The 255,560-nt window shown below is 44.5% G+C and overlaps 6 protein-coding genes and 1 pseudogene across 8 annotated transcripts; 3 read left to right on the top strand and 4 right to left on the bottom strand.

Moving 5' to 3' along the window:
* Window positions 1–12,440: 12,440 nt before the first annotated feature.
* On the top strand, window positions 12,441–13,951 carry LOC144123474 (kelch domain-containing protein 3 pseudogene; annotated as a pseudogene).
* Window positions 13,952–18,757: 4,806 nt separating this feature from the next.
* LOC144125449 (mitochondrial fission 1 protein-like) lies at window positions 18,758–23,553 on the top strand. The gene is made up of 6 exons (XM_077658823.1): window positions 18,758–18,963; window positions 19,403–19,535; window positions 21,672–21,748; window positions 22,209–22,314; window positions 23,284–23,368; window positions 23,455–23,553. Exons 1-6 carry the CDS (start codon window positions 18,766–18,768, stop codon window positions 23,456–23,458), a joined length of 603 nt encoding a protein of 200 aa, XP_077514949.1. The 5' UTR covers window positions 18,758–18,765; the 3' UTR covers window positions 23,459–23,553.
* A 5,229-nt stretch (window positions 23,554–28,782) lies between these two features.
* Window positions 28,783–154,480, bottom strand: unc80 (unc80, NALCN channel complex subunit). 2 transcript variants are annotated; one of them, XM_077658820.1, is made up of 62 exons: window positions 154,205–154,480; window positions 153,596–153,644; window positions 151,374–151,394; window positions 150,738–150,817; window positions 149,828–150,059; window positions 145,497–145,755; window positions 143,527–143,621; window positions 141,521–141,622; window positions 140,709–140,878; window positions 139,859–140,191; window positions 137,083–137,704; window positions 135,882–136,073; window positions 132,315–132,544; window positions 128,284–128,522; window positions 126,487–126,677; window positions 124,647–124,795; window positions 123,377–123,521; window positions 122,670–122,841; window positions 120,633–120,905; window positions 120,185–120,375; window positions 116,531–116,743; window positions 115,548–115,683; window positions 115,032–115,295; window positions 112,846–112,971; window positions 109,796–109,960; window positions 108,748–108,947; window positions 106,334–106,453; window positions 104,557–104,646; window positions 102,539–102,778; window positions 100,916–101,054; window positions 99,211–99,319; window positions 98,583–98,655; window positions 97,238–97,372; window positions 93,950–94,136; window positions 92,313–92,456; window positions 89,639–89,823; window positions 88,910–88,993; window positions 86,097–86,165; window positions 85,864–85,962; window positions 84,526–84,622; window positions 83,513–83,667; window positions 82,453–82,599; window positions 80,656–80,700; window positions 77,033–77,217; window positions 73,498–73,627; window positions 73,318–73,383; window positions 72,163–72,381; window positions 67,525–67,682; window positions 65,067–65,177; window positions 61,107–61,338; window positions 58,116–58,319; window positions 57,329–57,424; window positions 55,780–55,950; window positions 51,961–52,084; window positions 51,071–51,274; window positions 50,289–50,384; window positions 48,691–48,779; window positions 46,939–47,107; window positions 44,175–44,360; window positions 38,978–39,199; window positions 37,419–37,628; window positions 28,783–35,255 (listed from the first exon to the last, which is right to left on the bottom strand). In XM_077658820.1, exons 1-62 carry the CDS (start codon window positions 154,294–154,296, stop codon window positions 34,918–34,920), a joined length of 10,269 nt encoding a protein of 3,422 aa, XP_077514946.1. In that variant the 5' UTR covers window positions 154,297–154,480; the 3' UTR covers window positions 28,783–34,917. The 2 variants fall into 2 exon arrangements, with proteins under 2 accessions (XP_077514946.1, XP_077514947.1); XM_077658821.1 differs by having other exon boundaries at window positions 38,978–39,196.
* Window positions 154,481–154,822: 342 nt separating this feature from the next.
* LOC144125448 (heparan-sulfate 6-O-sulfotransferase 2-like) lies at window positions 154,823–159,192 on the bottom strand. The gene is made up of 2 exons (XM_077658822.1): window positions 158,345–159,192; window positions 154,823–157,741 (listed from the first exon to the last, which is right to left on the bottom strand). Exons 1-2 carry the CDS (start codon window positions 158,896–158,898, stop codon window positions 157,048–157,050), a joined length of 1,248 nt encoding a protein of 415 aa, XP_077514948.1. The 5' UTR covers window positions 158,899–159,192; the 3' UTR covers window positions 154,823–157,047.
* A 23,398-nt stretch (window positions 159,193–182,590) lies between these two features.
* Window positions 182,591–204,843, bottom strand: LOC144125445 (uncharacterized). 2 transcript variants are annotated; one of them, XM_077658818.1, is made up of 4 exons: window positions 203,529–204,843; window positions 196,816–196,902; window positions 186,861–186,912; window positions 182,591–184,458 (listed from the first exon to the last, which is right to left on the bottom strand). In XM_077658818.1, exons 1-4 carry the CDS (start codon window positions 204,587–204,589, stop codon window positions 183,961–183,963), a joined length of 1,698 nt encoding a protein of 565 aa, XP_077514944.1. In that variant the 5' UTR covers window positions 204,590–204,843; the 3' UTR covers window positions 182,591–183,960. The 2 variants fall into 2 exon arrangements, with proteins under 2 accessions (XP_077514944.1, XP_077514945.1); XM_077658819.1 differs by lacking the exon at window positions 196,816–196,902.
* A 16,502-nt stretch (window positions 204,844–221,345) lies between these two features.
* LOC144125444 (uncharacterized) lies at window positions 221,346–231,907 on the top strand. Its single transcript, XM_077658817.1, has 3 exons — window positions 221,346–221,586; window positions 229,633–229,868; window positions 231,497–231,907. The coding sequence occupies exons 1-3, from the start codon at window positions 221,503–221,505 to the stop codon at window positions 231,642–231,644; spliced, it is 468 nt and encodes a 155-aa protein (XP_077514943.1). The 5' UTR covers window positions 221,346–221,502; the 3' UTR covers window positions 231,645–231,907.
* A 1,685-nt stretch (window positions 231,908–233,592) lies between these two features.
* ORMDL (sphingolipid biosynthesis regulator orosomucoid 1-like) lies at window positions 233,593–249,145 on the bottom strand. Its single transcript, XM_077658816.1, has 4 exons — window positions 248,809–249,145; window positions 246,084–246,261; window positions 240,071–240,222; window positions 233,593–234,266 (listed from the first exon to the last, which is right to left on the bottom strand). Exons 2-4 carry the CDS (start codon window positions 246,249–246,251, stop codon window positions 234,131–234,133), a joined length of 456 nt encoding a protein of 151 aa, XP_077514942.1. The 5' UTR covers window positions 246,252–246,261; window positions 248,809–249,145; the 3' UTR covers window positions 233,593–234,130.
* Window positions 249,146–255,560: the final 6,415 nt, after the last annotated feature.

Genomic DNA, 255,560 nt, shown 5'->3' with positions numbered 1-255,560 from the left:
CAGCCTCCATATTGTGGCTTTTCATTTAATGCTAACTTCCCTCCCGGGACGCGTACTGTGCGCGTCGGCTGCCCTGGAGCAGCGGTGCTACTCTATGCTCTTGCGCTGTTCGTTTCAGGATGGTGGAGCGAGACGTCATGGTTGCTGTGACGTTACATTACGACTCTCTTTGTGCGTTCCCTTGCTCAATTATGTTAAGATACCGTTTTCCTATTAACGTGAACATTTCCTTTCAGGTAGGTACACATATCGAACAGGTAGTATGAGCGATAACAACTTCCTCGCAATACAGGAGGACCCTTTTCACCTGTACCTTTATAACGCAGTCAGTGTAAGTCGAACCCCTCGCTATAACGCACGAAAAGGTTTATAACGTAATATTGGATATAACGAAGCAATGTCCATTCGCCCTTCGGAATCTTCCATACAAGTGCATGTATTCGATTCCTCCTTTTACGAAATTAAATTTTCCTACAACAGGATATAATAAACCTCCAATGAATCTCACTGGTCATTTCGAGGTATGTCAATTTTTCACGGTTCCAAACAAATCCGCACAAATTTGACGTGTCAAATTGCAGTACGCGCGTTCTCCAACCTCCTCTCTGCACACGGTCAGCTGCGAGTGCGCCCTGCTTCTCTCATGGCATGAGCAACTTGGGTGCAACATGGTTAAACCCGTTTGGCAGTACGCTTGGTGTGCTTGAAGGTATCAAGGTCCCGCTGGTTTCACAAGGCCAAGCAGCCGAGAAGAAAAACGTAAAACAATTTCCATTAACCAGAAGGCGACCATTATCAAAGCCTTCGGTATGGAGTGGTCAGTATTCACAAGACACTACTGTCATGCGAAGGACTGTTGTTGGCTACGTGCTCGTGAGCTGCGCATCAAAGCCAACCAAAATGGGTACTCGTGACGGAGTCGCCACCACGCGCCCTCTTTTACAGAGGCTTCAGAACCTAGAAAACGAAGCTAAACATTCTTATTAGGTCTGTCTCTGTCCTCTACTACATTATTGCTCCAAGACCTATTTTGTTATATGCTCTAAGTCTTATGCGGGCTGCGGAAGACTGGGGCGCGCGTTGGTAAGCGCAACATATTTGGTTGGTGTACGTATATTCGGCTATGCGGTAGACCCTCGATGGGCCTGTTCGAGGCTCCCTTAGTGCACATCGACGACATCTGAACCACTGGTTATGTTGTCCTCGGCATAGACAGCTGCAGGTAAGCCCACAGGTATGCAACAGTTGCAGCCAAGGTCGCGTACCGCTATATCTAAGCAATGTCTGTAACGAAAAAAATCGTGGGGTTTCTTCGACTTTATTATAAAGAGTTTCAATTACTTACTCAATAAACGGATAAATATTTCTTGGGCCCACTCTCCGCTCGTTGTACTGCCGCTCCAGTTCAGCGCTGCTCTCTCCGCGCCTCTTAAACCGGGACACAAAGGTCGACGTTGCGGTGGCAGCGAGATGAGGTGACGGCTCCGCAGTCAGTCCGCGGTCACGGCCGCAACCCAAGAAAGGGGGCGCAGCTACTGAAGAGTCCCATCATCCCTCTCCCCCACCGTCGCTGGGAGACAAAAAAGAATCAAGGCGAAATGAAACAACCCGACGAGAGCGCGCAGTCCGAAGGAGCACCGCTGCGTTTCGCCGTCAGTCCCGTCGCCGTGACAGCGTGCGTACGCCGCCGAGGCCTCGCTCACGCGGCCCTCTTTGACGCGGTGGCGCGGATGACGACGAGCTCCCGATGACCGTGGGAGCCGCCGCCGAGCAAAGGCGCACGCGCCTACTACGTGCGAGCCGAGTATCTCTTATCTCATCTCCCGGTGCGGCCGCGGGAGGCGGCTGCGGGGGGAAATATTACGGCCAGGTTTTCCTCTACTCCCTATTTTTTTTCCCCGGCACAGCGGGTTTGACAGGGGAAGCGCGCGTCGGACAGTATCCGCCGGAGACTCGCGTGGAAGCGGGTCTTCGCAGCATCACAAGGGAAGGGCATGCGGGCGAATTGCTGGCTGGCTAGCTAATGGAGCGTGTGACCTGAGCGACTCGGTGGTTTTATGGCCCTTTATCTCCGCCGCGATCTCGAGCTCCCGAAACAAGCTTGAGAAAGGAGCGAGCGAACACCGCGACGAATGAGTTGGCAATGAAAGCAATGGTCTTGTGCAACGTCACGAAGCCTACCAGCAGGAAAACATTTTGCGGTCGTTGTCGGGAACCGATCTGAGAGAGAAACGCGCGTATCTTTTCAGCCGCGTTCGGCAGGTATTGGGTTACTGCAGCGGGATTTATCCTGTCGCACAGATAGAAAGAACGCCGGGGACTTGAACAAAATTGGTCGTGTAACCACAATCGATGTTCCCAGGGGGCTTTAGTTTGGACTTCCTTGTCCGTATGCTTTTCTTTTTTTAACAACGTAGCAATTGTGAGGGATCCACTGCCGGATTATCGTCCGTCGTCCTCCTCGTTCGTAATCGCTTCTAAGTATTTTCTGCTATGCCCACAACATTGTGCGTAACCGTATCGGCAGCGTGACAGGGCTAACGATCTCGTTTTACGCGTCTCTACCGCAAAGCATGGCGTCTTGAAGTGTCCACGGGAAATTTTACAATATATACAATACAATATATAGTTAGGCATGTCGTTACATGCGAGGTAATAAGTGCTAAATGAGGTGAAACCATTTTTACACTAACTAATGTGAACTGAACTTACGCGTAGTAATTCCGCCTAGTTTTTCGTCATCCTTGTCGATATTTCTTCAGAACACTGGCAGCGCGTAGCATCCCCTTTTAGACTAAACAAACAGAACACAGAAAACAGGACAAATGCAAGACGCAACCGACGTGTTAAGCGCTTTTAGTTACTTCGGCATTTATGTCGCATTTTCTACGCGATGTTTCATGAATTAATAATATGGTGCATTAACAACCAGTACAATTAGGCATACGTAGATTTCAGCTGGACGGAAGGGGAAAGTCCGTGGCAAGCAGTAAGAAGGCACCTACTGTCCCGGAGCCGCACAGCCCTGACGTCAGTGACGAGCCGCGCAGTAACCGGTGGTAAGCAGATACAGCTCTCCTGTTCAGATTCCTCAGGCTGTTAATAGGACCATCGAGCAGCAAGACTGATCGGAGGACAAGCCCCCTTCACGGTAGATACTCCTTTTTCCCACCTTACGTCTTTTACTCCACACAACCGCTTGTCGGACGTACTCTCAGTGGTGGTTTAAGTAAATACCGGTGTCTCCAGCGTTACACATGCTACTTCCATCACCTCCGAGCAAAGAGAGGAGTCCACCAGAAATAGTGGCTCATGGAACGTGAAAAGGTGTAATATATGGACATCCAGATTCAGGGCTCCGCTTGGTATGGCATGTTTATTCGATATATAGATTCTTATCCACTCACTCACACTTACTGAAACAGAGACAGAGAAAACAGCGTTGTTGCTGTTGTTGTCCTCAGCAGCTAAATGGCGCGTACCCAGGCAATGCGGGGAATTGGCCGCGACACAGGCGGCGGCTGACCGATGCTCAAAAATATTTTCTTTTTAAATTGCGATATTGAAATATCAAAACAAAGAGGAAATCGGTTGATGACAGATAGGTGCAGTGCTCTGCCAGAGACCCACTTCATCGTTTTCTAATTTTCAGACATAGGCAGCTATCATTGTGGCAACCAAAATAGCGCATGACAGGTTGGAAAGGCACAGAAGGCTGTGAAACAGGGTTTTCGCTGCGTCCCTGTTAGTCCTTCCGTCCAATTAAGTCTTCTTTCCTGCGATGCCCAGTTGCTATGAACACTTTATACGTACTCAACCCCATCACCCTAACGAAGACTACGCCCTCCTCCTCTTATATCCGACATACTCACCTCGTCCACAAGTTTCACCTTGTGGAAATGAAGGAACTTTTATCAAACTATAGCCAAATAATCAACCCTTTGAAACTTTGAGGCGGGCCAACATTGCGCGGCATTGAAATTGCATCTGTAACTATAGGGTCTCAGTGCTCTTTTCTCAGCCCTTGTGACTTGTCATAACGCCCTCCACATTACTAAGTTATGCTATCTCATATTTGTTCGTTTCGCAGCCCTGTTTCTATTCGAGTCATGTATAGAGAGACAAGAATGATATAAACAAAGGAGAAACTGAGTTAGTCCCTTAGGTGTGGCCCAGCCCGAGCAAAGGGCCCAAATATTTTAAAACACGCGCCGCAGAACCATGTGACAAGCACTACTCATGTAATACGTCTAACGTCGCAGAAATCCCAGCGTTTGGGCTGAGAGTGGGTCCTTGACATGTTTTCGCGCATGTGACACACCAAAGCAAGAATTCGGGCAAGCGCCCTTACCAACAGCGTCTATTTACCTGTCTCTGCGTAAAAACTCTGTGTTATTACCATTTCGTGCAAAGCCGTGCAGTGTCTTCGGCTTCAGTATCGATTTAGGTCGCATTCGGGACATGCATTTAGCCGGTCTATGCAACCGGTAATTTTCTTTTCTCGCTCATTCTCTTTTTTTTTTTTTTTGCTCCGTGTGTTCGCCCGTACCACCCACCTGGAAAGCCACGCCGGGCGTGACGGCAACGAGGGCGGCCATTCCCTAGCGGAACCGCGAGGTGATGGACCGAAGCGCCCCGCCGTTCGATTGATACAGCGCTGAACCCTCACTCAACTTCTTTCTTACCCCAAGGTTCCGTTTTTTTTTGTTTTTTCGATTATAGCATCTCTATTGTTATTGCTTTTCGTTTCTCTCTACCTTGTTTCCGTCATCTGTTGATTCTTTTTTTTATTCTAGTTTTTGTTACTCTAGTCGCTTGTTTTCCCACGTGGCTGAGCAAGGCCTTAATGCCTTACCAGAGAGCGTACACAGTGTTGCGCAGAGGAGTGCCGCGGGCGCCTAATTTTCGACGCCACCGCGACCTCTGACTGAGCAAAACAGGCAGCTCAAAAGAGAGGGGAGCTAAGGCCAGACGAAGGGCGCCTTGGAGCCAAAGAACAGCAACAACAACCAGCAGCAGCTAGCGAGCGCTCCGCTGTGTTCTCGCCGAACCGCGAACCGTGTAATTGCGGTGGCCGCGAGTGCGCGCATGGGGACCAGTGCTGGTAGCAGGAGGGGCAGTCGTTTTGCACTCACTTTTACATATTTCCTCCTGGAGGCGTCCTTGCGGCTAGCACGGCGCCTGCAGGAACTACAGAAACTCGGAGTCTCCTGCGGCATGTTCGCATAGCTTCTAGGGAAAGTTCTTCGTTGGTTGGAATTAGCAAGCTGAGCACGTTAGTTGCAGGACGGGGCGGATATTTCCGTACACTGAACATATATGCTTATTAAGACTTTCTAGTATTACAGACAAGAAGCGAAGCTGTTTAGACTTCAAACAGTGCAATTCCACGCGGCCTCTTACGTGACTGCTTGTTCACCTTAATCGAGCAATTAGAAATTGCCAATAAATTGCCAGTATGTAGTGCCAGTCTTTGGTCAAACTTTCGCTCCTTACTTAATAGAATTCCAGCACCGTTGGTTGTCTGTAGTCGCAACAGTATTCAAATGCACGCAACGTCGGCAGCCAAGAGTGCGGGGAGGCTCTCAAAGTGAGAACAACAAAGTAACCCACAGAATAAGAAAAAGAAATGAAAAGCGAGTGAATGCATGATGAAAGTACAAGTTAAGGTTCGGTCGAATATTGGCCACGCGATGACGCGCGATCCATCTTCTCTGTCCGCGCTCCAAGTGTGCATTCATTCTCCCGCTCTGCGCCATGTGTTGCGTGTGCGGTCCAAACACGCGGTATACGAATTCGGCCCTGCAGCGGCCCTCGTCTGGCGCACTGAGGAGGACACCCGCATCCCTCCCCACCCATGAAGCTGCTGCCATTCGCCCCTGGCACAAAGCCTTGCCACCCCGTTTAAATGGCTCGACGCATATGCCACATGTAGCACTCGCCATGGCCCGCTGGACACGGAGGTCTATTCGTTTGCTTTGCACGACGTTCATCGGGTGCCGGCAACACCTCTGCGCCGTGACTTCCTGTCCTTTTACGCCTTGTTTTGCTTTTTTTTTTCGGTAGGACTGTATTCGAAGCGGGCGTCCCGGGTGGCATATGCGCATCGCGATTCGACTAAACGACGTTAAATGGGCCCCACACGATCGGGCTTTTTCACTGCTCTAGCTCCCTGCACGTATACTCTACGTACGTGAACCGTGTCGTAATTTGTTCCGCAGTGCTGAGTCGATCGAGCAGACCCATCATCACGCGGGTGCACCGAACAACCCGTCGCCTCGTAATTTCCGTGTGCCAGTTGTGACTCGGGTCGGCTCACGGGTTGTGCCATGAACGAAGCCGAGGGCGTGGGCAGGAGCACCAGCAGTAGTCATCGCCATAGGGGGTGTGTTAGTTTGATCCGCTCCTACGGCGTGAACAGCGATGCATGCCGAATTCTTTCTAAGCGCCGGTGATAGACAGCTTCCCAAAGCCAGCAATGAATTAGAGCGAAGGCCTGAGGAGGTAAGAGAGCGGAAGACCTTACTGGTCGTCAAGTGGACAGCAGGAAGCGGTAGGTCTGTGCAGTGCGTCATTCATGGCGGACAATGGAAATGGTTAATGCATTGGACAGCAGCCGTGAGTTCGAGTATAGCTTAGCCTTGGCCCGTCTGGAGTCTTCGCCTGAACAATTTTTGCATATTCGCCAGGACAAGCCTTATATTTCATCGCTCCACTGCTCAGACATGTCTAGTCTATAGCAACTGGTGATAATGTGGACGGATAGAATGTCTGAACGCCGACTATCCCAAACCTAACTCTGCTATTTAGACAAACCTACCGCATGAGCGATGCTATAAATGAAAAAATAGCCTGTCTCGTTGTCGAGAGTAGGTATCAACATGGAATGCATGGCAGGAGAAGTGTAACCCATTCTAGAACGGCTCATAGATGGGGGTGGCCGCACACTTCATGGTACACGCCATGGCCTCTGATTATGATCATGATGATCCATAACAGAGAAGAGACAGAGAAGAGATGACGCAACACAGAGCGCTGACTCACAACTAAAACGTTTATTGGCCGCCAGCCAGTATAAATACTGCTTGCTGGCCGGGAAAGATACAAGCACGTTTGACTTGCGTGACATTCAAAATCACCAATACATCAGGCACGTGTCAACAGGTAAGAGTCATACGTGGGAAATATCACCGCTACAGCAGGCACAAGTTTGCATTCACAAGTTAGCATTCACAATCAAGGTAAGTGTTTTCCTTATCTGACAGTTCTACAGAGGGAGTACTGATACATTGGTCTGAGGTTCTAGCTATCAGGTGGGCTGCTATTATTTCCCTAGCTAGCGAGGGAATTTCGGTATTCACAGAGTGCCTTAATCCACTGATTTTAACACACGAAGTACCAGTGAATGATTTTATTAGGCTTTTAGATCTTTCGCTTTATTTCACTTCATGTCATGTTTGCTGGGCTTTTGAGCCCCGTGGTGCAAAGCCAATCTTGCCTTTTTCATCAGCTCATTCAAAGCTGGTGAAGAGGGCCATCGCTTATTCTGTGCTTTACAACGCTGTTAAAAAAATCTTGTGTGCACAGGTTGGAGAACAGCTCCTGCAACCAACTTTTTCCTCCTGACAAAGGCTGGGTACCATGCAGACGTGTTAGGTTCCGTTGCTGAAAAACTGAAGAAAAAGCTCGGATTTGGTAGGATAGGTGAAGCGAGACAAGAGGAAAAGAAAAGGACTGCCGTGGTACCATATCTGCACCAAGTCTCGCACAACTTGAAAAGAATTGGGAAACATGCTGTCGTTGAAGTGGTCTTCTCGGCGCCTAAGCGACTGTCTAGCCTCGTCAGAAAAGTAAATGCAGTGGAAAGAGAACCACGCAGCTGCTTGACAAGGCACGCGAAATAATTCGTGCCTTGCCAGGAAGGCGTAGTTTATTCTCTGCCTCTGTCATGTGGCAAGTGTTACATCGGCCAAACTGACCGATGTGTTAACGAAAGATTAAAGGAGCACGAATATAATGTCTCTCGTGTCGCCATCACAAGCCACGTAGCAAAACATTGCAGACGCTGCAAAGATGACGAAGACGAGGAAGACGATGACGACTCAAAAGCCAGTATTCCACTCTGCAATAAATGCTCTGTGATAGCAAAGAACCGCGACTCGCTAGCTAGGGAAATAATAGAAGCCCACCTGATAGCTAGGACCTCAGACCAATGTATCAGTACTCCCTCTGTAGCACTGTCAGATAAGGAAAACAGTTACCTTGATTGTGAATGCTAACTTGTGAATGCAAACTTGTGCCTGCTGTAGCGGTGATATTTCTCACGTATGACTCTTACCTGTTGACACGTGCCTGATGTATTGGTGATTTTGAATGTCACGCAAGTCAAACGTGCTTGTATCCTTCCCGGCCAGCATTGCAGTATTTAGGTATACTGGCTGGCGGCCAATAAACATTTTAGTTGTGAGTCAGCGCTTTGTGTTGTGTCCTCTGTTCTCTGTCCCGTCTGTCGCGCTGTTATGGATCATAGTGAGTACCAACTCGCCCAACAAATGGTACTGTCGAGCCTCTGATTGCTGAACGTGCCCCTGTTTTCACCCACTTACGTTCTCCAATCTAGGCAGTGTACAGGTCTCCCTTACTTCTTTCGCAGTTTAAGCAACCTCGGCCATCAGACGCTTTCCTAAACGTGCAGTGTTCTCAGCCTCCTTGGGTGCTTTTTGTGCCTTACGTGCCGCCGCGTTCAGAGTCTGATTTTCGTCATGGGCAGCGCGTTCAACGTCTCTCGCTGCTTTCGCTGTTGTTGTTGTTGTTAGCCTATCAAAAGATGGCACATACCCACACTGGGGGATCGGCCAAAAATCGGGTGGCTATTCACCTGAACGCAGTTAAAAAAAAAGGAAAAGCACGTGGGAGCGCAACACCGGTGAATTTTTTGTCATGAACAAAAAAAGGATGAGTGTTTTGATTTTAAAATTTTAAGAAAAGTAATAAAGAGAGGGATTAATTATTAATGATTTTACGTGCCACAGCATTCGGCCGCACTTCTTCGGGTTTATCGACGCTTAGGCCGCCACCTCACCTTCCTGCGCGAATGCATAAAGCTGTCATGGCGACATTGTCAACGGTGATGATGATGGAAACATTTTAATTGCAACCAAAGATAGTGGTCGGTACCTCTATTCCGGGAGCTCATTGATTCTTTCAGAAGCTCTAGCCCTTCCGGACAGCTCCTGCTGAACTTCCGGGTCTGAGCTGTGCAGCATTTCCTCCCACCACTCAGTCGTCGGTTCTTTTATTCTTTTCATTTCTGCATTGTTTTGGCAGACCTAGATATATACCACATGGCATGGGCGACATTGCCAAGCCTTTCCATCTTAATACTCAACCAGCTCAATTGCACATCCAAGTCGGCAGCACTGCTGGCTCCAAGCGCTTGGAAGCGCAGAATGAACGAATGAAAGATGAGGAAGACGACGATTTACAAGCACGAGAGCCTACCTGTGTCACGAAGGCAACAAAAACAACAACCAGTTGGAACACATCGCAGGAGAGGTTTCGGCTCTGGCCAAGTGTTATGTAGACCGTCATCTGATTAACAAGTGTGCAGCGGCGAACGTGTGAGTGCCAGAAATAAAAGAAGCGTAAGGACGTTTTTGTCGCGTGTTTTTTTTTTTTTCATGCAGTGAAGAATCTTCTTGAGAACATGGGCATGAATGGCCCGAAAGACCATTCAGGTCGCTACCAAGTTTGTTCGCCTTCTGACAGAGCCTCCCCTGCACCCGCAAGGAAAATTTCCGCCTTCCCGAACGGTTTCTTGATATCTGACGAGCACTTCTCCACACCACTTGAAAGGGAACCATACGAAGTTAAGCGTTATAAACATACTATGTCTGAAACGCTATGTAAAATGTACCCCTCCTCAGAACTTCCAGTACTGCGGGTGAGACACGGTGAGATAATGGTCGAGCTGCCACCACGGCACAGGCTCAACATTATGTCATGCGAGGGCCTCACTGTATATACTGTATTACAGTTTGTTTGCACTACATTGGAAGGAGGTATCAGGAGATCATTGGCAGAAGGCCTTTGTTCTACAGTAAGATCAACTCAGCTGATTATGATTGGGGAGGGGGGGGGGGGGGGGGGGGGGTTGAAGGGAAGGCGTGCTCACACCGCTAAATCAAGATGCCAGATTCTCAAAGCTAGCTGCATGTGACGACAGTTCGTCACGGGTTCGCGCCTGTCACTTCGGCGATCGAGATAGCGGCAGCAACAGAAATGCTGGCCTAGCACACGCCCGAACAGGTTTGAAAATTTTGTCCCCCACGCAGAGTGGCATGGCTCGGAAGTAGGAGGAGGAGAAATGACGAGATATTGACGTAATGATTCTCGTAATGACGAGATATTGGAAGGGTTCTATGAAGACGTATAATCGGCAAAGAGTAGAACAAAAACGTAGTAAACTGTCCTCATGAGCGACTTCAATGCTAAGGAAGGCAAGAACAGGTTGGTGACGATGCAGTAGAAAACTAAGGCACAGGTTCTAGAAATTTTGAAAATTGGAAAATTGTAAGATACTGTTATGAAAATATTGAAGGTAATAGCTCTTTCTGCTGATATGTAGCAAAATCTTTCTTTTAAAGTGTTTCCATCGATTGCATCGAACAATTAAAGCTGCCATATAAAACCAATAGGGAACGCTTTTGACGATAGCAAAAACGTTAATAGAAAAAACAAGAAATATCTGCTGATATACTGATTGTTATAGTGAAATCTTACATTATATGAAAAAATTGCTTTCAGAAACGGTTCCCGCTCAAAAACGCTTTTGTCCAGAATTGTTGGGTATGTATTGGTAGAGTTAGTTCACAGAAAAAAAAAAAACGGAAGTAGATTTGAAAGCGCCTGAACGGTGAGGCTGGAAATTAAATAAACTTCAAATTGCGCGAGCACTCTGACATCGTGCAGGATTTTGAGGTGCTCGGCATGGTGAGATGTTGTGACCACAAGATGGTCAGGTCTCGACCTATAGGGCCTATAGACTTGAAGAGGGAACGGAGGTAACTAGTTAGTATGAAGCACATCAATAAGTTAGCAGTAAGAGAGAAGTATAGGAATTCGGGATATCCCTTTAACGGAGGACGAGGACCTTAGTGCTCAAGAGTTTAAATCTTACAAATATCATTAGAAAATGCGCAGAAGGATAGCTAGGCAGAATAGCGGCAAACTGGCGCAGGAGAAGAGTGACCTAATTAAGAAACGCCAAACTAGAAAGTCCTCTAACCTCATAGATAGGATAAAGCTGGCAGAACTGTAAAATGTGATGTAAAAGTAACTGTAAAAGTAACTTCTCAACTCTTTTGGAGTAAATACTGTAGTGTCTTTATATTTGTTAAGAAAGAATGGAAGATTACGAGCCAAGGATTATAGTTTGTAATTGGTTCTAAACTGCGGTAGAGACCAAGTGCCAGTACACCGAGTGCTGGCAATAGTAGTACGATTCTCAAGAGCTGCAAGCTGCGCTAAGAAATTGCTCATACCTGTGAAATAAAAGTACTGTTTACCGTACTATTTACGTATACAGAGAAATGGATTGGGGAGAGTTTGGTATAAAAGATAATGGGTAATACGTAAGCAATCTTCGATTTTCTGATGACATCGCCTTGCTTAGTAACTAAGTTGACGAATTCAAATCGTGATTAATGTCTTAGACAGGCAAAGCAGAATGGTAGGTCTAATAATTAATATGCAGAAAACAAAAGTAATGTTCGATAGTATCGGAGGGGAACAAAAGTTTACAATAAGCAGCAAAGCAATATAAGTGAAAGGAAATTACTTCTACTTAGGGCAGCTAGTGATCGCAGATCCGGACCACGAGAGTGAAATAATCCGAAGAATAAGAATAGGATGGAGTGCATTCTGAAGGCATACTCAGGGATGATTAACAGTTTACCATTATCCCTAAAGAGAAAAGTAAATAACAGCTCTTGTCTCACCGGTGTTAACCTATGGGCCAGAAACTTGGAGACTAACGAGAAGGGTGGAAACTTAAATTGAGGACAGCGCAATGAGTGGTGGAAAAGAAAATAGTTATAATGTTAAGGTGTGTACATTGAAGAGAACAGAAAGGCCAGGAACAAACGCCAGTTAATGATACCCTAGTCGAAATCAAGAAGAGAAATGGACATGGCAGGCAGGCAAAGCGAAGGCAAGGTAACCCAATGGTTTTAAAAAGTATTTCGCCTCCTTTCCTGTACGCTGTGGCAGGGACTTGGATATCGTTACCGTGGCTCTCTCTACTCTGGCATGCGTTCACCTCGCTTCAGGCTTCGTTCGACTCGAGAAGCGAGATGATTTGCGGATCCAACGGCGACGCACCTCTCGACATCGCCATCGAGTGCGCGCAAGGAAAAGAGGAAGCACCGCAGCGCATTTGGAGGTCGCTCCGTGCCCCGACTGGTCAAGGGGAAAGGTCGAGAAGCCCAGCTGCCGCTCGGAGAGCGGAAGTCGTGAAGCCAGGATGTGGACGGCGCGGCTTGAAGGGGGGCCTCGCCGCGTCAACCACGCGGCCGTGGCCATTAACGGGAAGGTCTACTCATTTGGCGGCTACTGCACGGGCGAGCGCTACAACGACCCCAAGCCCATCGACGTGCATGTCCTCAACACAGTGTCCCTCCGGTGGGCGCTGGTGCAAACGCAGTCGCGTCCCGTCGACGTGCCCTTCCACAGGTACGGTCACACGGTCGTTGCGTACGGCGACTGCGCCTACCTCTGGGGCGGCCGCAGTGATCGAGAAGGCTGCAATGTCGTCTACCGCTTTGACACCGATGCCATGACGTGGAGCCGTCGGAGAGCCTATGGCCAAGTTCCTGGGCCCCGTGACGGCCACTCGGCTTGTGTCGTGGGCCAGCGGATGTACATCTTCGGTGGCTTCGAGGACTTGTCAGACCGCTTCTCGCAGGCCGTGTACTTCCTCGACCTCAAAAGCATGAAGTGGCAGTACGTGCGCACCAAGGGCCAGCCACCTCAGTGGCGCGACTTCCACACGGCCTCGGTCATTGGAAGCCGCATGTACGTGTGGGGCGGCCGGGGAGACGCCCAGGGCCCGTACCACTCGCAGAACGAGGTCTACTTCAATAACATAGCCTTCCTGGACACGGTCTCCGCCTACTGGGTGTATCCGCACGTCGACGGTGATCTCCCCGAGGCACGCCGCAGCCACTCAGCCTTTGTGCACGATGGCCAGCTGTACATCTTCGGAGGTTACAACGGGCTCCAGAAGACCCATTTCGGAGACTTGCACAAGTACGACCCCGAAACATCGCGGTGGAGCCTGGTGAAGACTCAACGGGAGTGCCCATGTGCTAGGAGGCGTCAGTGTTGTTGCATAGTCGGCGGCCGGCTGTTTCTCTTTGGAGGCACAAGCCCAGCGCCCAACAAGGTGGCCCTTCAACTAACGAATGCGTTCGACGCCGACGATTTGACGCTCTTGGAGCACTCCGATCTGCATGTCCTCGACTTGGCACCATCACTGAAGACCCTCTCCATGCTGGCCGTAATTGATGCGCGCATGGACATCAGCCACTTGCCACAGGACATCAAGTGGGAGATCAGTGCTATGACTGGAAACAGCATCCCATGACCGTTGCATTGGATGGGCTGAACGCGGGCCACCCAGGAAAACGAAAGTTTTTCATCCATGTAGCCAATTCCAATTGGGATGTTCCTTGTAGCACACGAAGCTGGGATTGCGACACCCGTCATACCGTCTCCTCAAGGTCGTCTTCATCAAACAGTAGGACTTGCCTCTAGACAGAACAGTGGTTTGCACGTTCCAGAGTGGATGCGCATCAAAGGACAAGTCTTCGGTCAAAGCCCGTAATTAGAGGGATTTCAAGTGGGCCGAAATAAAAAAAACACGCAGACACAGCGACATCTTGTCGTCATTATTCCGATTTCGGTTTCCTAAATATCTCGGTGTACAAATTAACGAGAGAGAAATGTCTCTTGATTTATGAGGGAATGTGCGTAAAAACGTGACTGTAATTACGCAGAGAACACTTTGTAAGTTCAGCATGAATAAAGTTGCACGAAGCATGCGAGAAATAATGGCTCCCGGATTTAGTCTCGTGAGCGTACGTTTCTGTAACGCCTCTTCAGAAGTGAAGTCTGAACTAAGGTAAGACAACGAGTGAGATGAAAATTGACATTATAGGTGCGCATGGAAAACACGAAGAAAGCCCACGAACTCTAAATATGCAACATGAAAAACTTTACCGGTCGCGGCACTACAGTTCCCATCCGGTACAGAGGTAAATACCGAGAGACTCCAGCACTGCCCAAGGGGTGCCGCGACAACGGTGCTAGAAAGCGCCCTCTGTGCTTCTGCTGGATATACTACAAAGCCCCGGCATCTGCTCCCGAATGCATGCGACCAGAACTCACCCACAGCTTTTGGTTGTTCGACAGCAGGGACCGCAATGAAGTCAAGTTTTCAGAGTTTTCAGCGTCTACAAGCCGTGAAAAGACGAGAAATCATGCAAGGCTAAGTGTGTAAACAACACTCGGAAAATTCAGCGGTCAGCACTCTAGACCTGTGAGTCGCAGGTTAGGCGAGTGGAACTCCACAAAAGCTTCACGCGGGAGTATAGGCTCAGACACGTGAACAGGCCGAAATGCTTCCAATAGACACAAATGCAACAGTGATAGGTGGCAACAAAGCTCAAGCGCAGTCAGGCGCTAGTGCACGACTCTTTCCGACGCCCATGCCTTCGATTGAACGGCCCTGAAGGTTTGCGTCGGACGCACGTGCTCGTCTTTGCTGGCTGCATGCCGCTAAACAGGAGCCAGCGCTTTCGCTCTCAGGAAATGAAAAATTCACTCGTTCTTTCAGCAGCTGAAATCTGGAATTTAAATATCATCTGAGCATGTTACAATTCCCGAACTGCGCCGCAGCGCGAGCTCGGGTGCTCATCGTTCGAATGCAGTTTTGAGAGAACACGTGCGGATCTCGGATCTGACCTCCGTGGCGTGTGACAGTAAAACTAATGATTGGCCGCGAAAGGTTCCTCGGGAAGAGCAAACTACATGCGCTTTCGAGAAGCTTGCAGGCAAAGCAACCCCTCCAGTGCACGTAGCTCGTCGAAACTGCCAAACTTTGTTGGGCCACAGCGCCGAGGGTAACCGCGTTTTCGAAATTCTAAATACTGATATGGATATTAATTACGGTGGGTTACACGCCTTTCAATAATTAAGGCGCCCTAACTGTAATAGTTACAAAGTTAAGTATTCAGTGTTAGTTAACCATCTTGTTAGTTAGCACGTCTAAGCTGTATTCTGATGGGCTACACCGCTGACAATGCTGCGCCGAAAAAGGCGCACTTTTGACTAAAAATTGTGTAAGGTCTTCGATGAAAAACCTTGTATACACCGGTTGTTGTTGTTGTTGTTTTTTTAACTGTTTACAGATAGTTATTTTAAACCCTGCGGTGGATACATCGGTGCAGTCTGTGCAGGTGAATTGTACAGCAAGGCGTACATTATGTACGTGATAGAGCTCAGTGATGAAACGATTAATTAACTAACATATTAACTAATCAACTTTTTACTTTTGATTTTAGGGGTCAATATTATATTAAGAAATTGAAGGCTGTCAACATAGAAGCCGAGTATAGTTTCGTAATATTTAACGTTATTTAACTGTTTCGAAATGTGCTTCGAAATATTTAACGTCAAAACTGCGCATTTTTTAGCTCGTAAAGTTGGCTTCCCGCGATGCACATCTTTAAAATGGTGTCGTTGGCCGTAGTATTGTTACGGAAATTGCGTGAACTGCTTCTACGACATAAAAAAGACAAGTGGATTTCGTACTTACTATATTCGAAATGCGAGCGACGCAATTTTAAAATGTGTATTGCGGAAAGCCAACTTTACGAGCTGAAAATGCGTGTTTTTGACGTTAAATATTTCGAAATGCATTGGAAATAAAGAAAATTGAAAAACTGGACACAGCTTTTATGTTCACGCCCTTCAATTTCTTAATATAATGTTGGCCCCTAAAATAAAAGCGAAAAAGTTGATCAGTTAATTAATAGTTTAATCACTGAGCTCTACCAGGTACAAAATGTCCGCCCTGCTGTACAATACACCTACAGACCGTACCGACGTATCTCTCGAAGGGTTGAAAATAACGATTTGTAAACTGCTTAAAAAAAAAACACCCGGCGTATTCTTTTGTAGTCCTTAGAATGTTTGGTCAAGATGCCTCAACTTTCAGCGTGCGTTATGTTTTTCTTGCTTCATTTCTTCTTTTTTTTCGATTTCAGAACTGGAGATAAAATGGTTATCCATAGGTACCGATGCCGAAGTGATGCGCACATTGCGTATTTAATGATGCATACATGCGTCAGCTGCTTGTCTTCATTTCAGCTCAATGCATGCGTTAAGAACAGTTAGAAAAGTAGCGGCGCACTTTCGAGCGGAGTATGAAATATTGCACACATCACCGATACGATGTCTTCATGCAGTACAGCAAAAAAGAACGCAGTGCGTCAAACCACAGCCGAGAAATTAGGAAGCAACCTAGCTTTCGGGGGCCTTATCTGGGACGCATAACTTTTTGGACACTGTTGTAGGAACATTTTTGGATGCGTTCAGGTAAAATGAGCACCTCCTCGGGAGATTTCAAATATCCCGCTGGGTTATTTTAGGGACATTTTGAGGAGGTTTTGTGTTTGTTGGGACGTGTGTAATCGAGGGCACCCCAAAACGACATTCTCGTTTACTTGAGACTATAAGATACTGAAATATGTCTATAGCAACTGCACAGTTACTACAGTCCTCCATAAAGTCCGCAATAAAATTCCAATAAGGAACGGCGTCAGGCAGGGAAACACGATCTCTCCAATGCTATTCACCGCCTGTTTACAGGAGGTATTCCGAGGCCTGAATTGGGAGCAGTTGGGGATAAGAGTTAATGGAGAATACCTGAATAATCTGCGATTCGCTGATTACATTGCCTTGTGAGTCACTCAGGGGATGAAATTAAAACCATGATCAATGAGTTAGAATGGCAGAGCAGAACGGTGAGTCTAAAAATTAACATGCAGAAAACCTAAGTAATGTTCAACAGTCCAGCAAGGGAACAGCAGTTCACAATTGGTAGGTAGCGAGGTGCTGGAAATGGTAAAGGAACATGTCTGTACTTAGGGCAAGTAGTGACCGCAGAACCGGATCATGAGAGGGAAATAACTAGAAGAATAATGATGAGGTGGAGCGCATATGGCAGGTTATCTCAGATCAAATTAATGGCAGTTTACCAGTATCCCTCGAGAGAAAAGTATACAACCCCTGTATCTTACCAGTACTCACCTATGGGGCAGAAACGTGGTGGCTACCGAAAAGGGTTAAGCTCAAGTTAAGGACAACGCAGCGAGCTATGGAGAGAAAAATCATAGGTGTAACTTTAAGAGACCGGAAGCGGGCATAGTGGCTGAGGGGACCAACGCGTGTTAATCACATCCTAGCAAAATCAAGAGGACGAAATGGGCTTGGGCAGGGCATATAATGCGAAGGCAAGATAACCGCTGGTCCTTAAGGGTAACGGAGTGGATTCCAATAGATGGGAAGCGTAGTGGAGGCGGCAGAAAGTTAGGTGGGCGGATGAGATTAAGAAGTTCGCGGGCATACGGTGAGCGCTGCTGGCAAAGGACAGGGTTAATTGGCAAGACAAGGGAGATGCCTTTGTCCTGAAGTGGGCGTAGTCCAGATGACGATGATGACGACGGCGACGATGATAATGATGGTGATGATGATGATGATGATGATGATGTTCGCGTGCGACGATTATTGCGTTGTGTGGAGTCGCCAGAAAAGGAATGTTCAGTAAACTATACTAATTCTGCTGTGCTGACATTCGCTCCCACACCGAGCGCCGAGAGAAAGTTGGGCTTGGGTTCACAAAGCATCCATGGAATTAACCGCCCAGTTAACCTAGACGCCTCCGAGTTGTTCCAGATGCCAACGGCTTGGACATGGAGCCAGCTGTTTCACCAGGGATCGACACTGCAAACGAGTTGGTGGCGCCCATGATTACAAGGTCTGCAAAGCGGACGTTTGTGCCATCTGCGGTGGTTACCATTCAGCGAGTTTTGAAGGCTGCATGTTACGTTTCGGCTACCCATATCCTCGAAAGTCTTTCATTACTGGTCTCAAAACCCAACCTAGTGAACAGTCGGCACCGGCAGGAGGCCAATTCTCTGCGTTGGTGTCGGACGTTCGAGCCACATGAGAAGAAGGTGCCCATATATGTCCCTGAGAGGCCGGATTCCAGCCGGCGCCATCGTTCGATCCCCGCATGCAAGTCGGTTGTCCGAGTTGCTGCAGCAGAAAGGCCTCTAAGGCCTCTAATTTCCTCTGACAACCGATTCACCTCTAATGCGCAGGTTTCTAATTTTCTTGCTAAAATACACCGACAAGTGGCCTGTCGAAACTTTTGTTAAAAGGATTTCACGCGCATCACCAACAAACGAGTGAACAAGTAGCAGATAAAACTGGAACCGAAAGTACACAATGAAAAACCCAAAATACAAGTTAGTGCGCAAACTAAGCAACATTTTCAATGCACAAAATTTGTGAAGGAACACTAAACCGTTGTAGTTGAAGGTTTATTTTTTACAACAAACGCTGAAATAAAATTGTTACCTAATGCAGAAAGCTCATCATCATCGCAGTTTCAAAGCAGCGTATGTCAAGTAGTCGTAGATGCCTCTGGCCCTCTGGCACCACTGGCTTCAGGTTTCGACGGTGCAACATAGCCGATACGTAGCGGTTGAAACAGTTGCTTGCTCGTTTGGCGCTGTGCATATCATTTCTGGAATCGGGCTTGCATCAAGTTTATGTGACCTACTACACCAAATGGAGTCGATTCTTGAAGACTACGTGAGCGCGACAGACCTCAAAGTAAGCTTCCATCGAGTAGCTTGCTTCGCGTAGCTTACCATGTATCACCCTTTGCCGCAGCGCAACTTTCGTTCTCGGCCACTCTGTCAGATAAATAGTGTTTTCGTAAATTGCAGCGTCGCTGCTGAGTTTTTGTTTTATTTCCTTTTGAGCTGGTCATAGCCTGTGCATGGTTGTTGCTGCTTGTTTTCATTGTGTCCCTATCGAAGCTGTAATCATTAGGATTTGTCGCCGCCTACTGGGCGTCTCTACGAACAAATATTTTAGTCTTATTAATACCGTCTTGTTTCAAGTTTGCTGTGTACTTTTAATGAGATCGGTGGCCACAATTGCGTCAGCACCATGAAATTCGTGTCGATGTCAGCTCGAGAATGTTGTCCGCCTGTGACGCAATGAGCGCAGCGACAGCTTACCCCCCTTTTTTTCCTATCTTGTTAAGCAATACGAAGAGCGGTACCATGAAGAAATGAAAAGAGGTGACGTTGATCCGAAGACACAGTTCGAATATGCGTGGTGTCTTGTCAGAAGCAGATATCCAGCAGATATCCGCCGTGGTGTTATGCTGATGGAAGGTGAGTCATCGCACGTCATGTGTTCCAAGTGAATGCTAACTATGTGCCGTTCAGTCTTAGGCATTGGTTTTAAGCCGAAGTTGCGTGCAGACTGGTTGGGCGTTTGCTAAACAATGCCTCTGATTGTAGCGCTACTCACGGCTTATTATAGTGTGCTCCAGTATTCCTTATTAACAGGTAGTCAATAGCAGCAGTTGAATAAAAAGGGAGTACACAGCTGGCTGTGCAGTAAATAGGGGTTCAAAATATATACAGCTTTTCAGAGGTGCTGCTTCAAATAGCGCACTTTACCAAGTGGAATGCTTTCATAATGGCAGCTGACAGTAGAACTGTCATGTTAGATGACAGGATGGAGGAGAGACCATATGTATGGCAGTCAGATATATAGGGCTTGTAATCGGTTTTTACCCTCGGGGTATGAATACAGTCTTGGTAAATAGTCTTTGGGCCATATGCACTGATTTTGAGTCGTATAGTAGCGCACTCGCAGCGTCTTCAAGGCAGGAGTCTCGCACTTTTGCGGCCACTGGCAATTTCTCACAGGCTTTGCGCTATCACTATAGTCCTCCTGCTTGTGATAGGAAAGCAAGTTTAGCTGATTAGAAAAATATACTGTGTGCCTTTCAATGGTATGCATTAATAGCAATAATTGTTGGTCTACATGCAGTGAGCAAGAAACGTGGTGCATAAAACAATACTTTTGACTTGCCTGCTTGCGTGGCTTTTTAACAAGCTACTGCTCTAAAAAAAAAAAGAGGCTTCTTCTGCAGCCTTTTAACTGAAATGTTAGTGCTGGTACATGCCGAGTGGTTTTTGGCTCCACTGGATAGCTATTTATAAGCGGCGCTCTAAAGACACCAAAAATTACAAAGATAATGCGCATTACCGACTCAGTAGCTTTCCATCTAATTGACGAAACACATACATATTTATCACATTTGTGGCATGTGCTATTTTCATGGAGTGTGCCAAATTTTCTTTCAGCTCTGCTTGATAGTTCTTTAGTTTTCGGTGATTGAAGTTAAAAGTAATCATCAAAACGATATGTTCAGAGGTCTCGTGACACCGTGCCACAAATGTGAGTGTTTTGTCAGTTAGATAGGAAACTACTGAACTGCTAATACACATCATTTTTGTCATTTTTGGTCTTTAGAGCGCCGGTTCTAAGTAACTTTCCACTGGAGCCAAAAACCACTTGGCACATACAAAGATTTATATTTTATTAAAATGCTGCAAAAGCAGCCCCTCCTTTTTTTGGTGCAGTAGTTTTTCAAAAAACTTGACACAAGTAGGCAAGCCTTACAAAAGTATTGTTTTGTGCACTGCGTTTTTTGCTCACTGCACTTATTGCTATTAACAATGCATACCACTGAAACGTAAATATATTTATCGTTCTAATGAGCTAAAACTTGTTTTTCTACCATAAACAGAAGGACCACAGTGATTGCGCAAACATTGTGAAAACTGACCAGTGGCCACGAAAGCATGGGACCTCCACCTTAATGACCAAAAGGATTTAAGGCTAGGACGACAAATGTTATTTTTGCCTTACAGAAGTTTACAGCTTGACGTGTGCCTTGAGTGCTCCACTACACGGCTAAAGAGCAAACCCTGTGGCCTGAAGACTTTTTATAGGGGGTATATGCGTATTGCAGAGCATAGGGCAATATATAATGAGAAAAAAAAGGGAAGTGAGTGATAGTACAACAAAGAAAAAGCACAAAACTCCAAGATGGAAAGCAAGGTAATGTAAGGAGATCTGTGATAATGAGTTTTTCATGTGAATTGGTTTTCTTATGTTCATGCACGTTGAGATCAAGCAGGCAGTTGTTACTGATTCTAACAAGCTCAAATTGTTGTGCAACAAACAGCATGCTCAACTTATGAATATGAATGTGACAAGGAGCAAATAAGTGGTGCTGGAAAGGTCCAGAAAGAGGGAAAAGTACGCTAATGTAATACATTTTTTGGAATAAACGCAAACACAAATGCGAGATCTTTCTATGTGTTTTGCATAATAATAGTAGTGGTGGTATAGTAGCGACCATTAGCTACGGTTCACTGGACTGTTATAGTGTGCTGACAGCACCGAATGATGGTTCACCTTAATTTGCCTTTATGTGTTTCATTCAACAGATCTTTTCCACCATGGAAATGCAGAGGCCAAGCGAGATTATCTTTTCTACCTGGCTGTTGGCAGCACCAAGCTTCAGGTTTGTATTTTGAAATGTACCACACAGTTATGTTCAGATGATTTATTAACGAGACATTGCACAAGCTGCTAGCACTGTGCACTACCTTGCTCAAAACAGGCATCCGAACTGCGTAACAGTCGGTCAGCCATTTGATTGGCGTTGTACCATTTCTTTTTAACCTTTCGAGTACTGCCTTGATGAGTGGTCCAGCGACCGATGTTAAAAGTATGTCCCCCTCGCACAGTTTGGCAGCAGGTTGTTGATTGGTCGTTTATGCTAACATTCACATCGCATCCCTTTCAGAGCAGTCGTGTAATCATGCATGCAGCCTTAATGATGTTATCTTCTGATGATTGGCAGGTCACACAGCGAGCCAGTAGGATGGATGTTTCTGTTCATAAAGCTTCTGAATATAGATATTGTGCAATTCCATTATCTGTCTGGTATTGTATCTGTTTCTAATTACTCTTATTCCCAGGAGTACTCAAAGGCATTGAAATTTATCAAGGCATTCCTTCACGTTGAGCCAGCCAACAGACAAGCACAGGACCTTGAGGCAACTATTAAGAGCAGAATGAAGAAAGGTACGTTCTTTTGGGCCTCTTAAATTGCTTTGCTCTTTTTTTTTAGCACTGAGTGATTTAACACTGATAGAATGTGGACACATGCAAGAAGACGGGCGCATGCTGTTTACTGTTACAAAAATTCTGGTATTTTTTTGGGTGACATAGCCTTAACTAGTGCAGAATCATGTTTAACCTACTTTTTATGGAGCCTACCTACGTTGTCAACTAAGGCCTGCTGTGATAATAGTACTTCTCCGATGAGACTGCCATGTTGGCCTGCCAAGTGGGTACACAAGAACTTAGTTCTCAGATAAGTTTCTTAACCCTCTGTTGCATAGCAACATGTTAGAGCACTGCACAAGCTTCATTCAGAGGCCCGACTCGAGCCTGGCACAAACCCATTGCATTTATCTCTATTCATAATTTTACCAGTTGTGCTGCCCTGTCCCCAGCCTCACACCGCGTTTACTCAGTGTGAGGCACCTCAAAGGTAGCACAAAGTGCCATCCGTCTTGCATTTGATCATTTTGGGTACACAGCAGCTCAGCCTGAAGCATTAATTACTAAGCTCCTAAGGTGCTCGTGTGCATGAATTTCCTTCACTGTGGAATTTTTCTCATTGTTTTTGCACTGCACTAAGCATCTGCAAGCATTTATTATGAGCACTGTTTTGAAAAGTAGTCTTCCTCTGTTCCAGAGCTGTTTGATATTTGTGTGCACCTAGCTGAAAGAAGTATGCATGCAGCATGTCCAATCCAGTGCACCAAGCAAGCCGATTCCCTGAGATTGGTTATGTCTAGTTGCTGCAATCCCGATTGGCTTGCTTTGGCCAGAGGCTTCGAAATTATTTGCCAAGTTATGCTGAGACGAGTATAGTTCTTGGGTGGAGACACTGTTTTATATTTTATGTGACAGTATTTGCTGCATCAGAGTAGAAAAACTTGCCTTCGACTATGTGGGAGCTCATTATAAAATTACTCATTCCAGAGGGCATAAAAGGCATGGCCATTGTCGGTGGTGCTGCTCTTGCTGTTAGTGGGCTTGTCGGCCTTGGAATTGCCTTAGCCAAAAGGTGAGCATATACATTAGAACTTTTTCATCTGAGCGGATCAGCTGAGCTGCACTTTCCTTACTATGTAATACTTCTTTTCCACACAGGTAAACAACATCAGTTCTTCTCCTGCCCAAATTTCCTCTAGCCGAATGTTATTTTTCATGATGTAAGAAGTGTCAAAATAAAAGTGGGTAATGCATTCCGCCATACTGTGTTGTGTGCTGTAAAAGTTCCACACTGAGAAACCTTGGCATGATTGATGTGTCCACCATGGAAAGTGCCTTCTTTGAAAGTGCAGTGGCTCCTGAGAAGTCATTCAAGCAATGTCGTGTATTTGTACAATTAAATTCCCTCCATGTAGGGATGCAAAACACAGCTCTTGTCAGACACAACAACAAAGCAGCAGATGCTCCTAAAAGGAGGCCTTTCAACCAGTGACACCGTGGTTAATCTCACTAAGCCATGGTTAGTCCCGTTTCATCTGCCACTCCCTGCGATTTCATGCTAGCAATGATCAAAGGGGATCAGTCAAAGGGGTAGAGGGGGAAAATCGGTCAAGCAGGAGAATTGGTCAACACCACTGGCTGAAGGGGCTCCTTTGAGGGGCATTTGGTGGTTTGTTTTTGAGTTGTATCCAACTATAGTGCTGACAACACTAGGAAGGCCAAGTACTACAAGAATGCTTGACATCACATGAGCAGCCAACGAACACCAAAGCTGTGATGGATGGAAAGGAGATCTGCAGAAAATAACACTCTGCTGTGTACAGCCTTTCATCCCCACAAGCACATTATTCAGAAGTTCTGAAATATATGTTTTAAGAACACATTAAATGGACAGCACAAAAAAAAAAAATCAAAAGACCAACATAGTACAAAGTAGTCAGTTCCAGATATATTGAACCCGAAGGGGATCACGAAATAGTGTGATACATCGATAATTCCAGTTGAACCCCTCTATAGTAAAGTGACTCGGACCAGCAAAATTCTTTGCTATATCAGGGTCTTTACTATATCAGTTGTTGGTGATGGCATGGCTCTGAGCATGCTCTCTGGTAATTAATTGGCTACTTACTAAACACAGTGTTGGTTTATAAAAGAAACACTCACAAATACCATCCATCCTGTTTCTATTGTCCCTTTATGTGATAATTGTTCCTTTTCAGTTATGACATTTTCGATTTTGTTTACATCTTGAGGAAGTACCACATTTGCACAAATACAATGTGGCTACGAATATAACAAGAGTTTGATTTCATGTGAAAACAAAATTTTTGCGGGAACACAGTGCCATTTTCCGCAGCCTCAGCCATGGCCGGTCTCGAGGGGGGCACGCGCGCTCTTTCATACGGCCTTTGCATTCGCCGCAGAAGCAATGTGAGTTTTTCTCCGGGAGTTACGCCGCCGCTAGAGGCGCGACGACCCCACCACTCCCTCCCCGCCTGCATCTGCGGCGGCGGGTGGCTTTTGCCTGGTTTCGTGCTGTAGCCCGCTGGTTCATGGTGAGAGCAGCACCGAAATCAAAGAGACACAAAATGCAGATGCTTAAACTGCCTATCTGCAGCACAGTCCACATGGCGCACAGATTCTTCGTCACAAATTTTGCTCCATGAAAACATTGAAAATGAGGAATCACTCTTTCATTCCTCAGAACTATGTCGAGCATTTGTGGTTTTAAGTCCAGAAGGAAACACTCTGATCACTTCCTCTCGTATTTGTCATGGTCCGTGATTAAATGACAAATTAATATATTCTAAGGGGAAGATCCATAATGAAAACTCAGAGAACGAAAGTTTTGTGCTCGTCCCATAAAAATGTACTATATCGCGGAAAAAATTCTGTACGACGCTTGAACCGTAAATCTGATAGCACCGTAGCGGGTGGTTTGAGACTGTACTTGAGTCGCTGAGAGGTCAAATAAATTCCAGGATTGCTGGGAGGTGTATATAGTACTTAATTACGTAGATATCATTTTTCGCACATCCTCAATGAACTTATTTTCGCCTTCATATACATCACAACTTCCTTAAACGAGAGGCCTGTATCAATATCTCAAAAGAATGCTAATTACTAGTGTGCGAGCAAGGGTCAAGAAGCATTGTAATGAATTCTTCTCTGCTCGAAGCCAATGGCCCGCGGCCTATCCGCTTTTGTTGTCAAACAAGAGGCCACCAGATTTCTCTGGAATGACTGTAGCCACGTGCAAGTCTCTCTTCATGTTCAAAATTGTCGTAAGCGCATTAGGCGTCTAGGTTCAAGTTCCTGGTAACCTTTCAATTTTGCAAGGCCGAGAGCGACCGTCATTTTTACCTTCATTGACTGAGCACTTGTTTTGTCGCTGCGCCGGCGAACTCCATGCTTTCTGTTGGACGCAAGCTTCGTTGTTGTCATTCTGGCCTGACTAACCTTAACAGAACGTAACAGAAGCAGCCAGTACAAGCTGCGTATGCTGCCACAGATATTGACATGTACTGAGTATTGCAATTTCAGAAAGTATGTATGTCCAATGAGTGACTTCAGCTACCATATAGAGCGCGATTTTTTGTTCTCCACGTATATTCAACCTGTGGCGTGTCCTGAAACTTGCTAAAATATTTGGTTTAAATATCATTGCAAAAGACATCAGATTATGGACTTGAATGCCCAATGCCGTCTATTCTCTTAAATTCAGGGGATTTTACTAACATGTAAGCATTGCAAATGTTCATTTTTTGTTCCTTACATTGTAAGCTAAGCCAACTGGTATAACGCGCATTGCTGTGAGGTTTAGTGGAGCTCTGTTAAGTTGCGCAAAAATTCTTTTTGTGGTGCTACTTTGTTTTCTGAATGACGTGAGGAAAGTTCATGATCACGGGAGGTTTATCGAAAGCGAAGCGATGACGAGGCTACAGATATGCAGGAGAATAATGCAAAGCTGGTAGTCATTGCCTCTCAGATAAGTTTACTCGCTTGTAAAGGCCGATTTTATTCAGGCAGAGCACAGTTCCTAATTTTGCTTTGCTGGCAGTTCATGCTTGCAGTTACTGTAAACAAGTGATTTTCGCATTGTCATGGGGTGGCACGGGCAGTCGCGAGACGGCGCCAAACTTCAAAATGCCTTTCCAAAAGGATATCTTGAACGTCGCGTGCTTGCAACGTGCTCTGCTCCAGCAGCCAGGGTTGGGATTCGTCTATAACCGTTTCTTTCGCAAATGACATGACGCGTTTTCCTGGGTAGCACCGTGAATTCTTGCTAATGCCGCTGTTGTGCAAACTTAAAGCAGCTGCGCTTGAAATGTCAGCACCTATATTTGCTCTGCAGAATCCTTTACTTCTTGAAACTCGCCATCCAAGTATTACATGCCGAATATCATTCTACGCACTCAAGGAACCTGCCGGAAGACGAACTATAGAAGCTGAAAGCCTTGCTTTTTAGACAAATATAAGGGTAGAACGTGTTGACGTCTGTGCTCGAAGCATACGTTCGAACATACACAGTCGGGCTCAAGGAGTGAGCGCGCAAACGTTAATCCGTTGTTTCAGATTTCGCCCATGGGAAAGGGGCTGACTACACAGTCTTTGCGTAAAGCGTAAGAGGCAAAATATAAAGGCTTGACAGTTACCACTGACGCGGGCCGAATTGGGAGCGAGCGCGCGTTCTCCTTCGGAGTGAACGGCGGTCGCAGCGGCGGAGCGGTGGGGCAGTGGCGACACCACCGAGGTGCGGCGGGAGGCGGAAACAGACCCCATTGCGAAGGCCGTAAGAAGAAAAGCGCGCGCTCCCCTCGAGACCAGCCGTGCCTCAGCATGGTTTGGGGCAGTAGTGAAGAAACTCGAGCGACACAGTCAAGGCTTAGCAGTACCGTTCACGCCTCCGCCGCTTCCTTGTGCTTCGCTCTGCCATGCTGCGAATGTTCGCCCTTTTCTTTTCTTCCCTACTTTTCAGTGCATTTTTACTCTTTCCTTTCTCAGCTACCCTCGCCGACTCCTTTCTGCTTCATAGCCAGCTTTTTTTGTGTGCCGCGTGCTTTGCCTGACGGCCCTAAGGGCTTGCAGAAGTTGGCTTCTTCCCACAGCTTCTAAGCGTGGTGGTCAAGCTATCTTAAACAGCACTGTTTAGCTCAACACGGAATAACAGTGCGCCTTGCCTCGTGACCCCATGGAGTTGAAGAAGCCGGCCTCTGCTCACAGCTTTAGAGCTTGATTGTGAAGCTAGCTCAAAGAGGACTGTTTTATCGTCTTTGGTATGCATTTGCCTCCGAATGTCGGCCTCGCGCATGCCGTGTTGTCATCATTCCGCGGGAACATCGCCATGGCCAGACGCTCTTTACTATAGCTGTTCTTTCTGAAACAAATCTTTACTATAACCGAAAAAAAAAGTACAGTCGTCTATGGGAGGTGAAATGGGACTGCAATTTCACTTTACTATATCCGAGTTTACTACAGTGGGGTTCTATAAAACATAGCAACGTATAAGCTTATTTGCAACATGGAAGCAAGAACACAGTGCACTCATGCTAGCGCCACTCCCTACGCCTTGCTAGGCCCAGCTTGCTTTGCGTCAAAGCCACAGCGAACATTCCACAACACTGTGCTTTACAACTAGCCACCGCCTATCATTTAATCCATCAGTGGTACAGGCGAAATGTCTCTTAGACCTCACCCCTACTACCTAACAGTATACCGTAATAGAATAATATTTCATTAAAACTAAGGAACAGTTGGTTCCCACGTCTTTGGCAGCAAAGCAAGCAAACCATGCCAGGAGAGCACCTCCGGTTGTCTAGTGGACTTCACCGCATGATAAGCGGTGTAATGAAAGCCAGCTCTTCTGCATGACACCAGTGTCGAGTGCACGATGAGAACAAGAATGAAGGCTACTCTCAAACACACCCTGCGGTCGCCTTGTAACGTGCAGCCTTTCCAGATCTGAGCACAAAAATTGATTGTGGAAGTGTCGTTAAAAGCGCCACTTGCAGGGACATGACACGTCATCTGATACATTGAATGTCCCGCTGAATGCAAGTTCAATAATGTGAAAACAATAGTGCTATATTTTTGCATGGTATTTTTACGTGGCTGTTCTGACTGTTTCGTCTAAACAATAATTCGATATATCTGGGATGAACAAACAGTATTGGCACTCATGCAGAAATTTGTCCAGCAAGCTAGCCCTACACATTTTCTCAAGTGCATATAAACTTGTGTCATGACCATTTCACTAGTGCAGAAACTTTCCCTGCAGGCAAGCCCTACACAATTTCTCTGAGTGCAGTCTGTCAATACTGCAGTGGTATCATTCACATCAAACGTCTGTGTGCAAAGTATACTGCACTGAAGGTTTTTAGAACAGAAATGCCGAGTTTGGTGCTAAGTGCAATACCAAAACAATGCCATTTTAAAGTGGCTCTTCTAGTTTTACAATGTATAAAATTGCTGTAGTTAACAAGCACACCATTTTGCACAAGCTTTATTGTACGAATGCATTCAAAATAGGAATGCTTGTACAAGGCTGAAGACCAACTGCAATAGAAAAACAAATGCCTAGAAAACACGTCACTAGCTTATTGTACACAACATTGATAAACTTAAATATACTATTTTATATTCTGGCATGCTTGTAAAATTGGCTCCTGCATAATGAATGGACAGTTATAGACTAACATTGGCATGTCAACAATACATCCGTCGAGGCATCAGAAATGCCTGTTTGGAAAAAATCCAGCCATCAATCGATACATTAAGTATCTCGCTCACATTAAGTATCTCGCTCTGAAAACAAATCCTGCAGTCTTCCCCAAAACAGTTTCAGGCAAACAGCTCGCCAACTGGACTACAAATGTACCACATGCAATCTGACTAGTAGCAGTCAAGCAACACACTACCAGTACTAATGTGACACTGTTGCACATCGATTAACAAGTGCTATTTAGCATATAGAGTCTCACTAGAACATCATTGGCACAGCAGCAACAACAAACAGGTACTGATTGCAACTACCACAACTAGGAAGCCTAGGCGCAACACTATGGCTCTTATCTTGCCTAGCGCTATACTGCTCTTGTTTTGCTGTCACAACACAAGGAAGACACTGCATAGGCACACAACATTGACACAGTACAGTTAGAATGACAGAGACAAATAATAGCAACAAGTGCTTCTTGTGTGTGTTGGCACCTTAGCTTGAAACAGCAGATTGGTGCATTGCTGTAACTGTGGAGGCCTCTCATGAAACTGCCAATCTTTCTTCTCTCTATACACATATCAGTACTCTGCATAGGAGTACTCTCCTACTACTCCGCTCAAACTCCGCTACTACTCCACTCAAGCTACACCACTTGTAGCTAAGGAAATGTGCTTAATCGCCGCAACAGGTGTTCCCACTGAAAGCCTTGTCTGCAAAATGCGATATGATATACAGAGACACTGCAATGTTGTTCACCTTCCAACATATACTTTGGCTAGCACATTAGGTTCACTGCTCAACTGAAGTGAAACAACGCAGATGAAAAAGCTAACACAGCACTCAGCTGTTCACAGCAATGTCGTCTACAAACTGACAATATATGTGTGAAGACTATTCAGGCTACCACAGCCTGCTTGAATTTTTTATGGACTGAAGCAAGGCCTTGTGCGTATTGCTCCTGTCAGATTTTTGCTGCAAACACCTCATAACAGACATGTATATATTCTATTTTTAGGTGGCATTTGCAGGGAGGCTTGTACAATTTGCCTCCAAGATGCCATGGAACAGTAATTTGAGATTAGACACACCTTAAGCATGTCCAGCACCAGAACAGTTTTTAAATTTCATAACAGCTAGCAATTAGTGCCTTTATTTAATATTCTGGCCTATGCAGGAATATTAGAAACTTGTAATATCAGGACACAAGGGCCACAGGTACTTTGGCACCAAAATTAAGATTTCCCTAAAGTAGGAAAGCAGCAGAGTGGAACACATATTATGTTACACCTGCTGGCATAAAGTTCTCACACCAGCAGTACTGGAACGCATATTTCTTGCACTGCTGCTTGTAAAGCGAGAACTAATAGCTGTAGCCCACCCAATTGGTACTTCAGTGGCTATCTAGTTGTGCATATCACTTGGACGCAATATATGGCAACATATTTTGTGTTGGCACGAAAACTTGTGGCACAGGTGTTTGAAATGCATGAAACCTGACATCAACTTTCAAGAAAAAATTACCACAATATATACGCACCTTAACCAAAAGCTCAGTCATGAGCTTTGAACAATGTCACGGTTGGGCTTCCGTTAAATGTTCTGGATGGAGCCTGCAGAGCCCTGCAGTAAGCATCTCATCAGCAACAAATGGGCATCCACCAAGACGACATCAACCCAAAGAGCAGACAAGGACGATAAAGCAATTCAATATACAATAACAAGTCTCTGGGAATAGTGACATAACACTGTTCAACAGAACAATTCACTGGCACTGCAACAGAAAACCAGCATCTCGGTGATTTGCTTGCACACTAGGTATCACGAAGGATGTCTTTCTTTGGCTTAAAAAACCCTGTAAAGTATACTTTGAAAAAATTTCAGACTGCCTTTCCCAGCAACTCGTATTATCTCCAGCAACCCACAAAAGCATCATAAAGATGGAATAGGCACAACCCAGCCCCAGCTGGAGTACACAGGTTGAAAACAATGGGTAAGGAAGTTACTGTGATGACTCTTGGCTCTAACAATAAAAAGTGAACCAAGATCTAAGTAAACGGCAGAACAGTAACATGAAGCCTCCTTGCTTGTAAGTTCTGCCTCAACGTCGTGATGTAGCAGCTGTTTTGTATGGCATCGTGAGAACTCTTGTCTCTATCACTACACGGCACTCAATGCTGCTTTCCGTGCCTCAATCTTGATCGCCACTTGCTCCCTGCCATGAGGGGCGCTAAAGAAAACATTCAGCTATGACTACTTTCTGTATATGACAAGCTGTAACTTGCGCTGTCTCTATTAAACAACAAAAAAGGAACCTTGACCTCCACAAAGCAGTTAGGATGCTATTTGCAACAGCACTTTTGAGGCAAAAACACTTCTTTGGAGCAAAATTACCCTTCCAATTGACCTCAGAACAAGCAAGAAATGTTAATACTTTGTGACAAAATGGTCTGTCAGTGCATTGCATCACAGTGCAGGCAAGAAGCGGCAACCTTTCTCGGGGCAGTTGGTGATTTTCAAACCATTCGAAGTAAAGCTGTGTCCAGCACTGTGAGCACTGAAGACATGCCGCAGATGCCAAAGCCATGCACTACCCAGCCCACAATGTGTTCGTTCTACAGTGCTGCCTAAGCTGCCACAAGTGACAGATCTGCTGGCACAAATGACATTGCCGATAGGAACAATTTTTGTGATAAACAGCTACGACTGTCTAGTTCATATGAAAAAAAAAAAAAGATGTAAAATTAATTATTTGCTCGTATCAAGGATGCCACAACTGCAGTTGAGTGTTTTCCAACAGTCCATCAAATGCAAATATGGCAAAAGTAACAGCTGTGCTCACTGCATCTCCAAGTTAACTTTCCGCATTTAAAATGTATTTCATGGTATCAACCAGCAACCTGATATAGCGCAAACAATGATATAGCCTGATACAGCATGAACAATGTTCTACAGGGTTATCCCACCAACAGGTTAGCATTAGTTTAGCATCAAGCATGTCTCAATGGCATCTAAATTAATGATAAACCCATGATAAGAAAGCAGACATATATCCAGGAAAATATATGAACACCTATGCAGGAAAAAAAACTACAAAACAGCAGCAGCAGGCATTATATAAATGCTACTGAAATATTGTGCACTATTTCACTCTTGGGAGCATTCTTCCATGCAGAATAAATGCATATTTCTTGCTTAGTGATGTTGCTTATGTGTATCACCATTGTTTCATTCTTTTTTTTTTTTGGTGGTTAATGAGGCATTTCTGTGTCAGCACTACACTACAAGCTATGAGGCACACCACAGCGGAGGATTCTAAATCAATTTCAACCCCCACCTGGGGTCCTTTAACGTGCACTGAAATCTCAGTAAACAGGCATTTTTTGTATTCTGCCTCCAATGAGATGCGGCCACCACTGTTGATACAAAGCCTGAACTCGAACTCAACGTCCGAAAGTTTTGTTTCCAAATAAATGGCAACAAAATCACTCATCTTGTGAGGTCTGATTAATGCATACAGCTGGACTCTCAGCCTCAACATGTTTTCAAACTACAAGCTATGCAAAATAAAAGCCCAAGCTGCAAGGCTAGCACGGGCCCTGTTGTAAGAAATTAACACTGCACTCAGATGAAGCCAATCATTCTGATAACGATAAAAGCTGATCTGTTGGCCGTGCACCCTGCCTTGCTACCTTTCTCAAGAACCCTAAAACAAGTAGCTGGCTGAATTTAGCGGCACAGGTCAATGGCTGCAAAACAATCACCTAATCAAACAGTCCATACTGATCAACTCCAACAAGGAAAACTGAGAAGAGCACAATTCTGTGCCTATGTTCTCAACAAGAACATGAATTTTCAAACGGCGCTAAACAACATTACATTAAACTGTGCAAAGTACTCGAAGCCCTGTTGATGGACCAACATGTTTGTCCTGTAACATCAAGCCCAAACTTTCTCCCATATGGCAGCACCAACAGCAATAGCAATGAGCTTGCTCAATGCATGCTCTCTTATCCATATTCAAGCACGCTGGCACAATGTCAGCTCAGTGCAACCAGGTATTCGCAATTCGCAGGTAATGTTGGGACTCACAGTCACTGCAAAAACAGGCTAGGCAGTAAACCGGGAAGGTTTATAACCGGCAGGAAAACCTGCTTACTAGGACACTCACTTTTAGCAGAATCCTGTCCTTCTGAGTAGCTGACAACCTTCAATCACCCACAAAAGAAATGTTTACTTTACCAACCAGGTTTAGACTGATGGCCGAACTTTAAAAATGAGTTACCTGCCTTATAACATCACATTTGCGTCACTTGTCTTTGGATGAATTCGGAGCAAAACAGATAATTTCTGCAGAACTACGAAACAAGCAGCAAAGGTGCAATGCTTCAAGAGACAACATCTCAGGGGTCTGACCTCTTTAACTCTAGAACACTCTTTACTCCTCAAAACTAACAGGATGCCTTAATACTTTACTGTCTCCAAAACTTCTTCGTGTTTGGCACCTTTTTCTGCTAACTTAAACATAAACAATATAGAACACAAGCTGTGTGACGACAGTACAAGAAAAGTATTGCTGTTCATCACTGCACTGCTCGCACATTTGAAAGAAAAAAATTGGACATTGGACATCAGTCTAAGAGCACGCATGATAAAGCAGTTTGGTGCATACTGACAGACAAATAACCTGCACAAAATGAACAGGGAAAAAGGAAAGAGCATGCATGAACATATGCACAGTGCAGACATATCTGTGCGTATATTTCATTTTGAGTCTGTTCTTTTTGCACAATTTGTCTGTCTGGATGTCAGTGGGCTAAGCAGTCTTCATTGTGAACAACTGCTTCCCACTGGAAGCCATGCGATGCCGAGTTTCATGGGTGGATGTCATATTGTTGAAGAGAATGGTAAAGTCCCATCGAGCAAGCAGCACACTTATGGCCCAAAAGTAATTTTCAATGATTTAACGCCATGCACCATCACCTTTTGTAATCCTGAAGGACAATATAAAACAAATTTAAGGAATCAGTGCAAAGCTAGTCGCGTGAGGCACGAAAGCTTGCACAGGCACTGTAGCTTGCGATTTTTATCTGCTTGACTCTCTGTCCTTTATGGCCCGCATAATGAGACTGAGTAGCTCCAGCTTTTAAATCTCAATGCAACACTTGAACTATGGGTGACAACACAGAGCTTACACTGCCAAGAGTCATTTGATGCACAACAAAGTGCAGTACAGGCAAGGCTTCGTTTAACTTTAGTCATGAGAACACTTTAACCACTGCACTGTACAAAAAAGCATCCTTTTTTTTCAGTTTTCAAAAATGACTAGCTTCATAAGGACACAAAGATGAAATGAAGTAAGAAAGTGCACACAACAAAAACTTGACTCACGTGCCAGGCTTCAATGCCTCACACAAACATTAATGCAAGCCTCGTTGGTACACAAGAAGACTAGCAACTCAAAAAAGTGACTTCCACCAGAAGCAGTTAAAGAAGCAAAATGAACAAACACATTATTCATACGCATTTGTCAACACAGAGCGCAGGCTAATAGTAAGATTTTGCAGCTGAGGGCCAGTTCCTTTCACTTTCTGTCCTTTCTTCATATTTGGACAAAGCCATTACCAATGAGTACATTTTTCTAAGTTAGCCCAATGACAGATGTTAAATGCTCATATCAAGTGCCTTGTATCGTGCACCATCACAAGACTCACCATTTTGCTCTCTACCAGCTTCTATGACTATATTAGGTGTCCCGCCTGGTATCACTGTACATTTGTCAAGCATTGACTGCAGACAGCCACCTGGTTATACAAGCACTTTTACCTTTGGCTGCAGTCCAAAAGTAAAAAGCTCAAAGACAAGATTGGTTGCTAGGCATAGTGCCCTACAGCCCTTCTGTGTGCTCAGTCTTTGGCTGAGCGATCCTCTCCTTTGTGGTCGCTAGCCAAGGCACTGATAGTGCTCACGGCACTGGCAGGCAGGCCATGGATGGAGGATGCCCGAGTGGGGCGGGGTCGGCCTTCTGGCTCCTCTTCGGCCAGCGTAGGTGGTGGTGCATCATCAGCAGCAGTGGCAATCCCTACTTCAGTTGCTGCCCAGCCAGCTCCCCGTCTCGATTTTCCAAATCTGAATGTCTTGCGACTCTGCGCCTTCTGGCGCTGAAGCCGGTGCCTTGGCTTCTGTGGCTCCCCTGTCTCGGGAGACTGAGGTCTAGATGCTGTAGGGGTTGGTGGGCCCTCTCCTGAAAAGCAGTAGCACAGGACTGCTGTAGCAATGCTATCATATGCTTTACATTCATTTACTTTCTGCTTTGTGCAACGCAGATGGGCAGTTTTAACATATTTCTGTTTCAGGACAGGATGTGCTTGCAAAATCAAATTTTTCACATACTGTGATGCTTAGAGCATTTTCTGAGAACTGTCTCTATAACCTATGAACAAGCTGGATTGTTTGATGACACTTATAAATAGGAGCTGGCTTTAAGGCACAGCTTACAGATTTTATGACCAATGGATGTGCCTGTGAGTTGTGCAGTGGTCCAGTTTCTTTCCACTGTCTTTTGCTCACTCAAATTCACCCATCATTAGAAGTTTGTTTTCAAGTTCAATTGTCCATCATTTCAGCACTGTCACTACACACAGCCCTGCATGCCATTGTTTTAATGAGAAATCTCAACAGAGGATTTTTTTACATCAGCTGTCAATATACAGATATTTATACAGTAGCTGACCGATTTTTCATACTCCAATAATTCGGACTTGCGCAATATTTCGGACTTCGCTGAGGAACTGTCGCGTACATTTTCACAACCGATATTTCAGACATTATGGAGTCTAATAGTTCCGTTTTTTGCACTAAAATTGATGCCAACTATACAGCGAAGATCGTTTTTCAACCGAAAGTTCATTATTTTGGCCTAAAACAGACGCAAGCCGGCATCGGTGTCGCAACCAACCTGCTCGCCACCGTGAAAGTTTCCACCTCGGATTTAAATGGAATTGCCGGGAACTGACGGAGTAAATCGAACGAACTGGCTTGGATAGGCTTGGCTATTTGTTCTCCATCGTCACCATTCATGGTAAAGGAACGCTCTCCGTTGCCATCTAGATGGCATACAAAGCGCGCATGATTGCACTGAAAACGGGACAGCAGGACACTTGCAACATCCGCCGCGGCTTGGATGACGCCACCCGCAGTGTGGGGCAGAAAACGCAGAAGTAGGGGAGGGGGAGTGCATTTTGAGGTGCTTGTTTCTGCTCGCTTCTTCCCATGGGTTACCTCTCAGTCTTCGAGAGCATTGTTGCCCAATGCAAACTGACTGTTCTTGTTTCATGCGGCGAGTGCATTTCTTCGCGGCATGACTTGAGGCCAGGTCGCACTGCTTGGTATCACATGACTTGAGAGGGTGCAGACATGATGAAAGCATGACTACGACTCAGATACAGTCTAATATTATCACTTGTAGGCGGAACAACGGAAGCTGCAATTTTCGCAATTTTGAAAGACAGTTTTTCACAGAAAAGTTTTTTTTTTTTTCTCAGTTCACGGATTTTTCGGACTGTTCGGTTATTCGGACCATTTTTCTGGGTCCCGCAGAGTCTGAAAAATCGGTCGGCGACTGTATTTGCGTAATAAAGTCTGCTTTTGTGCATTGTGATGGCCAGTGAATTTAAAATTAGACATAATTTTGGGAGCTACGAGCCCATTATCCTGGTGGCCATTATGCTTGAAATAATGTGCTGCAGCTTGACACGCCTAGTGGTCTACAATATGTGATGGCATCTCATGGCTAAATGGACTAACTCCTACTATGACTGTTAACATCCCATGAACCGCCACTACATATCAGCACTCAGTCGGCTGACAGCTGCTGAATGCAGCTTTCTATGTGGCACAAGCTGCAGAGTTTTCTTCACAGCATTCATGCACTATGGAAAATGGCAATGCACATCAACATGGCAACTTGGCACTGTAAGACATAAAACCACAGAAGAAAAGGACCATCACTCAGTCATTCAGACTTTTTCACTACATTCCCTCTGGTGTCCTTCACTCGAAATGCAGAAAATGAAACATCTGTAATACATCTGTAACATCTGCAGTAATTTTGTTCTCATCACCATCCATATTAGCTTGACAAAAATATTTTGGCCTCAATTTTGAACTGATACTTGATTCAATATTCGAAGCCACTTTTTCTTCCTGTTCATATGCAATTCATATTTGAAAATTTCAATATCCACACATGACTACTTATCAGTTGTTCAGCTTCTGGAGAATAGTTGTTCCACGCTAGAGCCTGCTGGCTCCAGTTTGATAAGCAGCATCCCATGCTATCATTGCAGTAATGAAGGAAAAAAAAATCCAAGCAAAACTTGAGGCAGCCACAAGAGCTCATCCATACCGGTGGAATCCACACCCTCTGGAAGACTGTCCTGTAGGGTCTCCTCATCGGTAGCGGCGCCACTCTCAGCAACACCGACAGATGTCAGGCTGCTACTGCCAGTGCTCTTCTTGCTGCCTTTCTTTTTAATGAGGAGAGTGGACTTTCTGAACAAGCGGGGCTCAGACGATGCTGAGTGCTCCATGTCCAGGGCTTCCATTGGTCGATAAACTGCAACAGCAAAGAAATTACCCAATGTATGGGTGGCCCTCACTTCTGAAGAAAAAAAATTCCCGCAAGAGTGGTTTTTTAGTTTACGTTGCACAAGACAATAACAGAAGTGCATCTGTCTTAAAATGCTATGAATTCTTTGTGACTAGTACCAATTCAGATAGGGACACCTTAAAGCCTTGTGAGTTATTCTGTTTCCAGGGGGCACAGCAGTAATAGCAAAGTTTTCACAAAGCCAATGAGAGACGTCCAGATATGGCAACACATTATCATCGATACGTGCCGAGTTTTCAGGTGATCATCGGAGACATTGCAAAACAGGCACTTAACCCATGCAGATTGGAAGGCACTGCACTGAATATGAATTCCACTTAATTTTCATATTTCACTTATCGCTTTGCATGAGCTCTTTTCAGCCCATTCCTAAAACCCTCTGGCAACTGCATCACTTTTTTCTGCAGCAATGCCATGAACAGTTGTGCTTCATGCTTAAATAACTGGAGAAAGTTTAACTGTGTCTTACTTCCTCTTATTACGTTCATTGCCATCAGCTTTCAGTGAACTACATGGCCTTAAATTATATGGAATCATACCAGTATCTTGGACTAACTTACCAGCATCGCTCATATTCTAAAATTGATCCTGACATTTCAAAACCACTCGACTTGCACGCAGAATCACACTCTATGTCTCGCACTTCCATCCACAAGTTTGCATACTAGACGTTAATCTGTGCCAAATTGGAATATGCTGCATTCACTTGGAATTACTACAGACTACTGCACATTCTATTGCGCTAACTAAATAGAAATCGTACTGGCTTTCTTCAATTCACATTGCCAAGCTATGACAGGCACACTGATGCTTTACAGCCTTAAATCACCCATTCGTCACAAGGATCAGCTATGCCCTTTTCACAATTTCTATTACAATTCTCTTCACTCACACCAGCACGCCTTTACTTCATTGCAGCTCTTGCACTGCTCACATGATAAAAAGTGGAGAACATGTTCATAAACAGGGAGCTACAGAAAAACTGGGCATCTCATATGTAACCTAGTGCACCAACCAAGTTCTCCGTATCATGAAATCACTTGTTTCTCCACTTTACACGCCAGCTAGACAGAAACAACGCTTCCTAAAACCTTGCAAGACTGTTTCCTGTCACGACAGCACTGTTACGATTTGTGAAGTCATCCAACCCTCACTGCATCATTTCCCATTCTGTTCAACCCCTAAGCCAAAGACACCATAGATTAGCATGCTGCCGCAACTGTTCAAGCCTTAGAGCTGCAGCCCCACAACAACGATATCCATGGTCGAGTCACAGAGTGGGAAAGCAAGCTTGCCTTGGGCGGGTCCCTCTTCCTCAGGGTAGCTGGTCCTCCTAAGGAAGCGCTGCATGACCCGGCGGCTGCTGCCCTCACGCGAATGAAGTCGTATGCTGAGACCCCGGTGTGAGTCGCGTTGCTGCTGGCTTTCCCGGTGGGGCTCTCGCTGCGACTCAGATCGCATGGGCAGGGGCCTCGGAGCAGGGCCTCCCGCTGGAACCGCCCCGACAGCACCCTCTGCTGCATCCGGCAAGGCATGCCACATACGGATCATGCTTGTGAGGTCTACTGTGTGCCCAGCCTACCATATAAGCAGTACTGTGTGTGCAGGCTACTAACTACTTTATCATGGGCAACATCCCTGGTGAGCCACTACAATGGGCTATTTGTGTTCACAGAAAAAGACGTTCAAATTGAGATGCGTACAATCCGCGTCACCTTTGTGTAGAGTGACCGAGCGGCGCACTTCTCTGCATGAAAACTGACACCTCGTGGCCGCTTCTAGCTTTTAAAGGTAATGCTTGCATGGACGCAAAGCCACATAGACCTGAAAATAATGTGGGCACAAGCACTTTTCCCAGACACAATGGGCAGCTTTCCAATTTCAGTTTTTATTGCGTGGTGCACACTGCTTGAACACTCTACACAAGTGTATCACAGACTGTACATAAGCAATCTGCAACACAAATAATATGCATAACTTTATAGCCAGCAAATGCACTGTAGTGTTTAGCAGCTTTTCAGGCCATTATTACAGAGGTGCTGCCAGCTATCGAATATTGTACCAACACTCAGTTGGTGCAAAACAGGATGTGGCATAGCTTAAAAAGATAAGTATATTATGCTTCTCTTCTTCAAACTGCTGCCTTGTTCATGCTCATTTGACACAGACGGTCCTTTCTTTCAATATTACACTTGAATTCAGCACTTGCCTGGTTTTTTTCGGCAAATGAATCCAAGCATGCTACTTACTTTGGTGACACCAGGCCAAAATGGCAGTGCAGTAAAACCTCATAAAGGCATATCCGCTTGTGTGGTAGTTCCGCACATAAACGTGGCTACACGAAAACCTCAACTCTTAAACCTCATGCATTTGGTGCCTACTGATGGCTTAGTGGCTTACCACAAACATCTCTGTCAGGCTGTAGCTATCATCGTGTACGAAGCTGAAGGGGTCTCTCGTAAAGCAGTCATGAACTACACTGCACATTTCAAGGAAACTTCATTGCGGCAACATGTCGATACTGATACATCGCAGCATGCGACGAGTATGCTTGCAGCTGCTGACATGCCTGCAGAGATTGCACTCTCCCCTCCTATCGCCTGGGATGCCAGCAACAAAGCCACCCCATTGGCAGACACCGCTATCCGAGCAGTCATGGCTGGTCATTGCCCGAGCCATGTGGAGCTACCACTTATTGTTGTCACGTGACTTGGCTTCTTGCACAGCACAGTGGAACAGCAGCGATCCACAGTTTAGGCTGACCGCAGTAAACTTTTGTTTTCCTCCATGTGCCGTAGGCAACATTGCCACACAGCTCGCCAATCGAGTCACTGGATGGCTATGATTCAGCCCCATTTCATTGTGTTGTCGCGTTAATGGAGGAAGAGGAGGAGGAGGAAAGGCAGGGAGGTTAATGGGAAGAATAACTGGTTTGCTACCCTGCGTGGCGGGAAAGGGGTAAGGGGATAAAAAGATGAAGGAGAAAAAGAGAGTAGTAGGAAATTAAAGTCACTATGTAAAGTCACAGCGTTCAGTAAAGTCACTGCCTATCATGCAGGCCACAAGTCTTCAAAAAGCGGAGCAGTGCCTTGGAGGCCTTCACCGCCGACAACTGCCGCGGCCAGTGGTCGAGAGTCTTCGTTTCCGTCAGTGGGCGCAGGTCGAGCTGCTCCAATGCATGGTAGAGAGACTGTCTTTCGGCGCTGTAGGCAGGGCATTCACAAAGAATGTGGGCTACTGTCTCATCATACCCGCAGATGGCACATGGAGGGCTGTCAGCCGTACCTATTAAGAAGGAGTAATTGTTGGTGAAAGCTACACCAAGCCACAGGCGACACAACAAAGTTGTTTCACGTGGTGGTAGGCCGGATGGAAGCCGAAGCTTCAGATCTGGGTCCAAAGTTTTTAAACGCGAATGCGAAAATTGGCCTGAAGTCCACACGGCAAGTGTGATGTCCCGCGACAGTGGTCTAAGCCTACCCGCTGCGTTGGCTCTCAAGATGGGGATGGACACACAATCACCCTCATGGTGAGCAGTTCGCGCGGCCTCGTCCGCGCGGTGGTTGCCTGCGATGCCGCTGTGTCCTGGCAGCCATTGGTAAACAATATCGTGCCCTTTGTTGATGGCTGTGTGGTGGAGCTCTCGGATTTCCGCGACCAGTTGTTCATGGGACCCATGACAAAAAGCACATTGTAGGGCTTGGAGGGCTGCCTTTGAATCCATGAAAACAGACCATTGCTGGGGTGTTTCTTCACGTATATGCTCAATGGCAGCACGAATAGCGGTAAGTTCTGCACTAGGTGATGAAGTCCGGTGTGATGTTTTCACTTTCTTAAATATGGTCCTAACAGGGATGACCACAGAGCCTGAAGAACTGGAAGGGGTCACTGAGCTATAGGTGTATACGTGCAGTCGGTGTCCGTGTTTCTCATGCAAATATTCTAGAGTGCTCTGTTTTAATGCCATCGACGATAAATCAGACTTCTTTTTGATGCCCAGTATGGAAAGAAGCACGCGAGGTTGGTGCAGACTCTGTAATGGAGAAGACAGTCTAGAGGCTGTTGTAAATTGGGCTGGTAGAAAGTCGCGATGGGCATCCATCAATAATTTTCGCAAACAATTTACTCGGCCGGTTAGCAGGAAGACTGGCAAGATAGTGTGTGGGAATCCGAGAGGGGTGACGAATATGCGCTCTCAAGGCTTCGATTGTTACGTAGGCAGTCACTGGATTCTCCTGAGCGATGAGTACTGTTGCGGCTGTAGACGCGCACTTTGGCAGTCCTAGGCACGTCCGGAGAGCTTGAGCAGGAACATTTTGTAGACACCCTATGTTCGTTTTCCCCAAATTTCCTAATGCAGGGATACTGTACCGAAGGAATCCCATGAATAATGTGGTGTACAGCTGGAGCATTGGCTGCACTGATGTTCCCCATGACTTCCCTCCGAGAACGGAGAGAATGTGAGCGATTGATGTCAGTCACCTTTTCATGCACAAGACATGTGGGCTCCACGTTAGATTGCGATCGATGATTACCCCAAGAAAGCGATGGCTTCTTTCATAGGGTAATGTTGAGCCATTTATGCATCCGTAGTAATGGGACATGCTCTTGCGTGTAAAGGCAACAAGGGAACATTTTTCAGCAGAAATCTCCAGGCCTTGCAGGTGAAGGTAGGCCGCAAGAATGCTTGCCGCCTTTTTGAAGCCTTGCTCGAACTTGTGGTCGCGTAACTCCTGATGCCCAGGTACAAATATCATCCGCATAGACTGAGACCCATGCCGCCTGTGGTAGTACATCGATAAGGCCGACAAGCGCGAGATTGAAAAGCATTGGGATAAGTACTCCACCCTGTGAGACCCGACAAGAAGTGAAATGTGAAGATGTTGGTCCATCCTCAGTCTGCATAAATAGTGATCTGTTGGAGAGTTAACTGCGTATCAAGCAGAAAATGCAACCACCAAGTTCTGCAGCTTCCAGAGAGTCCAAAACAACTTGATGAGTGACGTTATCATATGCTCCTTTAACATCTAGAAACAACGCCGCGGTCAAGCGCTTCAGATCAATCATGCTATCAATAGACGAAAGTCCACGCCGAAACCCGGCGAAACCATGGCGTTTTCATGATATCTGGTGCTTCTGATGTGACATCACTCCCCAGCATGCCTTGCGTCGGGACTAAGCTTTGAGTGTTCACCACCGGCGACGGTGCCTGTGAAGTATTTCTCACAGAAGCTTTGCAGCGGGAAGGTGCTAAGGAAACTGTCGCTTTTCGCATTTTTGAAACAGAGACATTGCAGCTGAGACTTCTCCAGTGTGTTTTGACAGTGACATTTTTGCCTCTATCGCTGGCGAAACGTCATCCAATGCAAGCGATGACAACAAGGATGCTGAAGACAACCCAGACCCTACCGCCAGGGAATCTATGCGCATGTTAGATGTACTTCACCTCTTTGCCAAAATAATAAGCCTAAAAGAGCAGTTGGAACCCGGTTTAAGTGCCTTCAAGGCTGTAACGGTAGTAGCTGCGAGGCTGATTCTGCAGTAGGCATAATGAATATGGAAAGTGTGCTTTTTACAGCTAGTGTTCCTCAATGCATCCTATTGGTTGCACCATCGTCAGACGCACTTCTTAGCCACGTCGAATTTGCTGCCCGCCGCACGCTTGCCATGTTCGACAGCAAACTCCCAGCCGTGTACCTATTAAGGTGCTTGCCCATCATGCTAAAACTGCAACGCTCGGCGGCAGCACGCGAAAGCCACAACTACGGTGAACTAACACATTACCACAACTCCTGTGCCTTTGACAGCCACAAAAGGCTGGAGCTGGTGACACTGATGCCGGAGCGGAGATAGCAGGAGCTCACGGCGAAGGAAAAAGTTGGCGATGATGATGGTGATGATGAGCTGCGGCCTTGGGTGCCATTCGTGGGCGGCACCTGAAAGCTCCTGTGCACATGCGTTGCCTCCACGATCAAACGCACCGTTGCTCGCAGCCAAAGCTGATCGTGCAGGCCACAGTGCGTGCATTTCGAAGGCTATTCCCATATGGGTTGTGGAAAGTTCGGGTGCGGCCCTTACATGGATATTATTTTTTTATATATTTTCTTTGGGGAAACAGGGTGTGGCCTATACACGGGTGCGGCCCTTACAGGCGTTTATGCCGTAGTTTCATATCAGTATTAGTGGATGAAGAAGACGATGTGTAATGCACAGCGCGAGAGTGTTGCCGTGTTTGGCTGTGGTGATAGCCTAGTGCTCTCGCGCAGTGGCCTGCGAAGCTGCTCTGTTCATGCTGCCGTGGGTTCAACTCCCAGTCACAGATATTTATTTGATTTCTTCTTATTTATTACTTTTACTTGGCAAATACCCACAAACACTGCAAGCGTACAAACATCCCAAGATCTTGATCGGGGTTGACCCATCGGAATAGTGCTTTCGCATAAATATCGACATATATAAGCAGTTTTCCGCCACTCGGTGAGCATTCCTCACCTGACTCTACTGAGCCCATGCCCGGTGGTCTGCCAAGCCGAGTGATGCTCTGATGGTCAGGTGTGAGCTCGGTGAAGCTGGGACGGTGAGCGCCGCCTGGGGCCATGGCACGTGTGAAGCTCACTGACTGAGACAGCTCGCTTCCATGGCCCTCACCAGATGGCTTGCCCCGCTCGAGTTCTCCTCCTGGCAACCAGAACCGAAGAAAAGTGTCACCACCATTAACAATGTCACAACTGATGCCATCCTAAAACTACATTTAACTGCAGCTTCCATAGGCCACCAAGCATGATATGAACACAAGGCAAAACAGCCCTTCTGTTTTAGAGTGCAACTCTTGGGTGCCGCTTTCCGGCTTCCGTGTCGTAGTCGTCGATGTCAGCGTAACCGGTTGCGCAAGTAGCACAGTGAGATGCCACCTAGAAGGTGGCCGCCACTGTAAGATCCCAGAGGGTGATTGGGTGGTGGTGGGTAGTCGGTGTAGTCGGTATAGTCATCGGCGTCGGTGTAAGCGGTTGTCCGAGTACCAGAGCGAAATGCCACCAGGAAGGTGACTGCCATGGGGAAGATTCCAGAGAATGGCTAGCAGTATAACACGCCACTTGCCAATAAGAGTTGCACTCAAATTTCGCATTATCAGCTATCGTAATCATCTGTCAAGTTTTAAGCGCAAAACTATTTCAAGGTCTCTTTATGCAGGCAAACAACTTTGAAGATGCTGTTCTGTGCAAAAGTTTCCAATCTGAGCCAGCAGCTTCATGCAACTGCTAACAATTTGCTGATCCAGTTTCTCTAAAATCAGCAAACTGCCTCTTGCATGCACTTTCACATACAAGTCAACAACCATCTGTTCCACAAGGTCACTTGGACACGGAGAACAAAATCAGTCAGGCCTGTAACATCCAGAGCACGAGGATGTCAGGCAAAGGTCCTAAACTTGAAGATAAGTCTACAGTCCCTAAGCTGTAGGATTGTTAAAGATAATTAAATTTGTCATGAAATAAAAATGAGTTCAAAATAAAATACTAGCAAATGAAGTCAACTTCTGAATGTCTTTAACTGGCCGCACAGGTTCTGGATGTACAATACTGATAACTCAATAATTTGAACTCGAAAGGGACTGAAAATTTGTTGAATTAAAAGCAGTGTTCAAATTAAAGGGAGCTTTTTGTGTATTACATGATGCTGATGGCACCAAGGCATCACTTCAAATAAATTAGAAGTTCAAATTAATGAGAGTACACTGTATTGCATACCAATGCATGAGCTGAAATTTCAGATAAATAAAACTGCAAAAAGTAAACTGTGATAAGGTAAGACAAAGGTACAGACACAAAACTTCGCACGGTTCATTGTTTTAGAACTGTGCAAGGTAAAACAGGAAAAAGCAAGACACACACACAAATAGTTGTGCATGTCTGTACTTGACTTGTGCCTTACTTTGTCCCAGTTTACTTTGCAGTTTTATCAGTCTGTAACAATGAACCAACTAGCTCGTCAAAATGTCCTGCATGAAATTTCTGTTTGTTACACTGTGGGAGTCATCTCTTGCAGTAATCCAACTTGCAGGATAGTTTTGTATCTGTGGCAGCTAATAAGAACACCGCTGCATCAGTAAATAAGTTGAGGAATGTGCTTAACAAGAGTTAACTGCTGAGCTAGTTGGTGATCATACATACTACAAAGATTTTTGCGCCAAAACAACACACACAAGAAAGACGACGACACCACGGGTGCCCGCGGTGTCGTCGTCTTTCTTGTGTGTGTTGTTTTGGCGCAAAAATCTTTGTAGTTTGAGGAATCTGTACAATACTGTAGAGGTTTAATATAATTTTCTGTATCAAAAATGCAATTTTTTCTGTACTGTGCAAAATACACGAGGCATTCCAGGGACATTCGAGGACCACTATTAGGCATGAGGTGTGATGTATATACAACTCCGAGCTGGCTATAAACCAGCATAGGATACAATAATTGAACCACAAAAAGTGTAGGGAAGTGCCTAATGCAGGAAACAGTAGCAAATTACAGTTCAAATGCTGATTACAATTTAAGTTCACGTTCACTGTTTGTTTGTTTTGTATTGCCTGCAGGGCTTCCCACAGCCACTATATTTATTCAAAACTGCAGTCGGCTATGAAACATCGTTTTCGAAATGCAAGGTGTTACGACATCTTGTCTGTTTTTTGTCAAAAGAAAAAGGAACGCCGACCTAAGGCTGTTGTTGTTGTTTACTGTTCAAGTTTCTCTTCCAGCTTAATCATGACCATAAAAATATCAACAAAAATGACTACTTAAAACCACCTGTCCACCAGTCCAGTAGAACGAATCACAGTGAATGTGTTTGACCATTTTTACCGCAATGTAATGCTCATAAGTGTGCTTTTTTTTCCCATTTTTTGTAGAACAGTGGAATGGGAAAAGTGTCATTGATGAAACCCAATCTAACAAGGCATTCATGCCACAGCTGGAAGTGCATTTGTAGTATTTGCCTGAATGGCATATTACTATTGTGGCTGGTCCTGCTGATAACAGCCATGACACTGCAAACTGGAATATTCTCTTCTGTTGTTATTTTGGCTGAGAGATACCTTTGTTTTCTTTTACTTGGGATACTGACATGTTTTATTGTGCTGTGCATGTTGCCGTATTCTTACTGCTTGTCATGAAAAAATGTCTCTAAACTGATCCATGTATACTTCAGTGCCTTCTTCTGGCCAAGCTTGACAGGCTCGCAGTACTGATAAATGATTATAACAGTTACCGAGTTTCCAGGCAACAAGGTCCTCCTTCAACGTCTTCAGTTCATTCACGAGGTCGACAAACATGCAGCCAAAGCTTTTCGGTGTTGGCAGGTTAACTCCCTTGATCTTATCCCTGATAAGCTGCTGGTAGTAGTACTCCTGCTCATTATCACAAATGGTCTGTAAGATCTGCAAATAGAAACAAAATGCAGCACACCAGGAAACACCGACACATTACGACATTTACTCAAATGTAACACAACTTGTTTCCACTGATAATAGAAGTGAAAAGTCAACATCATGTTACAACTAAATTATAGTAAAAGGTCATAAATTCATAATTCAAGGGACTGGAACAAATCTTCCAATATATGAAACTTCAAATTATCGAATGGCCCCGAAAAGCTAACAAGAACCGCTTACCTCGAATAAGAACAGTAAATTTATTGGGTGAAAGTCTGGGCAACAGTTGCTTCCTTTTTAGATGCGAACGGCATGGCAATGACAAATTTTTGCGGATGAGCTGCACCACTATGCATTTCGCATCTCACAAACAGCAGCATTTCATGTGAGGAGGCTTTCACCATGCAAAGCATGAACAATAAAGTAACGAGCGTGCAGTTTCAGCACCCTGGAAGAGCAGCAGACCCATGCGGATAGAAACACTCGGCGGCACCGAAGCAGCAAGAAAAAAAGGTGGGGTCAAATACCTATCTGCCAAGCATTTCACTTAGAAGAAAATGGGGATAGAAAAGTCCAGCGAGATGTGCCAAACAGCGCTCAATATGACCCATAGCTGAACTCAGTTGCTTGGCTGATGCATACTGGCACGAAGCTCAGCAAAGTTAAACTGAAACTATGTCATGTGAGTGTTCTTGAAGACGAAGTCGTCCGTAGGTCATCACGCCTGTGGTTGCACGCACATAAGAGGTGCATGAGTGACTTTGCAGCATGGTATTCAAGTTTGAGAATAGGTTAGTAAAACTCAGTTGGGTGAGTTGGTATGGATTCACGATGCTGAAACAGTAAAAACAATGGACAAGAAGAACTGTAGACACAGGACGGGCGCTACTTGGACAACTGCTTGCCGTAACAATCATACCTAGACACAGCCTCCATTCAGGAGCCCATTAGAATTGACCGGTACGAGACCCATAGCATCCGAATTAGCGATCATGCCAGCAGTCCAAATTAACGAGTTTTTGCTAAGCACCTATACTCCATTTCATATACCAGGTGCAACTTTGCCAAAGTTAGTGCTCTTGTCTGCACTGCCTACACCTGTGATCAAAAAGTAGTGCGTTCTGTATGATGAGAGAAGAATAGTAAATGCTCCGTCAGCAGGCTTATTAGATGATACATCTGTCATGAGCTGGATTAAATGCGCCCTAATTGCTGACAATACGCTGCGAGCTGTTGCTTTCGCATGCCTTTGGACCACTCAGCCACGAAACAAGCACGGAGTAAAACGCCTCCTTTTACTTCTCCATGCAGTCTGCTTCCATGCCTTTTGTACTGTTGCACCTGATGTATGAAGCAGAGTATAATTGTATTTTACTCTTGACCACCAGCAAAAGTGATGCTTGTGTTACAATCATGGTCGTGCTAAATTTGCATATGTATATCAAATCACCTCAATTATAGGGCATCACCACACTAAGCAACCAGACTTGTCAATTAACTGCGACATGCCATGTTGTAGACTCATTCAGCTATGAAGCTCCATTCATGAAAGAAGTCTCATAACTCATGCAACACCACAAAGTACTTGCCTTGTACTTAATCAGTGGGAACAGTAGCACATACAGAGGGGTACGGTGAGTAACCACAAAGTCGAGAAAACTCCACAGAGCAAGACCACCTGGAATGAAACAGTGATAGGTTAACACCTGACCACTCCCCGTGACCATTTTTTTTTGCAACTTTCACAAGAACAAGGCACAGCTGAGCCATCCAAATATGCAACAAGCAGTCACAAAAAGGTTATTTGTGTAAATAAGAAACAGTTCAAATGGCAATAGAAATTTAGTATGCAACGCAACGAAGCACTCAGCACAACAGCCCTGCACTAGTAAAGTTTCTTGGAAAACGTTCCAGATTCACCTCTACACCACACACAGGTATAATGCCAAAAAAAACAAGATGACACTCACAAGCAGTGCATCATATAATAGTGGGATTCGTGCAACTGTCTAAAAGTCCCAGCCCACAACAGTTCATTGTTAAAACATGAATTGTCAATTGTCAAGCAGAAAATTAAAAGCCACAAATCACTTCACGTTCCAAATTTCGATCAGCATGATATTTGCTTAATTTAACATTGGTGAAACAGGGGATTTCAGAAGGTGGTTCAAACAGCATCTGTGCGACATCAGGACCGGAAAAGTGCCTTCTAACTCTCTAGCAGAAAACCATCAAAACATGGCCCACTTGACTGACAGGGATTTCTCGTGCATACTTTAAAAAGAAAAATTTTTATCTGCATGCCTGCTCAAAGTGTCCCTTCACATTCAAACAACAAGTGAAGTGATAAACAGGATGCAGGGCTATCTACCTGAGATATACATATGCTCTGTATGCCATGCTTTTCCTACACAAGTGACTGCCCATCTGTTTTCGTCTTTGTGAACATGGCACAAGCAGCAGTGCCGAAATGTGAATGTTCTTGCGTTTTTCTTCAGTGACCTTGGCGAGTGCTTGTTTCTTCACACGCAGAATGTACTTCCCTCGCCAGAAGGGTTTCTGTCGAACCCTGAACTAAGTATTTACTTGTGATCAGCAAGTGCTTCAGTACTTACGTTTAGCATAATGCCACAGTTATAAGAACAGCACTACAAAAACAGGGGGTGATTTACCCAAGCATGAGGATTTTTATAACCACAAAACCTTTGGAAACAAACTGAGACAAACTGTTATGATAAATGTTATGACATCAAATTTTCATTAAATTCAGCTCCAAGGTACACAACTAGTGCAAAAGTACTGACCAGATGAAATAACTTGCAGTGAAATTTCAGGTTTTTGCAGTAGCAACCAACTGGAACCACTTGAGAACTTAGCCATAAACCACTTCGAACTGCTGATCTCAGGCAGACATTTCCATCTTCGTAACATTTCTTTCATAGCCAAGACCAACACTGACAACAATTGGTAAGGCAGTAAGCTGACAAGTACCACAGCTGCTAAACATTTACCAGTCTTCACAATCACCTAGCAACAGGCATTAATTGTACTTCAAATATTGCTTGCACAGATTGTTATAAAGGGGCACGGAGTTATTTAAAAAAGTAGAGCAACGGCTTTTGCCAGACTGGAAAATTAGAAGGTCGCATCAAGACCATATCCTCTATTAAGGCATCAGATAACTCACCTTGCAGCCTGTTGCCTAGCTCACGAATGCATCGTGCAATGCGGTGCCAGTCACTGACAAGCTGTTTTTCATAGCATACTATCAAAATTTTTAGACCTGTAATTTCAAGAGAAAAGCACATTAAATTACAAAAGAAACAGGGGTGGAAAAAAAACGACACTCAGGCCTTCCACCAAATGCCTCAGCATACTGGAAAATCATGGTTACAAAAAAAAAAGAAGGCAAGCACTGCACTGCCATATTTTAATGCTCTCAAGCAATCTGTTAGTAAACTGCAAGTTCTAAAAAAAAAAAGAGAAAAATTATTCAGACAAAAACTGTATGCACAGCATTCAGTTTAACTTAGTTATAAAGGATTACTTGAGAAGGCAATGTAACATAGGTAGCTATGGTCATTACAAAATGTACAGTTGCATTATGGCCTCAGTTGCCTATGTGCCATAAAACCCAACACAAAATGTACAGTTGGCAGCAAGCATATACAGGCTGCATATGCTTGTAGACAAATTAATTTTAGTACTGCATCGCAACAAACTCATGCGACAGGTCAGCATGACTTAGCCAAAACAACTTTTTCCCACACATCCATATCCTGTAAACTTTTGCTGCTTATTGTACACCATGAGACACACCAGGCAAGAGAAGAGAGAGAGAAGCCCTTTAATGAAGAAACAGAGAACTTAGCTGGTGTTTAAAAATCGCTGGCATGCCAGGCAAGAGAAAGCCACGACTATGTTTAGATGGTGCTCTGGTGCAACAGTGAACACACGAAGCATGCTCACCCAGGAACCCGATTTGGTACAGTGAGCTTCTGATGGCAGTAGAAGACTTTTCTCGGGTTGAGGCAGTGTTCTGCTGGGCCTCAGAAGGTGGTTTTCCAACAGTGCTGGAAGCAGAGTGGTGCTTGTGGGCCCCAGGAGGGGACAACGCATTCAGCACCACCGTCAAAGCAAAGGAGATGTCCATTTGGCGCATCTTGGGCACATCTGCACCAGGCAGACATTTCACATAGTAAGATCAGCAATTTGTTGAATGCAGTTCCTGCGATATAGTCGACACAGCCCAAGAAAATAGCGAAGTTAGTTTCCCCTTAAAACGCCAGATTTTTCATTCAATTTTTTTCATTTGGAATGATATGCGTAAGACAGTAGACACAGATCACCATTTCAAATTCACCTACACACCGTAAACATGATATAATTGAAATTCCTCCCCTATAAAGCATGTTCACTTGCTGTCATTCTGGCTCTTGGGGCAGGCTCGCACATAAGTGGGAGCAAATTAAAATAGCAAAGTGTATGCCTCGCATGATATTAGACCTAGTTGTGATGTCACAGCCATCATTTGGCTACTGAAACTGAAACAAAAGCTTCATAGGGAGCTAAAATTCATTAGCTAGTTATTTAACAGGCACACAGGAATTCCACATGGTGATTCTTTTTAATGCCTTACGCACCATCCCAAACGAAGACCACATAACAAAATTTTTGGCATCTCCACCTGTATCAATTACATCGCCGTGCATAAGAAAGTAAAAGTATAGAATTTAAAAACCAGCAGAAAGATCATCTGTTGTACTTACAACACTTGCACTTAGAGCACAATGTGAAAAGTCAGCTTCTTTGGAGTTAACTGCAAAAGCAGAAAATGAGGAAAAGAACGATACACTTGCCTTTCACCCCACTGCTAACTCTGATACAGAGGGGAAGGATGAAGTTCATCAGGAATATTTCTGTCTTGTCAGTGCTTGTTAGGACAGATGAGCCTCCACAAATACTTTCCAGTGAAAGTGAGTCCTACAGCAAAATGAGCACAGTGAAACAGCGTAAGATTTGCTTTCTTCACAGCTAATGACTGGGCTATTGATATATCAGTAGTGTTTCTCACCTAGTTCACAAGTATATAAATAAAATCACTAAGTACACTCTAAAACTACAGGATGATTTTTCGACGTTTACAGATTTTTATTTTAAAATTGTCAGAGATATGGCAGTGCGCATTGTGCAGGTGAGCTCTACAGCAAGATGGATATTACATACTCCCTTTGTCAAAAATCTGTAGTCGAGGGGGTTTGCTACTGAGCCACACCATGTGGCTTGGAATTAGGGCCCTTTGTTTTCGGGTTTCATTTTTTCCAGAATTCAGGGGGTAGAAATCTGGCGATAATTTTTTAGTTTAAATTCAAGTAAAATTCTGGCTATTCAGTGAAAATTTCCATAAATCATGTTTTTCGGCTCCTCTTTTGCAGCGATAACCTTGAGCGCTCGTTTTTGTTTGGGGCACAAAATGTCCTCTCTCTTTGTCTTTTCTTCAAGCATTACAATTAGTTCTTTGCGCACAATAACAATCTTCTATGCAGTACATCCGCGTGGGTGCTAGACCTGCCTGTCTTGCACAGTGCGAAAACAGTCACTCAATGTCATAGTCATCCCACAACAAGACTCCAGGAGCATGGCGTTGTTATCCTGGATAGCACTTGATACTATCATGTCATGAATAAAAAGCATTAAGAGAAATTTGAGATCAACATTTGAATAAAAATGCTCCTCTGCAATAAGCACAAGATATTTGATCATTTTCGTGCAGCGTCTTCAGCTTTGTGCACGGCAAAGCATGAGTTCTTTAGGTGCGTTCATATACACACATAACGTGCCTCTCATTTTTCTGCTTCTATGTGTTCTCTGGAAGGAACATTTTCAGGTAGAAACTGGGTTAAACCAGAACCGGGTAAAATTGGGTTCTACCTAAAAACGAAGGGCCCTACTTTTAATGCATCCTTAGTGATCAAAATCTTCTGAGGGTAAGAGTTTTGGTCCTGCCCCCTCCAACAAATAGGGCTTCCATGAATGCTACAGGAGCCCCACTACATGGCTTAGATGCAAAACCCCTGAGCTCTAAACTTTTGATGAAGGCTCTACCAGATTTGACTCAATGATTAGATGATAATTAACCAAATTAACTAATCAATTTTTTTTACTTTACAGGGCAAGGTCACACTGTGAAATTGAAGGCCGCCAACATTGAAGATGAGCCCTATTTTTAAATTTTCTTAACCGGCAGTGTGGTTCAAAAAATCAAAAGTCAAAAATATGCATATGAAAGTTTACTGAGTTGGCTTATCCACTATGCATATTAGTAAAATCACGTCACTCTCACTTCTTATGCATCAAATACAGACACTGTTTGTGTATTTGATCATGCAGAAGTTAACTCTTTCAGGCAGAATTTTTTGCTTCCATCGAAAACAAATATTTTGCACTTAAACATCATTATATTATTATTATTAAACAATACTGTATACTGAGGCCTCAAAAACAATAATTTGTTAACTTTCCAGTACAGAATACCAGAGGTTATAAATTTACAAGGATGTGCAGATTTTCGCACAAAGTGTTACAACTAATGCAAATAGCAATATCGAAATGCAAGGAATTGCCTTGTAAACATCCGAGGAGTCACCAAATCTATTTCTATCTCGAAGATGTACATTACACATAAAATTATAAAAAAAAAATTGATGCTTATCCTGGTGACAAAATCTGCCTGAACAAAAATTGTGGACAACATGTTACCTCACTCTCTGTTTTGCGAAATATTATTGACTGCGTTTGCTATAGGGCGTAGAAAACCACCTTATTCGTGACAAGAAAGCTAAATTCACCAGAAACAATAAAATCACTGCAATGGCAGCACACACTGAGAAAAAGCTGTGAGTTCAATGCGTGCACAATTGTGTACGAAGAGCCTCAAAGGTTAACTGTGAAAAGCTGGAGGCAATTTATAAATGTGCATAGCCAGACGTAAAATCAAAAGAAATTAATGCGTGCAGCCAACCAATGCCCTGAACAGCAGCCTCTCATACACCAAACAGAGCAAGCTGGAACCGCCCATTAGCATAAAGTCACGGTTTGTAAAGATTGAGGTTCAATTATAGGTCAAGTCAAGCTAACAGAGCTGCACCAGTGTCCTTCAATAGTTTTCTCATGAAGCTTCCAATATAGTGCTGTGTGAGAGCTTTGTGCACTGCCAGGAGTGGCCACACCGCCGCGCTAGCAGCCGAGGATGTTTTAATAGTGTTCTGGTTTAAACTGCTAAGCTCCTCTTCAATGCTCGAGCGCTGGCTGGGCTTCTAAGCATACACTGGCACAGCCGGGAGCGCAGCAATGCACTGAGAAAGCCGTCGGCACTCCTGTCAAGGGCACACAGCGCCGTGGCACTCTGCCAAGTTTACCCAGTGTGCCACACTCACGGGAGCTCTCATCAAAAGATAAACAAGCTGTGATGTTAAGGGCGCAGCAACTTTGCAAACTGCCAAGGTCTGCACTGCCGATGGCATGAAACTGAGGAATGGGCCAAGAAAAGCGAATGCTTCACTATGTGAATGGGTTCATAATGCGAGTAAATATGGTACTTCATTACATCAAGGATTTCGTTACACTGAAGTTCGTTACATAGAGGTTTAACTGCATAAAAATTTATCAAGACCTCTGAAAGAAAAATGTTTTAAAAATAACACACAAACCATCAGCAGTCAAACATCCAGTTGTTATAAATTTCAGCCTTTGCTCCAACAGTTGCTTTTATGTCACGCAGGAGAGCACCTGCTTGTTTGCTTAAGATTTATCCCAGCCCTCATGCATTGAGAAAGCTGCCAGCGAATTCCAGTAAACTGCTAGTGAATTCCAGTGAACTCCCAGTGAATTGCCAGTGAAAAAGCAGAACATGCTTAATCCCGTGTCACACATAAGGCACCCTAAAACTCATCAGGCTAAAGGTATGTCCACAGGCAAAAATCCTTGCCACTAACTTCTTAGTCTTCTACGCTGCTGGCCTCTTCATTGTCGTTTCTTAAGCAATGAAATGCAGTGACACAAACCAATATAGAATACTTGCTGGCATGGCACGACAACACTTGTAGTTAACTTGCGGTTAACACTAACAATTTAGCATACATTGGTGTTTTATATTAGGATCTTTTTTTGTATTCTGTCTGTGAGAAAAAAATGAAACTCCCTAAAATTACCAGAGAATTAAGCTTAACAAAGTGAATTTTAAATAAAGTCTACTGCAACTGATTACAAGGAGTGAGAGCTCAGTAAAGCAACCTTACACTTTTGCTTTCTCATATTCTCAACCACTTTGTATTAGCCGAAATAAACTACTAAAATTACCAATGCATGTCAGAAACAAAAGGCATGACTAAGGCTGTAATTTGCAGTAATCTGACGAAGCTAGATGAGAACCTCTTGGCCCTGGCTATTATAAGCGCACGCAGTAAAACAGCTGACTAAGGAGTTTCAAATGAAATTCAAAAATAACAGCGCGAAAAATGGGGACGAAAGGTAGAAAAACATAGGACAAGCGCTTGTCCTATGTTTTTCTACTTTTCGTCCCCATTTTTCGCACTGTTATTTTTTAATATATGTATCACCAACTCGCCCGCCTAGCTATCGTGTTGAATTGCAATAGAAAATCATCTCAGTGGACGTACCCCTAGTGCGACCATTTGCATGGTCACGAGTCGAACAGCTACAGAGCAGAAGCCCGGTGGTGGAGACTGGGCCAATGCTGCAGCTGAAACTGAGACATTTCCACTGCTCTCAGCCACCAGGGACGCATTCTGATCCCCAACAATGATGCTCTGGCAGATGGCAACCAGAGACTGAAACAAAAACCGTAGCCTGCATGAGCCACATGTATGGTATACTACACTACATCACCAGGTACAAACATTTTTAACAGAGGCTAAACATTTGCTGCTAAACAAAAATTCAACACACATGCACAAAAATTCATCACAATATGATACACAGCTCAAAGAATAACAACTCTTACTAATGGAACAAGCACAAACTCCTCTCAGCACATGTAGCTAATGTTCAACATCAAGGTGGCATTTCAGTGCTCACTATATACGCACACCAGATGATATACAAGCATAATCCCTAGTAAACATTGTGATACCGTTGCACTAAAACCCTGACCTGCATGAGCATGAGCAAACAATAAGAACAGAGCCGATGTGTAGAGAACTCAAAAAGTCAATGCAAGCAGCCCGGCCAGTAGTGGAGAACAACTTAGCAGTACTGCAGATAAACAACAGAACATATGCTAAGCACAACTTTGACATCTCTTTTAATGCCACACAAAAAGCTCCAAGACTTCCCACCCTGTCCCAGAGCGAAGTAGACAATAGTAGCTTACCATGCCCTGTTCCCTGCCTCATCAAAGCACCCACTCCCTGGCCTATGCAGGCACCATGTGGAGTGCTTTTGGCTCTCCCACACTATGACACCAATGTCAACAACTTCAGCACTACTATCCCTATAAAAAGTCCCTCACACAGCTACTACCTCCATGAAAAAATCCCCCCCCCCCCCACACACACACGTATCTGAGCACTGATCACAGTGTCATGCTCTCTGAGACAGTATGTGTGATGCAGCAAACAATGATCAGTCCTTGAGTGAACTGAGTGTGAAGCACTGGGGGCCGGACATGTTGGTAAGACTTCAGTCTTCCTCACAATGGTAGAAAGAATGATTGTTAAGAGCAGAGGTGGCATGAGCATGCGTACATCTTGCTGACCTGGACATTATTCTGGACAATCCGGTTCAAAACAGCACTCTCAGAGCTCTGTGACAGCTCCAAAAGTGACCACAGAGTTTGTTTTTTTTATTTACCACACTTGGTTAATTACCAATTTAACTAAAGCTTTCAGCAGAATGACCTGGATCATGTCAGATGAGAAAAGTGCAATGATTGTGGTGCACAGGAAGAGGCAAGACACTCCCTTTCGTATGTCTCACTCTGGCCTACTCACATCCCTTTTATCTCAGCAAGCAACCAAAGCAACAAATGGGAAGGTAGCTGCTCCTTCAATGCCTTCTAAGATGCCAAAGGTGCAATGGTGAGAGAAGCATTAAGCTCATGAACACCACTGCAGCATGCTCCACAGCTCCCAGTACAGTGTTCATCGCTTAGTGTTCATTACGACTCAGAGAATTTCCACAAAACCAAGAAGTGACTGGGAAACTTACCTTCAGATGTGGTAAGTGAGCAATGTACGGGTGCTTGTACAGGGTCATGTAGACTCCTTTCAGTAAATTCCGGGCCGCATCCCAGTCAACGAGCCTCTGAAATTAAATGCACCTCAGTCACTTTGCCCTTTTGCTTGTGCGGTCAATCAAAGACCATGTCCATTTTATGTATTCCTCCATGCATTTTGTATGGCGCAACTAAAATTGCTACAAGCATCCAAGCTAGCATGATTTTATGAAGGCAACCAGCAATAAAAAAAAATGATTAAGAACAACAATAAGGACAAATTAGGGGCCTCTGCCTCACGCAATAATTACATACAACTGCCATCAATATTTGCCAACTAAACAAATAATGAAGGGTTCTCAATTATACGCTATTATGAGACATCCCAAATATTATACTAGTACTACACAGTCAAACACAGTTTTTGAAAAAGTTTAAGTTTCTTTTTCCCCAAGTAGGCGCAAGAACAAAAAACAAAAGTTTAGTGACACCTGACATCTGTTAACCAGAGACCTGTGTAATTCATACTGTACATAAAGCAGACAGCAATGATGTTTAAACCAGAACAATGCTTCAAACCTCTCTTGTTGGCAGTAAACACTCAAATAGGACACCTTAATACTTCAGTCTGCATTCAGTGTCACATCTACTCAGGCCTCATGAGTATGACTCAAGCAACGATATCAGCCGCCCACTGTCATTTTGCTAGCACATCAGTAAGCCATTAAGTGCTAAATGTGGAAACACTTTAACGACAGATGGCAGAACACTGGGACTTGCCCGTATGGCTGGCTTCTTGGCAATCTTGGTGAATGTCTTATCCAGTCGCCGTATGACCATGATGAGAGCAGGCCTCATGGCTTCCTGGGCCCACTCAGACTGGGGCAGCACCTCATTGAGGTAGCGTCGCAGGCCCCGACATGCCATGGTCTGGGGGTCGTAGGGTGCCATTTTGAGCAGGCTGTGAGCCACCTCTGCCAGGCGCTAAATAGGAAAAACAGGAGTCCTTACTCAGCTTCAATCACAGAGAGCGTAATTTCTGAAATCTGAAATCTGCTAGAGAGCAGCACACTTCACAGTCAATTTAGCTCCGTGGCCATCGATTCAAAGCCATAAGCGTATGCGCCCTGTGACCTGTAGTACGACAAAGCCCACACACCATTTTTAACTACATTTATGCCTATTTCAAAGAAATGTACATGTTAAAACTTAAAAGCAAACCAGGACATTGTTCTGGAAGTGATTTGTGGTAGTGTGCACAGCTCTGGCCACATATGGACTTTAAGCTTTTTATTTTTTCAAAGCTCAGCACACTCTTTTCAGTGTTTATTTCAGAACGCAGTTTTTGGGGGTTTTTCGCAGCAAATATTTTTTCCTACGGATGAATTATTGGTTTCTTTTCAGTGATTTAATGTGGTATTTTGCAGCGAAGAGTACCATCATCAGCATTTGATTTACGTGTTAATTCTTAACACATAAATGACTGCTGATTATTTGTAAAGCATATATAGCTCTGCTAGCAGAAGAAAATGCTATTGCCAATAAAAAAAGTAACGGAACATAAATGACGGACGTGTTGAGCAACAATGCAAGTGGATGTCATTTTTTAAAAGGTTGGTTGCCATGTTATCTCAGCTGCTGCACTAGCCTGAGCAAGAGGGTGATGATCAAGTGGTCTGCGTGATGACGACAGCAACGTGAGTGCTGCTTAACGACATGTCACGGCAAACAGAACATGACGCTTTTTCGTGACACTTGTGCATTGCTTACACCTGGCATGCAGTGGAGGCTCCTGTTTAACCAAGTAACTGCTAGCTGACAATGACAGAGAACAGCACAACCAGCACGCGACGATGGCAGCTGCAAGCGCACAGCTGCGCACCATTTAGGACACTGGCTGGGGGCGCCTCTGGTCTTTATTCATTTTTTTTTTTTTTTTTTTGCAGAAGGCACCTAGCCATCTAAGTACCAGTGCGTTTCCCTTACTTCCACCAGCATGGTCCTTCCGTTTTATTCATGCGCTGGTTATGCTCTGTTCACTAGTGTGGTGGAGCCTCCTCACGTGCGACGACTACGCATTAGGGAGGCTCCACAACTACCGTGTCACACCATTAAGGATGCTGTAGAGGCCTTTGCTATTATGGATCAGTTATGCTTTGACATTCTCAAGTGTATGCATGCAGGGAACATTGGTGAAACAGCAAGAAATCGTCATAGCCATACAGCTTTGATCTCTGTAGCAGATGACAATGGCCCAGGTGTTCACCAAACACATACACTGTGATATGAACGTTTCTTGGCAGCTCCATAGGAGTAATTTAATTCCAATTTTCGAATAATTCAAACATTTTCCCAGATTCAATTTTCAGTTCTCATTAACGAGGTTTTACTGCACTAACCTCATCCTATGCAAGGCACACTGGGGGTCAAGCATAAGCAAGAAAGTAGTACTTTTCAGTAAGTGAATGTTGATAACAGGCCCACAAACCAAGAACACTAACAAATCATAAATTGCACCTGCAACAGTTTAGAGCATTAAAAAGCTTCTATTTTTACCCCACATGTGCTGAAAGGAAATCGCTAACCCATTTCTATGTTGAGCATTTCTACGAGTAGCACAGAGTCGCTGGGACATGAAACACCAAGTTTCATTGGTTGCATGCATGTGATAAAGTTTACTGACTGCTATTGCTGCTGGCCACATGTGCTCGGGGTTGCCAGCTACAAAATCCTTTTTGTAGGTTGCCAGCTGAAAATATGCATTGCTCCAAAAACAATTTTTTTTTCCTCGAGCATCTGCTTCGTTTGGTGAAGCTCAAGCACATTTTTGATCAATTTGCCACTTTTAGAGCAAAAATACGCAGGGAAATTTAAATTTATGGTGCAAATAGAGCAGCTCGACCACCATTGAATACCCAATGGCGCACAATAACTGTGCTTTGCATTCAAGGAATATGCCACTGCAAAATCCACTGCTTATACACAGTACCTGCAAAGGTAATTGCCAATGCATTCTTGGCACCTTGAAAATTGAGGTATAGAGCCACACTGTTTCAAACCCCCACGATGCTGATGATAATTACCAAAAATTTTGAAACTGTATCTTCATTTTTTTTATTAGAACACCCAAATTTGTGCGATCAAAAAGGCACCATGCATAGAGTTTACCATCTCTACAATGATTCTAGTTAAGTGATAACTACATAACATAGACTTACGGCTCAATAAAACAAAAAATTTACCACCAGCAACTTGACAAAAGCTTTATATTTTTTTAAGATAATAAAAATTGAAACATTTGCTACAAATGCACATGAGTACCATTAAAAAATCTTGACAGTTTAGTGCCATAACTGCCTTGCCACTTACACAATTTTTTTGCTTCTATTCATGCATATTTTAGACTGCATGTCTCTCTGACTTTCAGGCTAAAATAAGCACACAAGAAAAAACAACCGAAAGGCGGCAGATTCCACCTAGGGTCTATGGATCTACCAGGCATGCTCCCCTCTTTTGCTGTACAGTGGAAGTGAACACTGTTGGGCAATGTGGCAATGGGGAGAGGGTTTTGCTGCTCTTGCACTGTTTGGACTACTCTCATTCTTGCTACTGATTTCACCATATCTTATTGCCCGATGACTAACATGACTGCAAATGCATGCCCGTCTGTGTAATGCTTTTGTACTGCTACTGCAGGTCACAATGCTAGAAATATTTAAGCATTCACACACTAAGTAACCAAAAACACAGCTCATAATGAGCTACACATACCAGGTGGCACTTGACGTCCAGAAGTTCAGTGGCCTTGCTTGGTAAGTCAGGTATCTTTTTGCTCAAGTCAGCCAAGCGAGCTGAACATTTGGTAAGGAACTCAGCCACTACCGACAGCAGCGTGTCGCGTGGCTGTCGAAACTCGAGCCGCAGAAGATCACTGTCCTCATCATCCCGTTCGTAGTGAATTCCACCCGGCTTTCTTGACCCATACAGTGTTTCATTCACAAACCTGAAACAAAGCAAACATATGCAGGTGTTGTCTATCTAATTTGACCCAGGGTGACAAAACAATGAAGGAAGCACAGCTACGGTGTGCATCTGGCACTGGTGCAAAATCAGTCCCACCAATTGTGTTTAGTGCCCCGTTTAAAACCCACAGATGGAACAGGGTGTGACACCACATGTGAGAGTCAATATACAGTGACATACAGCGGCACATCCAATCTGAATAGTGCCACCACTTTTCTAAATTTTCCAAACCCACCCCACAGCCACAGACTACCAATAATAACTCTCAGAACACCACCATGGTGCGCAGATACATCAGGTCATAACCCTCAGGCAATGAGTGGGGCACCTCAAATGGTATTTCACAAGTGGAATAAAAATTCTATACAGTTTTCTGTGGCCTATAACTATTCAAAAATAACCAGAACTCCCTTAAATATATACAACACACATTATAAACTGCTCGTGTAGTTTCTTTTTCACACAGGAAAATTGCATGTGACATTGAGGTAAACCTCTCAGTTATGACTACAAGGGGACAGAGCCTAAAGTGACAAGCCCTAAACATTCATCCTGTTATACACACTGCTATAATAGCATATAGCCATCACAATAACTATGTCCTGATTAGCATTATTCCTGCCAGGATTCTAAAATGATAACGACTGGACATGTGTATCGTGCATACTAAAGAGTGGAATATTAACTTTCTAAATGGACCCTGAAATAATTTTTATGGTCATATTCTAATGCAACAAATCTGTACAGGTGGTATTTATTACTATTTGAGACAAATTTAAAAGCTCTTCGTAGACCCCATAATTTACAACTAATTTTTTTAATTGCTGCTCGCAACTGATTAGGGTGAAACCTCACTGCACATTCTTAGCTGCCCCTCCCTCCATGACATAGAGCAGGTAATATCATCTGGATAAGCCTTCTCACTGGGTATGCTTAACCGATGTAGCCAGGACAGGGCATAGCGAGGCACAGCCCTGAGCTGTTTCTTTCTTTTTTTTTTTCTGGCGCATCTGCATGTATGAGATGAGGGGGTGGGGGGGGGGGGGAGCATTGTGTTTAATTACCAATACCTTCACTGTTAACGAAGCTAGCTTAAAAATTTTGGCCGTGCAATGATGATTGATGGAATACTGATTGCTCGTGCGCTTTTCCTAACCCCAGTAAATATCATTCCATGGTTCCTTTAAGGTGCTTTGTACACAAATGTGTACATAGGAAACTCACAACTGTTTCTCAGAACATGCCCTAATTTCTTCATTTCAGACAAATTTAGCATCCTTCGCGTTGCAAATGGGGTGCTTTTTAAAGCCACCTAGCAAAAAAATATTTCACAAAACAGTGAGCTAGTACCACGACTTTCGTCAATTTCTCAATGACAGCTTTTGCGACCAAACGAATGATTTTTTTTCTTTTCTTTTTTTCTGGATTTCTTGCGTCATGCGCACCTTCAAATCGCAAAATGATTCCATGATTCCTGGGGAGCTGATTTCATAAATCCTGGCATTTTTATCAGGGGTGTGTGAATTTTGAAATTTTTCGAATATGAATCGAATACGAATACGTACAAAAATTGGGTTTGAATATCGAGTCGAATATCGAATATCTGTTCACTATGAAAAAAATATTTCAGAAAATAATATAGTATAGGAAAATGCTGTGCCACTTATATTTTTCAAAACAGTGCATGTTCTTTGCAACTGAAACAAAACAAAGCCAGACTGACTCAGTGCCATATCAAAAAACGTGATGTGAGATGTGTGCAGAAATTTACACTACAGAAATTTATAGCATCCAACCTGTAATGTGATCAAGTAAAATGCAATCCATAAAATGACACGACTGGCAACTAAAAATAACAACCATGGCTAGTAAAAACTCTAATTCGAAATTCAAGGGACTGGAAGAAATGCCTGAATTAGCTCAAGGTCGATTTATAAATTACCTCGCGCCCCCTGAAATGAAAAAAAAATGCTTAAAATGCGAAAATGCAGTAAAGCCTTAAGAGGAGGCTGCATCACACAAACATCACAAAGCCCATGTCGATCGAGCGCACAGTTTCGGCGTGCTGGAGGAACAAAGTGAGCGTAAGCAAGGGGAACGCACAACAGCATCGGAATGGCGAGACTGCTTCTAAACAGGAAAAATAATTATCAGCAACGCGCCAGTCGGCGTCCGAAACCAGCGTGGAGCTCGGTTCGGACGATGGGCGAATGCGCGAGCTGACAGCTGCCATTGCCGCGGGCTAGCGGCGAAGCTTAGAAATTGAAACTATACGCCCAGAATATTTTTGGCCTGGCGACAGAGGCCTTCCGATTGTTGTCATGCCTGCCGTTATGCCCACTTAGGAGGTGCGGGGGTCGCAATGCACCATGCAATAGGTGGGATTTTTACGCAATTTGCTTGCCCTGTTGTGACACCTCAACTGTTTCCTTCGGCAGCCTCATGCAAAGTTCCGCAAGTGAGCTTTCCCACATACAATAGTTGACCAAAGCGAGATAGCAGAGGCCGTGCTCGGAGAGTATGAAGGTGACAGAGCGAATTTCATGAGTGTGGGTGTTAAGTATGTAACACAATATGGAAGGATCACAGAAAAAATAGCGTTCTCTCTCGCTGTGATTGTTCGAAGCGGGTGGCCTATCGTCTTGGTATCAGGTGTCATATCTGGAAAAGCCCACTAGTGGAATTTCGCTCAAGGCCAAGCTTAGCAGTGGCCAAATCCGATCTGTCCACATGATAAATGCCGGAGAAGAAAGCTATGAGGATATTCGAAAGTTTTCGAATATTTGGAAATTCTCGAAGATAAATTTTTCTAATACGAATGTGACTCGACTATCAAACATATTCGATTCATATTCGAAATTTCGAATATTCACACACCCCTAGTTTTAATACTACTGTTTCCAACTATTTTTACAGTTTGTAAGAAATTTTGCACATGCATGTAAAAAAATTTAACCATTTGTGTTTTCTATCTGGTAATTTTTCAGGTCTGGGCATGCTATTTAGACCAAAAAATATTTGTTCTGAAGTGAAATAATAAACGGCACCTGAAATGTTAATGAAAGTACATGCTGTCATAGATGTAAAGAAAAACATGGCACATCAACTATTCCCTTTTTTGATACAACAGGCACGACATGTCCACAAGAAATGAGGCGCCTGGCACCATTAACACTATGGTGCAAGATAGACAGGTGGTCTAATATTTGTCAACACCAGGTGGCCATATTGTCTGCTTAAGCAGGTGATGAGCAGTTGTGTTCCCTCACAGGACGATCTGTATCACTGCGGCTGTGTTTATCATTGGGGCAAGCAATTACAGTTGGAATTGGGAGAAATAATTAAACAAGGCCATTTTGATTTATCATATAGGTATCTCCGTGTTGTGTAAATGCGACCTCCCCATTCAAATTTTGTGCATTTAACTGCTGAAGTCAGTGCTGCCGCAAACATTCGTTGCCTGTGGCCTGTGGTTCCTGTGGCCTCCCCGTTGTTTGGCCCTGTCGTTGGATCATCTATTGCTTATTTTAAATCGGGATTAAAACATTATCAATCTTTTAAAGCTTATAATGGTCTGCAACAAACAGTACAGCAGCAACGAGAATCTAGTATACTTGTTAATCTATTCATTGAATGCAATCCCAACAGCACTCAGTGCGTGTAATGTTTGCATACTGAGGCATAAATTGTGAGCGCGTGCTTGCTTACCTTGACGGCAGGTCTTCCTCAACTTCGAAAGGAGGCGAACAAGCACCTCGTGAGGCATTCTTGATGCTAGAACCCCTCAGGTCAATCGCTTTTTGAGGTCCTGTATAATTTCTGCACAGCAACCAAAATGCAACAAAAGCACGATGTTAAAAAGAGGAACCTCAGAACGGCCCTCCACTATGAGGTGTATTCAAATAGTAAGGGCTGCCTGCTTATACACAAATATTGGCGGGTCAGAACAAAGCTGTACACATGCAGCGCCATCTACTGATTGTTTCCAAAGCCACTGAAGTTAATGTTTTGATGCAGCAGTCATTTGCCTGTCGGAGAATGCGGAGAACAATGTCAGCAAAAATCGTTGTTCCTGCCAGCTGCAAAGTGCTTGCTGTGATTAGATTTTTGTGTGCGAAAGAACCGTCAGCTGCCCAAAGTCATTGAGAGTTGAGCTTGGATTATTGTTACAGGTGACAAGACGTGGACAATCTACATCTACGCAGGTATAAAACAACAGCCAATGCATTGGCGCCATTCAACTTCACCAAAGCCGTAAAATTTCAAGCAACCTTCTTACTCGAGTCAAAAAATGGTGGCTACCCCCTTCCAGAACAAGAAGGCCAGTCTTTTCATGGATTTCATAGAACAAGGGACAGCAATTACAGCTGACGTGCATTGTGAAACACTCACCAAACAGATGTGTGATCAAAAATCTACAGCAGATGAAACTGTCGCCTGGAATAGTCCTCCTCTATGACAACACATGTCCTAACACCGCTGCCCAAACCAAGGAGAAGATTCAAGATTTTTATTGGAAACTTTTTGACAGTCCCTACAGTCCTGAAGTTACACCTAGCGACCATTTCCTCTTCTTGCACTTGAAACAGCGGCTTGGTGGACAATGGTGCAACTACGATGAGGAACTCAAGACCGTCATTGTCAGCTGGTGCAATTCTCTGACAATACAGTATGCTGGTCGAGTTGGTTTTTAACTTCCATACTGACAGCGCTAAAGACGGGACAGAAGGAACACACACGTCACAGAGTGCTCCGTTGTGTGACGTGTGTGTTCCTTCTTCCTGTCTTTAGTGCTGCAGATATGGAATTCTCCGACAGCGAACTTCTCTGCAGAGGGTTTAAAGAAGCTGGTGCAGCATTAAGAAAAGTGCTTAGAAATGAACGTCGATTATGTGGAAAAGTTAAGTATATTTGTAGCAAACTAAAGCCACCAACAAAAACTTTAAAATATATATATATATTTTTTTTTTTTTGACCAAGCAGCCCTTGCTTTTCAAATATGCCTCGTACACTGGAACACTGCAAGTGCTTGTCTGAAATTTCTAGGTAGTCACATAATTCAGGTATGCTCCCTTGTTCTGTCAGAGCAATAGAATGCCAGGCATCCACTATCATCCAAATATCCATTACCGTTTCTGCCTTCAGTGCTTTGTGATTAAATGGAAACTCCAAGTCACTGGCTAAGGAGTGTTTCTCCACAAATATTTTCCAAAAGGCAAAGTAATGTTCAGTTAAAGGCATCTGAAATGGTGAACTCTCCTCCCTGCTACATCCTACCTTCACTCCCCTGTATGTCTAGCATCTGCAAGACCCCAAGGTAGTGTAAGACATAAGTAATGGCTCAATTTATTAATGTGAAAGCATTATATGGTTATGCCGCATCCGCAAAACATGTCCGCAAATTTTTGCTTTCTGTTGCTCATTTGTTTTTATTATTACTCTGCCATTAGGCTAACCGCCAAACCCAGCAGTAGCAGTTACATATCCAACATGCTAATCAGTATAACCAACTTCAGCAAAGCTTCTTGCGACCGATGGGCACAATGCATTCCAAATACGATGCCACGGTGCAACCTTTGGCAGGGCTTGTCAAACAGGGTTTTGTGAAAGCCTTGGGTTCCTCGGACTGCCTTTTCAAAAGGTTCCCCAAATATCTAAATCCATGCATGCCTCAACCTCCACCTTTCATTTAGTCACTTTATTTTGGGACTCATGATAACTGCTTTTGCTTACAGCAGACTGTTTAACTACAGAGCCAGTCATTAATCATTGAATTTGGGCAATTTTTTGAGGATCTGTGCATCTGCATGTCCTCTTTTGCATCAATGTTAGGCCGGAAGGGATGAAAGCCAACATACATGTGGTTCCTCAGCACCTTATGAAAGAGGTTGGGGTTCCCTGAGGCTAGAAAAGATTAAGGATCCCCTTACCTATGAGAGCATCAGAGGCAAGTGAGAAGTTAGCTTAGCCACATAAGAGTCCACGCATGATATCGCCTTGACTTTTAGGTGCCTGTTACACATAGGGCAGCAATATTTGCTGAAAAATATGACTGTTGCTTGGTGCAACTGTTTGCTTAAAGCAAACCAACCTGCTTGGGTTCCCTTTTAGCTCCGACTTTTCAGCTCATTTCCATCAGCGCCACAACTGCAGATATGACACAAACCTAGTGAGTGCCTCACAGTTGCTGATAAGGGTCTTCATGCACACAGACACGTTGTGGATCATCTGCAGCTCAGCCCTTGGGCCACCAGGAGTCTCCTTCTTGGTTGTCAGAGACTGCAGGTGCTGCAGGTAGAAGGGCAGTACCGCCTCCAGGATAGTCTGCAAGATAGTGAAATCGGAAGCCAGCGCAGTCGGTCTAAAAACATGTCTGAAGCGTAATGCACACAGCTCTTTCGTGGCCCTCAGTGGCTATGCAATGGGCTCACTGTGACAGGAAAAGCTGAAACCCTACAGGCTGCTGCCGATACATGCAAAATTAAGACATGGATAACATTGCACTGCGTGCAATCTTTTGTTGCCAGATGACCTTTTATCCAGCTATCCTTGAGGTGCCAGTGATGAGCATGAACCATCAAGAGACTTTTCACAAAAACTCCCAAGGCAATTAAGACTTGCTTGTTTACTTCTCCTTTTCCCTCTGGTTAGAACAACTAATGGGGCTGGCTTGTATGTTAGATTTTATTACAGGCAAAAGTTGCTCCGTTTGCTACTGGAAGAACAAAACAGAGAGAGTACAGCAGATTAACAGCAAGTCAGCACCACTCATGCCTTTTTCTCCTCAGTAAGGTAGTGTCATGCCCCAGCAACACACTGCCCCGGTTGTCTAACAAGAATATGCAGCTTTAGTGCCAGAAAATGCAATGAATGTGTTCAGCTAGGAAATTCCATTAACTGGTTCCTTTAATTTTGCGATGAAGACGATTCGATGACCTTGACTCGGTTGACAGAACAGCATTTTTCGAGCTTCCTTCTCACCAATGCTGACAAGAAGCTCCCAGCACAAGGATGTGATGTGCTGTGTGCTACACAGAAGTCCCCCAAAGAAAGTGTGCAAACAAACATATTGCTGGCACCAGGACTATGTCTAGTGACCATACCTATTCCAGTGCTCTTAAATCTAATACATAAGCAATGTCCTCATGCTAAATGTGAATGCATATACGTTTTTGCTAGGCACAGAAGCACTAGGCATGGTACGCATTGCTCAGTCAATCAACGCTCAAGCGGGGGAATACGAGGAAGTCACGCGGGGCCAGTGAACCTAGTCTGACTGCAAGGCGGCACCAGTAGGTGGCTAACAGTGTGGCATTGCCCCTCGCCTTTGAAAAGGCATCAGCACGATGCTGCAAGGAGAGGCAAGGAGAGGCATAACCATGGTGGGCTTGAACAGAGTCCCTAGCACTGGGCTTAGCCGGAGAAGCACTAGTGGGCATGGTAAAGTTTCATTCTGGCAACATGTACAATTTCGGATGTCGCCTGCCTCCAAGAGGAGCAAACAGCCTCCTGTGGAAACACTTCATAACTGACGTCACTTAGTTTGCGCAGTACCTCGCATGGGCCGAAGTAATGGTGCAGAAGCTTCTCGGAGTGACCACATAGGTAGATTGGACTCCAAACTCACACTTGATCACCAGGCTAGTAAATTACTTCCCTGTGACAAAGGTTGTGGCACTGAGCATCACTTCCTTGCTGTACACGAACTCGCTGTCTAACTGGCTCGCGGTCGGCCTCAGCGGGCTGAATGAACTGTTCAGTGCCAGCCATGAAGGGGTGTGCAACATCTGGAAGTAACATTGCGTGCAGCATAGTCATGGCTGCACGAAATGAAACAGCATGAAGCGCATCATCTCTTGAAGTGCAGTGTTATAAGCAAACATTAAGTAAGGCAGTATCTGGTCCCATTTCTCATGGGCAGCATCAGCATACATAGAAATCGTATCGGTGGTGGTCTTATTGAGCTGCTTGGTGAGTTCGTTTGTATGACGATCGTAAGCAGTGAATTTGCGGTAACTAGTGCCAAGAAGCCACATAACTTCCTGAGCAAGTGCTGATGTAAATGCTGTGCCTCTGTCAGTTAAAACGACTGCAGAGGCACTGTGATGAAGGACTATGTTAAAGATGAAGAGGTTAGCAATTTCAGCAGTGGTGCCACAAAGAAGGGCTTTCATCTCGCAATACCAGGTGAGGTAGTCGGTGACGACCGCAGCGTACCTGTCACCCAATGATGACGTTGGAAATGGGCCGAGTAAGTCCATGCCCACCAGATAGAAAGAGACTCTCGGTGGATCAATGGGCTTCAGCTGTCCAGCCAGCTTGACAGGTAGTGTCTTTCAGCATTAGCCCTTGAGGCAAGTTTAACATAGCTCTGGACAACTGCAGCAAGTCTAGGCCAGTAGTACTTCTGACGTACCCGTGTCAATGTTCAAGGAAAGCCAAGGTGCCCAGAAGGAAGCTCATTGTAACACTGCACCCAAGCGCTTGAGATGCTCTTCATAGGTAGCATAAAAAGTGACAGTGTCATCAAGGTAAACCAGGTGTGACTGCTATTTGAGGCCAACTATGAGAGTGTCCATCATTCATTGAAAGGTGGCAGGAAGCGGGACACAAGACAAAGGGAAGCATTTTGCCAGTACCCACTGCATAGATCAATAGATGAAAAGTCCTTTTTCGTAATTTTGTTGAGCTGTCTATAGCCCACGCAAAATCTGAGCGTCCCGTCTTTCTTGGACCAGAACAACTGCTGAAGCCCATAGGCTTGTCAACGGCTGCATTATTTCATCTTGGAGAATTTCTTCCACCTGTGTTTGAATCATCTCATGTTTTTTAGCAGACACTTGATAGGGGTGTTGACGTATAGGCCTTTCACTGTCACCAACTATAATGCGATGTTTCATTACTGACATCTGTCTGACCTTGGAGGTGGTCTCTTGAAGTGTGTCACTGAACACTGATAACACACAGTGGGTGGCGGGCTCGCTAACTTCAGCGAAATAGGCTATGGCTGTGTCTTTTGGCAAATGGAGGTATTCAAAGCTGAAGTTCGTGACCAGAAGCTGAGTTCGCTTGTTGTGTAGGGCAACGAATCCCCGGCCGATGCAGACGCGTAGGCTCAGCATTAACGATATGTTCTCATCAGTGATGCCGTGGAGCATGTGCGGGTTGTCACACTGCACCATGATAAGCAGGATGCCACATGGTGGTAGTGTGACAATATAAACAGATGTGTATTTTTTGCGACTACGATATGTCGTGCTTTCGAAAGAAGTAGTTTTCTGCACATGGTGAGCAATACCACTTTTAAATGCACTGGGTGTGCACATATGTTTTATATTTTGTCTATTCTGAAACAGTGGCACTCAATATGTGGGAACTTAGAAGAAGTAGACAATTTTAAAAAGCATAAAGCTTCAAATATGTTCCTCCAACATAAAACTTCAAATATGTTCCTCCTTTTGTGTCAAAACATTTTCTTGATTAAAGATGTTGCATGAAGATATAATTTCCATGCAGTTTAACAAGATTACTAAAAAGAGGTAGCTTCTTTTAAGCAAATGATTTAGTTGAAGTGACAGTAGAAAAAGCCATAAATATAGCTAATATACTCAAAGAATAAAAGGCCTGCAGGGGAACAGTTTTGTCTTGTAATCTTTGCTCAAAGACATGCATCAGAAACAGCCTCCGTTTTAAAAAAGTTGGAGCAATACTTATAAAATAGTTTTTGCTTTTATACTGCCCCGATACTCTTCTCAAAAGCACTGTACATCGACGGCCAGACTAAGTTTTGTTTCTCCTGTTTCTTCTCACTGTTATTAGCTGATCCAAACAGTGTTTGCCCAAGCTGTCTAGCCATACTACAGTTGGATACAACTCCAGAACGAAGCGTCACACACCTCTCAAAGGAGGCCATTCAGCCGACCGCGTCGACCCATTGTCATGACATTGTGTGTAATTTCCTTGCACCTGCTGGCATAACGTTACGGGGCTTGCAGGTGCAAGAGGATTAACGACCATATCATGACAATCGGTTGATGCTGCTGGCTGGAGGACCTCCTTTGACAGGCATCTGTCGCTTCATTCTGGAGTTGCATCTGACTATAGACTTAATTTCACAACGTGGCTGGAGAGCGTTCGGAAAATATTTACAATATCATCTCTGAGGAGTGAAAGCATAAATCATAACATCTTCTATTTTTATGCTCCTAAAAGCAATAAAGGCATGATTTCAAAAAAAAAGAGAAAAATTTCAGTGAATGGTCGATCTGCTGCTGAGAAATTCTATAGAATGCTTACTACATATCTACCAAGCTATGAAAGCTTTTTGGTACAGAGCTCCTTTAGTTCAGAATTTTCAGAGAAAACTACATGCAAGCTTTGGCCTAAACATTCAGAACCATACAGAGAATAAACTGTGACTTTTTCTTAGTTATTTGAGCCAAAAACTTGCATTATATTGAATGTGAAACAAATATTCTTGGCTCTACTGGTGTAACATATATCAGAAAGGTGTCTTCAATAACCCGGGAAAGTAAGTAATATATTAATACATCACAGCAAACAGATTCTTTTAGACTAAGATATGTATGATACAAATAAAGATGTCTTAAATAAAATACTAGAAAGACTTGAAAATTTTTGTTTTCCAAGAAGCTAAGACCCTGCTGTAATGCTGAAAAAGTCTCACTACCCCTCTGCCCCTAACTACGTATATGATATTCATTAAGCATTTCCTGATGTATTCTAGCATGATTTATCTAGCAAGCATAATAAAATGTAGCGAAACAGGACAGAGAGGACAAACCAGCATTTGGTGGCCCCTGTGAGAGTCCGAAGCGTACGACACAACCGTGACGCTGAGCGATATGGCATCCAGTATGGTCAGGGTGTCAGGATCCATCTGGTAACAGAAGTCCAGTGCTCTCAGTGGCTTCTCAGCATCCACAAGTTCCAAAATGTCCAGTGGATCAACAATGTACTGTGCAAGGGATTGCAGCAGCTGGAAGAAGGCCTTCGGCTGCATCTGTATCAACATAGCAAGCAACATAGTGAAATATGTCACACGAATAAAAAGCAAAAAAATGTGGCAAGAATCTGCTTCAAATTAAATATCAAGAAACCACAAACTGTTTGTACCGTGACGAAAAGTGGCACACCCAGCTTCCTTATAATTCTCAGCACCTCGATATCATCACTTCTTCACTACAATTCAACATGCAGTTGAGTTTAGCCGGGCCACAAAGCATAGGCCTGAACGCACAGCCTTATTTTAGAAGGCAAGCCATATCCACAATATATTTCCTTGGCCCTTTCATCTTATTACACTGATTTCATTTTAGTATACCTAAATTCAATTTGAAATTGAAAAAATTCTGTTAGTCCGAACTCATCCCCTTATGAGACATTAAGAAGCACACATAGACAAATACCTAACTGCCAGTTCAATATCCTGCACAGTAGCTTCTGCACAAACGAAACCACAGGGCATGGTGGCACCTACCCTGGCATGTCGACAGCCTTGCCGAGGAGCTTACTTGCAAAATTCTTCTTGAGTGCAATTTTTCATGCATTTTAGTAGTCTTATGACATGAAATGTGAGGCCACATGTTGTGTTCTTTTACTTAGCATGTCACCATTGCAAATGCCCGTCTTTCAACAAATCACACAAAAAGCAAGCTTCTCCATCATGCAAAATGCCATTATGTCCTACTACATTATGCTTTGCCAAGAACCACAAAGGCACTTGTGTTTACTCGCATCATTGAATGGCAGAGACAATGTAACTAGTGCTCAAAAAACCCAAAAGAGTAAGACTTCACAGGATCCAGGACTACGCAGGACACAGTGCCACAGTCCTGTGAAATCCTCGCATGCGTCCTGTGTTGTTTTTTTGTGCCCTAATTATATCTCAGCCATTCAATAAGCACCAAGCCCAACTTCTCTTTCCGGTCACACTTGCCTTGTTTGCATCTCCATAGTTGCTGTTGACGTCAAGGTCGAGAAGGGGAGCCACACTTCCAAACATCTAAAACAACAAACACAATTAGAAAAATTTTGTAGCACACAAAGGAATATATCACTTGCGACTTCTAAGAATGGGCATTTTCATGCAGTACTGCTGTGCTAGAAGAAAACATACCTGGAGTATGAATGGCTTCCTATGCATGATGTAAAACTGCTTGCAGACAAACTCAACCGTCCTACAGAGCAACCCATTTGTCTGATGGTTGGAATAGATTTGCAGAATTGTTGGCATTATCAGAAGATAGCTGTAAAATTCCACCAAATGAACATTTTTTTTTTCTCCCAGCCATTCAAGCAAGATCCGCTCAGAGCTAATTAGCATTTGTCTATGGTATGCACTAGCCCTATCCTTGCACTAGACGAGCTAGCTAAACAGGGAGCTTGCAGGCAAACAAATTCAACTTCACCAAAAGACTATTCAAAGCATTTAAGGTCAAGTTGCTCAAATTATGCTGTTCATCAAAGAACACAAGAACTTTAGCATTTGCTTTCAGAACCTCCTATTCACTTCTGCAGTTGTGACAGCCTAATGAGCGGTTAATCATTTTCCTCTAGAGTACTTTCTATTACACATGCTGTATAACATTGCCGCTATGCAATTTAAGGGGATATGCGACTTTCAAATCACTATAAATGGCCAAAAAATCATGTTTTTGAAAATTACTTTGCCCACTGGTTCACCTCGTTGCCTATGCTGTCCAGAAGCTTCATAGTTAAAATCCACTAGCAAAAAATGTTTCATGCACCGCCGTGGCACTGCATATCGGGGAAATGCTCGAAAAATCGTTCTCCTCCTTTCCAGTTTTCTGACTAAATTCTCACTTTGTGCAACAGATTTCTTTGTGACTGTTTTGTCTATTTTGACCCCGTTTGTTTCTTTGCACTCACCGAACTCTGCCCTATGCGATGGCACTCTTGCTTTTCTATTTTAATGAATTGCACATTTTTGGTGTGACATCATGTTTACAGTTTAGGTACATCTGTGCCAACTGCTTTGTAAAAAATGAAAACAAAAAGTTTGTGTCATGAAAACAAAAAATCTACAAATATCACCACGCATAGCATGCCCTCAGAAATGCAGTGAATGCTGAATCAGTCTTCTACCACAGTTAAGTCTGCAGGCATTCACTACGTGTAGAAGAGAAAAAATTTGTATAAAAAAGTTATCTAGATAAAACACATATATTTTGCACAGTTAGTAATTTTGAAAGTATTACTAACATGCAGAAAAAGTTTCATTGAAATTCACAAAAAATAAGAAACGATGTTGAAAGCCGTATACCCCCTTAATAGCCTATTATTTCCTTAATATCCCCTTAAAATGAGCGATGATGGTTGTTTTTTTTTAATCCGAATTGAAGTTAGCCATTTTGCACAATATACGCAACTAGAAAAAAACTTTCCCCTCTAGAAGTACGAATTTTCTCCGACGGTAGCAGTAAGAACCTGTAAATACTTAGGAAAATTTTCATCCTCAACTCCTTACCTCATCTTGCCCCATTACTGTCCTGAAAAGTACTCTTCTTGAAATGCATAACTTTTTGGCCAATGCTTGCAATTTTTAATGCGATGAAAGCGAAAACTACCAAGCTTGGCAAATGGTGTTCAAGATGATTTCCCTCTCTTCACCTGCCACCTGCCAACCATCCACCTCCCCCTCTCCACTCATAGGAGAGAGAGAGCGAAGTGACTAAGAAGAAAATGCCTGGAACAGCAGCAGGCCCATGCACAAAATAGACAGCCTTCCAAAGAATTAACTGTGCAAAAACAATGCTTGCAGGAGCTATTTCTACTCGCACTGCGCCGGAAGAGACACCTGTGTCTCGCGAGCCCCATCAATGGCTGGGTTTGAGACAACCACTTATTGATGCAACGGCGCATCACCACTGTGCCAGTAGTGGTACGAGGACTTGCTGCGATCTATCAATGTGGCATATTGTGTAATTGCAGTCGGAATTGGAATTCGAATAGACTGGGGATTGAAAGGCAATAGACTCAGAATTGGAATGGGAATAGATTGGATAGTGAAAGGATGCTCCGCATCGATCCAACTGATTGCCCCTAAATTTTTTTTGAGAAATTCCAAAATTTTATTTTATTACAAAATTTAATACAAAATGCAAGGAAAAACTTGTGTTTTTGTAAAATCTCAAAAGCGATGTTTTCCACCCCTCATGACATACAATTATTTTCCAACAAAGCTGCAGCATTTCATGCAAAACAAAGGAATATTCATTTGTATAGACACAATTGCCCATCACATAAAAAGATTTCATTGTAAAAAAAATGCTCGTGGGACCCTAATTACTGTCCTTATGCACATACCTATATATCTTTTTTTTTTCCTGAGGTCTCATACAACTCAACTTGCGTCACATTTATGGTAGAGCTTTATACATGTAAATTCAGTATTATGCCTTTCATGTGATCCACAGCATATATGCAATGTAAGCCAGTGTGGTATCTGGGAGATTGCAAGCAGTCTCTTATGGGTGGCAGCCTGTACATGGTACTTCACAAGTTGATGGACTGGTAATCAGTTTTTCACCCAAACAGTTCCCCAATGCAGTGATCGGTATGGAAAGAAGACCATGGGGAGAAAAAGAAGTGGCAGTGAGAAGACCAAAGAAAGAGGTTGGAGTAAAGACAAAAAAAGAGAGAAGGGGGCAGACTGTGAGGAGACACCAGTGTGACTGTGACAAGGCACTGGCACAATGGTGCGCCAATGAAGCTCGCAGTTACAAAGTTCAAATGGCTGAGCACTGGAAGTATTGCACATGCTGCATCAAGCATATACCTGTAGCTTCAAGCATGGCAACAATGTCAAGGTAAGAAAGTGTGAGAGCTTCAAAGGCAAGAAAATGGTAGCTTTGGTGACAGGTAGTTGAAAACTCCCTAAAACAAACACCACACGTCTGTTGCTTGCGAAAAAATGCTGAGAGGAGGTAAGGATACAAAGGCCTGTGACAAGTCTGTGGCATGGGCTTAGGATGCTCACTGAGCTCAAGGAAATACCGGGCTTCTCATACTGATGACGCAAGTTAAGTGCAGTACCGGTGCACTCGAGCAAGCTCAGAGTACTACCAGTTTATGCCAGCTTGCAACACATTTGCGAAGCAGGCCCCATGCATTGAAAGTACCGTGGCTTTCTTCGGTTTATGGGGGTCCCAAAGCAACTCAGGCTATGAGGGGCGCTATAGTGAAGGGCTCCGGAAATTTTGACCACCTGGGGTTCTTTAACGTGCACTGACACGGCACAGTACACGGGCCTCTAGATTTTCGCCTCCATTGAAAGTCGACCGCCGCGGCCGGGATCGAACCCGCGTCCTTCGGGTCAGCAGCCAAGCGCCATAACCACTGAGCCACCGCGACAGCTACTGTGGCTTTCTTCAATGAGTGCCAAGAAACATGACACAAGAAAACATGTAACACACCAGGCCAGGACTCACTTGCATTTGCTTTAGATGAAGTATTTTCAAGTAAGTGTTCTAGCAAATAATTTTACTGAAGTTATTTGAAGTAACCACAGCCATTACTAACTAATGTCAAATGCAAAACAGCAATGTGATGTTGAAGCCAGCAAGATAGCCTCAAACTTGGGGCCTCTCATATAATGTTACACAGTTGCATTCCATGTAGACTTGGCTCACCCATTGGAGGCAAAGATGTTTCTGAACTGATGCGCAGCATTGATGTAGGTGGCCATGCTAAGTCGCAAAATGGTGGCATCTTCAGGATGCAAAACAAGGGCTCCGTTGACAACATTCAGAAACAGGTGGATGTCTGATGAATGGGCAAAGAACCCAGCCATGGCTTCAAACATTCGGGCCATCAGCTGCAAGTCCAAAACACAATCCATGTTTAAAGGGACATGCAACAGAATAAAAATTTTTTGATAATATTTGTGCCAGGTGACTGGAAATTTCACTTTGAAAGATTTTTTCCAGTTCTTTTCAAATCTGTCAGATTTTTTCTATCTTGCTCGACTCAGTTTTTGCAAGTCATGCATTTGCAATAGAGCGATGTTTTTGTGCGCCTGTCTGTCATCAGTATAGGCGTATGACTGCACTAAAAAATCTCTCATTTTGCTCACTGATTCCTTTTATAGAGTGCGAAAAAATGTGCCATGTAAAAAATTTCTGAATTTCTTTAAAGTTGACAATCATTAGAACATCTTTTTGATGGGACTGCAATGATTGTAACAATTTGAATTCCATTCACAACTATGTATAGCAATAAAAATAACACAGCTGCATTCTGTAAAGCATATCCGTACCAAATCTCATAGTGATAAGACAAGAGTGAGTGCAAAAATGTTATGCACAAGCACTGAGGTTGCATGAAAACGATAAAAGAAAAAAATGTGCACCAGGTGATTTACTAAACTACAAAACTACTGTATGATGCGTGCAAAAAAAAAAACAGACTTTCTCTACCTCTCTACAGTGCCGCAATGGAGGGAAAAGGCACAATTCAAATTTGTTGCCGTTATGACAGTAGCTCAGTGCTGCTCATTCTTCAGTCACTTGGCGTGTTTTTGTCGCAGTTTTTAATAATTGACGTCTATATTCGATGCTGGTTATTGTTGGACATGAAAGAGAAAGGCTTATCCACAATGAAACAAGCAAAAACCAGAAATCTAATTTTTAGACACGAATCTCCTTTTTTTTTAACCTGTGTGTCCACTTAAATATGGAGCAGTGTGGAGTTATGACACGTCATTCAAGCTATAGCTAGCGCACATATTAAATTCGACATCAACTTTAGTGGCTATATCAACACATAATGGCACTAGTGACATCAGCAGAAATTATGGCGTAATTTATTGTGGTGTAATTAGACATAAATTAAGTTGGAATCGCAACCTAGCGGCATTCCACCATTAAATTATGTCAAACAACTGACACAATTAGCTTGAGGTAAGGTACCACAGGATTTGTAGATCATTTAAAGTTCAAGACAAAAATCAGTCTTTTCTAAAGCTAAATGTACACACGCGATCCTGTTGAATATCTATTAAGTTTCAAAAAGTGAGCAAGGTTTTATGAAAGCATGCACGATAGCACAATATAGGGAACTACTCACTCTAGAACTAGCATCATTCATTCTGGGAGTTGCTCTGCATTTATTTCAACACTGCTAAGCATTTAAACTGGAAGTAAAGAAAGACATCAAAGGGGCTAATTTCTTATTTCCCTGTGCAGCTACAAAAAGCTTGTGCTTGTGCAGCCGCAAAGGTAAACATGGCCACTACTGTGAAAGGCCAAAATCCCCCATTTACCAATTCCTGCTATCAGTGGTCATTGCCTCTATGCCACAGTGTACACCTACTCTGCAGTTTTTGTGTTCACATTCTGACACTGTGTGACGCCATCTGCGTATACCAAGACACATTTCATGAATGTTAAACCTTCTTTATCCTGCATCAGCAGAAATTTAATGCTCGACAGGAAATTCCTTGAGACAAATAGCAGTACTGAAATATCTGCTCTGTCGTTATCACTTTCATTAGTCTATCACTGAAATGCACGTTGTCATAGGTACTACTCTGCATTTACTTCAGCTTTTATAAGCACACAATGGCTAATGATGGCCCAGTGTGACACTGCACAATTTAATCCATAGCCAAGTAACTATATTTTAATTGGTGCAACTTGAAAAGGAAAGTCACGTTAGACGGACCAACTAATAACGTTTTTACAAACTCTCCAAAAGCTAGAAATATAGTTAAATGTGGATGTAACGAACCTCCATGTAGCGAATTCCTCAATGTAACGAAGTTTTTTAATTCCCCAACTCCGCCCCCATTGAAGCACGTGTATTTAAGACCTCCATGTAACGAACGTGTTGCGGCAGTTGACCTTGATATAACGAACTGGCTAAGCCGACTATCGGTTAGCTTGTGAAGAGTTACGAAATTTGACAGAGGAGTTTCACAATGATAAAGAATCAACCGACATGAAAGGAACGTCAACGAGAGACTGTAGTTGAGACAATGCATAGTGCTCCAGAACCGTCAGCGCACCTCCGTTGCTTCACTTCTGAAATGCAATACCATGTGGCACTACAACAGCTCATGCTAGAAGGAGCGAAAAACCATAGGGCGCAGCAAAAACGAAATGGCCCGAGCAGTGCGCACCCAACGCCGCCGCACAGTTGCTCACGTGATTTCGGTGTCGATTGCTCTCGTGCGTCGGGAGCGGAGACAGCGAAGAGTGCCCGAGAGGAAACATGCAGGAAGAAGCATGTGCCTCCACGGGCGGTCTAAGGCAGCGGCGCCATCGCACGCGTTCTCTAGCTCCCTAGCTCCCTAGTTCTCTAGCCCCCCCCCCCTCGCTCTTCCACTCTCACCACTCCACTCGTAGCAGTGTTGCGCAAGCTGCGACGGAGGTGGTGGCGGCTGCTGCGGCAGTAGCGCTATCAGCGCAATCACGGAACATGGCTTCGTGTTTATATGACTTCGAGTAATGGGGTTTTCTGTAAACATTTTCATGGCTATTTCACCTACATTTTTTTTCTTACTTTGGTTTTCCTTCTGTAGTGTTCTTTCGGGCCCTTTCGTGAAAACTGTATGTAACAAAAACCTGGATGTAACGAAAACCTGGATGTAACGAAAACCTCGATGTAACGAAAACCTGGATGTAACGAAAAATCCCAAACTTTTTTCAACTTCTTTATATCCAGGTTTAACTGCTTTTCAGCAAGCCAGAAAACTAAGTGAAATGCAGCAGCATCATGCATGCAAGAAAACAGAAATAAGTGCTACAAGAAGCCACGCCAGAGTGTTGAAGACAAAAAAATATTTAGACATCCCCAAGTTGACTTCATATAAGCATGCATCCACAATGGTGTTCCCAGAAGCACTTGGAATGAACAGCTAGCCAATTATGCTCCGACTACACTCAATGATTCAAATATTAGATGTGCTATAACCAGTGAATAGTCTTGATCAAAAGACTAGTTTGCAACAATCTAATCTTGCCCTTTGGACTCATCACCAAATTTCAGACACTGGCTTGTGAACTAATGGGGAGTAGTCTGCTATAAAATGCTTGCAATGAACATACAGATCCTGCCTTCAAATATGCAGTTTGGGAGGAAAACAAGACAAGTCTTTACTGCAGTCTGATCAATGTTACATGCAAAAAAATGGCTGATTAACTAATTACTTTTTATTTGTCTCACAGAAACACTTCATCATTTTATGCAAGCACCCCTTATGCTTATGTTCTTGCAGTTATGCATAGTAAATTTCCTTGTTCAAGACACTTACCTTGACCCACACCATCTTATGCAGCGTGTCCATCCCTAAAAGTTCCTGAAATGAAAAAACCCATGAGATCCAAAACTCACGTTATGCAGCTACCATGGACATAAAATAAACATGTTATAGATTGTAAAGAAAGTAAATAAAAGTAACAATGCAAATAAAAACTGCACGACAATGAAGGCAAGTCAACAAAAGAAAAAAGAATGTAAGCAGATGAGAGATTGTTGTATTTACATGAATGGAATTACCTTATTAAACTTAACTTCCTGCACATTTTGAGATTCTGCATGAACATTCAAGCCAAGGCTCCACGATCAGATCCAGCTGCGAGCAATGGTGCGTTCGATCGCGGAGGCGACGCATGCACACAAGAGCTTCCAGGTGCCACCCACGGATGGCACCCGAGGCCGCAGCTCATCATCACCATCGTCAACTTTTTCCTCCGCCGCAAGCTCCCACTATCCATATCAGCATCAGTATCACCAGATCCAGCTTTTTGTGGCTGTTAGAGGCACAGGAGTTGTGGTCAATGTTGTTGGGGCAGCGTGCGCACCGTAGTTGTGGCTTTCACGTGCTTCCACCGAGCGTTGCAGTTTTAGCACGATGGGCAAGCACCTTAATAGCTATACGGCTGGGAGATTGCTGTCGAACACAGCAAGCATGCGGTGGGCAGGAAATTCGACGTGGCCGAGAAATGCGTACGACGATGGTGCAACCAAAAGGATGCATTGAGGAGCACAAGCTGCAAAAAGCACGCTTTCTATGGCAAGCCGTGCAAGTTTCCCAAACAGGAAGAAGAGCTGCTCTGCTATGTGATGGAAGCACAGAACAACGGCTACGCGTTGACAGTGGACGTGCTGCACGAGTTCTTGTGGGATGAGTATGCACCAGAGCACAGCACCAGCTTGGAGTCGGAATACTCCGTTAGTGATGATTGAACGTCGAATAAATGCTGCTCATTTCCTGATTTGTGCGCTTTTACTTATAAAAAAGAACTTTTTTCGCATATCGCGTGTATGGCCCACACCCCGAAAATTAGTCCTCAAATCTGGAAAAAAATGTGTGGCCCTTACACGCATTTATATGATGCTACCTTGTCTTTCTGCTGTGCACAATCACCTGTGACCTTCAGTCAATGAAATTGATGGTGCCAGCTGCTAGGCATTATGAGTGATAAAAAATGAAGACAATCATCAAATTATATACTCTTTACATGAATTGTATGCCTCAATGACAATGTGTTAAGCACATCAAACTTGATTGCATCTTGAAGCTTCATATCATCCCAAGAAGCCCACATAGTCCTAAACAAAAATGCCCACATAGTGAGTTGTGCCACACAACGTATCAGATAACAGACGTTTCTTGACACACATAGCAGCCAACTGCAGGTCTACCTTAACCAGTGTCTCAAGGAATGTTGCCTGCAGATGAAAGCCAAATTCAATAGACCTAGACCTTGCCCTGCTTAAAAACAATAGAACATCAAAGGGGCAGGACCTGGTGGGCAAAACCGCCCATATTCTCCTCTGAACCGGCTGTGCACGTTTGTGCATTGCCCCGTCAGCTTTTTTTTTTATGATTAGAGATCCCTCGGTATGCATCGCACCTGCTGCACCGCACTGTCAGAAGCCACAGGTTTTACCCACCAGAGCAGCCACACATGTGCCAATGACGTAGGCAAGGAGAGGTCTGCTTTGACCACCCTTGTCTCTAGTTCAGAGGTCCACACAATCTGGTGACAAATGGGCACTTAAACTCGTTCTAACACAGCAACTATGCAACAGGGAGTCCACTGACCTTTCCAAACTTGCCAGCATAGAGCTCAAAGTCAGCTTCCAGAGCTTTGCGGGGGAATGAAGGCAACTTGGTCAGCTCGTCATGCAGGAAGAGAACCCTGGGTGCCAGCTGATGGCTGGTTCGTAGAATTGCCAGGCTCATCAGGACCTGGCACACAGGAGTGGTACAGTGAGTCAGCGATAGAGACTCCTCAGCTTCCATTGCATTCATCCATTCATTTTATTTACCGCAAGGGCCCATAACAGGGCATTACATAGGAGGAGATAGAAACATATATACACAACAAAAGTAGTACAAACATTATCGAGTACAAGAACAATCACATTACTGTGCAGAATATAAAATTAAAAATTCAAAATAATAATAAAAAGTTAACATCACACATCCACTAACACAGAACACTCGGCAAGTATGCGGTGTTCACAATAAATCTATCAGTACTATAGGTAATACCCAAGTCGAGGAGAAATATCCACATTTCTATTTTACACCATACTAGCTGCTAAGAAGTTTCACAATAAATTTTGCAGAAATGGCAGTCTCAGCAATTCCTCAGTAAATGTTTTGGCTATTATCCATCAGGAGAAAAATAAGAACAAAGCGGCTAGCCAACTTTGAACATCGACGAAAACAAAAGGCTGACTAAAAACAGCACTGCAGAAGTATTCTAGGGCATGGGGCACAGCTTGTTTCATTAAATGTAAACTTTTTCCACTGAACTCTACCATCCGGTTAGAACCATTAAGGTGTACCTTCTCATACCTATTATCCATCAGGAGAAAAATAAGAACAAAGCGGCTAGCCAACTTTGAACATCGACGAAAACAAAAGGCTGACTAAAAACAGCACTGCAGAAGTATTCTAGGGCATGGGGCACAGCTTGTTTCATTAAATGTAAACTTTTTCCACTGAACTCTACCATCCGGTTAGAACCATTAAGGTGTACCTTCTCATACCAGCCACCACCCAACATGCATTATGGAAACTGAGAAAAAAAAAAGCAGACAGGTAAGCAAGACAACAAATGTCATCATGAAGGAAAACAAGAAACAAATCCCACCTTTCCAACTTCAATGAAATGTAGAGAAAATGCTTGGTGCTGGCCTGCTTCGAAGGCTTCTTCAGGGTCCATTTTCAGCAGTGTTAGCTGTGGATACTGGGACCTCTTGAAAAAATAGAAGTCTCGAACAAAGGCACTCGGATTGTGCATCTGATCTGCAAAAAAAAAAAGAACAGTAATGAGAACACTGAGCATGACAAAGCTCACTGCAGGGCAAAGGCCTCTCCTATTTCTCTACAATTAACCCTGTCCTTTGCCAGCAGCGCCCACCGTATGCCCGCAAACTTCTTAATCTCATCTGCCTGCTTAACTTTCTGCCACCTTCTGCTACGTCTGCCTTCTCTTGGAATCCACTCCGTCACCCTTAAGGACCAGCAATTATCTTGCCTTCACATTACATCCCTGCTCAAGCCAATTTCTTCCTCTTGATTTCGACTAGGATGTCGTTAACCTGCGTGTGTTCCCTCACCCACTCTGCCCGCTTCCGGTCTCTTAACGTCTAAAATCATGTGACCAGAGGAGAAATGCAGGAACAGTATGCGTGCAATAATGTCTGTTACAAAGCAAAAAGTTTCACACAGAAATCTCTCCAATCACTAAATTCTGCTTGTACTAAATAACTTGGTCACAAAGAGAAGGGACGAAATCAAGTGATCTCATAGCCAATAATGCATCAATGCTGCACAAAAAAAGCTGATCTCTCTTGCTGACATTAAAGAACTGCTTGGCAGTGCCTGGAAACAAAAAGAACCTGCCAATGAAACTGACAATTAATGTTACATGCATGAAATCAGAGGGAGATTACACTAACTAATGCGTCCTATGGCAATGGTTTTTTAAAAAATTCTGATAATGCATATACTCATGGCTCCTGAATTGCAAATCCTTGCCTATATCTTACCACAGTTTAGTGTTCCCTTCAACACCAGTGTGAATTCGGCTATGGTTCATATGCAGGAGGTTTTGCAAAGAAGCGGTAGTTATAAATAAAAAAGAGCACAGGTACTACATACTTGTTTTTGTGTCAACTAGGAAGAAGCAGTTGTGTTGGTTCTCTTCAATGCCGAAAAAGTCCAGACTGTCTTGAAGAATATGAAGAAACTGAGTGTCCTGAGATAAAGAAAGAAATGGATATCACTTTTGACACACAATGGCAGATAGCCCATGTGGCAGTCGCATGCTATTAGTGTAGGCTCAGATTATTGCAGTTACCCATGCAGTAAATGATGGTCATGGAACTAACCTTTCATTAGACCATGGAATAGCAGAAATTTAAACTTAATAAAATTCATTGTTATTAGTATTACCATTTAAAATGCTGCACATTCAAAAGCTGCCAAGAAGCAAGCACAGGCAGAATATGTTTGGTTTCCATTGCACAGCATAGCATTACAAACCTAGTCATGGCTTGGGTGTCACTTTCACAATGTCAAGGTGTAATCACAATCTCAGGAGCAAGCCATAAGCGAACAACATGTAAAAGAATTTAACCGAAACAACAACACTACAGCAAGCTCACTGATATGTGAAATGTGTGGCACTACCTCAAGACATACTTAGCCCACCTACTATACAATGAAATGCATTCTCATCATTCCCCATTTATTAAAATGCCATCATCTCCCAGATCTTACTTTCCAAAGTAATATATGCTGCAGGCTGTAAGAATAATTTCAGCTATCTGGCATTTACAAGCAGCAAAAGCCCAGTACAGTAAGTTTTTTGCATTTATATTTCACTGAAATGCACTGATCAAGTATGTGAGATGCATCAGACTCCATAGATCTGTAGACATTGTATGAAGAAGTATGACATAAATTTTGACTGAAAACAATAAAAAGATCGTAGTTCCTGTTGTACACAAACTGACAGTGACACAGATAACCAATTATAAGCTGGCTTCTCTGCTAAATATTTTAGCGATGATGCTTTACATCTCCAGTGCTGTACAAGTTTTCATGTTTTTGAATTTTCTTTTGCAATATTTTAGTTTCCTATGCTCAGTACTTCATTGCACGTTTCACCCACAGTCGCCTCTGAATATGTATGGCACAGAAACCAATTATTATGGCACACTGTGCCAGTCACCTGGATCAGCAATGTCTGGGCTAAAAGTTTCCTATACAAGCAATTAAGCCTGCTGTAATCATTCATAATTGCTCTCATGACTTGTTGGTAACTGAAAAAGTACTTGTCTGGTGTTCATGGCATGCTTTCTGACTTGAAACGCATGCGATACGGCCAGACCATCTCTTCAAGCTTGGTGCCTCTTGCTGGCAAACATCGGCATCCAAATTACTGTACAAATTGCTGTGCATATTAAGACTAACGACATATTATGCACCAAATACCTCATGAATTGGAAATTGTGATGGAATGCCACCTGCATCAGGTCCATGCACAATGATTTTCTTGGCACTTGGAACATTGGCTGTGATCAGCAGGGTTGCCTGAAAAGCAAGATAGGAAACAGCTTCAAGTCAGCTTTACTAATGTACCAAATCAGCATGCATCACAAAATGAAGCAGGCACTGCTTATGTAATGGATGTTAGGGGGAGAGCATGGATTGCTATGTCAACTCACATCACACTGCTCTTTTCTGAGCACTTGCTTGAGGTCTTTCAAGTAGAGTCCGTGGACACTGGGAACAACCTTCAACCAAAAATAACAATAACAACAGGTGTCAGCCAAGAATACCGAAACCAATCTGTTTAAGATAGTCAGCGAGCAGTTAAAACATTTGCATTGTTACACAAAAATCAGTAAAAAATATGCTTGCTGGATTACTCTAAAAGTAATTTAAATGTTTAAACATTGAAAAATATTAGGATACTCTAAAATGCAACTTCAGCTAACCCACGAATTAGTGCTCGTGAACAAAATCTGGATAGCTTTCAAAGTAACTCTTACAAAGCTGTCCCGAAAATTGTAAGCCGAGGCTTCAAGACAAAAAAAAAACACATATTGCAGAAAAAAAATCAAAGCGGTATTCAGTAAGCAAGAGCACCTTCTGCTTCATACTCATTGGCTAAATCAATAAAACAAAAATATAACAAAGTTGCAAAACGTGAAAAACACCAGAAAAAAAAGCACAAACGACCCAACAACGGTAACAAGAGGTTTATTCTGAGCATACTAGTCATGATCCAGGTGGAGCGCATGCAACTTCAGAGAGCCTCAAAACTGCAGCCATCTGAGTGCACTAATGCTGTTGTATGAACTTGGGCATGCCACGTCAGCAATCAGTAGGGGAGCATTGCAACGCACAGGAAGTTCCGAAACACACATTCTTGGTACGAGCATTTTAGATTTCACTCACCTTGTTAAGAGTAGAGAAAATGCCTTCGTAATGAAGCTACCCATTCTGTATATGGTTTATTCTAACAGTCCACATCTTTCTAACAGGAGCTTTCTGCATATTTTCACGAGTTTAGAAACTGAAGGGCAACTGAGGAGGTTTTAGAATTCAACAAGCTTAAGGGGATTGAAAGCATGAAACCTGCACGTAAAAAATGCGAGGCCCTTTTGTGCTAGCATTTCACAGGTGACGTATCACCAATTAAAGCCGTGATGGCGTCCAGGCTTCTCCACAGCACACATTGCCAGGTAGGCGGTCCAATAATGACGTCATCCATGGCGACAGTACATTATCAATACAGACATGTTCACTCGAAGAAAGAAAGCCAATGCTGCCGAAGGAAAAGCTCACTAAGCACTGTTTGGCAACATCTGACGAAGCGACAGGGTGTGGGCGAAGGCAACTGAAATCTGAAATCTCACCACAGATGACATCATCACCAAGCTTTGCCACATTTCTCCAACGTTTTGAGAACAATGCAGAAAATCGTTGCAGCTTTAATCGATGATAAAGTTACCAGTTTAAATGCTAGCACACAAAAACCAGGCTTTCTTTTCCTACAAACTTCATACATTCAAATTCCTGAATTTGGTTAAATTCTTAAGAACTGCTTCAGCTTCCCTTTTAAAGTATACTCCTGCTATCTCCAGCTGACCACCAACAACGCTGCTTCAGTTTCAGTCCTGTTACATGTACCAGTTGTTGTTAAACACTTGGCTTGCAATACGTAAGGTACCCTGATATTCTGCAATCAGTTAATGCTCTCAGCATAAAGCATCAGAGAGAGTGGCATCACCCACATTTATTGACAAGATTAAACGGACTTTCGTGCAAAAAATATTGTGGAATGGTCCTGTCGGTCCAGTAATACCAGTGCAGAAAAACATGCCGGAAGATTCACAAACAAAAGGAAACTAACTTTCATCTTCCATTGCATACACAAAATCACATGCACGCCTGCCACACAAGTAAGCAAGGACAACTTCAAGGATCCTTAATATGGCCCACATGTTCACATTTTTGCACATTATAAGTTATTTAAGTCTTTCAGAGGCACCTGGACAGTTTCATGCTAACATAGTACTCATATTCGGCTAATAATACCTTGTGATAATGCATGTAATAAGACTCTCTTTATGTTTCGGCTATATAACTAAGATTAAAAAGGCCAGTACTTTCTTGCTTATTCCTGTAGCTGTATCTTTCACTTAAAGGGCCACAGAAAGGGGTGTTTGAGCTTGGCTTTAAAATGATTGCACTATGTAGAGTACAGGCCACCGAGCGTCCATGCTGCGTACAAGACCTCAGAAGTGGGCGGGAAATTGTACAAGACCTCAGAAGTGGGCGGGACATTTACAATACATTTTTAAAATTCCCGCTTTCGCACCTCACGGCGACGCGCGGTGCCAGGCTTTCGCATGAAAACCTGGCAGACGACGTCACGTCTTGCAAATGACGTCAGCAGCCAGGGGTAATTATTGGTACACAGCGCCAAACTCTTTCAGACGTCACGCGCTACCGTAGCCGCGGCCACTCCGCGTGCGCCGCAGCCGGTGGAGGCAGGGGAGTGGCCAAGTGAGTGGGGTCGGCGGAGGACCGCCGCTGTTTTGGCGTACTACGAGAGGAGTTAAAATTTGTCTGCATATAACTCAGCTTCCACAAAACGCATTAAAATAATTCCTGCTGGGGGATAATTATGAGCGTTCGTCTTTTAACATCCCAGACATATCGCACCTTTATTGAGATTCCCTTTCTGGGTCCCTTTAAGGATTATTTTAAGGAGGCACTACTTGCTAAGGGCAGGCAGAAAACAACACATAACAAAACGTTTGTAAGCAACATGAATTCATATTTATTTTGAATCCACACTGAACAAAATGACTGAAACTTGTGTGACTTCTGCGACTCAAAAATGGGCCTGCAACTTGCAGTCCGGTTACATCGCTTTAGTTTCTAGCATCTTTAACTTTGTTCAGGCTACATCCTGTTATACTTGACAAATGAATTCAATGAGAATAGATGTTAATTTCACACTTACCAGCCAAAGTATTGATATGGCATTGGCAATAAGCTCTGTTCCCCCTTCCACGGGAGCTCTGATGTAAAACATAATGTAACCAACCTGAAAAGAAAAATCTCAAATGTTGGTACATACTCAATAATATATCTTGTAAATGTTACAGGAAAAGAAGCTTCAATGGTGCTAAAGCCTACATCATAGACAAGCTTGTCTTTGTCACCTAATACCAAAAAAAAACGCAAGGAGCATTACACAGAGGTAAAAATTTCAACTAACAAGGGACAGGAAAGGTGTCTGGCACATTTTCAGTGAATGATCTGCAAACTGTAAGCAAAGTAATGAGGGACACAATATTTGTACAAAAACTTGAAATATTCAACATGTAAAGTTGGCCCAAATATAGAAATTTACACAAAGTGAGCAACAAAAGAGCTACAACTTTTAGTTAACTCATAACATGTTAAGAGCTGATCAAGTGCTGCTGACATAAAACAAATGTGTAAGCCAAAGCATGTACTCGCTCGTGTTCACATGTTAACTCACGTGGCCGGTTGCGGTTCATGTTTCAGCGAGGAGATTCACACTCAGTGCCTGACAAGCAACTGGTTATCTATGAAAGCCACATCACGAACACTAATGGTAACACTGGGTGTGCTAAGATTTCATTTCATTCGCTGACGTTCCAATTTGTGTCAACAATAGACGCATCAATTTATGCAGCATGAGTGCAAAAGTTTTCCACTGCACCAGGTAGTTGTAGAGGGTGTGCGCTGCTTGTGTAGGTAGTCGAGGCACAAAGCGCAGAAGGCGTCGCAAGATCTGGATCACATTGTCTGGCTTTTCACGGGTGAGCCTCTCCAGGAAGTGGCGGAGAAACAGTGCCGTATCCTCCACCAGGCAGTTCCAGATAACCTTGTAGGCCACCTCATACACTGCAAGAAGGGCACACATACCTCTAACAATTGCTTAACCTTAAAGAAAAAAGCCATTGCAAAGCTTCAGGAAAGCAGTGCTCATAGCACCTAATCTCGAAGGCCATAGATACAGTAAAACCTCGTTGATACGTTGTTGTTTTTTTAATGCAGGGGAAAAATGTATTATATGGGAAACAGGTATGATCCAAAGCACCTAATTTTAAAAAACATAACCGCTGAATGGGGTACACCTTTGAACTAACACTGTCACCTCACAAAAATGTCAATTAGAATTTCTTGGCACACGATCTGAGCAGCTGCTTTTCTAGTGCTTGCAAAATTCAGTCGATATACGCGTTGTCCTTAGTGTGGAACAAACTTAGCAACCAATCTGATCCAGCTGTGGCAATGACGAAAGTACCCAAGATCTTTTCCACATTTTTTTTTATGCTTTGCCTCCTTACAATTATGCGTCGCGGAGAAGCCACCGCGGCGTCCGACTGTCGCAGCATTTTTTTTCATATTGCGTTCCTCAGACCTGGCCCACTCAATGTAAGTGCACCATTGTAGTTATCAAATGCTTTGCCTTCTAGCCCTTGGCGCTGCGAATAAGTAGCAGCTGCGTTTCTCCTATTCATGTTGTGCGCCTGCAGGAACAGCCCAAACATATGTCAATGTAGTTTTTTTTTTTATGATTCTCCCCTACATATGCCCTACAGAGACACCACCTACACAGGGGGACTACAGCGCATTCCAGCTTTTCATGTCGCGTGCCTCCCCGTTCGGCCCACTTATATGTTTGCACATGTGCGTTTTGTCGCTAAATGTATTACAAGACCAGAATTTGTTGAAATTTTGAACATAGTAGCAGGGAAATCGGGTTATCCTGGAATTTAATAACAGGAAGAAAAATAGTGCCACCCTACGAGATATTTTTATTGTCCACTATTTTGAGCGTATGAACTGAGAAATCATATGAACTGGGAACATATTAACAAGGTTTTACTGCATATGTCCGCATCCAGGCAAGTTTGACTTCTCACACACATACCGATACTGTCAGATTTTCACATTAATGCACAAGAACATCGGCTCACAACACCTTACACAATTTACGGACTCTTTCAGCAAGAAGGGCTTCTAATTTGAGCATGGCTTGAAAAAAATTTCAGGTTCCCATTCTGTTGCTCGTTCCTGAAGTCAAAGCAATTTAAAATGAAATAAATTAAAGTTTTACTATACTCATTTGCACCAAAGTAGGAGCCAAGAATAATAACTCAAAACATGAGATCTTAACTCTAAGATTCTTTACTCAAGACCAGTTTTTATTAAGTACAGAGGTTCTGGATGCAGAGATAGCGCTTCATGCCTCCTGAGCACTGCAACACCTAGTTAAATATCTCACACCTTTATTTTTGTTGCTTTCATATGCTTGAAAGTCATCTGGGAAAATTAAGCATTAAAGTGTGTGACCTCACCATTCGTCAGTACTAGTACCTAGATGCTCGTGCTAGTGGCGAATCTAATGCCAACAGTAAATTTTTCACTTTCATCTGTGAAAACTATTTTCAGGCTTTTCATCTGCTTTAGCAAAAATTGGCAGTGAGTATAGTATAGTTCAAATGATATCATAGGAGTAAACAGCTAGCCAGTGATACTAAAGAAATGATAGGCGCACATGGTTCTTGAAAGGGAAACATGAGCATGTGGCCTCCACACTCTGTGGCATCTGCAGAAGCTCAGTGTGCACAAGAGCCAAGGAGTGCGACACATCCAAGTGTTGTTTCCCTGGTTTCGTGCCATCCATGGCCAACTTATCCCATCAAATTCCCTAACCTCCTTACACCGCCTGAGCCTTGGCTGCCCTCAGCTATATTTCCTCACTCTTGGTGCATCTACACCAATTCAAGAGAACACCAGTTTTACACTTTGCATTGCATGTCTACCAAGATAAGGAGCATTCTGTTCGGACAGGAGACTCGGCTCCAATTTTTTGCGGCTTCTGCACTAGCAGCATGCATTATCGATTGGCATGCACAGCGCTGTCGAAATGCATGCATTCCCTATTGAAACTCTGAAGGTTTGTGGGGCCAGTTAATTCAGGTTTTCAAGGACAAAAAAAAGGCACAAGTGATGAAGACCAACTGTGCAAAAGAAGGTTCTGCTGCAATGCCCACAGCAGTTGATGAGATGCACAAAGTACCTCATAGAGGAATATGATTGGTGTTAATGCTTTGTTTTGTGCCAAGGGCACCAAACCAATCGCCCTCGATGCACAGCAGATGAGGACAAAGCTGCTTCCCAAAAAGAAAATATTTTGCAGCAAGCAAAGTTTGCCTTTTCACGATGCATGCCTCACATGCCAGTGTGGTCTAGCAAAGGACAGTGTCCCCAGGATATTTTCACACCTGCACAAGCATGTTTGGCTGAAAGAAGCATAACCATGCTCTCAAGCGTTCACCCCAAAAGTGGATGGCGTTGTAATTACCACTGCCTGCGTGACATACCTGCAACACCATCTGTGCTGACCTCTGCATCATTCAACAGGTTTATGATGTACACCGCAGCTGAACAGAGGCACGATGGAAACAAGGCATGCGCCACCTGTATTGGGTGAGCAGACAGCCGCTCAGCCGTTTGGTCTTCGTCCCCTGAAGGCAAAAGAAAAGACAGCGCGTTGTCACCGAGAGATCAGGTATTCAAGCACCACAGTTATACAAATATATAGAAATAACTTTGCAATACGACATTATTTAATGATATACTTTTAATTCCATTGGCCTCAGTATTAAATTTGTGCCAGCATGAGCTATACTGCCTCATGGAAATGAACACATAAGGTTTTTTTTTTTTTTGCACATACGAAATGCCAGCTAAACACTTCACTACAGACACATCAGAAAGTGCCAGCATGAGCCAAAAGAAATAATTAGATGTTTCTTTTAGGCAAACAGATACTGACATAATAAAGTGGAAAATTTAACTGGCCAAGAGAAGCTAGTTATTAAGATTTTCAGGCCACAGAGATCTTGAAAGTAAGCACAAAAATAAAGACAATACCCCACCAATGGGGAGCAAATCCACAACTTTGGCATGCCATATGAGGTGCTACAGCATTGGCGGCCATCTTTTCCTGTGGACTCGCAGCCATTGTCTGCGTGAGTGTGTAACATGGGCATGAAAGTATCAACTAGCACCCAATCATAGCATGCACCCAGAGCACAAGCAGAACCATCTATCAAAACTTAAGTTTCACATGGCGCAGAGCCATACAATTTTTGTACAGTCTGCAGCAAAACTTTGTGGTATGTGTGTGCTTAGGAACAAACGAGACACCTGGTAGCGATATGAATCATGCCCGTCCTCTTGTGCTTGCCAGCATTTCATTCAGGCAACTGGCTTGTATGAAGGCACCTAAGTAAATTTTTTCTGCACACCAGCATCCCACAAACTTCTGTTAGAATATGTACCATAACCAAATATGGTTTCGGAACCATGCTATATTTGGGAAATATAAGGTGTAACCAGCTTAGTGACACTGTGCTGGTAATATAAAAAATTTCCCCACTGCCGCATTCAGTTCCTGGGTTGGTGCACTGTGGAGATCAAACAAGCCTAAAAAGTTTCTTAATTTTGCAATTTGCCTTAATACCGTGCATTATATGATGCAGTAATGACATTTTTCGCCTGTGCCTTTATACGTGCCATATTTACTTATATAAAAAAATGCACGCACATAGTAGACACAATTCTTGCATAAGCTATTAAAATATATGAAAATTTAATTGACCATACAGCACATTTCACTCCACACAATGAGGGCACCCCAAATAAGTACTAATTTTTTCACAAAAGTTGCATTCGTTATGCAAGTAAATATAGTATAGACCCCTTTGCATTATATAGAGATGCACAGAAATGTTTCGAATGTGGCAACGTCAACAAAAAAGAAACCACCTGAGTGTGCACAAGTACAAAAATAAAAGACAAGCAAGTCATGAAGCGAATGCAGCAACCAGTGAGAAAGAGTGCGACAACACCATTACCAACAGTAGCTGAAAAGATGGCTTCAACGAGAGCAAGAATGTCAGATGAAGAAAATTATAATGGCAACAGGACAGAAGCAGCATGCCAAACAAATTACCTTCTTCGTGCTCCTCAACAGCATGGAACAGGGCTGGTTCATATGCTGAGAGTACATTCACAGCAACAGAGGTGATGTGAAAGTTTTCCCTCTCATTGCATTTCTTCTCTTCTTCAGCCTGTAGTGCTCGGTGAATGAGCTCCATCTGCTGCTTGCGGCGTGTCTGAGTCGCTGTGACAAATGACCGCTGCACATAACAGAAAAAGAAGTGGGGAATCAAACCCTGGTGCAGCAGACAGAGCAGTACGACCTAAGCTTAGCTTTCTAGCATTGTGTTCATGACTTGAATATCAAGCACCGTTCAGAACACTGCACATGGAAGAAAGCAAAGTCAAGTGACATGCTAAGAACAAACAGCAAAAGGTTTACAAAAAGACAGTTAGGGCCACTGCAGTGCAGCAGTTTCTACTTATAAATGCAATACAACCGAGCTCATTTAATGATGTCCCCAGTCACAACAAACATTCGCTCAGCGCAAGCAAAGGCGATGTGACCACCATGATACACACTAGAGCTACAGCACTAAGTGTCAAGGAATGTCAGTAGGATAAGAGAATGAAAGTCTGCATACAAGGAACTCATTTACAACAAACATGTGGGCACTACGAGTTCATGTCTATGGATGCGCTACACAGCTGCGGCGTTTACTGCACATAAACATGAGCATTACAACAACCGATGACATTTTGAGTAAGGAACGTGAAAAACATGTGCACTATGTGAATGTACGGAAAAGAGCAAAATGGCAGTTGATATGCATATGAGGCCAAATGCAAATTAGGTGTACTAGCACTGTGTGGCAATTGTTTTTCAGTGTTTATCGTCCACCTGCCACCAAGGTCACATGGCCTTGTGAGGTCATCACAACCTGCCAGGTATATGTGTGTAGGTGTGCATGTGTGTGCCTGTGTGTGCGTGCATACCACGTGTTTCATGGAAGACTTTAGGTAATTTTCAAAAATAGGATTTTTGAGGTAAAAATATAGCTTTTGCAGCATAGTATTTCCAGGGTTGGCGGACACCAGAAAACCGGTGAATCATCTTAACTAGTAAGCTGGTCAACTAATTTCCAATAACTAACTTTTTAACTATAGAGTTAGGCACCTGACTGCAATTAGAGATTTGTAGCCGGTCGTTAGTATCCGCCGTACAAGTTTTTAGAATTTTGAAAATGTGATTACCCTTGGCGCTGTGCCCCAACAAATAAATGCACAATTGGAGAGCATGCAGGCAAAGCAACCCCTCCAGTGCAGTAGCTAGTCGAAATAGCCAAATTTCGTCGAGCCACAACTCCAAGGGTAATTAAGTTTTCGAAATTCTAAAAACTGATATGGCGGTTACTAACAACCGGCTACAAATCTCTAATTGCAACCAGGCACCCAACTCTAATAGTTAAAAAGCAATTTATTGAAAATTAGTTAACCAGCTACTATAGTTAAGATGATTCAACGGTTTTCTGGTGTCCGCCAACCCTGGCAATACTATGCCACAAAAGCCATATTTTTACCTCAACAACCCTGAAACACCTGGTATATATACTATATATACCTGGGCAATTTGCCCACAATCCAATGGGCAGGTGGGCAGCCTGCTACGACACTTTTGCTCCATATAGGTATGACACGATAGCATAATGAGTTACTGCCCATATATGCGAAATTGGTCAATCTCACTTAACATTCATAAATCCCTGGGAGCCTTATACCACTCCTGGTGCAGTGGCGCAGTGCTTAAGCAATGCACCACTGCCCTGTGATGGCAGGTGCTTCCATAGGTGGGGCTTGTGAGACTGCAACCTCTCGCAACCAATCATTAATTTAACTGCCACCTGCCACAGTGGGCAGTTTTCTCACAATCCGGTGGGTAGGTTATGAAGACGTGACAAGGTCACGTGACCTGTGGCCTACATGCCCCTTAGGGTGCTCCTCATGCGATTTTTCATGGATTTTTCGCTCATGGACAATGACGCCTGTGCCGATGCCAGATTTTCTGTGACACGGGAGCATTAATGCTGTCATGTTAAAACCTGCCATATGTACATAGCCTCACTCTTGCTTACACACCTTTCCAGGTCATCACCTCAAGGCTCAGATGTGTAGAAAAATTACCTTGTAGTTTCGAACAGGAGCGGGGAGCTCGTACGTAGACAACTTTACCTGTCCTTCTCTCACTCAAACATAAAACCCGACATTTCCCTTTATGACAGGTCACTAAAGAGCGTACTATCACATGCTTCAGCTGAACCACAGCAAGCAACGCTCTTCCCACTATGCTCGCAAGCACTCATCAGTCACTCTAGCTGTCACCCGTGTCATGTGTACAGGTCACCAGTTCCTCTGAAGACGGATGAAACGTCATGCAACCAAAAAAAAAAAATACAGCTTTTGTGCCAACTTGGCTCAATCGATGCAACTTCTTGGCTCTTGACAAACAGCAAACAAGCAGCTGCACCATGAGGTCATTTTCACTGCCCACCAAGGCTCGATACTAGCTGCATCGAAAATATCTGCTGCCGATGCATTAGAATCGCTTGCGGCAGAGTTTTTTCGAGCGCGCATGTACCGTCCCTGCGCTCGACACCATGCTTGGAGCGGCCTACACCGTAACCTCGGCTTCAAGGGCACTGCAAAAATTCGCGCCTCGTGGGGAAATTGAAATCTGCACAAAAAAATGAAACTAGTTTCTGAACAACCAACCAGATCACACAAACGGGCTGGGAACAAGAAAATAAACAAACAGGGCAACGTTTTGGGCTCTGGTTGCTCAATTTGAGCTTTGGGAACAAAATCTGACTGCGCAACGTCGTGGTTGGAGTCCCTGCAACTCGATGCATCAAAAATAATGCTGTAGATGCAGCAGAATTGCGTGCAATGGGGTTGTCTTGAAAGCGCGCCGTTCCCGACTTTGAAGCCTTGCTCGGAGAATTCGACGCCGAATGTCAAAAATTACCACCTTGGGGAACAAATACAACAACGGCTGCAGTCACGCTGTTGTAGCAGTTTGAATTTTTCGATCACCGGTGATTAAAGCCTGGCGGCGTGGTAATGAAAGAGTTAAGCCCATTTTCATTACTTGCACATTCGCTGTAATGAAGAACATAAACTTCATTACGCATTGCAGTTTAAATACTGCAATACAGGTAGTCAGGTATGAGCCCATGCCTTTCAGTTCTGTGTTCCTTTGCCACGCTTTACTGTCATAGGCTGCGTGAATGTTAAAACAGGAGGTTGCTTACTAATTTATATTGTCAGGGCAAAACAACCCATGCAAAAATTAAGCCTCTCTCACAGACTGGTCCTGATTGATGGTGACTTCTTCCACTTTGGTCTTCACTTGAGGCATCCACGGTGGATCAGCCACTGGCGCACAGTCAAGGGCAATGCGTGGGCTGGGTAGGGTAAACTCAATGGTAGGCGGTGGAACCTGCACATCCCCACAGAAGAAAAATAATGACAGATGTAAGGCATCCCATTAGCGTAGTCTGCTCATATAGTTTGCATCTACAGAAACAACAAAAAGAATTGGTTAACAGACTGAATTCTTTATTAGGCCCATATATGTAACAAGTTGAAAGGCCAAATGTACAAGAAAGTGTGTAAACCAGTCATATTGCATAAAACCAATATACTATGCAAGAAAAATCCAACATTTAAAAGTTCAAATTGTGTGAAATGTTTGAATTATGGAGTTTAATGTCCCAAAAAGACTCGGGCTATATGGAACACCGTAGTGGAAGGCTTCGGTGTACTGTGCAGTGTCAGTACACTGCACAGTACATGCACCTCTAGCATTTCGCCTCTATCAAAATGTGACTGCCGCAGCCCGGATCAAGCCCGCTTTTTTCAGATCAGCAGCTGAGCACGTTAAGCACTGAGCCCCCGTGACAGGTTGTAGGTAAAATGTTCAGTTTGGTTTATAGGGGTTTAATGTCCCAAAGTGACTCAGGCTATGAGGTACACTGTAGTGAAGGGCTCCGGAAATTTCGACCACCTGAGGTTCTTTAACGTGCACTGGCATCGCACAGCACACGGGCCTCTAGAATTTTGCCTCCACTAAAATTAAGACCACCGCAGCCAGGATCGAACCTGCGTCTTTCGGGTCAGCAGCCGAGCGCCATAACCACTGAGCCACTGCGGTGGCTGTAGGTAAAATGTGAATTCTGAAAAGAATACATAGAGCGCCAGCAAAAGAAAAAATTTTGAATTACGAAATCGCAAGAACAGCCAATGCCACCATAACAGCCAAAAGACAGAAGGCTAAGATGGACTGGCCATGTAATGGAAACAGGCAAGAACTACACCTGCAAAAAAGCAATGAAGATCAAGGGTAGAGGGAATATGAAAGAAAGCCAGCTTAGCATTATGCTTAAAAACAAAATAATGTAAGAAAAACCAATTATCATACCAATGCTTTTATACCAGGATTTATCTACATACATATATGTTTTGACTATATCATCCGAACTTGGAGGGAACCGAAAATTTGCTGAAATTTTTTAATTCTGTAAGTTCAAATTAAGGGCAGGTTTTTTAAAAAATACACTTGATGTTGAGGGCAGGCACCAAAGCATCAGTTCAAATGAAAGAATGGATGTACAAATTATGAGAGTTCACTAAATATGCTAGCAGGTTACCTTGAAGACTAAATGCGCAGCCTCTTCCATCCTCAACCAGCACTGGTAACGAAATTTCCAAAGTGCTTGGAACCTGAAAGGGCATAACACCAATGTTGTATTTAGATGCTCAAGCTGATATTAAACAAAGCTAAAAGCTGAAAGCGACTGTCTTCCTCAATAGATACCTTTTCAGAACTTTCAATCTTTGCCCATAAGGTTTCACTGCACCTACAGGATTGCGCTTTGCTAAGTATTTGATAAAAAAACCATCCGACATTGTACTACTGCAAAACAGTGGCCTAACAACAGTCTGTGCCAAAATAATCATGAATCACCTGTCCTGCATGCAATTAACCTATGTAATAATTACAGCAGGACATGTAACTACCAGTGCTGCTCTCAATGAGGGCACCATAAACCACCATCAAAAATTTTTTTTTTTCTATGAAGTTCACAGCTGTGATTATAAGAATTTTTTAAAATGCGTATCACACTGCTCAGTTTCTACCATTTAAAATCATGTCAAAACATTTTTCCACAAGCATTTAACAGAGCAAATGCCTTTCCAAGCTTCTATAACCTTCCGAACATGTACTTTGTCCCCTCATGATGAAGTTTGAGCCATGTTTCCAAGGTAGACTAGTACCTTAGGAGAGCGTTGATCTTCTGTGTAGTGTCTTCGCTTTTAAGCTCTCGGCTCAAGAGCTCTGATGCATGTTCAGGAGCTTTCACAGCAGCCAGAATGAAGACGACAGCTGTGGCAAAAAGGAAATGCAATGCAAAAAATGAAGCACACGTCGCATGTTTTGAATGATCCCATGTAAAGTGCAATCTGGAGTAGTGTAAGCTCCCTTCCCGTTCCAGCTCCTCACCATGAACTCAACTGCGTCAATGCAAAGCTTCTAATACATGTAAGTTCTAAGACATATTCTTGTCTTTTCTTGTTAGCTCAAGCCAAGCTCATAAAGTTTTCTATGCCTTCTAGCAAACGGTTCCCTATTTCTTTTCCGTCATCTTATACGTTTGTACACTCACACCACTGAACATTGCAAGCACAATTTTTTTTAAATCAGTGTGCATAAATTTGACCTATATGATGGAATCTTTTCTGGTATGAGGACCTTATGAATAAAGAAAAAAGACTAGGACGCTGTCCACAGAAGTTCAAGGCATTAAATTTGTTCCAACAGTCTTGTTCAAAATAATGGTCAGAACGAAAGGAACACTCTAAAGCGAGGAACACTGCAGCACTTCCAACATTCTGCATAAACAAGCGAACAGTCTCAATGACTCCAACTGATAGCATCGTCCATTGTTGACATGACTGGCTACTTCAGATAAAAGAGTAAATTCCCTCCTGTGCAACTGTGCATACTATTTAGAACCTTGTATTGTGGCATATACAATCAATGTGTTCAAAGAAGACATCTAAACACATGTACCCTTTTTTTGTAGCCCTGACCGTGTTTCAAGTATAATAATGAAGTTTCTGGTTGCATTGATAGATGTAGACATTTTTCATAGCTGATCATGTATGCTAAAGATCAAAATTTTTCTCATTTAATAGACTTTTGCTAGATGATGGATGATGATTTGATTTGTGTCAGCTAAACATGGTTTTGGTGTTTACCCTAAATACACACATGAATGAAGAACACTGGCCACTGATTTAGCATATCTAGACAACTGTATTTCAACCAGGGATGGTAGGTTCCAGTGATCCAGATGATCTACGTCTTATCCAGCCTGTTAAGGGGTTCACACTTAGCCAGCTTGCATAACAGACTCACATTCATCCTTTCCCTGTCTTCATTTTCAGCCACAACCTTTTCTCTCTTCATTCTCCAACGCTATGCCAACCTCTATACCCTTCCATTCATGTAGCTCTCTCTCTCTCCTCTCAATTGTGCTTAAGCTGATGAATGGTGCAAATGTGCGAAAGGATTAGGTCAACATGAAGAAACACACACGACACTTAGAAACGCAGACTGTCAAATCTGCATAGACTGGCAAAGTTGACAGTGTCGTGTGTGTTTCTTCATGTTGTCCTAACCCTTTTGCATATTTATAAACTTCATCAGTATGAACCTATTAGCCTGGAAAATCTTATTTGCTTAAGCTTTCAGAGTGGATGATAGATTGTTTATCCCATGGATAAGAAACATGGCTCAGTTCTCACTTATCAAGCCTGTTTGAATTTACAGACTTCTTCATATAGTTCAACCAGTCAATGGTGGTAAAAAGCAACTTGAAATGAAAAGCGAATGTAAACCAAAAGTGGTGTAGCACTTTCATTATATGCAACCACTAGAGAAAAAAAAACATTTACAGAAAGACTACACACAGCCTACCTGCCACAGCACTCAGCTGTTGGTCACTTTCGAGAAGAAGCTCCCAGGCTATGGGCATAGCTTCAATGAAGGTTTCTTCAGTGGCGACAACAGTGCCTTTTATAAGCATTGACAAAGGACTGTGGAATAAGCTCATTACCTGAAAAACAAATGGACAAGACAGCAGCTTTCAGTGGCTATGTCTACTTTCAGTGCAAGGAATGCATTTTCACATCAGGTTGTAAACTGACTGTGCTTAAGGCAATTTTTTTTTCTGGATTTCAGATTAAGTATAATAAATTTAAATGGCAAAAATAGTGGCCTATAAAAGGGAAAAGTCAAAAAAGCAATTTAAAGAAGTGAATCATGATAGGGGAAAACACAAGGCAATAAATGTGGCAAAAAAGCAAAAAAGATAATGGATTAGGCCTATCCATTTAGCCTTAGCACAAAAAAACATTGAGGCTCAAGAACAATGATCTGTTACACTCACAAGCAAGTCTTGAATGACAAAAGGATGAAAGACTGCATCATACAGGAAAAGCATGCTCGGCTTACTGAGTCATCTATTGAAGTTAGATAGATAGATAGATAGATATGTTTATTTGAGTGTGCCTCAACAGCCAAGTGGCCTAAACGAGCGCACACTAGGTCAGATACATCAAAAACACCACTTCAAAAGATTTAAAAGCAGGCACGAAAACAACAATTAGGCAAATATGTCCATGTCATTAAACGTTTTGTTATATAAGATTTGTAAACGAGTCATTGGACAGATGGCGTGCAAATCGGGATAAAATGTGTCGAAATATTTTGCAGCTTTTGCATGCGGCACACGAAAATTCAGCGACATCAGTAAGGTCCCACAGTTAATGTAACCGCGCACGACGTTTTGCAGAAACTGCATGTCACGTATGCGTCGCCTGTCGCCAAGGGTAGACATATTGAGGTCTGCCAAGAGAGAATCATAGTCGTAGAAACGACGGCGAGTTCTTTTGAAAATAAAAAAAAAAAGTTACCTGGCATATAGAAAGCTTGCACACTTAAAGCACATCAAAATTTGAAATTTTCCAAGTTAAATACTCACAAAGCAAACTTGTGCACCTCCTGCATTTTCTGAAAAGTTATTAAGATAGTTTTTTTCTTTAGTTTTTGTAACACACTGCCTGTTCTGTGGCATTGTCCCAATACAAATAGTCGCTACAAAGAGCACACAGGCACCATTCATTGTTCAAATAAAAAGCAACTAAAAGCTATTGCCTACAAAATATATAAACCAAGTCTCATGGAAATTTTTTTAAACCTCCACTTTATAAGCTACAACGTTCATTGCCTGTTCAAGCTCACAGGGGCGGGATTTGAAGGTGCACGACACTTTCCCAAGAGATGCACCCAAGGAAGCCAAGCACCAGGCTGGGCCATGGCTTGCACCCATTTGAAAAAACAAACATTTTTTTTTACCGACCTTAACTTAATTAGCCACATTAAATATTACGAAGGCATCTGTTCTGCACTTCTTAAGCAGAGCAACACCTCATACAGTAGCTTACAAGCTCTAAGAGTGAAAATGCACAGCTTGAATGCATCAATGTATCTCCCTCCACGTCGTCCCTAAAATAGCTGGGGTATATAGGTGACCATCACCTGAGTCTTGAGGTATTTGAGCATGGGGTGCTCCTCCTTGGCTGGGCTGGCACCCTTGCCCTTGCCAGACTGGGGCAGAGGTGGCTTTGTCTCTTGTGGCAGGCCACCTTCCACGTCGTGCACCAGGCAGGTGGCGCTGCTGTGAAGCGACCGTGCCCCATCCAGTGCCTTCTCCAGTTTCTCCAGGTTGTGCGCTAGGCTCGCCTTGCGTTTCAACGGTGAGCTCGGCCCTGTGATGATCTGCAAGTGCAAATTCATGTGAGGCAGCGTCGCGAACACCACAGAAACAGAAGCCCATCAACAGACTGTGAACTTGGGACTTTTGGTGAGATGAGAACAGATTTGTACAAGGATGTCAGAAGTGCATTTCCAGCCGGTTCAAAATAATTGTACAGGCAAGAAAACAATATTGGCTGCACTGCACCACTTACAAGAGAGCGGGCTGGCCATTCCCAAGTGCGCAGAAACCAAATGGTGGGTAATGAACTGAAGAATGGAGAAAAAGCACTGCATACCATGATATCTTTTGCACTTTTTAACCCGCTTATCATTTCATGGGTAAAAACAAAACAGAGGGATGGAATGGGACGGACAGACAAACAAATAATGAAACCACTGCAGTTTTAGTTAACAGACACGGCCATATTAAAAATGCTGGACAGTTCCTCAAGCATACCTTATGTCATGCATTAGACCTCACAGCAACAAAAGCAGCACAAGATGGCTGCACCCACTAATTGAAACTATCATATTATGCGGTGTACAAGTCATTTTTTTTTTCTGAATCTTTCATCGCAGAGATTTATACAATGGTGCGATTTATACGCAATGAAAAATGACATGCCACTGCATGCCACTTTTTGCCATCCCCAGACCATGTTTGAAAAGAAAATCTACGCGTTAAAGAGGTAAAAGGTGAGTTACGGTATGTTTAACTGCGATCTATGGGTCAAATCGCATAATCCCACCCCAACCAGACTGATGCAGCAGCGGTGCAAAGCAAGCACTGCTGCCACCGCATCCAGTTCAGCCAGTCCAGCCATATTCTTGAAAGTTTCCCATTATAAGTATCACATCCGTTTGGCTTCGTGCACGCCATGTGTTGTTCTTGCTTTACATGACACCGCCTATGAGGCAAAGGAGCTACAATACAAGATTTAAACTTCATGCTGTTGAATATGCACTGGAGATGGGAACCAAGCAGCAGGGAAACAGTCAACATGGGTGAAAATTTACCCGGGATTGGTGCAGAGCCTCAAGAGCACTGGTCAATGAAGCCACCCAAAAAAGGCAGACTGCAGGAAGAGGGCATGCTGGCCAGAGCTCATGGATTGTATGCACACAGCAGATGCCACTTACGTGCGTTTTCATTCCACTCTCTGCCGAAGGTATCCTCAGTGCATTTTTGAAGTTTGAAGTTTATTCATTCATTGGTAGCAGATAACAAATGCTAAAGGCGTAGCCTGACAGGGGCTCCTGCCCTATCGAGCAGTAACGGCCGATAAGGTGCAATTTAAAACAAAACTTGAAAGCATATACGTACCATACATCTTGTAAAGACAGCAAACATGAACAGAAAATAATACTAAAAAACACTAGCAAGCATATAAAATACATCAAATATACGTAGCACACGTTTAAACAGAAAGTTAAATTATTTTACTTCAACAAAACAACATAAGGAGAAATATAAAGCTAATCATTTATTATTTCACTCTCCAGCAAGAATCTTCTGAGTGATTTCTTTGAAATATGTGCACTGAAATCAATCCTGTGTCCTAGGTTTATAGCGCTTATCAAATTTTAACAGGTGTATCTTATACAACGGTGTGACTAATGTGCGATTTTTATTATATAAGAAAAAAATTTGCAGAGATGTGTTATTATAGACAGGAAAATATGGCAATACAGTTTACAGAACCCAAGTGGTATTAATCTACTTGGTAAGTGAAAAATAAAATTTTAATTGATCAACAAGGTAGAAAGGCCAATTTCTGTTGTGCAAAAACAGTTCTCACCTTTTTGAATTTTTTGTCTTTTTTTCCACCTTCTTTATCTTCTTGCTGCTTGCCCATATCTTGGATAAGTCCAAAGTCATCTCCATAAACCTGCACAGCAGATATGGAGAGAAAAAATTCTAAGGACGAGTATGATACTCCCTAATGTGAAATTTGAGTGCAGCTCTGTAGGTGTTTTGATTTTGTGATAGCATATACTGAGGTAAATAATATGAGAGATACATAATCTATATACAGTTACAAAGCACCCTTTATTTTCCATGGACACTCTTTCTTCAAGTAACACTCCTTTCCCAGTCTTTGATTGTCATGAAGGTGGCTTTGTGGTTGGAGAAATGGATGGAGACATGTTCAACCTGCCGCCCCAATGCCCGTTTATGGTTTTTACTAGGAAGACAACGCTGTGAGTGGCATGGCTGACGCGGATCATCTATCGCGTACAGCACATTCCACAGCACCACCCGTCAACGAAGCAGAGCATAGAGCGACTGCGAGGAGACAGCACATGGGTGCACGTTCCACTGCAGACAAGCTTCCCCTCCCCTAGCCACCCTACCTCCACACATGTAGTGTTGATGGATGACGGCGTGCACGGCGCGCACCACTCTGATGCGAGCGGCGGTACTTTGTTTGCTCGGCACAACCGGCCTCGAGGGGTGCACGCTCACACTACTCTCGCTCTCCTCCCCTCCCCTAGCTCCCCTCGCACTCGGTTGCACTGACAGCGACACAGCTAAACCCATGAACGGACACATAGCAGCTGCGCTCTAAAAATGATGCATAACAGCAGGGTTAGGCCAAATGCGAAAAAGTGAGCTAGCACCCAGGTTTTCACTTCAGTTTTGGTGTTCGGATTTAGTGGGCATGGATGAAAAAAAGCACAGCACAAGAGACTAGCAGTTAAACGCACGGGATGTTGGGCTGCGGCGATGGTGTAGTGGAATGCAGTGGCCAGAAGCTGGTCTGTTCGCGCCACCACTGGTTCGAAACCCACTAGAGACCATAAATTGTTTTATTATAATTCATTTTATTTCAGCTCAAGCAGGTTTCAGACAGACATCGGCGAAATTGATGAGTGGGAGCCTTAGTACTAGCACACTAAAAAAACCAAGACGTAAAATTAAAAATGCTGCACCCTGACAAATCACTTCCTACGGAAGCCGGTATATACTGGGTGTTTCAGCAAACTCTCAAAAATCTCCAAAAATAAGGTGGCCGAAATAAAAGAAAATTTGATCAGGAACAAACTGCAAGCCACGGCGAGCCTCAGTTAATGTGAAAATTGTGCTAATTAACCAGTCAATTAACATACTTTAGTAATAGCTTTTTAGTTAGCCCAATCTGGTTGTAAGTGCCAATGGTTACAAACAAAGAAAACGTGATTCTTTAAAGCTATGCAACACAAGAAAATGCAGTACTTTTTTCCACAAAACAGAAACTAAAGGCATGAGGTGCATGGGAAACCCTGTGCAAACCCAAAATCCACTGGTTATGTGCTGCAACGGTTACGGCATCAATTAGAACTGCCTGTACTCTTGTACCACAGCATGCACTTTCTTTTGCTGCTTCGTCGCTTGGTGCAAGAAAATGGACAGTCATCATCAACTACCTGGTGACCATTTTTGAAAGCAACATCAAATCTAAATTCTGCCAGAAGCCAAAGTTCCGTGGGAAGCTTGGGACTCCAACACACCACAATATTAACTTTCTGAGCAGTTTGGCACGAGCATCTTGCATGTTTGATCCATACCTCCCAAATAGCACGAGCACTGGTTACCTTTCGAACACTCTTTGCAAGCCGATTGCAGGCCCTCATCTGCCTCCGGTAACAGGTGTGGTGGCAAAACTGCTGATGTGTGCAGGTGAAGTGCAAGGTGCCGCAGAGTTGGACGATGACCTAAAAACAGCAGTGTCACTGAGAAAAAAATTCAGCATGCTGCAGTGCATGAAAAGCCACCAGCCAGAAAAATAAAAAACTTGTGTACACAAGTTTATGGCTGCCAATGCAGTCCCTACAACAGCATTGAAGTGCCAAGAAAATATCGATGGTATAACCAATAGTTTTTATAACCAGGTTGCAGACAAAAAAAGAAACAAGAACAACTTCAATGTATTCAATAAAATCCAGAGGAGTAATTAACACTATTTTATTTCTTAACACTAAAAGGTCTCAAATGATTTTCCACTTTTTTCCTTAGTAATCTTGCTCCCATGTCTCTGCAAGCCAATTCAAGCTGCAAACGTCAGAACAAGAGACATTTCTCACTGATGTAGTAGAAACTGCATGGGTCACTGTCATTGTCATTGCTGCCTGTGACAACGACATCTGTGGTAATCGCCTTATCATTTAGGTCTCCATTTATTTTGACTGCATCATCAGCATTCGAGAATGTTTCCAGTCTTGTTGAGTCGCTGCCACCACATTTTAGAGGAAGCCGAAACTCCCCCATCACAGCACAAGAAAAGGAAGCTTCACCAAAAACAAGGCCACTGCTCACAACATTCTTGGCATATGGAGCAAATGCAGGATTTCAGGAAAACTGCTGACAGTAAGGAACCCCAGACCATGTGCTGAAGACAATCTGCATGGCAATTATTAGCATGAACTTGAATTCAGATAAGAGTCACCATTCCCGAGAAGCAGTGTCCAGGTCAAGCACAAGCCTGCTTAACAGATTCCAGTTACACAGTGACTTATACTCCGCACCTACGTCTATGCGCAACAAACCTGCGCTTGTGTTTAGTGAAAGGAAAAAGATTGTGACCAACCTGGCAATGCATGCGCTTCCAACCATCCGACTGAGCCCAACACGGGAAGCATGTGACAGCATACATGACCACACACATACAACCGTTAAGTCAGACATGCGGTCAAGTTAGCAATGAACAAAGGACGAGATCATGGCACACCATGCGTTCTCTTAGCATAGTCAGTGAGGATGCATGTTCACCTCCGAACACAGAAATATACATTTTTTTGTCAGCATGGTTCAGTTGGCACAGTAACCAAGTGTACATGTTTTTTTCTTTTTTAGTGGTTATTTGTAAGTAAAGAGGTTCAATCGTTATAATCGATAACGTATTTTGGCAGCACTGCTCTAAGCAGTTTATTTTACCATAAAAATATGTAGCCAAGCTTACAATGCTGCGGATGCCCATTGTTACCATATTTACATGATTGTAAGTCGAGCTATTTTTTTTATTTGAAAATCCGAACGGGGGGGTAGACTTACAATCAAAACGAAACCATCGCACTATAAGTAAAGGCAAGACAAACGAGATATCAGGCATGCTACAGCGTGTTTGCATTTTTGCTGCACGGCTCCGTCGCATCGCTCTTGGTGCTGGCCTTGAGCAGCTGCTATGTCAACGCGCAGAACTGGCATCCCCTCCCTGCGCGCACTGGCGGCGGCCAATGGTAGCGGCCGATGGCGGCAGCTATTGACAAGCTGTAAACTAGCACCCCACACATGGCTGCTGACTGCTGTTGCTGATAAGCGGTGGCAGCCCAATAACGCAATCGCGTTCTAAGGAAAGCTCAAGTATCCAACAAGTTTTCTTTTTTACTTTCAAATGCAAGCTCGGCACTCAAAGGAGCATTGATAGTTGATGGAAGGGCCGCTGTTCCAATCGAGGTGGCACCCGACGGAAGAGCCGACGCCATTCACGTGTAGTTTCTCTTTGGCTCTGACGCATTTGACTACTGCCGGCCGTGTTGCACAAGTTTGTAATGTAGTACTTCGTCAGTCATTATTTGTGTTCCCGGTCCGGCAAGCGACAGGCGCTCGTTCACGGCTACATTCAAGATTTCTGCCAATTTTTACGCCGAAGAAACAAAGAGCCGCGCGCCGGGCCACAAGTTCGACGTTCGCAATGGGTGATAAAGGTGTGGCAGCTGCAGCAAGGAAAATTTTCAGCTGTTTCACACAATGTCGTGATGTGGCTGTTTGCGATGTGTGCGATTTCGCTGGATGAAAACGTAAGAAACGTGCTATGGGACCGCAGCAGTGATCACGAAGGCAGCACTAGTGAGGACGATGGCACAAGTGTGGACGAGTAGCCCAGTGATTAATACATTTTCGTTTTGGAATGTGCCCATGTTCACGCCCGCGCGGGGCAGCCGATAGCAGCTGGATGTAGCTACACCTTTGAACCATTCTTCCCCCCTTTTCAAGTGCAAACAGGTCGCACCTTGAGCCAGGGCATGCGGGTGGCGATGACGGTGGCGTCGTCTGCGTCCAGCAGGTCCACGGGGCTCTCTGGTGCCGGCTCGTCGCTGAGCACGCCAGGCGACTCCTCCCCACTCACGTCTGCCCGCTCGCTCGTGTCACTGCGGTCCGAGACCGCGCTCACCTTGCGCCGGGACTTGATGCTCTCCGTTCTGCGCAGCCCTGCACCGCGCAAGTGTCACCACCTATTGTCAAAAAATGTGCACAGATACCAACAAACACAATCTGAAAGAGCAGCACAGCCTATGCATAATGCCACAGTTCCACCCGAAATTGCATTGCAAAGGAGTAAGTTGTGGGGCCATGACTTCTAAGCGCTTGCCAGTTGCCAAAACAGCAGAAGAAGCGAGGAAAAAATACATATGCAGGCACACTTCTTGTAAACATTCAAACTTTTCTTCCCTTTTCTGAACTGGCAACATTAAAATCCTATAGCTCAACTTCAATGATAGGCAGGATGATAATTTTGCACATACTGCATTCCTTGATGTCAAGAAAAAGCAAAGGAATGCAACTTCACAAGATCCGTGCAGTAAAATTCTTTAAAAGCTTCTGACAAAATCTTATTACACTGGGTATTACATAAGTGCACCATGTCTTGTTTTACATGAAATTAAATGGCTCAATTGGAATCAGCACTAAAAAAAAAATTCTTTGAAGATTTCATAATTCTGTGACTTCTTGATAAACATTTTTTTCTCTATGACCCTCTCCCCGTTACTGAGTCTTCATTCACACTTCCAAAACACTTCTTAACTTTGAAAAGACTTTGTATATACTGATCACTTGTAAAAACTATTTTACTTGTTAATAAACTGTGACATTTTAAGGCCTAATTTTTTATTCTTTGCACTGTCCCCTGGACTAAGCATTACACAAGCACTTGTAAAGCATGCATTGCGCGAATTCAATAATGGCAAGAATTGCATAGAATTTCTCACTTACGTGTGGCTTAGCCCACACATAGCTTCCCTCGTTTTGAGCTTACTACTCCACTACAGCCCACTCACCTCCCTCCTCTTCATCTTCTGCGAATGTGGAGGACCGTGCCCGGGACTTGCGGTCGCCAGGCTTCTTCAGTTTGAGGCTGCAGCGCTTGAAGCTGGAGTTATGGCCAGCCGTCGAACCTCCCGTCCTGCGCAGCAGGTGGGGCCTCCCTTGGGCAATGCGGCGGCCTGCAACGACAGAGCTGGGTCAGGCACAAACACACAGAGAAGGTAACAGGTGCCATGACCAAAGCTGTCACACTGTGCTTGCAAATGAATTCAGCTCCTGCAATGCTCTATGTTTGTGGGTGGTGCTTGCTTAAAGCTTCTAGACATGAAACGCCCAGAGGCAGCATTTTACCTACTGTTAGGAAATGTTATTGATATCTAATCACAATTTTGGTAGATGACATAATAAATAATGGTGATAACATTAATGTTAAATAATATGAGAAAGTAGGTAACAACGATAATGTCAGATATTGTTGAATAATATTGCCACCTAGTGTTGCCAGGTGGCGCAAGCTGTCCGCGAAGACGATGAGGTTGCGATCGTGCTATCGCGGATCGGCCGCCATTACCGTCTCCTCTTGCCAACTCCAGTTGTTGAAGCGTCTCTCCGTGAGAACTCCGTGACAATACGAAGAACACTTGAGAAGCGTAACTTGTCGCTCAGATGAGGCTGCAACTGACTATGACGGGATGAGCTCTCCTCCATAGACTGAGCTATCACGACAGCATACAGATTGAATGGATAGCAGAAATACTGGACGACATCAGGGCTAAATTTATTGTAGTAGCGCCTATCGCCAGAAACATGCATCCTGTCGTTCATCAAGCCAGGCGTAGAGCCAGGTCAGATGCCTTAACCACGGCCCACCAGAACAAGAACACGTCAGCATAGATGCATCAATGTACGCAAATGGAAGAGATGTGGTGGTGATGGTGATCGACTCCCGGCTAAAGGAGAAGGTTAGAGCATCGCTAAGGAACTGCACCATGTCTGACGCCGAAGAGGCCGCCGTTGCTCTAGCGGTCGCCGAGGGCAAACAGGCCCGGGCGTTCACTAGTAATTCTGACAGATTCACAAGACGCTTGCCAGGGATTCACCAACGGTGGGATCAGCAAAGAAGCAGCCAGCATATTGAAGGCCAGTAGCGAAGTGACGAAAAAACACCACATACTTTGGGTTCCGGGACATGATGGCATCGCCGAGAATCTCATAGCTTGAGCTTATGCTAGCTTAACAAGGTCAGAGGCCGAAGAGACCGAGATGGTGACCCGTACCTACGCAGACATTTTGGAGCACATCCGGGGAACCAGAAGCTGGTATCCCCCGCCCCACAAGGTGTTAAAACAGGGAGTAGACAGTGTCATGGCGGCAGCTACAAACAAATTCATATCCATGTCTCTCTCTTTACAAGATACGGCCGATCCGCGATAGCACGATCGCAACCTCATAGTCTTCGCGGACAGCTTGCGCCACCTGGCAACACTAGGTGGCAATATGAACTAATGGTGTTATTGTTATTGAAAAGTTAATATTTTCTACTTAAACCAAAGCAAACTTCAGAGAGAAAAACAATGCTTATGCACCCCCGAGGCTATCTATCTCTTACTAGCTGCCAGTTAATTCAAGGAACATGCACAATGGACAGAAAGATTTGAAGAAAGGACGACACACAAGTGCTTTTTCTCTCTCTCTTATTTTTATTTCTGCACTACAAGTGAACCAGCGTGATAACAAATTCATCATAACTGTTAGGCTTTTTAGTAGTGGCACTGAATCAGAAGTTAACAGAGTATAAATTAACCACACCATTAATATTCAACGGCTCCATCACAAGGGAATGCATCCATGCAAAAGCTATATAACTTTCTTTTTTTTGCTTCTGCTGCTGCTGCTGCTGCTAGGTCCCTATGATACCTAAATGAAACCAGAGATATGACAAAAAAAAGTCTTTCTTTTTGTTACTGCAAGGTCCCTCAGTAGCAGTAGACGAACCACAATAAACATTTTATGCTCATATCCATTCTTGGCAACGAGACATATTTAATTTTTTTATAGTGACAGCAGGGAGCATTGGTGACCATTACTATGGTCTGTAACTAAAGAGCTCCAATAACACTGCCCCTGACTGAATAATGAACCTGATGCAAGGCTGTGGTCTGTCCAGTGAGAATGCTGGCCGACCAAATGTGCACGCTAGGTTTTAGGCCCCTCCAGAAAACAGGAGACAAGGTGCAATGCAGCTATCACAACCAGTTCTTCTTTGCCCACAGAGAAGAAAAGAATATAGGAGCATTTTTTATTCCCATTTTCCTTTAGTTGATGAATCACCACAGTCACCTTTCTTTATCTACAACTAGACCCAGTCACTTTAAACACAATGAAAATAACGACATTGTTAACTTCATAGTGAGAGTTCAGCTCAGAATACAGTATATTACATCTAACGGCAATGTCCAATCAGCCAAGAAGGAAAAGTTTTGAAGCCTTATGACTGTAGGTATTTTATCCCATGATGACAATAACAAGTCACTGCAGCAATGAGAAATGTAGGTATCTCATGTGAAAGTACATATTCCTGATCACACAAAGAAGCCACTTCTACAATTACCATTTTTTTCCATCTCAGGTATTCATTTAGATTAGAGCATCGGAATAAAGATCTTGAAAATACACTTGTAGTCACTGTATATCTAGTCAATTTTGAAGCACAAGAAAACTTTCACTTCATCTACTGTTGCAGTTAAGGAAGTGTGAATCTGAATGGCCTGCTCCTCTTGCTTTGCCATACATGTCTCGAGACATCTTGTGCAGATTGCAGGCATTGGACAGAAAATACTATCCCAAGTGAGGCGTACTATGCACAGAGATCAATGCTTTACGGTCTTCTTTTTTTATTATTATTAACTCGTATGATACAACAAAATAAAAGTTTGAAAAATCCTAAGTAACTATCACTGCAACGCTCAATGAAGTGACTAAAGACGACAGTGCAGGAGAACATGAAATTATGAAGGCCTGCCCAGTAAAATCTCTGCAGAAAAATTTATTTTCAAGCACCTACCTCTCTTCTCGTCAGGAAGAATGAGCTCCTCCTGAACATTCACCGTGTTATTGCTGCTGTTCTCGGACTCCCCTTCAGCATCTGCCTCATGCAGCACAAAACTAATTCTTCTTTCTCCTACCACAACTGGAAAAGGAACAGACAAAAGTCCATTCATAAAAGAGGGACTCGGAAGCTCCCAAAACTCTGTATCAAGAGTAGGATTTAAAAAAACAAAATCAGCATAGAGTGACATCCTGAAAGGAGCATAGACAACTAGCAGCCATATAGAATCAAATCACTCTGGCACCAAGGTCTGCAATAAGTGGATGACCCCCAATAAAAACAACATAACCTTACACAAAACTAGTAATTATTTAGGGGGGTAAAAAGAAATGGACACAGTTGTGCATGTCTGCTTTCAGGAAAAGAAATTCAACATTGGTGGTGTTTGACATATATGGTCTGCACCATGAAGTGATTGAAATCACAAATTGCATAAGCACGGTTGCTGGTTACAAACTTCAATGGGATTCATTTTCTGAAACTCAGGCAGTGCAGGCCGCCATGGTGGCTCACTGGTTATGGCGCTCTACTGCTGACCCGAAAGACACGGGTTCGATCCCAGCCGCGGCAGTTGAATTTCGATGGAGGCGAAATTCTAGAGGCCCGTGTACTATGCGATGTCAGTGCACGGTAAAGAACCCCAGGTGGTCGAAATTTCCGGAGCCCTTCACTGCGGCGTCCCTCATAGCCTCAGTTGCTTTAGGACATTAAACCCCAACAAACCATAAAATAATCAGGTAGTGCAGTAATTTCGCACTCTGCAATCACTCCTGCATTTGTACAAAGCTCAACACCAATGAAATTGTTTGCCGATATTGCAGTGACTAAGTGTGCAGTGTAGTCTGTTCATTGTCTGCCAACAAGCTTTTTGTACTGCTGTCTACCAAACCTCAAACTGGTAGAAACATAAACAGAAATGACACGCCATCACCTTCACCTGCATGGAATGATGTTCTTGTGGGAGTGAATTTGTGTTCTCCTTTATTTAAGCATTACTTGCTTTTCCTTGCTGTTCTCAACTTTTCCTTGAACCAGTGCACTTTTCAAGTTCAATGTGAAGCAAAGGCTGCTTATCACAACTGCACTAACAATGTGACCAGTGAAAACCAGGAACCCATATATATTTTATAATCATGTCTTATTTCTTCGTAAGAGGCAACTATTCATCACAAATTGGCAAATAAATGGCCAAATGAACTTCACTGTGCACAGCAAAGTGAAAAAGGCAACAACAAAAGAAGGTGCTGGAAGTGAAACCTATTTCGGCATAAACCTCACAAATCATTAAGTTTTCACAAGAGATGAATTTTTTACCACTGCTTATACACTCTTAAGAGAAATGCTGCATTCTGCACTAGATTTTAAGATAAAAATGACAGATTTAGGAACAGGATGATGCCTACAAAATAACCTTCGAAGCACCTGTCAAACGCCCACAAATTAAGCAAAACAGATATATGTATTTTATCTTCACTTCAGGTGACCTCATCTGGTATTTAAAAGAAGAACAAGAAATTTTAATACACCTTTTAAAGAGGGCATATGCATCCATTAAAATTGAAAATGTGAAAAAAAAAAGCAAATTAATGCAAACAATCAGGGAAAAAAATTTTCAGAAGTATTCACAATATAATACGCTTGGAGCCAACCCAACATCCGCCCAATATGACAGACCACAGTAATTATGACAGCAAGAGCGTCACATCAAAACATTAACAGTACCAAGGCGAATGTAGGAAGAGTAATTCACAATGTGCAAATAATGCCACTTGGATACTGAAGGCACAGCACATATGAAGAGAAGTTTATATGCTGTGACTGGGTATTAAGAAAATAACCAAGAAAGTATAGCAGCAGCAGGTAGCTGCTCAGCCCCTTATATATACAGAACATTATCTACAAACAGCTAAAAAGATCGAGTGCTACAAGCTTCACAGCTTGCAACAATATGAATCTGTGATAACACCTCCACTGGAAAAATAATGGTAAATTACACAAGCACAAAACCAAACTAAAACAAACATTACGCATGCTGCTTTATCTTCTGCCAGGCTGTCACTGTTGTTCACAATGTAATGCAAGATCAAACAGCACTGCTTTTCTGACTGGTACCTAACATAGGAGTGGTGGGTGGTATGCACCTGGGTGGGTCTGCTCAGCCAATGAGACCAGGCTGTGGGCCGAAGTCTGGCTGACTCCCAGAGTGCTCAGGGCCATGCTCCAACGACGATTAGCGTTGACACTACGAGGCTCAAAGGTCAGCCGGTCGCGAGCCGACGTGCGGGCAGACTTCTGCGGTAGCAGTTGGTACGTCTCCCGCAGGAAAGCTGTGATCTCCAGAAGCAGCTGGCAGGCTGCCATCTTTAGTGCAAATGGGCAAATGTTGCCCGAAGGATTGATGCTTGCTGCAGACCACAACAAATACACAGGCTGACACATATATTCGCATATGTCAGCAAAGTACACTATTTAAAAAGGGATGCAAAATATAAAAATAGGAATTAACAGCACCAGTCTTCCATTTTAAAGGCATGTGACATTAAGAAAATGTAGTTTCACAACCCTCTCCCTTCAAAAGCATATCGAGTTTAGCAAAGCTTCACTCTAAACACACACAAGCAAGGTCTCCTCCACTACAATAAGTGCCTGCAGCTCACCTTCATCTAAGAAATCCTCTTCTTCGTCTTCCATTCTACACTGCCGACGCCTTTGCTCATCGGCTGCAATGGCAGCAACCTCCAGGGGGTCCTGGGTCTCACTCTGCAGCATCTCTTCAAGTCTGGCCCCAATTGCCTACAGGATGCAGGAGACAACAAGTTCAAGCTTTAAATACAAATGCGCTGCTCACAGCCTTGATGAAATGCTTGTCCTGCAATTTATGCAAACTGCAGTTGTTGACTACGCCAGACTCCTGCGATGGGGAAAAAATTTATATTCATGGTTTGTGAACGAGGCAGGTATTGTCAGACCAGGTGACCTTCTTCATCAGTTTTAAAAACACATGAAGGACAATGATTATGAAACAATTAGTTGTTTTTTAGATGTACTTACCTGCAAACAGAAAACTAGCTCCAGCAATATGGTCACTGCAGGCATTCTTGGTGATTCGATCACTTCAGCAGCCAACAGGTAAATTTTTTGTTTCCACTAAAAGGCTTAACAACATCACCCCAGGTTTCTTGATAAAACCCCAAACATACAGCAACTATCATGATAATTTCTTTTATTTCTCATTGGGACTTACTGATTCAATGCACTTCCACTGGTTCCAAGGATTTTGTGTGAAGTAACTCAAAACTTAAATATGCATACAATTCTCCCTATATACAAGCTTATAACCCTTGCATCTTCATTTGTAATTTCACTGTGGGCCAACACTAAGTACTTATCAACATTTTCATACCCAACAGTTAAGAACGTCAAGAAAGCAACCAGCTTTTCAGGTCACGTTGTTTTGAAGATGAGTACTATATCATCCGACTTTTGCACATCTAATTAAGCTCTACCTCAATTGTAAATTGTAATTGGTGTCTGTTTTCAATGCACAGATTTTAATTTTTTTTTAAAGAGATTTTTAAAGTTGGCCAAGCTGCAACACCCAGCTAAGTCACGAAAATCAAGAAAATGCAGGTGTGCCTGCCTCGGCCCAGTGGAAGAAGAGTTTCCCAGCTGCCCGCTGAAGGATGTGCGTGCGGTGCAAGCCCGAGGGTGTGCCTCGATTGGCCAACGGACCCGACGGTCGAAATACAGGCAAGTTCAGCTTCATCCAGGTGGGCCACTGGCCCTTGTTGCACCGGTGCACAAAGTGGGCGCATTCCAAGAACAAGGCTGCACGGGACACCACCGGAGCTTTCTGTGTGTATGCAGTACAAATGCAAACAATGACGTGTCACCTTTCAGTTCATCACTCAAGGTTATGTCAGTGAACCTGAAATGCAGAAAAGCACTAAAAACATATAATATGTCCATAACACTGCTGCAAAGTGGGACCGTCTACTCCATCCCAATGTCATTCGGCGGAATCAATAATAGCAATAATTAATTTCCTTTTACTTTCTTGCAGTAGAGATTACAGGTCAGTTCCCATTCCTGGAGTTGCAATGTGATCCCAGTGCATTCCCTCAATTCCAGCACATTGACACACGCTGCAAAAGTCTTTTTCGGCCAAGAGTAGTACTCCAGAGCTCTAAATACTATTACAGGGGTTAACTCAGCAGCAGGCGCAACAGGTGGCAGTCAGGAAACACACAAAAACTAGGTCACCCCAACTGCAACGTTCTTGTCATGGTCAACACCAGAGCAACATTACAATGTCCTCTTCGTCACGCAACTGCGTTCCATAATAATATTTTAACATTAAAAAACTGTTTGTCTACAACGATTAAAAACTGCTCCCTTTCCTCAACACTCCTGCAGCACAGGTATGCAATGCATGCAGCAATTTACCCGGTAGAATGCGTAATTTTTTTATTCTTGCATACACAAGTAAACCACTTAGTGCCGCTTAAGGTGCAAACCGTGGCTGCGTTGCCTGTTTTACCAGCGGATTTGCTCCCACTGACACTTCCTGTTTGTAATGCTGAAGGAATCAGACTGCAATCATGTTCAAGAAGCAAAAATGGCATTTAAGAAACATGAATCTGTATTCTGAGTTTGTGTCACAATAAAAAGAGTCATAATCTGCTGCAGCACCACACCTGATTGGACAAAACACCAGAAGCGGATGTGGTGGTTTGAATGCAGCAAAAAGGGTTGAAGAAACTGGACGGTGACGTAAAGCACATAGCGTACGCAGCAGATGCTCAACGACAGCCAACATGGCAGCGCGCTCTGAAACGAAGCCTCTCGCTTCGAAGTGAACTCGTTGGTGTTACTGTGTTTTTCGGCACGTGAACTGGCTATAAACTGGGCACGGGCCTTCGCTTCGTCTTACCTTGCCTATAACAAATTGGATGGACGATAAATTTGACCTGTTTTTTATTTCGTTGGACGATTCGGTGGCTCCTAGGCCTAACAAGCACTGGTTTGTTGTAGAAATTGTTCTCTTCATTCATGCCGGATGGCACCACTCTCACTGGAGTCATCTCGTCTGCGTACGTTGAATGATGTAACATAAACCATAATGTCCGGCAAAATGCTTGTGTTTACTCCGCTCAAACGTGCATTTCCTATTCTAGAACTCTGTTAGCTGTTGAAGCATCCTGCATCATGATCGTGTGTAATGCCTGGCAGCATTAAAGTGCTCATTTGCATGGATGGTCAGTCGCCGGCGATGCACTACTACACTGCCGCGTTTGACATGCCATAGGTTGTTTTTCGGCATCCCTAAGGGTTCTCGATAGCCGCGGTGGTGTGGCTCTACATTGAGCTCGCTAGTTAGCTTGAAAGTTAGTTTTCAAACGTCAGTGTGGGCATGCGTGCGCTTCGTACAATGGCAAACCTATGAAAACTTCGTCTACAAAGTCTCCCAATGCACATATGAAGCGAAACAGAGCAAGAATATTTTTTAGCTCATCCCTTTTATTTCTTTGCTGCAGAAAAATTAAAAACCTAACAGCGGCATCTCGCTGTTCTTGCAGTGCCTGCATAAAAGGAATGAAAAATGTAAATTACCATCTGCAGAGCCGTCTGATCACAGCAGCAACTTACGCTCAGTGATGTTGCAGACAGCAAGTCGTCACAGCGTCTAGGTTCAGCACAACACAGAGCGCACATTGTGCAGCGAGTGAGTGCATGCCACAAATTTTCCTCTCCGTTTCCTTTTTCCCCTCAAAATAAATGTAAAACGTCGTGTTGTGCGAACAAGCGAGCTGCCTTTTATTAACCATCGGCGATCGACGATTGTAGCATCTCCCTTCTATCACTGAAAAGCCATGCGTAGTTGCATACGATGTTTTCTTCTTTAAATGCACCTCTGACATCTGGGTGCAGAAAAGAGTATCTGAACTGTTGTTTCTATTTGTTGAACTTCATTTGGTAAATAAAGCAGCTTTGATATCACACCTTTACGGAGGAGTCCAATGCACAACTAAACTTGTGGTTGAATTTTTCTTCTGTCGCATTGGTTGCGTTCCATTTCTCGGCTAAGTGCAGTAGCGCCACTGGACGTTTCGCTGCAACAACCGCAACGCAGTGACATCCTGCCGCCGCTCGCAGTCGCAACCGAACCGACATCCGCTTCCGGCATTTCAACCTATCAGGTATGGCCACTGTGGCAGGTTATGACGTTTTTATTATGACACAAACCGGAATACGGCCCTTTGGGAAAGACAAGAATTTAAAATAACCACAAGAAAAGGAACAGGAAAGCTGCATTTGGCTCAGATGTTAATAAAATTCTAACTTAACTATAGGCTATGATTGTTTACCACACCAAAAAAATTTTTTTGGGGTCCCTTTCAAATAAATGGAACCTCTATGCCCTTTAAACGGACACTTACATGACCCTAAAGACTAAGGTTGCTATCATAACCTCCATACGTTACATCGTCCAGTACCATCAAATGCAATTCGGTCTGGAGCCCTGCTGCTCCCCAAAAGATCCTTAGGAACTCAGTACTGATCAAGCACAGTGTGCATGACAGAAAAACCAAGCTTAAAGAAATACAAAAACGAGAGGTTTGTTTATTGGATAAATCAAAGGCGAGCAGGTAATGACACTAACACAAGCGTCTGCCGTTGTTCTATGCAAGCAATCAAATTAAACTCTCCTTTCTACTTTTTTTTCACTAAACAAAATCTAATTTCGTGTGTAAATTAGAAAATTAAAGCTTATCTGTGCTCTTCTTGGCGTCGATTAGTGACATGGTTATTATTCACCAGAGCCATAAGATGACACAAACATGTCAAAAAACCATTTAATTTTTATAACGCACTGCCACAACCGCAGCAATTCCCCAATCCAATAACTATCTATAGTGCTATTGTACTGCACAGATGTTCAACAGAAGTGCAGCTCATCATGTTCTGTGTGCACTGTGCCACTTAACAGCAGCAACATGATTCACTTATAGCAGGATACAACTCAAGAATGAAGCAGCAAATGCCCTTCACAGGAAGCTCTCCAGCCAATTGCGTCGAACGGTTCTCATGATATATGGTTGATCTCCTAACACTGGCTAGTGTGACATAACACGGGGCTGGATGGAAGGCCTGCTGTGAAGGGCATTTGCTGCTTCATTCTTGAGTTGCATCCGACTGTAATAAAGGCTCTAAGAGCCTGAAAGTCACAGTAAAGTGAGGCTGATGACAACACACTCAAGAGCACAAGAGATAGGATTGATAGCAAACTTGCCAGATCTAGTGCTGCTGCCAGCAAAGGTGAATCAGGAACTGTCCCAGGCTGGCAAACCTCTTGCAGGAAGGCAAACCGAAGCATGCCATCATAGACCAGCCGGGTGTTGACCAGTTTGCTTTCTTTCATGATGAGCATCTCGCCATCTCTCTGGTTGTGATCCAAGTCAAAAGAGTTTCGCCGGCTCAGATCTACAAACAATGACAGGGCATTTCTTTTAAGTTTTCAACAGCCGCAGGCAGGCTTCACACTCAGGAATGAGTTGTACTCTGTGCAAAAAAGAACTTGGAGCTTCCCATTCAAATAAGCCTATCCCAAGTGTTTCTCCATCTCAGCTATGCTAGGAAACTTGAGGTATCTGAGCTGTTAACCAATCAAATTACATTGTTAGCTAACTATTTCTACCATTTCTCAGAAAACACGAGAGCAAAAAAGTTTTCCCACCCACCTGGAGGCTCTTCAAAGCTGCCATGCTTGCTTTTGCTACGGCCAAAACCCAGCTTGGTGAGCTGGTCCTCCATGCGGCGACGAGCACGCAACAGCGTCAGGCTCATGTGGCTGGCAGACTTGGGTGGCATCTTGGGTGTGCGGTTCATGCCGCTTGAGCGCCGAATCAGGCGTTCAGTTGTGTTGGGTGACGTATCTAATCCAACTCCTCCGGGTGAGCTCCCATACTCTTCTTCACCCGGTTCGCCTTTCCGGTCCCCTTTCAACCATCCCACTGTATGGAAAGCACACGTCCGTCAGAATGCTTTAAATATACAGGACGGCACTTTAAGACATGCATACACAGTATTAGAATGCCTTGCTTCTTAGGTTTGGTGTTCACAAGCACAAAAATGCAAGAGCAACGCTAATGGAATGATAAAATATAAACGCAGATGCTGCATGTGGATGTTACCTTGTTTGATCACGTGATTGCAAGCACCGTGCATTTTTTTTTTAACATTCACTACATCACAACTACTATATGCCTTTTTCTTTCAACCAGCATAGCATGCTTGGACAAGCCTAAATAAAATGCCGTAAATCATATTTTGCCTGCTCTCTCCAAGCTTGGAATGCACCATGAACCAGAATCAATAAATAAAATGGAAATAATAAATACCGAAATGTGTTTGAGTAGCATAACGGGCCAGATGCACATAAGCATTGTTTTGCTTTGCTTTATTACTTTATTGAGGTTTAACATCGCAAAGCGACTCAGGCTATGAGGGACGCCATAGTGAAGGGCTTCGGAAATTTCGACCACCTGGGGTTCTTTTACGTGCACCGACATCACACAGTACATGGGCCTCTAGAATTTCGCCTCCATCGAAATTCGACCGCCGCGGCCGGGATCGAACCCGCGTCATTCGGGCCAGCAGCCGAGCGCGTAACCACTGAGCCACCGCGGCGCCCTATAAGCATTGTTTTCACTGCAACATACCCCAAATCTGAACGATGCATATGTAATACGATAAGCAATACACACTTTACACTGCTCTACACAATGCATCTTGTTACTGTAATTGGCAGAAAAATAGTTCGGCGAGCTGGACTGAAGGGGGGGCATCAGTCTTGGAATTTTTTTCTTTATTTCTGGACTAAATGCAATAAAAATGCACAGCCTTAATCAGTTCTTTATGCTAATTTCAGATATGTAACCAATTTTCTGATATGCCAATTAGTTCTCAGGCTTTAGAAATTTTCGCTACTTTGTTTGCAAGAACAATAGAAAAAAACACTCATCAAAAAACTATTATTAACCTGTGTCTAGATAGTATACAGTACAAGGAATACAATGTAGGAATTTAGGCTAATATTAGTTATTTACAGCTTGTTGAAGTTCAATGTAGGGAGAACTGGTTGAAAAGCAGCTTAAATCGAGTGCACGTAAAGATTAGTATGCACAAATCAAGAAATCGGTTCCCAATATTGTATACTTTAATCATTTTGCAGCATGTTCTAGATGCAAAGATATCCTCCTTGTAAACTAGCAAACAGTCAACAATTTGTGTTTTGAGAAAACAAGGAACAAAAAACAGAAATGAACTCGTCTGCGCCTTATAAAGTGGAATTGCAGAAAAAATAGTGACCCAGAAAATGAATAGATCTTTAGATATGCAAAAGATGGGCTGTAGATTTTGAAAAAGCCATTTTGATACAGTCGATTTTTTTGCAATTTTCAAGCTCTCAAGAGCCCTCTCCCCCCCTGAAGTTAATAACAAACAGATGCTATTCAAAGCAAACAAACTGCTTTGGAATAGTGTGTCCATGCAATTTATTTTGAGAAATTGTTGCACTGCATGCAGTGCTCAGGATGGTCAAGCCAGAGTGTTTGCATAAATAATGTTTTTAATGAATGCAAATGCCACAGTCCTTGTGATGATATACAGCAGAGGCCATAGATGTGGGCGTGTGTTTTATTTCTTCACGCTTTCATATTGGGGCACATGCTTTCTCAGAAAGTGCGCACAGAGCGACAGAAAAAGCAAAGACGTACCCAGTGCAAACTTAGAGCCCTTGCTGTGCTTAGGAGTGAGGGAGATATTGTCTCCCTCCGACACGCTAAGCCTAGGAGTCAGGGCCCGGTGCTGACGAGGAAATGAGGGCGTTGTCTGTCCTGGCGCTGGGCTTGGGCATGCCGAGACATCCTCCTTCTCATCCATGACGCTCTGCAAAGGCAGTTAAGATGTGTCTGTAGCGTATGCATTCTGCATTACATCCACTTTTTTGAAAGGAGGATTAGCTAAGTTTGTCTTTTTTCTTATTTTTCAGCATACAAGAGCCAGCCAAAGCACTAAACATCCATGAAGAGATGGTCTCTCCTGCGTTGTATTCAGAATAACCCACATGATTACAAGAATCAACAAGATACTGGTCTCCTTGCTCATTCTCTCACCCTTCTGCAAAACTTCTCACGGTTTCCAAGGTCAATGCAACTTCACACAACTCCATATTTGCAAGTCTAGTGTTTGCTTTGCATTAACTTCGTTTCATAAGTAGACGCAAAGAGGATACCTTTGAATGCTGTCACACACGGCTGCGCAACATCGTCGATTATGTAGCCCTATTTTTTTTGCATTTTGACATTTTTCTACAGCTAACTAGACAGATTGTTCAGAACAAATAGACATCGCTGTTACCTGCATTGCAACAAAGCCCTTTATGAAGCAGTACAAATGCGCATACACAGTAATGGCAGCATACCTGAGCACTGGGGACCTTTCTAACACCTCTTTTCCTAAAGAAGGACTTCCTGCTGCTCTTCTCAACAGCCGTTTCATCAATAATGAAAACATTTGATGAAAACAATGGATCCTTCAATTCTTCGTGCTCTAAGGACTTTGCATGTCTGAAAAAAAAAAAAAGCATTTTAAGCTTACAAATGCAGAGTTAAATTAATTAGTTAATACAAACATGACTTCAAAGCCCATGCAACACTGTGATGAAAAACATGCACTGACACTATTCTTCAAAGACAAGACTCACAAATGGCATATAAGATTAAGGTAGGGTGAGACTTTTTTTTGTCAAAGAGTTCGATTTTGAGATTTTGCGATCATCTGATAGAGAATTTCTTTATCTTTCAGAAAATATATTACACTTGAGTATTTACAATTTCAAAGATAATTTTTTCTTGTTTTTTTCTTTGTGACGTCGACGGAGAAAATGAATACACTTCGACATGGTCTTTTCGTCTCGGACATCGACAAAAATTCAATACTCCGAAGTTTTTGATCAGAAATGCAGGTTTGGTTTTGGATTAGAATTCTGCCTTGTTTGCAGTACATTTTTCAGCCACTAAGGCTCCTCCTGTAGCTCTCCTGTCAAGTGAAGTTTTGATGAATAAAACGGTTTTCATAACCTTTACTGGAGTTTTTCTCAAAACATAATTTTTGAATGTTTCTGTACCTTTTCTCAGGAACTATGAGGCATTAACAAACAAAATTTTATTCTGATGTTAATTAATGGCATTTACATTATTGGAACTAGAATGAATAGTTTAGGTGCATTTGTATTTTCCTGACTAAAATAAAACCATTCATATGTCACAATTTTATTGCATGGACAAAGATAAATAAACATAACAAATCTAGTTTTTGTTGGAAGCAGATAATTGTAGTTACACTTGTGTGAAGCGCTGGTTGGTACTCTCGTACAAAATTGCAACACTCTGCGGATAGTAGATTTTAAGAAAAGGGTACATTAGTAGACAAAATAAAAACAAAAATAAAAACACTGAACAAAAATTAAGACTTTTGAACTCTAATACAAGCTGCGTCTGTCTTTAAGATTCCTTGCAAATTTTTTCAAGGAACTGCCAACTTTTGCAACTCATTTTCAAAGTCTCACCTCAAATTAATACAGCGACAACATGAAAGCAAGAACAAAACTAAGACAACACACTAACTACCAGTTAAAATGTTTCCAGTGGTGCATATCAGTAAACAAAAATAGAAAAGGTCGAGCTGAGTACCTAACAATTCTTGTCCCTGGTACATAATTCTTCTTTTTGTTTGGACGGTCTGCAGAGTCAAGCATCCCACTCAAGGCCACTCTTCGAAATATGCCCCCATGGTTGTCATGAACATAGCTCATCAGTTGACGCAGATCACAATATAAAGACTAAAAGAAAAAAGCACAACACAAGCGTCACTGCATTCTGCAGAATGCTTACCAAGGATTGCAAACAACATCTAAATGTTACCTCTAGTTGATACCACCATCACTCATCAACAGTAAGTATTCACTGCTGAGTGATCTCGCATGAAAGCATTGGGGCATAAAAATTATTTCTGTATTTTTTACACTACAGATAAGACATGCCCCTAATTTATAAGGCTCTTTTGCAACTGCAGATTAATTCTTCTTGACCCATCATTATAATTGCCATCGACAATGTGCCGCCACCGCAAGACTAATAATTTTTCTGAAAAAAATTCAAAATTCAGACTTGTGCCAATGATTTAAACATAGTAGCACGGCCTTATGAAAAAGAGCAATAATTTTGCACACTGTAGGCATGAGTTCTGGCTTGTAAAGCTGCAATATTTCTATACTTAAAAAGCAGTAGTAAGCCACTTTCAAAGCTACACTGCGACAATATACTAAAACAGATTTTATCTAAATACAACGCCCTTGTCATTAAAACAGGCATCTACTACCACCCATATTATTTATGTAATACTGCCATGATCTCACTACTGCCCATTACTTATAAAAGAGATCAGCCACTTCAAAAGAGCCCAAACCAAAGCAATCCAACTACTATCACATCCCGCCAACTATTCACTATACAGCTACACAAACTGCATCCTAATATAAGCAAAATGAAAAACTTTCTTTTGAACAGAGTTATAACAAATCCTTCAGGAAATTTTATGGCTTGCAAATGCAGAAAAGAAAATTTACACACAGAGGCATTTTTCATTGCCTAGAATGAACATATTGCCATCAACGCTGAACAATCACAAATTGAAGAAAACTCGCAAAAAAATGCACGGCTCCACCGTAGAGCTTTAACACCTTGAACAAAACCTTAGAGCAGTTATATCTTGAATAATGCATTATATACAGTGCAACCAATATATGAAGCGTATTTATGCATCAATAACAGTGGTTCCACAAAGTGCAACTGCAATTGAGCAGTTTAAACCAACATACATAATACAATAGTAACATCAAAGGCCTTGTGGGGTGCTCCAAACTAAATGCCAGAGCAAGATTGGAAGGGACATGGAGAACAAACTAAAGATGACCTGTATAGCAGTAATAACTTGTAATGCAGTAGTCTGCAGATTTTCCACAGAATACTACATTCCGTTAACAGAGAGGCTATTTTCTCTAAAACAGAGCTTTTCTAAGCTTGAAAAGGACAACAAATGAAACACATGCATTGACATTACCAGCCGATTTTGCAAGTAAACTGTGGCGCCGCATTAACAGTTTCTTGGGTGTGGATCCCAAAGGCTAGGCTACACCTCCATTCACTTCCAAGTGGTGGTCAGGAAATCTGTTTCCATGTAAACATCACCTGATTGAATTGAGTGGCATGAAGATTTTTAAATAAAATTTTCTCGGCAAAAATTGCATAATTGCTGCCGGAAAAGCGCCAACATACCCAGAAAAAGCTATAGAATCTATTTTTACTATCAATAAAGATTGAATGGAGTTGATCTCAGAGTGGATTCAAATAAGTGTTGAAGTCAAAACACACAGGTATCTCCGCGCTTAGCCACCATCAAGATTCAGCACTAAACAGCAAAGTGTCTCAACCACTTCTGAGCCACTGTATAAAGACAGAATTTGGCACCCACCATGTTTTCTTGGTTCTTGAGCTCACGGCTGCACTTAGCCAGTCGTGTGACCAGTGACTTGAATGTGCACGTGACGACTACACCTTCAATGCCTTTGCCGGAGATCCCACCTGGACCGGCTCCAAAGTTGTTAGCATATCCACTGTGCACGCTGCCATCCTGGCTGCTTGTCGTGCTAGTTCTTTTCTGGGCTGAAAATCCAGCACAATTGCTGTTTCACAGGCATGCATTTTTAAAATGCACAAAGAATAGTGGGAACACCACAAAATTGGCTCCGAAAGCTGTAGAGCTACTCAGCAGAGTCAAATTGCAACCCTGCCTGTCCACATGAGTATGTAACATACATGTATGTAGCAAAGCAATGACACACATCATATAAATAAAGATAGCACTTAAAGGGGTGCTAAAAACCCCCTTTCTTGATAAACAAAATGCCTTGTAAATGGTGAAACATCATCCGCAAAATGAATATCAGGGAGAAAAAAAACTTGCAAGCAAATTACCGTTGGAAAAACGGATAACCTTTGCACTTCTCGCTCTGTTCCACAGATTTCTTGTCGGGCAAAGTTTGGAGTAATACTGCACCCAGTGCTATTGCCCCATCATTGAGAACTTGTTTGTTTCCATGTTTAATTTTATCAAGCATCAATTATTTTCGCTCCCCCTGGCATCTCATCACTGATTTTGCTTTAAAAGTAATAATAAACCACTTTAGTATCTCGTCACTTTAATTCCGAGAGGCTTCGTTGGACACCACAACTTTGTGTGACTTGTGAAATGTTTAAAAACTGCACATGGTGCAAAGTATCTACAGCTGTGAGTAGCAAGACAAGAGACATGGGCCGACAGGAGACAACCACAGAAACCACAGTAAAGCTGGCACCAAGCTAAATCCCGAACTGAAAGCAAGAAAAAAGATTGGTTACTTGCAGCCTCTCTGAATGAATGCCCACCATATGCATGTATTTATCAGATAGATATCAGAAAGATCCAGTGGACACCTGAAGGAGAGTCTGAGTAGCAGATATTTGCTTTTCCTTCTGTGCCATGGGCTGCCTCTAAGACTAAATATAAACATACCGACTTGAGAGGCTTATACAGCAGCAGCTGGAAATGGGTGCAGTAGAGGTGCCCTACAGCAACAGGCTAGCACGGTCGTCCACATACTTGTCTAAAGCACTGGAACAGCGCACCGAGAAGTACATATGTGTGATTTACGGAAGACATAAGGCTTGAACCAAGACATTATCACTCATGCACAATCCTATAGATTGAGTCTAACTTCTAATGTTTTTAAAAGATATGTCGGGTTCACCAGGCAGCTGCAATCTACATAAATGCAGAACACAGCGTGGCATTCGACCGCTCCAGGCAGGTGTGTGGACGACTGTACAGCACCAACTTTTCTTTTTGCTTTCATTTACAAAACGAGAGACACTACACCACCTACACGGCCGAGTATTAATTCAAGAACATTTTTAACATTTACATTCATGGACCTCAGCATCCGTCATGTCCACGTATTTAAGCACAAAAATTTACCAACCTAGGTGGGCCTGGAAAAGGACGAGAAGGAAGAGGTAGTAGTAGACAACCAACAATACATCCCAGCCTTAGCATTGCAAAGTGGGGACAGTAATGACAACAGAAAAGGCACATGCATTCCTGCAGTGGTACCATGTAGCGTTCACGGACATGACTGAAATTTTTCCAACTCATATCAGTCATGAAACTGCGTGCGCAATATCGTGTATATAATACATATGGAACTGAGCGCTTGGTGAACAGCGAACTCACTTATAGGTGACAGCAGCGATCCAGTCTCTGCACAGAAGCCCATGAATGCGTGGTAGATGTCCACTACTTCCGCCAATGAGCGTTCCCGCACAAGTTCACGAAGAAATCTCCGAAACTGGGCCTCATCCGCACGGTGCAAGCGCAGCAGGCAGGCGTGGGCCTGCTTGCGTACAGTTTCAGCAGTCGATGACCGATGTCCTTCTCCACAGCCGTGTGGACAGCCAAGGTGCTTGATTACTCTGCAATGCACCAAAAATAAGAACAGCGCATCGACTCGAACATCTATCAAATGAATGGAAGCTTTTGTAGTTCTGTGCTCCGAGCATCTCTTACTTCAACCACAATATTGTTACGTGACGGCAAGCAGATGAAAGCAGCACTACATGACAGATGGCGATGGAATGATTTAATGGTGGTGGGCCTAGCGCGAGCGCTCCGTGCCGCGCCACTGCCCACTTTATCGTTTTCTAGTCGTGACACTACCCGGGGATGCCGAGCGATCGTCCCGATCGCGCGAACTAGAAGGATGGCCGTGAAGACGAAACATAGGACGTGACGATGGGCCTCACAGTAGGGATGAACACAGAAGAGAAGAAGATGCAGGGCTTGCCGTCACGATGAAAAAGATGAACAGATCATGATCAGATGAGCGCTGGTCCAGGAAGCTTCCGGGCCGTGCGTAGGTCACCTTAAGCCGACGACCGAGGCCCATGAACACACCAAACGGCATGGGCAGGGGCTGTGTTCGAATATGTTGGCGGCTTCTAGGGTCGGTGGGGTCATAGGTTCGAGTTGCAGCGGCATCGTCATGTCGTCGTGTCTTCTGGTCGGGGCGGGGGACGGGGCTGGGGTGAATGGCGTGGTCGGTTCTGGTCTGGCTGGCTGGGGCACCGCCGGGCGGTGCGGACAGGAACACACGACTGACAACCTCGGCACATGCAGGACGCCGAAGCTCCAGGACCAGGATGGGGATGAACTCCTCACCTCACACCAAATGTTACGTGAAGCAGCACTACATGACAGATGGCGATGGAATGATTTAATGGCGGTGAGCATAGCGCGAGCGCTCCGTGCCGCGCCACTACCCACTTTGTCGTTTTCTAGTCCGTGACAATATCAATAGCATGCTTTTTGTTTCTGTTCACTAGCTTGTACCTATTTTTCCTACAACGACAAAGTCAACAGACATCCCAGCCTTAAGTCATCACAACATGGAAAAACCATCATTAGCATATGACTAAAAAGTAATTAGCCAAAATGCACATGAGGCCACTTAAGATAACATACCTCAGGCCATACGCTCATACCGGGTGTTTCATCTAAGATGTTCTGCAATTTTTTATAGCCTTTTTGAGTTAGAACAGCGCTTTATTCAGCATAGCATTGTGAAGTGTGTAGTGTATCAGAATACAGCTAAGACATGCTAGCAAGTAGGCTGGTTAACTAATAATGAATCCTTAACTTTTAACAATTACTGTTAGTCTCCTTATTTAATAAAAGGCAGCCCCCAGTAAGCAATATCTATATCAGCTTTTAGAATTTCGAAAACGCAGTAACCTCGACGCTGTGGCCCAACAAATTTTGCCTACATCACACCAAAATACATGTGTTTTTGAAAACCTTGCATGCAAAGCAACCCTTCCAATGCATGTAACCCGTCGAAAAAACAAAAAATAGTTGTGCTACAGTGCCAATGGTAACAGCATTTTCGAAGTTCTATAAACTGACATGAATATTACTTATGTCTGGCTATATGCCTTTAAATAAGTGAGGCGACTAGCAGTAATTATCAAAAGTTAAGTATTCAATATTAGCTAACCAGCCTACTACTTAGCGGTATTCTGATGCGCTACATGGATAACAATGCTATGCCAAAAAAAGCACTCTCTAAACTCAGAAAGCTTATTTTTTTAAACTGCAAAGAGCTTAGGTGAAACACACAGTATAGTAGACTTGAAGGAGGACACTGATTTCAGCAAAAAGTTTTTTTTTTCTTGATGTATTTACATTAATTTTTGAAAATAATAAAAAAAATTTGACTACTCTCACAAAACTTCACGGTTATATCTCCAGAAAATTGTTTTCCAATATACATTTTTCCACTGAATCTTGTGTGTGCGTGTGTGTGTGTGTGCGTGATTCAACATTCATTGCAATCCTGCTGGCACGCTACGAGTCAAGACAATCCAAGAACTTTTTTTTTCCCAAACTACAAATATTGCTTTTGAATATTTTGTGATAGAGAGTGTATTGACATATCTACAGTGAGAACAAAATTCCTACAAGAAATTTAAAATTCACAAATTTGAAAAACAAAGAACTTCCTGATCTACAGTATGGTCCTAGGAGTGCAACAAAATTAACTGGGTCAAAATGGATAAAAGAGTCGTGAAGAAATTTGCTCTGCAAGTATATCTTGGCAGAAAACCGTAACGGAGAAAAACACTTATTTTTGAAGCGTTCCCCCCAACGCAGAGCTGCTGCGGTTCACGAAACAATTATTTTAGAGTATTTCCCAGCTGCTTTCTGCTATGAAACCTCTGAACAGCATAAAAAACAAGGCATACAAGCGGATACAATTTTTTTAAAATCAGTTTTCTGTGCATTTTTTTGGATTTCAAGGCCCTAGCCTCCCCCCAAATGATTTAAATAGCTGCTGGCAGGCACAAAGGCCATGTACAGCCAAAGGGCAAAAATAATTAGGTCAGATGATATACACTGACAGAATTGATTACATTGTTTTGTGCGCCTCTCCTTATGTGCTTTGTCCACAGTGTTAAAGGGGCAGCCTACTGACTTATCTACTAAATTTTTAATGTAGCAATCGAAAGCTTCTTTCAAAAATAAACAAATACCTGGCTGTGGCCCTGAAAAACACAGCAGACCAATAAAAAACCGCATTTTTTCCACACAGTAGTCTCACTTTCTCGCAGCAGACGGCATCTGCAAATCCTGATATCAGGGACACGAAATATAGTCAGCACTGTGACTCTGTGCAACTCTATGCACACAACAATTGCGGTGTTACCTAAGAGGCATGCAATGACAATAATGACAGTGACATTAATCGAGATGCACACGTTCTATTAAACTATCGTAGAGAGCATTAAGGCGGTTTTAAAAATGTTATTAACAAGTAGTACATTGGTATCCAATCCATCACAAGCACCAGCAACCACTTTTGCCAGCAGCACTGCTGCAAATATAGCGGTGACGTTAGTTGGGTGATTTCTTTTTTCAGGAACATTTTAAAAGGTAATCAATATAGGTGTAACAATAAAAGCAGCTGCAGTTTATTTAAAAGGCAAAAAGTAAGCTATGTTAAGTTGATGTGAACAAAAATGTCTGTATGACAGTAGGAGACAGTCATAAAGCACAATACGTTCACTCCAAGCTACTCCATGCTTCTGCCATGTTAGCCAGAATGCAAGAACGCAGCGTGGCACTACCATCCACTTAGACCTGACTTTCTTTGCCAATTTAAAATATAAACTCTTGTCTAAACAGTGAGTTCTGCTCATGTTAGTGCCCCCAGTGTGGCGAGATCTATCAGAAAATGCCAATATTTTTATTGTCGTCTCCAACAGTAGACAGTCCCTTTAATTTTCTCAATACAATTGCGTTAGGTTCGTTATTCAAGAGTGCAACTGGACTGATAATATCAGCATAACTAAAATCAGCATAACTAAAAGTTCAAAAGCACACAAAACAAAAGGTAAAGAAGAAGTAAATGCATAAATTGCACAAAAATACAAATCAAAGAGCAGTGCCATAAATTTGATGCAATAACACAGCCCAAAACTGGTGCCCAACATGAGCACTAGTCAAAGGTCATTGAGAGGCGTTCATCCTGTAGTAAGCTCAACTCGGATGATGATGATGATGATGATGCTTGTATATTAAGCAATAGTGCAGAAGTCATTACAAGGCACTTTTCCTCCTCAGAAATGTGCTATACATGTCCTTACAGTCATTCTGTTCTTTCTGTTATTAACAACATGAGAGTAACTTATGGCGGCTGCCCAGTGCACCTGATAATGCTGTCGACGAACAAATTGTGTGTGGAGAGCTCGTCCGAGCGCTTTTCAGGTTCGGGCCTGGCAGTCTTGAAATCATCCAAGCCCCATGGGTCCGCCTCGTCAGGCCGGCCCGGTTTCTTGGGCAGCACACCCAGGTTGAGAAGCAGCTCCACAATGCTCACCACCACGCCACACACCCGGAGGGAGCAGCTCGTATCCCTCAGTGTGACGGCGTGAACCGCCTGGGTGAGACGGCACACATCATTTTGGAATGCTTCTTATTCACAGGAAAGGTGGTGAGCCTTGGCATTTTATAAAAGCATTGCTACAAGTTGATTAAAGATCTTGCACTGCAAGTGGAAAGAAAACAATCTAACTTCGTGCACAGGCTAACACGCTAGTTCAATATGAAAGCTACAGGCACATGAATATTTCACACCTTTTTGGCTGTAACTCTTGAACAATTATACGAAGGAAGCCGACGGTCACCGAAACCAAGGAAAACATAGGGGAATGTTTATCATTTTCCTATCCTTGTCAGCTCAATAGGATAATGAAGGACTTGGTTCTGGAGTCTTGGTGCCATAGGTAGCATAAGAGGGTTCTCGTACAGCTACCACCCTCACTTTTCAATTGCGTTCCACGTGACACTTGCAGTACTACAGGGCGCACAATGCCTGCAGCTATGGACGAGGGTGGCACTGGTGAAGACTCTCAAGATTAGGTTACATGCAACATAAATGCCCCCAAAAGTTAGAAGACTGGACAGTTGCCACTGTAGCTAAGTTGGTAGAGCACCATATGTGAAATTCAGAGGCCGTGGGTACGGATCCTACCACCGACATATAGCCGTTTTTACTCCTATCATCTACTGAACTATCTTTCAGCCACAAAATAATTACATTGTTAATTTCCTATTGATGAACACAAAAAAAAAGTTTTTAAATATATGAACATTCCCATATGCTTCCCGTGGTTTCAGTGACTGTTGGCTTCCTTCGTATGCACAGCAGAACCCTGCTATAGTAAATTCAGATATAGTAAAGTGAAACTGCAGTCTCGTTTCACCTCCCACAGACTACTGCACATCTTTTTTTTTTCAGTTACAGTAATGATTTTTTTTCAAATAAAACGATTATAGTAAAGAGGGCCTGGCCGTGGCGACATACCTCCCACGAAAGAATTAAAACGCAGCACGCGCGAGGCCGATACTCGGAGGTAATTGCATGCATACCAAAAACAATAAAACGGTGCTTTTTTGAGATAACTTCACCACACAACTCGGAAGCTGTGAAGAGAAGACTTCTTAAAGTCCTTGGGGCCGTGAGGCAAAGCGCGCGGCGCGAACGTAAAAAAAAATAATTAAAGCGGGCTATGGATGCAGGAAGGAGGAGGATAACTCGAAATAAATAATTATTACATAAACGGTCAATAAGAGAAAGATAGAAGGAATCTGTGAGTGTTTCTTTCATAAACCAACACTGTGTTTAGTAAATAGCCAATGAATTACCAGAGAGCATCCTCACAGCCATGCCATCACCAACTGGTATAGTAAAGACCTCGATATAGTAGAGATTTTTACTGGTCCGAGTAACTTTACTACAGAGGGATTCCACTGTATGCCATAATGAACTCCTCATTTCCCTACCTCTGTCTGCTCTTCGACAATTAAGAAAGTTTGGTTTGGTTTGGTTTGGTTTATGGGGGTTTAACGTCCCAGAGCGACTCAGGCTATGAGAGACACCGTAATGAAGGGCTCCGGAAATTTCGACCACCTGGGGTTCTTTAACATGCACTGACATCGCACAGTACACAGGCCTCTAGAATTTCCCCTCCATCGAAATTCAACCGCCGCAGCCGGGATCGAACCCGCGTCTTTCGGGCCGGCAGCCGAGCGCCATAACCACTCAGCCACCGCAACGGCAAATTAAGAAAGTCATAACATAATAATTACTCCCTTATCCCCATTAATTACCTAGTTAATAATGCTGCCTGTGGCACCTGCAAGAGATGACAGCTCTGGATGTCAAAGTAACATTTTTAATACAAGTCAAGCTCCTGGATATCTCAAAAATAAAGTGCTGCAATGGCCTAGCAGGCGACCCTCGTGGAATTATGCTTACAAGAAGTGTACTCTGCAACGTGTTAAGCTGGCACCTGCAAGTTATAATGGCAACCTCACCCTTAGCTCTGTTTCTTCTATGTTGTGGAACAGTGAAACAAGGAACAACAGAACCACGGGGTGAGAAAGCAGGGTGGATTCTGTGACCATTTCAAACATGTATGACCACCTGTCTGGCAAAAAACTAAGCGACAGCTCACCCAAAGGTAACGCTGAATTAGGCTGACCTAATGTCATTATACTGTGCAATGCTCTTAGCTATGGAAAGCAAAAGAAAACTGAAAACAATAACAGCGCCATGTTCCTCTATTAATATGCCATGCACTGCAGTTCAAATAAGTTCGTGAAGGCCAATTTTTCTTTGTGAGAGGTTTTTCCCTCCACATTCAAGACATGAACAAGGACTCTTTGCTTAATTTTTCCCTAAAATAAAGTTCCCTAAAAAAATGCCCTAACAGTGGCAGATCTTCATCAGGAGCAAAGGAGGTAATGAAGCAGAAGCAGAGCCGTGGATGCATACCGATCACATTACAAGAGGCGTCTTCTAATTATGAAATTTGCTGTCCTAATGCAGTAACAACGAAGTGCGGTCTCGCTCCATGAAACAAAGCAAGTACCGTATTTACTCGCATAATTTACGCACTTTTTTTTTAAATTAGGGCTTCCAAAAGTGGGTGCACAAATTATGCGGAGATTTCATGAACACACTCTAAAAAAATTCTACAAGGTCGTAACACGCAATAACTATATACCGTGTGTTGCCACCTGTACGTCAATCCCCCAAATCACACCCCTCACTGGCCAGAAAAATGGTGAATCAAAATATAGCACGCAAACCCCTTTCCAATCCGCCCCATGTTATGTAGTTCACTGCAGAATGGCACGACGGCGCATGTGCAGCTCAAAGCAATCAACGTGCAATGATACAATCACAAAGCCAGCAGTCAGAGGCAAATGAAAATAACGGGCGATAAATCAGTGCTCTCGCATACGGCCCAGCTGACTAGCGTTGAACCGAACAGCAAACGGTTCAATAGCTTTGAATTCCAGCATGCGCCAGCGGTTACCAGAAGTTTACTCTCACAACTGTTCGTACAGTAAAGCGACTGCCAGCGCAAGTGAGCCAGGTGAATGGCACGCAATTGTTACCCTTGCCACTCACACCTTTCATAGCCGCACACTGCAATGCGGCCGTGCTGATCTTCCCAAGCCTGCCTTGCACGTGCACCGACGTGCATGCTGTTGGTCTGGTACAGCAGGAAGCATAAAATGTGACAGTAAAATTTTTTTTTTTTAAAAACCCGGTGATAAATTATGGGTGCGCAAATTAAGTGTGGGTGCAAATTACATGAGTAAATACAGTGTCGTGCGCATGTCTATAAAATAATATTTCCCTTTTTTCCTTTTAAAAACAAGCACACTCTACATGAGTATCAAAAAGAGAAAAGTAGCTTTACCTTCAGTACCACCTGCAGGTTAATTCTGCCATCAACAGTTATATAGTGAGTCGACCCAGATGCCTCGTTGAAATCGTCACTGCTGTATATGATGTTAGAATCGGTCTGGCTCCGTGTTATGGACAACTGATGACACAGAGGCATAAACATGGGACTGGGAGGTGTCTCCTCTTTTGGGCTCTCAGCAGAATCCTGCAGAAATAAAAAGTAGAAACAGAACATGCACATACTTTTAACTACTCTGCATCTACTGCTTTTGTATTCTGCACATTGCAGCTAGCAATTTTGCAGCTTTAAATAGTAGTCCTTTTCGTGAACATTGTTTGTCACTTGTTTTTATTCACTGAGCACCTATTGTTACGCAAACTGCTTTGTAGCTATCTTTGCATTCCACCTCATGCCACATGCCCACAAAAAGCTGAGGCCGGAACCCTTTAACTGGCCACCATAAACAACCATTTCTTCTTTCCCCATGTGGCACGGACCTGTTCGTCATTTCCCAACCTCCTATCTAGAACAGTGCAGCTGCCAGACATGCTTGCTTTTCAAATCTGCTGTCAACCACTGCTAGTAAACTGCAGAAACGTCACATTTTGGCAGTGACATTCCTCTAATATGCAGGAAACTACACAGGTGTACTAGGCTGTAGCTGTTATTGTTCTGATAGTTTGGTAACAGTTAGTAAGCAGGTACAGCTAAGTGCAAGGTGTCCGAATTATGCATTCATGCCTCGGACATGTCACCGTATTAGACATGCTTCTTGTTTCGCAAAAAGCAATTACTACAAAAGTTCATCACAAGGCATCTTTTTCAACATTACACAACTTTTTAATTAGCCCTCAATGTCTCAAAATACTGTTTATCTTGACTAATTGGCTGCCTAATTTAGACAATAAACCGTGCATAGGCAACCAATAACAATGCAAGTACAAGCTAACGCTTCCACAATGCACTTCTTTAACCTCAGGGCACCTCAGACAATATTCTGGTACAGCATACTATACCTGGAATGAAATAGCCGCGAACAAAAGTCACTGAAGAAAGCTCAAGAGTTTCAGGCAGTACATAATTCCTTAAGATGCATTAAAATTCAAACATGCAGAGCCACACTTTGCCCCATATAATCAGAGCCTCAGAGCCAGTACCTCAGTCCTCACCTCACAAGTGGCAGTAGAAAAAGTGAATGGCTTCTGTGTCTCACCTGGTTGATGAAGAACTGGATGGAAGCAACCGGGGAGTGCTCGGTGACCGTGATAATTGGATTGGGCACACTGTGTGTGTGAACGGCAGGAAGCTTGCGTGGTGCCCCTGGAGGTTCCCGCGGTGGCACAGCAATGGTTGCCATGGTGGTGGCTGGCTCTCTGGGACCAGGTGGCTCTTCGATGTGGATGCTGGGGAGGCTTTTGCCTCGCACCATCTCCGATTTGGAGAAAAACGCATGTGCCGAGAATCCAGGAGAGCGCACGTGCTCTTCCTCGTCAGGGTCTCTCAAGAGGCCCAACGCCGAGCTGGGGCGTGGAGGAAGCAGCCGCGGAAGGACAACTGCTGGCATTGGGGAATGGTCGCTTGGCTGGAGGGGCTCAGACCAGCCGACGGGCTCTTCCACAGCACATGTCGTGGCATTGTTGTTAGTCGTGGTGGTGGTGCTGCTGCTCCCACCACCCACTCCAGCAACTGCCACTGCTACTTCAATGGTTGGACGGTGGTTGCTGACACTGCTGCCTTCATCATCATCCCGCCCCAAACGGTCCAGGATGCGCTCGGACAGGCGTAGTCCCTCCTCCACAAAAGCCCGCAAGTCACCTCGATTGAGGCGTTTGTTCCTGCAATCATGAATAAGACAGGTAAATCAACAAGCTCTACTGGAACTGAATGGTGCTTCAGACAACGAGGCCACAACAATAAATGATGGAAACTGTGAAGCCCGGATGCCCGGAATCATATCTATGTTGCAGTTGCCATGCATGCAGCTGTGCTGTGTTCATATGTGGCTCACCTAAAGGCTGTTTCAGCTAAGCAGTGACAAGCTTTAAAAAGACATAAACTAGTCTCAAAGAATTTACTAGTGCATGGTTGTAGGCAGTCATCTTGACCAGATCAACATATTCCTTAAATCTATCTGATTTTATAATTAACAAATCTAAATGATCTAACCTTTTTACCAAAAACTTTAGCACAAAATTTAGAATGTAAAAGATGTCGGGCATGTTTTAAAATTTTCATTTCACCGGTTTTCTTCAAAGTAACTTTAGCATGGTCCCTTTTTTCAAATAAAGGAAACAAGATTTTTAAATTGCCACATGACTGTCTGCTCCCACGTTGTAATGTTAGCGCACTCAAACACCGAGGACAATTTCATTAGGCTTTAGTTCTAACTAGGATAGCCGTGCCTTTCATTATTTTGCTCGTGTTTGTCTGCCACGGATGCTTTCATAGCTGAGAAATATTTTTTCCTGCCACTCAAATTCAGACTCATGACATTAGGTAATGACATTTCGCACATGCTCAACTATTCAGACTCTTTCACAGCACCGGACATGCTCCATAGAGCTAATGTATCACAGCGCTTGAAATTTTGAATGCATCGCAACTGTTTGCTCGATTTTTCGAACCCCATGCGCACTCAGCACAGCACTGCCCCCAAGCCATCATATAATGTGTATGATGGAACCTCACTAACTCAGACGTCAAGGAGGATTGAAAACTTGATCGAATAAAGCATAATAAAGGCTAAAAGGCAGCCTCTTATGTGGTGGGGCTGATATTCTGATTCGCACATCGAACACGCATGGTTGCGAGTTTGTACAATCTTGAACTTCATCCGCTGCACAAACATAAATAGCAGTCAAAGGTCACAGAACTCATCTTAGCTAAGTTTGGTTTATAGTTTATGGGGGTTCAACGTCTCAAAGTGACTCAGGCTATGAGGGAGCCGTAATGAAGGGCTCCGGAAATTTCGACCACCTGGAATTCTTTAACGTGCACTGACATCACACAGGACACGAGTCTCTAGCATTTCACCCCCATCGAAATGCAACTGCCGCAGCCAGGACCGAACCCACATCTTTCAGGTCAGCAGCCGAGGTCCACAACCACTGAGCCACCATGGTGGCACATCTGTGCCAGGTCCTTTCCTCCTGAATAAGTGAGGATACAGCAACAAAGTGTGCAAGAGGCATACGACTTCTCTGAGCTGCTAAGAGGAAGAAAAAGCTGTGCTTTTCAGAGTGACAAGCTTGTACGCTCAACAAAAGGCACTACAAACCCGACTGTTCTACCGCAACAGTTTTGATGACAGGAAAAATGGTTCTCCTTATCTGCAAGTCATCATAGAATGTATACAGTAATGTACCACCGTTTATGAGATTGGTTTTCGGCTCTAGTCACTAGGCTTCTAGTCAATAGGTTCTTACCTGTGCCTGCCCTTCATACGGCAGGCACAGCACAGTTCCTGCAGTAGCAGGTTCACTTTTGTTTCTGCACTTTGTCCCAGCCCACGCATTCGCTTATGACGTGCCGACAGCAGTACAGTCATCGAATGCTGAGTTCATGCCTCATGAAGCTTCAGAATGTGCAGAAAACTGCTGACCCTTTCCTCCACTCTATTCATAATCGGAATTTGATGTAAACTGATTTTTACTGTGAAATTTGGTTGTTAGGACTACCTGATCTTTCGAATATTTTCGCAGTCCCTGAAGAGTATGAAAAATTGGTTGGCAATGGCATGTGTTGCCAGGTGCTGCCATTGTACTAAGCTACAACAGGCCTTACATTTTTTTTTTTTTTTCAAGCCTTGTCACCCAGTCATCTACATGCATCTGTGCCTGTGAAAAGTACCTCCTTCTGTTTATTTGCTTGCTACCATACAAGCATCTACTTTCATAAAAAAATTGAGGAACATTTGCACTATGTTGCCTTTAAAAGCCATTGCTGCAAACTTTCACAATAGTAGCAGAGAGCAAGAGAGATAGGCACACCGGCGCAGGTCCGGGGATGCCATACAGCGTAGAGGGGGCTGCTGCGGCTGCTGCTGTTGGCGCAGCTCCTGCATGCTGGTGTGGTGGCTCGGTGGTCCACCACCGGACCCCTGGCCATGCACCAAGGGCAGACCACGCAGGAATGGGCTCGGGCAAGAGTCCCGACCCAACATGGCGCTGCCGCCCAGTGGACGGGGAGTGGAAGGTGGCGCTGGCTGCTCCCGCTGCTTTGGAGAAGGCGGTGGCGGGGGCTCTGGTCGTGGCACAGGCAATGAGCTGCTCCGCTTGCGCGGGCGCACCTCACGCGACTGCTCCTCTGCTATGCCTTGCAGCCTTCAAGGAGAAAAAAAAAATAAGGACAGCATAGAAGGAGAGAATACAATCCACTGCCAAACTTCATGGTGACAGAGCACCATGGTAAAACAGCCTGGCTATATAAAGGCAAAAAATTAGTACTGGAAACCTTCAATATACCATCTGTAGCAGGCCACACAAAGTCTATCCCATGTGGAATCAAGCAACATTTTGAGCAGATTTTCACACCTGTACTTTTCATGGCCAGGACAGACTTCGTGAAAGCAACACCACATACCAAAACTGCATGCATGGATAGTACACTGTTTTGCTATCATTGGGAAAAAGTGAACTGCTGTTATATGTCACAATAAGATCTGCTCCTAAAATATGGCAAACTCAGGATATAAAGAAATCTCACATCTTGATATCATTAAGATACAACAACTTTGGTGAGAAGCCTAGTCAGGAGGTCATTACACTCAAAATACCAAAGTGAACTTTAGGGTATAAGGTTTACTGTGCGAAAGAATGCAATGGGCATGTGATTGCACACCTGTTTAAAAGAAATTGCAGAGCCCAGTGAACACCTTCTTCCAGCCACTGAGAGATGAAGAGGCATCTCAAAACAGACACATCAAGGTAGGTGGCCATGCAAATGTCTGTCAAAGCTTCCTTCTTGACCCCTTCCCCTATCTTTGGAGTCGGTCTTGCGGCCAGCTCCCCCTAAAATGTGAAAAAAATTGTTTCCTTGTCCACATTCGCATAGTCAGCGAGCAACAAGAGACTAATAGTGAATCACATTGGCTGAGAAAAAAATAAGTTTTGAGACCCAAAAGGTATTCTCAACAGAATCCATGCATTAGTCTAAAAAATAAAATGCTACATAACCTATTACATGCGTTACTCACACGCTTATCACAGGTCATACAGAAGATGTTTCACAGAGACATATGTTTTTTTTAACACATACCTTGCATGAAATTGACTGAAACTAGACAAGTGCCACACATTCAGATATCTGATGTTCCTTAGAATGAATCTGCCTTAAAACAGGTATCCAGCTTGTACAAGGTACTCAAAATTGAAGCCAGTATATGTACACAATAAAAGTCTATTCCTTTTATATCTGCTATTGCAAAGGCAACTGCAGCTGCAATATTGAAAAAAAAAACAGCCAAGAACTATTTCGCATTTGACACAGATGTACCATGTGTTCCAAGTGACATAACTTTTGTTTACAGCACCTCGTGCCACATATGTGTTTCTGTAAAACACCTTTCCACTTTTGTACTTTAAGAAAACTCAGTTCAATGCTTACTGAGTAAAATAAATATGTCTAAAAGACCAGCACATCACATTCCTTACTTGAGACTTCGAAGGGCTTGGCCGGCATCCTTCCACAATGGTTACCTTTGGTTCACTCTCTTTGGCAACAGGCACATTAGCTTCCGAGTCAGTAGCTTCTTTCTGTGGTACAAGAATTCAGCAATATATACCCAACACAGCTGTACTCATGACAGTACAGAGTGCATCTGACTTGTGTAGAGCACTGAAATGGCACTCTGTGCAGGTCATCAGGCCACTGCTGCCGAGTTTTTAAGATAATGCTTGCTTGCAAGTGCTGTCACATGAACCTAAAAGCCATGTTTAAGCCCAGCAGTGGCAGTCTGGTTCTTTTTGTTGTTGTTTGCAGCCCACAAGGGTGATGCACACTGTTGTTACTTAACGTGAGCGTAGGTCATGATGATGGAACCAATATGCTCATTGCAAATAAAAATGAAAGAAAATAAAATCAGCACTGGCATGTTGAAAATTCATAGTGTACCCACTCTTACACGCACACGTGCAAACACACACATGCGCGCGCGCGTGCGCAAACACACAAACACACACACTGGATTTCAAATAGCTGAACTTTGCCAACATACAAGAGAATTTTATACAAATCTTTCATACAGTCACTGCCATGATAGACCTTCCCACAAGAAGAATGGAAAGCTTGTTAGTAGTCTCAAACTCAACATTAGCACACATGATCAAGATAGTGTATATCAGAGTGAACACCGCTGTGGCCATATATGATCTGAGCGTGGTATTCACATAGATTCCTCAAGAACTTCAGTCCATGACCCCTTTTTGTTTTTCTCGAACTAAATGCCTAGAAATGTCATTACTTCATGCAAGTCACTAGGAAGCACCTAAATACGAGCACAGATAATAGCTGCATGACAGACTGCCAAAAATCAGGCAACTTTATGCAGGCAGGTGCAATGCCATGGGTAAGCCCCTTGGTTTCCCGCGATTCTTTGTTAGCAGCCACATTCTCTTTCTTTTTATGATACTGTAATTGTAGGCATCAGTAGAAATGATAGACTGATGGGAATCTGATGAACTTAATCATCTAGCTTAATCATCTAGAATTCTCTTGAAAAGTAGAATATGGTAATGAACAAAGCTCTGCTGATGCCTTGACAAGCTTGCTCTCACATCCACTCAAAAAAGCTAGCACATCAATCGCTGTGGCTCTGGCAGAAACGTGCTCGCAAACTTGGACGGGAAGAGTCGGTCATGATCCTAGTACCTGTTGAAAGCAGTATTAATGCGCGAATATAACGTGAGTCTTTTGTTAAATCATCTGCTTCTAAAAGCAATTGGGTTACATTTTGAACCAAGCTGCAAATATAGCGTGACTTCTCTTTTCGCTGTTCTTTGAGATACCCACAACGAGCTCACTGCCAGGCTCGTGAGCTGCAATGTACAGCCAACCTCTCAACAGCTCTGAGCCACTGAGGCGAAGCGCAGCACACATACTGGTGAGGAGTTGCTATAAATGCGCAATGGCAGCAGCACGAGCCATTGAGAAAGAAGAGTAGGGAGTGAAAGAGCTATGAGTAGAGAAGGGAAAAAGGGGTAAAAAAGCACACAACTGTACAGAACGAAGCACGAAACAGTGAGGAAAGAACCAGAGGCAGGGTAACTGCTGCTGCACAAAAGGCCACATGCATTTAGTCTTGTGGTATATACTGCAGATTCCTTGCTCTCAATTCACGGAATTTAAAATCTTCCAATGCAGAAAATTAGTGGCCTTAGCCAACGGTGCGTTATGGTCACACAAGATAGCGGATATATATGAAAGATGCTTCACACTTAATAATTTCCGTTTCCATGCTGAGAATAGAGCTAATTAGTCCTACCTGATTCAGCAACACAAATAAGAAGTTGACCGATATGAGTTTACTGAAGCTGAAGTCTTTTCAAGGGATCCACTAGTGTTCCATAAGTGCTTTGCATTTAATCCAATTTAATAATGGCACAGAACACACAAGTTTTCAACACGTTAGGCATTTTCGTTTTGTTGAAACTTCACTCACAATAGCAGATGCCGATGATGCCCTACTGGTCTGTGTGATGTCAGGAGAACCATGGTCGCTTCCCTCATTCTCGTCAGCCCTGGACTTCATGGGATCTGGCGAAGGAAAAAAACGTATCTCAAAACATTCTGTACTGTATATATACCCAAAAGATCAGAACACATCAAAAATAAGCATGTGATGGCATTGTTACATTCTCTGCTTGAAGATCAGCTATATGCATTTAGCTTATAAATACAGTTGTATCATGTGTGCATCTTACCATGACGTCAACTGCGGACAGTTTGCAGGCCAACCATAAGCTATAAATTATAAACCCGGATATTTCCCCACTGCATGACCTCACTTCTATCATTCTCTCTATACCTTGCCTTTCCTTACCTAGAATTTTTTGACAATGCGTGCATTGTGGTTTTGTACAGGCACAAAAAATTGACAGACGATTACGATAGTCAGTAATGCAAAATTTGAGTGCAGCTCTTCACGTATTTTCACGCCACAGCTGGCAGGCAGCCCCTCCGGGATCTTCCCGTGGCAGCCACCTTCCGGTTGTTCATTCCTCATATTTTGCCGCGGCAGGTGGCATTTACCTGCTACTACCTGTCACCTGTCTTCTCAGCCCACCAGACTCGGCGGTGCATGCGAAACTGTCGTCGATGCTAATTGTGCCGTGCACTGCTTTTGCTGTGGTGGTCCCGAAAGGGTGCAGTGTACCCCCCATCTTCAGAAGCTCGGCATGCTTGGGTGAGCGCTACGGCACCAGGAAGCTCACTTTCCGTTCGCGACATTCCTTCGGAAGTGCTCTCAACGTTGGGCAGCAGAAGGCGAATCGCCTGGCTACGGCGTTTCCGTGGAAATGGCAGTGTGCGCTACTCAGGCTCATTAAGGCGGCGACAAAGTGTTTCGGCAGCTGTATGCCGCGAAAGTTTTCTTCAATCATGCTCCGCCAAAGGCCACTTTCCTGCTACGCAATGGTGTATTGCGACAAAGCCAACTTGCTGTGTAGCAAGTCTCGAGGGCGAGCGCTGGGTACATGCATCAAGTCGCTGCCTAGGCTAGGCTAGGCTAGGCTAGGCTAGGTTAGGTTAAGGTTAAGGTTAAGGCTAGGCTAGGCTAGGCTAGGCTAGGTTAGGTTAGGTTAGGCTAGGCTAGGCTAGGCTAGGCTAGGCTAGGCTAGGCTAGGCAAGGCAAGTCAAGGCAAGGCAAGGTAAGGTAAGGTAAGGTAAGGTAAGGTAAGGTAAGGTAAGGTAAGGTTAGGCTAGGCTAGGCTAGGCTAGGCTAGGCTAGGTTAAGGTTAAGGTTAAGGTTAAGGTTAAGGTTAAGGTTAGGTTAAGGTTAGGTTAGGTTAGGCTAGGCTAGGCTAGGCTAGGCTAGGCAAGGCAAGGCAAGGCAAGGCAAGGTAAGGTAAGGTAAGGTAAGGTAAGGTAAGGTAAGGCTAGGCTAGGCTAGGTTAGGTTAGGTTAGGTTAGGTTAGGCTAGGCTAGGCTAGGCTAGGCTAGGCTAGGCTAGGCTAGGATAGGTTAGGTTAGGTTAGGTTAGGTTAGGTTAGGTTAGGTTAGGCTAGGCTAGGCTAGGTTAGGCTAGGCTAGGCTAGGCTAGGCTAGGCTAGGCTAGGCTAGGTTAGGTTAGGTTAGGTTAGGTTAGGCTAGGTTAGGCTAGGTTAGGCTAGGCTAGGTTAGGTTAGGTTAGGTTAGGTTAGGCTAGGCTAGGCTAGGCTAGGTTAGGTAAGGTTAGGTAAGGTAAGGTTAGGCTAGGCTAGGCTAGGTTAGGTTAGGTTAGGTTAGGTTAGGCTAGGCTAGGCTACGCTAGGCTATGCTAGGCTAGGATAGGTTAGGTTAGGTTTAGGCTAGGCTAGGCTAGGCTAGGCTAGGCTAGGTTAAGTTAGGTTACGTTAGGCTAGGCTAGGCTAGTCGTGCATTGAGAGAGATCACTTTCAAGGTGCTGCTAAGAAGGGGCAAAGGCATAGAGACCTTGTTTGCGAAGTTTTGCTGGAGCTCCTCCCATGAAGACGTCACCGTACTGGTGTCGACGAAGGTCATAGTCAGCCCTACGTGCAGCGCGCATCGCGTGACCGTGTGGCTGCACAGGAGCAGTGAAGCAGGGCACAGCGGGATGCCGGTGTTCCCACAGCGGCTCCCAAATGCGGACCCCATTTTCCAGACGAAAACTGCCCACAAAGTCTGACTGCTTCAGGAATGGAATCAGTGGGGCGAACAGGTATACAAAGACCTGGAAACACATACAAGTAAGAGAAAAAATCAGGAACACATTACATGATCACACACCAGTTGCTGATCATGACTGTTAGGTAATTTTATGTAATAGGTTAAGCATCACACAAAGCTTGCAGCACTGTAAGCATTACCATGAAAAAGGGCACATTTGAAGCATATCACATGCACTTATGCAAATGGGAAAAAACTGTAGTCACTGAGGTGCTAGCAGTAGTAAAACACATGAAAGGTTACAGCAAGCATGAACAAGTCAATGACATCAAGCAAACAAACCCTCCGTTTAAAAGTGAAAATTATCAATGCCGCTTGGCAACACATTTCACTACAGCTTTTTAAGCACAAACAAAGCCCATAAAAATGCTGATGGGACATCCAGTGCACAAACTTAAGGCATGTGGTTTCAAAGCTGTGGAACAGGAGTAGTGAAGGATTTTGTCAATTTTGCATGCTGTGCTAAGATAAATATGCAATAAATAGCTCTAGGTTCAGTATTTTCTGTTTATAACATACGTTTCTGCCTTGAAGCATAAGGAGCGGACAACATAAAAGAGGACAGGTTTTCTGCATGAATGTAATCAAGAAGCAATGATGGAGCCCCTCCATCCATGCCATGCAAGATACAGCAAAGTCCAAAGCATAGCCCGTTGCTGCCAGGTGCCAGACTCCCAAGATTTAGAATTTAGCATTTGGCCAGTACCAGTTAGGAGGTCAGTGCCATGTCTATGCATATTTAGGAGCCATTAGCCTCTAAAAAAATTAACAGGCATAGAGGTGTCAAGAAACTTGCCTACTGCCAAATACAATGCAAGAAGCTTGACTGCACTCCACTGCGCACAAAAAACTTTTGCAGTGACAGTGCCACACTGATCTCATAAAATTCCAGGAGAGAACCACCATGATTAAGAATTAGCAGCCCTTATGCTCCACACGGCAGTTTGAAAAGTCAAGCAATCTTTATTGCACTTCACAAAAAATGAACAAGATACCACATATACAGCCTTTAAATAAACAAAACTCAGAACGATATGTAACATAGTACACAAGAAACATGGCTGTTGTCATCATTTGCTGTCGTTCAGCACATGTCAGCAGTGCTATCACCATGGTATTATCTGTGTTGCCATTTACTAGCTCACTAAGTGGGGGACGCAGATTTCAACACCAGCTTTTTTTATTTTTTTGGAAATTTTGATGAAACTTTTTCTGTATGTTAATAATAGTTTCAAACTTATGAGCGAAAAATTCCATTCTATCGCGAGAACTTTTTTTTATACAAATTTTTCCTTTTTACACCTTGTGAAACTTGTACGGACCAGACAAAATGTGGCAGAATTCTGGTTCAATATTCGTTGCATTTCTAAGAGCATGCTGTGTGAGATGACATTTTTTTCCCAATTTGTTCTCTTCATTTGCAGTGCCAATAACAGCATGACCATTCCATTCAGAAAATTGTGTACAACCTGATAAAAATACAGGAAATATTTTGAACAATCTGGCCCAATTAAAGATCAGCTGAAGTACAGCCAAGTCATCCTCCACATTGATCATCTTCCTTTCTTCTGGGCATGAAAACACATGCTAAAAATGTCCTAGACTATCACCATCGTCATCAAGACCACCAGTTTAACTACACCCACTGCAGGACAAAGGCCTCTCCCATATCTCTCCAATTCACCCGGTTCTGTGCCAGCTACGGCTGCCTTAACCCTGCTAACTTCCTAACCTGATCCGCCGACCTGACATTTCTGCCAGCCCCTGCTATGCTTGCTTTCTCTTGAAATCCAGTCTGTGACCCCTAACGACCATCAGTTATCTTTGCTTCTCTTTACATTCCCTGCCCATCCCTATTTCTTCTTGCTTTCGACTAGGATGTTATTAACCTGTGTTTGTTCCCCGACCCATTCTGCTCTCCTCCCGCTTTTACCATTACACCTATCATTTTCCTTTGTATAGCTTGCTGCATTGTCCTCAATTTAAGGTCAACCTTTTTTACCACCGTCCATGTTTCTGCCCCACAGTGAGCACCGGTAAGATACAGCTGTTAGATATTTTTCTCTTGAGGGATACAAGTAAACAGCCATTCATGATCTAAGGGCACTTGCCAAATGCACTGCACCCCATTCTTATTCTCCTCTTATGGTCCAGATCTGCAGCCATCACCTGCCCTAAGTAAATGTATTCAGTTTCCACTTCTAACAATTCTCTGCCTATCATAAACTGCTGTTCCTTTGTGAGACTGTTTAGTTTTCCACATATTCACCTTTAGAACCACCGCTCTACTCTGCCTGTCGGTCATTGATCATGATTTGCAATTCGTCCCCCGAGTTACTTAGCAAGGCAATGTCATCAACGATCGAATCACAGATAACTAATGTATTCTCCATTAGCTCTTACGCAAATTTTTTCCCAATTGAGATCTCTGAATACCTCACGCAAACAGAAGATGAACAGTACTGGAGATAGTCTTTCTGACCAACACCCTTTCCCTACTGGGATTTTATTACTTTCTCTCCGCATGACTAAAATGGCTGTGCAGCCACTACTCCAGTACGTTTACGTATACCTCTTCTACACTCTGGCTCCGTGATGCTTGCATGAATGTTGAAGTTTTGACTCAGTCAAATGAATGCTTTCCCCTAATCGATGAAGGCCATGTATGAGTGTTGGTTATATTGTGGTTATATTCTCTGTAACCTCATTGATAATCTGAATGTGGTCTATTGTCGAGTGGCCTTTATGAAAGCCAGCCCAGTCCTTTAGTTGATTGAAGTATAAGGTCGCCCTGATTCTGTTAGCAATTCACTGAGTAAATACCTCATAGGAAACAGACAGCAAGCTGACTGAGTAAATACCTCATAGGAAACAGAAAGCAAGCTGACATATATGTAATTCTTAAGGTCCTTGACATCCCCTTTCTTAGGGATTAAGATAATGTTAGTGTTCTTCCAGAACTGCAGTGCATCCAGTGTCATGAGGCATTTCGTATGCAGGGTGGCCAGGTTTTCTAGCACCATCTCTCTATCGGATCTGCAGTCACCTGATCCTCACCAGTTGCTTCCCCCTTTGCATTGCTTCTAAAGTTTTATTTACTTCCTCTTTCATTAATGTCCTATTCCTCTGCACTGCTGCCACCAATATTATCATACTGATTGCTTCAGCTACTGTATCGTTCTATGTAGATCTTTTCGGCTACTGTAACTATCTTATCCATACTGGTAACAACAATGCCCTCTGTCTCTTAGTATGCATCTGATATTTGCCTATACCTATCTTCTTGACCACATTTAGGCGACCTCCTTTGCTTACAGCATGTTCCGAATCTCTACATATTATACTCCCTTGCGTCGGTTACCTTACGCTCACTGATAATTAACTTCAATAGCTCTGCCAGTTCTATTTTTGGCATTAAAGGCTTCATGCTTTGGCATTTCTTAATCAGATCTTTAGTCTCTTGAGAGATCTTACTGGTATCCTGTCTAGCTATCCTACCCCCTATTTCCACTGTGCACTCCATAACAATATCTGCAAGATTATCATTCACTGGTTGAACATTACAGTTGTTGTCCCTAGATAAAGCGGAATATCTGTTCTGCAGCGAGATCCCGAGTTCCACTACTTTCCCTCTTACCACTAACTCACTGACAGGCTTCTTCCTTACTAGTTTCTTCCGCTCCTGCTTCAAGTCTAGGCTAATGCAAGACATTACCATCCTCTGGTCACTATATATCACCTTGCCGAGCAGTTCCACATCCTGCACAACGCCAGGATGTCGAGGTGCTCAGATAACTTGCCTTAAAATATTTATCATTACAATCACTACCCCGAAAATAGCCTGCTTTCCGTCCCATCATAATTTGCCTCTTTTCAGACACATGCAAAAAGTAGATATACTATAGTATTACGGCTGCCAAAACATAAAGCCATCCATGCACCCACTTCAGTCACATTAGCCAATGCTGCTGAAGATCACCGCCCTGACAACAATGATTGTTTGGTTGCATTTAATGTTTGCTTCACATAAGACGCTGCACTGGAGCCAGTGCAATAAACAAATAAGCAAACGTCACCTGAATAACAGTGATTGGGAAGATGTACTGGCTCTTATCAGGTGCCTGCCCAGTCTGGCTGTGCTCAGCATCGGTACATTCCTCGGCCGCATCCAGTAGGATCCAGTGAAGAGTATACAGTAGCTTGGTCTCAGCTGCCCCGAGTTTCTCCAAGCAGCTCTCCTTTCTAGCGTACAGCAGGGCAGCACAGCAGTGCATCACGTGCGGCAGGGCTGCCCGTACCAGGCGCCACCTGACGGCAGCACGAGACAGCAAAGCAACACATTTCAGACGCTCAAAACAGACTACCCACAGAAACATTTCACCTTTATCAAAACTGCACTAGGGTGGAAGGCTGAGCAAGTTGGACAGCACTTATCTTTAAAGAAACACGAAACACAACTAAATTAGAAAAGGAACACCATAAGTGTTTGTGTAGTGTTGCCGTCCACTTCTAGTGTAGTTGTGTTTCACACCTCTTCAAAAGATAAGCCCCATAACTGGCCAACTTACCTGATGCAACACGGTGAGCACACCATTCAAAATTTCAATTTATAGTTAATCATTGCTATTTCCAATTGAAAACTCTAATGAAGCTGTATGCAGATAGACTTAAAAACTGGAAGACACTCATGTGTACATAATGAAATGGTCATGAGATACATCACACACAGAATGTGACACAGCATGTAAAGTGCCCCCATCCTCTGTGGATCCACATCACACAACACTGTATTACTAAAAAATTAATCCGGGTTGACAACTCATCACGGCAGAAATAAATTTTGCAACATTTTGGCAGGTGACGCAAATAGCTGGCTCATTTAAACCACAACACAAGTGCACATCATCTGCAATGCAACTCACAAGACAAATTTATATAAAAGAAAAGGTATCCAATTTATACAAAAAACAAAGGCAGGACACGAACCTTTTGATGCTTTTGATAGCAACAGTCAAACTGGGTGATAGGCCAAACTGAATGTTTTGGACCAAAACTTTCTCAAAGGACTGTAAACAAGAAAAAGACCGTGATCAGCATGCACACTCGATTCAGTATGATGCTTAGTGTGCCATACTATGGCCTTTTAAATCAGCATAAAATTGTCTTTTCAATGCACTTATCATGAGGAATGCACTTTATTATATTAACACACATTAATTCCAAAACATCAGTGCATGAACAAGATAAAATACTAGATACACTGTTTTGTATGCGTACATGTATGTTTTGCTTTCTCTTTCCTTTCACATGTTTCTCTGTACAGCAAGAGTAATAGCTGACAGGTGGTGTGACTTTACCGATTACAATTTTAAAAACTGCCAGAAATATTTTGCAGAAAATAGCATAGCGGGTAGAAAGAGCTTTTGTACATGTACACAAAAATAGTGTATTTTAATTGTTTCATTACTTAGCTGGTGTCACTTGCCTTAAAGTAACATCATTGCCTTAGCTAGCAAAGTACAACAAATATGAAAGCCAGTACGAGCTTAATTGCTAAGAATGATGCGCATGCATGCCAAACATGTTCTTGTGAAGCAGCAGACAAAATATGAGGCTACTAACCTTGCATGCTTCTCGTTGCTCCTGCGGAATAAATACAAAATTAATCAGCTTATATGCTTTTTTTTTTTCAGTTTACATCAAAGGTGGAAAAACTATTTTGCAACATTAAAGCCAAGCACACCTTCCACACATATACAGCCAGCAGTATACAAGCACTACTTGACCGCAAGTGCTTCTGATCATGGTCACACAAGCAACATTACTACCACAAAATTAAGTGACACTGGAAGATCTGAACAAAGCAAGGAATACTGACATACAAAAGGCAGCTTATACAAGGTAGTTCAGCATTTTAATTGATATTTTTTGACATCGAATTTCGTCACTACGCCATTCATCCACTTTTCCGCTTTCAATGTCGCAAACAAAGGTTCCAAAGATGCAAGACTGTTGTGATGGAAACGAAATCTCACAGACTTCACTCATTCATTCATTTGTTCATTCATTCGTTCATTCATTCATTCATGGTCTTCTACTCATCTCAAATGCACCTTGATCACAATGAAATGCCAGCGACCTCAAGAAGAATACTGTAAATGGCCCTATCTTTCCTCCATGTTTTTTTTTTTTGCAAGTAGAACATTTAGCAGCCTTGTTCCATACTGAAATTGTAGAATAATCCTAAGACACTAATTTTCTGGGCTCGCCAAACAAGAAGACTGATTACCACCAAAATACACTATATGGAATTGAGCCTTTTAGATGATCAACCAATAAATCTGAATTTTTCATTATTTTGTCGACGCTCTTGACAAAAACTTAACTGTCACTAGAAAATTCTTTAACTATCCTGCTGAAAATATATACCTCTTTGATATCCCGATTTCTTTTGTGCGAGTGCAGATCATCCACAAAGATTATAAAAATTAAATTGTTTACGTGTATTAAAGGCTACGTACATGTGAATGATTGTCTTTACGCCAAATCAAAGTAAATCGTTCTTTTCTTCGAAGAGTTTCTGAACCAGACTGAATATTTTGTTACCATAAAAATTGAACAGATTATTGGTCTGGGATAGTTGTCTCATTGGCATCAAAAGATTAACCCAATGCAAAGGAACATGGTATCCTGTGTTGTGTGTTCTTTTTCATGTCCTTGTTCCTTCATGCTGATTTAATCTGTTGATAGCATAAACATAGACAGTGAAAATCCAGACAGAAAACTGTACAGGTATCGGGATTGATTAACAAGATTCTCCAAGTGGAGAAAGCAGTAGTCACCTATAACAATTGGATATAAAGCCAGAAATGTGATTAATCCTCTTTTGTTTGCTATTCACTAGAATGGAGTGCATGTCAGAAAACTATGTTTAAGAAACCAGTGAAATCACTTTCATGCCTTTGCAAAGGTGTGGCATTAAGTGCAATTGACAGAAAAGAATAAGAGTGAGTGGGTGCCCTAAGGGGCAAAAAATAAAGGTAAGTGCATGAATAAAGGTAATTTAGAAATACTGGTTTGTCTTTCCCTCTTCATGGTTTTCAATGATGATGCACTTTTTGGTGCAACCAAAATATGCCTTGTAAGGAGCACGGACCTCGTCAAGCCACCTTTGGCTTTTTGTCCATGCCCCTAAACAGCTCAGGATGTTTGAATAAACTGATTTGATTTGATTTGATATATGTAGAATTCAAAACCGCTGAATGTGGTATCTACTAGCATAATGAACACACTTTTTTTGCCAAAAAATCTGCATTTGGCCAGTCTGTACCTTCATAAGAGCATAAAATATTAACAAGAACCTATTTTGACTCAGGTATACATTTATCAGCAGGTATACATTTATCATGCCAATGCATCCATTATGCAAGTAAATATGATACTCCTGTAATAATAAAGCCAAATAAAATATTCTGCATTCTTCAGTTTGATATTTATAAGTGCAGGTATCGCTTTGTGGTGTTTTTAGAGCTTTGTGGTGTTGTCTTTCTGTGTCCCTGTGTTTTTTGCGCTACCAATTCTACCCTTGATCACCTCAACCCTCATAGATAACAATGAGTTCACTTTTTGGCAGCAATTTAGTATGCAGCCCTGCATAAGTTGTGATTTTGACATAAGTTTCATTGGTTAATTAGTAGCACTGGTTCAGCATGTGCAAATCCTTTCGCAATGAACATGTAAAAATATGAAAAACACCAGCAACACATGCATAACTGTGACAGAGGGAAAGTAACACATTTATTTTCTTCCCACAGCTACTTAGAGGTATATAATAACAATCATACCATTGCTGACGCATCATGGGCTTTGCCAATTTTTGGACGTATGAATGGGCTGCAAATACGAAAGAAACAAATACAATTAATCACCTATACTGCGATATGGTTTCAAATAATGTCTAAAAACCACTGCGGAGAGATAGCTTAGCTTTCTTATGACATCTGAAATTATCACTAAATATTTAAAAAGCTCGCAAACATGCTGAATTAACTAACTGGCGTGCTAATGATCGCGTAAAGTTAAGCGGTGTGTGGCATAATTACGCGATGACTATTGCGCCGATTAAAAACGCAGTATACCTAAACAACGCATACATGTGTCAGCTAGCTAAGACAAAACAAACATTCCAATTACGTTTTTGTTCGAAGATCGATTCCCGTAGCGTTAATTTAACAAACACTAAAAGTGGACACTTTGATCCTGAAGGGCCTGAGAACCTCAGTCACTAGTAGCAACCACAGAGCTCGTAAACCGGGTACGTTATTTTAATTGGCGAGGAAACATCACCTCGCCAATACGCAACAGCACGCTTTGCCATCGTTGCGGACGGTACACAGCCTACAGCCTGCATTCTCTAGTGCTTCTTGGGAGCAACACGAAATGGAAAAACCTACCTTGTCTGTCGCCAGAGAAACGTTTGTATCGGCAGAGGCACTGACAGCTCGTCGGGTTCATGCTGATCCTCTTCTAGTTTCCGTTTCGGCATACCGATCGAATGGTTCAACGAAAACTAAGGATACCCTTAAATGTCTTTGCGGGATACGTTAACGCGCTACCAAGCAGTAACTAGGGCGTGAAAGAAAAAACAATGGGAATGTTGGGGGAAAAAAACATTCGTGTTGGAGCTCGCCGGCGCCTCTTCACGTATCGTCGTCCATCTTTGGCTTGATGATCCTCCGCCGCCTCCGCATCCGGAGGGCACGTGATCCGCGCGTCCGAGCGCCACCGCGAAGGGCCCGGGTGGCCAATTGTTACTCCAGCTTTTTAAACGCTTTTTCTCTCTCTCCCTCCCTTGAACTGCGCGCGGGCAACTAAATATCTATTACGGTCGAAGCGGGCACTAAAGAAAGATATCTGAAAGGCATACATAACACCTTTCGCGGAAGCGTAGAAGGTGCAATATCTTACAGGTAATCTCGGTATTGCGCAAACACCCAGGCAAGTACCTCCGCGCAACGGGCCATTTGCCCGTTGACGCAAAGGCGTCAGTGTGACGGAACCAAAGAAAATAATGCAAATAATAGTGGGGGCATTTATTGCTTTTGACAATATATACACACACGTATACACAACTTTTTATTACAGAGAACACATGAACATGTAATGGTTGATTACATTCATTCATGGTTTCTACATATGAAAAAATATATACATGCGCAATGCCTTATAGGCACAGACTTATCAGTAAAAATAAAACAGCGCATTTGATCCACTGCACAGAAAATCTGAAGGTACCTTCGATATTATACCCATTCACAAAGTATTTCGTTCACACCGAGAACAAGCACTTCTGTATGCAGACATCATCCTAGATTACATACGTTTCATGTTTCATGGTGGTGATATGACAGTAAAGGCGATAATTTAACAGTGCATGCGTGTCCCCATTCTCCTCTGTCTCAAATAAGCACTGTTTTTAACAGCAAGTAGTAGCTATGTTTGAGTGGTATCCGGAAAGTGCAAAACCTCACACCAATACCCAGTTAGTACATCGAAATCAATGCAAAGTGATATGCAAAAGGCGCCCTTTACCCAAATAGGTAAATGTACCTGCCCCCACCACAGAACCAGCCAGCCCTGTACAAGGTCCATACTCTACAACAGTTAAACAGACCTTGTCTGAGACGTACCCAGCACTCAACCACAGAACACTAAAACAAGCATTCGAGGCTTTTCTCTGCTTATACTGGCACTAAAGAGCCTGTCCGAACAATAATGACTCGAAATAAGTGCTCAACTTGTATGGTTACAATGGCAAAAGAAGCCAGCAATGCCACAGAAAACGAGACTGAATTCATCCGTACACGAGATATGTCATCAAAATGCAAAGGTGGCATTCAACAAGGGTAAAGAGAAACAGCATGCCATTAATCCACCAAACAGTCATTACCGCCAAAATAGCTGCTGTGAAGAAACTTGCACACAGGCACACACACACACACACAAATAACTAGGCCCTGCTACAACCAATCACACAGTTAAAGCCAGCTTCAACATGGTCACTGTACCAAAAATGGTCCTTAAATATAGAATGCTGACTCACAATACTCTTCCGCATGATGTAAACTTTGACATACCACAGGAATTATAATAGCAGCCTCCACAGTTGCAAATAAACCTCATGTAAATAAAAGAGAATCACCAAGGTGTACACAAAGTTAGGTACAATAGACGTGTTGAAAATACACACGTGAAGGACGGACAAACAATAAAGTCCTGTCTTCGCGCAAACAATACAAGCAGCAAATTTTGATTGCTTCCACTCCTTTCAATGTCTTAATTAACATCTCACAGAAGCTCCCCTAAAAGATTAGCTGCACTCAATAAAAAAAGTATTAGCTGCACTCAATAGCAAAAAATCACCGTAGTAAGTCAACAAAAGTTGCAAATACTGCATTTTCATTTGGGAAAGAAAGAAAAAATGCACATTCTACATATGACACCAGAGAAGAGATCTTAGGTTGATGGTTTCAATTTCCCACCAAGTTTTAACATTTCAGTGTGACGCATGCAGGAGCACAGAGTAAGCCATAACATCAGCCACACATGCACACATCTGTGACATAAGGAACATCACTGATGCAGCAACTGTATCAATCTCAAGGTGACAATGGTTAAATTAGATACCAGCACATGTACAAGCGCCAAATTTCTCAGCAAGAGCTGCAATCATTCAACACAGTTTGCTAAAGGTTCTTGAAACAGCAGCCTCAGCCACCACGCTCCGCATAACGGTGCTTACCAATGCTTGTCAAAGCTTGCTCAAGACACTGTGCCCACGCAAAAACACTGCATCCCACAGGCATCAAATTTAGGCACATGTGGCACTGGATACGGCTGTTGTAAAAATGAACTTGCGAAGCAGCATAGTTGCCTTATTATCCAAAAAAGTTTTTTACCATGACCCGTCAGTGCTAGCTTTCTCTAATGCAGCAACAACAGGAACCTAAAATATGCAATTGATGATGGTTATTTACATTACCTATAATCATCATTCATAGGACTCGAAATTTTCCACTAACAGTCAAGAAGCAACATGCCAGATGTCTTAGACAGGGGTGCCCAAGCAGCCATAAAGACATATTGACAGGCAATGATTACAACACCGATTTGAACAGTTTAGGGACTCTTTCCTGAACTAGTTTGAAAACTTGATATCCTTGGTGTGGTAGAATTGTTTTCAAACTGAAGATAATTTGCAACTTCTGTTGAGTTCAAATATAAAAACAGATCGTTACTATAGGTTGTCAAAAAAGTCCTCTTCTTCAGCCCAATTTTCATCATCCTCTGCATCTACACTATTGCTCTCCCTTTCCACAGCTGGATCAGTGTTACTTAATTTGTGAAACCTGGCAAAAAGTATCTCCTTAGCATGGTTGTACAACTCTACGTCTAAACTGTTGGCAGCTGTAACTTGCTCCACCTCACCAGGTGAAGGAACTGCGCGACTATGTCCCATTGATCGGCCCCTCAAAAATTTACGAGGCCTAGCCCTCCTCCGGAACTTCAACTTGAAAGTGGCCTCAAACAGGGACTCTGAAAGACGGGGAAACTCTGCGAGGCCAAAAAAAGCCATGTGTTCAAGGTTTTTCTTTGCACTGGCCAAAAGTACTATATCACGATCTTCCTTGGTAAGTAGTAAACCAGCAGAATCATTCTGAGGACAGCCATCAATAAGGTCATGATCTGCAAGCATATGTGTCTGGCGATTGATAGCTGGGTTCGCTGAACAAGATACAAACTCAGAAAAAGTTATATTTTCAGGCCTCCTGCCCTCGAAGCAAACATTGGGAGCAGGCATGGACACTGGCTGGTCCAAGCAAAAATGAGGATGAGGTCGGGAGCCATGCCAGCCTCGATTCTGGTGAAACCGTCGCCATTCACTGCGAAACCGTGCGACTGGATCTCTCAGCACAGTGATGTAGAAATACCTGCAGATTCAAAGAAGGCAAACACAAAACTCGGTGCTTTAGTACTGCTGCAGAACAATCCATGAATACCTATGAATATATTACAACACGTGGATGAGCATATATGCAACCATTTTCATGGGCAGTGTGAATAAGCCAGCTGTGTAGAGGTACTTTCCTTTTTTGCCTACCATTTTTTACCATTCCCCATAGCACATATTAGCGAAGGAAGAGCTGTAACTATGTCTGTTGTACCAAATGAAGTGATGCGACTTAATTGCGGATAACTCTTGATTTGCAAACATCTGAATAAATGCGTCGTCGACTGTGTTAGACATACTTAGGCCATGCAAAATCAAATTCTTTTAAACAACCCTCACCCACTGTAGTTCTAAACGGGCAGCCAAGTAGACAATCGACGCAAGTCAGCCTCAGTAAGCGTATGCAAAGACCGCAACTGAGAGGTAGTACGCACTACATTGTATGGATAACACACACAAATGCGCAGGGCACCGCTTGATTTTCGACGCATGCTTATGTCGCGAGTTTTTCTGTGGTTTCCACGTTGTGAAAACAGGTCGGTTCCTTGACTGTGCGGTAACATTACGACGAACCAGCACTTACCTGCGTTTTGTCGGGCTTCCTTCATCTTCGTCAAGCACACGGTCGACACAGGTGTTAAGTTCTGTCCAATCCGGGTGTACGCCGCATTTCCACCCTAGTGTGTACCTGCTGAACAGCCACGAACTACGTTTGCGAGGTCTGTAGCAGTGACAAATTTTTCGACGTCGTCGGCACGTGCAAGGTCTTTGCAATACCAAGTCTTCGATCAGTCGCCGCTCCAAAAAATTAGCACCGGCATTCTGTATTTGTACAAGAACAATCACGTCCGCGCCGCCTATGTTGAAGTCTTCGCCCCGGACGGATGGTGCTTCATAACTGCTTTTATGCAGTCCGATTCCCGTGTCGTTCGACGGGCTATCGTTCGAATGCTGCGATCTGTGAACAAACTGCAGTCCTTTCAGTTTCTGCCAATAATTGGACGGCTTTAGTCGCACCCAGTGATAGGCAAGTCTCGACGAGGAGCTGCCGGAACTCACCAAAATGAACACGAATGCGGTCACAAACGCTGCACAAATGAGGGCCGACCGACAAACTGTCGGCGTGATAAAGTGCATGCCACACGGTTCTATTTAGAATTTTGATCTACGGCCACACTGCTCGTCGCTGGAAAAACACGCTCATCATCGATTCGGAAGCAAAAGTACGTAAGCTGCCATGTTTGTTGACAGAAGAACGGTGCAGTGAGAGTGAGCGGCGAGAGGGTAACACCGGAGAGCCGCAAACCCCGGAGACCGGATTGACCGCGCATGCGTGTTGCAGCTCGGGCAGTCGATTCTTGTGTTTGCACGGAACCGCTCGCAGTGGAAAAATCCCGAGCATGCCTCTTGAGTGCATTGTTGTCGCGCAGCTCAGGTGGCTCAGGTGCGCGACAACCGAGAATGCATTCTCATTCCAAAGGCTTTTCTAGGCGGTAGCGAAAAACAAACAGTGGGCGGTGGTCGCGTAGAGTAGGATGACAGACGCAACGATTACTTCGAGCAATTAATTACCTTTGGCTTTCGTCGCAAAGTGACAGGTAATGATATGGATGCGTTGAACTAACCAAGTCGACCTAAGCAATGCCACAAACGAATACTGTCCCGTTAAAGCGTCTCGCGTGGCCATTTCGACCTTTCTTACTGAGTTCTTAATGTGGACATGTTCACTGAAATTGCATATCCGTGCACAGCTGTTCATGAATTTTTCTCAAGAACGACGAACAACGGTGTATACAGTATTGTGCGTTTTTATCGCTGACACATTCAAAAATTTCCCCGCCTCAACCGCTGGCTCATTTGCGGTGAAACTGCACACAGAGCTTGCGTATTATGGTAACTTTTGTATCGTAGCAAGTTTGACAATGGAACTTACTTAGTTCAGGCGCACATGATGCGAAAACGTAAGCGTCTACGAGAGATCGGCGAGCCAAAACCCGCAGACGACGCTTTTTCGCTGAAAATCGGCAGTGGCGCCATCTGTTTTCGGCAACGGAAAGCCTAATCAACCTTGTCGTGACGCTTTCCGCTGCCAAAACAGATGGCGCCACTGCCAGTTCTCAGCGAAAAAGCGTCGTCTGCTGGTTTTGGCTCGCCAATCTCTCGTAGACGCTTACGTTTTCGCACCATGTGCGCCTGAACTAAGTAAGTACCATTGTCAAACTTGCTACGATACAAAAGTTACCATAATACGCAAGCTCTGTGTGCAGTTTCACCGCAAACGAGCCAGCGGTTGAGGCGGGGAAATTTTTGAAACTGTCAGCGATAAAAACGCACAATACTGTATATGTTTTCTACGTTCCGCTAAACGCTTCTTTGTGTCTACGTAGTTCTGAGCATATATCGGGAAGAATATTAAAAATTCTCGCTCTTCCGGCACTAAACCACAACATTTACATGCATAAAAAGATCCTATAGCTCTAATATCCCAGTGGGCACTAAGACTCCCTTGGATGTCCCGTGGACGTCCAAGGAAGTTTTAGTGACCGTTGGAATGGTTCTCTACGGAATATTCGACACATTTTTTGGCAAATGAACTTGTATCATCCAACATATCCCACACACCGATGACATCACCTCATTAGATGCTTGGTCCCATGATACCAAGGATGTGCAATATTAACTTGTGATGTTCAGCTAACTTAACTGACGATGTTTCCATCTATCGGTACAAAATTTGGCTTCCTATTCGTCCTGTGACACAGTGCCTGCATGCAGCAATGTATTCACTTCGAAAGACAATGCTCCAGCATAGCAACGGCATTATGGATCCACAGCTTCGGGTACACATGGTTTGGACCCACTCAATGCCTTAACTTTTCTCTGCCCTCCCTTTTCGCTTCATTTATCCCTTTCTCCATTGTGCAGTTTAGCTGTCAATCGGAGCAAGTTAGTACTATGTTATTCTTTTCTTCATAAACTCCTATTCTATACAGATCCACAAAGGAAACGTCATATGGACAGAGATGCATGCAGCTAGCACATGCTTGTGCAGCACTTGGGGAAAACCATAGCTTCTGTGGCTGGATAGCTCAATCCCAGTGGCAATACTGACATCCAAGGGATGCCCTGCAAAATCTTGAAAAGGCACGTGCGTGTCCCCAGGAAGTGCCGAGGACGTCCCTCGCATATCTTTTTGGCTGCACTTTCTGTATCCAAGGGAGGTCCGCAGGAAGTCCCCGAGGATTTTCATAGGCCTTAGCACGGGCATATTGGTTATTGGCCATATAGCGGTAAATTCCCTGGTGATTTTTATGAACTCAAGAGAGAGAACCTTTATTTAATTCGCAGGAGCCAAGTGGTCGGGGCCCCTAGTCCAGGGCTCAGCTGGCGGCAGCTGACTTGCGGACTAGCTAGACTATCCAGGCTTGCTGGTTGTTGCTGGTCAGGGCCTCTTCCCACTGCTCGTGTGTCGGTTGTGGCACTATTAATTTTTTCTCTGGTTTGTCCTGGCATTCCCAAGATGTATGGTAGAGTGTGGGGCTTGCTCTGCACCAAGGACAGTAACTTGGGTATTGTGTGGGTCTGATCTTGTGTAATGTGAAGACTTGGATATGTGTTTGCTTGTATTCTCCTCCAGTCAATGGCATCTGACCAGGACAGTGTTGCGGTGGGAAATGTCGTCTTTCTAGCCTAAGGTGTTCTAGCCTGTCACCGTACGGTCCTAGGAGCTCAAGAGAGAAAACATGCTCAACCCGTGTGAAAAATATTCGCAGCCTAATTTACTTTTTCTGTGATTTACACATGAAGAAAGATATGACTACAGCTGATTACAATGGTGTAATTGCTCGGCCCAGAGCTGACATTTTTACGGGTAAAATATGCATAGCATCACATGTGGAACAACAAGCATGTGTGAAACACGTATCAGGCTACAGATATGCTACAAAGCGGAAGTCATGCAGCACCAACATATTCAGCATACATTCGATGACCAAAGATTTCCATAGGCTTATATACTCCAAACCTATGATCCTCCTTTTGGAGTCAGTGGCCCTTGCATGTTACACAATATTACTTTATTCAGTTCTGAAACTGTGTTGACACAAACAAGAAATAAAAATGAGCAGACCACGTTGCAGGTATCTTCTATAAAAATACATGAGTCCACTGCCGCATTTGTCGCGCACATTATGCAAATGTAATTAAATGTGATTCAAGTAAATGTCTAATATCACCTGAATGGGATAACGATCAAATAATGTGTCAGGACATCTCTACAGAAAGAATATGCATATTGTCACGACTGAAGTCACAGGGAAGGTACACGTTGCCGAGGACCATAGAATAAGGTCGGCTTGCCGTTCCGATCACAGAGTCAGAGACAAGCACCAGCGCGCCGCTCGTGCCCACAACAACCGCTTCGTCGTCGTCGGCACCAAACAAGGCTGTCGCGCGGCGCTAGGCACGTGGCATTATTCCCCCCCGTGAAAGAAAATATCGTCGCGATGACAAGGTGAGAGGAAGAAAAAAAATGAGGTGAACTACAATAACGCAAGGTTTCACTTGCAGGAAGCGCTCAGTAGCGCGAAAAGTATGGCTTTAAGCGCACCACATGCACAGTTTCAGGCCGCTGGCGTCGAACACTGACGGTCACAGTTCCATCTCGAATGGCTTCGTAATTAACGTTGTTTAAGCGGCGCAGGACTTTATAGGGTCCGAAATAGCGGTGCAGTAGTTTCTCGCTCAAGCCTTTGTGGCGCACGGGGGTCCACACCCACACTTGGTCCCCTGGTTCGTAGTGGACTTCCCTGTGCCGGAGGTTATAGTGGCGAGCGTCGGTGGCATGCTGCTCCTTGATGTGCAGGCGGGCCAGCTGACGGGCTTGCTCGGCCTGTTCTGCGAAATGGGCGGCATCGGGTTCGACCGCTTCTTCCCTGCACGGGAGCATAGCGTCCAACATCGTGCGGGCCTCTCTGCCATATATTAGACGGAACGGCGTAAACTTCGTGGTTTCCTGCGGCGCCGCATTGTAAGCGAAGGTGACATACGGCAGGATCTCGTCCCACATTTTATGTTCGACGTCGATGTACATTGAGATCATGTCCGCCAAAGTTTTGTTTAGTCGTTCCGTTAATCCATTTGTCTGAGGGTGATACGCTGTTGTTGTGCGATGCTCGGTATGACTGAGAGTTAAGGTGTCCCGCAGTAGCCGAGCTGTAAACGCCTTTCCTCGGTCAGTAATGATGGTCGACGGTGCACCGTGTCTGAGCACAATGTCGTTCATAAAGAATCGAGCAACTTCGCCGGCAGTACCTCGGGCAAGGGCCTTCGTTTCGGCGTAGCGTGTTAAGTAGTCTGTGGCGACTACGATCCACTTGTGTCCGTTAGAGGATAAAGGAAATGGGCCTAAAAGGTCCATGCCCACTTGCTCGAAGGGTGTGAGAGGTGGTTTAATAGATTGTAACATACCGGATGGCTTGAGCGTGGGTTTTTTTCGCCGCTGGCATTGTCGACAAGTCTGTACGTAACGTCTAACGCTCGGAGAAAGATGTGGCCAGTAATAGTTCTGCCGGACTCGGTTTAGGGTGCGTGTAAAGCCAAGATGCCCTGAAGTTGGTTCGTCGTGGCAGGCCAGGAGGATTTCGTGCCTTAGATCAGCCGGTATGACTAGCAGGTATGTTTTCGCACTCGACGTAGAATTCTTCTTATAAAGCACCCCATTGCGGAGGCAATACGACGACAACCCCCGAGCAAGATACCGGGGTATTGTAGGATGCCCACCTTCAAGATGGTCAATAATCAGTCGCAGCTCGTCGTCGGCACGCTGTTTGGAGGCGAGATCGGACGTAGTGACTGCTCCGAGGAAGCTATCGTCGTCGGTGGCATCTGACGAAGGAGGGCCGACGGGCGCGCGGGACAGGCTATCAGCATCGGTGTGCTTCCGGCCAGACTTATAAATAACATCGAAATCGAACTCCTGCAGGCGCAATGCCCAACGTGCTAAGCGGCCACAAGGATCCTTTAAGTTTTTCAGCCAACACAAGGAGTGATGGTCAGTGATGACACGAAACGGTCGGCCATAAAGGTACGGGCGGAACTTGGCAGCGGCCCATACCACCGCCAAACATTCTTTTTCAGTGGTGGAATAGTTACACTCAGCACGGGAAAGTGCACGGCTGGCGTAGGCAATTACTTTCTCGACCCCGTCTTGGTGCTGAACTAGAACGGCACCAAGGCCGACGTTGCTCGCATCCGTGTGTAACTCTGTGTCGGCATCATCGTCGAAATATGCCAGGATCGGGGGTGACTGGAGCCGGCGTCGTAACTCGTCGAAAGCCATCTGCTGCTCGGCGCCCCAGGAAAATGATGCGTCATCTCGAGCTAGGAGAGTCAGAGGGCTGGCCATCTGTGCAAAGTGTTTGATAAAGCGACGATAATAGGAGCACAGCCCCAAAAACCGTCGGACTGCTTTTTTTGTGGGCGGGGACGGGAAAGGCAGCAACGGCAGCAAGTTTCTCAGGGTCAGCTCGGATGCCATCAGCACTCACGATGTGCCCAAGAAATTTCAATTCGGTGAACCCGAAGTGGCACTTTTGAGGCTTGAGAGAAAGGTTGGCAGACCGGACAGCTTCGAGAACAGTTCTCAGGCGGCGCAGGTGTTCTGAGAACGTCGGTGAAAAAATTATCACGTCGTCGAGATAAACAAGGCATGTCTGCCACTTAAGACCTGTGAGCACAGTGTCCATCATCCGCTGGAAGGTGGCAGGAGCACAGCAGAGCCCGAATGGGAGGACGCGGAATTCATAGAGCCCATCTGGTGTTACGAAGGCAGTTTTTTCACGGTCCCTCTCATCAACTTCAATTTGCCAATAACCACTCCTGAGGTCAATGGAGGAGTACTTGGCTCGGCGAAGTCGGTCGAGAGAGTCGTCAATCCGTGGCAGCGGATAGACGTCCTTCTTTGTCATACTGTTAAGTTTCCGATAGTCAACGCAGAAACGAAGTGTTCCGTCTTTCTTTTTAACGAGGACTACAGGCGACGACCATGGGCTGCTTGAAGGTTGAATGACGCCATCGGCGAGCATCTCCTTGACTTGCTGTTGGATAGCGTCTCTCTCCCGAGGAGACACACGATAGGGCTGCTGATGGATGGGTCGAGTGCCTTCATGCGTGATAATCCGGTGTTTAATGACCGACGTTTGCTGCACTTTAGATGAAGAAGTGAAGCACACATGAAACTCCAGCAATAGATCTTGGAGTTGCCTCTTTTCAACGGAGGAAAGGCTAGAATTGATGTCGACAGCGTGTACGGCATCATCCGGTTCAGTGCTAGGCGTAGCTTCCTCTGAAGCAAAACATTCGGCGACTTCGTGCAGATGGTCGACGTAAGCGATGACAGTGCCACGGAACAGATGTCGATGTTCATTGGAGAAATTGGTGACAAGCACCTCCGTCTCTCTTCCACGAAGGAAACAAAGACCTCTTGCCACAGAAACTCCCAAGGCGAGTGAGAGGGAGACATTAGGCTCAACAACCCGGAGGCCGTGATGTGGCTCCTCACAAGTAACTCTGGCGAGGATGCTGGCACGTGGTGGCACTGTGAGGCTATAATCGGCGACTCGCAGCGTGGAGTGGGACCCGCGGTACTCATGCCTTTCAGTGGCCAGTTTGGCGGAAAACGTCACCAAGTGGTTCGGTAGATCTATAGTGGCACCGTGCTCACGAAGGAAGTCGATGCCAAGAATAACATCACGAGAGCATTCGCGTAGAACAAGAAAAGTCGCAACAAATGTGCAGCCTCGCACCGTAACCCGGGCTGTACACTGTTGCATTTGGGTTGCAAGCCCCAAGGGTAGCGTTGGCCTGGCGGCCTGGGGCACAGCTGGAAACATCCGAAGGTCCCGGCAAAGGATGAGTCGACTGGCAACAGAACAACTTGTTTATTCTGGCATCGCAAAAGAGCAGCCGGTCAGGGCGACCACGTTACTCGAAGGAAGAAATCGAAGTCTCTCTCGGCGTCCGGGGCAGCGGCGTTTTATACCCTCGGAGTCGAGGGCAAGAGGGAACGGCATGGGAAGAGGCGCCCGATACGGCGACGCTTCGACATGTCCCAACACCCTCTCAATGCTAAGGCCTCTCCACCGGCCGCGTGACGTCACGCCAAGGGACCGTGCAGGCCCCGCGCTCCGCGATTTCAGCGCGCCGCGCCCGTCTGCACTATTCGGGTACTGCCGTACGTAGCTGCCTTATAAGTGATTCCTTCATTTTCATTTTTGTCGTTGCTGCAGAAAAGAAATTCGCTAGTTTGTGCGCGCCTTAGGCTATCATTTTATCTGCTTTATATATTTTTTTTATTGCAGAACACCTTATTGTCAAGAAAGTTCGAGCTGCTAATACAGTTTTTTATAATAAACAATTTAGCATACGGCCGCCAATTTCGCATTATTGGTCATTATAATAAAAAATTGATTAGTTAATTTCAATTAATCATCTAATTATTAGGTTCTATCACGTACATGATGTCTGCCGTGCGGTAAAATCCATCCGCACAGACCGCACATGCGTATATCTAGTTGTTAAAGTAGAAGTTCGTGAACATTGAAAAAAAAAACACCGTCTACTGCGCATTGTGTTAGTTTTATTCTGTATTGTGTTTTGCTTAAAGCTTTCACACACAGCAATAATGACACTCACAATAATGTTGCGCTGTTGAGTATTTGTACAGCTAATCTGACCCTTACAATAAAAAACGACGAGACACCAGCAATGAAGTGTGCGCAAAGCATTTTTATTGCTTGGGAATAAAACTTACTTCTTCTTAAGCGTTGCTGCTTTCCGGGCTGCGGCCTTCTGCTGCGCATTGTCTTGTATGGCATCATTTCTTAGTTTGCAAAAGTTGTTTAGAACAACGTTGGTTGCAACGCGTACTACCAAGCGCAGGAGAGTTTGTGCAGTGTGGCCATTTTCACATGTCTCAATGTCGTGTTCGTCCAGGAGGGAAATCGTCTGTGAAATCACGACACCACGTTGATTTCTACAGGAGAGAAAATCTTCCGCGGTTGCTCCAAAAGACAACTTCTCTGCAACTAGTTTAGTCATCAGTACCATGTGAACTGTGCATGGCTGGGGAAACTTCAGCCCTCCTCTCGACAGGTTAGCTATCATGGCAGTATTTTCCGCTTCGATCTCTCGATTTTCAATCACCAATGTGCTGAAGCAAGCAGAACATGAAAGCTTCTTTAAAGCAGCATGAGCAGCGTATCCTGCAATGTAGACAATAGCATCCATGTCAGAGTGGGCGTGTGTAATATCGTCGTCGCTGACAGCCACAGAAAAGTTGCATGGGACAAGATCCTCACTTACGTCTTCAAACTCTGTTTCCTCGCGTGGAAATGTCAAAAGTTTTTGAAGACGAAGCTTCTTCTCACATTCGTAGAGCTGACGCACGGAAATGTGGTACTGTGATCCTGCCAGCTGGCGGTAACGGCCGAACCGGTCTTCTAGCGCATCCGTCTGAAATTTGCCCAGCAGTACGTACTTGAAGTGAAGTTCTTCTAAGCAGTAGCGCGAGAGTTCTACCAGAGAATAGCATGTCAGTCGCAAAGCACTGTGAGTCTCTTTCGTCAGCGAGCCACTGGTGATGTTTATTCTTGCCCAAGCGTCCAACCAGTCCACAACGCCGCTCAGGAAAGCTAACTGTGTGTCATCAACAGACGTTACAGGGTCTTGCATGCTGTCCCTTAGCCTCTGGCCTTTGCAAGGGGTCTTAACATTGACTATTTGCCACCATGTGAGGATAACGTCAATGAAAAGAGCAGTCGACTCAGCTTGAGGAATCTTGAACGCGGAACCATGTGTCCTGAGGGCATTTGAAACAAACTGATTAATGACGTCGAGAGCGAGCTTTACATTTTGCCGCTCCATTGAGGTTGGATTCACGGCTTTTGCGTTCAGTCTGTAAGCAGCCTTCACAAGCGACGTCTTCTCTGAAGAATAAAGCTGCCGCACAGCTGCGAAAGAAGCAGCTTTCATACGAGGAGGCCCTTCGGGCATTGCTCCACTCAAGTCCATTTCAGGGAAATAGAGGCATGTTCCAGGGTTTTTCTGGTTAATCCAATTGTTCCTAATGCACTTCAAGAGATGCACAGGATCGACCACGTAGAAAAGAGGGCGAGCGTTATCGGCTGGATGGGGATAGACAATGCTCACCTGAGGACTTGTAGCAAATAACGACATCATCTTGCGGTTCAGAGCATTGTTGTCCGTTATCACAGCGATAATTTTGAGCCCCATTTTCTCAACATTAATGATTATGTTCTTAGCATGCTCGTGCAAAATTTCTGCGCTCAGTTTGCTCACAGGTAATATGTGAATGACGTCCTTGTTTGCAGAAAGGAGTGATTGTACCATGAACACATGGGCTGTTGTTGCTGGTTCCGTTGAATGAACCGACGATCCTACTATTGTGCCCCCTTTGTAGTCGAAGTATGGTTTTATGTGGATCTCATCGATCATCAGGGTCACTGTCTTCTCGTGGTCTTTCATTGATTTGACTCGTTCTCGGATGTAGGAGAGACAGTGCGGTTGATTTTGCTCCACAAGAGGGTCAGCTTTGTAATTTGAGCAAACACGGCGCAGTGTGGAAGGATGGGGCAGAATGATTCTTGATGCAGCTCTTGTGAAGTGATATGCGTGAGGAGAAATTGAATTCAAAATACTGGCGAATACCAGCAGCTCTGCGCTATACACATGCTGTTTCGCGAGGAGAAGCTCTATCTGCTCAACCAGAAATTTCAGCAAAGAAGACTGTTCTTTCGTCGTATCACTGTCCTCAATGAGGTCTGCAAGCAGTGAACCGACAAACTGCAATACTTTAGTATGTTTCGACTCTTTCGTCACCTCAGGTATATTATGCAAGCCTATCTCGAGTTCTTCTAGCAGCAAGGACAGGCTGGAGGTGTCGCATACTTGAGCTGGCAGAATCCTGCCTGAAGGAAGCGACAGAAGCTTCACTCCATTCAAGAAAACAGAAAGTGACAGATCAGGGAGAACTACCAAGGCGCATTTCACATTAGGTGAAGGATCATTCTCGATGAGAAGGAACCTAACGCACTGCTCATCGACAGAAACGGTCCAGAATTTCGTGTTGCAGATTCCAGGCAACTTAGATTTGAACTCCTCGTAAGATGAAACTTTGTTTCTTTTCTGTTCAAGCTCATTAGACTGAAGTGACTTCCTCATAGCCTCCTGCAAAGCAGCGTTTTCCCTTCTTGCTTTTTTCGTCTCTGGCGATTCACTCCGTCCAGGCGTTGAGGACAAGTATTTTGGGCAGTTTGGAAAAACAGAAGGCGCAGCATCAATCTTCAACTGTAGCCTGTCACGCTTCACCTCTATTATTTTCCCTGTCAGTTCATCTTGGTGTGACAACGTCGTAATGAAGTCGCCTGCGTGGAAGTGCAGTTCACACACCTGCACGAGAAAATGAAGCAAGGCCATTCGCCATGACTCTCCATTGCCTAAAACACTAAGTAAAAAGAGTCTGAATAGTGAACAGCTTTTACATATTTACACAGCTTTTACACAAGCCTTATGCACATCCACAGAACTAAATGCTTCCTGGACAATTCATACATAAGTGTAAGAAGTGATATCATTGCCTACAAAGACAGCATGCCTTTCCGGGAGCGACAGCTCACAACTAAGATAATTACCAGCGCCTATTAAGCAATATTTCAGAGTCTTACCCTCGAATGCTCTGTAGGTGTGAAATCCTTCCGTGGAATGGCTCGCAACCAGGCTTTTCTTCGTACTTCGTCTCTTGGGAAGCAATAAACACGTACTTTGGGACCATTCTGGTAGTTCCCGCGGCACCCGGGAACACAGCACCGGCCCATGTTTCACGAAGTTGCACTCGCTACACGGCAGGCAATCAGTTTCCCATTCGTGCGCTAGCACAGGTACGCACGCCACACAAGAAACGGCCACACGAAACAGACACAGCCGTGCGAGGAGCGAACGGAAATGCACCCAACGCCAGGCTGAAAGACTCAAGCAGCAGCTAGACGCTCACTGCAAGACTGCGTTCGTGTCTGTGCTTGCCCGGGCAAGCGCGAGCACATCGAGGGAGACAACCGAGCGGAGCGGAGCCGCGCTTGGTGAGCAGCCTGACCGGACACTTGGCGTGACGTAGCGCGTGTGGAAAGGAGGGCCTGGAGAGGCCTGAAGAAAGTATTTAGAGGGTGTTGCATGTCCAGACGTGACGTGTGCGTCCGCCGGGCCGGCGCCGGTCAGACCTCCTCGCCTCCCAGTTGGGGAGCTCCTCTCCCCGGCTGCCGCGCTTTGACAAGCGTGGGCACCAACATGCACACACACACACACACGCACGCACGACGACACGTGGCACTGAAACCTGCCTGGACGCGCTTGGCGGGAGGCGTTGCGGCAGCGCTGAACGGGTCCAAATGACCGCCGCTTTGAACGAAGCCCCGGCGTCCGTTGCATCCGCGCCGGCTATACCGCGCGTTGTAGGCGAAACGTAACAGACCGCCCCGCCGGGAGAAGGAGATCCCGATGGTCAGGGGACTGCATCCGCTGTCCAGAGGGATGTCGCTCGATGATGCTCGTAATCGAAACCGATGGCCCCTCGACGTTGCTTGAGCGCAGCGCACAGAGAAGGCCTCGTTCACATGTTCAGGATCACACAGGACACTGCAAAGTGACTTCGGGAGAGTTGCCATTTTTGTGCTCGTTCCCAGCAAGCGTAAGAACTACGCCGAAACGCAACCGCTCAGTCAGCAAGCACGAGACAACCCTCACTAAGCTCTGCCAGGCTCTTTCCCCTTTTATACTACTGCCTAGTTCCTTACAGTAGTCAAGCAGCACTCAGAACGCGTCCACAAATTGGAAAATTGCACTAGAACGCACATAATCACTTTGAAACACTGAACAAAAGCAATATGTTAAAAATCCTGCCTCAGGAAGAAAACATCACTAACAAACAACTTTGAGGCGGATTCCCACGTTAGGGGCTTCGACTTAAGCCATCGGCGTTACCGTTGAGACTCCCCTTTTTGTAACGCACCTCAAAGGAATATTGTTGCAAAGCGAGGCTCCAGCGCAGGAGGCGGCCATTTTTGGGAGAGATGGTCTGCAGCCATTGGAGAGGGCAGTGATCCGTCTCAATGATAAACCTCGAGCCGGCTAGGTAGCATGACAATTTCTGAACGGCCCACACGAGACACGCACACTCTTTCTCGGTGGCGCTGTACGCCTGCTCACGACAGGTCAGCTTACGACTAGCATACAGGACGGGGTGTTCCACTTCTCCATTGTCCCTTTGGCACAGTACAACGCCCATGCCTCGCTCACTAGCATCGCACTGAACAACGAACCCTTTTGTATAGTCTGGCGATCGTAGCACAGGCTGGCTTGTTAGGGCGCTCTTTAGGGCGCTAAAAGCTCTTTCCTTTGTCTCGCTCCAGACGACTGTTTGGGGCTCTGTTTTTCTTAGAGCATCCGTCAGGGGAGCCGCGATATCGGAGTACCTGGGGATGTACCTCTGATAGTAGCCGGCGACACCTAAGAACGACCGAATATCGGTCTTCGTGCGCGGTTGCGGGAAGTCTCGCACAGCGGCCACCTTTATTTCAGAGGGGCGGCGACGACCCTGTCCAATCACGTGACCGAGGTAGACAACCTCGGCCTGTGCTAATTGGCACTTGGGAGCCTTGACTGTCAAGCCCGCTTCGCGCAGGCGGGTTAGCACTGCCCGCAAATGTGCCATATGCTCAGACCAGCATGCGGAGAATATCGCTACGTCGTCTAAATACGGTAAAGCGAATTCTTCCTGTCCCCGCAACACTTTGTCCATGAGGCTTGAAAAGCAGTATGGCGCGTTCTTCAAACCATAACTCAAAACTTTAGGACGGAATGTTCCCATTGATGAAATTAACGCCGCATACCTACTAGCCTCTTCTGTAAGTGGAACCTGCCAATAACCCCTGACAAGATCTAGGGTGGAAATAAACTGAGCGCTACTAACTTTCTCAAGGCGCTCCTCGATGTTAGGGATCGGATAAATTTGATCCTTAGTGATGGAATTAAGCCTGCGGTAGTCGACGCAAGGACGAGGTTCCTTGCCCGGTACCTCAACTAAAATCAAAGGGGAGGTATAATCACTCTCACCCGCCTCAATAACACCGAGCTGTAGCATTTTCTTTACCTCAGCCTCCATAATATCGCGCTGGCGGGGTGACACCCGGTACGCCTTGGATCGTACTGGCTCTGGGGAGGTAAGTTCTATATTATGAGTAAGGACAGAAGTCCTACCAGGCCTCTCAGAGAACTGACCTTGAAACTCTTGTAAGAGTTGGTGTAGTTCGGTTTTCTGCTCAGGCGACAGCGGTGCTTTAATGATTAAGTCACTAATGACCTGATCAGTGTCTTCCCTGTTCGTCACTGAGCCTATTCCCGGAAGCTCGACTGGAAGCTCTTCTAACTTTCCCGTGTCGGGCATTTCCTCTCCAGTACCTGATGCCTTCAACGCTACAGGCTCAATTTTATTCAGTTCGGACGTGCTCTGAATATCAGCTTGCTGCGCCTCCGACCCTTTCTCATTGTTCGACAACGTCGGCCCCGCAACTACCGCCTTTGCAGCGAGCTCCCGAACTCTCGGTCTGGTTAAGGCCTGAACGCTAGCCTCACCAAACAAAAGCCCCTTCTCGCGCAGGAGGTGATCGGACCTGTTCGAAAATAGGTACGGGTACTGGGGGGGCAGCATAGATGACACTACGGCCTCCGTCTCAAGTGCTCCGAAAGGTCCTTCAATAAGCACTTTTGCTACGGGCAGACACACGCTATGAGCTTCCACGGCTTGCTTGATCCATGCGCACTCGCCCGTGAACATATCGGGTTCTACGTAAGAGGGGTGAACTACATCCATTGTAGCTGCGGAATCACGAAGCACTCGGCACTCTTTCCCGTTCACGAGGAAGTCTCGCATGTAAGGCTCGAGAAGCTTCATGTTCTCGTCAGTGCTACATAATGACAAACACACGACTTCTCTTTTTGTTTCTGGACACTGCGCCGAAAAGTGACCCGGCTTCTGGCACGTATAACACACGCGCGCTTGCCTCCTCTCGAACCGCTTTCTGCGTTCGGCTTCGGCTGCCGCCGTCTCCTTATGTTCGGTCGGACTGCTTTCACTCGCATCCGCACTACGTGTGTCCCCCCTTGCTCTCATGGGTGTGAACTTCGGCCTCTCAGACTTGGAGCCAAATTCACCCTTTTGACCGTCCTTAGCTCCGCGAGCCCGACGCGTCACAAACTCCTCGGCTAGCTCGGCGGCTTTAGCCACTGTACTAACGTCTGGCCTATCCAAGACCCAGTACCGCACGTTCTCAGGTAACCGACTATAAAACTGTTCTAGCCCGAAACACTGCAGAATTTTCTCGTGGTCACCAAACGCTTTCTCTTCTTTGAGCCACTCCTGCATGTTTGACATAAGCCTATAGGCAAACTCTGTATATGACTCGCTTCTGCCTTTTTCATTTTCCCGAAACTTCCGACGGAACGCCTCCGCTGACAGCCTGTACTTTTTTAGCAGACTCGATTTCACTTGGTCGAAATCCTCTGCCTCCTCTCTCTTCAAGCGAGCGACTACGTCGGCCGCCTCGCCGGGTAACAAAGTGAGCAAGCGCTGTGGCCACGTTTCCCGAGAGAACCCCTGCTTCTCGCACGTTCGCTCAAAGTTAACCAGGAACAAACCAATGTCCTCTCCAAGCTTAAACGGCCGCATCAGGTCAGTCATTTTGAACGATACCCGCTCTCCTGCACCGTGTGCCTGACTTCCATTACGAGCGCGTTCCATCTCTACCTCGAGACGCTTCATTTCCAAAGCGTGTTGACGGTCGCGCTCTTTCTCTTCTTGCTCTTTACGTTCGCGCTCCTCTTTTTGCTCTTTACGTTCGCGCTCCTCTTTTTGCTCTTTACGTTCGCGCTCGTCTTTCTCTTTTTGCTCCCTCTCCTCAATGGTCTCAAGGCATTCCGACAGATCGTCATCCTCAGCCTCTAACTCAAGAATAGCCCTTAGCAGTTCTGGTTTTCTGAGTTTGTCTGAGACCTCCAGACCCAACTCTCTTGCAAGCTCCAGCAATTTCGGTTTGCGCAACGACTTCAAATCCATGGCTGCTCCGAATGCTGTTTTCTCTACTGCCTACTATTGTCTTGCCGCAAATTAACCCGGCAGCAACGACAACACAATTACCAGCTCTGTTTCTGACACTAACAAAAGCCTGGCAAAACTCAGAAGAAGAAAGTCCCGCACTCACCAAACCTCGCAGCCAAGAATTCAGCGCAGTCGTTCCGCTGCAGGCAACCAGTCATCACACAGGGCTCGTTGCACTGCTCCCGGATGGTCGTTGAGCTGCTCAGCATACAGTTGACCGCATATCTTCGCTGCTGGCCTCCGTTGTCGCGATCCCACCGCTGGCAACCAGTTGTTGCAAAAGGGTTGCAAGACCCAAGGGTAGCGTTGGCCTGGCGGCCTGGGGCAAAGCTGGAAACATCCGAAGGTCCCGGCAAAGGATGAGTCGACTGGCAACAGAACAACATGTTTATTCTGGCATCGCAAAAGAGCAGCCGGTCAGGGCGACCACGTTACTCGAAGGAAGAAATCGAAGTCTCTCTCGGCGTAGTAAGTGGATGAAAGGGGAAGAGGAAAGGAAAATGCACGGGCCTGTGACTGGTGTTAAAGCACCACCACCACTGCCGGCGTGCAGATAGAGAGAAGGATAGGTAGGGTTTCAGAGGAAGAAGGAAAAAGGGAAAAAAGGGGGGAGTATACAGATGCGGGAGACGCCGTCAACAGTCAGTCAGTTGCCTTGGGCTAGCAATAGCCGTCCAGACCCGTCTCCTCCAGGAAGGCGAGGAGAGACCGGAACGCCTTGGAAGCGTTGGGGCCGGTGGGGAAGAGGAGGGCACTGGCCGAGTTTGATGGAAGGCTCAGGTCCCTGTAGCAGGCAGCCAGCTTTGCCTGGTGGGTGGCCAAGACAGGGCAATCGAGGAGGAGGTGGTCGATGGTCTCCTCCGAATGGCCACAGCGGGAGCAGTCCGCCGTGAGGGCCAAACCCTTGCGGTGGAGCCTAGCACCGGTCCAGGAGCATCCGATGCGGAGCCGGAGCAGGAGGGACCTCTGACGTCTTGTGATCCCCTTGTCTGGCAGGCGTTGTGGGGGTTTCCCTTGGGCAACCCTGGGGTCGGGGTGCTCCATTAGGAGCTGCCGCTCCGCGATGCCTCTGGCCACATCCAAGGGCACCACAGCAGTAGAGCAGGGGGTAGGGTGTCCATGCGCAGCCTTGGCCAGGGCATCTGCCTCCTCATTCCCTGGGACTCCAACGTGGCTGGGGATCCAGGCCAGGGAGATAGAGCAGCCATGGGAACAGATTCTGTCCAGTCTGGCTGCCAGCTTGCGCACGATGGGCAGCCGGCTCCGTGGCTCTTGCAGAAGCTGAAGGGCCACCCTGGAGTCGCTCAGAATGGCCACAGTCTGCAGCGCGGGGTGGGACTCCAGGATGTCGGCAGCCAGGTGGAGGGCCGCCAGCTCTGCTGTGGTCGAGCTGGCCACGAACGGAAGCCTGGCCTGCCGGCTTTCTCCCAACGAAGGAGCGGTGCAAGCAGCTGCGGCAGACGGGCAAGCACCCATGAGGACCGACCCGTCCGTGTAGAGCTGTGTGCAGCCGGCCAGGTCCTCCTCCAGGGTCGCTGCTGCTTCCTGCCGGAGGCCAACTGCAGGGGTGAGGCGCTTCGGCCTGGTGCCCCGTGGTGGCATGAGCACCCGGAACTGATGGCCCAGGTCCGGTCGTGGAGGGGAAGGAAGGTGCTCCGGCTGCCCACCCACCAGCTGTTCGAACTCCTGGGCAACCTTCCCCATTCGAGAATGAGGGTGGCCGAGGAGGCGCTCCAGGAGGGGACGCCCGTCCGGGGCGAGGTGGAGACGCTCAGCATGGCGGAGCGCAGTCCGCTGGGCCTGCAGCATCATGGGCCACACGCCAGCCTCTGCAAGTGTGGCCGAGATATGGGAGCCACGGGGAAGTCCCAGACAGAGACGGACTGCAGCCCTCTGAGATCGCTCGATGGCCAGCTGCTGTTGTATGGTCATCTGGACCAGAGGGAGGGCGTACAGGAACTGGGCCCCTGCCATGGCCTGGAAGAACCGGAGCCCCATTTGTGGGGTGATACCGTTTCCCCCAGCCAGGAGACTCCGGATGGCGCCACGGACCCTGGTTGCCTGTCGGCAGAATGCCTTGACGGCTGGGCGCCAGGTGAGGTGGCGGTCGATCAGGAGGCCCAGGTCGGCGTCCGGGGCAGCGGCGTTTTATACCCTCGGAGTCGAGGGCAAGAGGGAACGGCATGGGAAGAGGCGCCCGATACGGCGACGCTTCGACATGTCCAGACGTGACGTGTGCGTCCGCCGGGCCGGCGCCGGTCAGACCTCCTCGCCTCCCAGTTGGGGAGCTCCTCTCCCCGGCTGCCGCGCTTTGACAAGCGTGGGCACCAACATGCACACACACACACACGCACGCACGACGACACGTGGCACTGAAACCTGCCTGGACGCGCTTGGCGGGAGGCGTTGCGGCAGCGCTGAACGGGTCCAAATGACCGCCGCTTTGAACGAAGCCCCGGCGTCCGTTGCATCCGCGCCGGCTATACCGCGCGTTGTAGGCGAAACGTAACAACACATACCCAGTGGTGCAACCACATGTCCGCCTGCCGTCCGTATGTCTGGTCCGTTCCATGGCGTCACCACGTTTTTCAGTGTCCTTGTAAGCCGCCCGCTAAGGATAGAATAATCGGCTCCCGTATCAACTAAAGCGCTGACCTCCTTCGTGTCGACGATAATAGGGATGTCCAGGGAGACCCGGCCAAGACCAGGGCCTGTCGACGTCGGTTCGGAGTGAAGTGAGCGGTGTGGCGGCGGAAGCTGGACGGCGGTTGGGTGGTCGGCGTCGGGACAATTTAAGCGACACGGCGGTGATAACTGGTCGGCGATGCGGACGACGTCGGAGCGATCTGGTCTGTGCGGCGAAAACTGGACAGGAATTCGGCGTTCGACGTCGGAGTGAAGTGAGCGGTGCGGCGGTGGAAGCTTTACGGCGAATCGGTGTGCGGCGGCCTCGCCCCCAAAGGTCGCCGGAGCTAGTTTTCCCGATGAGGGCTCGAGGAACCATGGCGTCCAGCGGTATACCGTGGCCCAGAAGGCGAAGAGCGACGAGGCGAAGGCGAGCGCGACTCGCGACGAGGAGAATGTGGCAGACTACGCTGGCGGGTGACGTACTCGGCGATGTCCTGAGGCCGCTGACCAGGCCGTGGACGAGGGCTGTCGGGGGAAAATGCTCTAAGGCCCATCTGACGATAAGGGCACTGCCGGTAGAGGTGACCTGCTTCGCCACAGTGGTAGCAGAGAGGGCGGTTATCTGGAGCGCTCCAGAGATCAGTCTTCCGGGGCGCCTGGCGCCGATCTGCCCAAAGGGGCAGCGGTTCCGCAGCGTGCACAGCGACCTGAGGTTGCGAGTAAGGCGAAGAGGTAGGTAGCAGGGCTGGGCGGCGTGTGACATCAGCATAAGTCATCCGCTGGGTGGGGCCCGGGGGTGGTGGTGGAACGACTGTATTTGTAGGTGGCGTGAGTGCGTTCTGGACCTCCTCACGGATGATGCTGGCCAGGGAAGCTGCACCAGGAGTAAATGATCCATGAAGTTGCTGGAGCTCCTCGCGAACCACGGTGCGAATGAGGTCGCGAAGGGAGCTCATATCTTCCCCGGGATTGTAGTCGGTTCGGTCAGACGGCGGTAGTGTGGAGATGGAATTCAGCGGCCGACCGTACTGGCTGCATCGCTGCTGTAGCAGTTTCTCCATGGTCACAGCTTCAGCCAGAAACGCCGCGACTGTGGTGGGCGGGTTCCGCACGAGGCCGGAAAAAAGCTGTTCTTTGACGCCGTGCATCAGGTGCCGCACCTTCTTCTCCTCACTCATGGACGGGTCGGCGCGATGGCAAAGGCGCATGACGTCTTCAACGTACATTGCGACCCCTTCGTTCTGACGCTGAACTCGAGAGGTTAGGGCACGCTCGGCATTCTCTCGGCGGTCACTGTTGGCGTACGTACCGAGGAGCTGGCTTCGGAAGGCCGGCCACGTAGAGAATGTGGCCTCGCGGTTCTCGAATCATGTCCGAGCAGCGTCTTCAAGGCTGAAGTAGACGTTCCGCATTTTCGCAGCGTCGTCCCAGCCGTTAAATGTCGCGACCCTTTCGTAGTGAGCTAGCCAGTCCTCGGCGTCTTCAAACTGCTCACCGTGAAATGGTTTAGGGGTGCGTGGGGTCTGAAGGATGAGACAGGACGAAGGGGTGGAAGGGACAGTCATGGTACGGGCGGGCGGTGTCGTTGCCACAGCTAAGGTCTCTTCGTCAAGAGCGAAGGCCTCGGGGGGGGGGGGGGGGGGGGGGCAAGCCTCGGAGCCGTCGGCTGGTACGATGAACAGGAGTGGTCACGAGAGGCGGCCGCGTAGGATCGTCCGCAGGAGAAGGGATCATCGATGGCACCTCCACCAGTGTCACGACTGAAGTCACAGGGAAGGTACACGTTGCCGAGGACCAGAGAATAAGGTCGGCTTGCCGTTCCGATCACAGAGACAAGCACCAGCGCGCCGCTCGTGCCCACAACAACCGCTTCGTCGTCGTCGGCACCAAACAAGGCTGTCGCGCGGCGCTAGGCACGTGGCAATATTACGTTAGTGCCCATAATATGACCTGAACGAGATATCCATAGGATAACGTGTCAGAACATATAAAGCAAGGACTTCCCACGGATGATGTCCCTCGCAAGTATTCAAAGGTGTTCAGATATTCGGCTATCATTCCGATATCACTGGGACCTGGTGTTGTCACTGGGGTAAAAAGGTTAAAGACTAAGTTACAACCCTTTTTGTGTGCGACAGCTAGGTTTTACCTTGTTAAAAAAAAACTGAATTTATGTTCAGAAACTCAGATTAAACTGAAAAACATTCACTCACCTGGCAGTCTAGTTCCTGGCATCTTTGCAAACTAAATAAAATGTTGGTGTCCTGTCAAAGCATAGGTCTTGAAGAGAGGCTTTCAGTTGGCAGAAAAGCAACCTCTGTAAGCCTTGTTACCAAAGTTCCGACTGTAGCATCTTAACTGTCAAGTCTTAACATGTTAAGACTTATTACATCTTAAATGACCAATTTTGAAGACAGAAGGAGCAAACTTTTTCATAATAAATGCATCGTCGGTTAAGGGCATGCTCTATGGGCCTAGCAGGGCTACTTCAATGGCTGTGTGTGGAGCAAGCCAACACTTGGGCTACACAGGTACTGTCAGAGTACCACTATGCAGCATCGCCGGAAATGTCTTCAATAACAAAACATTTCTAGTAAAGCTTTCAACAGGAAATAAAAACCTCTCACTGAGAAAAAAAGTTATTTTTAACATGAAAAGAACCGTCAGCCAAAAATATTTGAAATTTTGCTTCTAGATGCAACGTACGAATTTTTAAAACGTAAAAACCAAAAGCCCTAGAGCCTAGCAATAGTGCAGAAGCTAGGTAGTAGCTTTTCTAAGTACATCTTTCATAACTGAACTATCTGCAGAAAGGCCAGTGCTTTTTTTTTTATGGGCATTTGGCAACAGCATTACTTCATTCCAAAGGCACAAGCAACAGCACACACCGTTGTCACCCTCCCTCTTCAAATAATCCTTGCATGCAATATCCACTTCCGTTTAATACTTTTTAGCTAACGAACTGATTCTCATTGAACAAAACAAAGCTGGAGATTATTAGGCATAAAGGATTGTATTAATAAAACAAAAATTATAAAGTTCAAATCTCACACTGATATTATGGCATTATGCTCAATTAATATCTAAAAATGATAATTCAGTCATATTACCAAACACAGCAGTACAGTTAAACGTACCTGTTAGTACCTTGCCTTGACTGCACTGGTTGCACAGCAGGTCAAACATTTCAGATTAGCCATATCAAGGCCTGTACCAGGTGGAATCAAAACTGTGGAATAAGATTTTGCAATCGCACTGCAATTATGACGTGATAAATCATGAAAATCAGATTTGGAGTGTTCACGTGCACCTAGTTCAGTTGCCCAGTAATGCAGGAGTGCACTGCTTTGAACCTCTTATTTTTCTCCAGATCTCATAAGCGTAAATGCAGCTGTTTACAAGGAATACCATTGTAAGGCTTGTTTAGAAATCAACACCTTCTGCTTACTTCTAATTAGTTGTACTGCAACATCTTGCAGGAAACATTTCCTCTCCCGCAAGCTCATTATACATCTGCAATCATGTGCTGAAGTCCAAAATGCAAGATGCACATGTCACATAGAAATGTAACCATTGACTAAAGCTCCAAGTAGATTGATTTCAAGGTGTAACACTTATGAAATGAATAGCTTTCTTATTTCGGTGGTACTTTCCGTCAAAATAGTATTACACGTGGCAGTGGAGAGTTAATCATAGCTATCGAATCTTCTTGCCTGATACAGTTGCCAAAATTCTCCAAAGATATCACTGCAGTCTCACTTTTATATAGTTTTCTGGCTTATCTGAACTCTGCTCTCAGTAAAAATCACATACTTGCAATCCTGGGAGACTGATCTTCTATATAGCTGAACTTAAAATTCCTCCTTTAGTGTCTCGTTAAAGCATCCAGAATAATATTTTCATTAATGCCACAGTGCATTTCCACAATTTGGTTGTCTTCACTTTGAGCCCATTCTGCAACTGTTGTTCTTTTGTCTCTGCCCAATATGTCCTGAAGACTGCTCACAACCTTCTTGCACCCGAGAAAGCAGAATAATTCTAATTACACACTGCATGCAAGGCCACTCACAATTCACCATTGTTTTAGCCATGGCAGAACAATGTCAGTGCGTATAAATTTACGTAATTATATGTTCTTCTGGCAATGCACATTGTGTTAAACAATGAACTCAAGTAAAATGGCTTCCCTTTCCAGTTTGTTTGGTTAATGGGGTTTAACGTCTCAAAGCAACTCGGGCTATGAGGGACGCTGTAGTGGAAGGCTCTGGAAAATTTCGACCACCTGGGGTTCTTTAACACGCGCAGATATCACACAATACATGGGCTTCTAGCATTTCGCCTCCATCGAAATGTGACCACCGCGGCCGGGATCAAACCCGCATCGTTCTGACCAGTAGCCACCATAACAACTGAGCCACCATGACAGTTCCAGTATGTTTCTTTGACTGTGTATACAAGCAATTAAATAATGGTCTCTAAACTGTTCAGCTTACTTTTGTGTTTAGATAAACGAGTTTGCCTCAAAGCACCAATGCACCACTCTTCTCTTGCAGGGGAACATGGCACACTCCATATCCTCAATCTGCAATCAGTGGGCACAACTGGAAATTGGGAAATATGCAGTTTCTGCCACTGTATTATCCAGTTCTGGAAGGCACAATGCATTCACTGCAGCGTTAACGTGAAGGAACTAGTTCACTAGAACCAATGGATAATTTATGGCATGAAAAATTTCTTAATCACAGTTTAAATGTTGAGACATACACCCTGGCAACTGGAACAAGCAACTGCATCACCAAGTGCAGCACTCAAGAAACACCAGGAGACGTGTAAAGCAGTAACCGCATGAAGCGATGCTCCTAGCGATGAGACGCATGATGGTGACAGTCGTTGCCTACTGCTGCCGCTGGTATACTGGCATGCAGAGACGAGACTTGAAAAATAGAGCGGCGCGTTTTCAGCGTTGCTCTGTTGCCGCCACCTCACCGTTCAGTCACCTTGCGTCATCAGGGAAGCAGAGCTGTGCTAGTACACCATTTTCAAGATTAAATAGCATGAATGATAAAAGCACTGATGAAAACTCTGGTAATAGATTGCATAAGGATACAGCGCAGTGGTGCTGACTTGCAAAAAGCGATGTTCCTCTAACACATCTTTCAATAATAACTAACAATATATAAACCACAACTGCTTTTTTTCTTTTATTTTATTCCTACCAAACTTTGATTTGGTTTGGTTTACTGGGGTTTAGCGTCCCAAAGCAACTCAGGCTATGAGGATGCTGTAGTTAAGGGCACTGGAAATTTCAACCACCTGGGGTTCCTTAGCGTGCACTGACATCACACAGTACACGAGCCTCTAGGATTTCGCCTCCATCAAAATGCGACAGCCGCGGCCAGGATCGAACCCACATTTATTATTGGGTCAGCAGCTGAGCGCCTTAACCAGTGAGCCACCGCAAAGACTTCTACCAAGCTTTGAAAAAGCTATTCTGATGCATGGCTCAGACTTAGCGAGCATTGGCAGCTTCTTTGCTGAAACCGCACTAGAAAAATATACTTCATTCGCAAAATAGCTAGGTCGGAAGATGCGGACCCCGAATGCATTCTGCACTTAGCTAGACTTGCGAGCTCCTTTTAGGCGATTTCTGACAGATTGCGTTTGCGCATGTATAGCCAGTGTAGTTGCTTACCGAAAAAACTAAATTTTCTGCAAAACTCAGAACTGAGCAACACGATGAGACAGTGGTTCTGCAGCCCTCAGCTCATTGTACGATGCTGCCGTGAATTATTGCCACATGTATTTCTGTGCATGTCTATGTCTGGAAAGTAACAAGCCACCAGCCAAGTAAGCACTCATTACTTATATGTGGGCATATGTGTCAAGTCTTCAAGTAAGGACGTCCTTCCCCACATAATTACAAAATATAACAAGCCTTCGAGTCCAAGCAACCATAGTACAAATGAAAGTTGGACAGAAAGCGTTATTCAAAGCATTTTAATTTTTTGAGAAACCGCAGCAGCTGAGTAAAACTAATAAATATGTAAAAGAGCGTCACAAGTGGATACTGTAAATGTTGGTCATGATATACCTAATGAACCAAGCAGTGCCATCAAAGCCAATTGTGTTTGTTTTGCCTCATCTCTAACAAAAATATGCACTTTATTGACCCGGACATAGAAATTGCTAAATACAGCAGTAGAAATGCCATATAAGTTATTCACCTTTTGCATCCTATGTACAGGCATTACAAGAGCAACCATGTCAAAGACACCAGTAGAAAAAAAAAAATCTAGGCTTTGCAGAAGTAAAAAAAATATGTTAATGCTGCAATGAGTCTTCATATTAAGGCCAAATACAGTAAAACTCACTAAAAGTGCGTTCCCGTTAGTGTCTTTCACATAAGTGAAATTGCGAACTTGACTAAAGCTCGGAGAGAGCTCAACAAGGATTTCCATCTGTCAAACTTGGTGGGAAAAGGAATGGACACACAACCCATGCTGAGTACACTATGCAGTTGGGTCAGAAAATCCTAAATTGACAGGAAGATAGGAACTGCTTATTATCGGGATGCTTTTTTTTTAAACCTCGCTTATGCTTATATTACCAAGAAACTAGAAACAGGCCCAACATGTATAATACGCCTTTTCTGAAAAGGATGCCAGACTGTTTTTCTCTCAAGTTATCTAGAAACTTAAGCCCGTTCAGTTGCAATGCGTGAAACTGACTGCTGTGAGCATTCCGAAACACACTGACACTTATTGTCTCGCATCAATTCAGCACACACACACACAAATACCACACACTTGGGACGCATACAGCATGTGACCAGACTTTGCTTTTCTTTACACAACAAGAAAGGGACAAGGTAAAAAAAAAATAAAGGTGATGACTCGAGTGCCAGCGCCAGAATGAGCGGAAAGTATCAAATGTCAAGAAAAACAAGAAACAATGGTGATAACTGTACTTTTCCTTGACACATGAACGCAGCACACTGGGCTGAAAAGAGTGAAATGTGGCAAGACAAGAAAAAAAAAGGGTGGGTGTGGAGGGCGAGGATGGAGAAGGGGGAGGGGAGGAGTGCCACAGAACTTTTTTTTTTCATCACAGCACGTCGTACTTCCAAGAAAGAGAGAGAAAGAGAAGGCAACACGGTCCGGCTACTACCAGGTTGGTCGTCACTATTCCACCCACCAGTAGCTTGTGGAAAACCACGCTGTCTATGTACACCTAAGACACTTCACATAAGACGCACGCTTGTCCTTCTTCCTTGTCTTGCATCCCTTTTCGCCCCACCAAGTGGCGCTTGCCTGGTTAAACTGTCCTATGTACAACTAACACGGAAGCTACGTGGGCGGCTGTTGCAAGGGCTGTTTTTGTTGCTGTTGTTGCTGTGGTTGGTGCGGCTGTAGCGGCAATGATTGTGAAGGCTGCTGCTGTGGATGTTGCAACTGCTGCGGCTGCTGGACGACCGCAGCCAGTTGAGGAGGAGGAGGAGCCTGCGGTTGCACTGCTGCCTGTTGAACAGCTATAGGTTGCATTGCAGCAACAGGCGCCTGCGGCTGAGGTGGCACCACGACCGGCTGAGCTGCTGCTGCTGCCGCCGCTGCCACTGCTGCCACTGCTGCTAGCGTCTGCTGCGGTTGAGGCACTGGCTGCTGGGGTGCTGGCACCTGCTGTGCAGGCTGTGCTAATAAGCTTAGGGTCTCAGGTGACGCACCAGCACGCAAGATCCCATTTTCATACTCCAGCTGAGCTATCCGGTCTAAGAGCTCAGTTATCTTCTCCTTGAGCACGTCCACCTCCTCACGCACAGCAAACATGAGGTGGCTCTTGACTAAGTCCTTTGGCAGGAAGAGGAGGGAAAAGCAATATGTACGTGACCAAACTATTCATCATCATCATCATCAGCCTTACTACACCCACTGCAGGGCAAAGGCCTCTCCCATGTCTCTCCAATTAACCCTATCCTTTGCCAGCTGCATCCACCCTTTGCCTGCAAACTTCTTAATCTCATCCGTCCACCTAACCTTCTGCCGCCCCCTGCTACGCTTACTTTCTCTTGGAATCCACTCCGTTACCCTTAAGGACCAGCGGTTATCTTGCCTTCGCATTACATGCCCTGCCCAAGCCCATTTCTTTCTCTTGATTTCGACTAGGATGTCATTAACCCGTGTTCGTTCCCTCACCCACTCTGCCCGCTTCCGATCTCTTAACGTTACACCTATCATTTTTCTTTCCATGGCTCGCTGCGTTGTCCTTAACTTCAAATGCAAACTTTACAATGCATACATGCAGCATTTTCTTTTTGACGAAGTGCAGCCTACATTTGCAGGAACAGCAAAATGATAAAAATGCAGAAACATTCCACATGTGGGTAAAACAGAAGCTGTCAAAAAGTATAAATCCATTACGATGTACAAGTAATGAATGTTTGGCCAACTCCTTTAGGTCAGTCTAAAAATAAACTGAACAAAGAAGCCTAAGAAGTGTACTTGTTAACGCGGAACCTTCAGCAGGACAAAGATGCATGCACATGCCTTCTCGACTGGCACTAAACTGAACTGCAGCATAAATTGTATTAAGGGGGGATGGTACCTCGCAAGCTGTGTGTGTGGATGTTTTTGTTTCTCAGCTTCTGTTGTGATAAGAAACTTGAACCTTGCCTGGACTTTTGATATATAGGATAGGCTTCTATGACGCACACTAAACTACAATGAAAAATAACTGAATAAAAATAACATTTGTGCCGATGTGCAGTTACTGGGAAAACAATATCCATGCTATGCAGCTTTCAGAAAGGTGCTGTTGGCCGCAAAAGTTAGCAGGATCTGCGATGCATGGTGGGGCAGAGCGAAACTCCATTACTGTGCCATCTGGTGTCACAGAGCACGGTGTCGAGTCTCACGGCACAGCCACTGCGGCAGTACTGTGAGTGAGCCTCGACAGCATGCTCTGTGATGACAGATGGCATAGCAATGCATTTTCGCTCCGCCCCGCCACGCATCGCAGATCCCGCAAACTTTTGCGGCCGACAGTACCTTTACAAAGTAGCTGCTGCCATCAGAACCCCGAAAATTTACACCAATATTTTTAAATATGTGTAGTATTGACTGAACTAAAATAATTGAGCATGGATGTTTATTTTGCAAGAAATAAATTTTTGAATTTTGCAATCAATTATCACACCTTCTTCAACGATATGGATACTTCAGGATTCTCGAGAGATCTATTGAATAACAACGGCTTCTATTAGATGCCAATGGCTTCTACTGGATCATAGAATCTCTCTGAATCCTCTCACAGTGAGGTAAGGCTAATTAATACCTGAGCATTTCATGCTTAAAAACTGCTAAACTGCATGATAAGCTGAAATGTCAGCTTTTATAAAGAGCTACTCGACAAAAAGCGTGCATTGATGGCCACAGTTCCTCAGATCCTCAGAAAAGCTGCCCAAGTTCTGCAGCAACATCCTAAAGGCTCTGCTTCACACAACTAGGGAATGTGCCATGGCAGGTGAACACAAGTTGTGCTGCCACATGGGCAGCTAGGGCAATAATGGTGCGACCCCCTTTGTAAGTAGGGAGCAGCCTATTTATTTGTAAACAAGATGGAAGCCACCCTACCCCCCGATTTTTTTACTAGGAAAAAAAAAAACTACACTGAGCCATTCACTGTGCCAATACTAGATGACTGGGTAGTGAGGTAATGATAAAATAAGTTTGTTCTTGAGAGCATGCATCCCATAAACTTTTCCTGCCAACTGTACATGTAAATTATTAAAGCCACAAAACTGCTTCTTCTTATTAAACAAAAATGATCTGAGGGTAATAACCCCTACATAAGGAGAATCGATTGCCAACTCCTCTACCATTTCTTGGGTAGCTTCACCTATAAATTTGTTTTTCAAATTTCGGTATGACTGAATTTGACTGCAGTGTCAAGAGTGGAGCTCCCACAGACAAAGCAAAATGCTCTGAAGCCAGGAGACCTTGTGCAATTAAGCTAAATCAAATATATTTTAACACAAAATGTCATGATGGTTTGAAGCACTATACCAGTTGAGATGAAAATGTGCAGTGCTACTGATATCATGGTTTTCCCACAGACATCAGTGTAACGTAGTGAAAACAACTGTCTGGTACAAATGAAAAGAAATATAACAGGCATGAATAATTGGCATTTTCTACGAGTACACTGAATGAAAGTGGCACTCGTGATAACGCTTTCAAGAAGTGCTGCTTACCATGGCCTGTTCGATTTTGTTGTCTATCGCCACTGTGCTCCCAGCTGATGTGCTGCAAAGGAAAAAAATGCATAATAAGCCCAGAATTCGCATTGTATTTTTAAATATGCAATGACAGAAAACTGGCTCACACGGACAGCATGTAAGTCACGACCACGTAATCATTATCAGATAATACAGCCACAGTGCTCAGTTTATGTATATTAAATTCATAGCGTCTACATTTAAATATGTCTCTCTGCAGGTTATAGCTGTCATGATTGAAATGCCTTAAGTGTCTGTCTTGCCAGTAAGGGTTCTGTGTCACAAGACCACATGCATCCACTTGGAAGATTCAATGGGTGTGGCATTAAAACATCTCCTGTTACATACTTCCGACACATTCCACCGTTCCCAGACATGTACACAGCTTCACTGATTATTTGCATTTGAGCCAAACGTCATCGCAGAGGCAGACGGCCTCGTTGAAGCAGTTTTCGACAGAACAGCTGCACGGGCGTCACTGATAAGGGCGTGGACAAGCAGAATTCGCCGATGAGTCGTTTCGGAGCACAGGCAGCTCTGAAATACACGCTGCTACGCGATCTCATAGCGAACACCATAGAGCACGCATGCGCGCCTGTGACGCTCGCCAGCGCGTGTCGGTCGGGAGAAATACCGTAAGGGCGCGATCCCAGCCATTGCGGACGACGAGAGGAGGTTTCGAAAGAGACCGCTACACGGCCGGAGATAGGAAGAGCCGCAGCTGCCCAGCCGCGGGCAGAGCGCAGCACCTCACGTCCCGAGAGAGTGGAGAGAGAGGGGGGGGGGGGGGGGGACGAGCGCGATAAGTAAGGTAAGAAACCTCGTCGGGCACGGGCAGCGCTTACCCAATGAACTGGCGGACGATGCTGTACACGGGATCGGCGGCGAGATATCCCGCGGCGAACGGGGCCGCCGCTGAGACCACCTCGCCGCGACTCATTCGAGGTTCGAGCGCCGTGGTCGGAAAGCAAGAGCTGCTGCTGCCCCGCGCGTTCCTCTTTTCCTCCCCGATCGGAAAGCTATCAAAAGCCTCGGCTGTCGCTGTGTCAGCCGGACCGCCCCCGCAGATCCAGGAATAAACGAAGGGACGCGGGCACAGCCTGCCGCCGACCGCCGGTAGGAACCATCGTTGCTGCAGCGAGCGGGCTTTGATGCACTGCCACCGACGTTCCAGTTCGATCCGGTTCCCGGCCGGGGCGAAGGGGAAGCCCCCGAGGAGGAGGGGCGCAGACGACCAGCTGCGGCTCCCTGCGCGCGCCGCCGTAGCAGCAGCGAGTGTGCGGGAGGGGGGTGGCAAGATCGAGGCCACAGCAGCCGCCCCCGGCAACCGTAAACAAACCGCGCGCTACACGTGAGTGACGACACAGCGGCGTGCAAAGCGACGGCGGCGGCACTCGGTTTCGCCACTTTCCGAGGAGAACGCCGCCGGTGAAAAGACTGGCGCAGAGAAGACGCAGTCACCCATATATAAGCCGTCGCGGAGAAAAACAGCAGGAGACGAGACGAGCCCAAAATGAACGCAACGCGTGTCGCCACAAACGGGACTCCACGGGAAAGCTTTCGCGCGGATACATGTGATCGGTTCCTATAGGGCGCCTCCAACAGCAGCCGCCTGAGCTGGTAAACATGCTCATCGCTTGGAACAATGTGCTGGGGATGAAGGTCTGAGCTCACTACGTTCTCAAGGGTGCACCGTAGAAGCAGTGACAGATACCATGCTCTCGTGTCACCTCAAGCGATCAATCTCTACTGAAAGAGTGCCAGTCGCGACAATGCCCATGCTATAGCCCATGAAAAGAGGAAACGGTATGATAAACTACCACGATTTGCCCTGCCGACAAGCAAAAGCCAACTCGGGACAGAAAATCCTGAAAACACATTGCTGGGAAGTGCACTAAATGTGCCTGCATGCTGTATCTCAACACTTTCAGCTATGTGTACATCTCAATGCCAAAGCAGTGTTCAGTACTAGATGAAAGTGGCATATCAATCACAAGTGCAAGCATTTTTCTGACATATGACAAGACGTAAAGGAATGTGACATGAACAACAGTACTGACAAGCTACACACAAGTCACAGCAGCTTTCGGACCAAAAGGGTACAAAAAATACCCCAAAGTGCAGGCATTACTGAGTGTTGCCACACATGTAAAGGAAATCCCTTAAGCAGTGCAATGCAGTAACCTGAACCAGTCTAACACAATCGTACTGAACATCACAACTGACTGCAGAAAACTTCCTGAACTGTTGCATGCTTAATGATTGTACAGCACGCAACATTTTATAGTTTTTTTAAATACTAGACACTGCTTTGCCAAGTATGACAGTTTGAAAAAAGTTGGTCTAGATGGGGCCCAATCAGATTTAGAAATGCACAGATGGAATGCAATGTGGAATTTAACGCTTATGCATTGTTGCACATGATTTTCCACTGTAAGCGGAGCCTCGTCAATTGCGCCAATCAATAGCTGATACTGAGAAAAACACAAAACCTTCAATCAGTTCATCAGTTCAGCAAAAATTACATTTCTTTCCTTATCTTTGAATACATTTGAGGAAAGAAAAGCAGTATTGTTCGCATTAAATATTAGTTTTACATCTATGAAAACACTGCGCCTAGCTCTGACTTACTATGTTCGCAACAAATGTTTTCAAATTCCATTATTAACTGCAAGTTAAATTTACCGTAAACTTCCAATTCCTCATTAGGAATAAAATTAATTTTCATTCTACTGCTGTTTCAAGCTGCAGCAGCTGGTTAAATAGCCTTCTCTTTCTGCCCTGAACAAAGAAACTGCTTGCATTGATCTCCATCTAACCTTCTGCAGAAAAGATATGTTTCTTGGAAGAAGCAGGCCTTCATTGTCCAGTAAACACATATGTATAATTAAAAGAACAGAAAGCAATTGTCAAACCACCTCGCAGTCACCCATTCATAAAGCAGAAACAGCTTCCTGAGATATGAGGTCAACACAAGTTGCAGTTCCAATGATAGACACTGTCAAGTAACTATTGTTTCTACAGCAGCCAGCATATAGCAAGACAACAAGCACCAGCAATCCTAGAAATCCACTGTAACGGTGCAGAAATCTTTGAGCAAAGAAGTCCATGAACAAAACTTTGTCAATGAGGACACGAGGACAGCCTTAAGATGAACTCACAAAAAATCAGTAGAACATAAACAAGGTGCATCGAAGTCAAACTTGTGAAACAATGCACATAAGGAACACTGGCAGAACAGCATGTAAACACAGATGCTGGCACAGGGGCAGACTTACGGGTTGCTCTTGGAGGGGACAGTTTTAAAGGGGGAAGCGGGGGCCGGGGAAATGGGTGTCCCATTTGAACCATGTATTTCTTGGACTTTCTTTCCCATGGGCCAACACTCAAGAAATCTCATCCATTTATGTCATCCATGGCAGCGTTGTATATTATTGAAGGAAAGCTACAATTCACAATGCTCTCTATAATCGCACATAGACAATTGGAGCCATCAATGTAAGGTGAATACAGTCAAAACCAAAATCTACGAACACCAGTCAGGAGCGCTGTCGAAGCATCAGCTTTAGTCAGAGTTCGGAAAAAGATCCTTTGGCAGCACCATACCCTTTTCGCACAGCTCAAGCTGAATTGCCTAACCTTCAAGCATGCTAGCAGGAAGAATAAGGCCCTCCTCCCTACGCACCTACGGTGCCTCACATTTCTATACTTCACTTGCTCTGCTGGAATGACATTCAGAAAGCCTTGCTGCCAAACTGCAAGAACTGCCCACACACAATGCATGAAAATTCTTATCCGCTCTAGATCCAGGTTGCTTTCAAACTGTCCTTTAGTAGCACCAATTGTACGAAGGGTCCCTCATTTTTTTGTTCCACATTTTGAAATGCCTAGTTCAAAATTAGAAGGTGCTCCTTTTCAAGCTCACACACTAAAAAAATATAAAATTGTTAAACTAGAGTTTAATATTCATGAGGCTTTTCCAAAAGCTAAAGCAAAAGCTAAAAAGAAATGCTGCTGAACCAGGTTATGGCACTCTTTTAAACAAAACAAGGCCACCAAATACATAATGACAAACTAGTAGAAATACCCTCAAGCATTCATAGGATTTGTTATTCTTCAAATTCTTGCCTCCCTAGTTTACACTCTGCATTAACAGCTTCTTTGTATATAGTGGACTGCCATTAATCCAAACTCACTTAATTCAAACAGCCAGTTCATACAAAGTGATGTTTTATACCTGTCAAAATCAAGCATCAAACAGTTAAGAATCAAGCCCATAAAAATCAATAATGCTTCTGTTAATTTGAACTCCCCTTAATTCGAACAAATTTTTCAGACTCGTTCCAGATCAAATTATCGTAAGTCCACTGTACACACTATGCCTGTAGTATTTTTGAGAACATGGCCTTTCAACATCAACACTTTACTCTGTGACACACAATGCCAGCCAGCATTACTTTACCCATGTGGCCACTTTACAAGACAGTCATAATGGTGCAAATGCTACTTTCTAGGCCAGTTCACACAGGCTACTGAGAAATATGTGCACTGGTGGTCACAAAATTTGGCAGCCTTGCAATCACTGAATGAATCACTAATGAGACAATTGAGTCACTTATTCCCAGTTTAATACTTTCCCAGCTAGTTTTTGTCAAGTGCCATAAACACTTCGTTTCTGTGGATAGCCTCACAGTCTTTAGATTTTGCACGAAAAATTCTCACAGAAAATTTTTAGTAACCTAACAGTTCTGTGTTGCTTCAATAAGTTCTGCAGGGTGGACAACCTTTTAACAACTTTTTTGGGAAGAAAGAGTGAGTGATCTGATTTTACACAAGAACTCATTAACCCTTACCTTACAGTATATCATATATGATACAGCACATTTTTTGGTCCTAAGTAATTGTGATTGGTAAGAAAGGAAGTCTTGCTTATTTAGCATCATAGTGGGCACTGTCTAGCAGCCATGCACGCAGTAACTCAACCTTCAGAAGGATTTCTCCAGTGGTTTTCTTTTCAAATACATGTGGAGGCAGTGTTGCATCTTCCTTGCAGAGATTTGATAGGTAAAGAAAAGATTCCTCATTCTAACTGGAGGTGCCACTATAAAATAATAACACTGTCGTTCTAGTACATCATCTGCTTCGCAATAATCCTTCAGACTGAGTGCGGAGAGAGGTATTTACTTGCGTATCACATAAAATACAGCATTCCATTATGGGTCATTTTTCCACTCTATGACATTCCATAATTTCAGTGGTAGAAGATAAATACCACACAGTCATAGTTTTACGTTTTTTCACACTCCAAAAACTAGGCACCCTGCCCAACCTCCTGATGTGTATGGGACTCATATGAGGACACATATATCCTATTTTATTTTATTTTATGAATGAATGAATGAATGAATTAGAATCACCATGCAAGCAAATGGATTACCATGACATGCTGCAAGTAAATGGAAGAATTTTACCGTACAATTAATATGCGTCCTCATAAGAGGGCAGTATGCATGATAGGGTTTAATTATTTTCTTAAAGTGGTAATAGGATTTCAACACTCTATGGCGGGACCACTGGAAGTAGGGTCCTATGCCCCTCCGGAAGATGGTGACTGAAGCGGTGTCGGTGCACTGAGTGGGGATGACAATGAAGATGTTCTGTGGATAAGAGGAACAAAAATGCGAGGAAGACAAAAAAGACAAAGATGGAAATGACCTATAAAAGAAGAAAGCAATCTATAATGACGGTGTTCCTTAAACAGCAGGTCCCAATGGATAAAAAGAAGCTCATAAAATGAGACAAAGGAAGTCTTCGAAGGAATTCAAAAGAAACTGGATTTGTCTAAAACACCAATGGAACGTGCATGGTCGTTACATGGCAAACACAGACAATTGAAGACAAAGACAATGACATATCTGCGCAGAAAAGCCAGGGTGTGGCAGGACATCAAATCACCGGTGTCGGCTTATTCAATCACGGGGAGAATTCTTCACAATTTTTGCAGTGTACAACGACATCACGAGAGGAAAGCTTTCCGCAGCAAAGTGTATAATGCCAGCAAATTTTATACAGTGTTATTCTACATAGTCTAGACGAGAAGCAGGACTGCCTTCAGTTCTACCATTGTTAAAGCACTTAGAACAGTAACACTTTATTAGTTGGCAAAGGAATAAGTGCTTGCTACTTCTACAGCTGCCCAAGTACACCATGCAAGCTAGTTTCATCGCATTTCGCCCGTGTGTACTCCATGTTGCTTTAGTCTAGCGCTGATTTTTCCAATGCAACAAAAACGACCTGCAGACATGCAGTTTGCTTCTCTATGATTAAAAGGACACTGAGGACGACTCCATTCAATTATTATTCTCAGTAAAAATTGATCCTCTGGCTCCTTCTGAGTGTGTTGACGTTTGTCCGGCATCAAGAGGCAGATTTATCCCCGAGAAAATAGGATTTAAGTCTTCCCATTAGTCGATTCAAACTAATGACGTCCTTACCAAAAAAGACAGGTTGCTACCATTTTGAAGTGAATGACGGAGTTGCATAGCCTCGGTGATCCCCCAAAAAATCGCTGTCGATGCTCACACTTGTCAAATCAGCCAGAGATGGCGACAGCTGCATTCTGTTTTAATGCGATAGCATTAAAAGCCTCAACGGGGAAAAAAATGCGTCATTGGTCATAAATGTCACCCGTTGGCTGAAGGCAACTGAGGTCACCACACCGGATAATTCTCATTGGGTGGAGATAAGTGGCATCACCGGACGAAGTGATGTCACTTTCGGTAAAGACGGCAACAGCATCAAGGGCTACTGCCAACACAAAGCAATTAAGTGTCCCTGTGAATTTTTTTTTTTTCTAACCTATAAAAGCTCCATTTTCAGCAAGAGTGGCCTCTTTGTGAACAGAATGCGGTATCCTGTCGATGCAGGCAACTTCTATTTCTCCTCAAACTCCCTTTAAGAAAACACGCAAACTGGAATAAGGCATTTACAAATTACAAAAAGAACCAGGCATTAATGAGTAATATTCTATTCTGAACATCTCTGCATTGTCTAGTTTCGCGAAGACTATAAAAAAAATGGCTGCCATTCTTATAAAGAGGGCAATACAGTGCCAAAAGATCACCTCACTTATATAAAAATTGAAAATATTGTTGATATAATCAACACGCACCCCATAGGAACTCCTGTATAAAAGTAGGAACACGTTTAATACATTAGGCAAACTTCTCGCACTCTTAAAATCCATAATATTTTAGACACTTTAAATTTACAATTCCTGATAAAAACGTCACAACCAGCATTTCCGACCTTCCTGTTACCATGCTCATATCTATAACTAACATAATAATAATTTGAAAAAAAAAAAGAAGTAAATAAAAAAAGGCCCTTTAGGTCTGAATGTTGTGTCTGAAATATGCTGGGCTTTAATTTGAAACAATATAAATAGTGTGACTGAAATATGCTGGGCTTAAAACGCCCAGCATATTTCAACCACACTATTCATAGTGTTTCAAAGTACTAATATAACAAAATTGCAGTCCTGAAATGGTACATTCATTTTATATATTTTAAATTTCAAAACATGCGTCGACTTGTAAGTCTGCCAATGTCCGAGTTCAAATTAAAGGTAAATATTAAATCTGTTTCTCTTTCAATACTTCCCAGAATAGGTGTCCAAAAGTGGCAAATCTAAAATTGCGAAAACACTCATATTGCATGCCTAGCGTAGCATTTCGTCCTAGTAGCCAATGGCTAATAAAAGTGACTGATTAAATTGTAAATACAGTAATAATGTCTGCACATGTTACATTATCAGGCAATATCACCTGCAACAGGATGACACACAATGTCACATCATGCTGCTCTCTCAATTTCTTAAGTTTATATGGACTCGCAGAATAATACAAATTGCATTCACAGAAACGTAGCACAACCATGATTATACCACAAGGGTCACTTCTGCCAGCGTTGAAACAGGCAAAAGGGATCCAATTATGCAATATCATTGATTTAGTCATAACATAAGAAGCGACTACTGACACTACTTGATCAACTAATTATGCAAGCATTCACAAGCAAACACCTGACTCCCACAGTTTATGGCATGCTTTTGAAGGACTGAAGGAAGAAAGTACTGAAAAGACATTAAATTGTTCACACATGAATAAACTCATCATGCTGATTCAAATACCATACCACTCTTGCCTGCTTCTAGCTAGCCAATAACAATTGACTGTGCATAAAATCCTTACTAAGAAGGAATAGTGACCGGCCAGAGTAGTTCACTAGCTATAGCATTCTGCTGCTCAGCATGACTTTGCACATTTTATCCCTGGCCACAGCAGCCTCAGTGCAATGGCGACCAAATTTGAAAAAGCTCGTGCAGCGAGATTTCGGTAGGCGTGAAAAACTGCAAGTAGACAAAGCTAGTCCAAATTCCTCTGCTGCAATAGCATGCCTCACAATCCTGGTGTACCTATTGCTTACAGAAACTCTTCAGTGAGCAGAACATGCCCTGGACACTTTCTCTGTGTTCTTCTAAGTTCTCTGGCAGGAAGCTGCACGTTGACAACATTCCCAAACTTGCGTGATAACACTTCCACAAATGCAGTGGCAGTTTGCAAGGCCTTGATAGCCCTGTGACCAGAAATCCGGATGCATTCTTTGGTGACTAACAACTACACCTGCATAGTCGCATGAGCTTTTTAATCTTCTGTTGTTCAAAACACCCATTTCATTTATAGTTAGCCAAATTAGCCAACCACTACTTCGCACACCTGTGATTGACATTAAGTGACATGCATTTGCAAGATATGCTGAACCTATACTGCTGGTATAGATTCCTTTAACATACAACAGTGTTTTTTTCAAAGTGCTACTTGATTTTCAACCATGCCAGCATGCTTGCTGCGTTCACATGCATGCACGGCAAGGCAGTAATCTTATTGCTGGGACCTTTCAAATATGTTTTTACGAGGCTGGGCTATTGCAGAGTTTGTGAATCCATTTCTTGGCTCCCATATCACTAAGACTACTCTTTGTAACAATAAAACTTGCCTTTTATGCTCAAGTAATTGCAAACCCGTCTAATAGCAAGTTCTTTCATTGTAAGCATAGACTGCAGAAAAACCCCACGCGCAGCACGGATACACAGATCATCTGGACATTTTCTGGAGAGGGAGAATTTCCTGTTGCAATCTTTATTCCAAGATTCAAATGCAAACTGGCAATTTTACTCAGGTTGACAAGCCAGACAATAATATGAGCGCTCAACCTAGGGAAGTTTAAAGGATATCAATACTGGTGTCCATAAGGTGTCCATAAGAAACGAAAAGGGCAAATTTTTATTTGGCATAGAAATGTTTCCTGCAATCACCTAGTAAAGACAAGAACGAGGCTTTTTCGGGTTGGAGGAGTGATTAAGTAATTTAACCCATGTTACTCTTTCTGCACACTGATTACAACAATAAATATTAATGGCAGCCTTCAAGCCCTGCAAGTGTTGTCACTTGTGGCAGCTAGTGTAAGGAAAGCATGCATAACTGAACGAAACTCATCTTGAACAACCAACACAAAAAAGAAAACCCTATTGTACCCCCTTGGACCATCTACTGTAAGATATTAGAAGCAGCAATATACTGTGGCCATGTGAGTCACCTTGATACAGGCGGAAGTCTTCAGCAATATAACATGCGCAGAAATTAAGTGGAACCACCACATATATAGACACGTCACTAGATAGCATGGTGACCTTTGCCTGCATGGTTTACCATGAAGCAAGACTGCACACATTACCAGTTCTTCAAGGTTGTCTGTCAGTCAGAGCAACCCTAAACTCTCATTGTATTACGTCTCTACCAGACACTAACTACCATCATGCACATGAGCACAGCACTACAGCTGTGGCAGTTTAGCACCTACGGATACTTACAGGAGCAAATCATGCACCTTTGCCTTGTGGGCACCTTTGCCAAAGGGCAACCGGGAGGAAGGACCCCTCGCCACTGGGTCAGGACACCTTGAGGAGCACACATACACGCTCAGGTCGAAAGGAGGGGCTGTTGGCAGCAGCAGCCCTCAAACTGCCCACACAAGCACCGACAAACAGTGAATGAAATGCGATAATAAAAGAAAGAAAAAATTTAAGGCCTTCACAGCAAGTCTGCACACTCCTGAGGAGAAGTCAAGTTCCCAGCAGGCAGATGAGGAGGAGCGAGCACAACAGACTGGGAGAAGGGTGGAGAGAAACAGGAGCGCACTCCTTGCACTAAGCAAGCAACCCACACGCAGGAAGCCAGACAAGCCAAGCAAAGCAGCAGAGCGGAGATTAAACCGGGGCTGCTGGAAAATGCAGCCAGCCTCCAGCCAGAATGACAGGGCAATGCTCCCACAAAACACTGCACTCACCCAGGAGTGCAACCCAAGCAGAGTGCATCGACATCCACAGTGAACAAGCCCAGCCACAACTACTCTCCAAACAATCAAACCTCCACACCAAGAGAAAAAACAACGCCTACACAGTTTTCTAGCCTAGACAGGGCAGCTTATTTTATTTCAATCTCTCCCCGGCTTATGTGCTCACATATTAATAGAAAATGGTGATAGATACAACTTATAAAGTGCATCAGAAATCGACAGGTGCATAATAAACAATCCCCTGGATCAGCCAAAGTGACTAAACAGCAAAAACTAATTCAGGGCGTAGAGTTCATACAGCTGAATGTTGCAAGAAATGGAGCCTACTCTAAATGGAAAGGTGAACAAAAAGTTGAGATCAGAATCCACAAGTGAGACTGACCAACAAACTTGAACAGCATGCTTCAATGAGATGAAAATAGCAAGTGGTTCGTTGTTTTCAGACACTGCTTAAGCTACAATTTTTACCAATTGTTCCTATGAAGGCTCGAGGGTGAAAGGAAATTTAAGGTGAAATGAGTGACTGAACTTGAGAAACGCCTGCGTGCAGTCATCATGAATGATACATGTTATGATAAGATGATTTTGGCAACAGCGTCTGCCCTCCCCAAATGCAACTGCATATTACAACGAATGATGAGTGCTCCTCGTGACCTTTTTATATGTTCATACTGTTGATAATAATAATTTATGCTCCTGGAAAAATTCTTCACACAGGGTAATAACATGATGTGCCCAGCTACACTAAGGAAGAACAATACTCCTAACAGCCGATATAAGATCTGCACTAGTAATACTACTACTTTCTTTCAGCGACCAAGTATATCAATATTCCCACTGTGCAATAATAAATTGCAAATTATTTTTTCCACAATCCTCAGTGCAGCAAAACTAAAAAATTACCGTACAAGTTGACAGCCATGATAGCTTAGTGTAAAGTCAATGCCTGATAATCCCCATTACACATGCCGTGGTGGCAGTAAACTCTCGGAAAGAGGATGCTCATAAATGTATAAACTCATAATGCACCTTTAGGAGTCATCTAGGTGCGGAATGGAGAATAAATGTGTGCATCTGACTTTAAATTATGAGCATAATCAATCCAAAGTGCAGATCTGCTTGCTTGATGTCTTCAAATACGAGGTGCAGGTAATGTCGGGACTGAAAGCAATGACTACTTGGGTAATGCGTATGCTACTGGAATTTTAGCATTTCATTTCCTTTTACATAGAATGCAAATATGAAGTAATGAGTGATTTTTTGAATTTTACTTTAGTGAGGTGCCATTCTACTAACTTTTCATAAGCGATGCTTTTAATATCAAATCAAATTAGTCTCTCATGGAAAAAAAATACTAACATAAAGCCTCTGTGTTGGTTCATATGAGTACGACACTGGCAGAGACATCATATCTGACTAGAACGACAAAAGACCACAGCATTCTACTACAATGTAAATGATGAATGCTTAAAGGGCAACTCTGGGGCTTTTCGAGATTCTTGTATTCAAATTAAACCTTTACAGTAGGTGTTCCATTTCATTCTGATAATTTCCATCAGGTTTGGGAGTCATGCAGTAATTCATTCCTGCACAAACTGATTTGAAGTAAATCACATAAATCACATGTTATTGCGAGCCCCCCACATGAATAACAAAATTTGAGGCATGCATTAGGTCGTCTTAGACATTTTATGAAAGGAGTCATTTCGAACTGCTATTTCAGCTATTGAAAGAGCGTACGAGTGTTTCCAATAACGCCTGTGACGTCATAGCTACGATAACCTGAGCATCGTCTCTGGCCATGAACAGAGTTTCACTTCCGGTTTGCTGTTACTGCTGTTTTAAAATATTTCTACTTGGTATTTTGAAAAACAGTGTTGCACTCGAGAACAGGGACTACTAGGAATGTGGTGCAATCTAACTCAAAAACTTGAGGGGACACAGACTCTGCATTAGTGGGAGACACTGGTCTTGAAATGGTAAAAAAAGATTAGAAAATTTTGAATTTTTCAAAAATGGCATATTTGTATTTAATATAGTCTAAAGTAAATACGTCAGGAGTTTCAAAGTATCATTCAGCCTCCAACTACTATAAAGTCTTTATATGTGACACCTCCTAAGCGCCAAAATTTTGAGTTCAGAGCAAAATGTGGCAGAACTTCACACCTGTCGCTTCCCGCAACGGTGTCTCCCTTGGCCGCCATCTTGGTCTTTTTCGAAAGCTGGCACGATTTCCTAAATCCTGGTGTTACTAGCTACAGTAAAATCCTCTTAGAATGTCTGCATTCCACCATTTTCTGAGGACTCTACAACAGCCTTCAAATGAATACAGAGCGCGCTTCAAATGTGATTTTCTCAATTTCGCATTTTTCTGGCAACATGACTAGCCTTGCAGAAGTTTTTGTTACGTTTTCATGGTGAAATTTCAATGTTGAATTCAGAAAGAACTTAACTGTGGACCTATGCTATTTTTTCATGGCTGAGTCAAACATATCAAATTTTGTGAAATATAATGTCATCTAATCATATTTCATAATTACGGTGCTTCAACGTAATTGAACATTTCTATATAATTATGTATCAAAATAACAATATAAGTAGCACAGCTCTGCATGGTAGGTCTTTGGCTACAGCTCCATTTCAGTCTAAACCAAAAAATGCCGAGGGAAAGTGCCTTAATACCCAAAAGAAGTTACTTAATTATGCTTGAGTTATTTTCCCATACATGAGAACTGACTGACATATACTGAGACTAATTATATTTTTGAGAACAGGGAGGAGAAATACATACACACACAATTTCATTATGATATCTCTAATAATAAAAATTTCCATTTCAAGACCCGTGCCTCCCTTAAGGCTGTAATGCGATAGCGTTAATGGGTCCCTGCAGCAGCCTAGGGTCCTCTTCGCGTATCACTTCACAGACAAGCTCATTCCCTACTTTATACTCAGAGACGAGCACTGCCCTGTGATGGGAGGCGCTGCCACCGGTCGGGCTTGCGAAACCCTCCTCCCGAGCAACCTCTCTTTTGGGCAGGTTGTGATGGTGCCACAAGGTCACATAACCTAGGTGGCCAACCTGCCACCTCGGGTGCCTCTCTGGGGATGCCACGTTTTCCACTAAACAGGACCCTTAACGCTATCGCGTTAGAACAAAGAATTACCGCTTGCCCTCTAAAGGTATTAAAATTTAAATACAAGGTTTTGATGAATCAATACATGATTTCATGGGCTAATAATGAGTGGCAGAAGGGCATCAAAATTTGTGTTTTAAACTGAAGATGGCCGCAATCAAAATTTTTCACCTTGGCTAAACAAGGAACTCAGTTGATACCTAGCTGATAATAACAGAAATTAAGCAGACAAGAAAATAAATGAGAATCACAATTAGGCTTGAACTGTTCAAAAACCTGTGACAAGAGATTGTGTACTAGTGTTTTGTAAATAAGCATGCTATTTTATATTTTTTAGAGATTGCGTTAAAATATAAAATTGAATTATTCCTAGCCCTAGGTATACCAGTCCAACTGAAAATCAGTAAAGTGAGGCTAGATCATTTTGAAGAAGCTTGCGTACCATGCAGCATTTGCTTAATTATATGCCAAAGACCATTACTACTTTTTGCAGGCTCTCCCAAGACATCAAACTCCAAATCTCCCAATGAGAAGGTTATACACAGTGCAAAAGAGCATGCATTAGCATAGCATGCAAACCATAGCACCGATATAGCCAGTATGAACAAGGTGCAATGCCACCAGAGCTGAAGATTTTTTTCATACCACCACCATCACCACATTTCTTTGCATAAAAATAATCAAATCCCCCAACCAAACAAAGCAGTCCAATGCAAGAACCCAGCAAAGCCAGAGAACATGAATAGATAACAGAGTGATGGCCTTCTGGAAAGCTTTAAAAACAATGTAAACCCAGAATATGCCAGCACCTGACTTAACGTGCCAGCTGTAGCCAAGTTTCCAAACAGGGCAATGCACAGTAACCGCTATGAAAGGCAGTTTTTTTTGTCGAAAAATAAATAAAAAGCACAACCCTTCTGTCCATGCCTGCAGGTAAGTTGCAGCAAATACCTTTTCTGCTAGAACTTAAAAAAAAAAAGAGACATGCTACAAAAAAATAATAAAACATGCATAACAGTGATGCTAACGAGTTAAAATATAATTTTCCACCTCACAATTCAATTATTCATTACCCAGCAACACTTACACTGCTGAAAAAATATTTTCACTGACGCAGACAGGCACTGGAGCAAAAAACGCCACATATTCTGCCTCTACTAACTATAATAGCTAAACAAAGGAAATGAACTACATTGTCCCTTGGTTCGCTCAAGCATATATTTAGTATGTGTAACATATATAAATGAGATGTCTAATGTACCTCCATTAATTTCTGCACATGTGATGTGCCTGTTTCACAATTAATTTGCTTGCAAAGTCTTTCAGCAAGGCACTGTGTTCTGAAAGTAGCAGCCCAGTGTAATGTCCCCATCGATACTCACTAGCCTGAGCAAACAGTACTCACTAGCCTGAGCAAACAGAGCCGAAAACAATAAGCTTGAAATCGCATCCCTTGCTACAACAGCAAACTAGATAATATCGAGAGGCAATTCACCGCGTGTATGCACTACTGCAAACTACATTACAATGTGCTGATAATACAGGGCGACTGCATGGAAATGCCAAAAACTTAACTTTCGCGGTGGTGTTCTGTAGGTAAGCAATAAAGAATGAGATTACTATCTGAAGCACACGTTTTCAATCTTGAAAGATAAAACTGCTGCAAAAGCAATTCTGTGCAGCTGTGTCAGCACCACGGCGCTAACTACTGAATGTGGTCTAATATTGTAATTGATGTGCAAGTTGAACTAAATAGATGACATCAACCTGCACGAAAACTGGCACACCTCTTCCTTAAGGTAATGGAAATCAATTCGAAAACCACACCAGATGCTGTGTAGCCAAACCTTGATTTAACGTAATCCTACTGCATGTAATTTTTGTCCCATCTCTGAGCTGCTGCAGCACAGCACTGAGGAACTGGTTTTTTCCCAGGCAAACAGCCATTCCCAAGAGAAACATCACTACCATAAAAAAAAGGTACTAAGAAAATGCAACTCATGCGGCACACTATTCCAAACCGGCAGGCAGGCTTTAAACTCCCTCGTAATAAAAATTACTGCACCTGACCAACACTCGACAGGTCATGACCATAGGTGGCAAGTACTAGCACTGCAGAGCACAAGTGCCACATGTAATCCAACTTAATTTCTCAGAGTAGCTAACAACATAGTTCCATAGTAAGCAAGTACTATCATGTTCCTATGACAGCCCATTAATATTCAAACAAATCAGCAACTCAGTAAAATCCCTCAACACTTCAGTGAGTCAGGAAAAAGCATCAGAGAAATGCGATCAAGCTGGGTCTCCGCACTGCTCACACACCATACGGCATTTCACTGACACGCATGCAGTGCACATGCACATTGACATTGAAAGTGATGAACTTAAATGGCTTCCTATACATGTCTGGAGGTCGCGAAATTGATCCTAGCCATTCTAGCCTTGAGTTTTTGGGCCATTTCTACTCTGCTTCGAACTAGAACTTGCAGATTACACTTCCAAATTAATGCTGTTATAGTGTCAACTATTACATTCTCACAATGTCACTAACACATAAGTAAACACAATGATCCTGATGTTTTGCAAAAGCTAACGTAATTTCTGAAGCCATGGTGACCATGTAACAAACGAGGGAAGAGAACGTTTACTAAGCAGTTTTAAGAGGCACCCCTGGGCACCTTTTCAAGAATTTTTAAAAATGAGCATCCAATATACAATTTGGCACTGGATGGACTTATTTGGCTATTCGCGTCAAATGTGCAAAAATAACGGACAACGTCAAAACGTAGTAATGCTGACTTCAAGGCTAGCTTTGTCTTGGCACAAGGCTGTGACAGAGTATGACAGCACGCCATACGGTGGCAAACAAGTCTTTGTTGACTGTGCACAACTGTGGGGCGCCTCACAAGCATTTCGAGACGCAGTCAGCAGTGCAGTTAACGAAATCGCGGGAAGCCATGCGTTATCAGTTGACCTCACACACGTTTGCGCTACGCGTTGGAGCCGCGATGGCTGGTTGATCGGATGAGTCACGCCGACGTGACCGGCGCCGCGCAAACTGCAGGGGGCAACAAACGTGGGAACGAACCTCTCGGAGTCTTCCTCCGTGGCAGACTTGTTGGCGTTCTCAGGAACGGGCTCGGCGGCCTGAGCTGCGGCGTCCGCCGCCGCTGGAACCGGCGGCAGCGGCTGTTCGGCCACGGGTGCCGGTGCCACCGCTGCCGCCTGCGGCGGCGGGGCGACCGGTGCGGGCTGCTCGGCTGCTGTCGCCTGCTCGGCGATCGGCTGGAGCACGCCCAGGGGCGAGGCCCCCTGCCCGCCCGCAGACACTGGCAAAATGATGCCGTACAGAGGCCCGCTCTGTTGGCTGTTTGTCGGGTACGTCTGGCCGACGGGAATTTCGTACACGTGTGCCACTGCCTCGTTGGACACGGCCGGCGGCAGGTCCGCGGCGGCAGTTCCGCTCTCGCGCTCCTCACCGGCCTTGGCGTCACCCTGCATTGCAGGCGGGTCGACGAAGTCCATGCACAGCCAGCGGCCCCGGCCGAAGGGCTCCGAGCTGACGATCTTGACCACCTTGAAGCGCCGTTGCCAGTGGTCGGGGTTGATGGGGCCCTCGGTAGCGCTGGGCGCCGCGGGCGCGCCGGCCACGATGGCCAGCGTGCCCGCGGCGCCGGCAACCACAGCCGGGGACACAGTCACCGCGGCCAGGCCGACCGACGGCACAGGATCGCTGGGCGCACTGGCCGCCGTCACCGGCTCAGCCACAGCCTCCGCGGGGGCGGGCGGCGCCGGCACTGTCGCCGCGCTGCTGCCGTTCTCCTCCGTCGGTGACAACTGCTCCGTGTCGGTCGTCTTGGAGCAATCCAGGACGTCGGAGCTCAGGTCCTCCGTGTGGCTCTCGTCCAAGTCGTCGGCGCTCTCGTCACCGCCGTCGTTGCTTAGCCGGGACCCTTGCACAGTGACGCTGGTGATTTGAAACGACGTCGGCTTCTTTTTCGGACCCGCGGCATCCACAGATTGCACCAACGTCCTCGGCTCGCCGGGGCTACTGCCGTACATTGTAGTCGGTGTTATTAAGTCTACCTCGGCGTTATACAATCTTCCAGTACTGTTCCCAATGCCATCACCACAGATTTTGTCGGCCATGATTACCTCCCGACAGAGGGAGTGTTTCTCTTTTTTTTTTCACCTCCGAGTGGATATTTTACCAATCCTACCTCGGACGAAGTACTCTAAACTTTACAGCCATTATAATTATTGACGTTCATAGCGAACAGCGAGCACACGCCGTGCAAGGCGCTAAAAATTCGTGACAGCAATCTAACACTTCAACAATCCCGTTGAGTTACTTCGCCTAGCCCACTCCAGACAAAAATGGCGACCATGTGTTGCCTTGTGGGAAATTATGCTTCATGTTGCCAGCTTTGAAAACAGAACACGCGAAAATTTTCTCATAGCCGCAAGCAAATTTGCCATCCATTTTTAAGCAATCCATTGCAGTTGCACGAATGGTTTTGTTCTTAGGCATCGCTTGTTTTCGCCGTTCTCTGTCTATGTCAACAATTACAGGGCAGGCAACAAACATGTTTCAAAAACCTTTCAACATTTCTCTGTATATGCTATTCTTTAAATGTACAAACTTTTTTTACCAGCACATTTTAAAGTTAATAATTTAGTTTCAAAAAACTTCAACTAACAAAACCTATTGCTTTTTGCAGCGCTTCTAGCTCACTTCTGCAACGCCGCCATTTTTAGAGAGACTAATCAGGAATGCCCGGTATCGGCGCAGAAAAGCGTTGCATTTATTGCTCTCGCTTCTTCGCCCTAGAATAAAAAAAAAGCGTGTCATTTTTTCGCAACCCCTATAAAGGTCTTAGCTGTATTTAAAACTACGATAATTATACTGCATTTATTTCCTTAAAATGTGCGGGCTCTTCAAATGGCGAAAGTGAGCATTTTATGGCGGTGTCATAACGCGAATCGGGGATACAAGAAAGACTAGGTGATATTCAACGCACTGCCCTCCCTCTCCCACACCGACCTGGAACAGTAACACTGTATCTTACCTTGCCCCATCGCTCCCACCTAGGCGTTTAATTTAAGACTGCCAAAAAATGTTTTCCTCCTCCTCCATGCACGCATGACTGTTTCATACTGATGTATGCAACGCTCTAAAAGCTAGTGCTCTTCTTTGCGCTGTCTACAAACGCGATCAAAAAGTAATGCATTCCTTGTGGTGAGCGCTAAATAATAACTGCTGCACCTGCAGGCTTGTTACACCATGCATTTGTAATTGGCTTGATTAAATGCGCTCTTAATGCTGACGACACGCTTTCGCTTTCTCGTTCCTTAGACCACACGGCTTCAAAACAACCGCGGAGTAACACGCATCCCTTTTTTATTTCATGCGGATTACTTCCGTAACTTTCACAGCGCTGCACATTAAGTATGAAACGGAGTTATAGTTAACTATAACACACAGCTGAGAGTCAGTGTTTGACCCAGCTTTGTACTTAAGTCTTGTCTGTCGTTTCTCTTTTAATGCGATAACATTTATGCTGTAGTTGCTGTTTACAAAAAATTTTCGGCTTCTCCCCAACAAAATTTCCTGCATATTGAATTCCTTGATGACGTTATCAGGGTCACGTGACTCCGACTGACCAATCAGAGAGCACCGCAAATCTTGAAATTTCCCACGAAATTGCCTGTGGTCGAGAGAGGTGAACGGTACGACGAAACAGCGCGCTGACGGACGGGGCGGAAGAGGAGACAGACACATGCGCTGGTCTCCTCTTCCATCCACTCCGTCAGTGCTGTTGCGTCGTACCCCTCAACATGAACCAACCAGCCCGACTCGGCCCTCTCTTTCGAGTGAGGTCATTGACCTTGTGACGTGATCACAACCTAGCAAACGTGGAAGGTGGCAACCTACACACCGGATTGTGAGCAAACTGCCCACCGTTGCCAAATTCAATGCAGTTGCCACCCTGCCCACCGTGGCACTGCGCATGAGCCTTGGGGAGCTCGGGAAGAGCAACCTGAGTCTCATAAGCCCCACCGCTGTTTCAAACAACCCCCTGCCAGGGCAGTGGCGTATCGCTTAACTGCTACACCACTGCGCCAGCAGGGGTATGAGGGCCATGGAGCTGCGATCCATTCATGCGACTGAGAGGGTCGTGACGTCATCAACACCGCGTGACCACGAGTGTATCAATCACAGGATACCGCCAAAGTTGAAAATGTGAGGACCCCCAAAAATTTGGAAGGCGGCCCACCTCCAAAAAATTGAACATTAGACACTCAAGAAGAGCATTAGACACTCGTTGTAGACACCACAGCAGACAACCTAAATGCTGTCGCATTTTTCTCTTTAAGAATGTGGTTATGAACCCCGCAAGTTTTTGTTGTTTTTCTTCGCTGTTTTCCCGGGTACCAGCGTTACATATACTTGCTGTAGATTGCGGCTGCGTATGCTCCACATACTGTGCAAAATCAAACGATGGAACCGCTACCGACTGCTCCTGACGCCGTTCACGGCACCTTAAAAAAAGAAACAATATGATGGCGATGAGATTTAATGGCGCTTGGGCAGCGTTGGCCAAAGGGCGTCATGGCCCAAGGTATTTCCGTGACACAAGGTAGGGCCAAGTACCCATTTTTCAAGCATTTCACTCCTGAGAATCTAAGCGCCAAATCTATTGTATTGCCGGTGGGTACCCGGCGGCACTGGGGATCGAACCCCGTACCTCGCGCATGCGGTGCGGATGTATATAATATATATAAACGCTACGGTGGAAACACAATATCGATGTACCGTTTTTTGAAACACGCGGCATTTGACTAAAGTTTGGATGTCTGCAGACTACCGCGTCATCTGGAGGCGAACAGGCAAACGTCTCAAGCGTCGTCGTATCGTCGACTGAGCGGCTGGCTGTTCGTTGCGCCACGGCCGACCTGGAGGCGGCGCCTGCAGAGTGCACGTCGCTCGCAGCAGCTGCGAACGTTGTTGCTCTCTCACTGTTGCTGAGTTCTCTCCGCCTTTATTATACGAGCGGTCGTCGCACTCAATCAATCTTTTGATGATGATTTGCAGTTTAGCCTAAGAATGCCATAGGGCTAGCGCGTTTTTGTTTTTTTTCCACGCATTTTCTCCAGAGAGGCCGAGCACCTAGCCAGGGAAAAACTTGTACCCATTGGAAAACGGGTGGATACGTGGCAGCAATTCACACTACATATCTGCTAGCGTCGCCCCCTATCTCAATCTACCGTACGTGTTTGTAAGCTTCGCTTAACAGGGCAAGAATGAGCGGCTATAGTAAATAACGCATTTATATAGGCACCATGACCGCGCCAACATCGCCTCGTCCGCTCATACCATTCGCTAAATCTGTCATCTGTCGAATGTTCAAGAACGGTTCCTACAAGAAGTGGAGATAGTGATTGGGAGACCTCAGCCGAGGACGTCCTCCACATATTCTCTAGCGTTAGTCATTATCAGTAACGGGTAATAATATGGGGCGACGGTGTTTTAATAATACCTCAGAATAACTTTTCGGTTCTCGTAGCACCTTGAGTCGTGTTGCCTCTTCTTGGGACCTATATATGTCAACGCGTTGTTTTCCCATCATGTTCTCTTTCTCGTTTCTTGTTTGCTTGTCTTATCTACATTTCTTGCGGTAAGGCGATCGCTAAAAAAAAAAAAAAGGCGCCGGCCGTTAATCTTTCTTTCCTTCCTCGAAGATATACCCGGTGAGCTGCCAGATGACGACAGGTGGCTGTTATCATTATGCGCCGCGTGTGTGCACCGCTGTGTGCCTATGCCATTTTAAGCAATTCAGACTCCGTTACTGGGTGTGGATGGCAACGGACGACCACTTATAAAGACAAGAGCGTCACTGCGGTATACGTCTGCTCGTGGATTTTGATTTCGTGGCTTGCGCTGTCCCAACACATTGTTAGAAGTTTTAAAATTGCGGTAATTTCAAATGCAGCAGCTGGAACCGAAACTAATTTCATCTCTGAGGGTGGCGAGATGTACTTAGTCGCCCTGTTGGCTAATACGCCAAGTAGTGGTAAATAAATAAAGATGCCGGCAAGGCTGCTTACCGCTTGGTCACTGGACACAGTTGGGAGATGCATGTTCTTCAGACTGTTCTGATCCCGGGGCCAGGACTGGGTCTTTCGTGTGGCGATTTAGGTAAACGCTTCGACTTCCTTGCAGCTTTAGTGTCACCGAGCTCGCTAAAAATTTATCGCCCAGAAATTAGTTTAGCCTCTACGCCGGCACTGCTTGCCTGTGGGGCACTACATGTTTACTCGGTGGCGAATGCTCAGCCGCGCGGTGGTCTTACCGACCGTTTCGCTGGCCGCGCTGCGTGTAATTGTGGCCTAGGCAGAAGGAGGCGCAAACTGTTGTGATGCGATCTGAAGACTTCGTCGTCTTCTTCTACCGATGCGACGCAAAGCGCCTTGAACGCTATTTATACTAAGGCCATAAAAAACATGATATGCAAGTTGTTATCACACGAACGCATCCGCTAAGGGAAAAAACGATATGAACACAATTTCATGTAATAAAAGCAATTCATATTGCCTAAATCAACCGGCTTTTCATTTTTCTCTCTTCATGCTTTAATTGTTGCTGTCCTGACCGTATGCAACCGACATGACACCCAACAATTCTTCTTCCTTCTTTCTCACTTTATTCACGTTTAATCGTGCATATTTGTTTTCTTCAACAATTTTTTTTTCTTTTATTGATTGATCGATCGATTGATCCCCCTTTATTTTAAGTAGGATGGCTCAGTAGACTAGTTATCGGAAGAGGCAGTTGGGAGAGAGGTTACCATTTTCGGTCGACGCTGGTATACAGCGCACAAAGGCACAAAAGGATAGGAGGTCTTTGGCGCCAGCAGAGTTCCGGGGCATAATCCAGTCCTGTAGGCAGCGGATATCCGGCGTAAAGTGCTGGGCGCGGGTTCGTTGTAGACCGACACACTCCCATAAAAGGTTATATATGGTTGGTCTCGCGCCTGTGTCGCATGTAGAACAGGACACTTGTGGTAAGTGCGAGGAACCATGATGCGTAACAGGCAGTCATCCTCTCTTGGAAGTGGTTTCTTCACTTAGCAAGAATGTCGACCATGTAGGCCGCTCCGGCGCGCGCCCTGCGGATGAGGACTTGCGCTCCTCTGGGAAGCCCAGCTGGTGTTGGGCTGTACAACTAAGTTTGCGCGATTGTTTCTGCTACTTTTACACCCTCCGCGGTGGCTCAGTGGGTATGTCCGCTGAGCAGCACATGAGCTGTGAGAGACGCTGTAGTGGATACCTCCGGAGCTTAATTTCAGCCACCTGTTCACTGACATCGCGCACTGGCGGTCTTTCCTTTCGCCTTCATCGAAGTGTGGTCATCGCGGCGGGATTCGATCTCGCGACCTCGGCCTCAACAACCGACGAGTCGTCACCCAGGGTCGCGTAGCGCACCGCACATTCCCAGGTATAGCGCAGTTTCTTTGGAGACACAACATTGCACCTTCCTATAGCACCTCATGCAATGAGACTTAAATGCGCAGTATCTCACAAGTCGCAATGCAGAGGTGGATTTATGGGCGACGGTGGCACCCCCCCCCCCCCCTTCCTCTAAGCGAGAAAGTTTACATATGAAATGAAAACCGCGCTGAATTCCATTTCTGCTTCGACGAAAAAAGTCGAAAAAATACATGGTTCAAATGGAACCTCTCCTCCGCTTCCCTTTGCCAAACGCCCCCTTCAGGACAGACCCATAAATCGTCCCCTGTCACAACGCCATTTTAGAGCTTGTGCGATAGTTGTTATTGGCGGAAGTTGTCGGGCCGGTGTCCGCTGTACACCTGCAGATAAATACCGGTGTGCCTCGTCCGGTCTTCGTCGACGAGAACGCACGCTAGCCCGCGATCACGTGACCACATCGTGCACAGGGCCCACGCGTCGCGCAACCTGCACCGTAATCGGGTGGGATGCGCGGTCGTGAAACCCCTGCCAGAGGCTTCGAAACGTCTCTCGAACGCTGCACGCGGGGGCGAGAGGCCGCAGACATGCGGCGGGTCGAAGACCCGCAGTGAGCCCGATAATATCCGCAAGCCTGTGCCCACACATTTCACAGAAAAGGATTCCCACGGAGGCGGCAATAAAGCCGCGCCTACAGGTGGGCGAAACTCGGCTATAGCTGCAGCACTGTCCCGCGTGTGTGAGACGACGTCGTCGCAAACACAGAAAAATGTCAAACTACACGAGAAGCTCGCGCAGTTTGAAGAAACACCCAGCGGATAGAGCGCGTTTGGGGGTATGTCCGGCTTCACAACGCTCATTTATTGTGGAGTTTTAAGAAGAAAAAGCTTCGAAATGACAAAGCGTACTTGTCAAATTCTTCTTCAAAGCTCTCGCCAACTGCTAACGAAGGGCCGCATCCATGGGTGCTCTGTAAAACGAGAAAAATATTATTGAAGGTTTTGCTTACACTGCCCCGCCGCGGTGGCTCAGTGGTTAGGGCGCTTGACTACTGATCCGGAGTTCCCAGGTTCGAACCCGACCGCGGTGGCTGCGTTTTAATGGAGGAAAAACGCTAAGGCGCCCGTGTGCTGTTCGATGTCAGTGCACGTTAAAGATCCCCAGGTGGTCGAAATTATTCCGGAGCCCTCCACTACGGCACCTATTCTTACTTTCTTCTTTCACTCCCTCCTTTATCCCTTCCCTTACGGCGCGGTTCGGGTGTCCAACGATATATGAGACAGATACTGCGCCATTTCCTTTCCCCCCCAAAAAACCAGTCAACTAATTTGCTTACATGTGTTTAAAAATGGGCGCGTCGCCGTTCCGTACCCCCGGCCGGCAGTCACCCCCATGCGCATTTAATGCGGTGTTTTAGAAATACGTCGCCTTCGAAATGACGCTTCATACTTTCAGAATCAGGGACGGCATCACCGGTGCTCTGCGAAATCAGAAAACTGCTTTGAAAACTTTTGCCTCCGTGTATTTCTATGGGCGCTAAGCTTAATTATCATTCCCAGGTTAGTACGGCTGCCGCGAACTCCTCCGTTTGTTTGTAAATACGGTGTTGGTCTAGAGCGATTCAGGGTGAAGCGAGAGACAATATTTCGGATTTTTTCAAGTTTTTGTACGTCATTTGTTGTGTAGGGGTCCATGTAATGCAAGGCCTATTCGAGGCTAGGCCTGACGGTGGATTGACATGCATTCAGACTTAATGCACTATTAGTTTAACCGCCTATCCGAAACTTGATAAATACTAGATTTTTACAGGCGGAGCAGCATATAACTATTATCAATTATCAAAGTGCTTTATCCACTACAGCCAGGGTGTTATTGTGGCGCCTATATACTTATATTCTTTTACCTCTCCAATTACATTACTATTTATGTTATACGCAAAGTAAATTGCTTAATTATTTTGCTGATGCAGACTGAAATTTCTTTATCAAAGTTAGTAACCATTTCCAATTGGTCACACCGGTTTGCTAGTAGTTGCAGCTTAGCGTTCGAAACAAGCTGATCACTGACTGATTTGGTAGTGTTAAAAGTAAAGCAGTCATCAGCAAACAGCTTGAAAAACACAGAGGGTTCGAGAACTTGTACGAGGTCATTTGCATAAATAGTACTGAACCCAAAACCAATCCCTGAGGCATGCCTGAGTAAACCTCTCCATCTATGTCGACAACCTCTTTCTGTTTTTATAAATATGACGTAACCTAATGAGCTATCTGACAAGAAATGACTGTAATTTTCATTTTTGTTATTAATTCATTATGTGGGGCTCTACCAAAGGCTTTGGAGTAGTTTAAAAAAATGAAGTCGATATGACCACAATCATCAAGCACTTTGGCAAGTTCATCTACAGTGACCACCAGCTGTATTGTAGTTGAGTATCCTCGCCGGAAATCATGTTGTGCGTTAGTTATTACTCGTTTTTGCTCTAAAAGGCGTTGAGGTATCTTGTAAGCAAGCGTTCTAACAGCTTGCAGCAAGTATAAATGAGTGAAATTGGGTAGTAATTTTCCAACTTCCAATCGGCTGCCATTTTAAAAAAAATGGAAGCACAATGAAAATTTTCCAATCGCGTGGTACAGTACCCCAGTCAAGATACTTTTAACGCGATAGCGTTATCGGCCCCGTTGCCCAGAAAATCCGGCATCAGCGTTACGAGCGAAAAATCCCGAGCATGGCAGGTGGCCTTCAGAGAGCAGCCTAAGAGGCAGGTGGGCCACCTAGGTCACGTGTCCTCGCGGAGTCTTCACAACCCGCCCCACCTAATAATGAGCAAACTGTCCACCGTGACAGGTGGCAGTTAATTTAATTATTGTTCGCTCGGGAAGAGCAACCTTGTTCGCATAACACCCATCGGTGGGAGCACCTGCCATCGCAGGGGAGTGGCTCATCGCTTAACCGCTGCACCACTGCACCAGGAGGGGTATGAGGGCTACCAGCGATCTTTGAATGTAAAGTAGAGAATGACCTTCTGCATATGTGGGAATTAACCAATTACTGCATCGCGTTGCACCCTTAAGGCGGAGCTTAAGTGTCCCCTCCAATTTTTTAATAATGTTATCAGGAAAAAAAACTTGCAGGGAATATTATCTGGACCGGAGAGTTCCTTCGGGTCTAACCGCAAGATTAGCTATACGATCCCTTCTCTGCTAATAGTAACACTCCTGTGAAGATGGGATGGGAAATGATCGTTGAACGCGGCATTAAGTTTTGTAAACACGCTCTAGAAAAAAAAGCATTAAAAGCACCAGCCTTTTTAACTGTAATGGCAGAGTCATTGACGATTATTCTCCGTGTATTCTCCGGTGCTTCCTTGATGTGCTTGTTTTTTTTTAAATTGTATAAACTCTTGTGTTGCCTCCCTGTCAATAATTAGGATTGTAGACTCGTCAAGCTGCCCAAGGGCAGCTTTTTTCTACGATTCCTCCATCTGTAGTGCTAGATGGGAAATAAACTTTGATTTGATTTGATTTGATTACCTTAGCAAATATCCAGGCTTCTATATTTGACAGAAACTGCCAAAATTTACTGGGGTTTTCGGTGATGCAACGACCAAGTGTCCCACCAAAGTAGCGGTCTCTTGATTCATGCAACTTTGACGCAAGGTAGCTTTTAGACTATTAATGATAGAAGTGGTACCATATTTTTTCTCTCCGGTAACGCTTTAGTTTACGCTTAACTTAGATTATTTCTCTGGAACAAAGTTGCGCAGACAGTAGTGGCAGAGTAGGCTTCACGGCACTATGAGTCATAATGTGGAGAAGCCCTGCAATGTGGAGAAGCCAAACATACGTAAAGTGGAGAAGCCCAGCAATGTGGAGAAGACCAACATTATTCCAGCATGTTTCTCTAACCTAATCTCGCCATTAACCTAATGCCCTAACTAATCTCCTAAACTAATCTACCCTATCTTTCTAGTTTCCCCATGACCATCACCACAAGTTAGAAAAAAAACTTCCCCCTACGCTTTCCTTGGTTTGACGACTGCCGGCTCCCTTCATTTGTATGTCATAACGAGCCCCTGATTTCCCTACCGTTGTCTGCTCAATAGCTTAACAAAGAACTAATTTCTGAAATTCTTAATGTCATAGGTAGCATAAGAGAGTTCGCGGACAGCTCCCGCCCTCACCGTTCGATCACGTTGCACGTGATACTCTCAGTAATACAGGACGTACGTACTACGTCCACCGCTATGGTCGAGGGTGGCGCTGGTGAACATTCCAAATGTCAAGTTACAGGCAACATATATACCCCCGAAAGTATAAGATTAGACAGCCGCTGCCGTAGCTCAGTTAGTAAAGCACCGTACGCGAGATGTGGAGGTCGTGGGTTCGGATACCACCGGTGGCATACGTTTTTTTCTTCTACTTTCTAATCCCTTATCTTAAAGCCATAGAGTAATTACACCATTAATTTCCCACTGATCAACATCACAAGTGAAAAAAAAATCAGCTATGCTTGCCTTGGTTTCCATGACTTGTAGCTTCCTTCATCTGTGTTTCATAACGAGCTCCTGATTTCCCTACCGTTGTCTGCTGACTAATCTCCCCACAGTATCCTCGGCCGCCCCTTCACCTCGCCTCCCCACGTTACATGTAAATTTAAAGCCGTTTGGGAAGAAAGTATACTTCAAGTCAGTAACTATACTTGACCATAACAAAAAAGCGAAAGAGAGACTCGGACGAAAATTCTGGAAACGCTAGTCCTGTGTTTGGCTTTCATCAAAATTTGTATCGCGCTATGCTCTGATGGAGCACTTTATCGCACTTCACATGGCTCGTAGACAACCTCATACTTCTCTCTCCTCCTTCCTTCTGCTCTCTTATACGCTATCCCGCTCATTTCGCAGTTCAGAAGGATGCTTGCAACGGCATCAAAAACGCTTCTCGGTCTTAGTCATCATCTGTGGCTTCTCCACATTATGAATCGTAGTGCTGTGAAGCCAACTCTACCTTAAATACCTTTACATATTCATCACAGGAGGTGAAAATGAAAATTGGTTTTGAGGAAAGGAAATGACGCAGTAACTGTCTCACACCTCGGTGGACACCCGAACCGCACCGTGAGCAAAGAGATAAAGGAGGTAATGAAAGAAGGAAAGGAAGAAAGAGGTGCCGCAGTGGAGGTCTCCGGAATAATTTAGACCACCTGGGGATCTTTAACGTGCACTGACATCGCACACCACACGGGCGCCCTTTGCGTTTCACCTCCATGAAAATGTAGCCGCCGCGGTCGGGTTTGAACCCGGGTACTCCGGCTCAGTAGACGAGCTGGAAAGGAAATGAGTTCGAGATGGAGGCGAAACGCAAAAGGCGCCCGTGTGCTGTGCGATGTCAGTGCACGTTAAAGATTCCCAGGTGGTCGAAATTATTCCGGAGCCCTCCACTACACTACAGCATCACCTTCTACCTTTCTTCTTTCAATCCCACCTTCCTCCCTTTCTTCACGACGCGGTTAAGGCGCCCATCGATATGTGGGACAGTTACTCCGCCATTTCATTTCCGAAAAAAAAAAAAAATTTCGAACTAGTCGTTAGAGGAAACACAAGCTGTTTACATAAAAGTGAAAAAAATTAACGCAAATATACAACATGGCAGAAAATTGATGGACGTAGATTCGGACAATTAGGCTGAAAAAATATTAAAAATGGAGTGGAGTACGTCTCATTGAGGCAGATCACCATTATCCCTTAAGAGGAAAGTATATAATAGTTGTGCATTGCCAGTATTCGCCTATGAAGTGGAAAATTGGAGGCTAATCAAGAGACTGGAAATTAAATAGAAGACAACGCAACGAGCTATGGAAAGGAATTCAATATGAGTTACTTTATGAGATAAGAAGAAAGAAGAATGGGCTAGGGAACGCCGAGCAGTAAATTATATACTGATTGAAATCAACAAGAGCAAATGGACTAGGGCAATTCATGTGATGTGGAGGGTAGATAACCGGCCATCGCTTAGAGTAACGGAGTGGATTCCAGGAGAAGGAGAACGCAGCAGGGGGCGGAAAATAATCAGGTAGGCAGATTAGGTTAGCAAGTTTGCAGGGACGGAGGGTACACTGTACAGTCGGGAAGATGATGACAGGAAATATATGATATCGCGTTCACTCCTAAGGATGAGAGAATATTCGAAAGATTCGACGTGCCAATCGAAATGTCCTCTGTTGTACATTATTCGCTTCGACCCGAATCCAAGCATTCGACCGTAACGGATTGTTCGATGTTCCCGAATACTTCGGGACTGCGGATCAAGCGGCGCGTTAGTGGCAAACCCATTGACTTGTCCGTAATCATGTTCACCGCTGTCGGAATCATTTAAAGTCAGTATATCACTGGGCTGACTCTCAAAAATTGTATCGAAAGTCGCCAGTGCCATAACGAGTTTCAAAAGGTTGTCTAACGCGGAAAATGGAGCACGGATAAGAACGGGATCAGGAAGGTTTTTCGACAGCGCAGAAAGGGAGACGGGAGGAAGTTTGTTCACGAGTAAATGGGGGCTTGCGTCAGCAAGACCAAATCGATTCCCAAGCAGTGCATGCTCAGTGCAGAGTACGACTATTATACCGCGTGAGCTTTTTCCCCCAACATAAAGTCCGACGCATGCCACGAGATTGCCCATCAAGGTGCTGCCGAAAAGGTGCCCGGTTACCGCCTGTTTTGTTACCCCTATCATAGAACAAACGGGCTGGTGGAAGCATCGCTGAGGCCGCCTGCAACCAACTTTAATCAAGGATGACCGAAAGTGTGCTTGCTTCGACTCATGCCACCTGAGCGAGAAGCGAAATACTATTTTCAACAGCAAGCAATGTGGTAAGCAGTAGGTGGCAGCTGCTTCGCACAGAACATGCTGAGCAACCTGTTTTTGATCCGCCGCGGTGGCTCAGTGGTTAGGGCGCTCGGCTACTGATCCGGAGTTCCCAGGTTCGAACCCGACCGCGGCGGCTGCGTTTTTATGGAGGAAAAACGCTAAGGCGCCCGTGTGCTGTGCGATGTCAGTGCACGGTAAAGATCCCCAGGCGGTCGAAATTATTCCGGAGCCCTCCACTACGGCACCTCTTTCTTCCTTTCTTCTTTCACTCTCTCCTTCATCCCTTCCCATAAGGCGCGGTTCAGGTGTCCAACGATATATGAGGCAGATACTGCGTCACCCCCTTTCCCCAAAAACCAATTATTATTATTATAACCTGTTCTTCTTTATGATGACCTCTCATTGGTTGAGTCAGTTTTGGTACAGCTCGTGACAAACGCTGATAAAAATCTATCAACATTGGTAAGAACCTTTTTTCTAGCCTTCGATATGAGATAATGGCACTCATCAGGATGGACACTGTCCAAATATTTTGGTAAAAACAACCATCACAGAACGAAAATACTGGAAGCTGTAATTAACACTGCCATCAATATAGCAATTGCTGTTCTATTCATTACAGTAAAACATAACATGTCCTTCTGCGACATTCGTTTTGTTTAAGTATTGGAGCTATTGGATTCGACATTATTCTTTGAATGTCGCTGTTCGCTTTGAATACGCTTCGACACTAAAATTCACTATTCGCCCATGCCTTCTCATTGGCTAACCCAGAAAGATTACAACGTCATTGAAGATGCTTCTCGGTGTTAGCCGTCATATATGGCTTCCCCACATAGTTAGTCGTATTGCTGTGAAGTTTTCCGCGCTTAAAAAAGAAACGTAAAAAAAAATCCCCAAAAATTCTTTATTAAATCAGTCGTTCAACAGAGAATGAGTTATGTATCAGAGGTGACATGAGCTGTTTGCTGAAAGGTAAAAAAGTAGCACAAATATACAAAATGGCAGTGTGCTACCGCGCCTGCATCGAGCAAGGGAACATATAAGGGTGATTTTTTTTTTTACATTTACGGATTTTTACTTTGAAAACTGCGAGAAATACATTGGTTCGGTCTGTTTAGCTGGATTGTACTGCAAGGCGGACGTTTTTATACCTCACATAGATAATTAATTAGACGACTAATTAACCTAATTTAGCTAATACGCTTTTTATTTTTCATTTTCTTGGGGGTGGGGGGGGGGGGGGGCAAGGTTATATTTCGAAAATTATGTCCGTCAACATCGAAGGTGAGCTCTGTTTTTAAATTTTCTTAATCGGTAATGTGCTTCGATACATCGACCGCAAAAATAAGCATTTTAAAGCTACTGAATCAGCTTTTCTGCATTACCTAATTATAAAATGGCGTCGCTGCGCGTGATATCGTCGCCGAAATTAAGTTAACGTCCTCTAAATCATCAAGTACAACTGAGCCTGTATTTTATACATAAGAAGCGCGAGAGACGCCAGTTTATAAATGTGCAATGCGAAAAAACCAACTCAACGGACTTTAAATGCGGATTTTTGACGTTCGACATTTCGAACCCCATTGCCGATTTTTAAAAGAGGAAATAAAAAACAAGTCTCACGTTCGATGTTAACGGCCATCAATTTCGCAATATAACCTTGCTTCCTGAAATCAAAAATCTAAACGTTTATAGTTAATTTAAATTAATCAATCGTCAAGTTTTGATCTATATGAGGTACATAACGTCCGACTTGCTGCACAATCTAGCTCAACAGAACATACCGACGTATCTTTCGAAGATTTTCAAATAAAAAGATGTAAAGGTTTAAAAAAATCGCCCTTACACTGCGTGTGTCCAAGTTACTTGAGCCTCTTTTATTTATTTTTTTTAAGAACAGCACGGTGTACTGGAATAAAACTGAAGCAACGCTATTGATGTTCGCCTACCACACGCAGCCAGCCTTGCTGGCACGTTTAGAATCATTTTAATTCCAAGTATCCAAGTTCATTAACTTTCTCGCTCCTAGGTGGAGGTGAAAAGTTTCGATTATGAATTGTTTCAAATGAAAAGTTGTAGAATGTCATAGAATACGCTCAATGCCGTCATTTTTTATACGGCGGTGTCAATCAAACACGGTTCTTTTCGCTCTTTAATTGCGCTTTATACAAAGTACGCGAAGTTTAAAGGGCCCCACAGCCTGAGCGCCGGCTTCGGAAATTCGCCTGACAGCAGCTGCCATGAGATCAGCTACACACAATTTGGCGGTTACAAAGCACGCAAAAATAACAATACCGTTCATAGTCTTCTTAACGTAAAAGTGCTTCGTGAACTACAGGGTGAAAAACTGCGAAACATACATCGGTGCAGTCATTGGGGACAAAATTTTCCGAGACGAGAGTTCTAGGAAAAACGTTTATTGCAGCTCCACCTCACTAGTGACCCAGTCGCCTGTTATTGTGAAGAGAAGAAGGGGCATTTAGGCCTTTAATGCCTTCATACAATATCAAGCGACTGGGTAGCGAGGTGAAACTACAACAAACGCTTTTCCTAGAACTCGCGTCCCGGAAACTTTTGTCCCCAGTAGTACGTGACAGAGCATGAGAATTAGATTATTAATTATTATAATGAACTAATCAACTTCTTTAATTTTTATGTTAGGGAGAAAGATGTTGCGAGATTGAAGACCGTCAACATCGACTGTGATCCCAGTTTTTAAATGTTCTTAATCGGCAATTTGGTTCGAAATATCGCACATCAAAATTATACATTTCAGTGCTCGATGAGTTGACTTTCTCGCATTGCACATTTATAAAATGGCGTCGTTGCGCGTAGAACCGTCGCCGAAATCACGTTAACTGCTTCTATCTCATATCATACACAAACGGCGTCTGTATTGGATGCATTAGAGCTGACAGCGACACCATTTTATAGATGTGAAACGCGGGAAAGTCAACTCAAAGAGCCTTCAAATGCGTATTTTTGACGTTCGATATCTCGAACCACACCGCCGATAAAGAAAATAACTAGGCTCAATAGGATAAAAAACTAAAAAAACTAAGAAATAACTAGGCTCACTGGAAACTAGAAATAACTAGAAAGAAATGACTAGGAAAAAAACAAACTAGGCTCACTGTCGATGTTGACGGCCTTCAATTTTGCTATATAATCGTGCTCCTAGAATCCAAAATAAAAAAGATTAATGCTTAATATTAGTTAATTAATCTTCTGATTATTGAACGCTATCACGTACATAATGTCCGCCTTGCTGTACAATACACCAGCACAGATCGCAGTGATATCGCCGTCATAGTTTCGAAATGAATGATCTGTAAATTAAAAAAAAAATCCCCCGGTATAAGAACGCGTCCTTAGAAATTTACCTAATTCGTAGCTCTATTTCTGTCTGTTTCTTTTCGATTTACAGCTTCATGACTGACACTATTTTCCCGTCCCGGCGGAACTTCATCAATTAACTTAAATCAACATCACAGAAATACTCCTTGGCAAGCGGTAATAGCTCAAAAATTATTTTCACACAAAATGGATCACTGTGCACTTTTGAACTTGGGATCCTGTTACCCTTGCGAACGCCCTCCACGTGGGCAGTCACCGAGAGAAAGAAATGAAAAAGATTATGCATAAAATAGGCGGATGAGATTCCGATGGAGAAACCCAAAGGTACAGAACATGTCAGAAAAAAAGTTGTCTGAGGGCACTTAAGTCTGCCTACGTGCAGGAATGCGAAAGCATGAAACTTTCTAGAAGGCGAGGTTTTTTTTTTTTTCCACGGCGCCTGTAGGCATTGCATTTTTTCAGGTTTTTGTTTAATTTTTATTTTTATTTACTTTTAGTCGTTTTCACTTTTATTTTTATTTTTATTTTATTTGCATTTACTAATTACTAGTTAATGTCTAATTAACCAATTGCTAATCACCATACCTTACTAATTGCTAAGAGTATATGGGTTATAGCAGTTATGCTATTGATGATGTCATAGTGTGACAGATTTCGCGGACGGACGGACGGACGGCCAACGTTGAGCCATTAAAGGCTTTCGCCTTAATACGCCGCCGTTATAGAACACTCGAGAATTCCTATTATATGACTGCTCTGGAGGTCACAATCTCTGGCGATAGACCGCAACAGATAGAGAGGGCCGACGCACCAGCCCAGCGGGCTTCTTTCCTAAATTAGCTCGCTCCCGTCGCACACGTGGCGTGGAAGCCAGCACCTAGACGCATAAACGACGCTCTGATATGCAGCAGCGGAGCAAGTCCGTGCGTGGCGTACGAGACGTGATCGCTGCGGTGCGTTTTCTCTGCTCTTTCGTTCCCCTCCCACAACTGTGCGCGATTTTGTTTCGTTTGATTTCATTTAGTCTCGGCGCCACAGCGTTTGCTCCCAGATCACGCCGCCCATATAGCTGACCGGCGGCTGAGGCGCGACGGGCCGTCCGAGCAAGTGTTGCGTCGCCATGGAGACGAGACTAACAGGAAGTAGAGCGAGAACGCGCGGAACCTTCTCTATCCCGCGCACAGAGTGCACCCACCGCGCGACGTGACACCACCGTCGGACACGCCTGCAAAGCGGCGAAACCATACTGCCGAAACTCTCATATATACACTGCGTGTAGAGCGATCGCCTGAATATACAGTACAACTACTGCCTTGCGTTCAGGGGGTGGGCGCCTCACTTCCTATCGTCGTCATGACTAGTCAGTTGCGCAGGATGAGCTACTGCAGGTCCTCTGAAGAGGTGATGAACTCGGCAAAGAGTTGGATGCAAAAGGAGGTAAGTCTGCCATCGCTCATTTGGATATGTGCCGCAGATTCATATAAGCTTTATGTCGTTCATTTGTGGGAATAATCGTGGCCTATAAACTTTCTAACGTCGTGGGGATGCTCATTAGCGCCCCTCGACATTTGAGAAACGGGAATGTGAGCATCACGTAAACGCATTCGTTTTGTCTAAACTTTAGCAATGTTTGCCTTCATGACGCATTTTATCTTTTTTTTCCTCATTTTTATCTACCTTTATAATTTGAAACAAAAGTGCTAGATTATAAGATTACCTTTACCATACACAGATATTTCAGGGAGTGGCCGCTCGTCAAAAATGGGCGATCGAGACATCAAAATTGTCATGACATAATCAATTAGCGCTTTTCAACGAACTCAGGTTAATTTTGTGTTGAAGAGGTGGTGCGAAGAGCTTAACTCGTTCTTTTTTGTTGAAGGAAGGTTCGTTGGCTCAAAATGTTCATAAAAAATTTGGACGACGCTTAACCTACCTTCAGGAGTACAATGCGATAGCATTAGAGATCCCTCTGGTGCAAGTAATCCTTCTCTTTCATAGATTCATAGAGCGCGGAGAGTCCTCATATACCGCTATTGGCGCAGTGTAGCTGCGGTTAAGCGATGAGCCACTGTCCACAGTCTCTCGACGAATGAGATGATGCTCAGTGCCACGGTGGGCAATTTATTTGAATGAATTTCATTGCCACCTACTTTTTCGTGACACGGACGAACGGACGCCAGATTTTCTCGTGAGCGGAACCTCTAATGCTGTTGCACTAATATTTCTGCTACGAAAAGCAGCTTGAAAGTTCACGAATGTAGCTATACGCTGATGAAGCTGAGAACGCGTGATAGGAGGCCATGATGGTGTAAAATATAGAAGTATATTTACTTCTTTGAATTCAGGCAGTCATTTTATACCGACAGCTCCAGAGATAGCGGCCCAGTCATCAAACTGCACTTTATCTGGCCGACAGCTGGCGGAAAGTGCCGGAAAATACGATAATCAGCATCATTGTATATATAAATGAAGTTCGTAGGCGCATGAAGTTGGGATAGTTGGTTTTCTATTGAAGTGAACTTGCCGCAAAAACGAGACGCGAGAAGGAACAGCAGACAACGCGAGTGCTACTAACTAGCTAAGAGAGCCTTCATCCATCACCTCCGCTAGCTGATATTTTCTTCAATGTGTTCTTTGTACGTTTGCGTTTTTTCCTGTTTATTTATTGCCTTGTCTGCAACAAAACTTCAGTTGTTAGTAGCGCTCGTGTTGTCTGCTGTTACTTCTCGTGTCCCGTTCTTGCGCTAAATTCAGTTCTATATATAGATAAGTTTCTAGTATAGTACGAAGGTTATGTGGAGCTCTCTGGGCTATTGAGGACGCGATAGCGCACCACTAGGCGACATGCAACAGAGCATACAAATTTTGCATGTGTAAGGAAAAGGGCACAATGCAGAATACGTGCTCGGTAGGCCTAGTGGCAGAGCTTAATTGTGCTCACGGATGCGGTGTTGTACGTGCTGGAAATCGGGAATTTGGTTCGTGAACTAAATGAGCTGCGGCCTAGCTGATTTGCGCAAGCTCTACGTGAGATAATTACAGATGCGCAGGCTATGCGTCACTCGACGCAAAGGAAGATCAAATTAAACATTACTTTCAAAGAGGAAAGAGTGCCGCAGTACAGGAAAGTCACCAAAATGTAACCAGCAATGCAGCATGGCCAAAGCTTAACAATTAAGGCCGTGCACCACCGAGCTGGAACCAATTGATGTTCGCCCTCGGGCACCTCGTGTGTTCGTGTACGCCTGTGTGGCGTAGAACATATATAGCAATTCACAAACATAGCACTTAGCTATGTGTGTGCACTGGCCTTTCCGGATTATATATGGCCTGAAGGCTACCACCTCATATGTTTAAATGTCAAGTTTTTCGCAGCGCAAACGGTCCGTTATCCTCAGGTGCCTTAAGTCAACTGCAGGACAAAATTAAGCATCTCCCAGTGACATTTAATCAATATTGCCTCTGTCATGCGCCAGCCGCGCGCGACAGCAAGAGCTTGCCATTCCATCTTATTCCCTTCCGATCTATAGTTTCCATGGTCACGCTTCGACTGGGGCTTCCACAATGCCGATTATACATTATTTAATTTGCGAAGATAACTTTTTACAGCGTATTCTGTCAGAAATACGCGCGATGTAATGCTTTTCGTTGATAGGATAATGCAAAGTGGGGAGGGCGGAGGCACTCACCTTCACCCCCAACTGAGCGAGGAGAAATATCCGGTTGAAAAACGACACTCACCATGCTCTTCTTTAAGAGAGTGAAGTTATAAAATTGAAGTTATCCGGGTTGACGGGGAATTCCTGTTTTTGCAGCTCAGCAAAGTATCCCCAACAGATCGGGCTAAGCGAGTTACATTAGGCGGGAGCCCCGTCTCCTGGTTCTGTTTTTTTCGCTTCATACGTGTCGCTCGAAGCTCCGTTATATGTGCTGGTTAAATGTTCAGGGGAATACCCCAAGGTGGAGTCGAATTTGTAATAAGGGAGTACTTACCGCCATCCACCCAAGCGCAGCCCATGCGGCAACAAAGGAAAGCTGTACAGCTTTCATAGAAACTTCGTAGTTAAAGAAAAATTCGCCTTTGTCCGGGGTTCGAACCCGGGACCACCGCTTCACCAAAGCAGTCGCTCTACCATCTGAGCTAATCGGGAGGGCCAGCACTTGATAGGGCGAGAGTGAATTGATCAATAACACGGAGTGTGAACAGTGTTGGTCTAATGTTTAGGGTAATCCCCCAAGGTGGAGTGTAGATTTGAAATAAGGAATAATGGCGCAGATCAAGTGACAGGACAGCAGGAGAGTACAAACACACACAAGCGCCAAACTCCTGCTGTCCTGTCACTTGATCTGCGCCATTATTCCGTTAAGCATGTCTGACCAACTTGCCCAATCCTTTACGCTTTGTAATAAGGAAGTAATTACTCGTTGACATCCACCCGAGCGCTATACGGCTACAAAGGAAAGCTATAGAGCTCTCTCGGAAACTTTGTACTTAAAGAAAAATTCGTCCCGGTCCGGGTTTCGCATACGGATATATGGTTCCATATATATTAAGCAGGTTAGAATAACGGGCCCCAAATTATCCTGCTCTCGGAGATGAGGCCCTGGGCTGCAGCCTCCTTAGATAGCCTCCCTCTCCCCACGTCTCCGCCCCCAATCCGAGGCTGGCTTGAAACAGGTTTTTTGCGCCGAGAGGACCGAAGTCGCGAGCGTTTTCGCCTGCATATGTGCAGGGGTTCAAACCCTAGGTTCAAACCCCTACCGAGAGTTTTAAGGAGGGCTTCGGAGGGCTGCAGGAGGTGTTCGGTTCGAAACCGACCGCCGAACAACCCCTAGTGAAATGGGCACAAGCCACCCCCGGCCATAATGGGCTTCCTGCAGGGGTATGCGCTTGGAGGAGGCTCCGCAAACCCCGGCTGCGTCCTTTCGGGGGCAAACACAATTTCGAACACTCAGCCTGCAAATGTGGTTTGTGCTTCACAGCGAAGTGAAGAGTTCAAGCTGGTACGCTCTAACCAGCGTGACTCAACAGACGTACAGGTTCAACTTTCACTACTGTAAGCCATCCTTCGTTGCGAAGAGGAAACTTCAGAGCATCACTGCTGTCGGAGGCAAGTTCGGTTTTTCCGGCCGTCTGACCTTGCGAGAGAAAAAAAAAAAAACGAGCCACGAGTGGGCTTTTATGCCGCAAGGCGGATTTAGGGTTGTTTGACGGTGTAGCGACTCACTGGCCCTTCAGTGCAACGGTTTGGTCCAAGACCCTTTTCCCAAGCATTTCACCCCACAAAAGCCGAGCACCGCCCGGGCAGGGGGAAATCTTGTACCCATCAAATAATCGGCGGGTACCCGGCGGTGCTGGGCACTGAGGATCGAATCCAGAACCTACCGAATGTGAGGCGAATGCTCTACCACAAGGCCTTCGCTTTTGGTAAAAGGCCATCACTTTTGGCAAGAAAAACGGCGGATACCCGGCCGGCAGCAGGAGTCGAACCCATGCACCACCTCCCAAAGCCGTGGCGGGTGCTCTACCACGGGGTTTTTCGGGTCAAACCGAAAATAATCGACAAAAGTACGCCAATTTCAGATTCCAAAATTCGGATTTAACCAAGAAAAAAAAATTGGCTGTGGCTTAGCTCGGCTATGCCAGGATATACGTGGCGAAAGCTTTGTTAGCCTTGGTTAATCTTGATTGCCAGTCTAGGTTATTCTGGTTGTCTGGCTAGTTGTTGTCACGTGGTTCGTCGCGCGGTTGGTCACGTGACCAGTTACGCGGTGCGGTGCGACCACGGTGGGAATGCGAGCACGGCGTAACTGCGAGTTCGTGCCCAATGTAGCTTTCGCTCCAAAATCAGCATTCTGTGCAAGGCGTAGTTATAGATGGCTATTGAATACGTGTTACACGCAGTCAAAGTTAAAAATAACTAAGTACGGAAGCCAGAGGCATGATGTGACGATTGCATTGTTGGATAAGCAGCACAGTTTTGCGATTTGAGGCATTGCTTCGCTATAGGTTACACGCCTATGCAGACCGGGAAGCATCACCTCATCGCCGCCTTCTGGCTAAACATTCTCTGTTAACTATCATCATCTTCTTAATTAGCGCAGTTAGTCGGTTAAGAAGATTAATCAACTGCATGTCGGACACTGACACGAAATCGCGCATGGGCTTCATGAACAGGTACGTTCTGGCTACCGCGACGATTGAGGGGAAGTTCCATCGCCGCCATCCCATCAACACGCAGACCATGTGATACACCGCCCTCATGCTTACCGCAGCGCGAGCGACAACCCAACGGTAACACAGCCTAATTCTTAGAGGTAGACTTCCACTTTCGATTTTGTCTGCCGGCTCTCATTTAACTTGTTACTTTAATGGCAACAGCAATTTCTCCTACAAGCACTACCATTTGAACGTTAACTACTGGTAAACAAATTGTTCAGCATGGCAAAAACACCGAGATAGACTTTAAGTGACTTTGACTTTAAGTGACTTTGACCACACAGAATTACAATAAATCACCGAAAAAAAGTATTTCAATGGTCGAAAATAACATTTACCGCAAAAAAATCGAATCTTGCGTTCTGAAATAAAATCCGAAAAACGTCCGGCGAATTTTCAAAAAAAAATAAAAACGAAAAAGTCCGACCCCTACATATATGAAGCAGCCTTTGGCTGAGCGGACAGTCGCACTCGCTGTGTTGCGGCGCATTCTTTTGCCGTAGGCGATATGCAAGAAGGTGCTGTACGACGTCAGGGCACGTTAAAGGTCACCATGCAGGTGGTCGAAACTATTCCGGAGCCCTCCACTATGGCTCCTCGTTCTTTGACTCCCACCTTCCTCCCTTCCCTCGGCGCGGTTGAGGGGTTCGAACCCGACCGCGGCGGCTGCGTTTTTATGGAGGAAAAACGCTAAGGCGCCCGTGTGCTGTGCGATGTCAGTGCACGTTAAAGATCCCCAGGTGGTCGAAATTATTCCGGAGCCCTCCACTACGGCACCTCATTCTTCCTTTCTTCTTTCACTCCCTCCCTTATCCCTTCCCTTACGGCGCGGTTCAGGTGTCCAAAGATATATGAGACAGATACTACGCCATTTCCTTTCCCCAAAAAAACCAATTATTATTATGTCCTCCGAGAAGTGAGACAGTTATTGCGCCTTTTATTTCCTCAAAACCAAATCATCCAAGCTTTTCATAGTGTGCTCTTTGGAGACACTCTACACGTACGTCCTTCTTTTTGCACTCCACCCCATTCTCTGTTCTTGCATGTACTCATCACAATGCGCACACTAACAGGAACACTGAATCATTATAGCACCTCTAAAGGGAAAGGCCCACTATGCAACCACGTCACCAAGTTCATCTACCCTCTCCCTACGCCGCGATATCGCGCTGACCTACTTGAGCCTCTGTCGGAGTCTCTCCTGATGACGCTCACGAGGTCTTCACGTCGGCGCGTTCCTCGCTGGTTCTACGCATTGAGCAGTGGCGGTGTTGATCCAAGGGTACTGCGGTAGCGTTCATTCGAACACGCACATCGACTGATTTGTACGGCACGGTCAGCGGCGCTAGGCGTTTAGCCCCAACCAGCGGCGTTTAGCCCCAACCTGGGCGCACACAAACACAATCTTGACTGCGCCAACGCACCCTCCCGTCGGCACGCGCGATGTCCTGGCGCAGCGGCTGGCGTGCAATTCAGAGAGGAAATCGCAGTAACGCGCACAATGATGAACGCTGCCTCGAGGCTGCACTTTTTTATAAGGACGAGCCACGACTGTCCGCTCTTTAGCTTCCAGATGGGGCGCACACAAACACGGCATATTATTGGTGCAAACGCGCTTACACCCGCAGACACGCGCGTCCTCCTGGCGCCTGACTTCAGAGTGATGGGAACTTTCAGAATGTTTGGCCTCAAGTTCGCCGCGGTTCACAGATGATGTTCGCCAGAATGTGCCGCGAATGGGACCTAAAACCTTCCACGATTAAAAAAAAGCTAGGCCTTCTCACTCACGGTTTCTTACCATGACCGCGAAACCCGACCGCGGCGGCTGCGTTTTTATGGAGGAAAAACGGTAAGGCGCCCGTGTGCTGTGCGATGTCAGTGCACGTTAAAGATCCCCAGGTGGTCGAAATTATTCCGGAGCCCTCCACTACGGCACCTCTCTCTTCCTTTCTTCTTTCACTCCCTCTCTTATCCCTTCCCTTACGGCGCGGTTCAGGTGTCCAACGATATATGAGACAGATACTGCGCCATTTCCTTTCCCCAAAAACCAATTAAAAAAAAATGACCGCGACCACACAGCGAAATCAGATGCACAGCAACCATCGAAGCAGGGGGCTGGCTCCAACGTATGCGAGTGTCACTCGCGCATAGCAGGACAGAAAGCTGAGCAAGCTTGTTACGACCCATAGTATCACAGCGCGGAAGGCGGGGACAAACGCAAAACCAGACAACACGAGCGCTGACTTTCATCTGAACTTTATTGCACACTTGCATACATTTCCTGCCAAGATTAAGTTTAAAAAACAAACTTACCAACGCTGATTAAGACCTACAACTCCGCAAAGGCACCCTCCAAAAATTCCATTTCGCGGTTGTCAAGTGATAACGGTTTGCTGACACACAAAAAACTACCCTTACCAATATGGTAATCCTCGACTACCTCCCTCCGTCCGGTCGCTATGTGGGAAAATGACTGACGTTTCAAAAATGAAACAAAGTGCTACACGTGTGATCTAGTTGGCGACAGTGAATAGGTAGATTAGATCCTGCACCGCTGCCCCAAGATATGTTGCGTTAATTGAACACAACAAATCTTTGGGCCTCTGGTTTTAATCTACCTATCCATTTTCGCCAACGACATCACACATGAACACTTCGTTTCATGAAATGTCAGTCATTTTCACACATGGCGACCAGGCGGTAAGGGAGATAGTCGAGGCTTGCCATATTGGCAAGGGTAGTTAGTTCTTTGTGTGTCAGCAAATCGTTATCACTTGACAACCGTGAAATGGAATTTTTGGAGTGTGCCTTTGCGGACTTGTAGGTCTTCTTGATCAGTGTTGATAAGTTTGGTTTTTAAACTTAGTCATGGCAAGAAAGTTATAAATGTATGCAATTGTGTAATAAAGTTTAGTTGAAAGTCAGCGCTCGTGTTTTCTGGTTTTTCATTTGTCCTCGTCTTCCGCGCTGTTGTACTATGTCACGCAGAGCACAAACTGCAGCTACTCATCCACGAAGCAGCAATAACCTCAGAAGACAGCCCGCCAGTGGTTTCAACATGCAGTTTCACATAACCACATAATTGCAAATGAGTTAATTCTTACGTTTGGATTACCCGCAGAGGAAACTACAAGGCAAACATTTCTATTTTCAGCCACAACCGATTCGTGCGGACATGTGTATGCCGCAGGCGGACTGTAATATGGAAAGTACAGAATATAATGTTCTTTTTTCTTTTCATTGCAATTACACACGTGCAGGGCAGCAACAGCAGATGCCAGCCACTGTACTGCTGGCCCGAACCGGGAGGGTGGCCAGCACGGAGCTGCAGTTACCGCGACTCGGTGCGCTCGTCGCTTCACGACGAGGAGATGGTGGGCCTGCGCTGCGAGTGGGAACGCAAGACAGACAGGAAGTTCCTCCAGAACCAGATGCGCATACAGCAAGAGCGCCAGCAGGAGCAAGCCGACAGGCAGCTACACAACAGGCGCAGTAGGTATGCGAGACAATTATGTGGGGTGTTACAGCTAGCTTGTGCCCAGCTGTATGAAACGACGCGCTGTACGAATAAGCGTACTACACTCGTAGCAGTGCACTCCAGCGCGCTCGCGCGTTTGTGTGTGTACAGGTGCAGCCTAAGTATTATGTAGCAATCTTTAGCGTTTGAAAATTTCTCACGTTTCGTACTGCAGATGTTTTCTTAGGTTAATGCGCGAGCACACTACTAGCATGTGCGAAGGTATATATGTATAAAGTATATCCCAATTTTCGGCAGGTAAAGCAGAAGAATTTACTGACTAAGCGTGCTCATAACATCACGGCCGGGACTGTGCGTTGCAAATAGTTTCTATTTCTTCCACTGCCTTTTCTCCAGTAATTTCCTGCCCTTCTTTTACCCACTCACCCAACTCTCTGTATACCATACATCCCATTTACTTCTCTGCCACAGACTGGGTGTCAAGTACATGCAGAAGATTCGATAACAGACACTCACCTCTGTTTTTTTAATAAGACCACCACCACCAGCAGCTGTACAAGTGCACAACTTTACTCATTCGTTCACATACATTTACACATTCGCCTAACTTTTAGTCAGACATAACTTTACCGTCAGTCGCAACTGTACATAGCAGCGAAATATGGGATGCCCATTAATAGCCTGTAACCTGGTGGCATGTAGTCAGTAGTGCTAATCACTGGCAGATATACCCAATGAAAGCCAGACGAGGCATCTCGTGATTCTGTGAGTGGTCCAGCCAGACGACCGAGTGTGCGAATGCGGGGGAACGTGACTCGTTTTTCGGCGTTTTGTCTCTTCGGGTTGAAGGTCTCAGCATGAGTGAAATAGACATTGAATAGAAAATTGTTTGCTAAAAGCTAAAAACAAAATAAATACCGTATATCCTGGCTACGTATATCCTGGCATAGCGGAGCTAAGCCACTGCCAAGTTTTTATCGCTTGTTATATCCTTTGCCTTCCACTGCTCGCTTCGCGATTGCATCGTTGCTACCTTACTGTTCTAAGCTCGCACGCGCCACCATGCCATCCCGCGGGTAACTAGGTAACGTGGGGCAGGGCGGGAGGGGGTTGTCATCATCATCATCAGCCCGACTATGCCCGCTGCAGGGCAAAGGCCTCTCCCATGTCTCTATTAGCCCTATCCTATATGCGTCGTATATTTGTAGTCAATTTTTTTCAGTGGCCAGCGAGGGGTGCGAGATGGGAGGTCGACATAGAGGCGGCAATATACAGTATATAATGCGCATTATGACATTTGTAGAATATTTTAGGACGTGTTCAGAAAATTTTCGCGTAATCTGCGCAACCCCCTTTCTGGAAGCCCTAATTTAAAGAAAAAAAAGCGCAGATTACAAGAGTAAACACGGTGCTTGCAAAAGTGAATGAAACAGCAAGAAAAAAGCACACACATGGTTCATTCACAAGCAACATCGACCATTTGTGACGCTTGTAACGGCCGATTGCGAGGGTGGTGGGGGAGGTTTCTTGGCACATGTTGAAGGCTGTTGGGGTTCCTTGGGGCAAAAAAGTTTGAGAACCTCTGGCTTACAGCAATGTGCAAATTCCTTTGGAAATGTATGCTCTATGCTCTTCGCCACAAACAGGCTGATGCAAGTCCTGGAGAGTGAAAAGAAGATGCTTGAAGGAAAGCTTACTGCACTCAACTTGGCCGATAAATCTACCAGGCATCGGCAGTGTTGCAATACCAAGGAAAAGGATCCAAAGCTTCCAAAACTAGCCAGTGTGAATTAGTAAAATGAGAACGCACCTTTCTTTTTACTTTACCATGTATTACTGGCCATTTGGGCAACCCTGCTGCTTATGCTTTTTTGTACTGAGAAATGTATCATGAAATAAAGCTGTCTTTGTAAATGTGCACTGCAGAGAAATAATGTGAATCTTCATCAAGGAAAAGAAAACACAGCATCCGAGAGAAGAAAAAAGTATCACAAAATGGTCTATGTGGTCACTGCTGCGACACCCTGAAATTTTGAGATACAAAGTTGCAAGTGCACAGCAGTGTCCATTGGCATACTTGAAGTCCAATTCACTCTAACGTAAAATTACGCTGTGCTCAGAATTATGAGAGAAAAAAAATGTTGAATAAAGGCGTTATTTCTGTCCTTGTATTCCTGGTTATTCCATGAAAACAATCCCATTCCTTTGCATACTTGCCTAATGATAGTGCTGAAGTAAGTTGCACAGGGCTCTTAAAAAAAAGAAACTTCAGTTACACACCTACTACCAAAAAAAACCTAGGAGGCCAGACTCTGGTGGCTACATCAGCAGCATTCAACGGCAGGACTCATGGGAACCATGGATTTTGTCGCTTTTTCCATCAGGTCAGCCTTTATCGAGCTGAATTTGCTTGAGAGAGATCAGAACTGGCCAGTACCGTATTTTAATTCAGCATCAGCAGATGGCACCGCCAGTGTTGGTGGTAGCGCGTTACAAGTAACTGCGTTGCCGGTAACGCGTTACTTTTTTCGGTAACTTAGTAACGTACTCGTTACCATTTCGGAACTGCAACAGGTAACGCACTTACGTTAACATTTTTCGGTAACGTGACGTGTGACGTTACTAGTTACTTTTTGTTGAAACTGAGACCCACTCCACCCCCTTTTTTAGAAAAAAAAGCACAGAGCACCTAAAGTGATGTTGCAATAAACAAAATGTACAGGTGCTCTCGACGACCCTTGTTGCAGCTCACATGCATGCCAGAAAACACCTGCTCTTGACAACACACTTAACTAAAAAAAAAAATAGAATAGCCATAAAGCATGAAACACATGCATGAACATGCATTCACACACTTGCCTTCACATACCTCCCCTTCCCAAACCACTCACACACGCACAACTCTCTTTAAAGAGTGGAAGCATACGGAGCATTTTGGAACATCACATTTTTCAGAATTGCTTTAAATTTGTTATCGAGTTCAGTGTTTTCTTTGTGAAGATAGAATTGGTGATGAAATGTCATTTTATGTTTATTGTCACACTCAGAAAGTGGCTTCACCATGTGCCACAGAGTTAGAAGCCATCACATTTACCTCTACAGGCAACTTTAGGCCACTATAACATTGCTAAGCTCCTGCACATTTGTGCAAAGTATTCTCGTTAAATCAGGATTTCGCGTAAAATCTTGTTTGGGCTAGAAGTTTTACGTGTAATGTGAGCTTTATGAAATTGTTATTGTAAGTTCTTAAGGCAAAGAATAATTAAAATTAATGGCCATGAAGTAACGGCAAAGTAACGTGTGGTACTTTTTTTCGGTAACGTTAACGATAACGCGTTATCTTTTTTTGTAGGTAACGTAGAGCGGTAACGCGTTCCCTTCTTTTTAGCCTAGCGAGTAACGTGTTCAGTTACTTTTCTTCAGTAATGCCTACAACACTGGGTACCACACACACAGGCACCTACTCTTGGATGCATCACATGGAACTATAACTAATAATATACAAATTTTTACAAGCCATAGAAAACTGAAGCAGCTATAAGAAATGCAGTGGAAGGTCAGACAGCTGAGTTTCATTGACATGCACCAAAAACTCAGTAAGAGCATGCTATCTGCATTTCGGAATTGACCTCCAATCTTGTGCACAACAGCAGAATGCTCTAGCCACTGAGACACTGTGGTGGGTATGGCATCCCAAACCATTAGACCGTAGGAAGTGTAAAAGGAAGTTTGCACTACAGAATATGAGATGAAAAAGTTTATTAAATAATAAAGGCACTTTGTATCACAAATACCAGAGTACTCCAACTACACATAGAAGCAATTTGTATAAAGTACATCTACAGCTATGATATTGTCGAGTACCTTAACAACAGAAAAGCTGCACAAAAATATCAATGACAAGAAAGAGCAAATTGCATTATAGCTTAAAAACAGCAAACGCTTTTTATCTACAAATAAAATCTATGACTACCGTTTCATTTCATAACAAAACAGTAACAAGAATGTTTTTCAGCATATCGACATCATTGCATTGGTTGTATGGCAGCATGGGACACAAAAGTTTGGTGCTTTTATTAAAAGAAAAGTGTATCAGGATCGATGCTGCCTTAGTGACAACAAAAGTTTGGTGCTTTTGTTAAAAGAAAAGTGTATCAGAATAAATGCTGCCTTAGTGACAACAATGGGAACTAAAATAGAGCAATACTGCAGAACATAGCTCTACATCCAAAACTATTTAAATACTGCAGCTACAATACACAGCCCCACCCGTCTGGCCCTCAATACTTGTTGATGCCAAAGAGTCGAACCTTGTGAAACTGTGGCAACTTGGGAATGAGCACGAACAGCAGGGAGCAGAAGTTTATAGCAAAGTGGACAGAGTCATATTTTGTGTAGAAGCTTGTGAGAAAGAATCTGAAAGGCATTAAAAAACAAGAATAAGATAAGGCAGAAATTACACACACATTGTGAGATGTGTATGAGCTTTCAATCAATCAATCAATCAAGTCAGTTTTATTCAAACGGCAAGTAAAAAGTACATGCGAATCATCTGGGCCCTTAGCCTTCTCGGCTAGACTTGGGCCCATGCAGGAAGTACGAAAAATAATTATAGTGAGACAACTCAGTACTATACACAGAATTCATGTACAGCAGTTATGCGACAGCTATATACAAAGAAAAGTGAAATACTCAAGAAATGATACAATAGTTTGGAGGACAAAAAAAGAGAATGAATGCATCCAAGAAAAACACTGATTTATAGTGGAGTCGAATATTGCTGGCTTCGGAAAAATTTTTCTATCAGCAATTGACCTATATTTAAGTTAGCAGGCAGTTGGTTCCAAATTTTAGCAGTGGCATAGGCAATAGTTTTTTTACCATACACATTATTAACAGCTGGAAGGTTAAAACGACAACTGAAAAAATTTCTAGTTGGACGAGATGGACATACGAAAACAGATGATGATAGTGGGATGTTATGGTTTAGTATATGTATAACCACACAAGCTAGTTTGAAATCCCGCATAGCAAAGAAAGGTGTAATGTCTAGGTAACGAAAGAGCGGAGCGGATCTATCTACGTGTTTGCTATGTGTTATTATACGAAGGGCTCTTTTTTGTAAAATTGCTATTTGATTTAAGTACGTGTTATACGTAAGTCCCCAGGACTCTGCACAGTAAGTCATATTGTTTTGAAAAAGGCAATAATACCAAATTTTTAATGTGCGAAGCGAGAACTTTCTAGCTTTTATTAGGACAAAGCAAGCCCGTCTCAATTTGCTGCTTACACGAATTATGTGAGGATTAAAATTGAAAGCTGAATCTTGAGTTACACCAAGATATACCTGTTGATCGACTCGTGCAAGGGGGTTCGCGCCTATTCGTAACTCATTTAAGCTATTTGAATTTTTATATAGACTGGAGAAGACAATGTATTTTGTCTTTGAGGTGTGTTTGTTAAGTTATTTTGTAAAAACCACTGGCACATCACAGAAAGATCACTATTGGCGTGCCTTTCGACCATATTAGGGTCATGACTAGAGAAGAGAAGGGCTGTATCATCAGCATGCATAATAGAGTTTGGGCATAATTGAAAGCATCTGGCAGATCATTTATGTACAAAGAAAAGAGTAATGGTCTCAATACCGAGCCCTGAGGCACACCACACAGGATGGAATGAACGCTTGATACAGATTTGTCGATTTTAACACATTGCTTGCGGCAAGAAAGATAGCTTTCGAGAAACTGCCTTGCTTGAGCTCTGAATCCATACCGATGTAATTTTGATAATGGTATGTCATGGTTCACAGTGTCAAACACTTTTTTAATATCAGTAAAAATGCCAACTACATAGTCTTTGTTATCTAATGCTTTGTTGATGAATTCACTTAAACACTGTACAGCCGTGGAAGCATATCAGTTTTTTCTAAAACCGTGCTGGTTGTCTACTAGTACGTTATATTTATCTAGAAAATGGGTAAAACGTTTCATCAATAACTTCTCAAATACTGTGTTAAGGGCACTAAGTATTGATATTGGTTGGTAGTTCTGGATGTCATCCTTACTACCGGACTTGTATATGGGGGTGACTTGAACTATTTTAAATGCGTCTGGATATGTGGTCATGTAGAAGGATGCATTAAATAGTTTTGCTAAATGCCCACTCAGTTCCTCAATGTGCTCTTTAATGACAAGTAAGAGGATCTTATCATTACCTGGTGTTCTTCCTCCAGTCATTGTTCTAACAGTAGAAATGATTTCATCATGAGTAATGTCATCAAAAACACAAGAATTCAGTACAGCAGCTGGGAGCTCGGGGGCTTCATGCATCCACAGCTTATCCACAGTCCAAAGATCCATCAGACATTATATACCCTTTTGACCTCAGCGGAAATGCAAATACATCACAGTGATGTGTAGCCCCAGGCTTTTCCTTCAGTTCTTCAGCAGGCCGGAGACAAGCAGCAATGAAGTCAACCCTTTGTGGCACAGTGCCTCCGTACATGCATGAAACTTTTCAAAGGTTTTTTCAAAGCAACTAGTGCTTGTTTCGCTAAGTCACTGACACAGACTACATCTGAAATTCTTCCTGGACAGAATTTCAGGGCCATTTTGTGCTTAGAAAAAAAAGATGGCGGTGGTTTAGCTTTTGTTAAACCTGGAGTGACGCGATAGCTACAGCCGGCCGAGTGGAACTTGGTCACGTGACCAACCACGTAACGAACTACGTGATCAACCACGGCGCCACACCGCCGGCAGCTGGTCCACACCACGTGACCAACCGACAGCGTGGCGGCGAAGCCACGGCGTGGCGGTGCCACCACACTGAAGGCTCGAAATGCTACCGTAATGTAGCTATCGCTACAAAAAAGGATGCCTTTTCCAAACGAAGAAATAGAGATGGATGTCGCGAAGTTCTATGGCGAGCCTAGGAAGTGCTGTTTGGTACTCTCCTTTCTTCTCTGATGCAATGAAATTTATACTAAAAGACACTGTACGCTAGTTTTCATTGCAAAAATATCTTTGGATTATAAGAAAATAATTAGTTGGGCATAAATATATTTGATGGAAGAATAAGGCTCCAAACCTGTGAGCATGGAAGTATGTGAATTTGTAAAGTTTTTGGGCCATTCAAGTTGTTTTTTTGTGAAATATAGCGGGCCTTAAGTTACACACACAAATTATCAGAATTTCCTCGTTAGTAGGACATGATGCATGTCTGAAAGGGTTAAATCTACAGGATGGATGGTTGGTTGGTTTATGGAGGTTTAACGTCCCGAAGCAACTTAGGCTATGAGGGACACTGTAGTGAAAGGCTCCGGAAATTTCGACCACCTGGGGTCCTTTAATACGCACTGACACCGTACAGTACAGGGGCCTCTAGAATTTCACCTCCATTGAAATTCACCACCGTGGCCGGGATCGAACCCGCGTCTTTCGGGTCAGCAGGGAGCGCCATAACCACTGAGCCACCACGGTGGCTTAATAGCCCCTGCGCATGGATGGTAGCTAGGTGCACATTTATCAGTGGATGGGCATGCTTGCCAGGGAGTGTTTCAACCACCATCTAATTAGCCTGAAGGCATCTCTCATTGATGGACATCACTGTGACATAGAATGCAGCAAGATGCACAAGATGGAAACTTCTATGTGCTTACGCATGACGGTGCTAGCTGTCTAAGACTGCCATCGCCAATAGCATGTATACAGGCATTTTTGCCAATTATGTTCATCTGTGTCATCAAAAACTAATGCCACCGTTTCATGAAGTGATGGAGGCAATGTAGCCCCCACTGAAAAAACCCGAGTAGACACTTAAGCTCCATATTACAATAGTGTTAATGGGCACCTTCAGTGACCTGGGGTCCTCTTTGCATATCAATCTGCAGACATGGACACTGTTCTTTCTTCCACCATCACATAACACTTAACCTACCCTCAGCATCAGAGATCCCTCGCATGCAAGTACTCGTTCTGTGTCACCTAGGTTTTGCCTACCTGTCCATATGTACGGAATTGGTCATTCTCTACTTCGCATTCCCAGATTGCGGGGAGTCCTCATACCACTATTGGCATAATGGTGCAGCAGTTAAGTGATGTGCTATTGCCCCAGCAGGTGGCTGTTTTAAACACAGCCACTGGTGGGGTTTGTGGGACCCAGGTTCCTCTTCCCCAGCAACCTCTCACGACTGATCGTTAATTGAACTGCCACCGGTCACAATTAAGTTTGTTCATAATCCGGTGGGAAGGTTGCCGCCTGCCACGGTGGGAGGTTTGTGATGACATCACAAGTTCACGTGACCTAGGTGGCAGGTGAGGCTTTTATCGGAACGCCAACGTCGATGCCGAATTTCCCGCTGAACTGGGCCCTTAGCGCTATCATGATAATAAAATTCATTAAAATAAAAGTGGCATTCCCGCTTGAAACGCAGGGAGTGTGGCTAAAGACTATTATGATAAGAACATTATGATAAAGAACATTATGATAAGTAACACAAAGACTTGGGCTAGTTGGTAGGTGTGTGGTATGAAGGCAATGGCACAAACAGACCATCAGAAAAACAGAACCACAGGATGAGCGTCAACTGATAGCAAGTGATCCTATCAAAAACAGAAAATGTCAGCATATACGGACACTAAAGCACAAAACAACATGAACTTCACACTGTGGAGCATACAAAAAAAACAAGCAAAACAACCAGCCTTTCCAACAACCTAACCTCAGACTTGCGCAAATCTAGATAAGGATGACTTGTACATGTTTCCTCTTACAACAATATGAAAAGCTGTCTCAACCTCGCAAGTTGTCTGGCAATGATAAGCACTGCTGCAGTACATTCAAAACAATGGGGTACTACTACACATTGCAATGTACAGCCTGGTGCGACCACAATCTGCCCTTCAATGATGAATTCTCCCTCCAACAAATATTTATGCATAGTCACTTTTTATGTCCATGGGAGAGGAAGAAAGACATAAACCACCCCATCTTGTAATGTCAAAGCACGCGCTTAAAGGGAAGGTGAAATGGTTTTTTGAGAATTCGAGGTTGATCAAGAATTAGAATCTACGAAGTTTCTAGACGAAGCATGCATAGTAGTTCTGCGCTAGCATTTAAGATGGTGACGTAATCACCGACTAGAACCGCAACAATATTCAGGCTTCTCCTCACTATGTTGAAGGAGTGCGGGGAAACTTGTGGTGATGTCATTGTTGCCAAAATTTCAGATGTCCACTGCCCTCGTCTATATGCTGCCAGGATAATTAAGCACTTTTCTCACTTTTTCTAAACAAGAGTCACATTTGAAAGTCATGCTATGAGCCGAAGCACCCTTCTGTCTTGCCACATTGTCAAGGTGCTCAGTGTATTTTCTGCATCTCTGCAGTTTTGCAAAGATAATTGACTGTTTTTATGGTGGCTGTTAAGGTGGCTTTTATTTTGAGATGGACTCCACGAAAGAAATGGCCAAAGCCATAGCTGAACTGACTGACAAACAGCTGCATTTCCTGAACCACAAGAACACTGGAGCTAACACATTCTGCAACCACATTAGCCAAAATAACTAAAGTTAGAACTATACTGCATGCAATATGTGTTACAAATACGTCAAGTACACATTCACTTGTATTTTTCATTTTTCAAATTATGGCATGAAAATGCTATGCACAGGGGTACACATGTTTGTGTCCCACAGGCACCTGAAAGTCTGATGTCTTCCCAGCACTTCATCCCACTCGAATGACACTTCAAACAAATGTCACCAAGCATGAGGCTAGCAATTTCCAAATAGCATTCGCTTTAAAGGAATTTGAAACACTCATGCAGTATACAAGGAGAACAAGCTCATCTATGTTTACAGAGGCTTTTAAAGTGGTAGTCCACTGTGACGGTGTGTTATCTGTGTGTTGTTTTAGGTCACATAGGCAGCTAACGCGACCATGGGCCAAAGCACAAGGTATAGTCACTATGATGGCATGCATCTATTCTTTGCAATATGTATACATGACTTCCACAAAGAGGTCAAGGCATGTGCATTGAGTATCCATTCATTAGTGCAGTCGCAAATGCAATTGAGGCAGTGAACTTTTTAACACCAACACATTCAATGCAGTTAATCTAAAATGGTTCATGCCACATTGGAAATAAACAATGAGCATGAAACTCTATGTTCACCACACAGTTTACACTGCTCGAAACAAATGAACATATGCACTTACAGGAAAACAGGAACCACAGTAAGGAACTTTCTCGTGGCTGTAAACTGCATTTCATCATCAATCTGCTCCCACTGTGTCAGGTATCGAGACTTTCCCTGGTCTGCTGACTCCCAGGGGACACCTTTGAGGGTGTGGAGGAAGAAGAACATTGCCTGCAATGGAGAGCAAAATTAAACAAGTGGTTCAGAGCACGTTTCATGCAGGAAGTCTTCAGAAATTATTAATAAGGCTGTAAACTAGACTAACGAGCTTGTCATTTCTGCACCGCAACTGGAGAGTTGAGCCTCTCAAGATTAATTCCCAGTTTGTGCAGCGTAGAAGGGTGCTACTTCAGCCAAGGAGCTCTCAAGTGAGTGAACTAATTTGTACTCTCCACTACACCAGTTGCGGTTGTTATGTCATGCTTGACGCCATAAATTCATGTGCCATAATTTGCACAGGGGTGTCTGAAGGCATCATCGTAGTTGCCTCCACCATTTTCACAAATTAGTGCAATGCAGTCTACAATTCATGCATCGCGCTAAAAGATGCTACCCTAAGCCACAGAGTAGCTTGCGTTATTTCAACCCGGGTGTTAGTCCTCACAAACTACGAGCTACAGCCAGTAGCTTTCTTGTTGCAAGAACACCATCACTAATACTGCAAAAAAAGCGTATAGTGAGCTGCCAGATCGAGGCAATGTATACACTGTTTTCTATCCTAAAAAAGCTCTGTTCTTGATAAAACATGCATATTTAACGTCCTGAAAATCTAACCTGTCTAAATCTGCTATATGAAAGCAAAATTGGTCTCGCTTCATGTTTGAGTTCATGTTCTCTTGAAGGCACCCTACAAAACATTAGAACGAAGAACTCGCAAATACAAATGGACACAACACTGCAAGAATTCATAAACTGTGTATAAGCAATGTACTGTCAGGAGCAAAAATGATTATAACGTGTGCTGTTGCATGACTCGCCTCTTTAGCAACTCTCGGTTTTTTCACAAACAGGACTGCTCCAGACTGAAATGAGAAAACTGATGCCCTTCTAGATAAAAACGGTACCTCCTTAGCCTCTTCAAACAGCATGTGCTGCTCAAATGTGGCGCAGCAATATGGCCTAATTGAAGCTCACGTACTACGCACCATTTTTCCTCCCGACAAGAGAAGTGTACTTCGCTCCTGTGATCAGATTATGCAATCCATTGCTTCGGTTCCACTTAACAGCATGATGAGCTGAGGCAAACATGTTCAACGTCAGTAAAAGCTCGAGCAAAACTGAACAGTGGTAGCAAGAATACTGACAAAGCCAACAACATAAAACATGCCAAATCTAAATATGCTGCTAGGGCCAGTACCACAACATTACTGATATCTTAGTCTATAGCCAATTATAAGTATCATCATCATCCACCTCAGCATGACCAAGCCCACTAAGGACAAAGGCCTCTCCATATGTAGAGTCTGAAATGCACAAGCTCTGCATCTATATTTTCCAAGGCAACTATGTTCACTTTGGATTTGGTGCCTTGTAAAACACAGTAGCTTGCAAGGACATACCACTTTCAGTGATAAAACAGTTAAATGCACGAGTTCATATGGCTTCATAGTTAAGCAGCATGAAAGATACCAAAATCCCAAAAGGAGAGAAAATAGGCACCATGTTTTTTATGCTGTGACCTTATGTACAGCTTTTCAATGCACTTTTGCTATGCAGAAACTGTGAGAAGCATCTAATGCTTCCAGGTACACATTTCAACACTCAAATGCTCAATAGATAAGCACAGTGGCTTTCATATGCCAGACAAGAATACTAAAAGAAATGCGAGTCTTAACCTCACAGGCTGCAATGATCATGAGTGTTCGGATTTCGTTTCCTGGAAGGAAGCAGCTTATACACATTTTGTAGCCGGAGCCAGATGCTGTGAAAGCCTCATCATCAGCCTAACTAAGCCTACTACAGCACAAAGGCCTCTCTCATATCCCTGCACATATTCTGACAATTCAATCATCCCTGGACTCGTTTTGACTACAACCTTTTTACACGGCAAGTGAAGAGTTTTTAGAATTCAACATGCTTAAAGAGATTGGATAAGTGAAACTTGCAGGGAAAGCATTCGAAGCCTCTTTCTGTCAGCATCTGAAGTGGTGATATAACTGCTCAATAAAGCCTCAACGACATTCAAGCCTCTCCGCAGTGCACAGTCAGGTAGGGCATGGCGACGTCACCTATGGCGGCGGTACATTTCCAATGCAGAAGCGGTTGCTCGAAAGAAGGAAACTAATGCCACTGAAGGTAAAGCATGCGAAGAATTGTTTGGCAGCAACCAACGATACACAGCAGGGTGTGAGCAAAGGCAGCCAAAATCTGAAGTCTCATCCATCGATGCATGCAGTCATCAACAAGCTTTTCCATGCTTCGCCGATGTTGTGAGGAGAAATCTGAATATTGTTGGGTTTAGATGTGAGCACACAAAAAACTTTTCATGCTTTACCTACAAGTTATTCGTATCCTTGAACCTTATTGAATTTTCAAAAAATGTCCTCGCCTCCCTTTAACGGCAAAAGCACTTATACACAGAAATTATTATGACTTAACTCTGGATGGGTTTGGCTCTCAACACATATGCATTAAAATTTTGACCAGAAGCAAGGCAAGAAAAGATGAGAGGTAAGTGCATTCACCACTGTAAACTAGAGCCAAGTGGGACAGTGATAAAGCATTCTATGCATGGGAAATGATACCGCTACTGTATTCTACAGGAGACACTAGATGCGCGAAAGACGTGGAAACATTACGATGAAAGCCCGAGGCAAAACCCGAAATGCAGAGAATGGCTAGTGAGAAACAAAGAGAACTGCAAACAAGACAAGCAGCAGCAAGGAAAATGCACAGGACCAGTAGCAAGAAATGTAAAAGGCATTGGAACACTACACTGGCACCCAAGGATGTCGAATGGCAGGAGCATAAATTGTAGAAAAGCACATCATTTGAAACAGGATGCTACATTAGTACAGGGTGCAAAGCAAGAACGACCAAAATGAATACGGATTAGCTCAGCTAATCCAGGATATACAAAGCGAAAGCTGTCGGTGTTCATTGGCATTGACAACATTCTATAACGCCGATGATTTTGAGGAAAGGAAGGGTGCATGCACTATGCTCTTAGCGGCCGCTCACCTTGGAAGAAGGTGCAATGGAAGAAGAAGACGCGGCTGGTGGCCGTGTGTATACCAAGCAACATCTTCAGAGCCTACGGGAAGCTGCTTCTACCGACCCCGAAGTCATTGCCTGGTGTGAGGCTGCCCGTCTATATAAGAATGAAGCACGGAGAGCTAAGCGCGTGTCAGAGACTCCCGAGGTACGTGGAGAACGTCTCGCCAAGCATCTTCACTTTCCACCAGCCGCGTCTTTTTCCATTGCGGCTTCTCCCAAGGCGAGTGGCCACTCAGCGGCTTATATCCTCCGCCGCGGCACAGCCGCTAAGAGCGTAGCGCATGCACAGTGAGGTGCATAGCTAAGTGATGACGTCACGCGTAGTGCTGCGCGGAGACCAGTGAGGCGATGGCGCGCGGCTCGGAGCACCGTGCATGCGCAGGGAGGTGCATAGCTAAGTGATGACGTCACACCCGCCACTGTGCGGAGGCCGGTGAGGCGACGGCGCGCGGCGAACATCTGAGACTCTGTGCAGCTGGTTGCCATGGTTACGGTGCCTGCGCAGAAGTGACTAGAGCGGACCGCTTTAAATGCGCTGCTGACTAGCCTAGAGTAGCCTTTGCTACAGAAGGAGCAGCTGTAATTCAGTAAGTTCTAACAACTGACCAAAAGTGGCACACGTGGCAGTAGCAGCAGTGTGACGAAGTGCCAATAGGATATCATGATTTTGTTTTGTTCAGATTTGTTGTTTTGTTCAGGGCCCATTCTTTTTTTAGCTTGCCTGTTTGTGGTACTAGTTATGTTATGGATAATGATGTGATGTAAAAAATGTGAACCTAAACGGCTACACTGACTGCATGTTTGAAGTGCATGGAAGTAAGATGAAGTTGCATTATGCCAGCCTCTTAAGTCGATGAGCCATGCCGTTCACATTAGGCAGTAGCTGTCAACAATTTTTTTTATGGCAATGAAGGAAATAAACCTGGCAGTAAAAAGTTTAACGTTATTGTTGCTATTTCAAACATGAAAAGCAGAAATGTACATGTGCCGATTACACGTTTCACGGAAGTGTGACTGAACAGAATAGTACAAGAAGAAAAATTGCAATATATATGTCGAACATTCCTGAATACAGCAAACACATAGTGACTCAAGCTCTGATCTCTTGTATTTCCAATTACTTAAACAAATTTCAAAACCTATGGTTCATTCACAATGTTTTCTTTGAGTGTCCATGTCAATGGGGCTAAACGGCGTTTTCACATCACTGATGCTTTGCCGAGACAACAGAGGTTCCACAGTTACTATCAGCAGCACACAGATACCTAAACAGCGCTGCACTGATGAAAAGCAGGAATGTGAAACATACAAGCAGCATACTCTTCTTAATACATGGCCTAAAGCAGCTGTCAAAACAGCTTCTTTGCAGCCTTCTTGGCCACCAGCTAAGAAGTATTTGAGCAGCCACGATAACTAAGAAACACAGTCATTCCAAGCAGCACATTTACATTTGGCACATTTCACTCGGCTTCACCAATTTGTTTCAGTACCTACAGTGCCACCTACTGTCGCTCAATACTTTGACAACCTTGCACAACTACACCCCCTCTAGTGAAGCCCATGAAGTGAAACAGAACTATGCACGGCGCGATCTGATCGGAGCAGCAAACAGGGATGTGCCGCTGCATCTACCACAGCGCATGAATGCAAGTCCAAGTCTGCCGAGCCCTAGATACAAGAATTACTCGTAGTAGCAATGCATCATAACAGAAGGTTGTGTCAAACAATATTTGCATTCCTTCGATACAGTGCAAGCCTACTAAAAGAAGGAAAATATGTAAGATTCACTTTCTGTATTACGTGTCCAACTAGAACTGCAGGCTGAAAGATTTTATTATGCAAGAAATGTGACCAACTCATTTACTACATACCTCAACAAGCTGCAAATTCTAAATTTCCATCTGTATAAATCGTGATCTGAGACAATCCGACCCCTTAGCAACTGCGTGTTTTGATCTTGAATAGCACAATTCTGAAAATTCATTAGGTTGTGCACTTTAAACGTGCTTACATGTGTGCTTACTGTCGAAAACAGCGTGAAAATGGGACAGAGTAAAGAAACAACACACATGGCGCTGTGCATGTTGTTTCTCTGTCCCATGTTTCACACTGTCCTGTGTTTTGCACATGAAGATACACAGAGCTGTGTGTGTTGTTTCTTTTCTCTGTCCCATGTTTCGCGCTGTTTTCGACAGTAATCGTGAACCAACTGGCCCAACAATCCTCCCTTATATGTGTGACAACAAACATAAAGAGCAAATGCTTTTAAGTTATCAAGACTTGAATTTGATACCTACTTTTCCCCATACGCATGCCATCGCTGAGTACTTATAATGGCTTGTAATAGCTAGGGTCTGAGAATCTAAATGCCAAGCATGTCTCCCAAATCTTGTACCATGGCACACCTCTGCACTGCCCTTCTCAAAATTTTATTGCTGGCCACTTAACACTTCATTTACACTGGCTCCTCACCTTGAACCCAACCAGAAAAGCCATTACGAAACTGTCTACCACCCCCAATGCAATGATTACTATACATATCTGCTCTTAATTCCAACCACACGGGAGGAAACAGTCTGCCCATGATTCTGTGCACCACTCCAGTGTACTTTATTTCTAGCCTGCTGTAAAATATCATTCAGTGAAGACTGAAATAATCTGCACCTGTACTCTAATAACAAGCACCATTTATGCAGTAATCCACACCATAGCTCGTAGTGACATAAATACATGAGCAAATGAAAACGTTTGCTTTTGCACAACTACTGAATGCCACCATGAAGTGTGCAGACACAAGAGGATGTATGGGGACAGACCACATTGTGCACAAGATTTGTGAGGCTCCAGGCCCAAGCAACGCTGAGGAAAGGGAAGCTGAGGATCAGCAGATGCAGCAGCAGGATGCCGAGGCAATAAGTGAGCCAGATGCCACGGCTGTTTAGCCAGGAGCCATTGGGGTTCACTGCAGCACTACCATCCAACATGGCGAACTCTCTGCACAAGAAGACAAAAAGTTGGTATTTTAGTTGGTGAAACATAATATAGGCTACGCAATGCAGCAGGAACAAGAAAGATGAAAACAGACACATGACCTGTGTCCTCCTGTATCCCTGATCTTGTGTGTTGTTCCTCTCAAGCGGTGTTTCACTTAATCCACTTTTAACTGCCAGCATATATGGTTTACACATGCTGACTGTGTCCTCCCTCATAATCATTTATTTTTATTCAGCAGGCTTCATGGTACAGCATTTACCAAGGATGTAGGAAGAGCAGTTATATTCTACTATTTTTTTTTCTGATGCTGTGTACTAAGATTTCAGTATATTTTAAAACTTCACGGGTAAAAAATAATCTGGAGCTCTTCATTATGGCAGGCCTGATAACTCAAGTGTCACTCTGGCCTGTAAAAAATAACACCCAACTGCTTCCAAAACATTGCTATTATACTTAACTCGATTTAACGCTGTTCTTGGTACATCTTAGCTCATCCTGACATTACTTGCCAGAGCAAAATTTAATCTGAAAATAGCTATCCAGGTTTAGAGGCCACACAAACTGTCACAAGACCAACCATGTTAAGCCAAATTTCGCAGTTAATGCTCACAATTGAAATAGGCAACTAAAATTGTAAACACTTTTTGTTAAGGCACTACTTTACCTCTGAAGATTCAATAGAAGTAAAAATAATACAATTCAGCTTCTAAAAAATTACTGTTCTACTACTTGAGATTAGTACTGAAAGGAATTGACATCACTGCTTACTATTAAACACCCACGATCCCAATAATGAATGGCTCACAAAGCTCACAGCAGTTTTTCTTTAGCAGCCTGCTCAAATGCTGACCAAACAACCACAACGCATTTTTAGTACTTGACCCATCAACTAGAACTCATCGTTTGCCTTTTCTTGTTTTGGCAAATTCTACTACTTCCCTGGTTAAGTTTAGGTCTCTATGGTATGGCTGCACCAGGATCAATCAGAGTAAAGCAACAGCACGTTAAATTTTTCAGTGCCGGATACTTTAAGCAATTCGCTCCCCATTTGTGGAAATGAAGATAAGGTCACAAGCTCATGCTAGGCTCAGTTCCTACAGACAGAAAAAGTGAAGCACACTGTTCAGCCAGCAAAAAAATCAAAGCAATGACAATGCATGTTGATAAAGTAAGCATACTGCCTATCATCAATGTTCATAGAACAAGACAACAGCTGTGTAGGCATGCCAGGCAAGTGAAATGGCAAAAATAAAAATATAGGCAGCAATAAAAAGCAGACGCAGCTCTCATGGGAACTCAACCTCTGCATTTTCAGGCAGTGGGCATCCCAAACAATTACACTTGACCGTTACAAAGACATCAGTGGACCTGCATATTTTTTGCAGCAAGCTTACAAAAATGAGCAAGCAAGAAAGCAAACATCGCTGGAGCAAGCATGAAAATTACAGCCGAGATAATGACAGACAGCAGCTGAAAACGCCTGCACTGGTTCATGTTCTCTGCAATACGCTTGTGCCACAGCTGTGGCGCTAAGCTGCACTTGAAATGTACGCTTACAGTATGTATGACGTGTCTGACTGCAAAGCCGCACTCAAACTGTATGCTTCAATGACAGCATCTTTGACAGCAAAAATCACCAAAAATAACCTAAAATTAATACTGTCAACCAGATGCTTTGCTCACCAACAGGACACAAAATCGGTAATCTCAGGACAAGTATGCAGAGGTAAATATTTCAGCTGCATGAAACTAAATGAAAGTTCCCTGACACAGCTCAGCCCAATAATAATAATAATAACAACGCAGGTGCAAAGCGCTCGTAACAATGAAAACACCATCTTCAGACTCGCCCACAAAAAAATGAAGCGCAAGTTAACGCTCTTTGCCGCTGCTAAGCATTGTTATGTCACGTTAAAACAACCAGTGCCGTCAACGTCACAAACCGTCACAGGAAGTTGCGGCGCTTGCAGACGTGTACTCTATATACTGAACAATGACAGCCGCCTCGCGCTCACCACGCGCTTGAAAAGAATTTCAGCCCCCGATGCTATATCCGGAGTGCGTTCTATTATGTGAAACCGCTGAGGGAGCTGCGGCGCCGGACTGATAAGATACGCAGTGGTAAACAAGACAATTGCGTCCTCTTGAACCCCGATTTGCACTTTCCGCCACAGGGGCGGCGCACAGATGTCTGTTTCCTTCGGTCGCTGCGATGGCTCAAAACAACAAGCAAAGGGTAGATGAAGACTGGTGATGTTGCAAAACGCCAGAGCTACGGTAGCAAGCAAGATGCCAGGATATGTATTCACGGATCTCGTATCGTGAAGGTGCGAGTCCCAAACCTTGATGAAAGTCATTAGCTTTCGTGCTATAACAAGAAGTGCATCTTCGTTACATACACAAGTTTTGACACCGCTCTTCCTGACGGCTGCGGCGCGTCCAACGAGCAAGATATATTCAAGAAATGGACGAACTTATGCGTCGTAAAAGAATTGCCTGCGGGCCAATGACGACCGATTCCACTAATTGTGCAATAAGAATACGCACCAACGTCAAGTATGAGTCACTCCCAAGAACGGTGACTGTGGCGGTCTGATGTGTCCTGTGCTGCGTCCTCGAACGCAGTATCGATGCTACCGAACGCGGAGGCACCTTACCAAGCGACTGGACTGAAGTGGCACGCGATCGCACGAGGAAAAAATACGTCGAAGAGGAAATGCTTTGGCACCTTTAGCGGCTTGCGCACGTACGCGCTTCGAGACATTTAGCGCTTCGAGCGCCTCTTCGAGCCCGCGTCGGATAGGTTGGACGGATGCGCGGCCACTGCAAACCCCTTGCACCACGTGACCTTTCTTATTTTTGCGTAACGCACAGCTGCTGCACGTAGCCGCAGGCGTGAAGTCTCCTACACCATTTACACAACAAATGCGACCTCTGCGTCATCTGTTGACGGCAAGCAATTTTAGAGAACTGCAACTCACGAAATGCCTAGTAGAGGGCAGCACGCACCTACAAAACGAACAAAGCGGAGTTTTTTGTTTCTTTTTTGTGATGCAGTGTATGCATCAAGTTTCGATTCGGCGCATACTATCGACGAAGGTGCTGCTTGTATGTCCAGCGGGTTACTGGACAGTCGAACAATCAACATTTCAATACAGTTTACCATCTTACCTCCTCAGTCGTTTGTATGCATTCTTGTCCTTTATGACGAAAAAATATATCATGATTCGTGAAAGGAACCCACGAAGGACGGACTGGATGACGCAGACAAGCACTAACTCGCAACTGAGGTTTATTGCTGAACGTACGCAATTTGTACATGGCACACTGAAAAACAAAATAAGCAGGCTCCCCTCGGAAGCAGTAGTCGAAGGGTAAAAAGCAACGCAAGCATACGTGTTACTCATCGCTTGGGGAAGGAGGAATTTAGCGTAAAGAAGGAAATTAGGAACTTTCGAGAAAATTTTAAAAGAAACTTTTATCAATAACAGTGCAAGGCGGAGGCTAAGAAATCAAATTCACAATCTGCCAAGGGCTAGCTAAAGAGGACAGTGGTTGCCCTTGCAAATGCAAGTGTGCACATTTTCGTTTTGTCCTCCATATATTTTTTTTTTTTACATGTGCACCCACGCCTTTTTCTCCTGTCGCTAGCATCTTCCTGCCGGTTCCGAACTTGTGAGCACAACTGCTCAACTTATTCGGACCGGAAAAAACCACGGGAACGCCGTAGCGACTTTGCTGTCTTCCTTAGGCCATGCACCATTCTGTGCACATAGGGCACGACGCCGACCTTCTGACGCTCTCGTTCAGCATTTTCTGATTTGCAACCCGTCCTAATTCACCGCACCAGCTTATCACAAGTCATCAAGGTGTCATTTGTGGGGTATCCACCGTCCTTGTGCTTGCTGGCCTGTGCTGGCGCCGCTCTGTTGCATGAAATGAACGGAAGATTTTGTGACGGCTGCCTTAAGACAAGACTTCGCGATACCATTACTGATGACTTTTGAGTGCTCAAAGGCATCGTCAAGGAGAGCTTTGGCAGATCGGGTGCTGCAAGTCCAGCAAGAGTGATCCTGGCGAACGGTCAACGACAAATCGAGAAATTGAAGAGTCCCTTCTTTAGGCGTTTCAACGGTGAACTTCAGGTCTGTGCTGCTTTCCTCGAAAACCTTCAGTATGCCAGGGATGCTTCGTTTAAGTTCAGACTCTAAAAGGAAACACGAGGTAGTCATCGACATACCTGCAATTTTTTTCGAACTAGCCCCACCGAATTACACTGATTTTTTGTGTCCATCTGTGCTAGGAAAATGTTACTCGGAACGAGTGCTACGCAAACACCTATACAGAAACCAGCGCGTTAATTGAACGAAGAAGTTTCCCTTCTGCCTGCAGTGACTGTTGAGGATAGATAAAAGGACCACATTTCCATGAAGGATTGCAATGAAACAACAGCTGCCCATAAAGACGATTTCATCATTATATCACTGGTGATGCGCAGCTTAACACTTTTAATTAGCTCATCATGAGGCATGGCGTAATATAACTGTCTTCGGCATTGTAAACTTACGCTAAAAACACCATACCGTGTCGGATTCTTGGTTCACAGAAGGTCGACCGCAGCGTCCAAGTTCGGGATGTTGACGGGTCCTGCACATACAGCGACGTGAGATGATTGTGCAGGTAAAAGACCACCTCGTGCTGCTATGTATGACGCTCAGACACAATATACCAAAATGGGGCGCCAACTTAGTGAGTCCTTGATAACAGTTTCCTTCTTTGAAAAGTTACTCTAAAGTTTCTTACTGATGAAAGTTTCTCCACGCTAAATTCATCTTTCCCCAAGCGATGAGTAACATGTCTGCTTGCGTTGCTTTTTACCCTTTGACTACGACTTCCGTGGGGAGCCTGGTTGTTTTTGTGTTTTTCAACGAGCCATGTATAAACTGCGTACATTCAGTAATAAACCCTGGTTGCGAGTTAGCGCTTGCCTGCGTCATCCTGTCCGTCCTCGTGTTCCCTCGCGCTATTTTTTCATCATGAACGTACACGAACTCAGCCAAATTCCGGCTTTTCTTGATCATGCCCAACACTTCTGGACAAAAGCAGTTTTGAACGTGAAAGAGTTAATGAACACAATTTTTCATAAATTGTAAGATTTCCCTGTAACAATCAATATATCCGCAAATCCCCGTCGGCAGGCTTGTGTTTTTTGCTATTAAAGTTTTTGCTGTCGTGCAAAGCGTTCCCCATTGGTTTTCTATGGCAGTCTTTATTGATCGATGCAAGCGATGGAAAAACTTTGAAAGGTTTTGCTACACATCGGGATAATGAACCATTGACTTCAATATTTCCAAAACACTACCTTACAATTTTCCAATATTCAAAATTTTTGGCCAGGAACGTTAGACACGCTTGTCCTTTCGTTGATTGGCTAAAACATTCGCAAACAGGGTGAAGCGTTAAAACATAATAGAAAATACAAAAGGGGGTCAGGGCTAGATAAGAGCTGTGTATGATTTCGCGCGCTATACACTTGGCGAATCCTAAGCATTCAGCACCTGGCAAATGAGGGATTTATGCTTACCCACGTTGGTGTTGCTACGTCCCATGGTAATGTACAAGCCACCCATCTGCGCAGCTGTCATCGTTCAGCGCCGCTGACAAGCTGATGACGCTCGTGACGGCAGCGTGGACGTTGCACTGAAATGAACGACTGTGTGCGCCATTCTGAGCTGCCATGACCAGCTCACGAATTTATGCCTTTGATGACTAACTGCCCGTCCCGCTGACGAACGGTGCCTTCGTGGAATCTCAAAAATGGTAAACTTGCTAATTCACTTGCCCTCACCCCCTCAACCCATACGCGATAAGTTTACAAAGGAAAACCATGCAAATCCCCTTTTTCGCCGAAAAAAAGTCCAAGAAACACAGGGTTCAATTTAGGCACGCGTCCAAACCCCCCTCCCTCTTCTCTTTAGCCGCTTCCCCCCAAGAATAAGCCATAAATCCGCCTATGCATGGAACCTCTACATATGGCTGCACATCGAATTCGTTGTGAATTTTGTTGTGACTCTTCGAAGCTTTCCAAAGTCCGCCCACTGAACGTGTCAGTGTTGGGTAATTCGTTACAGTCAACCAGCATGTAATGCTCCGCCAAACGAAAAATAGTAAAAAGTATATTTTATTTCTCGGCCAATTCATTCCAATGTGCAAAGAATCATGAGCTTCACTCTTACCTTTCGTATTCGGGGCTCTGCTGTGTGGCGCAACTGTGACAAGAAAGCGGAAAGAAGGTTTAACTGAAAGTGTACTGTCATGCAGTGTCAGATGTAACGCGAACAAGATTACTGGCACGCGAAAGTAAGGATTCAAAAATAATACCTGCTTAAGAGAAATTGTGCAAGTTCCGTTATTAAGGCTTCTGCGCAGCAGTCTTCGGCCCATAGCAGTGAAAATCGAAGAGTGCTAATACAATCCCCATGAACTAAGATATTTGCTATTCGTGTTTGCACTAGTACTGTGGGCGTTTCATTTGACCCTGACAGTGCATCTAACTGTCCCACCGGCAATCTGACATATTCCACTAATGCGGGCCATGGGTCCACCTGATGGAATCCGGAGGTCAATAAGGGTGTGGGTCTGGCCCTGCGTCTTATGATGTGGTGGGACACGTCCGCACCCGGGACACGTCCGCACTGGCGTCTCTATTTGGTGCTGACACCGGTTCCATCCACCCAAAAAAGACATAAACGCCAGAGGTAATGGTGTTTCATATCTTTATTGTGAATATCACAGAACATTTGTCAACGAATGGCTCTATGCTTCTTGTGCGTGAAAGAATGTTTCTCTGGGTGCGTAGTGTATTATGCCTTTGTGTGTATACGTCATTGCTATGCTCGTCAAACACGGATGGGTGATCGCACAACGTACATCCGCTGATCACAAGAACACTGCACGTGGAAAAAGAAAGGGCTAAGAGCAAGAAGAAAACAACTCGGCTTAAATTTGCACTGCACGTCGGCTTCGCTGTTGCAAGAACTGACAGCAGCGCCCAGCACAGGCTTGTAAATGTTTCGCGCGTCAAAAAGGCACAGGGCACAGCATATATAGGGGAAAGGCACAGCACATACAGGTAAGCATGGCACGTTTCCGCTTAGTACGGAACACCGGAAACAACAGATGGCGCAAAAAATGTAAACACAAGGCAGGTCTTGAAGTCTTGAGAGGGGTCGACACAGATCAAGCCGCGTAACTCAAATGCTGATATCACAGCGAAGATAACCACGTATGTTGACAACGCGCGTATTGTGGCAGTTTCAAGGCGTCTTCCAGGGGCATAATAATAAGAATAATTGGTTTTTGGAGGAAAGGAAATGGCGCAGTATTTGTCTCATATATCGGCGGACACCTGAACCGCGCCGTAAAGGAAGGGATAAAGGAGGGAGTGAAAGAAGACAGGCAGAATAGGTGCCGTAGTGGAGGGCTCCGGAATAATTTTGACCGCCTGGGGATCTTTAACGTGCACTGACATCGCACAGCACACGGGCGCCTTAGCGTTTCGCCCCCATAAAAGCGCAGCCGCCGCGGTCGGGTTCGAACCCGGGAACTCCGGATTAGTAGCCGAGCGCCCTAACCACTGAGCCACCGCGGCGGGTCTTCCAAGGGCACTGTTGCCCGATTCTCAGCGCTGCTAGAGCGAAGCGTGGAACAGCAGCAGCTTTCTTTTTTTTTTTCTGTCCTAATTTTACGTAGTGGTTTTCGGAACAATGTGTACAGGTTTGAATGGGCCAACAAATAGGATTATGGTGCATATGGTTTGGCGTTATGGGATTAACGCTCCAAAGCGACCCAGGCTATGAGGGACACCGTTGTGGAGGGCTCCGGATAATTTCGAACACCTACGTTCACTGACACCGAATAGTACACGGTCCTTTAGCATTTCGACTCCATCAAAACGCGACCGCAACGGGTGGCCGCGACTTTAGTGCACTGTGCGATGTCCGAGTACGTTAAAGAACCCGTAGAGGTCGAAATTATCCGGAGCCCTCCACTACGGCGTCCCTCATAGCCTGAATCGCTTTTGGACGTTAATCCTATAAAACCAAACCAAATGTACCATATTCCTACTTGATGACCCATTTGAACCTATACGCGCTTTTCAAAAGAGATTTATTTATTTATTTATTTCACTATAATGCAGGCCAGGTTGGCCCAGGCAGGAGGGGCATAAAATAAAAAAATAACGCATACAAATAATAATGCGCTTGGGATGCGCTTAAAAACGTAATTATGACGGAACAACCTCGTTTAAACCTACTTCAATGCCATTTATCTTTTGTTCATATATATATATATGCCCCTCCTGCCTGGGCCAATATATATACCAAAAATGCGCTGAATCACTCAAGTCCAAAAAAAGCATACAAAAAATGCTCAATTCGCTACCTTTACAATAAGTGCAAATTGACGCGCAAATGGGTTCATATTATAGCGTCCACCGAACGGGCGCTGGAAGAAAGCGCACCCTATCGTTGAGACCTCGGCGACTGACCTCAGCAAGGATTTAAAAATGCCATTGCTCCTGCCGGCCTCGAACTGAGCAGGAGAATATCGTCGTTCTCTTCCTTTTGAGTCGTTTTGTTTTTTCTCGCTCGCAGGAGAAAAACAACCTTGAGAAAAAACGAAAAGAAAGGGCGAGGAATCTTTGAGTGCGATGCCAGGCCAACAATCAGGCACCTTCTTTTTTCCTGCCCGTCTACCTTGTGCCACATACCGATAAAGCACGTCGTCGACGCCACGCCACACAGCGAAGGAATGCCGTGAGAGCACGCACGCTGGTGGCGCCCAGAAAATGCCTGACGCCTCACTCGACTTTTACGCCTGCACCGGCCGTCAACATTCCTCGGCTTTTTTTCGCATTAGGACAAATAAAGAGAACAGCAGACGAATAAGTGCAGCTGCTGAGGCCAGAGGCGCATACTAAGGAGGAGGCCCTGTGCAGCCATCGGTATCTGTAGTGAAAAAGAGTAAATTTGCTGACGTGCGATTATTCGTGGCGAAGCAGTTAAGATATGCCGGCTTATACCGATGTGCCGAGCGCTGTGTCCTAGAGAAAACGCCCCACCAAAATCTTTTCGCGAGGAAGCAATCAAACTGTACATAACAACAACAGTGCAAGGTATTCGGGCGTGCACCAAGATCAATGTACCGTACATTGATCCTGGTGCACGCGCGAATACCTTGCACTGTTGTTGTTATACGCTCCTTATTTTCAACGGGTCCCCATTTCAGCGGTTTGG

Source organism: Amblyomma americanum, chromosome 3, assembly GCF_052857255.1.
Source record: "Amblyomma americanum isolate KBUSLIRL-KWMA chromosome 3, ASM5285725v1, whole genome shotgun sequence".
Classification (NCBI taxonomy): Eukaryota; Metazoa; Arthropoda; class Arachnida; order Ixodida; family Ixodidae; genus Amblyomma; species Amblyomma americanum.
Note: the sequence above shows the minus strand (reverse complement) of the source record. Positions and strands in the feature narration are given on the sequence as shown.

What these genes read in the sequence shown, in the direction of transcription:
- LOC144125445 (XM_077658818.1), bottom strand. Translation starts at nt 204,589, where the DNA reads ATGGCCGACAAAATCTGTGGTGATGGCATTGGGAACAGTACTGGAAGA. An exon ending in AAGGTGCATGATTTGCTCCT is followed by an intron (nt 186,913 to 196,815) that starts GTAAGTATCCGT and finishes TTTCCTTTGCAG; the next exon opens with CACATCAGCTGGGAGCACAG. An exon ending in ACAAAATCGAACAGGCCATG is followed by an intron (nt 184,459 to 186,860) that starts GTAAGCAGCACT and finishes TTCCTGCCAAAG; the next exon opens with GACTTAGTCAAGAGCCACCT.
- ORMDL (XM_077658816.1), bottom strand. Translation starts at nt 246,251, where the DNA reads ATGTTGGATGGTAGTGCTGCAGTGAACCCCAATGGCTCCTGGCTAAAC. An exon ending in CAAATCTTGTGCACAATGTG is followed by an intron (nt 240,223 to 246,083) that starts GTCTGTCCCCAT and finishes TCTCCATTGCAG; the next exon opens with GCAATGTTCTTCTTCCTCCA. An exon ending in ACTGTGGTTCCTGTTTTCCT is followed by an intron (nt 234,267 to 240,070) that starts GTAAGTGCATAT and finishes AATGCCTTTCAG; the next exon opens with ATTCTTTCTCACAAGCTTCT.
- LOC144125449 (XM_077658823.1), top strand. Translation starts at nt 18,766, where the DNA reads ATGCCTCTGGCCCTCTGGCACCACTGGCTTCAGGTTTCGACGGTGCAA. An exon ending in TGAGCGCGACAGACCTCAAA is followed by an intron (nt 18,964 to 19,402) that starts GTAAGCTTCCAT and finishes TATCTTGTTAAG; the next exon opens with CAATACGAAGAGCGGTACCA. An exon ending in TAAGAGCAGAATGAAGAAAG is followed by an intron (nt 22,315 to 23,283) that starts GTACGTTCTTTT and finishes TACTCATTCCAG; the next exon opens with AGGGCATAAAAGGCATGGCC.
- LOC144125448 (XM_077658822.1), bottom strand. Translation starts at nt 158,898, where the DNA reads ATGCACTTTATCACGCCGACAGTTTGTCGGTCGGCCCTCATTTGTGCA. An exon ending in GGAAGCCCGACAAAACGCAG is followed by an intron (nt 157,742 to 158,344) that starts GTAAGTGCTGGT and finishes TTGAATCTGCAG; the next exon opens with GTATTTCTACATCACTGTGC.
- LOC144125444 (XM_077658817.1), top strand. Translation starts at nt 221,503, where the DNA reads ATGACTAGTCAGTTGCGCAGGATGAGCTACTGCAGGTCCTCTGAAGAG. An exon ending in AGAGTTGGATGCAAAAGGAG is followed by an intron (nt 221,587 to 229,632) that starts GTAAGTCTGCCA and finishes ACACACGTGCAG; the next exon opens with GGCAGCAACAGCAGATGCCA. An exon ending in CTACACAACAGGCGCAGTAG is followed by an intron (nt 229,869 to 231,496) that starts GTATGCGAGACA and finishes CGCCACAAACAG; the next exon opens with GCTGATGCAAGTCCTGGAGA.
- unc80 (XM_077658820.1), bottom strand. Translation starts at nt 154,296, where the DNA reads ATGCCGAAACGGAAACTAGAAGAGGATCAGCATGAACCCGACGAGCTG. An exon ending in GGGCTCTAAGTTTGCACTGG is followed by an intron (nt 120,906 to 122,669) that starts GTACGTCTTTGC and finishes CTTTCCATACAG; the next exon opens with TGGGATGGTTGAAAGGGGAC. An exon ending in ACAGCTGAGTGCTGTGGCAG is followed by an intron (nt 99,320 to 100,915) that starts GTAGGCTGTGTG and finishes TTTTTGCCACAG; the next exon opens with CTGTCGTCTTCATTCTGGCT.